Source organism: Boleophthalmus pectinirostris, unplaced genomic scaffold (genome assembly GCF_026225935.1).
Source record: "Boleophthalmus pectinirostris isolate CB_2022bp ecotype Guang Dong unplaced genomic scaffold, ASM2622593v1 HiC_scaffold_14, whole genome shotgun sequence".
In the NCBI taxonomy this organism is placed as follows: Eukaryota; Metazoa; Chordata; class Actinopteri; order Gobiiformes; family Gobiidae; genus Boleophthalmus; species Boleophthalmus pectinirostris.
The window spans coordinates 17,297,371-17,548,668 of record NW_026571047.1 but is presented as its reverse complement, the minus strand read 5'-3'; the positions used below and the strand labels follow the sequence as shown (position 1 = coordinate 17,548,668).

General features: G+C 38.4%; 9 protein-coding genes across 18 annotated transcripts in view; 7 read left to right on the top strand and 2 right to left on the bottom strand.

The window, feature by feature from the left end:
- Window positions 1-16,286: 16,286 nt before the first annotated feature.
- Window positions 16,287-26,200, top strand: LOC110154358 (protein FAM171A2). Its single transcript, XM_020918351.2, has 8 exons — window positions 16,287-16,513; window positions 21,182-21,409; window positions 22,069-22,161; window positions 23,281-23,439; window positions 23,818-23,997; window positions 24,082-24,195; window positions 24,326-24,452; window positions 24,770-26,200. Exons 1-8 carry the CDS (start codon window positions 16,417-16,419, stop codon window positions 26,190-26,192), a joined length of 2,421 nt encoding a protein of 806 aa, XP_020774010.1. The 5' UTR covers window positions 16,287-16,416; the 3' UTR covers window positions 26,193-26,200.
- A 2,804-nt stretch (window positions 26,201-29,004) lies between these two features.
- Window positions 29,005-38,353, top strand: grnb (granulin b). 3 transcript variants are annotated; one of them, XM_055149851.1, is made up of 17 exons: window positions 29,005-29,129; window positions 29,385-29,482; window positions 30,193-30,333; window positions 30,846-30,968; window positions 31,098-31,211; window positions 31,643-31,784; window positions 31,941-32,053; window positions 32,498-32,627; window positions 32,731-32,822; window positions 33,267-33,417; window positions 33,520-33,617; window positions 34,000-34,227; window positions 34,613-34,849; window positions 34,933-35,193; window positions 35,260-35,493; window positions 35,629-35,886; window positions 36,433-38,353. In XM_055149851.1, exons 3-17 carry the CDS (start codon window positions 30,193-30,195, stop codon window positions 36,577-36,579), a joined length of 2,469 nt encoding a protein of 822 aa, XP_055005826.1. In that variant the 5' UTR covers window positions 29,005-29,129; window positions 29,385-29,482; the 3' UTR covers window positions 36,580-38,353. The 3 variants fall into 3 exon arrangements, with proteins under 3 accessions (XP_055005826.1, XP_020773799.1, XP_020773798.1); XM_020918140.2 differs by having other exon boundaries at window positions 29,385-29,486; window positions 31,944-32,053; XM_020918139.2 differs by having other exon boundaries at window positions 29,385-29,486.
- A 133-nt stretch (window positions 38,354-38,486) lies between these two features.
- Window positions 38,487-52,900, top strand: LOC129407793 (mitogen-activated protein kinase kinase kinase 14). Of its 3 annotated transcripts, none has more exons than XM_055149847.1 (17): window positions 38,487-39,703; window positions 39,842-39,942; window positions 41,160-41,218; window positions 42,583-42,815; window positions 43,962-44,040; window positions 44,161-44,932; window positions 46,131-46,265; window positions 46,347-46,476; window positions 46,549-46,677; window positions 48,166-48,270; window positions 49,412-49,575; window positions 49,987-50,137; window positions 50,310-50,837; window positions 51,378-51,484; window positions 51,566-51,686; window positions 51,765-51,865; window positions 51,964-52,900. In XM_055149847.1, exons 4-17 carry the CDS (start codon window positions 42,587-42,589, stop codon window positions 52,126-52,128), a joined length of 2,916 nt encoding a protein of 971 aa, XP_055005822.1. In that variant the 5' UTR covers window positions 38,487-39,703; window positions 39,842-39,942; window positions 41,160-41,218; window positions 42,583-42,586; the 3' UTR covers window positions 52,129-52,900. The 3 variants fall into 3 exon arrangements, with proteins under 3 accessions (XP_055005822.1, XP_055005823.1, XP_055005824.1); XM_055149848.1 differs by having other exon boundaries at window positions 39,842-39,946; XM_055149849.1 differs by having other exon boundaries at window positions 38,487-39,942; window positions 44,161-44,600; window positions 44,724-44,932.
- Window positions 52,901-53,052: 152 nt separating this feature from the next.
- arf2b (ADP-ribosylation factor 2b) lies at window positions 53,053-57,009 on the top strand. 2 transcript variants are annotated; one of them, XM_020918106.2, is made up of 5 exons: window positions 53,053-53,203; window positions 54,112-54,269; window positions 54,437-54,547; window positions 55,011-55,135; window positions 55,228-57,009. In XM_020918106.2, the coding sequence occupies exons 2-5, from the start codon at window positions 54,122-54,124 to the stop codon at window positions 55,390-55,392; spliced, it is 549 nt and encodes a 182-aa protein (XP_020773765.1). In that variant the 5' UTR covers window positions 53,053-53,203; window positions 54,112-54,121; the 3' UTR covers window positions 55,393-57,009. The 2 variants fall into 2 exon arrangements, with proteins under 2 accessions (XP_020773765.1, XP_055005827.1); XM_055149852.1 differs by lacking the exon at window positions 53,053-53,203 and adding an exon at window positions 53,483-53,502.
- A 614-nt stretch (window positions 57,010-57,623) lies between these two features.
- On the top strand, window positions 57,624-90,551 carry grb7 (growth factor receptor bound protein 7). 2 transcript variants are annotated; one of them, XR_008631764.1, is made up of 17 exons: window positions 57,624-57,779; window positions 61,591-61,797; window positions 63,974-64,097; window positions 68,316-68,472; window positions 68,832-68,953; window positions 69,655-69,729; window positions 70,305-70,442; window positions 71,356-71,466; window positions 72,013-72,111; window positions 72,983-73,069; window positions 73,149-73,265; window positions 75,944-76,001; window positions 76,090-76,177; window positions 76,818-76,911; window positions 79,952-80,112; window positions 85,579-85,659; window positions 90,461-90,551. XR_008631764.1 is itself a non-coding variant. In XM_020918174.2 (15 exons), the coding sequence occupies exons 2-15, from the start codon at window positions 61,631-61,633 to the stop codon at window positions 80,093-80,095; spliced, it is 1,581 nt and encodes a 526-aa protein (XP_020773833.1). In that variant the 5' UTR covers window positions 57,624-57,779; window positions 61,591-61,630; the 3' UTR covers window positions 80,096-81,562. The 2 variants fall into 2 exon arrangements, 1 of the variants encoding a protein (XP_020773833.1); XM_020918174.2 differs by lacking the exons at window positions 85,579-85,659; window positions 90,461-90,551 and having other exon boundaries at window positions 79,952-81,562.
- Window positions 90,552-92,289: 1,738 nt separating this feature from the next.
- LOC110154359 (SRC kinase signaling inhibitor 1-like) lies at window positions 92,290-197,492 on the top strand. Its single transcript, XM_055150264.1, has 20 exons — window positions 92,290-92,355; window positions 132,144-132,454; window positions 144,294-144,320; window positions 162,427-162,628; window positions 166,835-166,964; window positions 168,168-168,339; window positions 173,304-174,196; window positions 175,600-175,689; window positions 176,738-176,778; window positions 176,955-176,978; window positions 178,851-179,011; window positions 179,641-179,816; window positions 180,547-180,677; window positions 181,607-181,754; window positions 182,654-182,954; window positions 184,765-185,140; window positions 186,247-186,392; window positions 187,544-187,693; window positions 189,777-189,920; window positions 196,850-197,492. Exons 1-20 carry the CDS (start codon window positions 92,334-92,336, stop codon window positions 196,880-196,882), a joined length of 3,678 nt encoding a protein of 1,225 aa, XP_055006239.1. The 5' UTR covers window positions 92,290-92,333; the 3' UTR covers window positions 196,883-197,492.
- Window positions 197,493-202,461: 4,969 nt separating this feature from the next.
- Window positions 202,462-236,457, bottom strand: fmnl1b (formin-like 1b). Its single transcript, XM_055150572.1, has 26 exons — window positions 235,813-236,457; window positions 227,592-227,675; window positions 226,369-226,452; window positions 225,121-225,194; window positions 224,805-224,888; window positions 224,583-224,708; window positions 222,807-222,894; window positions 222,256-222,332; window positions 221,997-222,090; window positions 219,053-219,127; window positions 218,286-218,396; window positions 218,046-218,195; window positions 217,544-217,645; window positions 216,896-217,139; window positions 214,656-214,829; window positions 214,385-214,509; window positions 213,436-213,638; window positions 213,000-213,234; window positions 212,528-212,596; window positions 212,360-212,440; window positions 212,145-212,274; window positions 211,474-211,637; window positions 210,559-210,660; window positions 210,265-210,348; window positions 209,145-209,259; window positions 202,462-204,189 (listed from the first exon to the last, which is right to left on the bottom strand). The coding sequence occupies exons 1-26, from the start codon at window positions 235,954-235,956 to the stop codon at window positions 204,089-204,091; spliced, it is 3,120 nt and encodes a 1,039-aa protein (XP_055006547.1). The 5' UTR covers window positions 235,957-236,457; the 3' UTR covers window positions 202,462-204,088.
- A 3,213-nt stretch (window positions 236,458-239,670) lies between these two features.
- ccr10 (chemokine (C-C motif) receptor 10) lies at window positions 239,671-246,024 on the bottom strand. The gene is made up of 2 exons (XM_020918315.2): window positions 245,999-246,024; window positions 239,671-241,347 (listed from the first exon to the last, which is right to left on the bottom strand). Exons 1-2 carry the CDS (start codon window positions 246,021-246,023, stop codon window positions 240,215-240,217), a joined length of 1,158 nt encoding a protein of 385 aa, XP_020773974.2. The 5' UTR covers window position 246,024; the 3' UTR covers window positions 239,671-240,214.
- LOC110154362 (receptor activity-modifying protein 3-like) overlaps window positions 242,639-251,298 on the top strand; it is a 9,752-nt gene continuing 1,092 nt past the window's right edge. For 2 of the 4 annotated variants that reach the window (XM_055150614.1, XM_055150617.1), the window contains exons 1-4: window positions 242,942-243,071; window positions 249,992-250,133; window positions 250,312-250,392; window positions 250,837-250,923. In XM_055150614.1, the coding sequence (XP_055006589.1) occupies window positions 250,070-250,133; window positions 250,312-250,392; window positions 250,837-250,923 (232 nt within the window). In that variant the 5' untranslated portion in view covers window positions 242,942-243,071; window positions 249,992-250,069. Of the gene's footprint in view, window positions 242,658-242,941; window positions 243,072-249,991; window positions 250,134-250,311; window positions 250,393-250,836; window positions 250,924-251,298 lie in introns of those variants that run through there. The other 2 variants (XM_055150616.1, XM_020918354.2) reach the window with 2 other exon arrangements.

The following is a 251,298-nucleotide window of genomic DNA, read 5'->3' as shown; positions in this document are numbered from 1 at the left end:
AAAATTTACATTTAATTTTGCTCACTCTAATACAGAATAGCTTCCTGTCTTATTCAATCATTTTTGGGACTAAACAAAAGGACATTTGGTGTGACATCACTTTTGATTTGATGAGGATTGGAGGTGGTTGTGTAAGATAATAACAGGGATGGAATTGCAATTTCCCCCAGTGAAATAACTATTATTGTGTGTTGTGTTGCCAAAGCTGTAGTGAAGCTGCACATTTTCTGGGTTCACGAGGGAATACGTTATAAGCAAACAAATATTAAAATAAAAAGCAGGATTCAATAGTCCCACACGCAAGCAATTGATATGAGATCAAACCATCATGAACACCAAAGCTACTGGTTAGATCTGTGGTAAGGCAACCCCGCAGTCAGAATGCCTGTTTTTCTAGGTATTTTGAGCTATAAAACCATCTGTAATTTAAGAAATGTAAGGTAGAGCTGTTTAATGTCATACTATGGAACATCGTAATCAGAGACATATTCATAGAAACAAGAAGGTGCTAGACCTCCAACCAAAAGTTTACATAGTGCACCTTTAATGAACCCGCTATATGAAAATCAATTAATTAATTTCCCCCACAAAATAAACACACAAATATGATCGCCTGGCTAGACTGCATGCTTTTCCTATACAAACACATGTAATCTAATCTGCCCAGGGTCATTTCAAAACAAACAAGGCAGTTTGTGAAAAAATAAATAAAAATACCGGAAGAGACTGGAAAACATTTTTGCAGAATCACTGAATGAAACACCAAATAATGTTCGAGAATAGGTTTTTGATAGATGACCAATGAGCTCGTCAGTTTCCCATCACTGAAATAAATGGACCTCATTGCACAGCTCTATTGGCGTTTGGCCTGAGACATGGAGGAGGGAGAGGTGACCCCACTATAAATCTCATTCAGAGGAATTCAGTGTGTGGGTTTGACCAGGAAACAAATCTTGGTGTTGCAAATTTGCCAAACTCATTGTGAGAATAAGCATAGCTAGATAAATAATAAAACAAAAACGCATACTCAGATTACACGTGTCCCCCAGCCTGCAGGGGATTGATGGCGTTCAGCCTTAATTCATCTGGACACCCGGGGAGTGTATTTCTGTGCTTGTGTTCATCCATTACAGTAATGAATACAATAAAAAATGAAGAAGGAGATGGTGCAGGTGCTATCCTTTGTTGCTTTTTCAAACCTTTTTTCCGCCCATTCATCACCTGTCAATTCCCGTCACCTCCTCCTACTTCGGATCACTTTGGTCGATCCCACTCATCAATTCCGGGTCTGCCAAACTTCAATTATTTTCTGTCACGCTACAGAGGGGAGGAGGGGGCAAAGAGAGAAAGAGACAGAGAAAGAGAGAGAGACTTGGTGAATGCTTCTCACACACACTTGCAGCATATGAGGTAATGGCATGCAATATAGCTTAGCCTAAAGATTAAATGTCTTCTCTGGAAGTCATGGAGGCCACTGGCATTGGATTGATTATAGTTTTTAGTGGTGGCTCTTTATATTTTATCAAGTGATTGTTCCGGGGGACTTGGCGACGTAGCAGCAGGTGTGAAGGTCAACGCGGGAGTCATATTTTAATCAAAGACCAAGGAAGCTAAAAATAGAACTCCCCCTGTGGGCTGGGGGCTGAAGACTTGGAGGGGATGTGAAAAGGCTGGCTAATAGATGCTTTTAATTATCACGCATACACACCAGCGCCTGTTGTTGTGCATAAATGTCACACGGACAGGTCGGGGAGGCCATTATGGAGAGAGGAATGTGTCACAGGGCACCTGGTGTAGCTGCTGAGGGCCTGTGCCAAGACAAGAGTGACACTGGGAATTATGAGACACATATACTGCAATTACAGCGAGCAGGCTTTTGAAATCGTCTCATGTCGAAGTCAAACAAGATGACTTGTAGTGCAGGTTTAATAACTGCCTTTCACACCATGCCCCTACTTATACAGGATGAACAGCCAGATGATATGGGCTTGTGGGGTATGGTATATTTCCTTCTTGATGATGTGGGACAGGCCTGTACTTTGTTTAAATCAAGGCTAAAAATGGTCCTGTTTAGCTGTGCATATGACTGAAAGATTTTTTTGTTCTACACACTTCTCTTTTAATGTTAATTTTATGATGATTATTTATGTTTTGATTTGTTTATATTGTGATTTTAATGTCTTTCTTATTCTGTAAAGCACCTTGAATTGAGAAACTAAAATGTTTTGAGATGTGGTCTTAGAAAAACGTGCCATTGATCTAATAGTACAATTTGATCTCGTATACCTATACACATTAGTATACACATTTTGAGTAGGTGTACTGGAATAGTTACTCTTTCATTTGGTGGTATTCAGAATACAGTTATTTTTCTCAAATCAAAGGAATACATGGCAGCACTTGATCACACAATTTAGGCTTCAAACTGCACAAAATTACTGATCAAAAATAGGAACCACAGCTCTTATGGTGAGTGCGTGTGTGATTTTACCTTCTCCAGTTAATGATAGGAAATGCAAAACAAACAGTGCAACAGTGTTTTTACTCTTAAGCTGCAACTTTTCACTTTACTTTCAATGCAGCTCGATGTAAAAGTATACTATCTATTCAGAATACAGTACTCTGATTAGCCCATGTATCAGTAGCACATTACAAAATACATTTTAATTGAGGTACTCAGTTTCTGTAACTTTCAAGTATTCCTCCCATCACTGCAAACAGTAGAAGCCTAATCTCGCCTTGACTAGAATTTTAACTTGAGGGAGCCAAAGTATGTACCAGATGAGAAGGAACATAATTTTTAATAGCCAATAAATTATCTTTGGCAGACAGTAACAGATACTAACATCATGAATAGTCATAAAATCAAAAGTTTGAGCTCTAAAAAGTGTGGTATGATCACTCATTCCTATTATTACTACAACTTCCTGCTAACAGTAATACTAAGGTAGCAGCTTTGATTAATGCTTTTGGGAATAGTGGTAAGGCCTATTATTCAATCAACTTTACCGCAATTCTTTAGTAAAGGTGCGCTTCCTAAGTAGAGGATACTACCTGCAGAGTGTGTATTGCCTTTCATGGAATGTTCCACACTCTGGCATTAAATATATCAATCTTGCATTTATTTCATAGCAGGTGTTTTTATTGCTCAAACTACCTCGACAAACATGGATTCTTATGAACAAGATCACCTCTCCACATATGTAACCTGTATCTTGGCCTGTAGGGTTATCTTCTGATCCAGAAACATAGTACATTTTAATGCCACACTGTGATACAATAACATCAACCTTTTAACATATTTATTATTTGAGAAGTCCGGTTAGTTTGCCCTGCTTATATTCAGTGCATAATCTGAAATACTTCTTCCACTGCTGGAATGTTCATTTCATTTGGATGTGTATTGTGTAGGGTGGCCAGATTTTCAAAAATCAAAAACAGGGACACTCCCGGTTTGGAGTGGTTGGTAATAATAAAATTGTGAAAGGAGTGTGTAATTAAGGAAAATTGTTATGCACTCGGCCCATGTGAGTCAGCATAGCCACATTTTCTCCGTGTTTTGATCATTTTTAAGCAGCTTTTCTGTATTTTACCTAATCAAATGACAATTTATGCCTCTCTTCACTGTTGGCAGGTACCAAATTTGTTAAAAAATAGGGACACATGGGACATTTCTTGTATAAAATTGGGCCAAATCAGTGGTTTTGGATAAATCTGCTGGGACAGGGGACACAGGCTCAGAACTGGGACTGTCCCGGGTAAATGCAGACGTCTGCTCACCCTAGGATTGTACCTTCATTTTTGCTAGCTTGATTGCAGCGGGTGAATCTCTAGATCTCGCAGATGGGGTCTAAAAGTCAGAGTCTGGTGCTGAGTTTGTGACGCCAACTGACGCAACACTCCACGACTGTGCGCAAACGTCAATGGAGCTCTTGGGGCGTCTGAGTTCAACACACTATTTGGCATTTTGTTAACCTCAAGAGGCACCGAATCAGGACAAGGATTCAACAAGTGACGATGCTCTCGCTGCGGCAAAGGTCACTGACTGCGGAGGCATTTCTCCAGCTCAGCTCTGCCCCCTGCTGTCGGGCCGCCACACCGGGAGGCTGATTGGAGTGAGGATGTAGGAATTCCCACTGGGACAAAGTTGGATTTTGAAGTGTATATTGTGGTATTTTGCTGCAATTCATGTGAAGAGGTTGTCTAACTATAGGCCTACTTATGCGCGCAAGGACTGACTGAGTACACGTTCTGCGCGCGCTCCCAGTGTTAATTATGTTGGCCTCTTTGATTCTTCTCACATCTCTCTTGAGGCACGGGCGCATTAGCAGATGACACCAGCGCTGAGAGAGTGTGTGTGGCGAGATTAAATGGGAATCCACTCCCCCAACCCTTCTTGTTGTCACTGCTCGTATAAGTCACGGAGAGTGGAAGATGCGCGCGACGAAACCAATGCAACCAGACAGACATGTGTTAAACGCAATAGTCTAAATGCTAATAATGTAGACCACTCCAACCTCCTCACGTTTGCCACTTACACGAAGCCAGACCCGCATGCAGTCGAAGCAGTTAAAGCCAAAAGGGGATGTGACATACGTGCGCCACAGGAGGTAGGCCCATGGCGCTACCATCTGTATAAATCAGTTCTCCTCGTTGATTCTGCGTAATTATAGATAGATTTTTTTTTTCAGGAAAAGCCTTTCAACCAACGCTTAAAGGTCCTATATTACACAAAAGTGACTCTTGTGAACTTTAAGCCACGTTACAATGCTGTTACCTCCTAAAAAACATACACGGATTTGTGTTTTGTTTCATTCGCACATGTTTAACCCTTTATTATTAGTCTGTCTTCATCTCCAAAGCTCAAAATTCTGTTCCACCTTGTGATGTCATGAAGCTGTAGTTTTCAAATTAACAGCTACATTTTACTTTTAGTTCAGTAAGCAATTCAATAAGCAATTCCAGGCCTGAAGTTATCCAGATGATTCTAGTGAAGGACTATGGGTTTTAAAAACACAGTGGAGCACTTCCTCTATTGCCGCATCCTGCGAGATTTGTGTGTTAAACATGTGGGAATGAAATAAAACACAACTCCAGGTCTGTTTTTGATGAGGAAACATTATAACTCCGGGTGTGCAAAAATATCAATATATCGTATCGTTTAATATGATGATACAGTATTGATATCGTGGGCTGCTGTATCGATATATCGCCAAGAGTATTTTTTTGGTATGTTTTACTAACTTATTTTGGTAGAGCGCTAGAGTTTTGTTGCTTGTTTAGAGCAAGGAAACTTGTTTATGCAACACATTTGACATTTTCCCTGTTTTGATGATTAAAATGGGTGTGTTTCATATTAACTTTGCACAAGAAGTGCTTTCAACACAAACAACAATGATTTTTAGTATCACATACCTCGATACATAGGCCACGATAGGATACATACCTCGATACAGTGCACTTTCAATTTCAAATCGATTTGATATGGTTCAATAAAAACAAAGGATAAATCATAGCTGTGATACTAAAAATCATTGTTGTTTGTGTTGAAAGCACTTCTTGTGCAAAGTTAATATGAAACACACCCATTTTAATCATCAAAACAGGGAAAATGTCAAATGTGTTGCATAAACAAGTTTCCTTGCTCTAAACACAAACAACAATGATTTTTAGTATCACAGCTATGATTTATCCTTTGTTTTTATTGAACCATATCAAATCGATTTGAAATTGAAAGTGCACTGTATCGAGGTATGTGATACTCAGCCCTAATTGTAACAGATCAGAAAATAATATAATATAGGCTCTCTAATGGATGCTAAAGACCCTATAGCTGCTAGTGCGTCAGGTAAAGGTGGTTGCACTTAAGTGCAAGATAATGAGGCTTATATGGTTTTGAGGTTAGAAGGGCCTATAGGGAGAGTCTGAGAGACGAACACGGCCTCAGTCACCTGGCCCCAATTAACAGCGTCTTTACAGTACTGCTTTTGACGGATGAGTAACGAGAAGCCACTGTCTGTGGTAAGTCATGCAAATAAGAGCATGAAATGTCTTTTGTATGCATTATGGATCCAGAGACATTGTGCAGATGGGAGAATTGATGTTGTAACATTTAATTTCATCTCTATCATTGGCAGTGACAGATCCCAGATGAGGATTTGCAAAATGTAAGCAAAGTGGAAAAAATTTTAAAACTGAAAAAAATTCTTAAAGGGCCCATGTTATGCTATTTTCTGACGTATTATAACGTTGTTTCCTTATCAAAAATATACCTGGAATTGTGTTTTGTCTCAGTTACACATCTTTAACACATAAATCCTGCATATTTAAGCTCAATGAAAACACAAGTTGAGATGGATTCCACACTTGCTCATTCCTCTGTTCCCCAACTTTCACTGGATCGCTCAAAAACAAATGTCTAGTTGGAAAGCAGACTTCCGAATGTTCCACCTTTTGTTCCTAGTCAATGATAAGTGAACATAACATCCTAAAAACATTTAGTTCTCCACCTTTGGCTTAAATCAAGTTCTGACATGTAATTACAGAAAATAGTCCCTACTAAATATTCCCCCAAAAAGAAAAGGAAATATAAACATCACATTTTTTAGGTTCTTTATAACTAAACTGTGACATTAATTACATTTGACTCAAAAAATCCATCTCAAATTGATCAATATAGGCTCAAAGTACACCCTGGCATCATCACAGGTATTTAAGGCTTCTTCTGCCTTTGACTTTTTACGGTCGCTATCTGTCTGCTTTCATTAGCCTTCATACTTACTTACGTCTTCTATTTTAGTCAAGTATTGGTCCTGACAGGTCTCATTGCTGCACCTGTCCATCTCCAGGCTAGGCTCCTGCTCTGCTCATTCAGTGCATCAACCTCACACAGGTAGTTGTTCAGAGGTATGGCATTTTTGACATTTACAAGGCACTATTTCTCTTATTTTTCTAGTGATTAAGTGCATCATGTGTCTTTGTTCGTGGGAAACTTTTAAAATGCCATTCATCGTGGCCATAGCAACAACATCCTGTCGAGATCAAGAAGCACTTAATCCAAGGCTGCTTTTGTGTAAAATGTTTATGTGTGAAAATGTTCTGCTTAATCCCTGTAATTTAAACCATCTTTTTATGATTGTCAGGGATAACTGAAAGCATGCATGTGGTCAAATCTTCATCCAAAAAACAAGAAAGGAAGGAGTACTTTTTTTTTCCTATACTCCCTTTCAAACATGTGTAGTATTACTGAACTGTACGCTATGTAACTTTCTCTGGTGGGGGGTCTGCCACCTGCTTGTCCCCAATGGAGATGTTATTGCTTCAACAGGAAGATTGCACTGCATGGTATTAAACTCTCCTAGGTATTAATTTACAAGTCTAGCAGTTATGTGGCGACTTTGGAGCCAAGTTAGGAATAGGAATTGATTTATGGACCAAATAGTGAAATAAAAACACCAGGAGCATGTAGAGTGGGTTAATACAAACATTTTAAGACCAAGGAGCCTGATAGCAGCAGTTACAGAGAAAGGTGCTTTTTCAATACAAAGTAAATAGGAGCCAGAGTCAATAGAACCTAGTAGAGTGCCCATGCTCACTTCCTCTTTGGAATGCGAAGGCCAAAGGCAGAAACAAGTCGTTGTTTTGCAAGTCTCAAGTAAGTCTCAAGTCTTTGACTTTGATGAGTCAAGTCCCAAGTCAAATACAGGCAAGTCCAAGTCGAGTCTCAAAGTCATCTGCTTTAAGCCTCAACTCATTTCAAGTCTTTAAACCAAAGTACCAAATATAGCTTTGATTTTTGCAATTTATATGAATTCTAAACTAAATTGTGCTTAAAAAGTCACAGGATATTTATATATGAGTATTTATATAAGTGTTGTAGAAATGCAAATGTTTTCCTTTTTAAAAATCTTGATAAGAGTGTGAATTATTACGGTCAGAACAGAAAGAATTCAGATTTAAAAGTGCTTAATATTAATTATTTTGTCATGTAGTCTGCACTGAGATGGAAGGATTATGTTCTTTGTAGTTCCCTCTGTTTTACTGTATTGTACAGTATATTACTGTATTGTACAGTGTTGTACTGTCTATTACTGTAGTACATTTGAGGATACCACATCACAGTAATTCTGTTACATCCAAAGTAACAAATAAAGAAGTGGGAGGGATATGTTCCAGTTTGTTCCTGTAAATGTATTCTCTAAAACATACTGTATTTATTTTTATTAGAAGCATCAAGTCTTCTCAAGTCACAGGCCTAAAGTCCGAGTCAAGTCCCAAGTCACTAACCTTCAAGTCCAAGTTGAGTCCCAAGTCTTAGTCTATTTTATCAAGTCAAGTCTCAATTCCTAAAAATAGTGACTCAAGTCTGACTCAAGTCCAAGTCACGGCTTGCGAGTCCCCAATTCTGGCGACAGCTCGTAGGTCAGTCATGTCCATATTCAGTGGATGCTTGATCTGCAGCTCTGACCTGTGAATTGACCTGGTGGTTGTGTTCATGGAGATAAATAATTGTAATGTCATGAAGTGGAACATTCAGGGCAATGGCATCTCCATAGAGGAGCAGGTGGTGAAAGTTACACAGTGCACTTTAAACACACCAATATAATCATACCCACCTTCATTTAGTTTTAAAAATGTACATCTGATAAAACTTTCCTATTTTACCCTTGTGCAGCCATACATAATGCATGTTTATGTTTCCAATTATCGAGATGAAATTTCTTTTGGGGAGCCTCAACCTTGAAATGTTCCCCCAGTGTCCTGCCGATAGTAAACTTGGCTGACCATACACACTTCAATTACACTTAAGGGTTGAAATATACTGTGTTCAAGATCTTTGTAATTGCTGCAGATTTCTCTGTACTTTTCTCAGGTTAGGCAAGGCAAGGTTATTCCTGCTGATCAAGTCATGTATGCAGCCCCATCATCAAAACATGGGCTTCAGTCGTCAGAAATCTGATTTAAGGTGAAAGGAAACAGCTTGAGAGGACCTGCCAAGGCTGCTGTTTTATCGCAATACCAGATGGACCTTGGGTCTCAAAGCAGAAGTTTGTATGATGCAACAAAATGGTACAGCTAACAAGGCCCCCATACTGTTTCATCCTGTCAGTACATGGGAATGTGTGGACTGTTATAGAAGTCACTGCAGAGACTAGAGAATATCCAGTGATGTGGGGAATACTTTGAAAATGTTTTTAGTTAGAGAATAATGAATACCTGCATTAAAAGATACTTTGTAATATATTCTGATACATGGTTCAATCAGAGTACTGTATTTTTACATAGAGTTAGTACTTTTACAGTTAGTACCGAGTTAGTACTTTTATACTGAGTTACAATTAAGTTATCGGAAAAGAGTCAACATTGCATTAAAAAAACAGCAGTTTATTTCACTATTTATTATTCATTTCCTATCACTAATTGGAGAAGGAAAAAACACAGCAGTATTTCATATTTTTGTTGCTAATGCTGTGCAGTTTGAAGCCTAAATTACATGATCAAGGAAAGTAACTATATTCTACCAAATGAAAGTGTAACAGTGCCTGATTACATTTACCCAAAATGCTTCAAGTATAGAGTATATATTTGTATTACTTTATTTCTATATTTTATTTTTACTTGTACACATACTTTTATATAATTCTGCATTATTTGACAATAGTCTGTTGTTATTTTGCTACTTATTTTGACTTTATTATCAACATTTACTGTATATTGTTTCTCTTTGTTATTGTATTGTATTATATTGCGATGTGTGAGCTACTGTATCCAAATAATATCCCTTGTGGCTCAACAAAGTTTGTCTAAGTCTAAGTACATATAAATAGCAAAAGAAACAATAGATACTCACACAATAATTGCAGATATTATCGATATTAATTACACCATACTTATGCAGACAAAAGATGCCAGAGGATACTTTGCAAAATGGGTGTTTTTTTTTTTCTTGAACACTTTTTGGCATGGCAGTTTGTTGTATTTTATTACACCACAAATTTCTTTCCTTCAATCTCGGATAATGTCTTTTATCTGAATTGGCTGCACACTCTACCACATCAAACTTGGGACTAAATCCAGAACTGTCAAGTGCCTTATCTGAGCAAATCCCTTTTTTGAGTAATATGCGACCAGCAGATTTTTTGATAAAGTGTAGCAATATAATGGACAATGCCGCAATGTGAAAAAATGTAGGGGAGAGGCAGTGGGTTATTGTTTTGTTCAGTTTTGTTGAATATAAAATTGAATACACATTTTAATTTAAAAAAAAAAAAGAAAAAAAAAGTGGTTTGAGCAGCTTTTCTAGTGGAGAATCTATTGCTTGTCTCCACGATGTTATTAGTTTGCCTGAATGTCATTATACTTTTCTATCTCCATGGAGGCAAGCTGGCCACATTATGGGTCAGAACTGTGGAGAGGCAAGCCCACCCTCAAGTAAGAACACATGTTTTTCAATGTATTTTGGAGCAATAAAAACACATGTAATTGAATGCATATTTCTTGATAAGGTTTAATGTCTTTATAATAATGTTTAATGCCATACTATGAATCATTCCAGACAAAGCAATAACATCTCCATGGAGAAAAGCATTTGAGGGGCCCTCCACCATAAAAGTTAAACAATGCATTTTTAACAAAGCATGTGATGATGTAACTTCAATAATCATTAACACTTCTATCAACATTAAACGCCATTTCCAAATCCGAAACATGTGTTGTGAATAAATGTATATGCATGGGAGTATCCTCAATGCTGAAGTGAAGAAAAATATCCTGTCTTGATAAGAACAAGATGTAGTGTTTTTCTCCAAGTCCTTGTTCTATGTTCTGTGGGGACATTCCAGGGGGTTCACCAACATCTGAATGTCTTCTAACAAATGGCAGCAGTGATGATGTGGTCCCCTGCTGAGTCAAAGTCACCTCCTTCTACAGCGCACATGCTCGTGAGGTTTAATCCAGATTTTAAAGGTGCACTGTGTAACTTTTTGGTTGGTTGTTTCTATGTATTTGTGCTCTTCCTGCAGTGTTCCCCAATATGACATTAAACAGTGCATCTTTACATGTTTACAATTACAGGTGGTTTTACCTCTTAGAAATACCTAGAAAAACAGGTATTCTGACTGTGAGCGGGTTGCCTCTCCACAGATCTGACCTGCAGTCTCCATGATGATAAAAAGGTTTAATAACATACTGTGAAACATTTCATACAAAGCAATAACATCTCCATGAAGAAAAGCATTTGACGGACCCTCCACCAGAAAAGTTACACAATGCATCGTTAAAGAGCCCATATTATGCTACTCTCCAAAACATAACCGGAGTTGTTTTTTGTTTTATTCACACATATTAAACAAACAAACACTCTGTTCCACCTTGTTATGTCATGTAGAGTGTGTGTAAGGTCCAAACATTTGTGAAGCCATAGTTGACACTTTGCACACCTTGTTCCACCTTAAAAATGCCTCAAAAGTGAAAGAATCCATGGAGAGCGATCCAAGTGCAGTTAAAAACTCTTTACTGAGTATTCACACATTGGGACATACAAATACATACAAAAAGAGGAACTTTTTAACATACAGGTGACAGGAGGTCAAAAAACTGTTTGGCTCTTCTCCCATGGTGCAACAAAAATCAAATCAAATTATTTTTTTTAGAAAATAATCAGCTAATAATCATGTTAACCATAAATAATTACCAAAATACCAAAAATCATGCATTTTAAGTAAACATTAAATAAAACTAAATAAGAATAATTATCTCAGTAATGAAAAATTACAAAACTGGGTTCATTCTCCTGCAGTGTGTTTTAAACTCCATACATCTTCATTAGAATCATTTGGATCATTTTAGCCACAGAACTGCCAATCTCTACTGAACAAAAGGTCAAAATTAGCTGTTAACATGAAAACTACTGGAACAGAGCATTTTGTGCTTTTTAGCTGTAAACAGACTTATAACAAAAAGTTACTCAAACACGTGAAAATGGAACAAAACAAAATTCCAGGTATGTTTTTAATGAAGCACCATCATTACAAAATGTTTAAAAGCTCACAAGAGTCAATTTTGCGTAATATATGACCTTTAATAAACTGCCAGTGGAATTTTTGCAGAATAGATTGTTCAAATGGACGGCAATCATGTTTTGGTCTATGTTAAAGGAGAACGTTTAATTTATTGTGAAACTAAAATTGTGAAGGAAAAAATGCAAAGTATGGCTAACAGCTGTGACTGGGCAGGAGTCTGAAGTGAGGTTGGTAAAAGCATCAAGCATATGTTCATTTTTTTTTATATTCTGACAAGAAAAATGTCTAATGGAAGAAGCAGAAATCCTGTTATTTCAACCTGAACAAACTCATAACTGTACTATTTCTTAATGATTAATACTGCCTATAAACAAACTACTCACACTCTATTTCTACACTGTTCAACCAATGTCATAAGAATAGTACTTTGATCTATCCCATACTGCATTGCTTTTATGTCTTTTATAGATCAACATAGGATTTTAAATGTCCTACATATATCACACAAAACTGACTCTTGTGAACTTTAACTCATGTTATAATGTTGTTACCGCATCAAAAAATATGTCTGGAGTTGTGTTTTGTTTTATGCTTTATGTCTCTGCACATCTCAAAAGCTCAAAATGCTCTATGCCATCTTCTGATGTCATGAAGAGGTAGTTTTGAAGTTAACAGCTCTCTTTTACCTTTTGTTCAGTATAGTATGGAAACTTCAGGGCTGAAATCATCCAAATGATTCTAGTGAAGATGTATGGACACAGTTTTTTGTTTTGTTTTTTTCACTATCACAACAACATGACAAAGCAGCATATGTAGATAGAATATAGTGAAGTGCAGATGATATTATGTTATTAGGGTTTTGTTTTGTTTTTCAGACCAAGAGTTTGTTTTTATACCTGACAGTTCTGATCTGCTCACTAGTGCTCTTCCTCAGAGTGGTCACGTGATGTTGCTGTGACGTGTCTGGTCAGCTGATTTAAACAGGTTTTGGCACTGTCTTCCTACAGGATGGCAGGATGACAGCGCCATCTGCAGTCCCACTTCCTCAGGACAGTATCCCAGGTGTGTGAGACTAAAAAAGCCCCCTCATCACGGTTTATAGTCCCTTGGGCACAATTTCGTATTTCATAATCCAGCGAAGGTGTTTGTTTTCCTCTGTCCCAATGACTGGTTGATGAGATTGTTGTGCATCAGTGCAAAGTCCAGTTCACAGTTATGGGAGGTGTGGAAAGCGGAGAAATATATATGTACATACACATATACACATATACACATATACACATATACACATATACACATATACACATATACACATACACACATACACACATACACACATACATACATACATACATACATAATTTAAAGCCAAACAAAAAAAACAAATTTGACATACATGTAAACTTAAATTGAGGCAGATAATGTGTCCAGAGAGATCAATACAAGAAACAGAGGAAGTGGATAAAAAAAAAAAAAAATTTATTCTTCTGTAATACTGAGTGTTTTGATAGATTTAATGTTACAGATATTGTTTAGAGTTTGAAGATAATTCTTGATCTCTCGGATAATGATTTTAAAAAGGGATCTGGAATTAGAGAATTTGGATTTATGGATATGAAATGACCAGGTTTATATTGTTTATGATGGAAGTGGGTTATTATACTTGAGGTGTATGGAGACAGTGGAGCACTTCCTGTATTGCCACATGACATCACAAGAAGGAACAGAGTTTTCTGTTTGAGAGAAGAACTCAGTCTAAATATCCAGGGTTTGTCTCTTAAACATGTGTGAATGAAACAAAACAAAACTCCTGGTATGTTTCTAATGAGGAAACAACATTATAACTTAGATCAGAAAACGGTGTAATATGGGCTCTTTAATCAGTTGTCAAACCATTGTCTACAGTGTGTACGTTGCAGAAATTTCAATGCAGTTCTTCATTTTTGTTTGACACTATAAAGCCCCAGTGCTGTGTTTGATGTTACCCAGTGCGAACCTTTATTCTCATATCTGAATACCATGTACCGTACTGCATAGTCTAGGAAGTCTACCAGTATTTTTATAACTGCCCCCTCCACTTCCCCCATGTTCTGCAGTTGGTGACAGTTAATTCTGTTTATGGACTCATGTGTAAATATGACTTCTGAGCCTGCCTGTTTTTATAGTATTGATTGTGTTTATTTAATCAATGGTTTTGGTCATGACCTGCAGAGGAATGCACTAATGCTACTTAATGACTTAATAACTAGTAGTGAACTTATCAGAGCTTTTGATCTAATCTCATCTATGATTATACTAAATAATAGTATTGATATATAAACCTATTCCCTAGAAAGATATTGCACTGTCTTCCTATGACCTCTTGTAAAGCTGTGATTTTATATTTTATTACTTATGTTTCTATTATTATTTACATTTATAGAATTATGTCTGAACACCTCTTTCTTGCTATCTTTTTTGCTAACCCTTTACTTATTTAGAATGTATTATTACCATTTATATTATTTACTCTTTATTATTATATTATATTGTGATGTGTGAGCTACAGTGTTAAAATAATTTCCCTTATGGATCAATAAAATTTGTCTAAGTCTAAGTTGTCTAAGTCTAAGTCTAAGCCAGGGATCTCCAAAATGGGAGCTACCAGTGGCTCTCCAACCCCTTCCAAGTAGCTTGCCAAGGAATTTCTGAATTATACATATCGAGCTGAATAACTCAAGTTTGATTGATTAAATGCTTATTTCCTTTGTAAATGGATAATTTTGATGCCTAATTTTATGCACTGATAAGTGGATAATGGCTTATGTTTTATAAACATCTAACTGTACCTCATCTTTGGCTTACCATGGCTCTTATATTTACAAAATTTCTGGCGACCTCTAAAATTAGTTGCTCTCTGGCATTTTCGTTTTACAAAAAGTAGCTCACAGGAGGAAAAAGGTTGGAGGCCCCTGGTTTAAGGTAATATCCAAGGGTGGAAGTAACTCATTTTAAAATCTAATGTTACTGAGTACACTTTGGAGTAATTGTACTATTTTATTACATTAAAAACCAGAGAAGTTACTGAGTGTGTTACAAGTCTTTCTCTGAGCCATCCCTGCTCCTCTGCAAGTGATGCATCCTCAACCAAAGTATTTTTGTTATCCATGTTAAACATTTTAATTCAGAGATGTAAAAATATCCAAATGTCTCGGTACAATATTATCACGATAGGCATCTCAAGGTACGATATTTATGCTTTTAAAATACTTTACAAGATTTTGGTGTGAATTATTTCCATCATAATCCCAAGAATTCAAGTAAAAAACATATTTGATGTTGTTTGCACTGAAATGAATCATGGGATATGTAGTTCCCTATGTTTATAAGCTGTTGTTACTATAAAACCATGCATTTAAGCAAAGGAACTTGTAATTCGATATATTGTGACAGCCCACGATATTAGTGTGAGACTTTTCATGATATCATGATATGATATGATATGAATATCATGATATTTCATTTATTGTTACTGTGATAGAAATTTAGATTGTGGAAAGATTTCTCTCATTCTGTCTTTGTGTAAATGAACGTGATTTCTACCTGAGACCAGACCCCCACATTGATTGATTACATTAAAATAGTGATTAGTTTATCTTTTAGAGACACATTTGGTCTTGTAACAAAAACTCATTTGGCTTGTTAGAAAGACCCTTCAGTGTAAATACTTCTGTTCCCTTTTGCTTGCTAATCTTGTCAGGAAGTGACAAATGCAGGTGAATATGGATGCAAATCAGATCAAGCACATGTGGCCACACCTCATTAGGAGTTGTCACCTTCTCACTTTGAAATGTATGTCTTCTGGTCATCTCAGGCTATATAAACTTGGTGCTTTGTAACATTGGGAGATACGGTGGGAGATGTAGTAGGAACATACTGCTGGTGGGGAGATGCTGTTGGGCTTTGGCCAGAACAGGCTTAGGCCCTGTCCATATCTGCTGTAACAAAAAGAAACCTTGGTCTATATTCCAAAAACTCATCGATCTTTGCAAATGGAGTCATTATTTATCTTCAGCAGATATATAATTTTTGCCACAACAGTTACATCCCTATTTTAATCTTATATATATCTGTCAAGTCTAGATTCAGGGCCTTCTAATCGGTACAAAGTCATTACAGGAGCTTTCTCTGGCTGGTGCAGTTCCTCTTATGACCAACAGGGGGCAGCGTGGCGCCCTTTGCTCCCCGCCTCAGACAATAAACACAAGGCGAAGCCCACAGACTACAGCAGCATCCACGACTCCATTCTTTTGGCCTGGCATCCGAGTTATGTCTCAGTAGCCGCGAAGTCTGAATTAACCCCGAGAATCATGGAAACCCGAGCGACGACCTGCGAGTAGAGATGTAGGTTAGAAGGATGCCAGTCCACCGCATCTCTCGTGTGCTCCTGTGCGTCTGGATCTGCGCGATTTGGGAGGCGCTGGCCAAATCTCTTCCAGATCAGGGAGCGCTTGGTAAGGCTCGCCGTACGGGGGATGCAGCAGAAGCAACAATGAGATGGGAGTGGTTGCTTTTTTATTGCTTTTGTCGACATTGCTTCACAACGTGGCGCGGTAATACGACCCAGGCCTTACAAAAACACACATTGGATGAACATGGAAAGCCGTAATTATGAGCAAGACTGTTTGGTTTGATTGTCACTGTAGGGCATTGCATTTTCCTTTCATGGCCTTGGGTGTCGTTTTGATATTGCTATGCATTAAATAAACTGTACATAACGTGCTCCTATGGGGGTATCTGTATGCATGTGTACACTGGGTTTCTCTTGCACTTGGCCTAGCTGCGAGCAAGGCCTATTCATTGTACTCTATGCATTTATCTTGCACATTACAGCACATAGGCGATTATATTACATGCCCCTGCCACCTCCTGGGCCTGTACTCACAATACAGTTTCAATTTATAAAGGCTTTCATGAAATATGTTCAGATTGCATAGGCCTGTTGTCTCCTCCATCCTTCTTTCCAGTGCAGGTTAAAGATGTGAAGGGCATTATGTAATTAGTTTGTATTATGCATGCCAGCAGTCCTTTAGAGATGCATGGGTGGTGACAGGGTGGGTTTATTTTTCACTACTCTTCACGTTCAAAATAAGACAGTCCACCATTTTGTACATGTTTTCTAACCTCTGTGTCATCACCAGTAGCGAAGGAAATCAATTATCCGTAAAGTATTCAAACTGGGGAATAGGGGCAAGATGTTGGGAAGGGGAGGGGACTTTTCAAACTTGATATAATAACACTACAATGTTATACTGCAATGTTTATTACATTACAGGCTCATTTGAATCTGATTTTCTTTGGGGGTAAAATAATGCTGCTTCTTTGGTGCAGTGATTTCTCAAATGCACTGGATGCCCTTCCTCGTGGAATCATGTCTATTTATTCTGATTTCTGGCTTGGGACTTGCAAGAATTAAATTGACTTCCAACCTCATATAGTCTAGTTTAGACTTAGACAAACTTTATTGATCCACAAGGGAAATTATTTTGACACAGTAGCTCACACATCACAATATAATATAATAACAAAGAGCAATAAGATAAATAGTAATAATAAAGTCAGCATAAGTAGCAAATGTATCTGTTTAAATGGACCAGGGCAGAATATCTTTCCCTATATAATTTTATGGCTATTCAAATTCCCTATATTTTTGGGTACACCTGTAGTAGGGATGTCGACATTATTCAGTTCAATTAAGTTTTTTTCCCCCGACAATTTTAAATTATAATCCCACAAGTGACACCTTTTTAGATATATATAAATATATACACACATTTGACATATATAATATGTATGTCATATGTGTTAACTGTGAAAAAACATAGACTCCCAAAGAAGCTGTGTTTGTGCTTGTGTATATGGGCTCAATCACCACATCGTGATTAATTTAGTGGCTTGACAGTGTCTATTTTGGTAAAATTACAACCACAGACAAGACAGTAAATTAATAATAATGATCAATAATAATAGATGCAAAAAGGGGAAAAAAACAAAAACAAACAATACAAAACAAATTAAAATAGGTGAAAGAGAAGAAAATAATATAATAAAAATGAAATAAGAACATTTTAATAAATGAAATTAAGTAAATTATTTGGTTAATACAGAATATTAATTAGAACTAAACTATGGTAGTTATAATTAAAAGTATTATTTCAATCTATCTTCAGTTATTAACTACTTTATAATTTACAATATTTGATTTCATAAAGTTATCACATACTAATGTGTTACCTGTTAGACCTAGAATTCCACTGTTGCTTACTCATAGTGTCAGTAATTGTGATTAATACACTCCAATCTAATATTACGGCAACTCTTATCTGTAGATCCATTTGTTGTTGTACAGTGTGATGAAGCATTCAAAACTGCAGCCAGAAAGACTATTAAACCCATTTTCTAAAGTGAGCTGAGATTCCCAGGCTCTTTCTGTGTCAATGGAGTTGTCGGAGGCCACAGTGTCTCGAGTGCTGGGTCCAGATTGGGGGAACACTGTGCACACAAGGGAGCCTTTATAGAGCTCCTCCTGTTAATGGATGCACCACATTTATACACGCATCCTAATGACCACAGCACACTGGGACAAGACAGGCTGAATCTGTGCTTCTCAAACTGTAGTACCTGTGTGCTTACCGGTACATGTAGTTCTTGCGGTGATGCCCAAAAAGCTTTAGGTGTCTTTATTGGTTTGTTTATTTGTTTATTTATTTTAAAAGATTGTCATTTCTAGTTGATTACCCTGGATTTATCCTGCTTGACACTGGGTTTTGATGGAATTATGGTGATATATTTAGCCATAGTTTAGATCTGGTTGATGTCCTGTTTCTGTGTTACTTTAATCATGTTTTAAGTACTGACGTGAATAGAGACTATGTACTGTACCTTTTTTGGTGGAGGGTCTATCCACTACTTGTCTTCGTGGAGATGTTATTGCTTTGTCTGGAATGTTCCACAGTATGGGATTTTGCCAAATATTCAATTAAGTGTTTTTAATGCTTGAAAATACCTTGAAAAAATCATGCATTCTTACGCTGAGCAGGGTCGCCTCTCCACAGATTTGACCTGTATATTGTCCTGACAGCGTCTTCTGCTTGTCTCTATGGATTCTTTAAAGGCAAACCAATAATATCTCTATGAATACAAGTAACGACTCCTCCACCAGAAAAGTTACATTTCATTCTTTAATTCCAACCTTAGTCCAATATATTTCTCCATATTTAGACATGTTTTGGTAACTGAAAAACAAATATATTCTGAGTTGAAATTGGTGTTAAAAGTGTGTGAAATACTGAATGAATGCCATTAGGAAGTGAAAGGGTCAGTAAGGATGGTTGTTTTGTGTCCAGTTTTAGCCTGTGGTGGACTAATCTGTATGTGGGGAAATACAAGGCGGCTTTTGGAGAGTCAGTGAGTCGCCATGGAAACATCCCTGGTGTGACCCACATCCTGAGCGGTCCAAGAAGAGAGATGTGAAGTGAAAACAAAAACTGCAGGCCCGCATCAATGAATTAGGGCTGTTCATTCAGTTGGAAATAACCACAGTGATTTATTTAGATAGAGTAGAAAGATAAATGACATGTGTAGGTGTTTGAGCAAAGACCCGCATTAAAGAGCCATTATTATATTATTTTCTGGTCTGTTATAAACTTGTATCGTCATCAAAAACATACATGGAGTTGTGTTTTGTTTCATTCACACATTTATTTAGGCTGAGTTCCTCTCTCGGACTAAGTACCACTCCACTCCACTGTGTTTTTAACCTCCATACACCTTCACTAGAATCATTTGGATGATTTCAGCATTGGAATTGAACTGTTAACTAACTAACTAACTAACTGTTAACGTGAAAACTAGGTAACAAAATTCTAGCATGACTAAAAGCTTACAACAGTAAAATTTGCATGAAATTGGATGACCTTTAAAGCATCTGGACTGCATTTGACATAAAACATGACAAACACATATGCAGTGCATCCAGGGAAAGAGATGAATCAAAGACACTCTTATTTGGTATTATAATGTGTTGTTGAAATAATGTTGTAACCTGGTACACTGCAAGGTTATATTTGTAATACTGACATCCATTATAAACATGTATGAACAAATACATTAAAGTACATTAAGTGATTTACTGAGAGAGGCTATAGTGTACTTGTACACTCACATTATTTTGATTGTAGTGGGAAGGTCATTATGGACAAGGAGATTAAACCTCTGCATAGTCATTGAGTTCTTGACACACAGCCAAAAGATGACTTAAACATTTTCTCGCTAACACTAAGTCAGAGCCAGGACAGTAAAAGCACTTTACATCATATTACTATATGTCCTTGCTTTTTACAGTTTGTGAAATAGAGACATTTAGCTAATTGTGTGAAATGCAGAGGGTTTAGTAGTTTAGCAGTTCATATCTTCACATTTTCCCCAAAGTTGCTCCTGCTTCCTGTATGTATGTAAAATGTGTTCTGTGAACTGAATACTGATTTGAAAATATAAATTGCAAATACAGTCTCAGTTGCATACTAGTCACAAAAATAGATTTCTTTCCTAAATTGTGCAACCCTAGTTTAGACACAATAAGGACTTGATTGAAAGGGGCCACTTCACATTATGTTCTGATCTATGTTATAATATTTCCTCATCTAAAACATACCTGGAGTTGTGTTTTGTTTCATTCACATGTTTAACACACAAACCCTGCATATTTACTTCTGTCATGTGGTAATGCAGAAAATATTACTCCATCATACACCATCACTGGATTCATTTTGATGATTTCAGCCCTGGAATTGCCCATCTCTGTTGAACAAAAAGTAAAAGGTAGCTATTAACTTGAAAACTACCACTTCAAGACATCACAAAGGATAGAGCAGAGCATTTTGAGCTTTGGAGATGTAGACAGACTAATAAAGGATTTCTCAAACATGTGTGAATAAAACAAAACAACTCCAGTTATATTTTTGAGGACATAACATTCTAACGTGGCTTAAAGCTCACAAGAGTCAATTTTGCATGATATAAGACCTTTAAAGTTGGTTTAGAACTGGTTTAGTTTTTATTGTCTTATAATATGCTTTAGCTCAGTTCCCATGAGAGAAAAATGATTTTGTTTTCTTTTTCAGAGGTGCAAATCAAAGTCCAGGTGTTTGACAATAGTGACTTGTCTCCACTGGCGGATGCTCTTGTGGAGGTCCATGGAAATCAGACCATTTTAGCGTCCGGGAAAGCAGGAAGTGATGGCATCCTCAGAGTCAGCTTTTTATACCGAGCGGGAACTTGGGTCATCATCACTGCCTCTAAACTGGATTATGTCACCAACTCTGTACCCTGGCACTCCAACCGCATCCCACGTAAGTAACTCGAGAAGCCAGCAATTCAATTTACAGCACTGTTTGGAGAGACGCTACAGGCTAAACTCATTTCTTTTCATCTTTTTGTTTTCTGGTTTGCCATCTCAACATCTAAGCTTTCACATGGAAACTGCAAAATTGTCCAATCTGCATTTTTATTATTTGATTAAATAAGTGCATACATAGATTTATATGGTGCATTGTAACTCCAAAGGCTGTTTTCTCAAAACGCATTTTTCTCATTTAGGGATCTGATCTACGTACATTAATGTTTTCATTTTTATACTTAAAAGATTTTGATGGATCGTACAGAAGGATTAGTTCATATCTAATTCTGAGCCGGATTTCTTAATGTTTTACTTCAGAAAATTTGGTAAAATTTTTAATTTTCTCAAATTTTTAGTAGGCCTAATTTAAGATATAAATCCCCTCTGCAAATTTCTTTGGATCTGTCAACAAAAGGAAGCAAGAAATGTAACCTGGCTCTTACAATTTGTAATTTTGTGCGTCCCAAATATATCAAATTTAATTTTTATTTTTTTTTGTATTCACCTGCAGTGTATCATCTGAATATAGTTAGGTAGTGCTGTTGTTTCATTTCAGCCACACCTGCAGTTCTGCTGTGTTCATCTTTTCTAAATGTCTCTCTTTTATTGTAGTATATGCATCTGTGAGCCTGTACCTTCTAGTACAGAGACCTGGGACACTCATTCTTTACGATGACGTCCTTCAAGTTCTGTCAGGCTCACCAGGTAAAACATAAATAAATATAATTTTATAAAGCATGTATTTTGTGTGTATTTTCTCCTTCTTTGGACTGCATTTATTGCTTATTGTCACTGTTCGAAGTAGAACTGCATGATCACAGAATCAGAAAGGCAAAGCAGGAGTTATTAGTAGTAGTTTCCCCTACACACAAAATATTTTGCCTATGATTTATGTATAAACTGGCTAACACTAGTTTAAATCTCTATAAACATTATTGTATTAGTGCAGCAGTCTACATTTCTCTCAAATGGTAAAGCTCCTGGTTGTGATTAAAAAGTGTATGCTAAAGCAGATTCCTAATAATAATAATAATAATTGTAATCTAATCTAAATTTGTCAAAAGAATTGCCATTAAATATGTTTCAAATTGTTTTGCCTTCCACTTGACCCATGTTAAGCCACTAAAGCCTTGTGTTGGGATAGGCTTCAGTCATCCAGAGAAGATTTAATTACTGCATTTACAGTCCTGAAGGCATTAAGATGTCATATTCTTCTGATTGTCTGTCACTTAAAATGAGCCTGTCTCCAGCTAAGTGTGACAATTGATTCACACCCTTCATGTTTGTGTCTGAGTTTCCATAGATCTTATTTAACATTTGGATGACCCTCTCTTATTTGCTGCTACTAGCGCCAAAGCAACAGCATCAAACTTCATTTAGAAATATCTCTGACACAGTAAATACTAGAGGAAAGACAGGTTCAGTGAGAGGCTGAATGATGGAAATGATAAATACTCGATTACTGTATAGTTATCAATTTGTGACTAATATGTAGAAAATTTTTTGTAGCGTTGCATTGCAAGTGTACAAGTATAAAAAACATTATCTATAAAAAGTACTGTACAATTACTAATTATGGTGTGGGGTACAGCACCTGCTTCTCTCAGTTCCACTATATGACATTAAACCTATTTGTCTTGTGTGTATTCATATCATAATCTTATGTCATACTGTGTAACATTTTAGGTAAAACAATAATATCTTCATAGAGACAAGCAGGAGGTGGAACATCTGAAAAGTTACCTAAAGCAGATTTCAGGATTTGATAACTACTTGCATATTTACACGAGTCATGTTCTCTTCTCCGTTTTGTCTGTTCATCAGGAGCTCGTAACCAGCCGTTGGTGCAACTCCAGAGGAAATCCCTTCAGCTCCCTCCAAACTCCAACTACACGTCTCTGTCAGCGGCTCTGACCACCGCCAAGAGCCAGTACGAGATCGGGGGCTTCCCTTTCCTCCTGGGACGGGAGACCAACAGCTCAGGTCGGCATCTCCTCTGAATGCTCAGATTACATATGAATTGTGGATAGAAATGTGCAGTCTCTCTATATTCATTATCTCTAGTAGACAGAATATGTATGACTGCTTCACATTTACATACATTAACTTTGAGACAACCTGAAACTCACTCACGTCATATCATACATAATGTAGTTGTTCTATAGGAAACATGTATGTACAGACTTATATGGTCTTCCTGTGTCCTTGAAACATTGAAATTAGACAAATTGAGCATTATTTAATTTCAACTGTATCTGTAACTTCATATTCCATAGTACTTGAAACTTGAACTGTGATATGATGTACTCTGTACAGTAATCCTTTTCACACTGTAATATTAAACCGTACTATTGTGTCTAGGTGCTGAAATTGGCTGGACAGATCTGACAGCTCTTGCAGTGGTCAGCATTGAGCTTTACGACAAAGATGGAAATCCAATCCAAGTCTCAGATCCAATACACCTCTCTGTCCCTCTGCCCTCGGACACTCGTAACAGGATGGCCACCAGTGTCCCCACGTGGCTCTATCAGCCTAAGACAGGTACTCATGTGTGAAATAAGAAGAAAGAGTCTACTGTATAGAAAATATACACCATAAATGACCCCATAATGTAATAATACACAGGTCTGTGGGTCCGGAACGGGACAGGCTACATTAAAAAGGACGGCTCACAGTTTGTGTGGAACCTTGTGGTTCCTGGGATGGGATACTGGTTAGCTGCCTTCCCCACATCTTCAGGTAATGGAAGTGCAATTTCATTTTCAAAGTATTTTATTTGAAGCCAAATGAAAATATTCCCCCTGTGGTTTTGTTAGTAATTACTAGGTTTAATAGTCAAGCTGGACTTTAATTACTTTTTAATTAACAGGATTGGGTCTCTCTCACCCGGGTCTGCGGGACATTACCACATATCACACCCTGTTCCTGTTGTCCATCCTGGGCTCCTTGGCTCTGCTCGTGCTCATTTTGCTCTGTGTGCTGCTCTACTACTGCAGGTATGTATAGTGTATGTGCACGTCTTACCTTTAGACATCACTTATCAAACTTTATTTTCAATACTATTATACTATCATTACTAAATTGTCTAGGCAAACATGGCAGGTGTATATTTTCATATCACACATTTTCTGATCCGTTGTAGGACTGTATACTGTAGTTACCTCAATATTAGTAATGTACACTTTTGCCTGAACAAAATGGACAAAATATTCAGCAAATGTCTGCAAATATAATCATAGCCATATTATTACAGTGACTATTCTGTGATTTTCTGTGTAACTTGTGCAGTGCTAATGTATTGTATATTTTCTAGGAGGAAGTGTCTGAAGCCTCGTCGACAACAGGGCAAGCCCCATGCATCCAATTTAAACAGTGCCAAAAGAGACCAGGGTACTTCCATGTCTCGTTTGAATCTCATTTGCGGCGGCCATGTTGAATCTGGAGCAGCTAATGACAAATCAGAGCTAGCCGAATCTCGAGACTATCACAGCTCACGGGAGGACGTTACCAAACATGTCCCAGCCCACAAGTCCAGAAACTCGAAAGGCAAAAACATTTCCAGCTCCCAAAGAGGTGAAAGCTTTCCAATGAAGGTAACTCGGGCCACTGAAACAAACAATTTGGACAACCCTCTGCTCCACGAAGACTACAACCGCCACCATAGCGCCAATGACAATCGTGGATACTCTTCTGACCCCCCATCGCCACCTCGTTTCCAGGGTTACGTGCCAAACCAGACAGATAAGCCCCCCGAATATTCAGCGGCAGCAGCAGACAGCCTCACCCGACCCACATCACTCAACACGCAACCAGGACAAATCATCTTCTGTAGCTCCATTGACCAAATGAAAGAAAACATGTACCGGAGCATGGTGCCAACTCTAGTCATCCCAGCACACTACATGCGCTTGCCCTCAGAGTTTACCAGCAAAGATGGAAAGGATCCAAAAGACCAAGACAAAGATGGTGGTCCAATGGGTCAACAGCACCATCACCAGGGACAGAGGCAGGGCCAGCAGCAAGGTGGATGTCAAGGAGATGATTCGGAAGACCCCAGCTGGGCGTCGGATTCATCTGGAGGCCCAGTCACCATCCCTGTGCTCTTTAACGACTCAACCATGGCCCAAATGAACGGGGAGCTGCAGGCGCTAACAGAGAAGAAACTCCTGGAGCTGGGAGTGAAGCAGCACCCACGGGCCTGGTTCATCTCACTGGATGGACGGGCCAATGCCCACGTGCGCCACTCCTACATCGATATCAGCAATGATCTGAGTGGTGGAGGCTTTGGAGGTCAAAGTAATCTACAGAGAGATGTCAACCTGGAACCTCCTTTAGAAGCTCAAGAGCGTAAACTGGCAGCAAATCGTAAGGGCAAAGAGGAGCGCTGGGGGTCTGCTCCACGTAAAGGCCACACTGGCACAAGTAGCGGAGGGAAGAACTACTCCAAACTGGCCTATCCCGACCATAGCGAGCCCAGCAGCAGTGAGGGTCGCCCGGTGTCGCCAGAGGAGAACTCTCTCACCCCTCTCCTCGATGAAGGCCCGTCATCCCGTGGATCCACCATCACCAGAAGGGGACGCAGTCGAGTTAGTAGCAGCCGCAGCAGCAACAGTGAGAACCGGCGTGACTCCATGACCAGCCCAGAAGACGATCCTGATGACAAAGATGAAAACAAGAAGAGTCCATGGCAGAAGATCGAAGACAGGCCTCTGATGGTCTTTCACCCGAGGAAGTAGAAGCTGTATCAAAGAGACACTGGACCTTTATCAGAAGGAGCTTTCATCTTTCAGAGCAGAGAGAGGGAGGTCACAAAAGCACAACCATCTTCACAGTCTGTCACCGATGTGTTTCTGGTGAAGTGCTTTTGCACTTTGAGTACTCTCGTAATCTCACTGTTTGTTTCATTGGCTTTCAGTGACATTATCTATTGTAGACTGAACTTTATTGTGAATGTTGTCACCTTATTATATCACTAAACCATTGTCTGAGCCATTGACTTTGGAAATAGCCATTTTAGAGCAAAATATGAGAGAAAAGCACTTACTAATGATTTGAAGTGGTTCTAGAATTTTGAAAATTATTGAATTTTCTATTTAGAAAATGTGATATTTAAACAGTTAACTTCTCTAAATCATATCTGTAAATGTAAGCATTCTTTGAGGTACAATCTAAATACGCTTAATATATTTGAAGAAAACTATTACCTAATTTATGCTGAGACCCTGTTTATGGATATTGCAAACTGTTTTGTGGTCTGCATTTTGCTCCTTCAGGGATGTACTTGTTTCCCTTCTGTAGTCTGTTCATTCATACATTTACATATACAATAGCATTTACCTGTAAAAACATCATGTTGTTCCAGCCACAGTTAAGTTATCTACCGTTTTGCCAAAATAATACTCTGCCTTTCTCCTTTTTGCCTGACAGAGACTTCCTCGTGAGTTTTGTGTAAATAGGATTCTTGACATTTAGAAAGACAATTTGGTAGGACAGACGTTTGCATGAATATGAATGTATGAAATAAACAGAAGGCACCAAAAGCCCCCCACAGTTCTCCAGGCTCCTGTTCTGCACAACCATTCGTTATTTGCCAAGAAACGAGTCAAACTAAATTACACATCTCGTACTTGAAGACTTTTGATATCCTGCTGAGATTTACAGAGGTTGTTTTGTAGACAGGGCCTGTACCACTCCTCTCCTGAAAGTGCCTTCTTTCACATAGGATTTAGTGATAGGCATGCAGGTCCCTTTGCCAAAAATGCAGTTAATACCACCTAGGCTTTTTAGATGGCACCAACGATAAGCACACTGCATTATGGGGAATAACACAATTCACTCTGGGGAGCATGCCTGCAAAACAAAATGTCTTTTCATGATTACTATGTCCTTGAATATGTTCTTAATTTCTTGTATCTAACCTCTTTTTCACCAAACCTGTAAATGCTTCAAACTTGAACTATATTAAATTTTATGTGTATACAATGTGCATGTACTGTAAAATGTAGAATAGGGTGTTTTTATTGAAACTTTTTTTGAAACAATCGTAATGTTTTTGGCACAAAAATGTCTTGCGATGAAGCAATGATTTGCCAAATATCTGAGCATACACTGACTTTTCCCTTAACTCAGTCCTAACAAAACCCACTTCCGGTCGTAAATGTTTACAATAATAACATACTGACCAACACGCTCCCGCTAGCATCACCACTGCCTGTGACACATCAGCCAATGGGAATGAGTCAACTGGTGAAAACGCAAGTGTAGCGGACGAAGCTGGGAGAATTTTGAAAAGTGTTGAGAATGTTATTTTTTCTTCGTGAAATTGAGGAACTTGGAAATCATAGAAGCTGTAAAATATTCACTGTTTGTCAAGTCACCATCTGCTTGCTCTCCATACGCCTTGTCAGTAGCCCACACTATGAACTGAAAATGTGAGTGATTTCTGAACTCAGTCAATGTCTCAATTTCTGTAAATGTACCACTTACTTGGACCAGACCTGGCGTCATAATGAGTTGTGCAGTTGTGTTCCCTTGCCTGTGTTTGATTTACATGGAAGGAGGATGTATTTCATGTAGGCTGAGGTTTGTGATCTTGTGTTTGAACATGAGTTTTGATGGAGGGATTGGTAACATGAGTTTGTAGTTATCCTCTGCATTTGGCTTGTGAGGGTCCAGAGCATTGAGGTGCAGGCCTTCATGCTGTGCAGTGCCATTTTCTTCTGGTCAGATGTTTGCAAACTGTACATTGACTCTTTCTGTACATGAAACAAAATAGAAATAAAAATGTCCCCACTGTGCTTTCTTTGTCAATTTGCATTCAATGTACAACTTTTACATTTATATATTGTAGATTAGGGTGATGAGATCTTTAAAATTCAAAACTGGACACACTTGGGTTAGGATGGTTGGTATAAATAAAATTCTGAAAACAGTTCTGGCTCAGTATGTAATCATCTTTATTTTAGTAAAACAAATGACAATACAGTATATTGTCCCCTTTACTGACCGGAATTATGTTGGTCAGAAATAGCAATACCTGAGACATTTCTTGTATAAAATTGGGACAAATCATTGGTTTTGGATGAATCTGCTGGGACAGGAAACACATAGCTCAAAACGAGGACTGTCCTGGGTAAATAGGGATGTCTGGTCACCCTAGTGTAGATGAAAAATGTTTACATTAATACCAAGATAATGATAATGGGTCTATTGGTGGTTTTAAGATTCTAGACTGTGATGATCTCATACTCCCAAATGAGGGTCAAAGGTCAGATTTTAATAACTTTGCCATAAAACATCTAAACGATAAGTTAATTATTCACAAATGTTGAACCAGGTCCTTTTTAGTAGTGACTAGACCCAGGAACTCACTGTATTAGCACAAAAGGATATATACAAAATATAAAATAAATATTAAAATATCGCACATAAATTATAAATAACGAGCAGCCTCAGCATGACTGTAAACTAAAATAATCCTAGGAAGAAATTATTCGTTTATTTTGACTTATTTTTGACTTGTTGCTTTAAATGTCACGTGATGTAAACGGATCATGTGACAACCCAATTTGACTTCAGGAAATACAGAAGTCTGCGGCGTCATTTTCCTGCTGTTACAGCCACAACAAGACCCTGAAAGGCGAAACTAGAACCGATTTAATCAGATAAACAAGGTAAGACACTGTGCTGCTAATAAAAAATGCCATGGTGAACATTCAAAGCAAAGCGCACTGCTGTGCTAAGGTGCTAGCTGCTTAGTGGCTAAGCTAACTTTACTTCTACAATGGATGAATGTTTTATTGATCGCCATCTGTAATCAATCCAAGCTCCTCTTTTGTTATCGTATATGCACATGTCTAAACGTATTTATGTTCTTTGTAATAACAGTGTTGAAGAACTAATTGTGTTATTTTTTGTCTTTGTTTCAGGACAGAGAATATGAATTGTTTTCTTGTTTGTTAATTAAAGTGAAGTTAATAAACGTGATTTCATCGTCTGGCTCATCCAAAGACTCCTTCTTCACAATGCAAGTAAGATTTCAGTCAGAATTCAGTCAGATTGTATATAGACAGCAGAGTGTCATGTGCATCTATACAATGGTATATAGTTCTTATCTGCACTCCACCCATGCAAAGATGTACGGTGATTGATGCTTGATCTTCTTAAGAAACTACCAAGTGAAACCATACCATAGACTTCCTTCCACACTTCCTTCCAGACTTCCTGTAGATGTACATCATTGTGAAATTCAGTTCAATTCATGCTTGTCTTTCATAATATTTTGTAAAGGCAGAGTTTCACGTAGTCCTGTCACAATAATATTGGCCTATCGTTCAGTGCATGAAAACTGGAAGAATATATTTTGGGGCTCAGTATATATTATGTATACTTATTCTTTGCAAAAGTGTGGAGATTTGGGATATTATTGTTGTAACTCTATAAGATTTAAGACCTAAAAGACTGAATAAGTGACTGCTATGACTAAGTATTTTTCTCTTCTATTATGTCTCTGTTGCAGCCCAAGCCTTTTGATGAGACCATTTAAAATGGTTTACTGGGATTATATTGCATTATTGTTGTCAGTGGCAGAAAATGGTTTCAGTTCGTGACAGGCCTAGTTTCACATCAACTTTTTTAATTTGCCATGGAAAATCTCTGTATTTCTTTGAGTAACTAGTAGGCATGCCCTTAATTATAACCATGAATTGTGGTTTGAAATGTCTCTTTGCCTTTTAGATGCTGCAGGTGACTGCACTGTGTTTGGCTGTGTTGGGCCTGAGCACCGCGTTGGTCTGTCCAGATGGAGGCATGTGTGCAGAGAAAAACACCTGCTGCCAGAACACTGAGGGAGGCTATGGCTGCTGCCCACTACCAAAAGTATGCTACAAATGATCACATTACTGAACACATTATGCTATTTTCTGAACTATGCTATAATGTTGTCCCCTCAACAAAAACATACAGAGTTGTTTTGTTCCATTCACACGCACAAACCCTGCATATTTAGGCTGAGTTCTTCTCTCAAATGGAAACACTCTACTCCACCTTGTAATGTCATGTATTAATAGAGGAAGTGCTGTGTTTTTAAACTTCATAGGCTTTCACTAGAATCATGTTGATTATTTCGGACCTGGAATTGCCAATTTCTACTGAACAAAAGGTAAAAATTAGCTGTTAACTTGAAAACCACCACTACATGACATTACAACTTGGATTAGAGCATTTTGAGCTTTGGAGATGTAGACACACCAGTAATAAAGGGTTACTCTTATGTGTGAATGACAACAAAGTGACAACATTCCAACATGGCTTAAAGCGCAAAAGAAACAATTTTTGCATAATTTATAATTTATAATATATAATTTTTGCATAATTTATTATTTTTTTAGGCCGAGTGTTGTTCAGACCACCTCCACTGTTGTTATGAAGGGACCATTTGTGATTTGGTCCATCGAAAATGTGTAAATCAAACCATATCCCTGCCATGGATAACGCGTCTTCCTACTACACAGGTTTGTATTTTCTGTCCCTCTATCAAATGTATAAACTTTGTCCCTTCAAAGAAGTTGCTCAGTAGAAATGATAGAATAGAACCCTTTCCCATCCTAATCATTGATATGCTTGTGCTGTGATGGTCCTAGCTGGAGGAGCCAGTGAAGGCAGTCATTTGTCCTGACATGATGTCTGAATGTCCGGATGGCACCACCTGCTGTGAGCTTCCAGACAGCACTTGGGGCTGCTGTCCGCTGGAGAAGGTAACACACAAAACCATTTCAATAAATGAGTACCTACATAAAGTAAGGGCAAAAAGCTTTACACACAAAGAAATGTATTGTGTGGTTAGATATTGAGGATTCAGTTCTGCAAATGCTCCAACTATGTAGTGAATGTGTAAACTGTTTAAAATGCAACTGCTGGTAGATGGCTGAATATGTATAGGAGCTGACATGTCCTATCTAAAATGCTGAAAACCTTGTTCAGCTGAAAAATTTGCTGAGTGTTCTTTAGTATTCTCTAGGTTGATGCAATACCAAAATAAATGTACAAGTGTACAAGCATATAGAATCTATATCAGCAAAGTTATTTGCTCCAAATCACTTAAAACTAATTAAAACTAATAAAGTAATTAACTTTAGACAATGATAGCAAATTGTATTATCTAATTTTCTTTTCTATATGACCACAGGCAGTCTGTTGTTCGGACAAGCAGCACTGCTGCCCAGAGGGGACACAGTGCGATCTTGTTCACTCAAAGTGCATCTCCTCCACATCACAGTCCATCCCCATGCTCAAGAAGGTTCCTGCTAAAAAAAGACTGAATAATCCAGGTGGGAGCTCTTTAAGCAAACATGCTGAAATATTTATGACTGTAAAGGGGGAGTTAATTTTTAATAGCTATTGTATTTATAACTAGGCCAGAGAGTTCATGTGTTCTTGTTATCTGTATGAATGATACGTACATGACGTGTAAATGTGTTTGTTAGCAGAGTCTCGAGTGGGTGCAATAACTTGTCCTGGAGGAAGAAGCAGCTGCCCAGATGATTACACCTGTTGCCTGCTTCCCACTGGAGACTATGGCTGCTGTCCCTACCCAAATGTATGTTGCTGAAGCTTATTTATATTCTTTTCTTTTCTATTTAAATTTTCAAATCTCTGTGAATCTATTCATATTTATAAATGTCTAAGTCAAAAGTTGATCTATGTCTACTATATGTATTACTAATTAATTATTACACTTTTATATTTTATCAATAAAATGACCAATACTGTAGTAACATAACTAATAATATACTCCTTACTATAAATAACTAGGGAGTGTTAGAGTGTGTAGTCAGCTGACAGTGACGATGAACCTTGTCAGAACTGAAAAAGCTGCTTAAATGAGTGATTAAATGTATTCATTTAGAAATACTTTTATCCAGTTGACAAAATGACATTTTCTTTTGCTATTGATGATGTACAAAATGATTACATGTTTTCACCACCATAAATAATTCTGCTTGATTAATTACATTTTGTTTGACTTTTTAATTATACACAGGCAATGTGCTGCAGTGATCATGTGCACTGTTGCCCCAGTAACACCATCTGTGACCTGGAGAAGCAAATGTGCCGGTCTGGAGACACACAAATGCCACTGCTCAAGAAGATCGCTGCCACTCCTAATGATGGTGAATCAAATCATCTATATGTATTTTCATGTGTGTGGGGCTGCTTCATCTGTATAACTCTATAGATGGTAAATTAATGCATGTGTGATCTCTGACCGTTCAGTTCAGTGTCCAGACAAAATCTCAACTTGTCCTGATGAGACGACGTGCTGCAAGATGACCTCTGGGGATTATGGCTGCTGCCCCATGGTTGATGTAAGCTTATCTATAATCTAATCTCACTCTATATTCGTGCAATTAAGGTGGAACCTATTTAAATATTATTTAAAGGCTATTTAACTCGATAACCTTGACTCTGGCTCCAATTGACTTTACACTTTTTACTGTCACCTCTGTCTCTATAACTGCTGCAGTGAGCCTTGTCATTTTGGTCTTAAAATGTTTGTATTAACTCACTACACATGATCCTTGTGTTTTCATTTTGATATTTAATCCATAAATAAAACCCTGTTCCTAATATGGGACTTGAAATTTGTTCGAATAGCTATGGTCCAATCAAAGCAAGAGATTTAGATTTTAAAGGTGAGCTGTTTAAACGGTATGTTAATTCAGCATAAAATATTTAATTGGAAAAAAAAAGAGAATTTATTAAAATAAAAAGGACAACACTTTTAAAAAGAAATTTCCTTTATATTCCAGGCTGTTTGCTGTAGCGACCACATCCACTGCTGTCCTTCTGGTACAGAGTGTGATTTGGTCCATAGCATGTGCATTTCATCTACTACCAACACATCTATGGTCAATAAAATCCCAGCTCTCAAGAAGGAACCGGCAACACTGCAATCAGAAAGTAAATATTTTGTTGTTGTTTTTTTAAATTCACAATTATTTTATACTATTTCACCATTTGAGTGCAGTCACAAAACAAATACTACTCTTATTTATTTTATAGTGGAGAATGTTGCATGTAATGGTTCAGTGGTCTGTCAGGATGGAAACACCTGCTGTAAATTGCTAACTGGTGCTTGGGCCTGTTGTCCACTTGCTGAGGTATGTCCTAGTCATTTTAAATGCTTTGTTGGATCAACTTCTTCTTATAAGTCTATTGCAGGCAATGATTTTAGCCTGTGACCAGTAGACAGATTGTGTTTAAGTCTTGGCCTCATTTCTACCCTCATCATTCATGTCTTCTTCAGCTCTGCCACTAGTGTTCAAATGGTCTTTTACTTGATAAATCGTGTAATGCCTGTGTAATTGCTTCTCTTGATGTTGTTTGGCCATGCTCATGTGGGCGGGACCGTAAACAAGCTTAATCCAATAGTGATTTTTAATATGCTTCAGTGTAATTTGTCAGCCTCTTCACGCCCCCTTCTTTGTGGTGTTAAATGATAAGACACTCTCACCACTACATATGCTTTCTTTTTATTCACAGGCTGTTTGCTGTAAGGACCACCTGCACTGCTGCCCCCACGGTACTGTGTGTAATCTGAAAGCCTCCACATGTGACAGTCCGAGTGGGAGTCTGGTGATGCCCCTGTTTGGCAAAACTCCAGTAGAGGGCAACGTCAACACCAAATGTGACAAATCCTCAAGCTGTCCTGGGAAAGCAACTTGCTGTAAGACCACCAGTGGGGAATGGGGCTGCTGTCCTCTGCCTGAGGTGAGTCTTTTAAATAAATTGTAGCATGTGATTGCTATTATCTGTGTTAATCAGGATACAATTGCCTTACACTAGTCTTTGCTGTCTCTTCTCTCACAACATCCTTGAATCTTTTGTTTAGTCTCTTTACATCCGATCTTAATCTAATGTCTCCTTCAACGTCCTTTCTATAGAATTGTCCAGACCATTTTATGTAAACTGTAATCCAAATAACCTAAACAACCTTAAACATCCACAATAGGTAAATGCTTCAGGGACTCACTGCTCTTGACATGTTGCCCCAGCAGCATGGTCAAATGCAAAGGAGAATGTAACACATGAGGACAATAAAGTATACCTTAATCTCAACTTCTCAGCATTTTAGATTGAATCCTCTTGTCCGTAGGCTGTTTGCTGTGACGACCACATTCACTGCTGCCCTCATGGGACAGTGTGTAACCTGGCTGCAGAAACGTGTGATGATCCCTTTAGAGTGAGACCGCCTGTGTCCTGGGTGGAGAAGGTCCCTGCTCTGACCTCAGAGGCAGAGAACGAGAAATGTGACAAACAAACCATGTGTCCCGGAGGCACCACCTGCTGCAAGAAGACATCTGGACAGTGGGCCTGCTGTCCCCTACCTCAGGTCAGGCTCCATAGGTGACCAGTGTTTTGTGTTATGGAAAAGTCACAGTTTAAAAGTTATAATAATTTTTTACATTTCCCTAGGCTGTGTGCTGTAATGACCATGAGCACTGCTGCCCTAAAGGCTATAAGTGTAACGTGGCAGAGCAGACCTGTGATAAACCTGGAGAGGTTAGTCTGCCATGGGTCCAGAAGATCCCTGCTCTACTGAAGGAGACCCTCCAGACCCTGGCTCTGCCTGCTCCGGCCCGGACCATGTGTGACCCCCACACCAGCTGCCCACGGGGCACTACCTGCTGCTTCATGAAGAACACTCACCAGTGGGGCTGCTGCCCTGTACCAGAGGTCTGTGAATGGAAAGCCCCTAACACACTGTCTAAGAAATGTGTATTTACGGTTCTCTTCTTTTAGGCAATTTGCTGTGGTGATGGAGATCACTGTTGCCCGCACGGCCATACCTGTGAACCGCACCGCTCCTCCTGCTCCAAAGGACCTCATGTGATCCCCTGGCTCACCAAACTGAGAGCCTTCAGTGAGTCCGACTCTGTGGCAGATGTCAAGTGTGATGACAAGAGCAGCTGTGCCTCTGGAACAACCTGCTGCAAGCTGCCCACAGGAGAATGGGGCTGTTGTCCGCTGGTCAAGGTGACACTAGTGCAGTCAGTTTGAATAAATCTAAATGTATCAACGTGTATTTAAAGGCATCAAATAAACATTGACAGCTTTGGTTTGATCTCTTTTAAGTGTCTATTTGAAAAATAACATTGCCTCTCCCCTCAGGCGGTTTGCTGTGCAGACCATGAGCACTGCTGCCCCCAGAGCTACACGTGTAACATGCAGACGGGCACCTGTGAGAAGGCAGGCTCTGGGACCACCTCCTTCACTGTTGCACAGCTCACAGTCATCCCACTGAAGCAGAGGGAGATGGAAGAAGACGAGGCCGTACCATGTGACAGCTCAGGGAGCGTCCGCTGCTCCAAACAGGACACCTGCTGCCAGACCTCAGATACAGAGTGGGCCTGCTGTCCCTCACCTGGGGTAGGCTAATAACATATTCTACATGGAAACAATTCAAATGCAATTTATAACGTTTGCCACTTGCATTTCTCATAGAACTGTTATTTCTTTCATGTTATTATGTTATTTTCTTTAGTAAGGCATTATCTTGCCTCAATGTCTTCCTCCGTAGAGAAAAGTGGGTAATGCCATCAGGTCAGATCTTTGGATAGGTAACCCTGCTAACAGTATAGATGCAGGATTTTCAGTGTAAAGTAACAAAGCACAACAAAAAACATGTGCAATGCCATACTGTTTAACAAGCAGAAGAAAGCACTTTATATCTCAATGGAAACAAGAAGTATGTGGTAATCCCACTACCAGAAAAGTTTCATAATACCTTTAAATCAACTGGGGTTTGGAGATCAAAGGCTTTCTGTTTGAGAAAATATGTGTTCTTAATGTGTGGTGTGGAGTAAATTTTGTGTCATGACTTTTTCTATACCACATTGATTAAACTATGGCCTGTTCTGTTGTATAACTGATAACTGTACTGTATTTATTTAAACAAAGCCTTTTCTCTTGTAGGCCGTGTGCTGCCCTGACCGGAAACACTGCTGTCCAGCGGGGTTCTCGTGTGACCTGACCTCAGGGGAGTGCCTTCAGACAAATCAACTGACCTGGGACGCTCTCCTCCACAACAGAAGAAGAGACTTTGGCCGTCCTGAACTCTAACCACAAGTAGCACACTGGCTCTTTGTACTTAGCTTATGGTATGAATCTACAGATGTTTGACGAGAAGACTTGCTTAAGATATTGGCCGTTGAATAAGTCATTTTTTGCACTTGAGAGGTTTTTTTGGTGTTTGTTTTGAAGATTTGGTGTTTTGTTGAAGGTGTATTGTGTAACTTTTTTGGTGGAGGGCCCATCGAATGCTTTTCTCCATGGAGATGTTATTGCTTTGTCTGGAATGTTTCACAGTATGGCATTTCAGCCTTTCTATCCTCATGGAGACCAAACCAGACCATGTTACAGGTCAGATCTGTGAAAAATGTAAAGAGCTGTCATACTGTGGTAGATTCCAGGCAGAGCAATAACATATACATAGAAACAAGTAGATGACGGACCCCAACAAAAAATGCACAGTGCACTTTTAACATTATTTGGTAGTTTTTATCTCTTGAATGATATTGGCCATCCCCATTAACATTTCTTGCATCAGATCACACACAACATAAATTACAGTAAACAAGATGCAGTTGGAGGCAAACAGAAAACATCTTTTATAGGAGACTGGTTTACTTGTTTTGTTTGGTACAATATTGTCTCCACCAATCAGATTTGTTTAAAAGAGAATGTAATTTGACACAGATGTGATACAGACAAGTATAGTTAATGTTTTTGTTGTTGTGATGAGTGAAACTTTTTTAGTTTATTCCTTTTTATAATTAATACTATGTAATTTAGATTTTTTGTTGTGATTTCAAATAGATATAGTTAGTCATATTCAATTATTTTGTCAACTAGAATCAGGACAACTTGTGCCTTCTTAAATCATTCCTGCAAGAGGTACCAGTCTCCACTTTTCACATGGAATATACAGATGTGCTGTTTTTGGGAAAGAGGATTTAATGTTTATTTTAACTGCAGCCAAAAGATGTGAGCCAAATGCATGTTATTGTCATGAGAGGACAGAGGCTGGCAGTGCAGTGTTGGCATGGCAATGTAAACAGAGGTATTGAGAGAAAGCTGTTTGAGAGGGCGCCAACCAAGACAGTCTTTTGTTGGAATCCTTCAATGACTTTGCCTTCTACCTCGGGGCTCATACTTCATTGTTATAATTATATTTTAGGATATTCTGATTTTGTTGTGTGTTAGGTAGGGCAAAACGGATTTTCTGTGCTACTGAACTGCAAATTTTAAGAGCATTATCACTGGTGAACAGTACAAGAACTTGAAGCCCTAACTTCTCATGAAAAATGTTTATTTTTTGGTATACAAGTGCAACTTAAAGCTTATATTATGGAAAATAGTGTTAAAAAAAAAGCTCAAATGTGCATGGGTAAATTAAACACTCCAAATGTAGGAATTTCAACCTTTAGTCTTAATTGCTTATCTGTCAGTTTCAGAGTGAAAATTTTGCTAATTTTATAGCAATTAATTACTCAAAACAGAATATTATGTCTTTTGAATGAATGGGCATAAGCCAAGATATCACCTTTTAATCCTCAAATCCACTATGAAGTATCAAGAACATTTCATTATAACACTATTGTAATCGCTACGATATTGTTGTTCTTCCTCCAGAATCTATATAATACATCTAAACTTGACCTTAGTAAACAAACTACTGAAATGTTTTTTCCACATTATATTTATTAGGTTGCACCTGTAACTGACACTATAACCATGCATGTCATTTCAGTATGATCATTTTGTCACTCTTTTCAAAGATTTTTACTCTGAAGGAGAGGACTAAATACTTGTGAAATAAAGTTGTTTAAAATTAGCTGGCTGTCAATGTTATGAATTGTGCCTCTGAGATCATTTCTGAGTTTTGCTGGTTGGTCAGATGTGAAAACACTTCCTCTGGCTCCTGGTGCCCATATCCTGTTACTCTGCCCCCACCTACCGCTTCTTCCTCGTCACAGAGTTGTTATGACGACCAGAGTAAATACATGACAGCAAAACGGAGACCCGAGTCCGTGTGGACACAACTGTGGGGAGGAGGGGTTGTGTTCCATTTAACCACTTGGCAAAGGGACTTGGAGCTGCTATCAAGGCGCCCTCTGGTGGCGAAAATGACTTGATCGAAAACAATGATCTACACAAGGGGCCTCTCTTGTAATGAGGTCAACTGTTTTTTTTCTGTGGGGCTTCATTGTTGTTGCAGACAAGATCAATTGTTCTCAAACTGTGGGGCAAGTACCACTGGGGGTAAATTCTGCTACAGGCCTTTTCAAGAAGAACTGATTTATCCAACTAGTTTTTAAAAGTACATTTATAAACAGAACAATTTCCCCATATTTGCTCCACAATTAACAGCTGGACTTGTCCCAAATAAACTGGGAAAAACTCATAAGAGCAGTATGAAGCCCTAGTAATAAAGCTATTTAAAGGTGCTCTGTGTAGATGGAGGGACTGCTACTTGCTTGTCTCCATGGTGATGTTATTTCTTTGCCTGGAATTACCACAGTAGGGCATTAAACATATCTGCCTTGTTATTTACTGAATTGCAGGTGACTGAATAGTAACCTTTCTCCACTGTAATTACCAACTTCAATTTCCATACTGTTGAATAATCATAGAAAAACAGAAATATCTTCATGGAGAAAAGGAGTATTGATGGACCCTCCCCCAGAAAAGTTACACAGTGCCCCTTTTTAAGCTAAATAAATGAATGACAGTTGAAGTTGAATTACATTTTAGTTTGGTTTAATTGTGCTCTGTTTGGGTTTTCAGTTGCAAGTCCTAATTCCAATAATAATTTACATTCTTAACTTCTTTCTCTTACCAAAATATAAAAACAAATAAACATTTGAACTCCTAATATTTTAATAATGGATTTCAGTGATGGCAATTTTGAAAGGGTAAATTGGTGCTTATAAAAGTCATAATTTAACATAATAGAATGGAAAACATAATAACGTGCTTGGATAATTACCCGGGTAAATTACTGATATTGCATTCTGTTTATTGTTGACAAAATAAATGTAACATGATTAGGCTTTAATAATATGACTCAGAGAAGTAATACTTAACAATACTTAAACACTTTCCCCTAAGGATTTCCAGCTCTATCTATAGCCGCCTTCTCCTTCCAACAGTGGAAGGACCAAAGTGACAAAAACCCTTTGACGTGAGTAAACTTCTGCTTCGTTTCCATTGGCCGAAGCTGATCCCATTCATTCAGATGTTGCCAGGGAGAGACACCCCGGCCCTGAACCCTCACAGCGCCCTAACACTCCTTCTTCTGGTATTTTCCTAATTCCCTTAGGAACGTATGGACCCCGGTCATCTTTATTTGGGACAGCAGATGTGTGACAGCCGGAAGCATGCAGCTGTGGATGTGGGCCTGTTGCCGCAGTAACAAGACAAGTGGGTAAACTGCATTTATTTATGTATCAGCAAGTTACAGTAACATGGATCAATCAGACTTAACATAATGGCCATAGATTTGGAGGTACTTTAAATAAGTTTCCTATGCCATAATTAGTTTAAATCCTGTGGTGTTACAATACATGAACTTGTACTAGGCTAATATTTACAGTATATATTTGAGATTAAACCTATTGTCAAAAAACAATGCTCACTTGATGCTGTGATATAGGAAATTAACGTGTTATGCAATTAAAAATGTACATTATGGTTTAGTTTAGTTTATGTATTTTATCTTACATGTACAGGAGTGTTAATCAAAGAAACATGTTTTGATGGTTTGTACCCAGACTATAGATCTCAGAGCTAATTTTCATCTTCAGTCCCTGAAACATACAAATCTCAGAATACACCAATAGCATAAAAGAACACAATCTATATAGAAAAAATACAGTGACATTTAATATCTCTATCCAAACCCACCCTACTCCCTCTGTGCCTAAAAATATATACTTTAATTGTAAGTTATAAGGTGTTTTTCCTGCATTAGTTGGCTCTTAAATGTTGGCACTTCTGCATATTAAAAACATGTTCTTAATTCAGCATTACACTTTTTGATGTCTTTGCATAGTTAATATAAGCACTAATAGCACTGTAATGTGTCTAATGCAGGCTATATGTGGAAATTTATAGATTTGGTAACGTACAGTGAGCCTGCAGTAGTCCAGGAACGGGACTAGAATTCATTTATAAATTAAAATTTTCACTCAGCTGGATTTTTATTTTAAAATGTATTTTGTTTTATTCACTGTAGCAGGGATTAACCAATTCCATACTGAGTCAACATTTGATATTGAGTAAAATGTGTCTATAAAGTAAAGTAAGAGGAGAAAAACTATTTCAATTTTCAAAACAGAACTTGAGATTAGTATTACTTTGGCTATTTATATACATCAAACTTTATTTTGAAAAAGACCCCCCATTGCCACGGTGTCACTGGGGGCACATACAGTATCCATCCAAATATTTAGACGTGGAAGTCGGCATGGATATTGAGTGGGAGGGCTCGAGGTGTCAGAGATCATAAGTGACCAATCACAGAGGGGCTATGTGAGCAGAAAAAGCCGGTAGCTGGTACATGGATACAGATACACACATGTCACAAAGTGCAGAGAAGGGACTAGAACAAGATAAAGGTGTGCTCTATCCTTCTGTAGGACAACCTGCTGTCAACTACACCTGAACCTGGCACAGAAGAATCTACTGGTCACTTAAGGTAACACACACACACACAACACAACTGGTGCAGCAACTTGGTCATCTAGATATTTTACTTTCAAAATCAGAATTTACTTTATTGTCATTGTTGTTTACAGTTGTGTGCTTGACTATATATTGTAAATTTATAATGCATTAAGTTAAGGTCTTTTCTAACTACTAGCAAGTCCTAAAAATATCCAGCAGTTGGGAGTGTAGATAAGAAATGAGCATAGGTAACAATATGTGTATTTGCTCTATGCACGTTATAAAGGTTGAACAATTTGACAAACTTTACTTTACTATATTTTAGAGATTGTGGATGATCCTAGCTTGTTTCAACTTGCTGTTCCATTTAATAGATCACAATACTTTAACAGATTTTTTTAGTATTAGAAAATTATAATATGAACCACTGTAAATTTTGCCTTTGTGAGACAAATAAAAGTTAATCTTAGCTTTTTAAGAGGCTAAAAAATCATGGAGTACCTCTTGTTGTATCTACCTATCTACCTGTCTCATAAACTTAGGTCTGTAAGTGTGAGAAGTGTGTGTTTTGATCCTTGAGTATTCCCTGTCAACATGGCTGCTCCTGAAGCAGACTAGCCCTGACAGCTGGCCGGCCCACAGTGGAAGGCATGCGGCGAGTTCAGTGTGTGCCAAATCTCTCTGTGCTATTTTTACCCCCTCGCCAATGCCGCCCCCGGTGTCTCTTCATTGACACCCCGCCACACCAAATGCCAGAGGTGTTTAATTAACATGTGTTTAGCATTTAAGGGGGCTGCTATTCTGTGGTGTTAAAACTCATCTTAAATTTATTATGGGAGCTTTTTACTATCACCCACAATCTTTTATGTAATTGATAGGGAACACCACAGGTTGAACATTTTAGTATCAGCATTTTGGTTATTTTACCTTCATCTGAGCATCATCTTGAAATCACACATATCTCCAAGTATGGTAAATTATCTTTTCATTATAATAACTGCACCTACATTAAGGTTTGGTAAGCATGAACAAATCATGAACAAATCACAAAAGCAGTACCAACATCTTTCTGATTCTTCTGACACAAAAAAGAAATATTTCTGATGCTTACTCATGGGCTTCAAACTTATAAAAAAATGAGACTGCTGCCAAAAAAATGAAAAAAAAATTCTACCCTTTAAAATTATGTTTCTTATTGAATGGCCAAAAGTCTTCAAAATGGTGCCTATAAATACTGAAAGTGAAACCCGTAAATACATATTTGGTAACCTTCTCATAGCATGTCCTGACTCTAGTCTAGCCTGTGCCTCTGAAAAATGAAAATAATATCTGCAGCATTTCTAAATATAACTAAATTACTTTTACCTTACTCAGTTTGATCCCATTCTTTTTCAGTGAGATGGCGATGCCCAGGATGTTCAACTCCAACTTCATAGCGACAGAAGACTCCGACCTCTCTTTACCGGGGAGGAGGGACAATCGGGGCTGTGAGGAGGAGAAGGGGTCTCAAGTCCAAGCCATTTCTCCACATCTGAAGAGAGTCATGCTACAGGGCACAGCTAAACATGTGGAGGGTCCCAGGGCGTTTGAGGAGAATCCTGATGTCTCCATAGTAGCACAGGCAGAGCGTAAGTGTGTAGGGCTGTAGTTAAAGTCAATAGGTGAAGGAGTGTTCACATTTGTACACGCATTTGTTAACATGCAACAACTATATCCCAAAGTAGATGCAAACAGCTGAGGTGCATAGCTGAGGTGCGCAGTTATGTTCTTATGAATGAATTGGGAACTTAATATGTTACTAATCATACATTGTCCTGCACTCACCCCACCCAAAGCACACAGTATGGCTATAAACTCATGGATAGTTTGAGCAAATACATTTTTAATTGGTACAATATGCAACTTTTCTGGGACAGGAGTTTCCCACCTGCATGTCGTCATGGAGATTTGACTGTGTTGCATGTAATGTTCCACAGTATCACATTAAACCCAGTAAGCAAATTTACAAATACATGGATTTTGATTTTTAAATAATGGAGTACCTTGAAAAACATGCATGCATTCTCATTGGGAACAAGGTCAGATCTAACCTGTATATTTGGTCAGATAGAGAAGTTTAATGTCATACAGTATCACCATCTATGTACTCTACATGGAGACCAGCAGGTGGCAGACCCTCAAGAAATGTTGCACAGTGCAACTTTATAAGTCTTTTAAGCACTTGCATCTAAATGTTAGCCAGCCTGGCGCCACCTAGTGCCTCCGCTCAATTTCATTTCTCTCCAGCAACAAGGTCAGGAATCAAAATATAATAGAGGGTTTGCAAAAACCCCAGAAGTGCGAGTTCGGGCACCAGCCAATCAGCAAAGAGTCATATATTCAGTGTTGTGAAAGATTCCTGAGCTCAAGGATTTAAAGCTGCAACAAAGAGAATGTTTGGTGAATTTCATCAAGGAACAACATTATTGCCCTTCCTCCTATGGGATTCAGGAAAAGCTTAATATACCTGTTAGCCCCGTTAGCTGCACATTACATACGTGACTACCAAATAGCAGCGATTGGTTAAATGATAAAAAGTACCCACCTACCGTCGAGCGAACAAATTCTGACACTGCGAGGTCAGATGGTGAAACAAAGTGAATCGACTGATGAATCAGGCTATCTAAATGTGGAGATATGTGCCTTTTATAAGCAAAGACTCAGCTGTGTTGAACTGACTTTTATATTGTGAAACAAAATGGCAGATAATAGTTTGTTCAATTTCTTCATTTTAGGTGAAGACTTCCAGGAGTTTAGCCCGACCCCTAATGCACAACTGCCTTACTTAAGATCCCAGCTGCTTAGAAAACACAGGTATTTAAAAAAATATTGCATAAACCTATTTCCAGTCACCGCTTGTGGTGGTATAGAATTGTACAGATTAAATGCACTGTAATATCTTAAAATGACAATGACCAATCTTATGGTCTACAGATCCGTTGCCAAGGGAGCTGTTCTTCTCAGTGACACAGATGAAGAGGATTCGACAGCCCAGCCTCATCACCTCCAAAGGAAACAGCGCAGAAAAAGCCGTGGCAGAGCCAATGCAGAGGATGGCCAGGAGCGCCCAATCATCCAGGGCCTGTGGGTGCAAGAAATCGATTGGCTCCGGTCTTCCAGCAAAGAGATGACCTCATGTGACATCATCCCACCCCCTCCTCAGTTCACGGACTCTTACAATGGAAAACTTTCACCCTTATGTTCCAGCTGTGAAGACAAATTAAAAGCTATATCCATATCAGAGGACCAATACAGATTAACAGATACAAGTTTAGACAGGGGGGACTCGGATTGGGATTACGAGCAGGACTCTGAATCCAATAATGAAAGTGACTCATCTTACTGTGTGGAAGATTGTAAACATTGCAATGCTGGTATGTTAGACTTGACCTTTGACCTTATGGGTGTATCCGGATTCAGTCGGGATCCAAATTATTGTCCATCCAGCTGTGAGAGTGTAACTAATTCCTCCAACGGCTTCTCTGGGTGTGCTCAAGGCCTGCAGGGAATGCCGGACCACACCTCCAATGTGAACTTTGGCGCAGATGATATGGATAAAATGGATGGAGTTTTGGAGGAGCTCAGAGGGAGGGTGACTCACATGCCAAAGATGTTTGCCATGGTTTACTTTGAAGATGTGATGAGGCAAAGTCTCCGAGAGTGGAACTCCAAAAGTGCTGTCAACGAAGGACTTCTATTTCATAATGTAAGTTATACACAAATGCATAGAGAGTGTGTCAGTGTTTCTGAAGTATAACTATTTATGACTATTGTGGCTTATAAAACTTAAACAGTGAAACTTTTTAAATTCTTACATAATAGTTAAAAGTGCACCCTGTAACATTTCTGGTGGATGTCAGGCAAGCATGAGCTTGTCTCTAGGGAGATGTTATTGCTTTGCCTGGAATTTTCCACAAAAGGGTATCAAACTTATCATTTAAATAACATTTATTCAATAAAAAAAACACTGAAAATTGACTCCATTGAAATAGATTAATGCCATATACTATGAAGCATTTCATACAAAGTCATAACATTTTCATGGCGACAAACAGGTGGTGAACTCTCCACAAAAAAAGTTACATAGTGCGCCAACACCTTTTTAAAGCTGTTTTGTCTTCAATTTAGTACATTTGGGGAGATAAAAAACAGCATTAAAAAATACAAAATTGATTTACTTCATATACAATATATATTTATTCATTCATTCATTTCAAATACAGTATATATTTATTTATTTTAACTCTAACTTGAGAACATAATAGGTTTCATATAGTACTTTTCTGAACACACATCCATTATTCATTCTCTCCAGTCCCACACTGGTGATGATTAGCTATGGTTGATTACACATTCAGGCAGTGGTCCAGTGGGTTCAGTATTTGCAGTTTGCTCAAACCTCCCCTGAGGAGACACTTTTCTAGTGGTTTTGGGCAAGACACTTTATGCACTTCCCATTCCATAATATTCCAGTCATACATGACAGGAAGAGTTGTCTGACATCTGGCATCTGACTAAAAGCTGCCAAATGACCAGGCAAATAATGATACTAATTCAATTTACACATCATGTACATTATCTTTTCCAGAGATATTAGTTGTCCCTGTATTTTTATTTATTTATTTGGGATTATAGAAAACAATGCTATGCTTATTGTAGTGAATATTGCAAATTCAAATGTACCCATAATTACTTTGATGGCCCAATCGATCACAGCTGTTAAGTACCATTATGCAGTGGAAATCTGAATATCATTTTTGTCATAATCCTCAGAATTAGGCTTTTTTTGCACTTACATTATCAAAAGAAGAAACAACAGCAACAACAATGAACATTTTTCATTTCATTTCACAATTTGTTAAAGTCTGGATTTCACTAACTTTAACTCTTTGTCCCTTTTTCAGGCATTGCAGCCAAGGAGCTTCCAGTACAGGGAGGGACGTGAGTATTGTGTTCTCCATCACATCCAGAATGGGTCCTATGGTGACGTCTTCTCCATTCAGGACAAAAGGACTGGATTTTCATGTGCAGCCAAGAGGGTGAGTCATGATCTCCAAATGCGCACCACCCAAAGCCCATTGGATCAAACTATGCTATTATTAATATTTAATTGATTTCAGATCCCTATCAGTCGTTTTAGCAGTGAGGAGGTTAACACATGGAGTGCCCAGGACTCCCCTCGCATTGTAGAGCTGTTTGGGGCAGTGAGGGAGGGGCCACACATTGTACTGTTCATGGACTTAAAACCAGGTAAAAATGATCTTGGTATACATTTTGGTTGGTTTGGTTTCAAATATAATAATTTTTTGTTATTATGTTTAGCTTGTTTAGGTACACTTTTGAAGGAGATGAACTCACTGCCTGAAGATTTGGCCCTGCATTACCTGCTACAAACACTAGAGGCGCTGGAACACCTTCACAGTATCAGAGTGCTACACCTGGATGTCAAAGGTCATTCTTTAATTTGTATATATACTTTAATAAACACCATATAGTCAAGTCAATTCAGATATTAGCACAAGCATGGCCTTTGTTCAGTGTTACCCTAATGTTATACCAATGGGAATGTTTACATAGTAAATACGAAACTACTTGAATTTATATTGTGACATTATGGTTTCGTAGTTATATTTACCAGTAGTGACTCAGTATCTTATTGGGTGGTTCCTTTTTTATTGTGTTTTTTGACACCCTATTTATTCCAAAAACATTTCTATGGTAAATACATTATAGCTCATACTATTTTTATCTACCTGTTTCTATAGTCACAGTAAATAACAGTTGAATACTTTTGACTCAGTTCTGCTAATATTGTCAAAGGATTTAAGATTGAACATTAAACCATGACCCAATAAACACACAACAATGACAGTGAATACTATATCATTGGCTGCACCCGCTGAATGGGATCCCATGGTAAAGCCTTACTAGCTCCTCTGTCAACCATCATCCCCTCTGATGGTCCCTAATCCCAAACTGACACCTCAGCTCTGTCCCAGTCTAATCTCCATTGAGAGGATTGTGAATGGAAGAAGATTCAAACAGGCCCCATTGTCCACACTGCGGGCAGGTTCACACAGCCAAATATACTGACTGCATGATTGCACTACCTGGGAGAAATACAACCATTGTTATTTATTCATCTCCCTTTTTAAATTTTTGATTATTATTTATTTATTTATTTATTTTTTACTTTTACATGAAGTAAACACATTCAAACAAATACTGATAAAATTGTAATGCAGATTTATTCTGATCAATCACCATCATTCATTCAGTTTTATTTATTATTAAAAACAAATAAATGTCTTTCAATATATATTTTTAAACATTTAACACAAACAGTAGTCACATGTATTCCTCCAAATTCTGATCTCTGCTCCAAAACACTTTTACTGGACAAGACTTGACTGTGGACATCTTGAAGAAGACCTAAGCATATCATTGATGATTAGAAATGACAGAATCTAAATTAAAATGTGTTTAATTGCACAGCCCTACTGTAAAAGATATTTACATTTACAGTAAAATCAGTATGGGCTTCTTGCTTTGGTTTGCCAGATCCAGTTTCCAATAACGGTTCCAAAAGGGTTTGTTTTGACGTATCCTCATTAGAAGTAAAAATTGTTTAAAGATGACAGACATTCAGTGATTTTGCTATATAGTTACAGTCAGTGGTTTTGAAGGCATATCTAGTTGTTCCACATGTTACAGTTCTACCTTTATCAAACTGGAAACTTCTCTTATTTTTCCCTGAGCTGTACTTTATTTTTGGATATGTTACCTTAAACCACCCAGAAGGGAGATGAGGCAGAAACTACATTATACCATTATGACAGAGCCTGACAGCCTTCCTGATTTCTCACTCTACCGTATCATAATGAGCTACGAATGAAAACACGCTGTCGGCCTGAATCCTGTGTGTTGATTTTATTCCAGTTGACAACGTGCTGTTGTCTGCGGACTGCACACACACATTCCTCTGTGACTTTGGGCTCTCTGAAACATTAGATGACAATGGATGGAGCACCAAGGCATTCAGGGGTGAGTCAGGTCACTAAGTCAACAATGCTATGTGTATTATGTGGATTTGGGTGTATGTTGTACATGCACACATCTGTGTATTCTCCAGTACTGTTTTTCAATGCATCATGCAACAATTACCAAAGGGCCAGTGCTATTTTCTGATCTATGTTATGCTAATGTTGTTTCCTCATCAAAAACAGACCTGGAGTTGTGTTTTGTTTCATTTGCTCATGTTTAACACACAAATCCTGCATATTTAGGCTGAGTTCTTCTCAAACAGAAAACACTTTGTTTCATCTTGTGATGCCATGTAGTAATACAGATATGGAATTGCCAATCTCCAGTAAACAAAAGGTAAAATGTAGCTGTTAACTTGAATACTACCACATCATGATATCACAAGGTGGAACAGAGCATTTTGACCTTTGGAAATGTAGACAGACTTATAAGCCAGAATTACATGTGTGAATGAAACAAAACACACCTCCAGGTATGTTTTTGAGGAGGTAACAACATTCTAACATAACTTAAAGCTCACAAGACTAATCTTTACGTAATATAGGACCTTTAATAATTTTTACACAGGATATGTAGAGAGCATTACATAATTTGTCACATTGTCATATCATAGGTCTATATATTCCCTTGTTCTTGTTATGCGCCTGTTGTTCTTTCATTTGAATTTAATAAAAACAAAACAAAAAAAAACATTACCACTCTTAAAGACAAATTTCACAATAGGGACATTAGTCAGAAGCATAGATAGGCAGGTGGTCTTAATATAATGCCAGGTTAGTTGCTTGTGAATCTATATTGTCTCTGTCGATTCAAAATGAATGAATGGAGTAATCAATGGTTGTTTGTGCAGCTGAATTGCTATTGTCCATTGTGTACTTTGGCTAATACCTTTAAAAACCTTTGGCTAATAACTGCCTATGCAATGTTGATAATGAATAAGTAAAATAACGTGCAAAAAATGGGCCTAGCCTAAAATGTCTAGGAAACAGAATTTTAAACAGAAGAGCAGTTAGATTAAACAAAAAAGTCAGAATTTCATTGTGATAATGTTAATCTATTTGCTTTGAGCTTTATATTATGTTTAAATATAAGACTTGTGTTGATCACATTTGGCCTTGTCTCTTCTCGTTCCTCTTCACAGGCTCTGCTTTCCCAGGCACTGAGACGCATATGGCTCCCGAGGTTGCCCAGGGAGACCAGCTCTGCGCCAAAGCAGATGTTTGGAGCAGCTGCTGTATGTTGCTGCACATGCTCAATGGGTGTCAGCCCTGGATCCGCTACTATTCCCACCCACTGTGCTTACAGGTACACCTCCACGCTAGTGTCAGGTTACAATGAAATCGAGCAGGGAGTGTTGTGTTACATTCAAGACCAATGGTGTGTAGGTCTCGGACAAACTCTGCCTTTTGTCATTCAAAATTTACAAAGTATTTATTTTTAGTGTAAAAAGATAAGTTGAAGTAATCCCCAAATATAACCACCATAACAATAGTCTTACTAACCTTAACCTCTTTTTAATGAGAGAGAGAGTTTGGCAAGTTCTTCATTACAACATTTTATAGTTTTTTTTATAGCTTTATGAAGCCTTCATCCTACTATAACTTGTCTCCATTAAATTCCACTTTTATCATGTCCCAACACTAATGTTGTTTATTTTCTATTCATGATTAATTGTTTATCATTTATTTTCTGGCATTTGGGTTTGTTACATTATAGATTGCCAATGAGCCTCCGCCTCTGTGGGAAGTACCATCCAACTGCAATAACTTCACAGCCAAAGTGTTCAGGGCTGGGCTGAAGAAGGATCCCGATAAACGATCATCTGCAAAGTCTCTTCGCAAGAAAACCACCAAGGCCTTAAGAGCAGGTACCACACCTCAAGACTGTGTGTAAAGAATAACTTATTAAAAATCTGACAATCATTTATGTGTTATGGCATCAGAAATGTGCTTAAACACACCCATAACATATTCTACTGTTATTACCCCTTTGGTCTTTTGCTAAGACTTTAACTAAATTGAAACCACTCTGTTCTGCAGTTGGAGGCTTGAGTCCCTGGTCTATTAAAATTGCCTGTGAAAAGCTGTACTCTTCCAAGAAGCCAAACAATGACAATCCAAGCTCTCTGTTGCCCGAATGCCCCTGCCCTTCCAGGAAATCCAGAGCTCCTTTATCTCCCACAATGCACTGGGTTAGCCCTTGGAGAGAGGTTGCAGCTGATGAGGACAGTGATGGCAGCCACTGGGAGACAACCTCAGAACAAGACTGTGACGTTGAACCAAAATCCTTAATTAATGCAGATGAAAATGACTGGGATACAGGGTCAGAGTCCTCTGAAGTGGATATTTACATGGGAGAGGAGGAATACACACAGGAGAAATGGTTAAAATTTGACAGAGACTATGAAGGAGATTGGGAGGAGGATGGAGAGGTAGAGGAGGAAGAGGATGAAGAGTTGTCCACAGAAAACTTTCGTGATCTCAAAGATGTCTTCCCTGTACTGCAAAAAGGACAGACTCAAGATGATTGGTGGGGATCTGAAGAAGAGCTGGAGTACCTTAGAGATGGTGAGTTGGGAGAGGTTAGTGACAGTCAAATTACCAATAATGTTTTATAAACATTTTACAAAGACAACATTACATACCATACCATAATAAAGCACTTTAAAAGCTTCACAGCTGGCCAAAGTGCCTTACAGAAACATTGACTAGACAAACACTATCACAATCAAAGTCATGATACAATTATTAAAAACACAGAAAACAAGTTCCATTAATTAACAAAAAGAAATCGACATATTATCAGTGAAAAAGGTTGTTATTCTTCTATCTGCCCCTACTACTAAAACAGCAATGCACCAATTTTCCTCTCCCCAGAAAATGTACAGTAAACTCATGTATTCTAAATGCATATGACCTCTATTACTACTTGGTTTATATTAATTTCATGCTATTATATGTGGCAACAGATTGACATAAAAATAAAGTAACTTCAGTCACTAACTTATAATTAGAGGCCTATACGTTGCATTAATAATCTCACTGAGTAAGACAAGAGCAATTACATGTTGAAATTTTGAATTTTTTTGCTGAATGATTTTCCTCTAGGTGTTTCTTTGGGGAACACAGTACAGCCTCCCTCTCCTGAGCCCAGAGATGACCCTCCATCTTGCTTTAGCTGCTCGGACTCCTCACAGATAGATGCTTCGGACAATGTTTGTATTATATCATAATGTGTGTGTTTATGTATAGATTTTCAATGTATATAACTAAACTAGAAGACACCCTCTCCACAGGACTCTGATCGTTCATCTGATGACCTCAGTTCTGGAGTCTTTTCTTCTTGTAACAGCCAGGCAGATGGGTACCTGCAATGGACAGCTTCACCTCACCAGCCCTCATCGTATTGTTTCGAAGGTACAAGTCAAAAAAAGAAAAGTAAGATACCTGATTGAGTGAATTGTTCTTAGGTTTTGTAATGTTAAACTCTTCCAGGTGTTGACATCTGGATTGAGGATATCCAAGGACAGTGTCTGAGGATTCGTGAACAGCGCCAGGTCAAAGTCGGCCATGTTGCAATTGGAATAAGTAATCAGGTAGTGTTTTGAACACACATTGTCCATTATTTACAATATGCCATGGGCTAAATTGTGCTCAGTTAAATATATCTATAAGTAATGTTTATCCCCTTTAGATTTCAGAGGAGGCCTTCACTTTGGTGACACTGGACAGGAAATTAGTTTCATTTGAACAAGAGATCAAAGCATCAGGTTTATGGCTGCGCTGTGTCCCTGCCCCCAACAGATGCCAGCGCTGGAACTGGCGGGTCAAACATGGAAAACTTGAACTACGGGAATGAAAATGTGTACATATTGTTCTGTGTTGTTTGCACAGTTGTGTGCAATATAATCTGTTATACAGGCACCTTATTAAAAAAAACAAACAAAGAAAAAAAAACCTAACTAAATGGCCAGTTTCTTAGTAGAATATTCCATTCATATTTTTGTAATAAACTGTTTAAAATACAAATCTACAGTTTCCATCCTTTTTCCTCTGACAAAATGAAATGTTTTAATTCGTGAAAAAGAAAAAGCAGGAAAAACAAACTAAGTATTCCATAAAACAGTGTAGTAGCATATTGCCCCATTTTAACACCACTTTAATAACCATGTCATTTCATTCAACGAAAAGGGCCAAAAGGCACATGTGACTTATCACATGTTCAACTGAAAGACCTTATGACACATCATATCACATGATTAACAACATAGATCTAAATAAGGATTTTAGGAATGTCACCGTTTCATGGCATGGTATATAATCTGCGGTATCCACATAATTTTGATGGTACCCAGGCTGAATAGTCTCAAATTGTCATAGTTGTGAAGGCTACTTATGTTAAAACAAGTTCTAAAAGTTGCAATTCCAGATCTGATCTTAATATGACAAGCTCAGGCCCTTCACTCTCAACGTTTTATGGTCCCCAATTAAAATCTTTGGACGCCTGTAGGGTATTTATTTTATTGGCAGTGAGTCTTTGCCCCACAGCACCACCGTTAAGAGCAATTACTAGTTTATTCGTCAGGTTTCTCTTTTGTTTGAATGCTTGATACTGGCAACTTCACAGTTGTTGCATAAAGCCCAAAATGCTCAGTTGTTTACTACTTCTCTGTAACTGCAGCTGAAACTTGAATAAACTTGTATGCCGTTACTTCCTCGACATTTTGTGCAATGTGTAACCCGGAAACAGCTCGAGCTGTGATTGGACGTCGGTGAGGCGGAGGCGGGCTCTTGTAGCACTTCTGCGCGGCTGATTGGCTCCGTTTTGAAAGTGGGAAGTTCCTGTGCGCCGGTGTCTCCCTGGATGCGCAAGACGCCATTTTGGAGAGACAGCGTAAGATAACGGAAAGATCGAGAAGCTGCCCTTTCTAAAGGTAATAATCGTCATTATCGCTCGTTGTTTAACCACGTTTTTTCTAACAAAGTACACCAGGAGTTTCTTCTTGAAATGTGATGTTTCTTGGGCTGTACACCGCACCACAGTGTAGCCCTTCTACTGTGACGCGGCATTCAGCTAATGCTAGCGGCATTAGCAGGCTGCTAAAACAGTTCCCGTATCGTGAACAGGTCAAAAATGTCTGTTTAAGTTAGCCTATTTCAGTCGTGTCTTATTTGAAATCCGTTTATATATCTGTTAATTTCACTGGTCAATCGTCGTGGGTAAACGTGACTAGTGAGTATATTATTTACCAGCTGTGCTTCTGTGTTGAGGCTAACCGGAGTTTAGCCGAAGCATCCGCCCTGAAACGGAGGACGGCTAAGCATTAGTTGTAGCTAATGCTAAGGCAGGCTTTTCAAGCCCATGAATGAAACCAGCTTTTTTAAAATGCCGTATTATTTATATTAAGGCAGATGGCTGTTGTTTTGTTGGTGAAGTGGTCCAATCGGCAAACGTATCTTATTGGTATTTAGCCTGAAGGCTAACCTCTGTTGACTTTTGGGCGACAGACTCGGAATTTGCAGCTGGAACAGGCCCACCTTATCGGCTGATCGGTGATTCACTTGTCCAGGCTAGCTCACAGTTCTAACAACTATTTGTGCACACCTCAAAGGCAGCCTCACTAGTTTCCTATTTCTCTGGATAAAGATGCGATTTTGTTGGTGAAACGCGCCGTGGTTGATTAATATAGGCAGAGTTGGATGTTGATTTGTACTTATACTTATAGAAAGCCCCTTATATGTCAAATACCAATGCTCCCATAAACCTCTTTGCACATCTCAAATGTACAACTGTATTTTTAGTGTCCACAGTATTTACCTGACTGTTTTCTGTGTTTTACAGCTTCGTCACCATGGGGAATATGTTTGGGCAGATATTCAAAGGCCTTTTTGGCAAAAAAGAGATGAGAATTCTTATGGTGGGGCTTGATGCTGCTGGAAAAACAACCATCCTGTATAAACTGAAACTCGGAGAGATAGTCACCACCATTCCCACCATTGGTATGGATGCCTGACTTGCTTGCTCTCACTGTTTGCTTTTCACCTCCCTTTAGGCTCTTTTTTCATTTGTCCTCTAAAGTAACATTTCCCTTTAACGTCCCCATAGCCACTACACCAATGTGTCTTTTATATTCTTTTGATAATTTTTGGACTCTGTTTCTGTTTAGGTTTTAATGTTGAAACTGTAGAATACAAGAACATCAGCTTCACAGTGTGGGACGTAGGCGGTCAGGACAAAATCAGGCCACTGTGGCGCCACTACTTCCAGAACACTCAAGGTGAGAAGGACTTTTTTTTTTTTTTTTTTTTTTTTAAACTCTTACTAACCCTGATTTTAAACAATCCTGTCTATAGATGTCCCTGTTACATTATTATCCAAAGGCGGACAAACTAGTTACAATTTCTTTCACATTTTCATATATTTTAATATTCACTCTGTCTGGGTGTCTGTATCCAATGCATAGCTCTTCTAAAGGCCTATTGTATCTTTCTGAATAGTCTGGTACAGAACACAAGTGTAATAGTACGAGATTTTAAGATTAATTTGACTAAACAAGTTTGCATATGGCTTTCCTGAAGTCAAGCTAGTATCCAAACAGAGCACTGTCTGTGCACTTGAGCAATGATTGTGGATGTGGATTAATTTGACTTTTGCCTAATTGCTTGGTATTTTAGTTTAGATAGATTCTTCTCAGTGACTCAAAAAGCTGTGCAGGTGTTAACTTGTGCTCCTGTTGGCAGGGCTTATATTTGTTGTGGACAGCAACGACAGAGAGAGAGTGAACGAGGCACGGGAAGAATTGTCCAGAATGCTTTCCGAAGATGAGCTCAGAGATGCCGTGCTGCTTGTTTTTGCAAATAAACAGGTATGGTTGTTTAGTATAGTATATTTAGCATAAATATGTAGATGTTTTTTGTTTTTAAAAATGCTAATTATTATATTTTTCTGTTATTTTAGGATCTACCCAACGCTATGAACGCTGCAGAGATCACAGACAAGCTGGGTTTGCATTCACTTCGTCACCGTAACTGGTACATCCAGGCCACCTGCGCCACCAGCGGAGACGGCTTGTACGAGGGCTTGGACTGGCTCTCCAACCAGCTGAAGAACTCCCCGAAATGATCCATTCCACCAGTTTTGATTTATTATTTTTTGTTTGTTGTTTATTTTTTTCTGTTTCAACACAGTGGCAGCACCGGATTAAGGCCCCTTGCGCCCCAAACCTTTTACCCAACTTTGAACGCCAGCTCTTTTTCTTCCGAGAACATCTTTCATTCCCTACCGACTTCCTCCTGCTTCCTCCCATTGTCAGTGCTCCCGGGGCTCTAGCCTGTGCTGCTTGTGTGTGCGCGTGGGTGTGCGTGTGTGTACCTAGTGTGTCCAGCGAGTGCGTGTGGGTGTGAAGGCGTCTCTGTGTACGTTGGCTGGGATTGGGAGTAACCCTGGCGTGCCTTTTACACACCTCCTGTGGAATCAGCAGTCCGGTTTCTCAAGCCCCACCTCATCATCGAACCACCATACTCAGTCTACCCCCACTTCCAGTCTTGCACGACCCCCTTCTCCCCACCCTTACTCTGCAGAGAAAAGCATGGTTTTCATAAGGCCAAGAACGAGCAAGGGTGCAAGCTCTCCTCCCGCTGTAGGATACTCTTTGAAAAGTGCACCAGATGTAGAATGAATGCTAGTTCAATTTAACCTTTGATTTACAAACCTTATTAGCCCACCACTCAGTGATTTCAGTAAATTGCATCTTAACCTGTATCAGGTCAAAGCAAATCACAGAACGCACATCCTCGTTCATTCTGCTGTCCTTTGAAAATTATGCTCTTTGTTTTTATTATTATATTGGAATATAACAGATTATTCTTAGCAAATGGTTCTTGGATGAACACTACCTTTCTCCCCACTAAGTATGACCGTGAAGCACAAGGCAAGCCAACAATCTCGGTTGAATTGAAGAGAATAAAATGTACTTTAAAAATTCAAACTGTATGCAATTCTGTTATGTTAAATCTCCTTCATTTGAATTGGATCTATTGGAGGACCTTTTTAATCATTACCATGACTGTTCTTGGGTTGGTGAAAAAAGGTCTTGGGCATTTCGCACATTCTTTCAGCTGTTCAGGTGGCGACAGGTGTCCTCCTACATTCACAGGCTTCACATTATATTCCTTTAAACGATGTTACATATGTTTATTTTCTGTGACTAGTTTTAGCATCTTTCTATTTGTATAATGACTGCTGAACCAAATGCATTTGAGCAGTATGACAAATCTTAAGTGAAAGTTGTGCATTTTGAGGGCCTACTGTCATAAACCGCAGTTTTACATTGACCTGAGAATCGGAAAGCATCCAGTAGTCTGTAATTTCCTGGTTGGGATGAAGGATGGCACCACAAATGAAGGCTCAATAACTGTGAATAGGCCAGACGATTGAAAAGAGGAAACCTAGTCTGGGTGTTTGCTGACTCCTGCACTGCATATTTCATGACTGATTACTTAAAACCAACATGACTACAACTCACAGCGGCCCCTCGTCTGAAAAGTTGGAGGGACTGGTGTACCTGTGTAGGGGTGTGCAGGCCAAACTGGTTGTGAGATTTCAGGCGTCCTCAGTGTTGAACCAATGGGGGTAAAGCTGGCACTTCTGTCATAAGGATGATTGTAAATCTGTAAGTACCCTGTAAACTGTTTCTGTGGGGATTTCCTGATCACATTAATAAACACAATTTGACCCAAAGCCCTGAAGTTAAGAAGTTATTTGCTCATAGCTTTTCAGTTTTTACACCACACATTTGCATCTAAATCTTCCAGTCCTTGTTGGTTACTCTTTAGCTACATATTGGCTGAAATTGGTGGGTCTATAAATGTGTTACTTGCTTTAGGTTAAAATGTTAAAGTGTAACTTGCAAATGTAAACATGTTTTTCGCCGTCAAGTTTATTCGTGTCCACTAGATGGAGACAAAGCCCCATTGAAAAAGCGGATGACTGAACTGTTGCTGATAATAGTATGTTGTTTTTCAGAGTAGACCTAATTTAAAAACGTCAAACAAGGAAGGAAGCAGCAAAAAAAGGAGCGAATGATATGAGTGGTGAACGTTGCAATAAAAGTGGTGACACTAGTTCAGTCACGTATCCTACAGTTGAATACATATATAATAGGCCTACTCAAAAATATTATACTGTGTTGATTTTAATGTAAAGTATTTGGGTGGGATAAGAACTGGGCCTACTAAGTGCTGCAAAATTAAATAGAAAAAACAAACAAACTCTGAAACTTTCTACAATATGGTTTAATCTTGCACCAAAAGGTTGGGGCGGGGCTACCTGGCTCACCTGACTAACAGGCCCCGCCCACTCACGGCGGGAAGCGCCTAAACTCACGAAAATGCTGCTGGCATTTTGAAGTAGCGTTCAGATTTGTGTGTGACGATCACAAACTGCGAGTGTGTGGGATTAGAAGGTGATGCATGACAGCTGAACTCCGGGTGCCAACACATATTTCTCAGGTAGGTGTCTACGTTTCCTTTGAAGAAAATAAGCCTCTATCGCTACGGAACAGGTGCTAGGAGGGACAGGAGAAGTGTGTGGGACTTATTTGCGTGAGACTCGGGTTAATTCAAGTTCAGAAGTCCCATTGATGTGTTTAGGACTTCACGTTTCAGTTCTGTAAGAATTTTGTGAAAGTGTGCTAGATTTACTTATATATGGAAAGAAGTTCTATGACAAATCTTCTCGTAAAGTGTCTGTGTTTAATTCTAACTCATTGAATTACTCATCACTTAATCATGGTGAACATTTCAGACGTGAACTGCCAGCCCAGTGACTAAATAAAAAGTCTGCCTATTTCACTTCCAGTTCTTGTGGCTGGTTGTTACAACACTAGGGCTTCCCCTAGTGTGCACTGTGAGCCTCTTTGTATTTGCCACTGACCATAAGATGATGTAATTCACCTACTGCTGCTGCTCTGGAGATGAGTGTAATAGACAATCTACTACAGTTTACATATTCAGACATGTCTGTGGGGGAGAGAGAAAGAAAAAGAAGGGTAGAGGATGGGTGGGAAAGAGAGATGGAGAGAGAGTTGAGCTACCTCCAAGTCTGATCAAAGAGCTACTGTCTGGTCTTCTTATCTTACCTGCTGCCTGATCTGCATAGTAATAAACACAAGCACAAACAGAAAGCTCATGGCGGTAGTGAAATGCAGTAAACTGTAAACTGTATCACTGTTCATCAAAATTTAATTTTTTAATTTAATGACATTTTGCATTCTCCAATCAGCGCATCTGTGAGCTACCCTTTTGTTGATACAGCCAGATTATCCCATTTGAATTTGGTACAAACTCCATAATCTTGTTTTACTACTACCTGGGTAAGAGAGTAGTGTAAACTTGAGTGGTCAAATAAAGCTTTATGCATATACTCTTATACATATGGAGGCAGCTGGTTGGCCAAACAAATAACTAGCTTCTGTTGGAGATTTAAGGCTGATAGCTGATACACTAAAAAGTTCAAATATTGGCCAACGAATATATCGGTCTATCTCTAAACCAGATACTGGGATAATCTCAAACTCCACTCAAAAGCCCCCACCTTGACTTTAAACCATTTTAGATTATTATCCCAGATTTCTGTAATACTGTTGCATCCTTTTGTATTTGGTAGCCCACTTCTATACACTTTTCAATACCCAGGTTACTTTATTTTTTTGTATTAATATATGTATCCATATTGGTGGAAAAGTATGAGAAAGCATACAGAAGTAGAAATACTATTAGTCATATAACAACAGACACCATGATGCTTTTGCAGTTTCCATGTATTTTAATTATTTTTAAGCATAACACTGTTAAGGCTCTGGATGGAAGTTTGACATTTGAAAGTAATTTAGCAGTAATTGCAGTATTTCCTACAGTTGTTCTAAATCGTGCATTTCTGTAACAGCAACATCCGCAGTGCTTCATCTTTGTGTGAGCGCGGGCAGAGCTCATTTATCAATGTTTACAGCGAGGTGCAGATTGGCTGTTGATTCCTGTTTCCTGTTTATAAATTACTTTTACGACTGAGTTTGGAGCAAATGATTTAAAGCTTATTTTAAAGTCCACAAATCTACGATGAAGGTTTTATAGACATGAGAATGAGGTGACGAGAGTTGATGCGCAAATAAAGTTGTTTTACTGTATTGTAGCTTGCAACATTTCCAGAGGTTCAGAAATATACACTTTTTAGATTATTTACTGGGTATAAACTAAAACATGGAATACATTTTAACCACACCCAGTAGCTGTTTTTAAAGGGCTCATATGATTATTTTCTAATCTATGTTACAATGTTGTTTCCTCTTCTACATACTTGGAGTTGTTTTGTTTCATTCACACGTGTTTAACACACAAACCCTGCAGATTTACACTCAGTACTTCTCTCAAACTCCATAATCTTTTTAAATTCCATACACTTTTACCAGAATCATTTGGATAATTTCTGCCCTGGAATTGCCCAAATCTTCTAAACAAAAGTAAAAGGAGCTGAAAACTACTACTACATGACATCGCAAAGTGGAACAGAGCATTTAGATTTTTGGAGATGTAGACAGACACTATGGATTACTTAAACATGTTTGAATGAAACAAAAAAACAACTCCATGTATGTTTTTGAGGAGGTAACAATATTGTAACATGGTTTAACGCTCACAAGAGTAAATTTTGCGAAGTATAGGCTCTTTTAAAATGTGTAGAAAAAGATTGTGTGTTGCTGTTTTTGGTTTTATGTCTTGTCTGTTTTGAGTAAGGGCAGTGTGACTCATCCTGTTTGTGTAGCTTGTACTATTGTCCGATAATATGGTTAATTAGCAGGTATTAATACATTTTTATAAGGGCCTTGTCATTATGTGACGCATCTGCCACCCAAGTAGGACAGTCACTGAGTTCACTTACTTTTGCTCTGGGTGCCTGCGTAGGCCTAGTCTGATTCATCAGCCTTACAGAATTAGGATTTGTTCGCTCGATGGTAGGCGAGTACATTTTTTATTTAACCAATCACTGCTATTTGGTCGTGTGTAATGTGCCACTAACGGGGCTAACTGGTATATTAAGCTTTTCCCAAATCCTGTAGGACGTAGGGCAATAATGACTTTCCCCTTGGTAAAATTCACCAAACATTCTCTTTGTTCCAGCTTTAAATCCTCGATCTTGGGAATCATTGCCAACACAGAATGTATGGCTGATTGGCTGGTGCCTGAACTTGCACTTGGGGTTCTTGCAAACTGTCTAGTTTATTCTGATTCCTGACCTAGTTGCTTGAGAGAAATGAAATTGAGCAGAGGCACTAGGTGGCGCCAGCCTGGCTCACGTAGGCCTGTCACAATAACACATTTTGAAACATGATATATTGTTACAGAGATATAATACCATAAAAGATAATACTGAAACTACTTTAGGCCACTGGCTTAATAACAAAGGAAGGTCCCAGGTTTGGTTCCCATTCATTGAGGAATTTGCATATTGTCCCTCTGTTTGTGTGTTTTTCTGGGCGCACTGGTTTAGTCCTCATCCTCAGTGAACTTGATGACTTGGCTGCAGTAAACTGTAGTAATTACAATATCGTAAATTAGATGGATTGGCAACACTTCACTGAGGTGCCAGACTGACTCTTAACGTTTTATACAGGCTCTCTCCTACTATTATTGCTAATTGCTAATGGTAATAATAACAGCTTATCTGTCATCGTTTGTATTGTCCAAATGTATTATGTCCCTTTCACATTTCCTGTAACTTAATTCAAAAAGAAAAACACGTGAGTAAGTTCTGTTTTGTTTTGTGACCTTTAAGACATGTTCTAATGCTGTTACCTCTTCAACAACATACCTGGAGTTGTGTTTTGTTTGATTCACACATGTTTGAGTAATCCTGCATTATTATGTCTGTCTACATCTCCAAGCAGTAGTTTTTTAAGTTAACAACAACATTTTATTTCATTTTAAATTCAGTAGAGATGAGAAATTTCAGGTCTGAAATCATCCAAATGATTCCAGTGAAGGTGTATGTTTACAAATACAGTGGAGCATTTCCTGTTTTATCACATGACATCACAAGGTGGAACAGAGTGTTTTAAGTTTGAGAGAAGAACCTAAATATGCAGGATCTGTGTGTTAAACATGTGTGAATGAAGCAAAACAAAACTTTATGCATTTTTTTGATGAGGAAACAACATTATAACATAGATCAGAAAATACTATAATATTGGCCCTTTAATGATCTCTTCTTGAGTAACAATCGATCTTTTTTGAGTTAACCTGTAATTATCTGCTTTCCTCTATTCAGATTTTGTACATTGCCTTCACACCACCCCTGCGTTGCTGACATGATGGAGGTAGCAGGTCCGTGGACGGAGGTTTTCGAAGGTGCCGACAGGAATGGTTCCCCAGAAGAAGAGTCTTTTCTCAGAGGCTCCACTCTGACTCTGGCTCCTCTGGTCTCTGAATCTACCTCAGTGCGCCGCTCACAGCCCATCCTCATCTCTGCAAACAGGTACTATAGTGTAATGGACCACCAGCACGGGGGGGACGGCAAAATGAACTCATGTAATGTACAATCTTGCTTAGGTATAATTAGCACTGTGTAATTAATCAAATTTTAATTAAAGCAAGTTTTAACGCCAGTGATTTGCATGGGTCCTTTTAATTGAAAGGTTTATAACCAATATTCTATGAGCAAGAGCTGTGGAGGGGAGTTTGGGCTTGGCTAAATGTCTGTTTTTTAAGAGTTTAAGAGATTAATATTAAAGTGCCCATATTACGCAGTTTTCTGATCTATGTTATAATGTTGTTATCAAAAACATACCCGGAGTATTTTCACTGACACATGTTTAGCACACAAACTCTGCAGATTTAGGCATTTAGTTCTTCTCTCAAACAGAAAACTCTCTATTCCACCTTGTGATGCCATGTAGCAATACAGGCTCCACTGCGTTTTTAAACTTCATACACCTTCACTAGAATCATTTCAGGCCTGAAATTGCCAATCTCAAATAAACAAAAAGTAAAAGGTAGTTAACTCCAAAAGTACCGCTTCATGACATCACCATGCGGAACAGAGAATTTTGAAAGTGTAGGCAGACTAACAATAATAAAAAGGTTACTCAAAAAATGTGTGAATGAAACAAGCACAAGTCTGGGTATGTTTTTGAGGAGGTAACATCAGTGTAACATGGTGTAAACCTCACAACAGTCATAGTATAGGACCTTTAAAGCCACTTTTATTTGTTTTTAACAGGAAAAACGCCACTAACTAAAATGAAATGGATAATTATGATGAATCAATACGAGGGAAAAACATTATTTATTTTTTTGTCATGTTAACCACGCCTTGGCATAACTAAACAAAAAGTGATTTATGTTTTGGCATAGATCAGACAGGCAGAGCCAAAGAAAACTTGTTTAATAAATACAATTGTGTGGAAAGTTACTCCAATAATTGAACTACAGTATAATTATTACATGTTACTACACCACATCTTGGTGACAAACAAAATGCTGAAAATATTTGTCACAGATGAGGATTAGATTGCTTCATTTACAGCGGACGTGAGTCAATAAAACTGGGAGCTGGTGGCTGTTGACTTTATGGTGACTCAAACTTTAAGTCGTAAATCACGTCATCAAGTGTGTAAAGAAGTGACTGGTTTCTTACAAGACAATGAGGCTGCTATCTTTTATTTGTATTCAAACAGGGGTTGTACTGTGAAGTAGGAGTCAGAAATAGACCTGGGCGGTTGGATAGTTTGGTTTCGTTTCCTTGTTTTGCTGAGCTATTGGAGCTGGTGTGTTTTTTGACCTTTGCTGGTAAATGTTTAAGACAAGCCTTTTTATGACTTCGCCTTGACACGTAAACACTCACAGAAGTTGTAAAGCTACCTTAGTAATTAATTACAGGAAGGCAAATCAAAATGAAACCTGAGTAGTGTCGTCATGATATGTCAAACTTGATGTTTATGCCGATGTTGATACCGCAATGATGATTAAAAACAATCCTTGTTATACAATAGAATGTCATTTTTAACACAAAATATAGTTTTTTTTATATTGCCATGTGGTCTTATACTGATTCTAAAGATCAAAACCATTCTTAATCTATTCCAAACTGTTTAACTTATTAATAAATATAATTCTTTTCAGTATCAGTACTTGCTTAAGTTAGTATTCAATAGCAGTTACAGTATCTATTAGTATCTGGGTATTAATTTTATTGAATGAGAGGCAGTCATGAGAATATTGTAATTGAAGTCAAGATTTAATTCTTTTATGATGGCTATCTTCATGATATTCTGTATGTCATAATTTTATCTTACATAAGTGAATGCACACATCATTCTATTACAGTCCACGTATACAGTAAATGAATTTCGTCCACTGAAACGTTAACATTTTAACAATACTAAATTAATAATTCACTTAAAATAATGTTAGCTGTTGGATCTCAGTGGTCCACAATGGCCACCACATCAACACTGGGACTAAACTCGGAACAAACCCTGAATTAGAACAGGATTAAAGCAGGACTAGAACAGGATCAAACCAAGTCTACACGAGGAATAAACATACTAATACCAGTAAAGCATCACGTCCTGTTTGTCATTGCTTTTTAATGATATTGCCTTGTTCTATTGTTTACATACACAATACATTGATACTTTGTTATTCCACAGAAGCCGAGGTCTAGAGGCCTTTTCTTCTTCAGTTCCTTCAATACCTAACCCTTTTCCAGAGCTGTGCAGCCCGTCAAAATCACCTGTCATCAGCTCCCTGCCGCCGTCCGCAGGCAACAAACACGTGAGTTGAGAACATTTGTGCTGACTAAAGACTTTTCTCTCATCACTGAATTTAACAAGTGAAGAAAAAACATATGGTACTAGGCTATAATATGTTTAAATCCCATGCAGGCCATTTACAACAAGTATGTAGTCATCAAGTCAAACTGAAAGGTGCACTGTGTAACTTTTCTGGTTGATGGTCCATCATCTGCTTGTTTCTATGGAGATGTAACTACTCTGCCTGGAATGTTCCACAGTATGACATTAAACAGCTCTACCTTACATTTATTAAATTGCAGGTGGTTTTATAGCTCAAAAATACAAAGAAAAACAGGCATTCTGACTGTGAGTGGGGTTGCCTCTCCACAGATCTGACTTGTATCTTGGTCTGGTTTGGTCTGCGTGAAGATAGAAAGGTTTAATACAATACTGTGAAACATTCCAGACAAAGCAATAACATCTCCACGGAGACAAGCAGATGGCGGACCCTCCACCAGAAAAATTACATGGTGCATCTTTAAAGAGTCCCAAGTTTAACAATACATTTTCCTTAACTGCATAATACTAAAAAACAGCAAGCACACTCTCATCTGATAGAAGAGGCTAAATAATTAATGTAATCAAAGCCCAAATGAGCTGTACCTATAAAAAAATTAAATGAACAAAACATATAAATGATCTTTTGTACAAATAAAGGTTTTCTTATTTATATCCTCACAATATTCCTGTCCAGAAGGGTGCATGAACCAGCTGAAGTCACACAGCAGTACCAGAGCACCCCAGGGTGACTTTTTTAATTGCACGCTTCGTCTGCCAGTGTTTGTGAGTGGAAAGAAGGCCAACATAATCACGACAGACCTGCTTTTCTGTCCGTCACCAAAATAATCTACTTTTGTTTACTAACGCAGAGCAATTATGAAACTGAAGAGCAGGTGTAATGAGATGTCTACTAGGATTTTGCCGTTGGGTTATGTTTAAACTCATTGCATTTGTTTTGTTTTGTTAGTAGTTAACCCAGTGTTAACTGAGTTGCTGTGTAGGTCTGAATACTTTCTGTAAACTAAATACTAGAGTAAAAACTGTGCAAAACATCATGAAGTTTTGGATTTTCGATTGTAGGGTCCAAGACACATAAAACCAAATGAAAATGTATTGCCATTAAAAAACAGAAAATGTTAACTGAGTTGGTCACATACTAATATTTGTCTATTTAAAAACTGTTGCCTCTTTGGGTCAGGATGTGCTGAGCTGTATCTGTACCAGTCTCACTGTATAATGTTCAAAAGTACAGTAATGCTGAAAATCCACAAAATTTTAATAATTTATATTCATGATAAAGTTCATTATTTCACTGAACCACATGAGGCAACTGCAAAATAAAAAAAAATATATACATATACATTCATTTGACCTGTCCCAATCTCAACACATAGGGCTGAGAATATTATGTAAGTATGGGGGAAGGGGCCAGTTTTCCCCATTGAAAACATATCTAAAATATCCAAAAGGTAAACTTCCAAATGTTGATCCAAAACCTGATAATTTCTGTTAGTGACTAAGCCTAAGAACTCACTGTATTACAACAATCTGATTACAATCTGCTTTAGAATAGTCATTTTAGCTGTTCCCATCAGTATTAAATATTATTGACTAAAATGCAGTGATGTCATCTGAAACCCAATAATAATCTGACTGTAGTGTGCAATATGATTGCAATGTTTTGCCCAGTGGCACAATGACACTATTGGGTGAGGTTTAATACACTGTTGTGGTTTCTTTGTGTAATCCCTCAGTCGTCCAGGCCGTATACATAGCAAAAGAAATTTCAATTCTGTCAACTGGACAAAAGTTCTTTCTGTGATTTCTTCAGTTCAGAAGTTTGGGTCAAACTGAAGGAGCCACTTGCATGAGCAATGAAACGTCTTTATTCGAAAACATTTGTCCAGTTGACAGAATTTAAATTTCTTTTGCTATTGTGGCTTCTATATCTTTTTATATTCTATAGACATGCATTTTTCATCTCTCAAAAATCTTCAGCTACTGTCAAATCTTGCCACCATACAAGAGACTGCCTCCCAAATCACCATGTATTTACTGTGTCACTCAAAATACATTGTCAACCCACACTGACAGAGTTTGCATGCCTGGTTACACACCCCTTGTCATGTCATTTCGAGACCCTCCATTAAGTCCAATTACGTCGAACATTTTCTCATTGTCCCTCTATATTTGGGATTTGGCCATTACAGGTCTCACTCACCAGACCAGTCTCGTCATGTTGACTGGCAGGTTTCGGGTCAGACTGGTTTGTTTTCTCTGTGTTTAGTTGAGACGGACGCAGCGTCACACATGAGAAAACTCCCTCACCTTTCAGTTACCTGTACCCACGTCACCTCTGCACTGACTGGAATGGACACATGACCTCCAAAGAGTACTTTACTTCAGATACAGTAGTAGGGTAAAAATTTTGTCTGAAGAAAGCTATGAATTGAATAAGTAAAATGAACTACTAACTTAAAAGAGCATACTTTCTGAGAGTGTAAACCTCAGCAAAGGCATTGGTCCATTTTAATAATGTTAAACATGTAGCAGCATTAAGTTTTAACATTAATCCAGCCTGCTATTTATTATTATTTTTTTTTTAAATTCATTTTCAGGTTAGAGACAAGATTCAATCATCACTTATCACCAGTGCTAAGCTTGCATCTGACCTCTCCTCTGTCAGTAAAAAACATGTTGTTTTTGGTTTGTTTTTTCTGTATTGCCCAGCCCTAGTGCCAGCTGTACTCAGTAAATTATTATCATTATATTTCAACCTGGAGAGACTTAGACAGAGACAAAGAAAAGTATTAAAAAGCTTTATTTAGTTATCTTTGGCTCTCAGACCCTGACAGAAGGCATTGCGATGAAGGGTGTGGTCGATTAGATGGCGTTTAGGAATTGTTTTTCCCCCATGGCCTGGACACTGGAGGTGGTAGAGGTGAGGCTGAGGAGAGTGAAGTGGATGAGATGATAAGAAGCTGAGGTGGTGCTGAAGAGGAGATGGGGCACAAACCGAAGCAGGCGTGCACCTGCAATGGGGGTTTAAATTGGGCAGACTGGGCGCTGATTGGATGAAACTCTAGAGAAACGGTGAGGTAGTCCGGAACTTCCAGGCTGAATTTATGCTAGCTCCATCTATGGTTTATTTATCATAATACAAAACCTTCTATAGAGAGAATTATTCATTCTATTCATAATGAATAATTCAATATATATCATAATATAAACAATGTATGTTTTGTATGTAATAAAACTAAATTTGACACATTTGCTCACTCCTTGGCAGCTTTTGTGTTTGTAAACTGTTGCCAAGCATCTTAAGTCAGTTAAGATGGATGACGAGATGAAAACTCAAAAACATCTTGGGTGCCAGGTTGACATTTGAGATTGTGTTGTCTTGGGGCGTTTATAACATGTTAAATACAGCATTCTGTCTGCCACTGCGTTACTCTTGACAGTTTTTTGGCGACAGGTTTTGGCTCCTCTCCCAGGCCTACAGTAAGAGCATCTGTGCAAGGCCAGAACAGCAGAGTTTAAGTCTTAAGTCGCGTGGTACAACTTGACTGCCGTGCTCAGTGTTAAACTTTTTGCTCTTCTGCATAATTTTCTGTCAGCTGATAATATTTGCATTTACAACTACTCACCTAAAATGTAACTGTAAATTTAGACCATGTAATCAACAAGCCAATTAAAAATACAGTAGCCCTATCAATTGTCATTTGCCTTACAGAATAACACAGGCCAGCCTGCACTCTCATAACATTACTTGTTGGCGGTCACTTCTTTGTATTTCGCTCAGCAGGCTAAATGTCCCCTGCTAGTGACAAACAACCCACAAAAATGTAATTTAGTGACCAACCAGAAACAATAGATGAAATCCTCCAGCTAAGGTAAAAACATTGATGGATGGGTCAAATGCAGAGGACACATTTCCCTATAGGGACAACTGCATTATATAAATTTACAAATGTGCACTGTCATAACTATATAATGTATTTCTTCCAACGGTCTCTGCCCAATATTGAGTTCCTTTTTTGCTTTTCATCATAATGTTTGAGTACAAAATACTCTTAATGCTTTAAAGGGCATATCTGAAATGTCTTGAAAAGATAATCTGTTGTACACTTCAACCGTCATTGTTCAAATGTCACATCTGAATAGTATTTTCTGATCTCTGCTCCTTTTTTTTCCATAGCTAATAAAAGTGTATGGAGAGGACAGCCACAGCAGGTCTGTGTGGGTGAGTCCTGAGGCCACAGCTCGAGATGTGTGCCACATGTTGGTGCAGACGGCCCACTGCAGCGACCAGGAGAACTGGGCTCTTCTGGAGGTCCACCCTGCTCTGGGACTAGGTACCACCTGTCACCATAAACACTATATTGACTTATTGTTCAATATATACAGTAAAAGCTGGAGCTGTATTTTTTGGGGCTGAATATTTATTGTGTACATTGTGCATTAGTGGGGAACTGTAGAGGATTGAATGAGTAACTGCTAATCTTAATTGTACATACTAAGTTTGTGATGTAATTAAGTTTTTTTTTTTTTATTGCAGCTCATGTTTTCTTTAATAATAACATATATAATTTGTATGTGTATGTAGCACTATCATACTTGAGAATCAGTTATTGTGACAGACCTAGGACTAGGTAAGACCTGTGAGGTTGTAGACTGCAGCTTTGTAAAAGTGAAAGTGTCTTTATATTGACAGAGAGGTGTCTGGAGGACCATGAGGTCGTGTGGGAGGTTCAGTCCACGTGGTCCCTCAAAGCTGACACCAGGCTGGTGTTCCGCAAAAACTACGCAAAATATGAGTTCTTCAGAAAGCCAACGGTATGTTTTAACTTAAGATAAGTTCATGGTATTTAATGTAAGTGCAAGAAATCTCTCTGTGGTATCTAGAAAAACGAAAGTTTTGGTATAGAACATGAACAAAAAGTTTTGAAACCTAGTGTATCATAGGAAGTAAATAATTAGACTTTTGGTTACTGGAAAACTATTGCTCACTAATCAGTATTTATAAGCAGATATAGTTAAAATACTACAGGTACTAAAGTAAACTGGTACAGTATCTACCCATACACACTAGTAAAATAAGTGCACAAATTAACACAAAATATTTTCCACTGCAAGAGAGCAATCCTAAAGATAAAGTTTATTTTCCCTTACTGTGCTGACCATGCACTGTTCCTGTAGATTCTGTAGAGGTGTTTTGATATGCATTGAGCTGCATGACTGTACAAGCCTTATTTAATTTGTGCCTTTAGATTTTATTATTGCATTAGCTCATCCATCATCAGGATCATGTTAAAGTGACAGTTGGCAGTGAATCCTCCCACTCACATGCAGCTCTCTGTAGGTTGTGCCCACACAGTCTCCACGAGGAAGAGCCAGAGTAAATGAATGCCCTAAAGCCTAATCTTGATCAGAGAGTGATGAAATAATTGGCGAGCAGGTTCTTGCACAAAACTGCTCCAGGATTTTATAAATCAGCAATTTTCTTGAGAGCTAACTTTACTTTGACACTTTCACAGCTCTTTTTCCCTGAGTCCATGATTTCGGACAGTGCGGATGTGGGCAAAGGTTTGACGTCATCCGAGCTCATTCAGGTAACAGTTCATCTTTTAGCAATGATTAACATGGCAGTCAAAACAATGAGATGATGCTGGGACAGTTTGGGAGATGCTGAAATTAAAGAACCAATAGATTTTAATCTGAAAAATCTGGTCTGTTGTTATAGCGGCACTAACCTTTTTGGTGGAAGGTTCACCATCTGCTTCTCTCCATATTACTGCTTTGCCTCAAATGTTCCACCGTATGACATTGAATTTATCTATCGCTATGGAGACAAGCAGAAGACTCCATCAGTTCAGATCAATAGAGAGATGCACTTTACAAAGCGGTACATTGGTGGTCGCAACCTACTTTGGTAGCCAGAACTGTCTTGGGGCAGAGTAACGGATGTGAGGCTGCCAATCTTTGCCATGGGTTACTCCAAACACCACCAATAACCCACTCAAACACCACATTCATACTAGTCAATGTGTCTTGCCTAAGGACACAGCAACAATCTGAGGGCATCGCTTCTCTCACCTTCTGCTTGGTGGATGCTTATATTTAGTTTTAACATACTATTGTACATTCACCACCTGTATTACAAAACATTTTTCTCTATAACTCACAGAATCTCCTAAAGTCTGGTACGTGTCCTGAAATCCAAGGCTATCTTCAGTCCAAAGAGCCCAGTCGAAAGTCCTGGAAAAAGGTTTACTACTTCCTGCGGCGCTCGGGTCTCTACTGCTCCTCCAAGGGCTCCTCCAAGGTCAGCGCAATTACAGATAACCACACGAAACTTGCGTTACTTTGCAATGTTAGTTTAGTGAAATGGGAAAGACGTGCGCATTTTCATAAGGCAAATAGATCCATGTGCGGTTTATTTGCTCGTGACTTGATCTTTATCTTAGAGTGACATTTTCAAAGAGCAGAGAATCAAGATGTCTATGCCAGTGTTTGTAAAGCTGTGGTACATGTGGCTGCTTGTACTCAGGGTCCTCTGGGATCTTGGACTTAGAATTAGATATATTTTGTGTATGCTTTAACTCTAGATCTGGTTTATAATAATTTTTAAAGGGGCTATATTGCACAAAATGGATTCTTGTGAGCTTGAAAACATGTTAGAATGCTGTTAATTCATCAAAAACCATACCTGGAGTTATGTTTTGTTGCATTCACACATTTTTCAGTATACCTTTTAATATTCTGTCTACATCTCCAAAGCTCTAAATGCTCTTTTCCACCTTGTGATGTCATATGCTTGTTCAGTCAAAATTTCAAATTTCAAAATTTGTTCAGTTGAGTTTGGCAATTCCAGGTCTGAAATCATCAAATTGATTGAAGATGTTACACAGTCGAGCACTTCCTGTATTACCACATGACATCACAAGTTGGAACAGAGTGTTTTCTGTTTGAGAGAAGTCTCAATATGCAGCGTTTGTGTGTTAAACATGTGTGAATGAAACAAAACACAACTCCAGGTATGTTTGTGATTGGGAAACATTATAACAGATATCAGAAAATGGTCCTTTAATAATCAGTTTAGGCATTACTATTTAGAGCAGGTATAGGTCTACTTGAGTCATTTGGTACAGTTTTTAGTGAGAATGTTGCCTAGGTGATACTTGTGAAACCAAATATTTATTGAAATGATAAACATAAAGTTTATTTTTATTTTTCAGGAGCCAAGGCACCTGCAGTATGTGGCTGATTTGGAAGATTTGAATGTTTACACTGTGGTGAATAGCAAAAAATTGTACGGTGCGCCCACTGACTTCACCTTCTGTATCAAGGTAACATGTCCTACTGGATTTAAAGGTGCTTTTCTATTTGAGGATCTGTCATCAGCTTGTCTTCATGGAGATGTTATTCCATTGCCTTGAATGTGGTACATCCAGGCCAAGTTACAGGTCAGATCTGTGGACAGCTGACCACAATCTCAGTAAGAATGAAAAATGTACAAGTTTATTTTTAAGCAATACAAAACTGTGATTGAATGAACTGTGATTGCAGGATTTCAGTTTAATGCATAGCAGGCATAGCAGCAATATCTCCATGGAGAAAAGCAGTTGCCGCACCTTCCCACTCCCACTTGAAATGTTACGTAGTGCACCCTTAACAGGATTAAACAGAAAAATGTCCACGGACCAGACTTTCACACAAGTTATTTTACTCAAGGCATTTTTGCGCATACTAATACTACACTATCACTACTCCTGCATTCACGCCATACTTCTCACGGCTATTACTATGTCAATATTGGTGATCTAAAATGCCAGAGCTTGGAGGCAGTGAAAATATCATAATTCCTTCTGTATTCTGTGTGTGTGCTCCTGCAGCCTTCGAAAAACCCAGTGCGTGCTCAGGACCTGAAATTCTTGTGTGCGGAGAGTGAGCAAACACGGACTTGCTGGACATCATCCTTCAGACTTTTCAAGGTCTCACAACGTTAAATTAAGACATCCTATAATTTAAGATGATCAGGCTTAATATTATGATCACCCACATTTGAAAGTCACACGTTTCTGAAAAAATTGACATCAAGGAAAAATTCTGTGTTGAGCATGTGAAGACAGGGGTGGGGCGTGGAAAGTTTTTATTTTAATTTGATTCTTTTTGATCATTTTTGTTTTCTTGTTGTTAAATATTCAGTTTAGTAATAGAAAAAAAGACTGAGCAACTTATCTTTTGGCACAAACAAGATGCACCAATATTTGCTTCACATAATAATGAGTAGGTTTGCTAAGTTTTTATTTATTTGTTACTTTTAATGAAATTTTCCACTGCATATTGAAAACACAGCACATGAAAAGCTGCATCGTTCAAGTTGCTATGACCTACTCTTTTATCTAGAGATGTTTCTACTTTCTACATATTAACATATTAAACATGCACAAATCACAACAAACCAACAGGGGGCTCCAAGTCTCCATGTTCATGCTATTAAAAATTTACATTTTCCGATAATTCCTGCCATGGCTCAATCTGAATTTAGGCTTATTTGTGCAATGTTTCTAAATAACAATATAGTTATAGTTTAATATCTTCATTGTAGTTTACTATTTACTAGGGACTCACTTGAAGCCAGAAACGGCTCATAACTATCCATCACAATTTGGGCTTTGATAGACTAATGGAACTGAATATCCCTTTTCTTATTCAGTTGCCAGTGGTCATAATGTATTACTGTAACTTCATTATACCATTCGACCACAATTGTTAAAGCAAGTGTTTATTCATATTTTTGGCAAACGAAACAGGATACAAGCTTCTAGTAACTGTTCATTTTGTCTTTCTGTGTGTGATCAGCACGGCAAACAGCTCCAGTGTAACTACCAGTTATCCAAATTGGCACCGCAAAGGCGTGAAACAGCCAAACACTTCCCAGACACAAAAGTGAGTTCATCTGAATACAATACAGGAGATGTGTTAATGCTATTTAGCCCATGTTACATCAGTGTTACGATCATTTCAGTCAAAGTCGGAGGCGAGTCTGGTGGCGATGGACTTTTCGGGGAAGGCTGGAGGACGGGTCATTCAGAACCCATCAGAGGCCCGCAGCGCAGAGCGGGAGGAGGGCCAAGCCTGGAGGGTGAGGAGAGAGGGGGGGAGGAGAGGAGAGGGAGGAGGGGAGGAGAGAGAGGAAAGGGAGGAGGGCCAAACCTGGCGGGCGAGGAGCGGGCAGGGAGGGGAGGGGAGGGGAGGAGGAGAGGGAGAGGAGACGGAGGATGGGAAAGAAAAGAAGAGTGAGGAAAGGGACTGAGGGAGGGGGCATTTGAGGTTGTGCCAGTAAAGCATGTCCCAAATGGTGTCCCAGCTTGCATCACTTTTTTCCTTTTTGTGTCAGCCCTTGCTTGTAGTTTTTATATTAGTGGTTTTCAAGTCCCTGGTGATGGTGCACAGTCCATCTGCCTCTGATTCCTTCTATGATTCCTTCTTGTTTATGTTCAGGAAAGACTTTCAGCGGGTTTAGGCCTGAATGAATCCAGGTTTAATCCTCGCTAATAAATCTGTTAAAGGTGCACCGTCTAAAAATGGATGAAAAGTACACCATCCTACTTATCTATGTTATTTGCTCATCTAAAATGTTGCACAGTATGACAATAAATATATCTAAGACAAACAGGTTACAGGTCAGATCTGCGCAGAGGTGACCCCAGTTAGAATGACCGATATTTTGAGCAATTAAATACTTAGAAGTTTAATCTATGTCCTACTATGGCGATTTCTAGGCTAAGTAAGAACAGCTCCATGTAAACCCCTACTAGAAAGTTCCGTAGTGCACCTTTTAATTCACTGAACTCGTCCTTAAATAAGATACATATTGTATGATTTACAGAAGAGGGTAATAAATTACAGCTCCAAAATGATAAATTAGGTCATGCAGACGATTTCAAAGCAGATCTTTTGCTGTGGTCTATCCAGACGGGAACATTAGGAGCATTTTCAATCATTTGATCACCAGCGTTCAGTTGATATAAAATACTGCTTGTTAAGACATTTCACCCTGAACTTTAAGTCATAAATGTGCACAACTGTCTTTTTGGTGGCAGCTGGGGACTCAATTCTCGGTGGTGGACTCAGATTGGGGAGTGAGGCGAGCTGGAGGGGGCTATAAAAGAGATAGATGAGAGGAAAGAGGGAGACTGTAATCAGGCGTGTCCAGACTGCAGTCTAGCTTAGAGGGCATAGTTATATAAATTTATACAGGGACATTGGGAGAGAGGGGCAGGGGACAGGAAGCTGGCGACTCAAAATGTCCTACTAGTGCTACTGCAACTAGTAATACAGGCTCAAACTGATTGGCATTATCTAATTTTGTTTTAGTTCATTACTATTTCAAAGAAAATGAATTAAGTACAAAATGTTTCCATTGTGGTTACAACAGTATTGGGTTAATATGAGTGTAAGACTAAGAAATGTCCAAAAATAAGATAAATGTGTATTGTGCTACTGTCAAAATTCCTATGTGTAATGGGCTATCGACTTTCCCTGCAATGCTGCTACTACTGCTACTACTGCTACTACTACTACTACTACTACTACTACTACTACTACTACTACTACTACTACTACTACTACTACTACTTCTACTTATGTAGCATTTACTACTGCTTTGTGCTCCTACCATAACTTTACTATTCATGGATTTCAGCATCATTTAAATCTAGCACTGTTGCCATAGCAATTAACAATTCAAAATAAAATATTGTATCTTTTTAGTTATACTTAAAGTTGTAGGACTAAGCAGAGGTGGGGACTTGCAAGTTGTGACTTGGACTCGATTCAGACTCGAGTCACTATTTTTAGGACTTGAGACTGGACTTTATAAAATGGACTGTGACTTGGGACTTGACTTGGACTTGAGGCCTGTGACTTGAGAAGACTTTATGCTTCACCTAAAAAAGATGTTTTTATAAAATACTTTTCTCTTTACAGTTGATAAACACGGTGTTCAGTTTTACAGGAACAAATTAAAACATGTCCCTCCCACTTCTCTGTTTGTTACTTTGGATGTAACTGAAGTACTGTGAGTATCCTCAAATGTACTACAGTAATATACAGTACAATACAGTAATATACAGTACAATACAGTGAAAGAGAACTACAGAGAACATGATCCTTCCATTTCAGTGCAGACTACATGACAAAATAACTGTTATTAAGCACTTTTAAATCTGAATTCTTTCTGATCTGACCGTAATGATTCACACAAAGATCTTGTCAAGACTTTTAAAAAGGAAAGATTTGCATTTCTACAACTCTTATATAAATACTCATATATAAATATACTATGACTTTTTAAGTAAAATTCTGTTTAAAATTCATACAAATTGCAGAAATCTAAGCTCTATTTGGTACTTTGTTTTAAAGACTTGAAATGACTTGAAGCTCAAAGCAGATGACTTGGACTTGACTTGAACTTATGGACCAGTGACTCGAGACTTGACTTGGACTTTCTTGTGTTTGACTTGGGACTTGTCTCAGACTTGTGGTCAAAGACTTGAGACTTACTTGAGACTTTCAAAACAATGACTTGGTCCCACCTCTGGGATTAACACTTGCACCATCACTGTCCACCACTGATCTACTACTACTGCTACTGCTACTCCTATACTGCTATTACTAGTACAGTGCTACTTCTTCAGGTATTTTCTCTGCTTTTATTCCATGAGTACTACAATTATCTCTAATGCTCTAATATCACTTTGAGGGTCATCGCTGCAGTACAGTTTATGACCTGTGGTATTTGTGCTTGTCTGTGGACAGAGGAGAGAGGCCTTGAGGTGCAGTTTGCCGAACCTGAACTCTGGCCCCAGACCTTCCTGTAAGTCCACTTTAAAGTTCACAGTCACTAGTCTCTTTTTGTGGAAAATGTCATCCTGGAGTTTGACCTCTGCTTTTTCTATTTTCAGCAATCCATAAAACGCAACCCTGGTTTCACGGTGGAGTGTCCAGAACTGAAGCCCAAAGACTCATAGAGAGACAGGGACTTGTGGATGGGTATGTTTATTTAAATGTAATCATTATATTGCTATCAAGTCGGTATAGTATCTCTTTAAAGGTGTACTATGTAACTTTTCTGGAGGAGGGTCTGCCACGTGCTTGTCTCCATGGAAATGTTATTGCTTTGCCTGAAATGTTCCACAGTATGGGAATTTATCTCCAAGCCAAGTTATAAATCTGAGCCCCCACACAGTAAAAATGCATGTTTTACAAGGTATTCCAGGGTTTTCCAAGCCATAGAAACCCCTAATTTAATATATTCTACATAGATAAGTTTAATGCCCTACTGTGAAACATTCCAAAAAAAGCAATAACATTGGATCAATTTTGTGATGGTTCCCTACATAGTGCACAACAATACATTGAAAAACTGTGAGCCGACTCGCCTCTACAGATCTAATTTTCAAGTTTATATCAAAACATTATCAATTATCAGGATTTTTCACACATTCTGTGCAGAAGAATCACTCTCTACCTTTATCTGCTGTAGTTACTATGCAGTAGACGTAGACTTCTGACTGTATCATGGCTCATTGTGTAGCTGATGTAATTACTTTTAATGATAGTGTGTCAACCTCTGTGTCTCCAGTGTGTCACATGTATTTTAGTCCATAAACTGTGCCTTCTGTGCCTATAGGATGTTCCTTATTCGTGACAGCCAGCAGCACGCCCAGTGCTTTGTCCTCTCGCTGTGCTACAAGCTCAAGACTAAACACTACCTGGTTATTCCTGTAAGTTCTCTTTCACATTTTTTTATGGATCATGGATGCACAGCACAGTGTATAGTAGGGCTCGATAGGATACATGGCTCATCATACAATATTATCACGACATGGCAATAGATGCAATAATCAATATATTGCACATGACATTCTGTAATATATTGCTGTTTTTTAAGAACTAAACACATTTTAGCAAAAGTATTTCTTTGTTAATCCACTACATGTGCAAAGTTAATATGAAATACATATCTTTTAATCATCATTACAGTGAATATGTCAAGTGTATTGCATGAACAAGTTTTCTTTCACTAAATAAGCAACAGAATTGTAGTGGGGTTACATAAAAAATGCTAAAACATAGGTGGGCAAGATAGTATACCCTTCACACAAGTTTTGCAAAGATATTAGTATTTTTATCACATGTTACAACATTTCTGATGGATTGCAAGATTAGCATCAGATGATTGTTATAATGATAGTAACAAAAACTGATATTTATTTTCATTCATATCTCTGACCTCTTTGTTTATTTAAAAAGTATCTATATCTCACAAAATCTCACAATACTAGATCCACATCCAAATCATTTTAATTAATATATTACTAAATTGATTCTTGTGATCTTTAAGTGATGTTATGTTGTTTCCTCATCAAAAGTATAACTGGAGTAATGTTTTCTTTCATTCACAGTATTATTAGTCTGTGTACGTCTCCAAAGCCCAAAATGTCATGAAGGATTCAAGTTAACTATTACCTTTTACCTTGAGTTCAATAGAGACTGACAATTCTATGGCTGAAATTATCCAAATAATTCTAGTGAAGGTGCATGGAGTTTAAAAACACAGTGGAGCTCTTCCTGTATTCCACCTGCCATCACAAGTTGGAGAGTTTTCTGTAAGAACTCAGTCTAAATATGCAGGGTTTGTGTGTTAAACATGTGGGAATGAAACAAAACACAACTCTGGGTATGTATTTGATGATGAAACATTATAACATAGATCAGTTATATGTGCCCTTTAAGGATTAAGAATTGTAGCCTCTTGTGGCTGCATTACAAACAAGATGTTTCACAGACCTGACTGTTAATCTTTCAAATATCAATACAACCCGTCTACATACCTAGGAAGGAGAAATGTTACTTCACTTATTGTTGCTTAGTATGAATAACCTTGCAGATGAAGGTGGTTTTCAATAGAGATGATCAAGATAACAGTAATTGCATTCTTTTAATTACGAGAGAGTGGGCGAGGAAAAAATCAATGTTACTACAGATACAATGCATTAGTTGCTACACGTATAATTTGCTGTTTTTACTTATCCAAAGCAATTACAACTATGAACTAACCACCTTCATAACCTGTTCTCCTATAAATCTTTTTGGTATTTATTTACCACCAAGTAGATCAAAAATATTTTTTCTATTAGTTTAATTTCTTATCCAGTTCAATTCAAAACATTTTTACAAACTGTGTCAAGTGGATTAACCAATTAGAAAGCAGAATGAGCTCCTTGTAGTGGGTTGCCATAACCAATTTGTGTCTTAAGCATTTTTAGTAATTTTTTAAAGGACCTATATTACATTATTTATTTTTGTTTCATTCACACATGTTTGAGTAACCTTTTATTATTAGTCTGTCTACATCTCCAAATCTTAAAATGCTCTGTTCCACCTTGTGATGTCATGAAGTGGTAGTTTTCAAGTTAACAGATTGAACATAAGGTAAATTTCAATACAAATTGGCGAATCATGGGGTGAAATTATCCAAATAATTTTAGTGAAGGAATATGAAGTATGGAGTTTATGGAGAACACAGTGGAGCACTTCCTGTATTACCACATGACATCACAAGGAGCATTTTCAGTTTGAGAGAAGAGCTCAGCCTAAATATGCAGAGTCGGTGTGTTAAACGTGTGTGAATGAAACAAAACATAACGCATCTCCAAGTATGTTTGTGATGAGGAAACATTATAACTTAGATCAGAAAATAGCATGATATGGGCTCTTTAAACATCACCAAAAGCAGTTGGGTCCAGTCAAGTGGTAACGGAGGGAAACAGGGGCAGATTTTTTACATTCAAATAGCTCTTATTCAGAAACTAGAGGGACTATTGAAATAAGTAAGGTATCAGAATGTAGGAAAGAGTTAACACTCCAACAGGGTAAAGTTAAACCTGTGATATTCTTTCAAGTTGTTGACAAAAAATGTAAAAACTCATGTCTGTAACGGAGGGAATGAAATATGCAGCACTTTTTGGGCAATAAATACAAACAGCGATAACTACCGGTTCTCACTTACATATCCTTAACACACTGGTTTGAATATTTGCTTAATATAGTTTTCTACCATATGGTACCAGATTAGTTTGAAAAACCTCTTACTTTTTGAGTAATGAGATTTTTTAATAAAAAAGGTCCTGGTAACGGAGGGAAAATTGTGCAAGCAAGTAGAAGGTGCATGATTTTGCATAATTTGTCAGCTTTTTTCTTCCAAATACTTTAATATTACTTCAAAATGAAAGGTAACTATTTCTATAAAATATGTCAGTCCTTCCAAGCAAATTTTTATCATTTTATATAATTTTTTAAAAAAAAAAATCATGTACCTTCATCAACAGTTCAAAGATGGAATAACACAAGATATGATGAAATACATCAATTTATTTACATGATTTGCAGGTCTTTGAAATTTGGGAAATAATTTTTGTTCCATGTTGCATACATGGTCTGTTTAAAACGTATGTAACTTTAGAACCAAAAATGGTACAGAAAAAAGGTAAAGTTTCATAAACTAGAGTACATATGCTATCTGTTGAATACATTTTTATATCAGATTCATTAACTTGAATTTTTGGCCTTGCTGTATACTTCTGCTTGACCGGGCCCATGTGTTACTTTTAACGCTGTCCCATGGATGTAATTATTTTTAGAACTATCCAATCTGATCCCTTGAATTTAATGAGATTTTCAGCATCTCCAATTTTGCTACCTCCAGGTTTTCCTAAGACTCATTACACAAAACCAACATAATAACTTGTATCTCTCTTGTAGTGTGAAGAAGATGGCAGAAAGTACTACACTATGGACGATGGCGTGACCCTTTTCATCGACCTCCTGCAGCTTGTTGAGTTTCACCAAATCAACAAAGGCACACTCCCAGTGTGCCTCAAATACCCCTGCGTCTGTGTTCTCTGACCCCGCCCCTGTCCTGGGTCAGTAAATAAATAAATGGACCAATTAATTAATTTTAAAGAGCCCATATTAAGCTATTTTCTGACTTTCTATGTTATTATGTTGTTTCCTCATCACACACATACCTAGAGTTGTGTTTTGTAATTCACATCTGTTTAACATGCAGACCATTCTTCTCTCAAACAGAAAATGCTTTTTTTTCCCACCTTATGATGTCATGTGATAATGTAAGGAATTTCTCAGATCATTTCAGCCCTGGAACTGCCAATTTCTACTGAACTAAAGGTAAAAGGTAGCTTTTGAAGACTAACACGTCATGACATCACAAGGTGGACCAGCATTTTGAGCTTTGGAGATATAGACAGACTAATAATAAAGGCTTACTCAAACATGTGTGAATGAAACAAAACACAACTTTAGACATGTTTCTGAGGAGAGAACAACTTTATAACATGGCTTAAAGCTCACAAGAGTCAGTTTTGCGTAATATAGGGCCCTTAATGAATCACGTCCCCCATCCAAGTGCAATTACTTCACATCCATGTGAAAATGAATTCTGTGTGATCACAATTTCTGCTCATTTGTTCATGGACCCAAATGTGAAACATTGTGGGTGTTCAAGATTTTTTTTGGAAGACATGGTAGAAATACATAATTGCCATGGAAATTCAGAACTTTCAAAATCACTGTTCAGACTCAAAAATTGTATCCTCAATAAACATGCAGTTTTATTGGGCACTTGTCTCAAAGGAAAAAGTATTCACTGCACGCATACTTGTTTACACACAATTGGTTTAATGTTTAGAAGTATAATCTTTGAAAATATCCTCATAAATTCTTGGCACATTGCATTGTCTGAACAGCCTCATTACTCATTTTAATTATATTTCACTAACTGCAGATTGACTCTGGTTAGTTTTTTATTATTGTTTTAATCGCCCTGAAAAGTTGCATTCTCTATAGACTGCTTGATAAGCCACTTGAGACAAGACAGAGTTTTGCCTCAAATGACTACTTTAGATTTCTTAAGTCCCAAGTCGATCCATTAGGTGAATATTATTGCGGTGGCCACGAGAGGGCGCTGTGCAGTGATTCAATGTGAGGAAATGAGTTTACATCTTGTCTTGGGAACCTTTTTGTTTGTGGTACTTAAGTAATCAAGAAGGCCCAGTTTGCGATCATGTAGCAAAAATATTTTATTGTTGTGTTTTTTTTTTTTTTTTTATTGGGTATTTTTATGTACAGCCAAAGCACTCTCCCAGCGCAGTTTTTGCACAGATGTTGTATTGAAATGGGGAATAGATTAACATTTGGGGATATGTTTATTTTAATCTTTGTTTGTTAAAAATACTTCTATTATACAGTATCGGTTTCCTATATGTTTTATATCAAGTACACGGTTTGTTGTATATTATTCCGAATTTTTGTCAAATATACACTTTTATTTGTTGAATAAATATTTTCACATTATATATATTTTTATTATTAAAAGAGTTTAACACAAGTATGTGAATGATTACATGAAAATTTGCCTTTCTAGAGCTAAAATAAGCCTATCCTTTGAATGTTCCAGCTATTATCTCTTCATCATCATCATTTAAATATTTTTTTGGGACAATTCTACTTTATGTCACTGTCACAGTAACCCTTAAAGGTTCATTGTGTAACTTTTCTGATGGAGGGTCCATTACCTTCTCATCTTCATGGGTATGTTGCTGTTTTGTCTAGAATGCTCCACAGTATTGCATTAAACGTATCTATTTCCATAGAGACAAAAAAGTGACACCACCAAGCCAAGTTACACATCAAATCTGCGAAGAGCCGACACTGCTCATTAATTTTTTAAGCAATAAAAACACCTGTAATTAAATAAGTGCAAGATGGATAAATGTAATGCTATTGTTGAACATTTCAGGCAAAGCAATAACATCTCCATTGAAAAAACATCAGATGACAGACCCTCCATCAGGAAAGTTACACAAAGAACCTTTGACACTCTTGCCTTAAACTCAGATTCACAGAGGCCAAAATAAAAAACTGGGACAAAGTCATGGGACTAAGTCATGGGACAAACTAAATATTTATTGAAAAATTTCAACAACATCTGCATGTTTTCTTTTCTTTCGAGATATGTAATAAGCCTTTTCTTATTAAAAAACATGTTTAATAATAGTTTTGCTTAAATATTGAATCCAGAACAAGCATAAAGTAAAATAATAATAACACCATTTTAAATAAATAATGTCTCTACAGTCTATCTGTAGCTGGTGGGCAGCTCTAATACATATTTGATATGATCTCGCGCACCAAAAATAATTATATTGCGGGCCAAATTTGGCCCCTGGGCCTGAGTTTGACATGTCTGCTTTAAGGGTTACTGGGACAGTGACATAAAATTGTTTCAGTATCATCGTTTATCGTCTATATTATCCTCAGTGATATATTGCACTTCAAAATGAGTTACCGTAAGAGGCCTAATAGAATCACTGCTAAGGAAAAAGGGATTACGAAGTTTTATTGGTGTTGTAGTCGAGTACCACAGACAGCTGCTCCCATACATCCGTCTGCAATTAGATATAACCTACAGTGAGAGAGCAGTGACCTGAACAGCCTAAACCAGCCTGTGTGTGCCCACGCCTCACTGTGAGAAAAAGAACCAGTCAATCCATAATGGCAATGCTATGAAGCCCAAAAAGTCAAACTCAAAAGAGCCTGCCCTGAATGCTAACGAAGCCACTAAGCTCGTAGTGGGAACAACATGAAAGAGAGCCTCAAGGTTAGGGCGCTCTGGCTCTCTGCAGTCCCCGTCCGTCCGGGGCAGAGCACATCACACATTTTCTGCTGCCTGCCTCTGAGCGCAGCACTGTGGCCGCCTCTCCGCTGACCTACTCCCCCGAGTGTCTCACAAGTGCCCCCCTCTCTCTCCCGCGTGGACATGTGCGCGTGTTAATAGCACGGGCGCGCGCCCGCCAAGTCCTCATCTCAGCAGCACGTGGAGGAGTTGCTATGGTAACTTATTTTCCTCCATTGGCCTAGATGGACAGGTAAATTATGGGGTAGAAAAGCCAGAGGAGGGATGGGTCAGGAAGACTTCACAGTGATTATAGTCACGGGTTTAATTCTGCAGAGATACGCTTGTGTGAGAACATATGCTTCTGTCTGACCCAGTGGTTAAAACAATTGCACTTACACAGAAAGTTATTTAGATAAGTTTGATTTACATTCAAATATGCCTAGTTTACCTCGTTTTTAAATAAGTAAATAAAAAAGGCCATGTAAGTGTTTATTTGAGGAGATGTTTTATCTCCTCACGTGACCAGGAAATTGCGGAAGACCAGAACACGTGCGCGCCTTTTATAATGAAGAGAAAAGGCAGGCAATTGACCAATGGTAAGATTTGGACATGAATCAAAATAGCAACATATAAAATCATATACATTTGACTTTTGAAATGATCACTATGTTAAGAAAGTGCACAAGAGTTCTGTTTTCTGCGTACCCTCATGTTTGAACTTGTGGGAACAGAGTGGGAGAAATATTGTGTTATTAATCAGTTGCAGATTATTGCACTATGCGCCGTGTAATTCATTGCAACTCGCTAATGGCAGCTTTTAGGAATGAAACTTTTTTGTTTAATACCTAAAAGATCTATTTGAGTTGTGTTTTAAAGTTGCATTTTAACTTTTCTAGTGAGGAGCTCCGCTATATGATCCTCCAACAAAAAAATGTCATAGCTTTCTATATCACGCAAAATTGTCTCTTTTAAACATTTGGAGATGTTTGAATGTTGTTACCTTATCAAAAACACCTTCATTTGTGTTTTGTTTCATTCATACATGTTTGAGAAGAGCTCCATTATTAGTCTGTCTACATGACTCAAAATGCTCTGTTCCACCCTGTGATGTCATATCAAGATAACAGCTACCTTTTATCTTTAGTTCAATAGAGAAAGGCCATTCTGAAATTATCGGCATGATTCTAGTGAAGGTGTATGGAGTTTAAAAACAAAGTGCAGCACTTTCTGCATGACATCACAAGGTGGACTAGAGCGTATGCTATTCTGAGAGAATAAATCAGCTTAAATATGCAGGGTTTGTGTGTTAAACATGTGTGAATGAAACAAAAGTACTTTTTTGATGAGGAAACAACATTATAACATAGATCAGAAAATAGTGTAATATGAACTCTTTAAACCGCAAACCTTTTCTCACCGGGTTTATAGTCTCTCCGAAGAGTATCTCAACCCCTTATAGAGAACGAGGCTACTTATATTATGCACTATCTGTATGCTGTTGTGCTGTTCAGTGTATAAGAGCAAGTGAAGAGCTGTGAGAGAAAGCTGGGTGGATAAAAAAAGCTTTAAGATCCAGATTAGAAACGTGAATAAACCGTGCACTGAAGAACAGAGCAATATTTCACATAAAATCCAAGAACGAAATGAAATGTCATGTTCATTTGCCTGAGATCTGCTTATTGATTAAAAGGTCAACAGTAGTTACCATATGTTTGATGAGAAATAGGGACTTAAAAATGCCTTCACTCATTAAAACAGATATTTACCTGACCTATTTTGTGTCATCATTAAAATTCAGCCCAAGATCAAAGTGTCTGTGTTAATTGTGAAGTTATATTTAGATTTGGTGATTAAAACAAAACAAATGACAAAAGCATAGGTGTATATACGGCAGTCTACGCCTAATTAAAATATCAAACAAAATATTTTTATGTTATGATTATGAGTCATCTTTTCAACACGATTTGTTCCAGTTTCTCTGTCCGTCACTTTTGAATGACACTTGCATTGTTCAGTGTTGCTCTGTTGTCTAACTTTGCGAGAAAATGATTATGAATCATAGTGCAGTGAGGCTGTTCTGAAGGTGTTATTTCCATAGTTTTAATTGTGTATTGACAATGGGTCTATTTTAAACCCCGCCTGGCAGAAAATTGCATCGCATCAGTGTGTAAGTGTAAGATCAAGCAGTGTATTTAATTGGTTTTATTTAGGCTTTTTTTTTTTTCTTGATAATGTGCTATTGTTATTAGGGTAAAAATTAAAAGGTATTATTAAATGTCAGATACTAATCAACACTAAAACTAGTATCGACACTTGATACTCATTTGAGGTAATATCAATACTAAAAAAGTCACATTCACAGGACCGAAATGAACCTCTTCTTGTCCCGCTTTAGAATGATCTAGAGCTGTATCAGAACAATGTATATATTTATTTGGTTTATTTGAATAGGGACAGATACACCCATGGACCTGGACGACTGAGTGATTACACAGCTATATATGTTGAGTTGTGTTTTTTATTATCACCATGGTCTTGGAATTGGTATTGAGTATCGAGTCTGTTCCTTAGTATCAAAACACTAGTTGCATGGATCTTGTTTTGTATGTAAAAGTCTACATTACTGTGAATAGCGTGAATTCTCAAACAAATGTTTTGTTTTCTAACATTATTTTCTGTGCTCTGAATATAGGTGAAACTATGGCTCTGCTCAAAGTACTTGTGTTCAATCTTCACGTGTGCATGATGAAGAGAGAGACATTTTTGGAAGCAGGTAAGTTATCATAGTAATGACATTGAGAAGAAAATCATTATTGCTTTTTATGCTTTGATATTTTTAGATAGTTATCTATCTATAGTTATAGATAGTTTAGTTATTTTTGCATTTGATTTTATTACTGTTTAGAAACATCGGTAGCTTTAAGGCTTACGTCTATGTCTGGCCTCTATATATTTCCAAATTTGCATGTGTTAACTTTTTACACATGCAGAAAATACTTAGTATCTGTTTGTATCAAACTGCACTATGTAACTTTTCTTGTTCCAAAGCAATACATCCCCTTCAAAACAAGGCTGATTAGATAAGATCAGCTCTGGACCATGTGTTGACCTGTGTTCAAACATGCACCAGTGTCAGAGATATTGCTTTCATTATGTGGAGGTTGGTGTCAAAAATCCCACTATTTATTATAAATCTTCTGGATAAAGGAGCTGCAGTGAAGCTGTTTGTCCACTTATATCAATACTGTACTAGACTAAATGTGTATAGCGTACTTTTCTTTACTCCAAATAAAAGTAATAAAAGTAGCCTGTAACTGTTGGAAGGGAGTAATCAATTATTATATTACAATTATTAAAGTTTAAAGGTCCTACATTACAGAAAATTTATTCTGAGCTTTAAACCATGTTATAATGTTGTTACCTTGCTTCATTCACAATTAAGTAAGTTTATTATTAGTCTGTCTTCATTTGCAAAGCTCAAAATGCTCTGTTCCACCTGTCATGTAGTAATAGTTTTTAAGTTAACAGCTTCCTTTTACATTTTATTCAGTAGAAATTGGCAATTCTAGGGCTGAAATTATCCAAATGATTCATCACAAGGTGGAACAGAATGTTTTCTGTGTGAGAGAAGAACTCAGGCTAAATATGCAGGGTTTTGTATTAAAAATGTGTGAATAAAACAAAACTCAACTCCAGGTGTGTTTTTGATTAGGAAACATAACAGAGATCGGAAAATAGAATAATTAAAAATATATATAATATTTAATATCTGATTCAACTGATTATTTATCAAAATGTCCTCAAAATCTACTCCCTTTCACATTGTTATTGGCAAGACAAGGACTTATTTTTAGTAGGGACAACTAAAAGCAAAGATGTTTTATTATTTAAAAATCAAATACAGCTTCCAGAGTAGGCCTACACAGTACATAGTATGAACTATCACATATGCTTCATCATTTCTATGCTATTTCTAATACATGCATACAAATAGACCTATCTCGATTAATACTATATCGATTTATTGTTCAGTATATGAAAGTTGGAACAATACATTTTGGGGCTCAATATTTATCATGTGTACAATTGCCTTGCAATAATGGGGAGATTTCTTCCATTTGTATGTAATAAGGTATGATTTGAGCTGTAGAGGTTTGAATAAATAACTTATTATTAGTTAATTCTATTGTTTATTTGTTGCAGCTCAGGCCATTTAATGAGACTGTCTATTTAAATATATATTCACTATATTTATCTTGCTTTCAGTCAGTGGCTTAAAGTATTTTCAGTATTATCATTTATCACAGTATTTCTCTATCACAAAATACTGTGCTTGAAAATGTGTTATTGTGACAGGGCTTTGTACAAATATGATACTGGAAAATCATAAAAACATATATGTTGTATTTTAGTGAATTCCTATATATGCACTGATAGATCTTGTTATGTTTCTTCTGTCAGTCAGAAGGGTTCCTCTGTCCTCCTCGTTTGCAATGCCTTTTCCCTCATATCTCCGCCAGTGTGGGCCAGACTCCTGCTGTCACATTCAAACAGGAAATCCATGAATCAGTAATTACCTGCAGATCTGCGTGTCCCCTTTATCTTCTGTCTGCAGTGGACTGTATAGTGTCCACCTGTCATTCAGTCCCATTATAGTGTCCGTGCATCACTGTGCCTGAAATGTTAATGTGCTGATTTTTCCTCTTTTATGCAAGCACAGAAATTCTTATTTTTGCTGTAATTTGATTGTTTCTTTTGAGCATGGCCGTAATTCAGTTTTCTTTGCAATAACACGCCTTTATTTTCTTAATTATATTGGCTATTGCTTCATTGAGTTATATACAAAGATGTTGGATTGTTAGCAAGCACTTAAGCATTTATGTTTCATCTAAAAACGCAGAAATCTGTAGTATTAATATTTCTTTGTTTGGTTTTACCATTGCATGGTCATTATTTGGTGATATTAGTCACATTTAGAGGGCCTTTTCTCTCCTTAACAAAGTTAGACTGCACTTAAATGGCAAAACCTGCCTATAATGTATTTGTAGTGATTGATCTCAAAAGTTGTTTTTCTTAAATTGTTGTAAATTGTACAATTGTAATTGTACATGTGACCAAAACTATATATTTGTTAAATGTTTTAAGGCTATTTTCTGAACCATACTAAAGGATATGTAACACTATGTATGCAAGTTTTTTTTTTTTCTCAGTATGGCATTAGACTTATCTATCTCCATGGAGACAGACAAGTGATACTACCAGGCCAAATTACAGATCAGATCTGTGGAGAGAGGTAAGAATGCATGTAATTCATGGTAGTTTTAGCAATAAAGACATAGGTAATTGATTAAATGCAGTATAATGTGTTTAATGAGGAACATTCAAGGCAAAGCAATAACATCTCCATGAAGACAAGCAGGTGGCACCAGAAAAGTGACATATTTGTGAAATAATTTGTATGTAATCATGCACTTACCGGTATGTAAGGATGAAATGCCTGCTGCTTATTTAAAAATTTTAATGTAAATTAATTCAAACTATTGATTTACTACACTATTTATCTCATTTTTAAGACATGTCTTTATCAAATTAGAACTGTAAAGTGTTTTTAAATAAAGGACTTCATGAAGACCAGCTGGCCCTCGGGTACTGCTAATGGGGATCCTAATAAATAAATTCACAAACAAGCAAATAAACATACTACACCTTTAACACTGAACTATAGTAGAATTATATTGACTCATGTTTGATGCTATAAGTCCAGGATCTGTTCTGGGGACATAGCAGGCAAAATCCAAATAATCAAACACTAATATCCTTTTAATATTGTTGACAAAGCCTTACACGTTTGCATTCTCCACTCTCTCTTTCTCTGCGGCATCGAATACGTGTGTAATTACATTTGGGCCTTCTCGTTCTGGAGGGTGTGATCGGTCTCTCGCTGAGCTGTGACTTAGTGTGTTAATTATCGTTGCACCTATAAAAGTTGCTGAGGACGCTGGAGTGTAAATGATTCACAATAAGATGCCGAGAGAGAGAGAGAGGGAGAGGAGAAGAGAGAGGGATAGAAAAGAGAGAGAAAAAGAACGAGGGAGAAAGAGAGACAGACAGAGTGAGAGAGGAGAGAGAAAGAGAGAAAAGTTCAGAGTACACATCACATTGATATATTTTTCTATTAGGCACTTGTGGCTAAGTTTGGGTGCATGTACCAGGGTGAGGGTGACTTGCTCAAGGGCAGAGGATTCACCACTGGGCACCCGGTCTCCAAAGGACCTTCTAGTGCCATCTTTAATTTATCACTATGTTTTATTTACAAGTCAACAGCAGCCAGGAGGCAAAAACAGGCCAGTGCACTGACCTGACAACAATATCCATCTCCCATGTCCCCTACACATGTCTATTTACTGTAAGGTTATAAGTAGCCACAGTATTAGGTACACCCCATACTGTGCTTTCTCACTCAAATGGTCATTCAGTCACAAAAATATTGGAAAATATTTAGAGACAATGTTGACAATGCTTAAACTAAGAATCATAACTCATCAATAACTCATTTCAAATGTATATAGAGATTACATTTAAATAGTAAAAATAGCTATTCAATTTCCTGAGGTGAATTGTTGATAGTTGAATAAGTAAAATAATAAAATCACTATTGTACGACTACTACTTTTTTGCTGCTGTTGGTACTACTACTATTACTGCTGCTGCTGCTGCTGCTGCTACTACTACTACTGCTACTAAAACTACTGCTGCTGCTACTAAATCTACTACTACTGCTACTAAAACTACTACTACTGCTGCTACTGCTGCTACTAGTACTGCTACTGCTACTAATACTACTGCTACTAAAACCACTGCTGCTGCTGCTGCTACTACTACTAATGCTACTACTGCTACTTAAAACTGCTACTACTGCTACTGCTACGACTGCTACTGTTACTATGGCTGCTACTGCTAATACTACTGCTATTGCTACTAATATATCACTACTACTTCTGCCTGATCCTATTTTTACTACTGTTCCTGCTGTTGGTGTGTGTGGGAGTTTCCAGACTTGGGCCAGACCAGATATTAAAAAGTAATCCCTATAGCTATATTATTAGGCGCTGTCTCCCTTAACCATGTCTAGTCTTTTTGCTTTGTTATATCCACTTTGACCTGCTGTCCGCTCTGATCTTATTATCCAGTCTCATATTGGGTGTGACATATCGCCCCAGTGACCCTGGACACAAGCACCCTGCCTTATTAATTCATGTCCTTCACCTCTGGATTGAATTACAACTGCCTGTCGCCATGGTGCCGCCTAGATTTACTTTGAGTTTATCTTTTGTTGACGACACACCCATCCCTTGTTCATCTACGACTTGAGTAGTGCTTATCTGACCGGGGCACCCACATTCAAACTTGTATGCATTATTAATTCAAAAACATCTTCTTCTCTATCTATTGATGTCAGCTTTCACTTCTTTCCTATTAACTGCGTACATCAGTTTCATTGCAAGAAGTGTCAAAACCTATCTATGTTGATATCGAATTACTGATCACCTCTGTCTCTCCCTGTATCCTCACAGATCATTGCACACTGCTAGAGCGTATAACAGCAAACCTACACTTCAAAGACATGCAAAAACAGCATCGCCGTCCCTTTAAGAGAATCTGATTGGGGAGGGCTCGCGCATCCATAAAACATGAGTTGATTCCGTGGCTGTGGCGAGCTGGTTCGGAGCGTCTCTCCCTCCCTCCCCTGCACTCCGGCGTGCTCAGAGCATCCCAGTCTGCAGACGAGAAAGCATTACCAGCGGATCAAGCCTGCAAGATGGACGCGGAAAAGCAATAAAAGTGAGGATTGAAATTACTAAAGGCAGACCGGGCAAGCTTATGGACAAGAAAGAAGAGGATTGGCAGCTGCAGACCAGTTTCAAAGTGTGGGCGCAGTAGTACGGAGAGACAGGTGCACCCAGGCGGAGAATGGGCAATTCCTCCTTCCTCCCAGGCATGTCCACTCTCACTTCGTCCATTCTGTAGTTGCAGGTATTTCTAACTTGAGTGGCTTTCTCTGATGCACTGATGATGCTGCTGGGGCTTCTGGGAAAAAAAAAAAAAGAGACACGCTGCTGCTACTACTACGCTACTCTTTTTTACGATCACTTTCTTGTGTGTGTCTGATGCGGCACTTCTGTTGCTGTCTGGGTGCTGGCTCTAGACTTGAAAGTGCGTGTGAATGGTATAGCATCGCATGACTCTTGTACTTTATAATTTTATTGTGATGATTTTTATTTTCAAATCAGATTTCAGTTCAAAGTGCTGATTTTAAATTCACCCAAAAGCATTAGAATTTGAGAGAATATGAAAACATAAACTTTTAACTAATTAATCACATGAATTTCAGATTAGGTTTGCAGCATTCTAAACTACAGGATTAGCTGTGTTTTCCCCTTATAAAGATATGATACTTACTGTTATTTGCAGATAATAATGATGTCTATTTCAGTTACAATCTTGATTTTGATAACAATTAATCACACAGGTCTATTTTGAAGTTTCTAGGCCCATTGAAGTGAAAAATGTTAACCTACATAAAGCTTGCATGATGTTAGGACAGTGCGTCTGGGAGCTTGTTTGACGCCTGTTAACAGTCTGTCCCTATAGGAGCCTGGATGATGCTTTGAGCCAGACTGCAAAAAGCTATTGATGTACATACAGGGAAATGGGAAGTATATGGCTGCCTATTAAATCTGGAGGTACAAAAGCTGAAGCTGCAATCTGTAATTCATGAGCCTGCAACATTATATGGTCTATCTCCATAATATTAACACTTGGAGAACGTGTTATGGCAAGTGTGAGTCTACGCGTCTTCCCCACTGGCTTTAAACTTATCAGGTTTTGGTTGTGTGCAAAAAGGAGGTCTGTATTATCTCTTGTCAGCATTGATTTTACATGATGGCCTCTGCCTTAGAGCAAGATTCAGTGTCAGAAGGCAAGATAAATCAGACTAGATAGTAGTGGTGGTATCTTATAAATTCACTGTTGCGCAAGGTTTTCTGCAAGGCCTGTCAGATCCGCTGTCTCACCAGGAAGAGGATTAAATGTGAATATTTCCAGTCCCAAGTCTTAAAGTTCTTGCTGCTTTTTGACTGTGTGATTATGGTAGTCCTGTCACCTCAATGACAAGCCAGAAACCTATCCTATCCCGAACCCAGGATGCTGCTGAGAAGGGAAAGAGGGGGAGTGCAGGGGGGCGGGGTCACTGCTGGGTTGCAGATCAAGCCAATGTTAAATGGCTTGGGACAGACATTTCCTAAGACAGGTTGTCAAAAAAGAAGATATTTTTTTGTCCTGTGTCATTCTGATCAAACTTGTTGACGTCTGGATTTAGCTCGGGAGGCAGAGGAGAGAAAGGAGCACGAGATGAAGGGCAGGGAGCAGACATCACAGCGTTGACTGATGTACAGCGCAGAGTTGCCAGGTAAGGCAGAGCTCACTATAATATTGACTCGCTGCTGACTGTTATCCCAAATGCACAAAAAAGTAGGATGTTTTCCATGCATTTTTGACGGCTTTGCTGAAATATAAACAGCTTTAAGGAGACGTTAACTGGCAGAGATTGTACTGTGCAGTTATGATGAAACCGCTGCATCACTTATCTGACAGAGGTCTTATCTCTATCTAACTGTTATGTGTTTATAAGATGTAGCACTCTTCAAATCACTTTATTTGAAATATTAGATTTTCATTATTGCGGATATTGATTTATTGAACTCACCTTGTGCTGTCACTCACTGTATGTTTTTGACAAATCCACTAGAGGGCAGGCATCCCTAATTCCCTTAAAGCTGCTGGATACTCCTGTGCTAGTGTAGTTCAGAGACTTTATTGCAGAGGCAGGAAAAGACTTGAAAAACAGATTTTTGTTGTTATATCTGAATCTGAAAGAACAGTTTGATGAAGCCAGAGTCTTATGAAGTATACTAGATAATACGAAGCAGGTTTGAAAATAGTAAAATAGTGTCTTATTCTTACTCAAAGATTAAATTGAGAAACAGGATCACCAAGTTTTGGGGGCAAATTTAATCTCTCTAATTAGCAAATTACTAGCCCGCTTTAAAAGAAAAAAAAACCTAAACAACCAATGCTTCAGGCTAGGACTATCTAAAACTTGACTAGACAGATTCTAATTGCAATGTAAGATACTAATTTGAAGTTTTAAAATGGACAAAATCACATAGGACAAACGTGGACCTGTTCTGAATATTTTTACTTTTATTTTCTAGGTCGAACTAGTAAAGAACAACATGATAATATGATCGTGACAAGATTAGAGTAGCTTTCTTATGCAAGCTTGTCTTTCACTTTTGTCATTCACAAAAGTTAAGAATCAGTGGTGCTAAAAATACATAGATCAAATGCCTTGTTAGCAGATGACACTGTACTGTCATTAACAGTTTGTAAAGGAAAACAGCTGAAACACTGTAACCAAACGCTGAATTATGAGCTGCTAAAGCCAGGCCTGAGCTCGGACCACCTACGATCTGCACTGTACACTCCGTTCTGTGGCGCATCATCTTCTATGACAGCTGTAATTTCTGCCTCTGACACTTCTCCCACATCTCCACTGCTCATTTCTGCTTTGGATTCTGGACACGCTGTCAGTCCGTCATAGTGCTGAAAATTCCCATATGAAGCAAAGCTAGAAGCTGTACTGTAGTTACTTGAGAGACTTACAGTATAAATCAGTATCTACTATATCCACTACTACTACTACTCAGAGATTGTTCATACAGGATTTACAGGTCCTGTATTACACAAAACTAACTTTTTGTGCTTTAAGCCATGTTATAATGTTGTTACCTCATCAAAAACATACCCGGATTGTGTGTTGTTTCATCCACACATGTTTGAGTTACCCTGGGTTATTACTGTATTTTTCAGACTACAAGTCACTCCGGAGTATAACTCGCACCAGCACCAAAAAATGCATAATGAAGAAGAAAAAAACATCTCAGTCACACCAGACTATAAGTCGCACTTTTTGGGGGGAATTTATTTTATAAAATCAAGGACCAGGAACCAATATTTAATCTTGAAAGGCAAATTCTAGTAATAACAATAGAAGAGAACAACAGGCTATTAACGTCACATATGAACAGTTCTTCAGATAACTATAGCATAAACAACAGAAGAGAACAAGTTTACCAAACTTTCCATCTCACTCCAAATCACAAAATCCATTGAATTCTTCATCCTTGGTGTCACTTCTGAACAGCCCTGCTATCTCTGGAGGTAAACGGAGTGCCGCTTCCTCTTTTGTGTAGCTGTCCTCAGACTCAGCATCAGTTCCAGTTAGAATTATTCTGGCCTTTCTGAATCCCGAAAGGATGGTTTCGATTGTCACCAAAGTCTGGGCTTTGTCAATCCAGCCAGTGACTTACAGGAAGGTTGCCTGGCTCATCTGCCCGGTTTTCACAAGTTTCTCGCTCACTCCAAACTTTGTTTCTGCTGCTCAATTACATTTTCGGCTGCATGTTTCACTACTTGCAGCTTGTAATCCACAAAGTATTATTTTCTTTTTGGGGGCATTTGGTTTGGTCTTATCAGTTGTCAGTTTGTATAAATTTTTAATTTTCAGTAATACAGAAGTAATGGTGCGATCGACTGAAATGATACAGACAGGTTGAGGCTCTTTCTGCAGGAGACATGCGGACATGTAGTAGATCAAAGTGACAATGGTACAGGAGTAATAGGAGCAAGAGATACTGACACACAAGCCTGGAGCCTCTCGAGGCTGCCAGTGTGAAAATTTTAATATATAAGTCGCACCGGAATGTAAGTTGCAGGACAACCCAGACCATGAAAAAAAGTGTGAGTTATAGTCCAAAAAATACAGTATTCTGTCCACATTCCCAAAGCTCAAAATGCTCTGTTCCACCTAGTGGTAGTTTTCAAGTTAACAGCTTGTTTTCACCTTTAGTTCAGTAGACATTGGCAGTTCCAGAGCTGAAATTATCCAAATGATTCTATTGAAGATGTGTGGAATTTAAAAACACAGTGGAGCATTCCTTGTATTATGACGTGACATCACAAGGGGGAATGTCTTTTGTTTAAGAGAAGAACTCACCATGTGTGAATGATACTAAACACAACTCCAGGTATGTATTGGTTTCCTGTCTAAAAGCTAGAATAGAAGATTTTGTGATTTCTGTGGCTCTATAGAATGTTTAAACGCAAAGCTTTTTTGAGTTTTATTTTGTCTTATTAAAAACAAAGAAATATTTCAATCTGCACTTTCTAATTTGCTTTTATAATTGACTGTTTATGTTAGGAATGCACCAATATGATACTGGTAAAGCCATAGTATTGGTATCGGAACAGAAAATGCGAGATTTGTGCAAAGTTGGATTTCATAGACCTGGTATTGTATTAGATAATGGAAAAATTATGCCGTTATCTTACAATATCCGTAGCACTTAAATTGATATCGTGACATCCTTGGGTAGTTTGGTAATTTCCTCCCATGTTAAAACACTGCATCCTTCCTCTCCCTTTCTCTCAGCTCTCCTTGTTATCTTTTCAAATTGACATTGCCGGGCCGGACATAAACCGCCGATAATGACCTGAAGTCTGCTAATGTAGGCACAATGAGCTTCTATTTTAACTCCACTGCAACTCCAAATGGCTTTCCCCTTCAATATTTGTCTAGATATCTACCTCCACACAGGCTCTCCCATTCAAAGCCTATTGAGCCAGAGCAGACAAAGGCATAATGGATTTCTTCATGACATGTGGCCCTTAGCGGCTGAGGTGACATTACTGATAGGAAAGTGACTGATTTTTCAATATAGTTATTACAAGAGGATTTTCTGAAGGCAGAACTTGTTACATTGCCCATGCTGAATGACATAACTGACTGGAAAATATTGACTGACATTTCCTTATTTGACCATGACTTGGAGATTTAGATTAAAGGGCCCACATTACACTGTTTTATTCTGTGTTATAATGATGTTTCCTCATCACAAACATACCTCGAATTGTGTTTTATTTCATTCACCTGCATATTTAGGCTTCTCTTAGTTCTTCTCTCAAATAAAACACCTTTTAATGACAATTGTGAACGTGAATGAAACAAGACACAACTCCAGGTATGGCTTAAAGCTCACAAGAGTCACTTTTGCATGATATAAGAGTTTTTAAGTGAAAATAAACCCAGTAAGTAGACCTTTAAGTTAAAAAAAAATAATAAAAAATTGTGTTCTACTAGCGAAAAGTGCCACAGTAAATGCGGTTAGTTACACCTGTGCTACTTCAGAGTTTTAAGGTCAAAATGTCTAGCGTGAAAAATGTTCTGTTAAAGTTTAACAAAACCAAACTGCAGGAGTGCTCAGGGCTAATAGAACTTACAAGATGAAATAGGGAAAAGCAACACCAAATGTAGTGGCATTATATAAAACATAAACTTAAACAGAATACCTTGACTTGCAAATGTCAAAACTATACCAAGGTATTTGAAATCAATGGTAAGATACAGTTTATTGTCCTTATAGTGAAATTAATCCTTTGCATTGGATCCATCCTTCAGTTCCATTGGGGCAACCTGTCAGGAGAAGGACAAGTGCAGTGTGCAAGAAACCATCTCCAGATCTTGAACTAGGTATGGTCAGGACTACCTTATAGCTCGAGGAATTACCTGTTGTGCATGCTTTAGGTTTAGGTCACTAAGACAGATGGGACAAGAGCTCGTGAGCCAAAATTGCCACAAGATGGTGCACACAAGACAAAAAAAAAGTTTCTATTTGCATTGGACAAAAAAGGATTACTGGTTGGTGAGTTACAGTTCCAAAAATGCAGTACCACAATGGAAAAAATATGAATTCAAATAAATATTAGTTGTTAATTGTTATCTTGTGGAAATTATGTCTCATCCCATCCCTGGTCACAAAATGATTTATGGATCTTTGAATTCTCATAATGTAAATTTTTGTGTTGTCTAATTTCATTTATAGTCATATATATCTGATTTTAGTGCATCTCAAATGTCGATATGTTGAAATAAACAATTACAGAACTTTGAATTTAAGAAAAAGCCTGTCATTCTTTCATTTAGTTAGTAGTTGTATCATGTTTTTCCTTAGCAGAGGCTTTTGGATTCCTCATTGTCTTGTGCTCACACAGTCTTGTTGCGAAGGGCATGTCAAGGTTGTCATAGGTGCTCTGCTTGTATGTAAATTCACTGCTGCAGGATAAAAGAAGATAAAAAAGCCTCAAACTTCTGTGAGAAATGAGTCAGAGGAATTTGTCCGCCCATTTTTCAGTTTCAGTTTTGATGCTTTGTCCTTGATAAGGGATTATTTGGAGACATCTGGAAGAAAGAAGCTGATTAGATAGTATTACCGTCATACACAACAAAAAGACCATTTGACTGCAAGAATTTTCACAGCTGGGTTTATTTTCGAGTGTTAGGGTGCTTGGTTATTTGAAAAGCCACTGGATCATTTGGTGGATCTTGGTTTGGGGTTTTGATCAACCACTATATACAAAACACCAAACTTATAAAGTTACTTTGTTAAGAACGAGCAGACATGTGGGTTCAGAGGGCTCTAATGTACCGCGTTGAGGGTAGGATGGTCAAAAAAGCATAACAAAATAAAAGCAGATAGCCAGATAATGTTCAATACTAAAATTACTATCAAAATTACTATCAAAACTAGATACTAAATAGGGAGTGATTCTCACAAATGGGTTAACAGTTTGAACCCACCTCCGTCATGTTGGGCAAGACACAAGTAATTTGTTAATAAGTAACTTGTTAACTCAGACTACATTTAAAATATAAAATCGATTTCATGATGTAGATATTAGCATAGACAGAGAGATTTGTGCACTTTAACTGTGTTAGTTTTGCTCAGGAGTAGCTAATGCTGGTCGTTGTTAGCCTTTACGTTTTCGTCTTTCTTACCTTCTTCATGGACAGAATATGTCATTTGTCGACCTTGCTGGTTGAAGATTTGGTGATGGGGCAGATTTATGAAGCTGGTGGAAAATACGCGAGACATTTCCAGAGATATTTTGCCATAGCATTGACCTACATGACGTTTACTCTACATCGCAGCTCTTCCGGCCGTTTTGAAAAAGGTCTGTTGCATTTGTCACAGATTGACAGCCATGTCTTAGTAGGTATAAAGTTTGGGGGCGTGAATATATAATGCAGTGTAAATCAAGTAACCTTCCTTAACACTGAGTTCAATGTCCAACCTCATGTCCTCTTCTTAATGGTAGGCTACTTTTCCAAACACCACAAAACACAAAACACACAAGATGATTTTTTCAATGCTTTTGCGCCACATTTTTGCTAGTCTAATTGCCATTTTCTTTAACATTTCACTACATAGGTTTTCCTACATACAGTGAGTGTGTTTTCTTTTGGGTTTCATTCAACTCTACTTGTTCTCGTATTGAAGGTTAGGCCTGTTTTGTCTTAGTTTGAAGCAAATCAATAAACCTCGTTGGCAAATACGTCTGAAAATCACAAAGGAAGACTTCACATTAGGAGCATTCAGAGAGAGTGAGATGAAGATGGAAAGCCCTTAAATCTCCTTTACTTTGACTGTGTCTCTCATATGCAAAGCAGGAGCTGGTTGGACTTTGGTTTGAATGTGTAACTACGATGTTTGTTGTTGAAATTACTATTTTCAGCTGCACATATATGCGTCTGGCACGTAACTGCTTTGGACTTAACATGAATTCCACTTGTTCTGTGCAAAGTGACCAAACACAGAAAAATGTCACAAACTGAAAGCTAAATTATAGTGAGCGACATTTAAAAGCTGCGTGTGGCTTGATTACAGCAGTGGTACTCCTGACACTGTTATCAGACTCTAAAGGGTTATTTGAGGAGACAGAGGACCAGACAGACTATGCTAAAAATGGACATTTCTGCTGTTATTGCTGTTTTTGTGCAAATCTTGTTATTCGGTTTATATATTTTGGTTTATTTTTGTGAGAGGGGCATTGCAATAAGCACTTATGTCAGGTGAGTTCACAAAAACCTTGGTTTTGTTGAGTATCAGGGGTGTACAGCCTGGAAGGAGAGTTATTAAATTCAGTCTAAAACGGGTGCAAAATATTAAAGTTGTTACCTGTTATTGACAATGTGTATTCAGCAGAACTTAATTTTGGTTCAAAGGTTTCCACGAAGTGAAACCGGCTGATGAATCAGGTTAGTGATCCCCGTCCCTACTTAACACATATATTAAAGACATTTATTCAAAATGGCTAAGAATTTATCCCATGTTTATATTAATATTATTATTATCAAGCCAGTCTGTTCTTTGTTGTGTTGGTCCCATGATTTGATAGATCAAAGTGATTGTATAAAAGAGAACAACTCCCTGCTAAACAGTATACATATATCTGAGAGAGTTTCTTACATAGATGTAGTGTTTCAAAGTTCTTGTTTTTGCTTGTTGGAGTGGAGGAGTGCTTGCTTTGTTATTGTTTTGAGTACAGTGATAAGGTTATCACCAGGGACCTATAGTTCAAGAGTAAAAACACATTTCTGCAACTCTCTGAGGACCAAACTAAAATGAAAAGCAATGCAGTTTTCTTCCAAAGTTATCTACCGGTAAAAAATCAAACTTACAGATGGTAGCTTTAATACCGTAACCCTTTATGGTCCCACAGAAATAGTAAGTTAGAGCCACACTATAACATAACATTCTCCATGGAGGAGTTTTATAGATGATAGATTAAAACAGGAACTAAAAAGAAACAAAATTCCCATGGAAACAAGCAGGCCAAATAGAAGTTTGTGGAGATCCTTGTTTTTTAGTGCAATAGAAACATCCAAAAAGAAAAATAAAACAGCTTTTGGCTAAAAATGTACATACAGGGGCATTAAAGGTGCATTGTGTAACTTTTCTGGAGGAGTGTCCATCAAATCCATCTCCGTCTCCATGGAGATGTAAGCTTTGTCTGGAATGTTTTACAGTATTGTATTAAACCATTCTATCTTCATGGAGACCAAATCAGACAATGTTACAGGTCAGATCTGTGAAGAGGCAGAATACCTGTTTTTCTAGGTATTTTTGAGCTGTAAAACCACCTGTAATTTAACAAATATAATGTTGTTTAATGTCATACTGTGGAACATTCCAGGCAGAGCATTGACGTATCCATAGAAACAAACAGGTGACACAGGTACTTCAACCAAAAATTACTTAGTGCACCTTTAAATAGTTATTTGAAGAGACATAAGTATTTATATTGCTGTTCAGTTTTTGCTAGCTCTAGTTCAAGGGTAAAACATCTTTGTGTCTATAATGAAGTGTCTGTGGTTTGGCTGAGAGTGAATCACCAGCCTGCGTGTTGTTTGTGTCACTGTTTGTGGAGCATGATGCAAATTTTTGGAGGGATTAGCTTTGCGGCTCTGACTGTGAGCGAGCAAATCCCCCAAACCCAGTCAAGATATCATCTGCAAACACTTCCTTGGTCGATCTTTTTGTTTTTTTGTCTCCTCCAACCATTTCTTTAGCCCCACACCCCTGTTCCCTCCTGCCCAATATCACAGTCACTTCTCTGGATCTCATCTCTTCTTAGCAGCCTTGGAGACCCATTTCATTCAGCTGACAAGAGCGCTTCTGCCTCCCATATTTCTTGCGCATTTGGGCCTTGGAATCTGAAAAGCTGGGCTGCAACAGTATCACCCGATTTCACCTCCTCTGTCACTGTCTAGCCAATCTTATTTCACCCCTGCTGAAAGAGGCATTTTCTTGCTATCACAACATCGCTAATCCTTACTTTCTTTCCCTGCTTGCTCTATTTTTTTCCCACCGTCTACAACGCAGAAAATGGGTTCTAGCACGGGACTGTTTCAGCTCAAACTATCTGTCTTGATAATTGACTACAGCAGGGGTAAATGTGACGTGATTGCTATAGGTTTATGCATTCGCTCAATTTGACGTAATCCGCTGGGCTAGATCTTCCTCGCCTTCAGCCATCTTCATCATCATTATCAAAAGGCGAAGGGTTTGTGGTGCTGGAGTACAACACAGTGTTGCATTGTGGGAAGTTGGCGTGGGTGGAGGAGGAGAGAGGAACACTCGTGCTAAATTAGGAAGCGCTGCATTTTGAGTGGGCACACAGGAAATCGCTCTAAACATGTGGAGACGCACAATAGAGCAGAGAGAGAGAGCGAGAGGCAGATTGATGTCATGATTTAGAGGCTGCGGTGGAGGGAGCAGCACACAGCATCACAGCAAACTCACAGTCTGGGCTTCTGAACCATGAGGGAATTTCAATTGATTCACCTCCTTATTCACAGAGAAACCTATGGTAGTTTATCAGCGATGATGGTAGCGGCTTAATATTGTGACTGTGGTCCTTTACTGCATCAGTTAATATGTATCACCGAGACCTTGACTAATCTTATTGAAGGGTAAATACTTTATCCATTCAGCATAAACACTCTAATAATGTTGTTAAGGATCACAACAATATTAAGGCATTGGATTTACATAATGCTTTCTAAATTTATAGATTCTAGAGTCACTGATCACAGCATTAAGAATTCCTCAGTCACAGTCAATGTGGATGCAATTCTATTGCTTAGGCTTATCTGTGTGTGTGGCAGAATGTCATGTGACTGATTTGTTGCCCCTTATTTGTTTATTGGCTAGTCACTGATAACTGATTTTAACATGACCTGGTTCCAAAATTCCCATTTGAATGCATCAGTTGTCACCAACAGAGCAGTGTGGCCTACAGACCAGCCTGTCCTTTTGTCACTTACTCTTTAGACCAAAGGCTTGTCCTTTTTGTTCCAGTTTCTTCTCTTTAAGCTCTATCCTCATGCGCACAGCTGCAGAGATTTTAAAATTTTTGAAATGTGGAGTTTTCAAAACAAGAGACTGAGTCTTCATTATTTTGTGCCCTAGCTCCATGTGAGAATTCTCTTCACAGCATGCCTCCAACTGATGTGGGTCCTACTTTTTATTTTGAAGAGATCTGTGGATGGCAAATCTTACCTCTGTTTACTGAGGATGTTTTTGCATGAGCAGTGAGACTGGTCTTTTTTACATAAATATACAAAAAGATCATTCTTACATTGAGTCCACTTTGAACAAAATAAATTCTAGTTTGTCAATTCAAAAAGCCAAGTAGAAAGAAATTCATAATATTATTTATATTACACTATTACAAAAACATACCTGGAGTTTTGTTTAGTTTCATTTACACAGATTTAGTACACAAACCCTGAATCTCTAGGCTGAGTTCTTTTCTCAAACTGAAAACACTCCTTGTGATGTCATGTCATAATACAGGAAGTGCTCCACTGTGTTTTTTAACTCCATACATCTAGATCTAGAATCATCTGAATGATTTCAGCCCTGGAAATTCCCATCTCAAGTGAACAAAAGTTAAAACAGAAAACTTCATGACATCAAAAAAAAAAGTGGAACACAGCATTTCCAGCTTTGGAGACATAGACAGATTTATAATGCAGGATTTATCAAACATGTGTGAGTGAAATAAAACACAAGTCCAGGTATGTTTTTGAGGAGGTAACATCATTATAACATGGCTTAAAGCTCACAAGAATAAATTTTGTGTAATAAAGGACCTTTAATTTTAATGGTTTGTAAAATATTTGTCAAATCATCCTCTAGTAACCAACCAGGATTCCTGACTCTATAGTGCGAGACACTTCCAGATGGGATCCCGGGTGGACTTAGTCACTGACAACATTTGCATTGCATATCGCCACAAATGCAAAAAACTTGAGCAGCTCGTACAGTCGGGTAAAAACAACCAACAGAATGATGCCGTAATCTCATACTACAGTCACTGCGACAGAAACGCAAGCCCGTAAAGATAATAAAAAAGTGGGCTTCGGGAAATGAGGGGAAAAGACAGCATGAAGGAGTTGTATCAGTCATTAAGGGCACGACCGCTGTGTGAATTTAAGCTTATCTGCTGCAAGGTGGAAGCGCACGGGGAGGGTAAGACTGCTAGGGGCTCATGTGCACAACCAAGATACAGCACAGAGGGAAAACTAGGGGAGAGGGGGGAGAGAGCGAGAGAGGGAAGGAGAGAGAGGAGAGGAGAGGAGAGGAGAAAGAGAGAGGGCGGGGGAGATGGAGAGGAGGGGTAAGAAGGAGAGAGAGAGGGGAGAAAGAGGGAAGGAGAGATAGGGCTGGTTCACTCGCAGCTTGTCCCTGTAGACAGTGGAAAGGATTATACTCAGAGAGAGGAAGAGAGAGAGAGAGGAGGAGGAGGAAGAGAGGAGCGCTCAAGAACTAGCGCACAATCTTCCACGGCGCAGTCCTGTCTCCTCAATAGCACTTTTCTCTATTCTACTTTCCCCCATACACACACACGCACACACACAGCATGTAGACTCCAGGCTATAGAGGCGCAACCTGAACAAGACCAAAAACCAGGTACGCTGCTACTATTCATTTCTGCTAAGGTTTGGGATTTTCTTTCTCTGCTCCTCTCCTCTGCAGAAGTCTGTGCCGGCTGCATGCGCCAAGATTATCTGGCTTCTTTGCATAGCCCCGAGAGAACCCGAAAAAGAGATAGAAGGAAGGAAGAAGAGAGGGCAGAGGAGAAGTGTACAGAACAGAGCCATACTGTGAAATAGGAACAGTTCAAAAGATATTCGCAGACCTGGGTTGACCTTCATGTAGGAAGCACTAGTTTGAGGATTGGGGACATGGAGATATTATGCAAAGTTGGACTCTTCACATGTGTGCTTGCATGGACTGTTAAAAGTTGATATGCAGTAACTTTCTGAAAATTGCTAGTAGTGAGGAAGAATTTTGGATATTTTTGGATATTAAAGATGCCCTGTGTAACTTTACTAGTAGGGGGTTCATTAAGTGCTTGTCTCCGTGGAGATGTTATTGCTTCCCTGGAATTTTAATCAGTATGGCATTGAACTAATCTGTCTTGAAAACATACATTCTGAGGGTCTGTTTACACGACAACGCTTGCGGGTAAAAACGTCAGAATATTTTATCAGAGGTGCCTTTCACTTAGAGAGTGACTGCGTTTTTGGGGCTTAAAAATGCAAAAATCTGTAACCACCCTCTAGAGTGGAAAAGTTGATTATCTATATCCATCTACACTGCCCAAGACGCAAAACTCTGGTCACATCTGCTCACGTCACATATGCGTTTACATACAGTACACAGAAACCTGGCATGCATACCAAGTCGAATTCCACACACATTTGCGTCACCGTATGCACGCAGATTTCCACCCGAAAATGCTCCTCTAAATGTGGAATAAAAGGTGAAGACGCGATGCTACTTTTGCGTCATCATATTAACGTAGCCTTAATGTGAGTGGGCTCGCCTCTCCATAGATTTGACTTTACCTGGAGGTGTCACCTGCTTATCTGCATAAAGCTAGATAAGTTTAATGCCAGACTGTAGGACATTATACCATTACAATAACATCTGATGGCGAGCAGATAGCAAACTGTCCACAAGAAACGCTACGTAATGAATCTTGAAATATGATGAAGCTTTTTTGCCCATAGACAGTGTACACTTGTAGACTTAAACTTCCAGAATCAAAACATATAGTATAATAAATATCATCTATATTCTAATCCAGTTTCTTGTCGTATGCAGTGATGTTGGTCAGTTGTCCGTAATAAGATAACATTTGAATGTGTTGTGCAGTGCAGCTGGTTCTTACACATCTTGCATGTTGTTTTCAGAGGACTCTGGGGGATTCATTTAAATTGCAGATCTCTGGATGTGTTGTGTTTCTGTGTTTAATGAATTTGTATTTATCAGAATTTAACTGGATATTGGTTTGCTAATAGACAAGCTTATCTTTTGTTTTAGTTTGTTTATAAGTGTTCATCTTTGGATTTGATAGTTGACCAATGTTTGATGATAATTCTAAACTGAAATCAGAAATCACTAGGTTCTTCTATGAATACAAAATACAAATACGAAGCATACAAAAATATATATCTGCATGATCACCAGTCCTCTTCCTTTACTAACTCCTTGTGGATGGAGTTAGTGTCATTGGCTGCATGCACTGTTAAACCTATGCAAATTCTTGAATAAAGTATTTCTTAAAGGGCCCATATCACCCTGTTTTCTGATCTGTTATAATGTTATTACTCCCAAACATATCTGGAGTCAGAGTCTTGCACGGGTCCATTTTTGGAAACCCGCACCCGCCCGCACCCCGCAGTACAGCACAGCATCCACCCATTAAACCGTGATTCTATCAAAGTTAAACCCGCACCTGCCTGGACCCGTTAACATTCCACCTGTTACCCGCCTGTGCCCGTGATAAATCACACACAAATTAAAAGCATTCTAACTGAAGCATCCATCAGAATGCGAATTGAAAAGTTTCAAAAATTACAATCACAAAATGAAGTGGTTACGCTTTCTTCATTACGAATACGATCTCACAGACACCGCTCGACTGCCATCACTTCACAGGCATTATTCATTGAGCACAAGAAACACTGACTGAGATGCCGGACTTTTGCGCAGCACACGCAACGAACTGAACCAGGACTAAACCAGGACTAACCCAGGACTAAACCAGAACTGAACCAGAACTGAACCAGGACTCACTGTCGGGACGGGCTCAGAGGTGCACCACATGTGAAACTGTTTGCCTTTACCCGACCCGGTGCAGGACTCTGCCTGGAGTTACGTTTGTTTCGTTGCCACATGGTTAACACCCAAAAACCCACAGACTGAGTTCTTCTCTCAAACAAAAAACACTCTGTTCCACCTTATGATGTCATGTGGTAATACAGGAAGTGCGCCACTGTGTTGTGAAAACTACTGCTTCATGACATCACAAGGTGCAACAGAGCGTTTTGAGCTTCAGAGATGTAAAGAGATATAATAAACAGTTATTAAACGTGTGAATGAAATAAAACACAACTCCTATCCAGGTATGTTTTTGATGAGGGAACAGCATTATAACCTTTAAACTAGACAAAAGCGGCCAGTGAAGATTTTTATGCTAACAACACGCGTCATTCTATATTTCCTTTAGAATGACGCGTGTTGCTAGCACAAAAATATCTTTGCGTGTTTGGAACTGTTCAAAACTCTGGACCCACAGTACGGAGCTTTGATGATGAGGTCTGCTACCATCCGGAGGCATCGATCTATTTCTGGATTATATTTAGAGGAAAGTTGTTGAGGGGAGAAAACCAGCCCAAAATCTACTAATCTGAGTCACTGCTGACGTGTGGTGGTTGACTTTCTTTGATCTCATACTCCACACAGAATCATAGCTGGCAGATAAAATGTATCTCGATAGTGAGTGATGAAGCTTTTGTGCTAAATATTCAAGCATCGTATCTCTCTTTATGTAATATTTACGTCTATCTTCTCTGTGTGAGTCACAGCCTTGGCTTTTGTTATGAGTTTTATGGAAATTACAGCTTTGAATATATTTACAATACAACACTTCCTTGAGTCGTCATTTCTGTTGTGGGAGGGCACAGCAAGAGTGTAACTGTATGTCTGTAACAAAAATATAAAAGTAATTCTGATTCTGACTAGGGATGCACCGATCAAGCTTTTTCTGTTCCAATACTTCTGCTGATATCAACCAATACAAAATGTTAAATGTTAAAAATGTTCCAAACTTATGTATTATTCTTGTTTATCTTTTAAAATAACAGCTTTATGAGACTTTTTGGACCAGTAATTTTTTTTTTTTTTTTACACCAGTTTATAGATCAAAATGGTATATCAACTGGACTGATATCTTGAAAAAGTTGAAAATTACAAGTTAAAGTCCAGATCTGGCAATTACGTCTTGACCTAAATCAGAGAGGGCCATCTTTTACCCAACATGGCAAGAGGAACACATACTTTCCTTACCACTGGGAGGTTTAGGGCTTTGCAGCAGGATAAATGACCAATTCGTGAACTGAACTGCTAGATTTTAGTCCATTTTATCATTGCATGACAGAAACAATGCCCTGGCGGAGGTGTGATCTTGCTTCAGCATAATCCCATACATTTTTGGACTCACGAGAAAGATATGACATTCAAGGTTCTGCAGATACATGCCCCCTTGGCCACTAGGGCGCAGCCTCCTGTTTAACCATAATGTAACGTCTGGCTCTGGGCCCACAAAGCTGTTACATGCTAAGGGTGCACACATGAGGAGACACGGGGAGAAGCAAAGGGAGAAGTTGGGGATAACAAAAGGAGACAGGAGCTTTCAGCCTCAGTCTTTCTGTCTTAGTCATTCTGCAGTAGGTTGGATAGTCTAGGTTTTAATGCTTGTATATTGTAAATGTTTCTTGTCCAGTCATTTATTTATATTTGGGTGGTTGTGATCTATTGGTTAATCCTGCAGCCTGATAGCAAGAAGATCCTGGGTTTGATTTCCTTTCTGTGGGGAGTATGTGTTTCCACCAGGTGCTCCGATTTCTCCCTCCACGAAAAACCATGCATAGTAGGCTTACTTCTGGGGCCTGAACTCCCCAAAAAGAGATTCTAAATGTCTGTGTACTGAATATTTTCTTTAAATAATGATAAATAAATGGGCACCTATACGGATTCATGAATTATAAAGTCTTTATAAGTTTGACAAGCCTCTCAAAGCACATTAACTTTATATTCAATGGTGGTAAGCAACTTCTGTAGCCACAACTGTCCTGGAGTAGACTGACAGAATTGGTCCCTCTGACTGTCACCATTCACTCACACACAGACCACATTCATAGGTAAGGTTTGTGAAGTGTCTTCCCCAAGGACAGGACAATGGTAAGAGCTGGAACTGAACCACTGACCTTAGGACTGGTGGGTGAATGCTTTAACACTGAGGAAGTTTCAGTTTTAAAAATGAGATAACCAGTGTGAAGGTTTTTTGCTAGTGCTGACATTTAACGTTTTCTTTTTTCAAATTAAGGCTGACAAATTGTACAAATTGTTCAAGGTTATGACTAATGAAGTTTGACTTTTCTCTCATATGTTCATTTATTTTTAAATTAGATACGTTCCTAGAAAGATACCTTTCTAGGAAGGTATCTAATTCTTATTAGATAGTGCTTGGTTCAGGTTGTTCCTCTGTTCTGCTAAAATGCACAAAGCTTAATTTAGACATAGACTTAAACAAACTTTATTGATCCACAAGGGAAATTATTTGGACACAGTAGCTGACACATCACAATGTAATATAATAACAAGAGCAACAATATATAATAATTGATTCAAAATGAATAGCAAAACAGCAAGAGACTGGTGTCAAATAAGACAGAAATATAGAAGCTATAATAACAAGCTATATACAAGAGGTGGGTAAGGAGAAACAGTGCAAAGATGAAACAGTGATTGACATGACATAGGGTTATGTATTACATAAGCATGAGTTATTGTACAGTTGTATAGAGTATGGTATGAATGTAGTCCTGTATGTAGTCCCACTGTTTGACTGGATATTTTAAAGCAAGAAAAATATTCCATCTTTAAACAGAATCCTGACGACTCCCGAGTTTTGGCTTGGAGAATATCTGGGGTTTGGATTTGCATAAGATTTATGTAAGCGACTGGCACACATGACGCTGGGGTTTCTCTATCAGCAGTCCTGACACAGTAGCTTTGAATTGGTGAAATATGCAAACACACAGACAGAAGGGAACAAGGCTCCTCTCCGATACTGCCTCCTCAGCCCTCTGTACTCCCTTATCCTCTCTGCACATCAGTCTAGTTAATTACTCGGCCTACTCTATTTTTCCCCATATCGTTTGACTTATGACCACTGATGAAGCATGCAGCCACTTTGTACCAGCCTGTTGTTAAAGCTCAAGTACCATCTGCAGGCACGAGACAACAAGAGTAACAGTTTTAATAGGCTTTCAATGGCTGCTATCTACCACCTGTGATGTTCAATACTAATTCAATGCGTTTATCAGTCTCAAAACGCCATTATTTTGCTTTGCCGTATAAAATAAATGGCTAAATTGCACAAAGCTCCCAGATTGATAATTCAATACTTCTAACTGTGCGGAGGAAAGTTACAAACTCTCCTCATTATTTTGGTTTAGCCTGAAATAAACTTCTGTTGCCTTTACTGCCAGTGTAATTCTGCGTATTGATTGATGTTATTCACACAAATATCCAGTCTCTGTCGCACTGTTTATGTTATAAATGAATTATGGCCGTCAGATTTCACAGTCAGACTTGGCCCAGTTGCAGCTCAAATGTTTTATGTTGCATATATTAATGCTAAAGAGTGTTTAAAAGGAGTTGTCCTCAGTTAGGGTTGACAGCTACCTTGATAAAACGTATTAATAATATCCACGCACTATAAAGGAAAAGTGTTACCAATAAAATCCACCTTTTTATCTAAGACACTCGTCAGAAGCAGCAAACCAAATAAATTAAATTGATGTTACTTTGCCAAAATATAATATTTAACGTATCTGTCTCCATGGAAACAAGTAGGTTACTGGTCAGATCTGAAACATCTCGCTCACAGTAAGAATGCATGTTTGTCCAGATGAAATGAAAACACCTGCAACTGAATAAAGGCAAAATAACTTCACTATACTATGGAGCATTCCAAGCAAAGCAATAACATTTCTATGGAGACTAGCTTGTGGCTTACACCCCACAGGTAATGTTACAAAATGCACCTTTGTAGTCATGTAGATTTATATAACTTTATTTACAGACTGCAGGGTCTGCATTGTACATACAAGGACATACACTTACCTTATATTACATTCATATATAAATCCAAAACACATATACACATACCCACGCATATACAAAACCTACAGTGATGTAAGGTCTGGTAGAATTAAAATACATATATCTGGCTCTTCCAGTATTTCCAGATGTCAGAGTAATATTGGGTGTCACTTTCCTTAATATCAGTCAAGCACTTTATAATTCACTTTCTTGATTCAATTAACCTACACATAAATGTATACATGAGGTTCATCATTAGAGCCTGGAACATGGGAATATATGCAGTCACAAACAAAGCACTAGCACTTTCCCACCTTGGAGTCTTTAGCAGTATTCTAAGAGCATCATTATATGCCACTTTAATCTTATTCATCTTTGTTTTGCTGTAATTACACTATAGGTAAGTTGTATACCATGGAGCACAGTATGATCTAAAAAGAGTAATTATGACTACTAGATTGACAAAATTTATGAAAGGGAATGATAAAATACAACACAAAGACAAGACAATACCTTATTTGAGACATATATGATCGTCTAGTGTAGGGTTTTTATGTTCAACGTAAATGTAAGTCATTTTAGGTTAGCCTGCTGAGTTAGATGTAAACATGTTTTCTCCACATTGTCCTCTGTCCTTCACAAGACATCCTGTGTGAGCACTCGTCAACATGAGTAAATATGACGAAACACACACTGAAGGCTTTAATAAACCCAGGTATATTTATAGCACAAATCCATCGTGAGGCATTTGCATGGCATTTCTTCTCCGCCAGAGCTGCCACACGGTCACTAAACATTACACTTTATCACTGTATCAACACTAGCCCATACACCAATCATGGTCCTTCGCTTTGGCTGTCATTTTGGGAAGTTTGTGCCAAGAATGGACCACTGTGGCCAACTGGAAATCGTCACATTTAAAAAGAGGGCCTTGGAGGGTTTAATATTTTGAGAGCTTTGGGGCTGCCAATCTTGTGTCTAATATTGGATCTATACTGCATACTAACTGGCTTTGAGGCCCGCATGAGGGGAAAAAAAAATAAAAAATCTTCAGACATCTGCTGGTCTGTGCACCGAGCTCAGGGAGACTCCAAGCATCAATTTACCAACATGTAGAATCTGGAGCAGACTCCTCTACAATTTAAACCAGTGGAGAAGAGAAAATATTTTTTACACAGAGCAGAGGAGAAAGTTAATACCTGTGGTTTAAATGAGAATTTTAGTTGTTGCCAAAATTGATTAAGTTCAAATGATTTACTGAAGAGAGACCACTTTAATTGAGGAAGCTGATTTTGACCTGTTTTGTTAAATGAAAATAACAGCTCAATAAAAAAAGCAAAATACAGAATCAGAGAGTTCAACATCTCATTCCTAATTAAAGGTACATTATGTAACCTTTTGATGGGGGGTTCGCCGTGTGCTTGTACCAATGAAGATCTTAGTGCTTTGCCTTGATCGTTCCATCTGTTTTAATTGAAAATAAACAAAACAAAACTTCCTGTGAGCTGGGACGCCTCCTCACAGATCCGTCATGCAATTTGGCCTAGGGGTGCCTCCTGCTTGTCTCCATGGAGATAGACAAGTTTAATGTTATACCGGAGAACATTCTAGGCAAAGTAGTAACATTTCCATCGACACCAGCAGGAGTTAGTAGCCAGGCTGGTGCCACCTAGTGCCTCCACTCAATTAAATTTTTCTCCAGTGACTAGATCAGGAATTGGAATACACTAGACGGTTTGCAAGAACCCTGGAAGTGCAATTTCGGGCACCAGCCAATCAGTGAAGAGCCATATATTCTGTGTTGGCAACGATTCCCAAAATGGAGGATTAAAAGCTGGAACAAAGAGAATGTTTGGTGAATTTTATCAAGGGAAAGACGTTATTGCCCTTCTTCCTACAGGATTTGGAAAAAGCTTAATATACCAGTTAGCCTCATTAGCTACGCATTACATACGTCACAACCAAATAGCAGCGATTGATTAAATTTAAAAAAGTACCCACCTACCGTTAAGCAAATGAATTCTAATGGTTACCACAAAGTGAAACCGGCTGATGGATCAAGCTAAAGAGATGGACCTACACCAGCAAAAGTCTGGGGCAGTCCCTGATCTAGCATTTATTTCTTTATTGTAATATTTAAATTAGTTATTTCCCATAGCAACCCAGGTAATGCCACTTCCAGGTTTAAGTCTCTCTAAGACCACACAGGAATCATCTCAGCATTTTCTAGTAGTTGCACCTGACTTTCAATCTATTTACATAAAAAGGCAGTCCCAGCCAGACCAAAGACAGTCCTGTTAATTACAAAAGGGTATTTCTGGCTTGTCTGGTGCGGCCTATGTCCTGGAGGTGAGTAATTGGTATCATTGAGTGAACAGAGGGAGTGGATGAGTCAGGAATTGGGATCTATTAATGTGCACTAATCAGTCTTACAGTGGGCTCTGGGAGAGTGCCAGTGCTTAGTCTGCTCTCTGCTGCGTCACAGGGAACTGACACTTCACAGCACCACACTCCAAATGTTTGTTTTCACTGACAACACCAAAGTAAAGTTAAGCATGTCAGAATATGGAGACTCTTTTGGGAGACTGCTGATAATGCTAGATTTACCTACAGCCAGCCAAAAGCACATGCTTTGACAAAACTTTACAAAGACGAGTGGATCTGGAGCTGTATCCTGTCTCCCTGATTTCAGAGGATGTGATTGACAGGTGGATCAACCAGTCACAAATACACACATGCTCTGATCGCGTCAAAACGAACATGACAGCGTATACTTAAAAAAGGAGAAAAACACCATGAAAAGCTGGCTGGTCAGGCAAATACTATAGGTGGGGTAGCAGTGCCTCTAAATGATTCATACCCCTGACAAATTTTGACTTAAAGTTACTTTTATACAACCAGCAAGTTTTTTCTTGATTGGAAATGATACAGGCGTCTCCTAGAAGATAATAAGGCAATGTACAAGAGGCATTATTGTGGAAAAAAAATATTTCTCAGGTTTTATTTTCATTTGAACAAAAAGTGGCATGTCCAAAATTATCCATACCCTTTGTAAACTGTCAGAGTCTATGGAAAAATCCAAAGTTCTATACCATTCCAAACAGCACAAGCTGTTCTAAAACTTCCTAATTCCCCTGATTCACTAGGAAGAGCTGTTTTAAGCAACTGAACAGGTGAAAAACAGCAGGTCTTTGCAGTTGGTTTGTGAACAGTCATGGCTAAGACAAAGGAGCTCTCTGAGGATCTACGGCTGTGTATTGTGGCTGCTCACAAGTCAGGAATTTGCTATAAGGCCAATGTCTAAATGTTTTCAAGTTCCAGTGGCTATAGTGCAAAGAATTATTAAAATACAAGACGTTCCACACTGTGGAAAATCTCACAAGATGTGGTCAGAAGCTAAAAGTGACACCTGTGTGGGGCTCTGCTGGTGGCAACATCTCAAAGCAGACAATCCAACAGACACTACATACTGCTGGGTTCCACGGACGTAGACCAAGGAGGACGCCACTTCTCCAGATAAGGCACACAAAAGCCCGTTTAGTGCTCATCTGGACAAAGAAGAAACTTTTGGTCTTTTGTTTTATGGTCAGACGAAACAAAAATTGAATTGTTTGGCCACAATTATGTATTGATGATTTGGTGTAAAAAAGGAGAAGCCTTCAACCTTAAGAACACCATTCCCACTGTCAAACATGGTGGTGGGAACCTAATGCTTTGGAGATGTTTTTCAGCCAATGGGCCAGGGAGTCTCCATCCATCCATTTTCGTCCGCTTATCCGGGGCCAGGTCGCAGGGGCAGCAGCCTAAGCAGGGACTCCCAGACTTCCTTCACCCCAGACACGTCCTCCAGCTCCTCCGGGGGGACCCCGAGGCGTTCCCAGGCCAGCTGAGAGACCTAGTCCCTCCAGCGTGTTCTGGGTCTTCCCCGGGGCCTCCTCCCGGTGGGACATGCCCAAAACAGATGCCCGAGCCACCTCAGCTGGCTCCTCTCGACGTGGAGGAGCAGCGGCTCTACTCCGAGCTCCTCCCGTGTGACTGAGCTCCTCACCCTATCTCTAAGGGAGCGCCCAGCCACCCTGTGGAGGAAACCCATTTCAAGCGCTTGTATCCGCGATCTCGTCCTTTCAGTCACTACCCAGAGCTCATGACCATAGGTGAGAGTAGGAACGAAGACTGACCGGTAAATTGAGAGCCTTTCGGCTCAGCTCCCTCTTCACCACAACGGTCCGATACAGCGACCGCATCACTGCCGAAGCTGCACCGATCCGCCTGTCAATCTCACGTTCCGTCCTTCCCTCACTCGTGAACAAGACCCCGAGATACTTGAACTCCTCCACTTGAGGCAAAGACTCCCCACCCACCCGGAGAGGGCAAGCCACCTTTTTCCGGCCGAGAACCATGGCCTCAGACTTAGAAGAGCTGATCTTCATCCCAGCCGCTTCACACTCGGCTGCAAACCGCCCCAGTGCACATTGCAGGTCCTGGTTCGATGAAGCCAACAGGACAACATCATCCGCAAATAGCAGAGATGAGATCCTGTGGTCCCCAAACCGGACCCCCTCCGGCCCCTGACTGCGCCTAGAAATTCTGTCCATAAATACAATGAACAGAGCCGGTGACAAAGGGCAGCCCTGGCGGAGTCCAACATGCACCGGGAACAGGTCTGACTTACTGCCGGCAATGCGAACACAGCTCCTGCTCCGGTCATACAGGGACCGGACAGCCCTTAGCAAAGGGCCCCGGACCCCATACTTCCAGAGCACCCCCCACAGGACACCACGAGGGACACGGTCGAATGCCTTCTCCAAGTCCACAAAGCACATGTGGACTGGTTGGGCAAACTCCCATGAACCCTCGAGCACCCGATGGAGAGTGTAGAGCTGGTCCAGTGTTCCACGGCCAGGACGAAAACCACACTGCTCCTCCTGGATCCGAGGTTCGACTATCGGCCGGATTCTCCTCTCCAGTACCCTGGCATAGACCTTACCGGGAAGGCTGAAGAGTGTGTTCCCCCTATAGTTGGAACACACCCTCCGGTCCCCCTTCTTATACAGAGGGACCACCACCCCGGTTTGCCAGTCCAGAGGTACTGTCCCCGACCGCCACGCGATGTTGAAGAGGCGTGTCAGCCAAGACAGCCCCACAAGATCCAGAGACTTAAGGTACTCAGGACAGATCTCATCCAACCCCGGAGCCTTGCCACCAAGGAGCTTTCCAACCACCTCAGTGACTTCAGCCAGGGTGATGGATGAGTCCGCCTCCGAGTCCCCAGCCTCGGCCTCCTCCTCGGAAGACGTGACGGTGGGATTAAGGAGATCCTCAAAGTATTCCTTCCACCGCCGGACAACTTCCCCAGTCGAGGTCAGCAGCTCTCCCCCCGCACTGTAAACAGTGTTGGTGAAGAACTGCTTCCCCCTCCTGAGGCGCCGGACAGTTTGCCAGAATCTCTTTGAGGCCGTCCGATAGTCCTCCTCCATGGCCTCCCCGAACTCCTCCCAGCTCCGAGTTTTTGCCTCCGCGACCACACGGGCTGCAGCACGCTTGGCCCGCCGGTACCCGTCAGCTGCTTCAGGAGTCCCCCGAGCCAGCAAGGTCCGATAGGACTCCTTCTTCAGCTTGATGGCGTGTCCACCACCGGGTTCGGGGATTGCTGCCGCGACAGGCACCACAGACCTTACGCCCACAGCTCCGAGCAGCCGCATCGACAATAGAGGCCGAGAATGAAGCCCACTCGGACTCCATATCTCCGGCCTCCCCCGGAATCCGGGAGAAGTCCTCCCGGAGGTGCGAGTTGAAAGTCCCTCTGATATAGGGCTCCGCCAGATGTTCCCAACAGACCCTCTCTACACGCTTGGGCCTGCCAGGTCTTTCCGGCTTCCTCCTCCGCCAGCGAACCCAACTCACAACCAGGTGGTGATCAGTTGACAGCTCAGCCCCTCTCTTCACCCGAGTGTCCAAGACACGCGGCCGGAGATCAGATGACACGACTACAAAGTCGATCATCGACCTCCGGCCTAGGGTGTCCTGGGGCCACGTGCACTTATGGACACCCTTGTGCTCGAACATGGTGTTCGTTATGGACAAACCGTGACTAGCACAGAAGTCCAATAACAAAACACCGCTCGGGTTCAGATCGGGGAGGCCGTTCCTCCCAATCACCCCTCTCCAAGTGTCACTGTCGTTGCCCACGTGGGCGTTGAAGTCCCCCAGGAGAACAACGAAGTCCCCGGTCGGTGCACTGTCTAGTACCCCTCCCAAGGACTCCAAGAAGGTTGGGTACTCAGCACTGCTGTTCGGCCCGTAGGCCGACACCACAGTGAGAGACCTGTTCCCGACCCGAAGGCGCAGGGATGCGACCCTCTCGTTCACCGGGGTGAACTCCAACACACAGTGGCTGAGCTGTGGGGCAATGAGCAGGCCCACACCAGCCCGCCGCCGCTCCCCGCGGCCAACGCCAGAGAAATGGAGAGTCCAGCCCCTCTCAAGGAGTTGGGTTCCAGAGCCCAAACTGTGCGTGGAGGTGAGGCCGACTATATCTAGTCGGTAACGCTCAACCTCCCGCACAAGCTCAGGCTCCTTTCCCCCCAGCGAGGTGACATTCCATGTCCCCAGAGTTAGTCTCCATGTCCGGAGATCTGGTCGCCGAGGCCCCTGCCGTCGACTGCCGCCCAGATCTCTCTGCACCAGCCCCATATGGCTCCTCCCGTGGGTGGTGGGCCCACGTGAGGACGGCCCCACGTCGCTCCTTCGGGCTAAGCCCGGCCGGGCCCCGTGGGGGAAGGCCCGGCCACCAGGCGCTCGCTGATGAGCACCCACCCCAGGCCTGGCTCCAGGGTGAGGCCCCGATGACGCCAATCCGGGCGACGTAACTGGCCTCTGTGTGTTGCTCATCATGTGGGGCTTCTGAACCGTTCTTCGTCTGACCCGTCCCCCCGGACCTGTTTGCCTTGGGTGACCCTACCAGGGGCATGAAGCCCCCGACAACATAGCTCCCGGGATCATTCGGGCACTCAAACCCCTCCACCACGATAAGGTGATGGTTCAAGGAGGGGCCAGGGAGTCTAATCACAGTAAACGGCACCATGAACAAAGAGCAATAGATCAAGATTCTCAACAACCACATCAAGCAGCCTGCAGAGGAACTTGGACTTGGGCACCAGAGGAACATTTCAGCATGACAGTGACCCAAACCACACTGCAAAAGTGGTGAAGAAATGGTTATTAAACAGCAACATTACTGTTTGGCAGTGGCCCAGCCAGAGTCCTGACTTGAATCCAACTGAGAATCTGTGGAGGGAGCTAAATGGTGATGGCAAGGAGACCCTTCAATCTGAAAGCATTGGAGTTCACCGCTAAAGATGAGTGGGCAAAAATATCAGTGGAGACATGCAAAAAACTTTTCAGCAATTATAGGAAGCATTGGATTACTGTAAAAGCCAATAAAGGCTTTTCTATTGATTATCGAGAAGGGTATGAATAATTCTGGACATGCCACTTTTTGTTCAAATGTAAATAAAACCTGAGAAATTATTTTTTCCACAATGATGCCTCTTGTACATTGTCTTATTATCTTCTGGGACACGCCTGTGTCATTTCCAATCAAGAAAAAACTTGCTGGTTGAATAAAAGTAACTTTAAGTCAAAATTTGTCAGGGGTATGAATAATTTTTCACCTTGCCTAGCATGAATGTGTGTGTGAGTGAGTGATTGGTGGTTGGAGTGGCTAATGGTGCAGTTTTGATTCTGTGGCTATAATAGAATACCAAAGAAAAATACAAATTCAAAAGAAAAATTCAATCCTGTGAACTGGGCAAACATTTTTTGAATGCAGACATTTCGCAGCAGCTCATCCATCCTTCTTGTGTGAAGCTGCTTGGATGTCAACAAAAGCATAAATTCACTCTCAAACGTTGATTTGAAAGTAACAATCACAATCATAATATCTGGGTTAATACACTGACTCAAACTGACTAGCAATTTGGCATTTGAGCATTTACTGTCTTGTACTGGTCAGTGTATTTTCCAGCTTGACCACGGGAACACAGAAGCTCGGAGAAAATGTTAAAACAGAACTGAAAAAGCCACTAAAACATTGTCATTATTAATTGTATTCTTTTTTATTTTTGACATTGGTGTCCTTGACTTTTTGACACAAAGGAAGCTCTTATCTTTTTGGGACTCTAGTTCTCATTTCTTAATATTCTAAAACTATCACAAGTCATGTCAGCACTGTGTTGAGTGTTTTGGATTTTTATTTTTTATTTTTTATTAACAGATTCTCCTTGCCTCTTAGATTTTTGTTCAGGTGATCTTAAAAATGTTCACTTTCTTTACCAGACCTGTGAGATTCATCTTCTGTAGACACCACAACGTAACATAGATGAAGACAGAGACAACATCCACACAAAACATACATTACATAAAATACAATAACAATGTTATGAATCCAGTGTACAATCCAGCCGAGCTCACTTTATTTTGTTTGTTAAACAGCATACTCGGACGTTGACAATGTTTCCATAGTAACACTGGTTCTCAACGAGGAAGCAACAGCTGCAGTTTGAAATAGCACCCAACTGTAGACAAATCAGTGTAAATATTGTTTTAGGTCTTAGCGATTTTCATTAAATTCTTAATCATGGAAATGTGTTACAAAAAAGCTTCAAATTGGTGAGACAGAAGAACATGATTGATGTGTATTGCTGTTGTTAAGTTGTTATTTTGCTCATCTTTTTGATTTTTAGTTCAGTTTGTGTGTGTTAGGGTCTATTGTGTGACAACAATAACCCATGTAAATTTTTCCACATGACATCTAAAATTAAAAAAACAACTATATTCCTTTAAAATAAAAGCATGGCATTGGCATAGGCATTATTAAGTCAATTTTTAAGGGATCTGTGATATTTTTAACCTATTTATTTGTAATACTTGAGTTCCTCTATTGATTTCACACTATGACTAATATTCACCAGAGTCAGATAACAGGACTAATTCAGAACTAAAAATTATAATAACCAGACGTGCTTTTGAAGGGGAACTGAAACCTAAAGACTAAATTAAATTTGGACTTGAATTAACTAAATGAAGGCTCAGGTCCTGTGTACAAGTACTTACAGGGCTGGGCAATATGGCAAAAAATTTCTCTTGTCTTTTTGTATTTTTGCTCACATTGATTGATTCAGATTTTCAGTCCTTTTTCATTTTGTATTAGTAAACTAGACTCTGCCATTTAACCATAGACCGTGTATATAAATGGACATAGTTAACCCACTAACCGCCATGTTCCAAATAGAAAGTATTTATGGAAGCCGGGACTGCTCATAACAAACGCAAACGCCGCAACAAATACAAACACGACAACACAAGAAAAAGCCACAAAAAAAAAAAAAAAAAAGCCATAACGGAAGTGACTGCAGGACTCTATTTTAATGCAAATGCCACAACACAACAAAAAGCCACAACAAACCAAAAAGCCACAACGGAAGTGACTGCGGGATTCCGACGAACCAAACAAAGCGTTAAAGGATCAAGCGGGAAGTGAATGAAGTTGGAAACATAAGTAAAAGCAATTTGTTTTGTGGCCAGGATCGATGTCACTGACTGTCGCTTGGTCCATCGGATAACAGAGTCCCGCGGTCACTTTCGTTGTGGCTTTTTGGCTTGTTGTGGCTTTTTGTTGTGTTGCGGCATTTGCGTTTGTTATGAGCGCTCCCGGCTTTCGTAATTGTTCATGGGCGTGCTTCTGGCTCCATCAACTCTGTTTCCAGTTGACTTTACATTGGAAAGTTGTCACCCCTCTCTCTGTAAGTTGAGTGAGCTTTGCCTTTTTGTCTTAAAATGTTCGCATTAACCTTCTGTATTTAATTCTGGTACTTTTATTTTGCCATTTTGTACATAAATAAATTCTTAGTATTGACCTGGCTCCAAATTCACTCCTCTAACTGCTACTCTCGTGAGCTGAACGCCAAACTACATGCTTTTATTGACACTAGTTTCTACTACTGAAACTATATTTAGTTGTGTATGTTATTGTAGTAACATAGCCGGTCCGTCAGTCATGTTTACGTCCATTTCCATCATGTTTCAGATTCTTTCGATCAGCGCTTTATCATGTGCAGAATCACATGTTCTTTTTTTGCCCATGGCTGTTTACTCGTGTTGAGATTTAACCGTCCTTGAGCCTGGTTTACTCCACACCCCAGAGCACAGTGCATTGACAAGAGACCATTTCTCCTGACAAACCTGCACTGCACTCTGGGAATTCTGGGTACTGTCCCCAGGCAATGTGTTCATGACAAGATATTTTAGACCTGGTATTTTGAGACATGGCCGTAACTTTTTTTTTTTTTAATCAATCTCCCTGCTCCAAATGAATAATAGATAAGAGAAAATTGAACTGGAGGTCAGAAAAGACTTAGTGGGTGAGTTGCTCAAAATGCACCAGAAATGTCTCACTTATATAGCATCGCCCATTATTTCATATCTGTTTTATCTTTCAATTTCATTAGTTGGTTTCATAGAAGGTGAGTGCAGTACTTTAACTTCAAAAGGCCTGAAGTGGAAGGACCCTTGATGATCAGATGGCCAGCAATAAGTGACTCCTCTTTGGTTTTTGAAAATGAGATAGACTTGGTTTTGTATTCAAATAAGGCAAATAGAGTGAATATAAGGTGTATCACAAGCATTTGGGCACTTTTATATCTTTTTACATATTTACACTTTTTCCTAAGTTAAATACAGTCAGTAGTAGGGGTGTGCAAAAATACAGCAATCTCGATATATTGTATCGTTTAATGTGATGATACAATATGAATATTGTGGGCTGCTGTATCGATATATCACCAAGAGTATTTTTGGTATATTTTATGTAATTATTTTGTTACAGCGCTACAGTTTTGTTGCTTGTTCAGAAAAAGGAAACTCATTTATGCAACATATTTGACATTTTCACTGTTTTGATGGTTAAAATGTTTGTGTTTGTGTTGAACTTTGCACAGGAAGTGGTTTAACAAAGACTTTTAGTATGACAGCCATCATTTAGCTATTATTTTTTTTATTGAACTGCATCTAATTGATTTAAAATATATTGTATCAAACTGAAAGTGCACTGTAACGAGATATGTATCGTATCATGGCCTATATATCAAGGTACTGTATGTGTCGTATTGACAACTTCTTCATGATACCCAGCCCTAGTCAGTAGTCATGTAGTGATATTACAAACTTCAGGCCTTCAAATTTACAAATACTACTGTACCAGATTCAGTAACCGCAATGATAAAGAACATTACTTAAGATTATTTGGTTCTGTCACAAAGTGGTGGAAAGTTTTATCATAAAACACATTATTAATTGAGCAACCCGAGGAGGCGTATGTTTGTATGTATTCTTCATTATAGAGTAGGCTTCTTGTGAATTCTTAATGTCATTCACTTCTAAATAATGAAACTACATTCAGTGTGTGACCACACACTAGTAGGGGCAGTTTCTTTTATAAGGAGTAAGGTAGTAGTATTAGTAACTGTTGTTTGAATTACCACAAATCTAACAGTACTTATATAATGTTTTAATTAGTTTTGATGTATTTTCTCTTACCATTATGTATTTTATTTTAAATATTAAGTATTTTATCCGTAATAAAAACTGACATATTAAAGATAGTCTACTTTAAAGTTTCCAGGGGTGTACTTTTGGTACTGATCCACCGTTTGGGAATCCCTGTCTTAAAATATGTTTATATAAGTTATGTAAGTAGCATCTTTGTAGAAGATTTTAGCATTAAAGTGTTAAATTTGTCTCGTGTGTGTGAGAATTTATATATGTCAGACTAGACGCTGCTTCCTTTAACTCTAAGTGCTGCATATTGTGCCTGTGATTTCTGGTCTCCTGAGCCTCCCTGCTGGTAACAGTTTGTAGAAATTTCATATTCAGAAAGAGGCAGACCTTGTTCCAAATATAGCCGGCTCAGCTCTGGCGTTCTGATCTTGTTTGGGTTTTTACTTTAATTTTCAAGTGCCCCGGAGAGCTGGATATTATAATTTGTGGATAGAGGAACATTCTCTCTTTCTCTCTCTCTCCCTTCCTTCTTAATTAATGTCTCCGTTGAATTGAGAGCTTTATGATGGAGAGACAGAGAAGGGAGAAGAGAAAGCTGGAAGGATGCCAGTGGCTGCTACGTGGAATATGATTGAGATTATACAAAATGAATACATGAATAAATGAATGAATCAGCACCAATGAAGCATGGAGGATTTATTGCCGAAGATGAGAACGGAGAGAGGGTGTATTGGTACAGAAGTCTTTTATGGTCCTTAAACTCAAAAGAGAAGACGGAGGAGAGCACCGTCAATTCTGGACACAAATTTATATAGGCTAGCTTCACTGGTTTTGCTTCATTTTAGGACTGATGTAGATCTGGTTTGGTCCTCTCCTAGTCCTGCTCTAGTCCAAGTTTAGTTCCAGTTTTAGTCCCTAGTTAGTCAGTTTAAGGTGCACTTTATTGTCTGCATTTGACCCATTCATCCAACCCAAGTCCACTAGGGAAACTTGTCTTGACTTAGCCTTGGTCAGGACAGCCTTAGCTTGAGGATTTGACCATGCATGTTTTGGGTTGATGGAGGAAACTGGAGGAAACCCACTCAGTCACACGGAAAAACACGCTAACTCTAAACAGAAAGGTCTTGGTGGCCGTGGGGTCAAATGTGGAAGGAAATGAGGTGGAAGTGCCCCAGTTTTGATGTGATCCATGGAATTGTGACTGCAGCCTATAGTGTACAGATATTTTGTCATGGTCTGTGTCAGAAGGATGCTTAGATTTTTATAAGGGCTAAAATATTGCAGAAGGTTGTCAGTAAAAAGATACACTACCGGTCAAAAGTTTTAGAACACTATACTTTTTTCAATTTTCACTGTTTACTGTTGACCAAGACATATTCAAAACTATTGATTCATGAAAGTGTCCACCTTTGGCAGATATAACAGCTGAACACACTCATGGCTCGTTCTTTTTACAATAAAAATCAAATATTGTTCAGAAAGTTCTTCCCAAATCTGTTGCAGAAGTTCCCATAAATGTGTGGCACTTGCAGGTTGCTTGGCTTTTATTCTTTTGTCCAGTTCATCCCAAAACCAGCTCGATGGGGTTTAAGTCTGGAGACTGTGCTGGACACTCCATGTTTTCAAGCTTTACCATCTTGTACTTTTTTCCTGAGGTAGTTTTGTCAGAGCTTGGACTTGTGTTTTGTTCTTTTATCTTTTTTTTAACCTCTGTCTGTTCAGTACTTACTTTTGTACCATTTCAAGCTCTTCATTGGACTTGTACGACTTGAATTGCATTAAATAACTGGAAAAATGAGGGTGTTATAAAAGTAGTGTATGTAAATTAAAAAAATATATATATAAATTATACTCCCTCAAATTTTTATTACAGTTGTACTGATTGGAAATCAATAATCAAAACTATAATTACATATATCTCAATCACGATGTTAACATGTATTGTTACAAAGAAGAAAAAAAAAATTTTGTTGTTTCTTGCTTAAAGGTTGTATGGAGGATTTTTTTTGGTTTCAAATTGTCAATGATAGCATTATAGAGGTGCAGTAGCCTTGTAATTATGATGACCAAAAAAAGAGAATAAAAATTCATCAACTCTGGACGTGGTGGGGCCAGCTAAACATTTGCCAATAGATAACGACACTGCCTCGTTATCTGTTAGCTGACAGGCTGTCAATCAATCTCCCTACGTTTCTAGCGTAACTGACTTGCCTGCGCGCCGCCATTACGTGGCTTACGTACGTCTGTCACGCAGTCCACAGACGCAAGACGCACAGACGCTGTTTACTCCACCAACGCAACAGTTCTTAGCGGATTTTTTTTTACCTATATCTTCCTCGCAGTTAGCACAAAGTTTGTTGCAATGGCGACAAGAATCCAGGAGCAGTTAGCCGCAAAAGAAAGTCTGTTTTTGAGATTGCTGAAAGAAGAAGACAAGGGGAAAAGCAGCGAAGCCAAACTAAGGTGATTCTTGAAGATTCATTCCAGCGATGGCGCAACTGAAGCAGACGCAGGGTCTAAAGACTGACGCATTGGTCGCCACATTACTCCTGGACAGGTCACTTCTGCTTATTATGAAAACGTACTTTATTTCCAAGAGCTAGACAAACGTTTTTCAGGACACGAAAGCGATATCCTATGTCTGAAAACGTAATTTTCAATGCAAAGAAAGAGCCCGCTTGCTGCTGCGTGTTGTAGCTAGTTCATTCGCACTGAATCTCCGCGCACCCTTCTCTGCACCCCTTTCCTGCTCCTCTCCCCGCTGCCCGATCCGCTCTTCCCCCTGCTCCTCACTTCTCCGGGCACGGAATCTCCACGCACCGCTCCCCTCTCCTCTCTCCTCTCTCCTCTCCCTGCTCCCTGCTCCGCTCTTCTCCCTGCTCCTCACTTCTCGTCCGCGCACGAAATGTCCGCGCACCCGCTCCTCACTTCTCTGCCTTGCCTAACCAACACTGTAGTTAGTTGTTTACAAGTCATGTGCAGCGCACCAGCTGTAAACAAACCTGTTTCTGGTGTAACGAGGAGGCGGGAGGAGGCGTTTCTACGTAGGGAGCTGTAGGGGAGGGGGGGTGGTTTCACGCATGCGCAACATTTGAAAAAGGACAAACAGTCACTGGATTTCTCGTTCCTTGGAAAATCCTCTATACAACCTTTAAATTCTTGGTTTGAATGAAATATTCTTACAAAGATGATAGATGTGCCAGCTTTAGTGGAATTTTAACCAACTAGATTATTATAGCAAAAGGTATTTCAGTCTTTGGTAGTTACAAATTAACATGTGCCACTCCAAAAACTAAAAGCTAAAATGGAACCAAAATGTTCTTTAATAAAAAAAGGTTTATGTCAAGTGAGTATCAGCATGTGATTCATAGTCACAGTGACGCTGATAATGAATTGTCTGCAGCACCAGTTTTCAGAGTATGTACTTATTCTAATAGCATGGAGCCCTTAAATGTGTGTGCCATAGACAGAACTGAGACAATATATCAAACAGTGTGTAAAAATATATAAGTAAAATTGACTGGAGAACTGACAAGTACAAATGATGAGGTCTCAGTACGATTAAACCATAAAACTAAAAAATAGCTTGTGTCAGACAGGCCCTGACCAGCACCAGCCAAGGTTGTACTTCGCCTAACACACACGCACACACACGCACACACACACACACACACACACAAACACACACATATAGACATATATTGTGCAGTGTTGTAATGAGAAATGTTTGGGGGAGGCCAGGGGCGGTCCTTTTGGGTCTTGTCCCGAGTTTGTGAGATATGGTCTAAGTGGCACATTGACAATCACTCACCAGTGTTTAAGCTTCTCTCGATAATAATAAAGACAACATAATCTGTCTGTCTGCAACAATGGTCAGCAATTCAGCTGTGTGCCTCTACTGTTTAGCAAATTGGTATGAGTTTGTGTTTTGGGGTTTCAAAAAATATGCCTATTTACATAAAAATAATAGAACTGTATGTAAACTAGATATATTCAGGTATTCATACAGAAAAAAAATAAATAAATTTGACCAATTTGGCCAATATCTATGGTACAATCGTCCCTTGCTATATCGCGGTTCACCTTTCGCTGTGTTGCTGTTTCGCAGATTTTTTTTTGTCCAAATTTGCATGCTTTTTTTTTTTTTTTTTTTTTTTTTACAGCGTATGAACACACATTGTGTCCTAATCAGGCAGGTAGTGATTACATACGGGCGGGTCAGGATTAAACCAGGATTAAACCAGGACTACACCACAACTAAACCAGGTCTAAACCAGGACTAATCTTGGACTTAAGAACGAAAAGCACGATTGGGTGACGGCCGCGATTAGGTCCGTGATGTGCAGAGCTCTGAGCCGGTCCTTTCTCCTTCAGTCACCCCGAGCCCGGTCCAACAGTGAGTTCTGGTTTAGTCCTGGTTTAGTCCTGTTTTAGTCATAGTTCAGTCCTGGTTTAGTCCTGGGTTAGTCCTGGTTTAGTCTTGGTTCAGTTGGTGGAGAATGCAGCGCAAAAGTTTGATATAATCTCAGGTTAACGAGCGGGTGCGGGCAGGTGCGAGCAGGTGCGGGCAGGTGCAGGCAGGTGCAGTGTTGGACTGCACGGGTGTGGGTCTCCAAAAATGGACCCGTGCAGGACTGTGCACTGTAGACTCCATTACAGAATAAATTAATCTTCGGTTGCTTACATAAAGAAGGAGGAAAACAACATAAGGACGACAACAGCAATACGTTTTAAGAAGGATGCAAAATTAACGGTGCTGTCTGAAAAAGGTGTATAAAGTGTGTGGTGAGGGGTTTTACAGCTTTAAAACAGATATAATAATTGTAAAATATAAAGTTGACTACTTCCTGGATTTCACCTATCGCGGGCTATTTTTAGAACGTAACCCCCGCGATAAACGAGGGACCACTGTATAGTAAAAGGACACTGGAGATTTCTACATGACTGCATCAATGGTAGTGTATTTTGTAAATAGTATTGAGTGTCAAGCTTGTTTCTTTGTGGTGAAAGTGAGTTTAAACTTTATACTTTTGTACTGTTACAAGATTAAAATGCTTGTCAATGCCTAATCTTGGAAGCAAACCTGACTAGAATTTAGGACTTTTGTTGTGTACGTAAGCAAGGCACTTGACTAGTTTGTGTGGATTGTGTGTGGGTCAGTGTTACTGGTGGCTCATGGTGCAGATTGGCAGCCCTGCTTCTGTTAGTTTACCCCAGGAGTGAAATCCAGCGCATTATTGTTATTATTTGTAACAGGATACATAAAAGTTCATTATTCTTACACATGATGAAGTAGCATATCCGTATTGCAGTATTTGGGTCAGTGCCTTAGATGTGGTCTGCGTTTCATTACTAATAGATCTGACGAGTGAAAACAAATATGGCTCAAATCCATGCTGTTTAGGTAATAACGTGTCAGCGTGTAGACCGGCCATGAGCTGAGGTTTACTCTTTAATAAAAGGACACTCCCTCTACATTCTACTGGCGTGGCATATTTAAGAAGTGCATGTGTGTGTAAGTAGGGATGAAACGTGACATCTCCCCCACAGGGACATCACAGTTAGAGGTTCAACAATGCGAGTAAAGTCAGAAAATTAAAGAGCAATTCATCTGCAGAGCTGCCAGGGCTGCCGCAGTAATAACAGAGGAGGTGCCAGGAGCAAGCTGAGAGAGGTGGCAGGCCATTAACCATCACCAGCAGCACTAATGACAAGCTGGACCAGGGAAAACACACAGGCTGATACTTATGCACCAGTATTGCGGAGGAGAAGGGGAAATAGTATTCATTATGTAATCTAAGTCTGTATTAAAAATGAAGTATTATTATTTCAGTGTGAGCATTTTCAAGTACTTCTCCTTCTACTTCTTCAGCCACTTCCACCTGAAAATTGAATGTGTTTTTAATAAGACACAATTAAATTAAAGGTGCACTGTGAAATGTTATTGCTTTGCCTGGAATGTGCCACAATATAGTGTTAAACTTGGCCATTTCCATAAAAACAAACAAAGTTACAGGCCAGATCTATGGAGAGGTGACCCCACTCACAGTAAGAATGCATGTTTTTCAAGGTATTTTTGAGCAATTAAAACAGCTTTAACTGAATGAATGCAAGATGGATACGTTTAATGGTGTGCTGTGAAATATTCCAGACAAAGCAATAACATTATCACAAAGACAAGCAGGTGGTAGCGCCACCTCCCAGAAAGTTACACAGTGCACCTTTAAATTAAAAAGTCGTCATTGGTCAATATGAGGAAAAAAATTATAGTTTTTTTTTTTTTTGCCATTTTAAAATTATTGCTTGCATTTCTGTTATTGCAATTACTTTTACTTGGACATGTACTTAACTACTCAAAGCATAGTTGATGGTACTACTACCGCTACTACCAACACATACTGTACATATTTTTTATTATGTAGAATATGGAATGAGCCATTCCAGAATAAAATTGTTATTGTACATTTTCAGTCAGTAATTATACAACCATTTTGAGAATATGGCTACAATTGTCAAATAATGGAATTAATGTGCACCAGTATGCCAATTACTAGTACCAACTACTTCTACAACTTAAAGGTGCACTGTGCAACTTTTCTGGTTGATGATCTGCTACTATGGTATGACTTTAATTTAAACATTTCCATCTAGCATTTTCTTTCATTGTTTCTATTGCTCAAAAATTCAATAATTCTCTCTGAATAGGGTTGACTATCCACAGAGCTGAATTGTAATGTATTACAATAATCTATACTCTAGACAAAGCAATAACATTTCTATGAAACAAACAGGTGGTGGACCCTCCATTATGTTATGCAGAGCACTTTTTAGGGAAAATGTATGTAGGAGCTTTATTTTTCACAATGTTAATGCAGTGATATCTTGAGTAAGCACTTTAAAAAGAAATATGGACATTTCCTATTGTAGACTATGGGGGGCCAACAGTACATGTAACTGATATGGAAAAGGCACCGACTACAGTAGGCTAAGAGCTTCTATTAAACCCCCATAAATCAGATTGCTAACTTTAAGTGTTTAGGCTGTAGTCTGGTCGGTGCCTATTGTCGTGACATCACTAGTTAAATAATAGTTTGCGGTTGCATTGAGTTACTGCCTTGCTAATGGCTGCCACTGCTCTAAATACAAGCATAAAGCTACTAAGTGTGCACTGCTGCAGATGACCAGTCCTGCTTTCCTCTCCCGGTGAAATATAGCCTCCCTTTGTCCCACATACACACTCCCCCACATACCGGGGTCTGCTCAAGGCTCCACATAAATTAACGCACTAGACCCTTGTCACATCATTGCCTTGCTTCTCTTCTATTCCCTGTTTTCTTCTGCGGCTCCCCCTGCCATGGATGCACAGAGGTATGCACCAGTCTCCCATCACTCCGGAGCAGTTCACAGCACAAATACAACTATTGTTGTGTGAGTTCAGGCCACCTCAATGTCTCATTCAGTCAAGGAAGAGGCAGGGGATGTAGAAAAGTAGATATCTTCTCTATAAACCTGTTTTTCACAAGTCTTATCTCGATCATAACATATATATTCCAACTTGGAAGCGCTCAGACCCAACAGAAGACATTGCGATGAAGGGTGTAGCTGATTAGATGTTTAGGAGATGTCTGGACACTGGAGGTGGTAGAGGTGAGGCTGAGAAGAGTGAAGTTGACGATGAGATGATGAGAAGCCGAGGGGGGGCTAGGGAGGAGACTGGGCACTGATTGGATGAAGAGGAGGTGCAGCGAGCAGCGGGGAGGAGTAATTGAAGTCTGGAGAGGAGGTGAGGTAAACAGGAGTTAAGTTACACTAGCTCCATATATATAGCCTGATTCATCAGCCGGTTTCACTTCGTGGTCTGACCTCGCAGCTTTAGAATTCATTTGCTCGACAGTAGGCGGGTACTTTTTTTCATTTAACCAATCGCTGCTATTTCACCAAACATTCTCTTTGTTCCAGCTTTAAATCCTTGATCTCGGGAATCGTTGCCAACACAGAATGTATCGCTCTTCGCTGATTGGCTGGTGCCCAGAGCAGGGTTTTTGCGAATGAGGATCAAGTTTTGAAAGAGCCATAACATTAACAAGAGAGAAGATATATCAGTTATACCCTATTTTTGGAGAGTGACACAGATGTCACTCATTGTATTTTCACTCACTCTTTTTGCTGTGTTTTTAATGGTTTAATTTACAGACAGTACACATTTTGAATATCTTCAGAAAAACAGTTACAATACTATCCAATAATATCCATTTTTAGATATTTTAACCACCTCTAGATGCATATATTTTATTGATCTAAAATAAATATTTAACACAGAGAACCTCCTCCAACTAGAGCTTGATAATAGATTGATTACTTTTTCTGTATATAGATTGTAAATCAATATTCTCTCTCTTTCTCATTCTCTCTCGCTCCGTCTCCCTCCCTCTCTTTCTCTCTCTCCCGTCTCTCTCTCAGTGTAAGCATAGTATAATAAAGATCAATGCCCTTTTTCTCACTAATTATTACTTGCCATCCACTCTGTGTTAGTTAAAAGGGCAAAGAAATAGCCTAGACTACTCACTGCACCGTTCTGTACTCAACTCACTGCCTTCCATACATTCAACCTGCTTACCTTGTGCTTTATGTCCCGTTGGTCACAAGGGGGCACTAAACTGTTCCCATAACACCAAGCAATCACTCCCATTTGTGTCACTTTACCACGACCGATCCTGACACATATGCAGGCAGATTCTCTTGTCATTCTGTGTAGAGGGGGGACAGTCGCCGCAGGGTTCTTGGGACAGTCTGAGTGTTTGAAATAGACAGATGCTGCAGATGTGTTCAGATGGGCTATATACCTGGAGGTGTATGTTTTTATATGTGTTCTGTGTTTTGTTTAGTGTTGTGTGAATAGAAAATGCACTCATGTATTTGCGTTGTTAGCACTCTCACAGTTGCTGCCACCGCCTTGAGGCTGGACCTTTTACTGTGTGGGTTTATGACAGGCTATGTATGCTGCGTTTGCTAATTAATTGCAGTTCATTGAGCAACTTCAAATGCCGCAAATATCAAATAAGCAAACAGGCTTCTCCAATAATTATGCAAATAACCATACACACACTAATATTGCATGTACAAGCGCTGCAAGTTTGATCGTAAATCGCAAAGACAACATGATTTCTAATGGAAACAACACATTTTCTTTCTTGTCGTATTGAGTACAAAAATGGTTAACTGTAGTTTAAACCCCTACAAACATGTTCTGAAATACACAGGCTTATAGTACTAGTGTTTCAGTTCATATTGCAGTAATATCAATATCCTCTGTACTCTATAAATTCTATACTTTGTATACATTACAATTGCTTGCCAGAAAAAAAAATCACAATTTGATATTTTTCTGATATTGTTCGACCCTACTATGCACATACACTATTGTCCATTTGTCATTTGTGTAACTGTCTGGAGAGAATCTGGTATTGCCTTCCTGGGTCTGCAGTTATTATTCTGTTGTTCTTGTTGTAGTTTATTGCGTTTGGATTCTTTGTTGACTTTTATAGAAGTGCAGTGAAAATACTCTGAACCACTCAAAATGAAAAATTCTACTTTTGAAACAACTATTCTAGGCCAAATATGTGTGCAACCCACTGTAGGTGTTGACTCCTTGCCTGGCCAGTCAGAACAACATGCTCTAACAAAACTTTATAAAGATGTGTGGGTCACAGAAATGCTTGTTTGAGTCAAAACAAACATGGTGGCTTACAAGTAAAAAGCAAAATATAATACTAGTGAGGACTGAAAAGCGGTGGGGATTTCTGTAGAATAAACAATGAAAGCACTAAACTTTTATGTATCTGAGATAAGAGAAGTTATATGTTTTGGTCTGAATAATACGAGAATTTTCAAAAGGAGTTTCTCTCATTTGACAGGTGCTGCAAATTAGCGGTTCTAGTTGGACTGTTTGAAGTAAAGATTGTCAAGCTTTATAGTTATGAGTTCCCTACTCTTCTTCATACAATCAGAACATAGAAGGGACTGGCTGGTAGGCAAGTTTAACCTACACTACTGTAAGAAGTAGTTTACTGGCACGCCTGTCTACAACCATTTAATGGTTTTTAATGGCGTTTCTTTGTATTCTATGTTTCCTAAGTTTAAGCCTGTCACAATAATTACTATGTCGACTTATCGTTCAATATGTTAAAACTGGAACAATATATTTTGGGTCTCAATATTTATCATGTGTACAATATCTTTGTAAAAATGGCAAGATTTCTGGTATTTTTGATGTAACATGAAAACTAGGTCTGGGTATCATTGAGAAGTTGCAGATACAATACATACTTCGATACAGAGGCCACGATATGATACATATCTCAATACAGTGAGCGTTTGATTCGATACGATATATTTCTAATTGTTTTGATGCATTTCAGTAAAAAATAAAGGCTTAATCATGGCTGTGATACTAAAAGTCTTTGTTAAACCACTTTTTGTGCAAAGTAAATATGAAACACAAACATTTTAATCATCAAAACAGTGAAAATGTCAAACCTGTTGCATAAATGAGTTTCCTTCTTCTGAACAAGCAAAAAACCTGTAGCGCTGTAACAAAATAATTTAGTAAAATATATCAAAAAATACTCTTGGTGATATCTCGATACAGCAGCCCACGATATTGATACTGTATCATCACATTAAATTATTTGATATATAGATATTTCAATATTTTTGCACACCCTTAATGAAAACATGAGCTGTAGAGGGTTGAAAAAGTAATTTCTGTGGCTAATTATTGGTTCATTCTGCTATTTATTTCTTGCGGTTCAAGCCTTAAATGAAACTGTCTATTTTAAAATGGTTTTCTGGAAATATCTTGCAATATTCTTATTGTGTCAGTGGTATTTGTGTCATTATCGCTTATCGCAGTATATCTTTGTAGAAATATATCATGCTTCAAATTTGCTATTGTGACAGGCCTATCTAAGTTATAACATTGTTTTCTGTGCAGGTCGAGAGAAGAGAAAGGGTCCCATGCTCTCTGCCAGTGATGCCGAGTTCCCGCGGGAGTACCACACCCTGGCGGCCGGAGGGGGGCGTGGGACCAGACGTTTCCCCGAAAACAGCACCAACAATGGGGGCTTCACCTCCTCCCTGGACCGCCGGCACAACTCTGTGGCCGCCAAGAGCCTGGAGGCTCTCAACAGCATCCATAAGGCCGACATAGAGAGGCAGAGGGATGCACTGATGGATATGCAGAAGAACAAGTACTCCAACAGCCCGGGCACAGTGTCCCAGGGCACAGTCACAGCAGGGAGGCAGGTAAATCACTGCCCACATATAAGAACTAACTATAATACATGGAGCAAGTAGGCCCATGTCACAATATAGAAAACTATAACTAGCACTTGAAGTAGAGGTGGAAAGTATATTGAAAATGGTTAATATTGATATGACTGGAGCAATAATTGAACAAACAATGAATACCAAATAAAACATGCAGGTTTTGTTTCTTTCAAATACAGGCATAAAGTGAAACTAATTATACCAACATTTTGAACATTTTGTGAGGGATTTGAACCTCAACCACAATTTTTACAGGCACAATTTGGCACATTTATGATGAATTGTTTGCTTGGCATCCAGAATACAATTTTTTTCAATACTTGAATATTTACTTCAATATTTGAATCTGGTCATTGTTGAATCTCCCAGTTTTAAAATGGGCATGATTGATAAATGGATTAACCGATCAGGGACACGCATGATCTGCCGTACTGGAAAAAAGTAAAGCAAAAAGGGGACTGGGAACTGAAAGGGAACTGAAAAACATGGTGGATTTCTGTGAAATCCAATCATGGAGACTATTTGGTTAATTGATTACTGTGTTTAAGATCTAATTTTAAAAAAAAAAAGGAATTGTCAGAATTTTGGAAAGAAAAAAGTTATCGCAATTCAATCTCTACTCTCAAGAGTAAACCTACATGCGTTCACATGCTTACTTTATCATTCAGAAAGTACACAGAGGACTTTTTTTTATCTGAATGAATGTGTGCTAAGGATTGTACTGTTGCTTGGTCTTGGTGTCAGTAATCGTGAGTTGTTTCTTCTTACAATAATCTCTTAGTATTGTGATAAATTAATTCTGCAAAGTGGGGAGGAGTCTAACAGCACTGAAATAGTTGAATTGTTTACGCCTGATATTCTTTTTTATTACTATTCTTAAAAAAAAAAAAAAAAAAACCCATCTCAATTGGGAGAATAAAACACTAAACTCAAATTCATTTTCTTTTACAACATTCTCTTATTCACAACATCTACTGTGTATTTGTTTGATGCAGTTCCTGGTCTGTCATGTTGTGTTAGCGTCCATAGCGAGGTGTAGCATGTTGCTTGAAAAACCCCCTTAGCTGTTTGTGGGTCCGTGATCTGGTGGCTGTCAAGGCCGAGGCTCATGATTCACTACACTTCATCCTCATTAAACTGTGCACTGACCTCCTGGCGCTATGGAAACGGGGCAACAACAGCCCACGCACCACGTTTTCTCTTCATTTACCACTATCCTGTATGTTAATGTATGTAGAATTTTACACAGGTCACTGTTCAACCCTGAGGGAAGGACTGTCTGCTATTATTGTGGGGCTGTAGAATAAACTGACATGCATTGTGGTGACATTTTAAAATACACGTTTTCATTAGGGATGCACTGGTACAATATATCGGCTATATTGGAAATTTTGATGAAAATATCTGTCCCAAGATATTGGTTCAGTCAGTATTCCATTTTAGTCTAAATTGGTGTAATAAGATGATTTACTTGCCAATATTGGCCCAAAACACATTGTATTATTGAACTTGTATTTTTTCAAAGCTGTTCTGTAATAGCTATAAATGAATATAAATGATAAATAAATTATAAAACACATTTGGCTATGTTTCCCACATACCATTTGTGTTTAAAGGAAATAGATACAATTCTCTGCACTGATATCGATTTATTTCAGGTATTGGAACAGAAAAAGCTGTATCTGTGCATCGCTGGTTTTAACATTCTTTATGTTTGATATTTGCATCATAAAATAATATAAACTCAGAGGCAACAAAACCACAAAGCATCATTTGACACGTTGACTCATTCAACACATCTCACTGCACATGCGGCTAAGTGACATGTGTAACCTTTCTCAGCTTGAAGGCTTTTTACTTCAAAGCATCAGTAGCACATGATATGAGTATGAGAGTCATCGTGTACTCACTATTGGGGATGAACAAGTTTGGCAAAAAATATCAGTTCAATTTTTTCAGATCAGTAAGTTGAGCTGTAGCACTGGCGTTAACATTGAGAGAACACTGACATCAAAAGCTAAACTAATACAGCAATGACACATAATTAAGAACAAGTTTGATGTCAACTCTAAACTGCAGTGTTAACAGCTTTTAGAAAGAATAGGTCCCATGGTTACGGGCTATTTTGATCTCTACAGGACATTGCAATTACTAAATAATTGCCACTTCAAACTATTCAACTTACACAATGAAATCAAGCCTCCAGTTTGTCGAAGTTTTTGGTAGCACTTAATGTTTCTGTAACTAGATGGTATCCAGTACTCAGAATGTGACTATGAGATGAGAATATAATCATCAAAACGTGATAGAAATGTAAAAATGCCAGTTAAGTCTTTGGTCTTCCTTTTGAAGTGCCATCAATCACTGAGCTCTGTCTGTGATACCTGCAGCAGATGGTCAGAGCCACACAGCCTGCTCCTCCGTGCGCTTTGGAGCTGCTTCTTCACTCTCAAACACAACCTTTTCATGTTATTTTAATGTCAGTTTAAATAAATGTCAGAAGTTAGTGTTAATTGTAGGAGTGTGCCAAAATATCAATATATCTTCTATATATCATATCATGCAAAATTGACGTGAGGTTTAAGCCATGTTATAATGCTGTTACCTCATCAAAAACATACCCGGAGTAGTGTTTTGTTTCATTCACACATGTTTGAGTAACCCTTTATTATTAGTCTGTCTACATCTCCAGAGCCCGAAATGCTCTGTTCTATCTTGTGATGTCATGTAGTGATAGTTTTCAAATTAACAGCTACCTTTTACCTTTTTATTCAGTAGAGATGGGCAATTCCAGAGCTAAAATCATGCTCCACTGTATAAACACAATGGAGCACTTCCTATATAACCACATGACATCACAAGGTGGAGCAGGGTGTTTCATGTTTTGAGAGAAGAACTCAGCCTAAATATGCAGGGTTTTTTTGTGTTAAACATATGCAATGAAACAAAATAAATCTTCAGGAAACAACATTGTAACGTGGATCAGAAAATAGTGTAATATAGGTCCTTTAAAAAGAGGAAGTAAACCTGGTTTTCTAATACAGGAGGCCTATTCATTGAGCCAAGTATCATGTAAGGTATTGAAGCATAAAAGATCCTGTAATTTCTAGCTCGAGTTCCAGAGTTACTTAGTTACTTTGATTCTGTCAAGGTAAAAAGGCAGAATATTCGGTCTAAATCCAATGTACGACTTGGAGGCAGAAGTTTGTGCAAAGATAATCAATTCAGAAATGCAGAGAGGCTGCCAGACTGGTTACACAACAGTGAGGGAGAAGTCAGGACAGCTTCAGCTATTTAATCTATAGCTGGACATTCACCATTAAAACATAACTTTTCAAAATTATCGATTTCATATGGCAGTGGTGAAATTCATTTCAGTCTCATTTAGCTCTATAGCAGTATGCATCGTGTCAATACTTACAAACTTCTGTCAAAGCTTTATTTATATTACAGAAGAAGTTCGGTTTATGCCGTTATCATTTGAATGCCCATAATGTAGTGTTGCTGCCGTGTGAAAACTTCAAACTCAATTTTAATACTAAGGAAAAGGTGATTACCGATACTGATTTCGGTACCACAGTGATAAGGAGTAAGAGGAGTAGCTCAGTTGGTAGAGCATTTCTCCACTGATCCAAAGATTTGAATCCTGCTCTTGACATAAACATCATTGGTTGAGCGGTCAGATCCACTGATTCACAGGTTGGCGGTGCAATTCCAGCTCCCACAGATGAATGCTATTGTGTCCTTGGGCAAGACACTTAACCCACCCAGTGACTGTGTACACTGATGTATAATGGGTGAGTGATTCCTTGATGAAAAGTGCTATATAAAATTATCTAGATATCTTTTTTCATTTATTTTGACAACCCTACCATGATATCACTGTGAGCAACTATACATATTAATCATCCCTATTTAAATCACTGTTTTTGCGCAGGGAACAGCAAGGATTCAAAATAATTAGAAGCAAGGACCTCATGTATTGACATAAAAATCACTGATGGTAAGAAAATTGCAATGCTTGTTTAGTTTTTTTTTTTTAATTACAAAAAAAATAGGCCACTGCTGATGTCTCCACATAGTCACTTTTACTTTGTGTCAAATTTATCACTGGTCCCTGTTGTATGCCATCTTCAGATTGGTGCAAACATTAACCCTAATTAGCCCATCCATCTCCTACAGAAAAAAGGTGGACCGCGACAGAGAGGGATGGGGCAAAACAGGTGGAGTCTGATGTCGTCATGGCAACCCGCCGTGCCCATATATGGCAGCCAAGTGATATCATATGGTTGGCAAATCCGTAGCATTGAGAGGAAAAAGAAAAAAAAAAGGCACATGCTGTTCCAAGTGAGAGACTGGAAGAAACAGGGGATTTCAAAGCTGCTGCGTTTTGTCGGACGAAGGAAGAAGTGATAGACAAGAGAGATAGAGAGAAGAGGAGAGAGAGAGAGATAGCAGGAAGAGGAGAAGGAGGAGGGGCAGGGGAGCTGTTGGAGATGCTAACTGCCTCCCAGGCGCTACTAGAGGCAGGCAGAAGCGCGCGGGGACTGTGTGGCTGATCCAGTGGGCTTGGGGTAAAGACACCGCAGTGAAGGCTAAAAAAAAAGAGAAAAAAAAATCAAAGATGGAAAGAGGGGAGGAGGAAGAGGGAGGCGTGCAGAGAGGCAGCGTGCACCAGGCGGCCGACGCGCTTGTTAAGTAGCCACGGTAACTCTCTCTAACCATGTCCTTGCATCCGTAGTTACTGTATCTGATGGTGAGATGTTCCGGTGTTTTCCTTTTCGGTGACATAAAAGCGGGAGCTTGTGGACGCTGCATGCTGTGGGTGTGAAGGAGTCTTTAGTGGTTTATGTGGTGAAGTCAGTCTCCCATCCGTCATGTTATATGTGGCTATGTGTGCAGGAACTGTCAGGTGATGTACAGGTGTGGTCCTGCCTGAGCACTGCATGGCTATCTATTCCTGTACGTATCAGGTTGCATGTCTGGGAGGAGGTTATGATGTATGCTAGTAGTAAATGGCTTCACATGGGATGGGGAGTAAGCCAGGGAGGTTATAAAAAAGAGGGTGGGTACAAAGATGGCTACTTGGCATGCGGGTCAGGCGTGAGTGTCTCTTGTCTCGTCCCCTTCGCGCTGTTTGCCTGTCTGTATGGCCGTGTATGGGCGCCGGGGGATTTCAGCTCGAGTGATTGAGAAATATTGCACCCGCTAGTCACTGAGTCATGGCTCAAAGGGGGCTGGTTGTAGCGGATATAGGAGGTTTTATGTTTCCAAAAATGTCAGGTGGTTTCGACATTACATCAATAGTCAGTGTCTATAGTTTTGCTTTGGCAGTGCTGATAAATGTCAAATAACTATGAAAGAGTATTAAACTGTTAAATCATTTAGTTCATTCATTTTATGCCATTCACTCATACTTGTTTAGTGATGAAATGATCACTGTAGCACTATGCATGAGGTCAGTATTTACATACTGGAGTTTCATCCTCAGCCAAAGCTTAATTTTATATTCCAGAAAAAAAATTTTGTCTATTGGATTGGAAGTTCAGTTGTCACAATACTGAAATTTCAAACTCGATGTTTATACTAAAGAAAAGGTTTGATACTTGATACTGCAAGGATAATTGATAAGAATGTCATTTCCGATTGCCCGGGTGTTTTATCCGTACATTTATTCTGGTGTAGAGTCTAGAAGCCACGTCATTGTTCATACGTCATTCACACATTATATTTGCTTGTTCCTATTTAAAGGTGCACTAAGTAACATTTTGAAGGGGGTCAGCCACCTGCCCATCTACGTGGTGATATTATTGGTTTGCTTGGATGGACAAGCAGGTGATGGATCAGGCTACGTTACAGTATTTTGTATGTGATTAAACATCTTAAATTTTATAATGAATGAATGGATGAATGAACAGCTCCATGGAAACAAGCAGGTGGTAGACTCCCATTAGAAAAGTTCCAAAATACAGCTGTAAGAATATAAAGACACAAGTAAGAACTGTCTGCAGAGTGAAATATTTTGAAGGTTCCTGGGTGCTTGTTTTGCCCTGTTAATCCACCTAGAAAGGGTGCGAAAAATAAACTTCTATTTTCCAGTTGTCAAGCTGTAATTATGAAGCCACGGCGTGAAAGTGCTCCCAAATTGGAGCGCGATCAGAACAAGGACGTGAGGTGGTTAACTCCAAGGAATTATCTGTGACAGAATTATTATCTTGTTTTTGTACTGGTAAGTTATGGAGGCATCAGGGCAAGACAATCACACATTTGGAGGTAACTAGAGCATCACAAACCAATGCGCTGTTCAAATAAAATATCACTTTATTAGATGTGTTTTTGTTGTAAGGTAGACATGTTTACAGCTCAATAAACTTTCACATTTTCATTACCTTCTCTACAGACCCTTTAAAATCCTCATCAGAATGTTCAAAATTCTGGAGTCGAGGCAAAGTGTAAAAGACATAATAGATTTTTAATGATTGACAGGTTAAATGATCTAAATCTAAACAACCATTTTGAATTTCCAAGGTACAGGTATCAGTTAATTTGCTTCTCTGTTAAGGAGAATTTAAAAAAAAAAACAGTTTTCTAGCCTCAAAATTGTATCTAAGCTTCACAAAAAGTATAATTTATGATGAAATGTGCAAATAAAGTGACTAATTGTGGTGGGCTCAAGTTTTCTGTAAGGATTTGTCCTGTAAAGTCTAAAAATTTAGATTTTTCCTTTGTCAAAAATGCACAGTGTCTATCATAATCTCATAATCTTGTAAATGTTTTTAAACCTGGCTCTGACATGTATCTTTTACCAAAACCTTGATTTTTCATATTTTGTGATAGTCTGAGGTTAATTCCAGTATTCCCATTGAAATCACATTATGTTCCTCTTCACTTTGGCGTCCAACTGCCTTCATTCTGGTATTTAGATTGTTTTTGTTTCCGGATTTTTAAAGGGTCTGTACAGTGATTGGCTCTCGTGCTTTTGTCAGGGAATCATCATTTGCTCTGGTGTAGACTCCTCTGATGGTTGCCGGTTGTCTAGTCTAATTGTCGCCTAAGAGTAAACACAAAGTGCCTTGACAGTCATTTCACCTCATATTATATAAGATCAAACTAAAGCTGCACATACCGAGACCTACCTTGTACTCACTATGAAACACTGCTAAGTTTTATTACCCAAGGTCTTCTTACCGCTTAGTAAGTATTTGTTAGTAAGTTGTGCTACAAGCAAGGTTAAACACGATATTATTCTTTAGCTTCAAGAATGCTGATGAAATATATTACTGTTTTGCCTCATAAAATAACAAAACATATGTTGCAATGTGTGAAGCAACAAAATGAGTGTTCAAAATACATATCTGTGGAAGAGTCTTGCAATCGATCAATTCAAGATTTAGCCCAGCCTAAATGTGGACTCAGTGGGAGACATGTACTTGCAATGCTAAAAGATGCTAGTTGAAAGCCCTGCCAATATTAATGAAGCATTTTGCGCTTGTTGTTGGTTACTTGTGAAAAACAATGTCGGAAAAAAACTGAAACTGCTCTGCATCCCCATCCTCATATACTGTATATTTTTTATTTGACTAATCACGGACATGTCTTTTCAGTATCAGTTTCAATATAAGAATCAAACGAAATTGCCGTAGATTTTTTTGGCTTAAATTTTAACTTTCCGCTAATTAATTTCTCGACTCTCTGTGACCAGTCTGCTGTCTCGCATGCATCCTGCGACCAAAGCCCTTGGCCAAAATGAACAGAATCCAACCAAAATTTATAATCTTGCTCCTAATTGGATAGCCTCTAAACATCCTGTGTCATTTGTAATAATAACATGACCTAATCAAACTCTCAATATGAAAAGCACAGCATAAACCCTAACTATATTTGGTCTTTTCAGTACATTTAATAAGTTGACCATTTCCCATGCCCCGTGTGTAATTTAGTGTATCCATAACTGCAGTCCCCTCTCTCTTTCTCTCTCTGTGGATCTGGGTCAGAGCAGCCCACAGGCCTGTTGCTCTTTCATAGTCGGGATCGCTTCCTTTTTCCTTCCTCCTGCATTTCACAATTTCCAAAACTACCACACGCAAACACCAGAGCCCAGCAAATATTTGGGTGCATGCATCTCCCCGAACAGTTGGTAAATGGTAAATAGAGATACACCTACACCTCAGATTAATATTTAAGGGAATGACATTTCTACAACAGTTTTTCAGATGAGGCTGGACCTTAATCTCATAATAAAAAAAATAATAATACAGAAGTTGTCAATTTGATGCCAGTGTCAATGATTCATGCCTATTTTTCACCTTGCCTTCAACTGAGTATTTATAGTTGAAGATTGACAGAGTGCTAATAAAGTATGATATATTTAGTTTTTCTGACAAGGCAAGGCTGCTTAAAATGTATGTATGTATAAATGATTACATGTGCCAAATCTAACAGCAGCTTTGGTTGTGATATTGCATGGAAATTGGCACATCTGTAAAAGGGAAAAATGATGAAATTCTAAAGACGTCTGCGGAAATCAGAAGCAACGATGAATCCTATTTTGAAAAGAATGGCTCCACGATGTAGTAATTTGTGTTGTTTTAAAATTGCAGCCATCTGTTCTCATGAATTTAAATGTTAGACTGCTGTGGTTGATTGGCTGTTTGAGAGAAATACTGATGAACACTGAGTTGTGCACCAATTTGAGCTCTGTTTCAGTTTTAAGATATGAATGAATATAATAGATATTAGAATTTTGCCTACATTTGAATTATGTTTTGGGAAAAATGTCTTTCCTCGTGGTAATGAACCCATGATCGAAGTGCTATATTTTCTAAAACTATTAACAATTTCATCTTCTTTAACTGCCTCACACAAGCTCACTATAACATCCGTGGCCATAACGAGTGCCACACATGCTAAAAGAGCTCAGTGACATGATGAGAGATGGTCAGTTTTGCCTCAGAAATGAAAAGTGCTTTTGGAGATAAGATAAATTTCTGAAACTCCCTGTATTTATTCCAGCTAACTCACTGAAACTTTTACTAAGTATTTTTTTTATATTCACCCAATTAAACATTGGGTGTTAGTTAAACTGTATTGATTTTCCCATTTAATTGTTGCTCAGTGGAAAGTGTGGAACGTCATGACGAATACTTGAAACTTATAGGTGGAAGCGTTACAACAGCAGAACAAGCTGAGAATTTGTTAACTTGTTAAATCCACTTAAAAGAAACACGTAGACACCTTTCCCATCCACAAATGCACAAAGCACTTCCCTTTGCATGTTTTTCAAAAGCGAAATAATCAGTATTTCTCAGTATTTTCTAATAACCTGAAGTACATCTCTTAGCATTGTCTTGTCTGTTTTGGTTCGTTTGGGCTCTTCACCTTTGGCTTCCACACAAACCTCAAGTGCTGCTTTGTGATTGGTCGGAGCCGGTCCAGATTAATTCACAAACATTGAGAGAATTCAGCTTTTACTGGTTATGTGAACATGCAGTTTTGTAAGTTATTATTGGACACACATAAGGGCAACAAACCTGTGTCTTTGTAAATTGGCCCCCTCCCAAATGAAGTGAAATGTGCCTTAATCCAGTGTTTGTAAGTGTGATCCTGCTTTGGCCCGGAGCCTGTGCAAGTTCTGAGGAGGCCGCACGGAGGGAGCTGGCAGTGACTCTCATTTCTTTCCTTAGTTTGCACAAAGTCACTGTAAACATTTGATTAATAACACAGACGCAATTACAGGCAATTAAAGTCCTATTATGATGGCAGTGAAGGACAACGTAAATTCATCTGGCTATCGTGGAGATAATTAGCCCATCACGCTGCCACAGAGATAAATATGGAAAAAGACGTATCATTTGTGGTTTGTCGGCATGAGGTCTGATCTAATGTGGTCCATTTGAAAACATGATCAGTAATGTGCTAATGCTTTGAACTGGAGGCAACTGAGTCTGTGTCAGCAAGCATCCAATAGATTCACAAGATTGTTCTTCTTCTGTGAAAGTGCAGGTTTAAACGGACAATATTACGCTATTTTGTGATCTCTGTTATGTTGTTGCCTCATCAGAAACATACCCAAAGTTGTGTTTTGTTTCATTCACACATGCTAAACACTTAAACCCTGCAAATTTAGGTTGCGATCATCTCTCAAACTGAAAGCACTCTGTTTCACACACCTTCACTAGAAGCATTTCGATCATTTCAAATTGCCAGTCTCTACTGAACAAAAGGTCAAAAATGAGCTTTGGAGATGTAGACAGATTAATAATACAGTATTACTCAAACACATGTGAATGAAACATGTTTTTGATTGTTTGTTTTTGTTTATTACCTCCGCCAAGGAGGTTATGTTTTTGCCGGCGTTTGTCTGTTTGTTTGTTTGTTTGTTTGTTTGTCTGTTAGCAACATAACTCAAAAACTTATGGACCGATTTTGATGAAATTTTCAGGATTTGTTGGAAATGTGAAAAGGAAGAACTGAATTCATTTTGTGGGTGATCCGGAAGAAATCCTGGATTCTGGATCACTTTGAAATTTTAGTTAACATTGTGGTAAATGGGGCCAAAAATTTTGTTTCTCAATATCTCCGTTAATTATTGACCAAACCCCATGAAATTTGACCCAGGGATGGACAATGGGATCCTCTTTCATATTCCAAAGGCTGATCCGGATCTGATCCAGAAGACTGATTTTATCGCAATTTATATAAAAAATGGGGGTAGTCCTTGGTGGAGGTCTGTACTCTCTGAGTGCTTTTCTAGTGTTTTTGATTAGGTCAGAAACTTAAAAAAAAAAAAATCAAAAACATGCATGGCTTAAAGTTTAAAGTTGAACTGTGTAACATTTATGGTACAGGGTCTGCCACTTGCTTGTCTCCAGGGAGGCATCATCATTTTGGCTTGAATTTTCCACATAATGGGATTTAATTGATCTTGTGTTTATTCAATAGTGTGAAAAATCTGCATTCTTATGCTGAATAGACTTGCCTCTCCACAGATCTGACCTCGAACCTTTCATCACCTGTAGGTCTCTCAGTGCATCTTAGAGCATTAACTTGCACTGTATTTAATGCTATATTTTGTGTGTGTTTTTAGTTAAATATCTTTTCTTTTATTTTCATGTTCCAAGGCTTTTTGTGCGTGAAGGATAGCACCTTTTAACTAAACATTTGAGTTGTACAATTATCATTACATGAAATCACTATGTCTCAACTTCTGATTAAAGGTCCTATATTAAGGTCCTATATTACCCAGAATTGACACTTGTGAGTTTTAAGATGTGTTATAATCTTGTTACCTCCTCAACAACATACCCGGAGTTGTGTTTTTTTTCATTCATAAGTTTGAGCAATTGTTCATTATTAGGTGGAACTGGAGTGTTTCTGTTTGAGAGAAGAACTCAGCAACTCAGTTTGTGTTAAACATGTGTGAATGAAACAAATCACAACTCCAGGTATGTTTTTTATGAGGAAACAACCTTATAACATAGATCTGAAAATATGGGCCCTTTAAGATTTTGTTGAATAATGCAAATATTAAATTAAAAGTAGTTTTTTCTTTAGTATAAAATAGAAATTACCCCAGGCAGTTTTATGTGTGCCATGAGAAAGCCCACTGCAGTGTCACTTCACTTAGAGACCAGCTTCCCCCAGCTCTCCCACTTAGCTGTGTTTGCACCCAGCCATTCCTCTTGCTCCATTTGTTTTACTATGGCCAGAGTGTTATTTAGTGCAGCACATGACAAAAATGTCTAACGTTCAATCCCTTTCCTCTCCCTCTCTCTCCCCTCTGTCTCCTTTGCTCCTTTGTTTTTCCACCTCCCAGCAACAACCGAACTACTGGAGCTTCAAGGTGAGTGCCAAGATTTTTGTTTTCTGTTTGTGGGTTTGTCTCTCTCAATACAGCTCCTCTTTTCTTCAGTCTTTCTTTGCATGGTTGCCCGTTGTAATGGTCACATGTCCGTGCACGTTTTCAAGTTAAAATCTTTATAGCTGCTTTGGTTTTAATTGTGAGACTGACTGCGAGCTGGGTTTTCTTGGCAATGTTCAGTTGAGCTTAATCTTCCTCCACCTTTGGGACTCTTACTCACGGATATTATGTGATTAGGATCGAGAGGGTGGAGTGGAGTGATGGGGGTATCGGTGGCAAGGATACGCGATTCACGACTGAGAAATTCTATAGTTACGGCTAATTCGATAGTTATAACTGAAAGAGATTCACAAGCCTAAACTGTGTGTTATTACTCCATTCAGTATAGACTACTAGGGCCTGAAATTGGTGTGAGTACTTTGAATGCCGGTTTTGTGCAAAAGTAAAAGGATTTATTCAATTGAAACAGTCACATCGGCTTTGCAGACTTGTCAGATTTATAGACATTTAGGGGCATATAAGCAGTGGTGGAAGAAGTATTAAATTTTGTTACTTAAGTTAAAGGACAGATACCAGCGTGAAAAAAAAATGAAGGAAAAGTATTACATGAAAAATCTACTGAAGAAAAATTATTAAAGTACCTGTTTAAATATGTACTTGAAGAGTCAAAGTATTTAGTAGTATTTGGATGTCTTATTAGGCTTCATATTTTGATAAAGATTTGTGTTGAATTTTTTAGTAGAAACAACTGAATTCAATTCGACTGAATGTTTATTCCAGCTGTTTTTATTTGCAATGTATATTTGCGTTTGCTCAAACTATAAACATACTAAAAATAAAACTCTCAGCCTTTTCATCAGGTCTCAAACAGTAATTTAAAAAAATACTTTTTCTTTTCAGTTCAGTCCAAAAATGTAGTGGATTACAAAGTACAGATACCTGCTCTCAAAAGTAGTGAAGTAAGAGTAAAATGTATTCACTTTAAAACTTAACTTTTAACTTAAGTAAAGTACAGACACCAAAAAATTATACCATAGCAATTAACAATTTAAAACAAAATATTATATCTTTTGAAAGGAAAAATATTGTATGTAACAAGAAGCTGAGACCAATGAATACTGTATAGTACTGGAGACATTCAAACAAAGTCTTTATCTCTATCAATACAGATGTAAGTTCAATATAGCTTTTGTTAAAGGGCTTCTAGTTTTCTCTCTCTTCTCTTAACGTAATTGGCCTTGAACTGCCTTTTCCCACCCTGAATTAACAGGTGAAAAACACAGAGTACTTACACCTATGTCACCCTGGTACCTGGTAACTCTGACGTCTCTGTATGGCGTTTAGGATTGTGCCGCTTCACTGAAATTCTTGATTAGTCTGTGGTATGCTAATGTTTAAAGGGCCCATGTTACACTATTTTCTGATCCAAGTTATAATGTTTCCTCATCACAGACATACCTGGAGTTGTGTTTTGTTTCCATCACACAACACACAAACCCAAAATACGAGTTCTTCTCTCAAACTGAAAACACTTGGTTCCACATTTAAAATTCCCTACACCTTCACTAGAATCATTTGGATGACCTCAACCATCTTAGTCTCAACTAAACAAAATGTAAAACGTAGCTGTTAACTTAAAAACTACCGCTTCATGACATCACAAGGTGGAATAGAGCATTTTTAGCATTTGTCATATAGACAGACTAATAACTCAAACATTATAACATGGCTTAAAAGCTCACAAGAGTAAATTTTGCATAATACAGGACCTTTAAAATGTTCACAGCTTTGTTTAATGAATCTAATGAACATTTTGTGGATTCTTTGCAGAACATTTGATTTATGAAACCCTGAGTTAAATATCTAAGCTAATTTATTGTCACTATGTTTGATCACTTGAAAACTGTGAATATGATCATTTTTCTCATACTTTTTACTAAAACTGAACATGTGAAGGCTTATGCTTCCTCCAGATTGCCTTATCTAAATTCATACTTGTGCTCATAAATCTTAGCCTACACCTGGGATATGGAAATGTAAAGCTTAGCTACATCACCTGCTTCAGTAAGTTTGTGCCTGCATGTTTTTAATTTTATTCACCAGTAGATAGGTAGAAAAAAGCAGTATATCTACAAATACTGCAATACTTTTCTCTCTGTCCATGCATAGTGGTGTCAGAAGCCCTCAGTGCATCTAAATACATTATGTTTATTGAGCAGTCTTGTCTTTGATGAAGCCCTGGGGAAACTGTAGTTAAATGTATGCTAACCTAAGCACTTACAGCAGCTTAACCAGAAAATTGCTTAATATTCTACAATGAACCTTGCAGAAGCTTGTGCTGACAGTGAATAAAAATCAAGTATTTTTTTCTCTGCCACTGCTTTAAACATAATTCAATTTAAATATTCAGTCATCCCAAGTCAGTAGGGAATATGCAGCATCAGGGTGTTACAGACAGATCAGTTTGAGACAATTGATGCCTATTTTGCGCACACAAATGTGAAAACAAAGTATTTTAGTAAGCTTTAGATATTACTGAAACGTTGTCTACTGTTTTGGTGTTATTTCTATGTCCCCCAAGGCTCTGTCTGTTAATAAATTAGATTGAAATTGCATTGATATGATTTCATTACTAGGCTACATGTTTAGCAGTGATGAAGGTAAGATAGGATAATAGTTTTCCAATAAATGGGTGACAGATACAAATTCTGACCATAATTAGTATTTGGAGGTGACAGTAGCTCTTTTGGTAGTGTCCAGTGATCTGAAGGTTGGCGGTTTGAATCCCACTTTCCACATAAACATCAGGTTGAGCAGTCAGATCCACTGAACAACAGGTTTGCAGTGCGTATCCAGCTACCATTGTTGTGTCCTCAGGCAAGACACTTAACCCCCCTTGCATTGTCTGCATACTCTAGTGTACGACTGTGTGTGTGAATGGGTGAGTGGTCCCTTGAGGTAAAGCGCTTTTGAGTGCCTTGAAGGTGGAAAATCACTGTATATATTTACAAGGGGTCAGTCAAGTTAGCATTAGTAGATAGACTAATAATAATAAAGTGTTACATGTGTGAAGGAAACTAAACACAACTCCATGTTTCTGATGAGGAAACAACATTATAACATGGTTTAAAGCTCACAAGTGTCACTTCTGCTAAATATAGGACCTTTAATGTATTCGTAATGCTCCTTTTTCCTCATCGTTTTGTATACTGCATAATGCAGTGTGTAAACTAGAATCTGACACCAGCTTGCAGACTCTCAAACTCAATCCCCCATTAGAAGCCCTTGTGCAGCTCAGACCTGATTGGTTCCTCTTCCTCCTCTGTAGTCCCATCAAACCCCCGCAGCTGCCAGACTGTATCTGCGTGCGTTTAATAGTGTCCCCAAACTCAGAGCGACACGTCTCGCTGCTCCTGTAAATGAACAAACGCATATAGCTAAAAGAAACTCTATCTAGATTAGTGTAGCATTATCTCAGCAGTCGGTACTTAAGTAAAAGTATAGATGCAAGAGCAAAAAATACTCAAGTAAAAGTATCACATGAAAAATCTCCTTAAGTAAAAGTACTAAATATTTAAAAATGTACATAAAGCACAAAAAGTTGAAGTATTTCACACTGATTTTAAGCTCTAATAAAGCTTCAAATGTAGTGATTTTGATACAGAGGTGCTGAATTTTTAAACTATTTAACTGATAATTGCTTCTATGGATATATCATTGGTCTGCCTGGAATGTTCCACAGTATGACTTTAAACTGCTCTACCTTACGTTTATTCAATTACAGGTGGTTTTATAGCTCAAAAATACCTGTACTGTCTACTAACTATACTGTGAAACATTTCAGACAATAGCAAGAACATCTCCATGAAGAAAAGCATTTGACAGGCCCACGTTACGCAATGCACTTTCAAGTACAGTACCGTACTACTTTTACTTCATTACATTCCACCACTGCTTATTACAGTGACCGTATAGAAATCCGCATATGAGGCAAATAGACTTCCGTGTTGTTCTTGCAAATCCTCCAACAAAACAGATTGAAAGGATTTTGCAGTCAGTCCATAGGGAGCGGTCGGGATTTGCTCAGCCTCCTTCCACTGCTACTGCTGCTAACATAATGGAAAATAGTGTGGTGTAATTTTGTTCTTTTCACAGCTCCGAGCGTCACTTATACAAATATTAACGCTCAATTTGGCCCCTTCTGTCGGAATGGTCAGAGTAATCACTGTGCCATTGTCTCCGCTTTGCCTCAGTATTGGATTTAGAACTGCGTAGTTACAATGAGGGACGCTATTGGGGTTTTATTCCAATTATTTATCAGCTGTTTTGCTACACTTGAATTTTATGAAGAAAAAAATACCCATATGTTGTTCAGTGAATGTAAAATTCTTGTACAGTGTGAGTTATAGGGTTACCCAGCAGGGACTGTTTGGCCTATATATTGTGAGCTAAATTACAAAGAAGTTTTTATTGGTGGAATAATCTAGCTGTATATTGTATTCGTTAGTCTGTAATTTACAAGTTAAAGATCCCAAATTACATAAAATTGACTCTTGTAAGCTTTAAGGAATGTTAGAATATTGTTACCACATCAAAAACAAACTTGGAGTTATATTTTGTTTAATTCACACGTTTGAATAACTAACTTAAGTAAGTTATTATTAGCCTGTCTACATCGCCAAAGCTCAAAATGCTCTGTTCCACCTTGTGATGTCATGAAGCAGTAGTTTTCAAATTAACACCTACATTTAACCTTTTGTTCAGTAGAGCTGGGGTCTCCAACCTGTTGCTCAGGAGCTACCAGTTGCTCTCCACCCCCTTTTAAGTAGCTTGCCAAGGGATTCTGAATTCTATGTATTATATGATAATAAGTAAAATCTGATTAATTGCCATTGTAAATGTTTCATTTTGATGCCTAATTTGGTGCACTGATAAATGGATAATGGTTTATGTTTTATAAGCATCTAACTGTTCCCCATTTTAGGCTTGCCCTGGCTCTTATATTTACATTTCTTTGCACCTGCTGAAATTGGTAGCTCTCTGGCATTTTTGTTTTGCAAAGGTAGCTCACTGGAGAAAAAAGGTTGAAGATCCCTGCAGTAATGACTGGGCTGAAATTACCCAAATTATTCTAGTGAAGGTGTATGGACTTTAAAAACACAATGGAATACTTCCTGTATTACCGCATGACATGAAGGTGACATGAAAACAGAGTGTTTTCTGTTTGAGAGAAGAACTCCAAAAACACAACTCTAGGTATGTTTTTGATGAGGAAATATGGGCCTTTTAAATAATTCTGTTTGGCAACAAGATAAAAGATAAACATTTTTGGATTGGAAACAAGCAGAAAAATCAAGACCAAATGTTATATAAAATATTGACCATTCTGAGCTCAAGTCAACAGTATATGTTTTCAGCAGTAAATGAGAGATCCTTATGTAAACATCAATTTTTTTCAATAGAAATTACATTTTTAACCACATTTGTGTTCCTCTATAGAGAATGTGTGTGTTGAACATGTTGCATTCAGAGTAGGACAGAGGCACTTCCTGTATGGGCCTCCCCTGCTATATTCGTCCCAGCGTGCTAGCTCAAGTCTAACCTATTCAGACAGCTGTCTTTGTTGCTCTTGTTCTGTTTGGATGTTGATATGATGCTCTGTGGAGAAAATATTCCCCCAAATCTGCATTGAAGAAAAGCAGAGTGTGTTTTGCACTGGTAAAAAGCTTAGAGAGGGTCTGCTGTGTGTGTGCTCCCCCCTCCCCTCCCTGGTGACTGGCAGCAGACGCCGGCATGGGGCCAAAATCCCTTATTGATTCTTCACAGCCATATGCCAAGCTGCAAATGTGTGTTAAGAAGACTATTGGCAATGATATGTGTATTATAACTAATGAAAATGAATAGGAAATACTTTTAAGAATTAGATTTGACACTACATTGAGTTAACGGCAATTATATCAATGTCAACATTGCTGTACAGTTGAACTGAATGATGCAGCTTACTGTATTGTTTCTTAATTATGGCATATAGGGGTAGAGTAGGACTGCGAATCACATGGTGGCTCACGATTCAATGCAATACACGATACATGGCTCACAATATAATATGATCACATGTGATAATTGATATTTTGCACATGATACACTGTGATATTATTGCTGTTTTTTAAGAACCTAATGCATACCAACAATATTTCTTTGCACTTGTGCAAATCATCAAAACAGTGAATAGTTGAAGTATATTGAATAAATTAAGCAACACAATTCTTGTGTGGTCGCGCAAAAAAAAAATTGCTAAAAGATACCACATAATATTCTTGCTAATATATTGATGCAGCAGCCCATGATAACAATATTGTATCACCAATTTTAATATAAGACAAGGCAAGTTTATTTTTGTATGGCACAATTCGTACACAAAGCAATTCAAAGTGTTTTACAGAATAAGAAATACATTAAAATCACAGTGCAAACAAATCAAAATATAAATAATCATCATCATCAAGAGTGCGGAATGAAAACCATTCAGTCATATGCAGCTAAACAGAACCATTTAGAGCCTGTATTTAAACAGTGTCAGAATCAGTCTGCAGGAAGACTGTTCCAGGTTTTAGCTGCATGAATCTGAAACTTTAACTCTTCATGTTTAATCCTGACTCTGGGTCCCCGCAGGAGGCCGGTTCCTGAGCTTCTCAAAGTGTGAGATGGTTCATATGGTACTACATGTTCAGATGTACGTTGGTGCTCAGCCATGGAGAGACTTGTACACAAGCAGAGCCACTTTAAAGTCTATTCTCTGAGCCACAGGAGCCAGTGCAGAGACCAGAGCACAGGACTTATGTGCTCGTACTTCCTGGTTCCAGTCAGGACACGAGCTGCAGCATTCTGGATGTTGTGCAGTGTCTCACAGCTCGTTTGGAGAGACCAGTGAGCAGACCATTACAGTATCTAACCTACTGGAGACAAACACATGGATAAGTCTGCTATAGACAGTATACCTTTGATTTTGCTGTTTTTTAGATGGTAAAAGGCTGCAGATGTTATTGATTTGAAGTGGATGTTAAAGTTTAAGTCTGAGTCCATTATTACCCCTAGATTTCTTGCCTGATTTGAAGGTTTTAGAGAGAGAGACTGGAGGTGACTGCTGACACTGTCTCTTTGTTTCTGTGGGCCAAAGACTATCACTTCTGTCTTGTCTGAGTTTAGCTGGAGAAAGTTCTTTTGCATCCGCACACTGATCTGTTGGACGCAGTGGCAGAGTGAGTCCACTGGTCCATAGTCTCCTGCTGCAGTGACACATAGCTCTGAGTGTCAGCTGCATAGTTGTGGTAGGACACGTTATTGCTGCGTTTTATCTGGCCTGTAGGGGGCAGCATGTACAGACTGAACAAAAGGGGGCCCAGGATCGACCCCTGGGGCACCCCACAGGTCATGGCCATGTGATCTGAGACACAGTGTCCGATTTCAACAAAATACTTCCTGTCTTCTAGATAGGACTTGAACCAGTTTAGTGCAGTACCAGAGATGCCCACCCAGTCCTCTAGTCTCTGTAAGAGGATCCCATGATCGACAGTGTCAAAAGCAGAACTGAGATCTAACAGGATCAAGACTGAGACTTTGCCTGCATCAGTGTTCAGGCGGATGTCATTTGTCACCTTGATAAGAGCAGTCTCAGTGCTGTGGTGGCTCTAAAACATGACTGGAAAACATCAAAGGAGTTGTTTATTTGGAGAAAGTTATTAAGCTGTTGGTAAACAGCTTTTTCAAGGACTTTGCCAAAAAACAGCAGATTTGAGATGGGGCGGAAATTGTTCAGCACTGTGGCATCAAGATGGTTATTCTTTAGGAGAGGCTTAATGACCGCAGTTTTCAAAGCTCTTAGGAATGTTCCAGACTGAAGTGACATGTTAACTATGTGAGTGGTGAAAGTGAATTATTGAGGACAGACTTTAGAAATCTAGTGGGTAACACATCGAGGCGGCTTGTAGATGAACTCAGACTGGTGACGATCTCTAAGACGGTCTTGTGAGTTGCAGGTGCAAGTATAACAATATATCCCTATTTTGTAAAGGATAATTTATTGTCCTTATTGTCAAATTTCTTTTTTGCATATTATCCATCATAAATGCTTCTGGGGCAACCAAAAGCTACAGACAACAGCATCACTCAGACACGCATCTCCATATATTGAACTACATTTGGTCAGAAGGTGCTGGAGAATTTTTCCCTATTGTGGCTGTTTTAGGTTGATGAGTAAACCAAGGAGCTCTCAAGAGTCCCACCCAAACATATGAAAAAGCAAAGGCCCATATTGGGAATCAAACCTGAGACATAACTTTGTGTAAACCTAGTAACCCAGTCTAACAAATAATATATTCTGGGCTGCATAGACAGATGGTCTTGTTAAAGCTGATCAGTGTGTATTAACTCATATTTAAAGTGTTTATAGAAATGTGATACTAGTCCTGAGTGATTTAGGGGAAAAAAATATCAAATTGCTTTTTTTTCTGACAGCATTGTGATTAATTTAGTAATTTATGCACTGATAGAATTTTCTTCAAAGTTTACATTTTAAACATGGCCATAAAAAATGACAAAAAGAATGAAATATGAACTGACAAACTAAAGAATCACGTTTCAGAGCAGATCAAAACTACAGGCTTAGCAGTTTACTTATTTTTTAATCCAGAGTAAGACAGGATATTTAGTTTTTGTTGAGGAAATTATAGGCAGCCTTTGTTATTTGCTAATTGCGTCCTTTCAAATTGCGATTTAGATTTGATTGCGCTTAATCTTACAGCTCTATGTGCCCCCATCTGGACTGTCGACTGTAGGAATAAACAGATCTCAAGCCATAAGGTTGTCAACATGCTAACATACTAATGCTAATACGTAACTGTTGCATCATGACACTGCGTAAAAACATTTGATGAAATACTTTAACGACTTCACAGCGAGACATCCAGGCGGGGAAATGATCAGTAGCTACTCCCTGATATCGTGCCCTTGAGCAAGGCAATTAACCCCCAGCTGCTGGTGTTGATCTGCGCAGTGGGAGACCGCGGGGATGAGCACTTTATTGGGCAGCTCACAGGAGGAGAGGTATCACGTCTCCTCTTCCTTCACCTGCCTCTGTAACCTTGACATCCACCACACTGCAAAAGCACATGGGGAGACAGCCTAGAACACTTGTGACAAGAAAGATTAAGTAGTCACATGGAAGTAGTTCATTTTTGTCAGAAAATTTGTGTCCTTTATTCTAGTTTAGTATACAATATTAGTTCACCAGTTTGGAGATTATTACTAAGCACTGACTTATAAATAATAGCAGTAATTTCATCAAAACATCTCAAGATACTCAATAGACCTTTTTCACAACAGTCGTAACTGCCACAATGTAGGGTAAACGTCACATACATAAACGCTTTTCTATGGCAAAATTACGGAAGCCAAGAGGGGTCACAACAAACGCAAACGCTGCAACAAACCAAAAAAAGCCACATCCACACCTCAAAAAGCCACAACGGAAATGACCGCGGGACTCTATTTTAATGCAAACGCTGCAACAAATACAAAAGCCACAACACAAACGCAAATGCCGCAACACATTAAAAAGCCACAACTGAAGTGACCGCGGGACTCTATTTTCCGACTGACTGATCAAACGGCAAGTGTAGAAGAGAACTACAACGTGAAACGAATAATCATAAAACAATAAATTACTTTTACTTATGTTTCCAACTTCTCCGTTCCTTTACTTTTCACGTTGTAGTTCTTCTTCACTTGCCGCTTGATCGGTCCCTCGGAAAATAGAGTCCCACGGTCACTTCTGTTGTGGCTTTTTGATGTGTTGTGGCTTTTTAATGTGTTGCGGTATTTGCATTTGTGTTGTAGCGTTTGTATTTGTTGTGGCGTTTGCATTAAAATAGAGTGCTACGGTCATTTCCATTGTGGCTTTTTTTGGTGTGTTGTCGCATTTGTATTTGTTTGCGTTTGTTGTGACCCCCCTCGGCTTCCATACAAAATATCTATAGAAATGTCTTGCGTATTTTCCACCAGCTTCATAGATCTGCCCCATCACCTAATCTTCATCCAACAAGGTCAACAAAGGACATATTCTGTCCATGAAGAGTTTATCCACAATTAACAAGGCAAAAAAGACGAAAACGTAAAGACGAACAGCAACGACACATTAGTGAACTACTCCTGAGCAAAACTAATGTTATGGTCATGAATAAAACATAAGTAACTTGTGAACTCAGACTGATTCTAGAAGCAAAATTAAAAATCGATTTCATGATGTAGATATTGGCATAGACAGAGAGATTTGTGCAGTTCGAATGCTACAGATGTTCACAGATTGTTACAGATGTCTCGCATTTTAACTGCACAAATCTCTCTCTGTGCCAATATCTACATCATGAAATCGATTTTTTATTTTAATGCTAGAATCAGTCTGAGTTCACAAGTTACTTATGTTTTATTCATGACCATAACATTAGTTTTGCTCAGGAGTTGTTCACTAATGTTAGTCGTCTTTTTTACCTTGATAGTTGTGGATAAATTCTTCATGGACAGAATATTTCCATAAATTTCCAATTTATGAAGCTGGTGGAAAATAAGCAAGACATTTCCACAGATATTTTGCCATAGAAAGGCATTAATGTAAGTGACGTTTACCCTGCATCACGGCACATCCAGCCATTGTGTAAAAGGTCTAGTAATAATAAAGATATCTTGTTTGTATTATATGTTAGATTTCTGTAACAGCAAGTTGACACATCCAGTAATTGCTTCTATAGCATCATTCTATTAATTGTCTTCTGTAGTATTTTAATTAAAAAGAGGCAGAGATTTCAATCAATACATAAGTTCTTTATTTAGATCTTGTAAATAATGTAAAATGCTTTACAAAGCGGTTACACTGGCTCCTTTTACATGCACGGAACAAATCTGATCATTTTCTGATTTCTAGAGTTCTGTGCAGGTTTTGAAAAGGAAAATTATGCAAAAAAGGCCAAACTAATATGACAAAGACACACCAAAAATGTTCAAGATGGGCGAAAGTAGCTCAGTAGTAGTCAGATCCACAGTGTGATTTCAGCTCCCACAGATGAATGCTGTTATTGTGTCCTTGGGCAAGACATTTAACCCACCTTGCCCCTAGTGTCTGTGTTCATTGGTGTATGAATGTGTGTGTGAATGTGTGAGTGGGTCTTTGATATAAAACGCTTTGAGTGCCTTGAAGGCGGAAAAGCTCTATATAAAAATGCAGCCATTTACCAAGATTAAAAGAACAATTATAACATTCTTTGTACTTTTTATCCAAAATACAACAACTCTATATCTGCAATAATCAACTAATATGTCAGCAGGCTTTTTTGATCATCAGATTTCTCTTGGTTATTTAAACACACACAAAAATCAGACCTATTATTGTGTTATCTGATTACTGTAGATTTTTATTGGCCATGTAAATGTACCCAGCATGTTGGTGTAACACAGTAAGCACCCTGGTATGCTGCTCTAATGCCCGTGCAGTCTGTGGCCGTGGGTGGAACAGCTGGGGGTGTGTGATTGGTCGCTCACTCCACAGATGTGCACAGCTGCGTCGTCCATCATATACAGTGTCCCAAGTGCTGCTGGGAAATCTGATACAGCAGCCAATCAGATTCAAGCTCTTTCAAAGTGACACAAGCGCAGAAAATATGTGTGAAAGTCTTTATTCTTTAGTCAGAGTAAGAAGAGGGGGACAACATGCTGCTGTTAGAGGTGAGGTTTGTTGCAGGATTTTGTAATTTATCGATTCTAATCAAGATCAAGATTCAGTCATTTCTAATCATTAATAATTTGCAATAATGTGTGCCAGTTCTCTGTCATTTTTAGATTTTGAAGGAAAAAAATTGACTGCCTAGTTTGTTATTAAAAGTGTGTGTTGTTTAAATTCAGGAAATTTATATTGAAAGACATTTTTATTTGTTTTTAATTACAAAATTAAATTGAATTGCAAATTGTGATCGATCAATATGAGGAAAATGATGTGCACTGTGTGTTTTTTTGCTTTTGTTTTGTTTTATTTGTCTTCATTAACCAGAGAATTAGCGGAAATCAATGGTGAGATCAAATTGTTTTTAATGGAACAAATCCTCTGCTCTTTATCTTTAATTAATATATGGGCTTTTATACTGGTTTGCTCACTTGATGATAATTTAATCTTGGGGTAGTGGTACTTGAATGTAACCCTTGAGAAATTAAATTCAGATTTGGTTCTTGTCTGCAAATTAAAATAAAAGTTGAGGCTGTGAACTGATAATACACTTTTCAGAAACATGAATTTCTAGCAGCTTCTAAGTGCTGATTCATCTCAAACGTGTTTAATTCATTTTTGTATTACTCTACAAAATTGTGAATGGGTATTTTTCTCTTTGTATTGGAGATTCTAATTATGCACTTTCGCTGTAGTGCAAGGCTGACTAAAATATCCTACCATGAATATTATTGCTATTACTAACTACTTTACTGGTGCACCATCTACGATACTACTTTCACTACTACAACAGTCACTCTAAATAACTACTATTACTTCTCATGCCACTACTACTATCAGTGCTGCTGCGAGTACTACTCCTACCTCTACTAGTACTATTACTGCTGCTCTAAATACTATTACTGCTGCTGCAACTACTACTACTTTTACTTCTAGGGGTGTAACTGTACACAAAAAGTCATGGTTCGGTATATACCATGGTTTTGAGGTCATGGTTCGGTTAATTTTTGGTACAGTATGGGAACAAATGCAAAACCATTTGCTTGTTGTTTATTTGTCTGTTTATTAAACCAACCATTTGTTTTAACATTAGACAAATCGGGAAATAAAATAAACGCAAAGTGCGGCTTGGTAGTACTACTAAGTAAAATAAAATATTCTCAAATATGAACAAATGTATGCAATATTATAAAAAATTAATTCCTTGTAAACAGTAAACAAAACTTTTCAAAAAGTAAAGTGCAGCACTAACAGTTCCAGCTCAGTCTTCATATTTTTGGCCAGAAAAATATATTTCAACCCCAGCAGTTAAAAGTACCCTTTTGCTGGGAACAGAGGTCGGGGATATGGGTTGGGGGTGTGGGGCGGCGATTCTGTGCTGGCGAAAGTGACGACCATGGCACGACAACCGTAGTGTTGCGAGGATTCACGTGGTTCAGAGGGACATAGTTAAGGCAGGGGACAATTGTCAAGGTGGCCGCCGTAACTATAAAGTGCCGCGGGAAACACTGCCACCCCAATCGTGGATGAGTTCCCTCGTGAATATTAAAGAGCCGAGCCTTCCGTGTAGCTGCACATGTGGCAGAATGTAAACACACAAATAGTGCAAATTCACTCCTGCACAGCCCTGCACCAAACCAAACATCCCGTATCGAAATGGTTCGAGATGAATACACGTACCGTTATACCCCTACTTACTTACTACTACTCTAAGTACTGTTGCTGCTGCTACTACTGCTGCCACTACTAATACTACTACTGCTACTAATGCTAATACTACTACTACCAATACTACTCTAAATACTGCTGGTACTATTGCTACTGCTAGTACTATTACTGCTGCTGCTACTACTACTACTACTACTGATTTCAATTCACCCTGCTCACCATTGCTGATACTTCTACTTCTTTCCTATTTAGACATGTAGATTCTATTTAAACTGGATGTGCTCTGTTCACAACATCACAGTTAGAATTTCCCCCTTGTGATTACCTCCTTGCATGTAGCCCTGTGCTGGCAGCTGTGTTCCATTATCCCGCCCGATAACACAGCCTACCTGATAGAAAATAATAACGAAGCCTAAATTACAATTAGTCTCAGCTTCTTAATTTCCGATGGCGTGGTCTGTGCCGTAGCCCGGGGACGATACTGTGCAGTTAGCAGCCGCTCTGGCATACCGCATTATTTTCACTGAATTTGGGAGTTAAGTGCACGCAGCCAGATGGTAGCTAGTTGAGCGAAACATTACGACAAGACTATCATTCTATAATTATGTTGTACTTTGTTTTATTGGATACATGTTAAAATAAAATCTTCGTCTGTAATGATGATATTATAATTACTGTGAGGAGGGCGGCGACTGCAGCATATATGGCAGATTTTCTCTTCCTTTTGATAGTGTGCTCTCACGTTCATTTTTGTTGGCCCATATGTGATTGTATAGAGGATCAAACCAGCAACCTACTTACTACTATGATGATAGCTTTATTTATAGTACCAAGCAAAAAGACATCCAAGGCAAGTCGAAGTTGAAAATCTGTTTTAACATGGGCAACAAATTAGGGCTATTTTGCAATCGAATCTAAATCGCATTTTGAGTTGGTGCAATTATGAAATCGCAAAGATTGTTTAGAAATTGTTTAGATACTAGAATATCCTGTCTTCTTTAGAAAATTTGTATTGTACCTGTAGTTTAGAGTTCTACAAACATGTTCTGAAATTCATGGGATTCTTTTATTAGTTTATCCTTTCATATTTCAGTCTTTTATCAAATGTCAGTGCACTTGGAGTTGTTCACAGTGTGCTGCCTGAAGAGAATCCTATCTTTAAACATTTCACAAATCTAAACACAATGGAAGTATATGTCAGAAAAATTGCACTTCCAAAATTGTGGAAGTTGAATTGTATGTTTTACACCAGATGTCATTGCCAACTTTGCCTATTAATCCAGAATTCATTGAAAAAAACTTAAATTGTGTAACTTAAATGCAAGATGTTTAAGTTTAATTAAGTTTACTGTGGAACATGTAATTTCTATCAAGGCAAGCAGGTAGTGGACCATCCACCTGAAAGTTATACAGTGCACTTTTAACTTTTATTTTTTTACTTTTACTGCAAAAAGATGATCTCTGCCCTAATGGCTTACCTTTACCTTTCTCTGTCAAGTTTACAATTGACATATTTCTTTACATTTTCTTTTCTTTATATATTTACAGAACAGAGGAAGTCTCATATCCGCTGTTTAAACTCCCTGTTCCCTTTTGTGCTTCCAAATTACTCCCTGTGTCTGTATCATTACTCATATTGCCCAGAGAAAACAGTGAGTCAGTGGAGTAAATACAATGACACTTGGCCACTTGAGTGCTCACATACACACAGTCAGATAACGATGCGTAAATGCCCTGTTCGTAGTGCACTTTATGGTATACAGTGGGAACGATATTTATCTGTTCCTTTAAAAAAGACACCCTATTGTCCCATTGTCAGGTCTTAACACAGAGGTAATGTTTTTGCTGATCAAATAAAGCTTTGAAGCAATAATCACCTGAGAATTACTGTCTGATGCACTGTACAATACAGTAGACAGGAGTGTTAGATTTGATATGTTCTCTTCATCTCGGCAGAAGGCTCAGGAGGCGTGTCTCCATAGGAATCCCATGTTTGATACTACCTTTTGTATTTTTATAGTTAGTGATGTGATAGCCCCAGTGGTAAAGTACATGTTCAACAATAAAGCTCAAGTGTTTTTTTTAAATCATATAAGCCCTATGTAGGTATAATGTACATATCCTGATATATACATAATTTACTAAAACATACTTATTTGGATTATCTGGTGAATGGTGAAATATAATCGATGTATCCCAGTAATTCAACTTGTTTAACTCTTTAATGCCTTGTTAGCTGCTAGTAAGAACTGTATAACTAAGAAATGGCAATCACAGGAAATACAATATTTGAAATTTCAAATGTACCCATCATTGTGAAATGTTAAAACTCATAAATTAACAACAGAAAACTCACCTCTTCACTCTGGCATTCAACACTGGCTAGGCAGGAAGTCTTGGATCACATAACCTTTGTTTTAGCTTCCTGAATGCTTTGATTTTCACATTTTATAGTCCTGTGATTACTGTTTATTAGTTTTATTCATAATTGATTATGTGAAGCATTTTGGTCAACTGGAGCTGTTTTAATTGCTATGTAATTAATTAATCAAATTGTATTGAAATTGATTTACTGTAGATTTTTCTCCAATTCTATACCTAAAATAAATGCTTTGACTTTTGACCTCCAGAAATAGTATAAGCGTAATTACTATGTATCTTCACAGATTTAATAGAGATCAAATGTATGTTTTCTAGACTCATATTTTGCAGTCATGTAATGTTTGTCATATTAATAATACTTAATGGCTAACTGAGCATGAGACATAAATGTACAGTTACATAAATGTAAGTTGATGTTTATAAAGGTATAGTGATACTGTGTGATATTGTAATAACTTCATACATTCATAACATGTGTTTGTAAAACAGCATCTGCTCCAAACTCCTGATGAGTGAGCACACACAAACTGCGGCGTCACCGTGGGTGACATATTGCATCTCACACTGAGCTGTCATTGTTTAAATTTAGAACAAAGTCATAAAGAAAAGTTTTTATGTTTCTTTCCTCACACACATATTTTCTAAGTATTCAATTTCCTTTTCTTACAACATCTATTTTTCGTCTGCCCTTCTTCCTTTCACAGTCCACAAAGCCAAATGTATCACTCTGCCTTTATTTCCTGGTGCGTAACTTGAATTTTATGAGGTAGAAAGCTCACTATAAAGCTATAAATCTTACAAACAGCAGCCTTAAATCACCTTAACACCTTTTACTGATGTATGTATACATATTGTACAGAAATATTGTGTGATTTTTTTCTCTCTAACACGTATGTTGTGATAATTCTCTTAGCACTTCTGAACAGTATGCATTTGGAGCGTGACAGTGGAGAAGCTTGCTGCTTTTACTAGCAGGAGATGCTAGCTGCCTTCGCCGAGGCACTGTGGGAGCTCATTATGGTTTTCTTTGGGCTGGAAAATGTCCGTCAGTGTAGATTCATTAAAAGCCAACCTGCCCGGGCAACGCTTGGTAGTGCTTTAATGAGGGGTCCCGCTCAATTTGGGCTCCCGCTGCTGGGTGGATTGGCAGCTTAACCGTCACTGCTGTAGTCTGGTGGACAGATCACATTTAAGTCTATTCTAGTCATTAAGATGGTCGAGTGTGGGGAGTAGTCAAGCTTAGAAATGTTATTGCTTTGCCTGGAATGTTCCATAGTATGGCATTAAACTTGTATATCTAGTATTCATTTAATTAGAAGTGTTTAATTGCTATCAGAATATCTTGAAAAATATGCATTCTTACTGTTAGTGGGCTTGCCTCTCCACAGTTCTGACTTGTAACTTGGCCTTGTCTCCATGGAAATAGATAACTTTAATGCCATGCTGTCATACTTCATCAGAAAAGTTATGTATTGCACCTTTAAGTAAGTAACTGTTTTTTTTTTTAACATCCATTATGCTTGAACTATACTTTTACATATCTTTCCACTTTCATGATTCAGTAGATACTCACTAAATAGTTCCCAGTTCTCAGATTGTTTTATAACATACAATATTTGGAAAACTTTGGTCTTGTAGGCTATATTTGACTGAACAGATTTAGGTGTGAAACAGGGGTTAACATCTGGATTGCACTGTATACGTACACTGTTCTCTGCCCGATGCTGGAGTCATTATACTGTATTTAGGGGGCTTTTGCTACTAATTTTGTCTTTAGGATCCTCCCTTTGTTCAGAGGGCTGAGCTACAGTATATAGCCTCTCTTTTGTGTGTCTCACTAAAGATTTTTCCTGGAGCTTTTGTGTCTTTGCATTGATTTTCACACTTTCAGTATTGTACTCTCCACATTCTGTCTCCTGCTCACCGCCATAGTCCTCATTTCACAAAATTGTCATGGAATAATGGAATAATCTTTCATTTTTTCTCCTCTCTCTCTATCTCTCTCTTCTCTCCCACTCCTCTTCTTTATCTCTTCTCTCACTTTCTCTAACATCTCGCTCATGCTCCTTCCTCTCTCTCCCCCCTCTCTCTTTGCGCTTTCTCATGCCTCTTTTTCTCTCTCCTCTCTCTCTATCATCTCTCTCTTTCTCTTTACTTTACTCTCTGTTCTCTTTCTCTGTCTCTCTCTCGTCTCTTCTCTCTTTTCTCCTCTCTTTCACTCTCCCATCTCTTTCTCTCTTTTTCTCTCTCTCCCTCCCTTTCCCTGCACAGAGTCGTACCCCCCGTGTGACGCGCCTCAGCCCCCCTCAGCCCGCCCTCGCAGACCAGGCCAGCCGAGTGTCATTCGCTTCGGCCGAAAACCTGGAGACCATGTCTGAGCCTGACCTGCCCATGGGCTTCAACCGCATGAACCGCCTGCGACAGAGCCTGCCCCTGGCCCGCTCCTCCAGCCAGGCCAAGCTCCGCGCGCCAGGTCAGTTGAGGATTAAAATGGGTTCATAATTTAGACTACTGTGGCAATCTCTCCTTGAAATATAAGTCTGAATTATTATGAAGAAGTGGTACATATTTGTCCTCAAGATATGGACTCACAGTACATCATTGGTATTCTATAAGCTAGAAATGCAGTTTGAAAGTGTCGGACATGAGAATGTTCTGATCTGTATAGTACAAGTTTAGTTAATTTATTTCCTTTTCAACCAGAACAATGTGCATGTATGGTTGAACTGTTTTGTATTTGTAATTTAAGATAATCTTATTTTGTTATATGTTACAACTGTGGAAATAGGAACATTTCACACACACACTACCCCAGGACCAGCCCGATGCATCAGACGGTTTCACTGCGCAAGAATTTGTTTGCTCGATGGTAGGCGGGTACTTTTTTAATTTAACCAATCACTGTTATTTGGTCGTGACGTATGTATTGCTCCGCTAACGGGGTTAACTGATATATTTCACTTTCCCCAAATCCCATAGGAAGAAGGAAAATAACGTCTTTCCCTTCGTTCCATTCAACAAACATTCTCTTTGTTCCGGCTTTAAATCCTTGATCTCGAGAATTGTTACGAAACCACAGAATGTATGGCTCTTCGCTGATTGGCTGGTGCCTGAACTCGCACTGTTTGCAAAAACCGGGGTTTTTGCAAACTCTTTAGTGTATTCTGATTCCTGACCTAGTCGCTGGAGAGAAATTAAATTGAGCAGATGCACTAGGTGGCACCAGCCTGGCTACCCCAAGACTAAACTGGGACTAAAATGGGACTAGACCAGTACTAAACTGGGCCTAAACTGGGAGTAGATCAGGATTAAACTGGGACTATCTCAAGAGTTAACTAGTACTAAACCAGGATTAGACAAGGACCATCAGATACATTTTTGCAGATTAAAAATATTGAATGTACAGCATTGTATTTCAGTATCCTATTTTATCTCAGGTTAGTGTATTATTGCTGTTGTGCCAATAAAATCAAACTAATGAGATGCTAATGTGCAAATAATTTTAATTGGATGCAACATTGTGTGAGTTTTCTGGTGGAGGGTCCGTCAAATGCTTTTCTTCATGAAGATGTTATTGCTTTGTCTGGAATGTTTCACAGAATAGTATTAAACATTTCTGTCTTCATGGAGATCAAACCAGACCAAATTACAGGTCAGATCTGTGGACAGGCAACAAAGTCAGCCTGTTTTTCTAGATATTTTTGAGCTTTAAACCACCTGTAATTGAATAAATGAAAAGTAGAGCTCTTTAATATCATATTGTGGAATATTCTAGGCTTTGCAATGACATATCCATAGAAAAAAGCAGGTGACGGACCCCCAACCTAAAAGTCAGATGGACCTTTAAGCCTATATCTAACAAGCAACAATCTTACAGTTGTATAAAATGTATAGTGAGAGGTGGCAGACACTGTGGTTTGGTAGCTGAGTGGTGCTTCAGTGTGATGGCAGTTGCTTATGGGAGGTGACTGACGGCGTCAATGTAAATCGAGTAAAACAGTGTCAGGTGAAACTCAGTTCAGTTGTGTGCGGATGTGTTTAGGAAGAGGCAAGTTTAACAGAGCTGTCTCCTGCCTCCCCCATTACCTGTCGCCTGTGATTAATGACAGGGCCAGGGTGCACATTCATTCTCCACTATTACATATCGATCAACACCTGACATAAATGAGGTTTCGGAGAAGGCATTATGTTATGAAACTTGGGCTGCGCAGTATTCATTTATTTGTTTATTTACATGTTTATTATCATTAATCAAAGAAAAACACATTAAAATGAATATCAGAAAGTAGTTATTATTGTTTGTGGTGTTATAGAAAGGGCTAAATCAAAACAAGGATGAAAAAGCAGTAAAGACTGGCTAGACTAGACACTAGCTTTTTCAGTATTGATACTTTGATACTTCTCTGCCGATACACTGGTATCGGTTAATATTGGGTAAGGTAAGATGGAAAATTACACTTATTTTTTAAAACCAGTTAGCTATTAAAGAAAATCTAATAATGACTGAACAGCTTAATGTAAATAAAAGTTTCAAATATTATGAGACATTCTGGGCCAAGATCAACCTGTAAATAGTCTCATTACATCTAATTAAAGGCCCATCTAGGATATTGATTTAACCAATATTATGGAACTGTAACCGATCCAGCAAATTTTTCTGTATATGTGCTGATACTGGATAGTGTGTCAGTGCTTCTCTACTAAACACTCAACCAGGACAAAGCAGGAACTAAAACAGGATTAAACTGTGACTAAACCAGAACTACACCAGAACTAAACTAGGACTGCACCAGGATTATACAAGAACTAAACCAGGACTAAATCAGGACTTAACCAAAACCAAACTAGTACTAAACCAGGACTAAACAATAGGAATGCAGCAATCACCAAAATATCATGATATTGTATCGTCGAAGGTTTCACAGTAATATCATGGACCATCACAATATATCAAATTAAAGTCTCTTTGCTTATATACCTAAAAAACAGAGGGAATAACAACAGACCATGATCCTTTGCTCAGTTTCAGTGCAGACTACATGAAGAAATAACAGTTCTAACACTTTAAAATCTTTGTTCTTTGGATTAAGTCTTGTCAAAGCATTTTAAGAGGAAAAAGTAGCATATTCACAATTTTTTTATCCTCCACAAAATATTGCAATAAATATTATATCCGCGACATGTATATCGTGAAAATATTGTACCAAGAGATATAGATAACGTAACATCCCTACTAAACAACTTCAGAAAATGAAATTTACAGGGACTTGAAATAGACTGCACTGTCACACATCTTATATCAATTACAAAAACATACTTTATCACAACCACATACTTATACTTGCCATATTAATAAAGCAATTGAGCGCCTTTACTGCAGTTAATGTGATCCCCATTTTATTACCAATTATTTTCCACATGATGTCCTAGTTAAATTTAAACACTTGTGTATTATGTGTAATGGATGATGCCTGTCACAGTGTGCACCTCACATACTGTACGCCCTGTGACCAGCTGGGCCCATTTTATCGAAGTCTCAATCATAAATCATGTTGATAAAGCACTAGTAGTTCCTCATACTTAACTTACATTAGGTAGACTGTGAAACTGCAGCTGTTCTCCATGTCTGAATATAGCTAATGAGGGAATGATCGTGATAGCCAGTCTCAAGGGGGTTTAATTGTTCAGATCCAATAAATTAGGAGCCTGATGGTGCGACTGTCCAAAGGTTCTGCGGTCGTGGTATTGATCGCTTTAATCAAAGGTTATAGGATGTTATCAGGCACTTATTACACATTATTGCTGTTAATTGTGTGTCTCGATGACTTGCCTCGCTGGTGGCAAGGTTATTCTAATATAAGGGGTAGACTAATGAATCAGCAATTAGCTTTTATCAATGTAGACAGAGTTAAAATGGAGTGAGACAAACCTTCATAGGATAACATTATTTCCTTCTTAGTTTTAATAAATACATATGATGGTATTGTCTAGGATCATTTGTACAGTGGCCAGAAATACCGTAATACAGTGTGAAATTGATTGACACTTTGCTGCTTGAGTACTTGACACTGGCAGATAACACTTTACATTTTGTTAGAATTTTCAGAAACATTTATAGAATTCATGTTTACTGATGCATAGAGTGCAGTATACAATGCAGCTTGTCTGATGAGAGGTTCGTCGCCTGCTTGTCTCCATGGAGATGTTATTGCTTTGTTTAGAATGTTCCAGAATATGCCATTGAACTTATCTATCCTGTATTTAATTGTATTTAATAAGAGTTTTAATCTCTAAAAAACAAAAAGTCCTTAAAAAACTGTGAGTGGGTTATGAATGTAGTATAATGCCATACTGTGGAAAATCCCAGACAAAGCAGTAACATCTCCACTGAGATGGATGGCAGCCCTCTAACACAAAAGGTAACAGTGTACTTTAAAAAATTGTAGTATTATCATTACAGAGTACCCAGTCTACCTCACATTTCTTTCAAGAATCATCCAAGAATCTTCCTCAATTATTGAACTTGAAAGTAGTTTGTAGTAGTAGTAGTTTTAAAACTTGCAACTTTTAGTAAAAATGCTGTAAAAGGTGAATTACATTGTTGAATTTTGTCCCCACTCTCTTCATCCCTGACGTCACTGTACACCCCCTCATTGCTGCTCCCCGTCCATAAATGCAGGGGTCTTGTTCCTGCAGCTCGGAGAGGAGACCCGGAGGGTGCACTTGACCCACGAGCTGACCAGCCTGGACACTCTCCGAGCCCTCATCGTGCACATGTTCCCCCAGAGGCTCACCATGGCAATGCTCAGGTACAAAGTCGATACTATTATAATTCTATGGAGATAAACACAATTAGAATATCAAGTATATTGGCTATAATTAAAACAATGTATGCATCAAAATTATCCACAAATTTTAAGGGTGAAAGGCAATGGCTACATAACCCAGAGCATCACCAAAACTGGTCTTGTCATCTTTTGCCATCAAATGAACCAAAGACTGAAGACAGGAACATAATTGGTATGAAAACTGTATGGCTATAGCTATATGCAACACACAAGTTCCAGGGGCTAAAACTTGGTTCTAATACTAAAAATTTGTAATTCCTTATGGAGTATATTTGACTTTGGTCATTCAGTTTAATGTTATGGCTAAGAAAGTACAGAAGTGTCGGTGCACTTCATTAGCTGAAGTGAAGGTGTTATTTCTATTGAAGGTAATGTTAAAAGTGACAGACGAACCAAACGTTCTATTTTTGTTGTTCTATTCTAACGTTCTATTTTTTTTGAGGTAACAGCATAGATACTGAAGATACAAGATACTGAAAACTCAAAGAAAAAACACAAAATGGATTTAACAGCTCGTTTTTAGGAGTCTGTGACTGGTCCTGTTTAGGTGTTTGATTTTCAACAAAAAGCTGAGCGTGACTAACTGAAAATGTGTTGGCTAATGCTAACTAGTGAGTGACTGTAATGTTATTTGACTTATTTAAGCACAAATCAGATCACCTGTTGTAGTTTCAACTAAGTCAGCACTTTTTGGTGAGATTGCGATAAATTAAAATTCAGATTAAAGTCTATCAGCAATTCAGACAGATAGATGCCTACAGTTAGCATCACACCCCCAGGGAAATGTTAATGACATCAGTTGCAAAGTCACAGTGTTTATATTGTCCCTGTCCAAACCTAGATAAACTGAAAAGCAAATTGTTTGCTCTGGTCACCCAAGGCCACAGTATTTTCAAATATCTAAGAGCATTCATTACTCTGACTAGAACAAGAAAATCAATAATATATTCTATTACCGAAGTCCAAATCTCTTCCATTATATTTATGATGACTTCGATTTCAGAGTGCACAGTGTTGATTATCTCATTATGGCCCCCTCATGCTTTAAAGATCTTCCAATTCCCTATTCATTTTAGAAACTTGAAACACACGCATTGGAATAGCATGTACTGTTTTTTAATACCCCATTTCTTTTGTCCTTTGCTGATGGATATTGGTGTTTAGGTCTCCAACTACAGCTCTGTTGATCAAAGATGAGACTCGAAATGTGTTCTATGAGCTGGAGGACCCACGAGATGTTCAAGATCGCTGTGTAATTAAGATTTACTGCAAAGAGCCCATATATGGAACTTACCCTGGACACCACAACCCGCACTTGGCCAATGGAGACCTCCGGGTAAGTGTCTGAGGTTTTAAAGGTGCATTGTGTAAATTTTCTGGTTGTTGTCCACCACCTGCTTGTCTCCATGTGGCTGTTATTGTTTTGTTCCACAGTTTTGTTTTGTATTTATTCCACAATAGGCGTATTTATTGCTTGAAAATACCATGGAAAACAATCATTCTTACATACACGGGGAAGCCTTTCTATAGATCTGACCTGTATCTATGCCTAGTTCATATCTCCTTATTTTCATGGAGATAGATGAGTTTCATGCTTCACTGTGGAACATTCCAGGCAAAGCAATAACAACTCCATGGAGACAATCCTCCACAAAAAAGTTACACAGTTCACCTTTAACTACGGACCTCGTTATGCAATATTAATATTATGTAAGTGAATTTAGCTTACATATTTGCATGATGTTGTTCAGTTTTGAATGCACAGACATTTTGGCATTCATTTAATATAATTTTTAAATCCACTAGCCGGAGATTTGCCAGTTATAACACAAAAGTATTTGAATGGTCGTTATAAACCCACTCAAACAGAAGGTGGTTTCAGTAGACAGTATGTAGAGCCACAGTGTTTTGCCAAAAAAGTGAGTGGGCTGACTGACGCTTGTGGAGTTGTAGAGTATCCATCCAGTGTGATAAGTCTGTTTAGTGCGACGCCAACATGTAAAGTGAAGCCAGTAACATAATTGAGGCTCAGTGACACCTTTCTCTCATTAAAATTCAGTCTGAGTGCAAGTCTTTGGTCACACAGATGAAAACACTTACAGTCATTTGTCTTAAGAGTTTAATCATATTGCATTCAAATATATTTTCAGTACAAATTTACCTCTGCGCAGATTCATTGTGGAGAATATTTGCATTTCTGTCAATAGTGTAGTTTAGAGTAGTAGTAGTAGTTAAAGTAGTAGTAGTAATAGTAGTACCAGCAATGTGCCACAGAGTTTGTGAGCACATAAAAAGGAAGTAAAAAGTGCTTATTTTAATATTAACATGTGATCTTATATTAGTTAAGATAGTTTTAACATTTCCAATATTAATGAGTATCTAGTTTTCATTTTAGTTATAAATTAGTATTTGGGTATAGATTTTTTTGAGTGCCCCATCTCTGCCTTAATCCTCTACCTTTATATATACTACTCCTACCACTACTATTACTACATATAACCTACTCCCTCCCACCCTCCGTCACACGCTGTACTATATAGTGAATGTGTGTGGGTCATGTGATCTCACTCCTCCGCTCTGGACCTTTGCCAGCTCACGTCACCCGCGCTGAGTCGACAAAATGCTGACAGATGCAGCGCAGCATAAACACCAAATGATAGAGCGCTCCTCCAGGTTCAGCTGAGGACCACGTTATAACTGCGCACTGTGGTTGTAGACGTATGGCTAAATGGAGCCAACCATTTGAACATAGAAGGAAACACTTAAAATGAACTCTCTGCCTGCCGCAAAAAAATATATCCGTGGGTCCAGAATGATGAAAAAAGATAACTGAAATAGTGATTAATAATTAAAAAAGATTATGTTTTGAATTGGGAAAAAATCCTCAAAATGTTGGATGCTGGAAGCTGATGATATTCAAACACAACTGACTTCATCCTACCAGTTTTATCATTACCTCCATCCTATTTTTTATTTTTATTTTTTTTATTTAATGGTGTTCTGTGTAACTTGTCTCCATTGCTTTATCTGTGATGTTCAACAGCAAAGCATTACATATTTATCTAGCTTTTTTTTTTCCATTGTGGGTGTTTCTGTTGGTCAGAAATATCTTAAAAACATGCATCTACACTGTGCATGAGCTTGCTCTCCACAGATCTGAACAGTAATAACTTGCCCTAGTGGCTCCAAACACTTATCCCCATGGCGATGTTATGTTTTAATGCCGTACTGAGGTATTACTTTATTCAAGTTACACAGTGCACCTTTAAAAAAACAAAAATAGCATAGAATAAAATCAAAATAAAAACAGTGAGGGCTAAAAAGGGCATGCCACCAGACAGAGTTACAGGTCAGATTTGTGGAGAGGCGAGCCCACTCACAGTAAGAATGCAATTTTTTTTTTTATGTTTGGACTATAAAAACACCTATCATTGAATCACTATAAGATAACTGTAATGTAAATACTGTGGAATATGTCAGGCAAAGCAATAACACCTCAATGAAATAAGTAGCTGTCAGACTGTCTATGAGAAAAGTTACATAGTGCAGCTTTAAACACAAAAACTCAATCAGGCCCTCTCCCCATCACTCAACCTTCCCAGCTCCCATCGCCTCTATCACTATTGTAATTTTCCTTGTTTGACTGACAAGAAAAAAGTAATTCATCTCTATTTTTCCCTAAGCTTCTAGCAGCAAATATGACAACAGACTGATTAGCATGATTACTAATGCTACAAAATAAAAACAGACACCAATAAGGACACAAAACGCCCAATATTTTTCAATTTTGCACCGTAAGTGTTTCTCATACAAGCAGTTGCATTTTGTTACCATCTAATTACATTGTGATTATGGTAATGAGAAAATTGTGGCTCCGAACAAAATGACAAACCAGATTGCTCCAAAGCGCAGACATGTGCAAAACACTGACTGGGACTGAATGCTAAACGCGTTATTTACTACAAGGGCGTTTTTGACAGCTTGTCCTGCACCCTAGGGCTTTTGTTTACCTGCCTGTGCTCCTGATTGCTTCCCAGTCCATAGATGATTTCTTGTTGCCCGCTAATGTTGTGGAGGTCAGTTTTCCTATGACTCCTGTGGGAACGCTTGGCTGCCAATATCTCAATGCATTTTACAACATTAGATCTCAATTTTTATGCCCGTAAGGTACTGCCTCTTTTACTGCCAAGGTGAGTGTGTATGGGCGAGCTTATTGAAACCCAGCCAAGCGCAGCAAGAATATTCCCCCAATTGCTGATCACAAAAGCATGACTTGGATTATAGGAGTCCACTAGCGCACAGTAGTTTAGGATGTGATAGATTGGCATATTTAGCAATGGAGAAATGGCGAAGGAACACTACCTGAAGCGGTCGCCCTGTGCAGCTCTGAGGGGGTCTTGGAGGTGCGTTGAAATGTCTTTACACTGAGCATGGCGTCGATAAGGAGCTGTTGCTAAGATACAAGATTGAAGATGATGGCCGCGCAGTCATTAGTGGCCCGCGAGGCTGTCCGTGGGGTGCTGTTGGAGGAGACTAAGGATTATTATGTGGAAATATTGGTTTTTCAATTTGCCCTGTATCCTGGATATGTCTATATGAAATTACTATGTTGCTCTTTTGTGCTCCCTCGCTGTATCTTAAACACTTGACTGCTAGCCTTTGCCTCTGCCTCTGGGCTTTCACAGGAGGTCCCTGTCCGTGCTCCGTTTCACATTTCGTACAGTGACGTTTGGGCCCAAAGCCAAAGATAAACCAGCCGCGCTCAGTCTTATCAATAAAAGATCAAGGGCAATTTAAAATGCTATTTGGAGGCTGTAAGGAGAAATGACATGTAGGAAGTCATACTTTGCAGTGTCATCGCTTGGGGGTGTTCTACATGTATCTCTAGTGGTGGAATGTTGAGGAGTTACCATGGTGACACAATGCACAAACAGCAAGCACAGACAAAAAAGTGTTAAGCTAGATTGAAAACTCACCAGAAAAAAAAACAAAAACTCAAAATGGATTTAAACAACATTTTCGGGAGCCGGTGATCAGTACAAGTGTTCATAGTCCTCGATAGGTGTCCTGTTTTCAACTAAAATAGGGAATGAGTAACTGAAAAACTGTTGACTAATGCTAGCTATCTTGTGACTAACGTTATGTGAGAGTCAGTTTCAGTTCTTTATGGTCAGATTGCATTAAAATAAAGCACAGATTAGTGTCTAACAAAGCCTCAGACAGAGCAGAGCTTACAGTTAGCGTCACACCCCCAGGGAATGTTGATGACATCAGCTGCAAAATCTCATATGCAGTCGTCTGTATGGCCCTGTATGTTTTTTTTTTTTTTGTTTTTTTTTTGATAGATTACAACTGAAGTACATGGACACTTGCTGCATAAAAAGCCCGTGTTGCTAGAGAGAACCAGGAAGCATCAGTAATTTCCTGGTGTAAACACTTGTAGGCATCTTATAAATCAAACACGTTCTTTGAGGCAATGTCATGGCTGTTTGCAGCAGCCAGTGGAGCAGGAGCCAGACCACATCAGCTGAACATGTCTTTGGCAGTCATTTAACTCTACATCTTGGATTTATTTTTGCTTTCTTTTTTACACGCTCACCACAAAATTTGTTGTGGTGATTTTCTGATGTCAGTCAGTGTCAGTTTTGTAATTTTCACTTCAAATTAGAGTAGCAGAAACTGAAACTCTAGTCAGCACTCTAGTCATAGAACCTGGTTTCTGTTCTCATCTCATTTGGTTCCCACTGAGGAGAATATGAGCTAATATGGAGGCTTGAATGCACTTAAATTAAATGTGTATTATTGCTATAACTACAAGGTGAGTTTTAAAACTCTCCCAACCAATAAAGCTGTCTGGTTTTAATATCGTTGAGTAAATGCTTGTCTGCGTAGACTGGTGTATGAAAGTGTGAGAATGGGTGAGTGGTTCTTTGTTGTGAAGCGCTTTGAGTGCCTTGAAGGTGGAAAAGTGCTATATAAAAATGTGACCATTTACCATGTGACCAAAGTCTGCATACAGGGCACCACAATCAATAGAATAGTAAAATGCAATACAATTTTCAACACCAAATATTAGTACATATTACTTCTTACTATGTGGTCTTACAGTTCTGATATAGGTCTAGGCCATACAAAACTATTCAGGAAATGATGTTTGTTAACGTGTGAAATCAATATTAAGTTTCAGTTCTTGTTTTAGTAATGAATACTATCTGGGTATTGATTTTTTAACAAACATAAGGTCAACTGTGTGGCCCTTCATGTAACTAAATTGTATATGTGCTGCTTTTGTGTCTTCAGAGGGAGATGGTGTACGCCCCTCAGGACTCCCCTAACCGTCGCCTCAGTAACGCACACATGTCTTCCCAGCACTCGTCTGCCTCTGCCTCTCCCCCACAGGGCTCTCCGTCCCGGGCCAGGCTCCTGTACAGCGGTGGGCGTCCCTCTTCCTACGCCGGACCCCCGCACCACACCCACTCGCTGCCCCACCCGCACTCCCAGTCCCACCACTCTTCCCCCCATCAGCAGCCTCATCACCCGCAGGCCGCTTTTGTCGCCTCGTCCAGCGCCATTTTGGAGCGCCGGGACGTGAAGCCGGACGATGAGGTGGGGGGGTCCCGGAGTATGGTGCTGCTGAGGGGGGATGATCGTGGAGGAGGGGGCATCTACGCTGACCCGTACACTCTCGGTCCAGACCCGGGACGGTTGAGTCTAGCAGGAGGTCCGCACTCACCTATCCCGAGCCGAGCGGACCCTTATGGTTCTCTATACCGGCGTGGAGGGGGAGCTGGCTCTGTCCGATCACTAACTTCTTACTCAGCTGCAGCTTTACAAGGCGAGTTAATGGAACGAGAAGCGCTGTACAGACCTGGGGGACCACTTTACAATGACGCCTATGCTGCTTCAATGTTGGCCATGGGACTGCGAGTGCCTCCTCCCTCCTCACCGCAGAAGATCCCTGACATGAGAGATATGAGAGACCCCTATGGAGGGACCATGCCGGGGCGGGGGTCACCGGGGAGGCAGAGTTTAAGGAGAGACTCAGTAACTTCATCTGTCTTCGGGGACAGTCCCAAAGCCCGAGGGCAGAGCGGGCTGGGATTGACAGCGGAGCAGCTCTGTCTGATGGCTGGAGCGGACGGAGGAAGTGGGGCTTACGGATCTCCACTGATGGGCAACGAGACAGAAACTAGGTACCAAAGACATTTATATTAGGGCTGAAGCTAATTATAATTTTAGTAGTCAAACAGACAATAATTATTTTTTGATCAGACAACTAACAAAACTTTTATTTCTTTGAAGGTGCATTGTGTACCTTTTCTCTTCGGGGGTCCATTAACTTTTTGCTTCTATGGATATGTCATTGCTCTGCTTAAGCAGATCTACCTCACATTTATTCATTCACAGGTGGTTTTATTGCTCCAAAATATTTATTTTATGCGCAACTACAGCCAAATATGCACGGATTTCCCAAATACGCACGGATTTCTATTTTACGCGCACAAATATTTTTGACAGCTTTCTTACTCCATAGACTATGACCAGTGTTGCCTCTCCACAAATCTGACCTGTAACTTGGTCTGGTTTGTTCAGCATGAAGATAGAAAGTTTTAATGTCATACTATGAAACATTCCAGTTAAAGCAAAAAACACTTTCATGAAGAAAAGTATTTGATGGACCATCAATCAGAAAAGTTACACAATGCACCTTTTTTCTTCACTGAGATTTTTAAATACATTTTTAACCAAGTAAAGTTTGAAAAATTGTGACTGGAGGCTTCTTTGTAGAGAATATTAAACATGTGTTGTAGAGTCTGTATAGTGTGGATACAACAATAACATTTGTCAAAACACAATTACAGCTATTTTAATAGTCGACTAGTCACAGTTATTCAAATTCAGATGTTGCAGTCCTGCATTTAAACAAACGGCTTCCACAAACCACAATGAAAGTACAAATTATGAAAACGTGTTCTCTGTCATTGACATTCAGCTCAGAGGCCAATGACTCAATGAGTTGAAAAATGGTTATTTACAACATGGTTCACGTTCAAGTAGCTCACAGCAGAGCGTGTGATGAAGTGCTTTTATTTATAAATCGTGACAAAAACACAAATCTTCCAGTAACATCCTGCATGCAAATCAACAGGATTAACACACTGAATACATGATGAGTAGATCTCCAAAAATACACGCACATATCGTATGCATATGTATTTTAAACATGTTTGAGTATTCAGTGTCATCTGTAGATCTATAGTATGTTTACAACGCTGAACTTGTTATGTAAACAAAATGTACACAACAAATTGACTGTTTTCTGTTTTTACTCTGGTCAATGAATGTAGCTGTAACATGAAGTATTCCTTGTTGCATATGTACAGTATTCCCATTAGAATCCCACTACAACACAATTAATTATTAACAGGGAAAAATAGTCAATACTTCCTTTCCCCTTGTTGGGGAAATCACAAACATAGCACAATTGGGCAGGGATTAGCCACATTCCCAAATCCTGTTTTTCTTCAAAGTAAAAAGCCTGTGGTATGTGTGCGTACGTGTGTTATTGTGTGTGTGTTTGTGTGTGTGTTTACAGGGAGCGTATGGAGGCTATGGAGAAGCAGATAGCGAGTCTGACCGGGCTGCTGCAGCGTGTTCTGAGCAGAGCGCCAGAGGCTGAGAGCCCGTAAGCTGACAGCTCCTATACAAACATGCATTTATCATCCGCATCATGTTCACGGGTTACGCCCCAAATCAATTCAACATCAAGTGCTGCCTAATAGCTGACCTTATAGAGCATCAGAACCAAAGAGCAGTGGAGAAAAAAGTAAACAGTCATTGACCAGTAACTATTCTATCTCTAAGATGACTGGAAATCATCAATCATTAATTTATGTTTAAGATGCACTATGCAACTTTTCCCGAATGTTTTCGTGGATATGTCATGGTTTGTTTTCATCACATGATTCACTTTTCTCTGGCACTTACTCAGTGCAGCTGCTTGTATTACAGTTACAGTAAAAGCTGCTTGTATAAGTTAAAAACCTGCACTGTTATTGATGTAATTGGCGTAACCTGCTTGTCTCTGTGGAGTTAGATATGTTAAATGCCTTACTATGTAACATTTCCTGGCAAAGCAAAAACATCTCCATCTCCAGACAAGCAGCTGGTCCAAAAAGCATACACAGACAGTGTATTAAGTTTTATATGTAACTAATTGAATTCTAATGAAGCTGAGTGTGTAACAGAGATAGATACTACATACTGACTGTACTGAGCATACAGAGAGACTTTGTGTAGTAATAGAGGACAATTCATCAAGTCAAACGATGCATGAAAAGCAATATAACATTAAACAAAAATATTTAAATAAAATCTCTACAATCACAGATCTATATTACAATTACATATCAGAATTTCTTTAATTTTAGTTAGCATATTTTTCCCACCTGAAAAGCAATTTTAACCTTGCCTTTTTAGATGTAGAATTATTACAATCATTTTTTTCCTAAAACTTTCTACCCCAGCTGTCAGCGCCGCCATAAAACCCAGTGATTCAATTCTAATTCAGATTCGACTCCCATCACCATCCATCACATCCAACACACACCTCATTGTACTCTGAGCTGCTGCCGACACATACATTTTCCACATCCTGCATCGTATATCAATACTCCAGACTGCATCGCTATAGTAATGCTCCATATAAGTACATTAACACTGGCCTTTTCCAGGGAGAAGATTGAGTCAGCCAGCGACTGTTCAGGAACTGACAGTAAGTCCCCGCCAAAATAAAAGACTTGTTTCACTGCCGTTCATAGCTATCCACTGTTTTTCTATCACAAAGCTGACATTTTTTGCATAATTTCAAAGTGCGTCACATGTTTTTCTTTGCAATATAAGCTTCATTTTTGCTGCTTTGTAACTGGTGCTCATGCTTTTTTGTTTTAGCTGGACGAACTAAAAAAAAGAAAGGTAGATCAATGTTTAAACTGTTGCCTTTACCCCCATGTCTCTACTCTAACCTTGTGTGTCTCAGTGGACTAACTTCTCCTCTGTAGTAGTAGACCTCCATCTATATCGCTGTGTTTATGTGTTAACAATGAGTTGCATTAAATTTTATCCTAAATTCCTAAAGGTATTTTTATCAATATAAACACCCACAATATAAACAATATAAACACCCACCATTAAATAAAAGTACGTAGTACATTTATTGCGATACTGTTGAATATTTCTGGCAAAACAATGACATTTGAGAAAAGCAGATCTTTAAAAACGTTTCAAAACTAATTTTAAATTTTAATAGTATAATTTATTATTATAATATGTCTTATTGTCCAACAAAATGCAAAATCACATTCCTTATTTTGTTATATAGTAGCTGTAGTTTTGATTGGGGAAGTTGAGAAAATGAGTGCTATTTCCCTTTGTTATCTGATTGTAAACAACTTCTGAGAATTTTAATCTAATGCTAAATTAAAGATTTAGTCCCTGATAGTTTCAATTGGTTTCAGTTCACGTTGGATTCTTCCATTTTAATTCCCCATTTTTGCATAGCTGTACATGCTTCATGCTTTGTGTTGGCTTATCTTGTGAGCTTGAAAACATTTTATATAGTTATGTCTTTTACCCTGTGTTATTACTTCTATCTCTGTCTGCTCGGTGCACCTCAAATAAGACTTGTATTGAACAGTCAGGAGCAGCTGGTAGCCACTGAGCCGACCATTCATTTGACAGTTTCAGAACCTTATTGTCTGAGAACTGTCTTGCTCAAATACCATCTTAGCTTTGACCTTTCGACCTTGAGTTCAGGTGTGAGTGGGTACCCAGGTGCTGCTATGCTTTGTAAACTGTGCTTCAAAGCCCTGAAATAAAATCAAAAATAAAACGTGCCTTGAAATGCAACTCGGAAAAACAACCCCATCTGTTATCGAGCGACTGATTATGTGGTAGTATTTCTCCCTTTGTCTTGTCTTTGCATGACGCGTGTGACTCTACATCCTAATTACTGTCACAATGTAGATTGCATTCCCATTTCAAAGGATTATCTGATGTCTTCTGCCTCCTAGTTGAAGCCGTCTGGGGACTGTTTTCCAAATAGTTTGTCTGCACGGATTTAGTGGAAATATGTTTTTTTTCCGTGCTGACCTTTTTTATCCCCAGTGGATTTCCATGCTGTTTTGATCAAATCTCTGTAAGCCGGTATTATCCAACTTTGACCGACCAAATTACTCATGACAAAAAACCATCAAACAATATTTTTTATACTAACATCCATGTCAAAGAAGTGTTTCTTTTTCATTTTGCCAACTATAAAGGTGCACTATGTAACTTTTCGGTCCACCACCTACTTGTCTCCATGGAGATGTTATTACTTTGCCTGGATGTTACACATTATTCAAATACTGTTATTATGGCTGTGAGATGTAAAACCTTATTGTGGAACATTCTAGGAAATTATCATATGGCTGACCCTCCACCAGAAAAGTTACAGTGCACTTTGTACAATGAAAATAAAACTAAATGTAGACAATGGTCAGTACATATAAGGCAGTAGTAGCAGCAATAGGTGTAATAGCTATCATAGTAGTAGTAGTCGTGGTATTAGTCGTAGTCATAGTATTAGTAGTAATAGCAATCATAGTTGTAGTAGTAGCTGTAACAAGAATAGTAGAAGCATTAGCATTGGTAATAAATAATTCTAATCTCTATGACACTCTTTATTTAGTTACTGTTCATTACATTATGCTTTTACCTTGTCCTAACTTTCTACTAACATTTCATGCATTTAGCCCTATTATAACTTGACTCTTTTCCAAGCACTGATGTTTTTGTTGTGTGCAGCACTGACCCCATCGGCCCCCCTGGCCCTTATGCCCCCGCCCTCGTCTGGCTCCAGTCAGTCCGTGTCCGTATCCCGCTCTCAGATGCAGCAGCACCTCCAGGGCCTCCAGCAGAACACCAACGCCCTCCGCAAACAGCTCTCACAGCTACGCAACATACAGGTGAGCGTCCAGATGGTTAGGCCAGTGTCCAGGGAAAGTTCAAATGTGGCAACCAAAAGTCAGTGCACTGCTGTTGTACAGTTTTTATAGACAGGTAATGTCACCAGTCGCCTATATCAGCCCTTTAAGAGTTTATTGTAGAAAGCCATGCCTGTCCATATGTCCCTAAGATGTAAACTTTTTAAACATATGAAAATTTGTGTCCAGATAAATAATTTCTTCCTGTGTGATCACTTACACTTTCCCTTAGAGGTGGGCGATGTGGCAAAAAAAAATTTATATCACAAAAGTTCACTCTTTCGATTTTGCTACAGTTCATGTACAGTTATATTTTTCTACCTATCTTTAGGGGGTATATAAAGTCATCTGCCTTTTCTGATTCATACTTTGCTTCATTCAAAGGCTAACCAACAGAAGAAGTGGGTGGGAAAAGCGTCAGCGTTTGATCAGACAGCTGCATTAAATAGAGAAATAGTGAATCATGGTATGACGACCAAAATAGACCAAAAATAGCAGATCATCAAAGGAATGAGATCAGAGTTTGATTGATTTACCACTATCACCCAGCCCCACTTTCTCTCAACAGAGTTTTGTATATATTTGTGTTTTGTATTTATCCTCTTTCCCAGTTGGAAAACCAAGATGCAGTCCTGTCTTTGCTGAGGCAGACTGAAACTGAGCTGAGCCTCATGATGCTGGACGCTTCCAGAACCCAAGAAGATCCACTCCAAAGACAGCGCCTCCTGGTGGAAGAGGAGAGACTCAAGTACCTCAACCAAGAGGAGCTTCTCATACAACAGCTGCAGTGAGTCAAGGGCACAGATGGATCATTATTTATTATCAGGATTTTATGGTGTAATTACTAAGTGTTATATCTTGTGTTGTGCTACATATTTTAGTCCTGTTTATTTTTGCTTTAGAAGAGACTAAAATAGGCCTTCTTTGCTTCTTATTGGAGTGTGGAAATATGTAGTAATCGACTCCAGTGCACATTGCAAATAAACAAAATCTCTGTAAATGACTTAAAAAAAGGAGCAGGTAGGTGCATTAGGCAATCCATAACTATGTTAAAAATGTATAAAAAAAAACAAAATCTCTGTTTGGATGCAATGAGCAGTCTCCTAGTTATTTTATAGCAGCCAGTCCTGTAGTTTAGATCTCAACAAACAGGCATTGGTTTAGTCCTTCATACTGCAATCTTTTCTAATTTAAAGTTTCAGTTCTCTTAGACATGTTTAATATGAGCACTATAAACTGAAACATGTTTTTAAATGTAGAGGACAAACTTAAAGGTGCACTATCTCATTTTTTGGGTGCAGGGTCTAAAACCTTGGACATGTTTTTGCTTTGCCTGTTTTTTGTTTTTTTTTTAATTAAATTTACAACATCTGTAAAGATAGACAAGCAAGTGGCAACCCAGAAAAGTTACATAGTAAATCTATAATCTCTTTTTTCCCCTAATTTCTTAATAGTACAGCTCGAATTACTTAGTGTCTATTCAGTTACTTTGCTGAAGGTTAGGATTGTGTCCACAGTGATCTGGAGAAGTCGGTGGAGGAGCTGCAGAGGAACTCTTCAGTGAACCACGGCTTGGTGACAGAACAAGACGTGGACCAGAAGAGCAAAGAGCTGAGGGCGCTGGGAGACACACTCGCAGAGCTAAAGAGTCAGTCCTTTCTCATTCACATAATGAACCTCCTCTAAACCTGCATCCTCTGTTTATTATTCACCGTGTGTAACTCTTGGCCGTGTGCATTTCGTTTATAAAAATGAGGAGATGAGGAAATGTTGGGCTTAAAACCTGCTCCGTTAGGGACTGTGTCATGGCAGACTCTCTCTATTATCTGTATTATAGTTGGGTGAGGCATTCTCAAAAAATGACATTTATTTTATGAGACTGTAAGATTAATTGAGACACATACTTGAAGTGAATTTCAAAAATATTTCTCAAATGTCTTATTTAACCAAGACTTTTCATTGTTTTGTCACATTGTATTTAGAAGAGTTTTACTTTCAGAAGTTATTCAAAGTAGTACCACACCAAATCCTGTTTAAATGTCAAAAGATTTTTCTACTTAGTTATTAATCCAGTTAAACTGATGATGTAGTAAGTTGTGAACAATGAATAAATTAACATAAAAATCACACATGTAGTTTGGTAGGTAGGAAAAAATTGCCACTATCATAGATCTTGTTACCTTTGGTGCATATGATCCAACTATCCAACATTATCTATTAACTTGTGTATCAAAATACTTTAGTAATACATACATACATTAGTAATAATATTAGTCTACTACTACTATTATTACTACTACTTACTACTGCACTATTACATTACAGCTTTTGTTGCTTTACTGCATTGGGTGCATTAATACACAAACACCTCATAAAAAAATTTAACTAGACCTTGAATGAATCTGGAATTAAACCAGGACTAGAACAGGACTAAACCAAGTCTATATGAGAACTAAAGCCTAGGCTCACACCAGGACCAAACCAGGGCAAGTATGAATACTCATTGTGGCTGTAATAGCAGATACTATCCACCAGTATTGTTAATGGCTGCTGACCTGTCTCTCCTCTGTCCTCCAGGTCAGTTCCCCAGTCTGCAGAGTAAGATGCGTGTGGTGCTGAGGGTGGAGGTCGAGGCTGTGAAGTTTTTGAAAGAAGAACCATATCGTCTGGAAGCTCTTTTAAAACGATGCAACAACATGACCGATGCTCTCAGCTCACTACGCAGGTACACAACTGTTATCTGTGTGTATGAACATGAACAGTGGTGGAAGAAGTACTGCATTTTGTTACTTAAGTAAAAGTACAGATCGCAAGCAAGCAAAAAATACTCAAGTAAAAGTAACACATGAAAAAATCTACTTAACTAAAAGTATTAAAGTACCTGTTTAAAAAATTACTTAGAGTAGAAAGTAGTAAATATTTCATGTAGATTTTGAGGTCTTATAAGGCTTCAATTGTAGTGGTTTGATACAGATTTGTGCTGAATTCTAGCTGATTATATTTGTATATTTTTCTTTGCTCAAACTACCAAAGTGTAAAAAATAACTCCCTCAGCCTTTTCAGCAGATCCCACACAATAATAAAAAATGCTTTTACTTTTTGGTGCAGTTAAAAAATGTAGTGGAGTAGAAAGTACAGAAAGTAAAATGAAAAAGTCTGCACTTTAAAAAGTCCTCAAGTAATGTACAGATACCTAAAATTCATATTTAAATACTTTACTACTTTTACTTCATTACTTTCCACCACTGCTTATGAATATTGTTGTGTTTTAATACAACTACATTTTATTCATCTTTGTGCAATCCAATTCTGAAAAAGTTGGAACAATGTGTTGTGTGCAGTTGAAACTAAATGTTTATGATCTATTTGCAACAGATTATTAAAGGCAGAGATTGTATTTACAAAAACAAAAGCACTCAAGCACAACACGTCATAAGTCTTGATACAATTGGCCTGATTTTTTTATATTTGTATTTTTTATATGTACATTTTACATATTTCCTCAACTCTTTCAGATTTGTGCATGCCTGATTGTGAAGTACATTTGACTGGCAGATGAAGTCTCTAACACTGTAGGCCTGTGTGTATGTATTGTAGTGTTCTCCTCTCCCTCCTTATGTACAGACAAGTGACTGAGGGAGTGTGGAAGGGGCCTGAAGACCTGCCCAGCCAACAGCAGAAGAGGTCAGAGGATTTAAGTCGCAGTTCAGACCTGGACATTTTGAGCAGTCCCCCCCTCAGCCTCAGTGACCTCAGCTCCAGCTCTGGACTGGCCAACTGGATGCCCCTGTCCTCCTCCAACGAGTCTGACTCCTCATGCCCCGAGCAGGACGTTCCCCCGGCGATGACCTTTCGGAACAGAGTGCTGGACGAGCTGCCCACACGACGCCCCTCGGATAAGGCTGTGTCGGCCGAAGTCAGACTGGTACATCAATCAATCAGTCTTTATTTATAGAGCCCTTTACAACACTTAAGGTGTCCAAAGGGCTTTCTATTAAAATCATCACAGTATAAAAACATGCTAAAACTATTAAATAAAACAAATTGTGCAAAGTATCCCTGTAATAGTGAGTGTTAAAAATCAGTAGAGTAGATGAAGTATAGATAGAGAGAAGTTTGAAACCTGGATATAAACATGCATTAACATTTATATAACCTTTTTAAAAATGTATAATTTATTGGAATGTTTTTTTACCCATAAAAGAACAAAACCAAAAAAAACTGTATTGGTATTTTTCTAGAAAGTTTTCCCTATTGACAACATTTTACTTTTACAGGTAAATTCACAAATGTTAAACTTGATCATTGCTGTTAGTGACTAGACCTAATACCTCACTGTATTACAATAAAAATCTGTATTTTAACAATATTCATTTTAGCTGCCCCCATCTGTATTAAATATTATTGGCCTATAGAATGATGCCATCTTAAACCCATCAATATTATCAGAATAAACGCACATTTAGACAGTTGTACACCACCTTATCTACATTCAAACTCCTCAGCATCTTCTCACACACTACACTGTCCATCATTCATTTTTCTATAACTTTAATAAACTTGTTCCATAAAGTTTATAAGGTCATGTTGTTATCTGTTTCATAATTTTATAGTAATGGGAAAGCGATTTGATCTAACCGAGCATGAAGATAAGATAAGGAACGGTATGAGGTGGATGGTCGCTTTGCATAAAATGTGTAATCATAATCTATACCTAAACTTTAATCTAATATTACTTTTACTGCACTGCATTGTGTTTTATATCGCCGCTTTTACTGCCACCATCAGTGGTACACAGCTATAATTACTAAAACTGATTTTCATTTTCATTTTTGTAGAGCCAAAAACTCACAACAGCTGTCACCTTGCAGAAGGTCATTACTCAAGAAAAAACAAGCTGATTAACCAACATTCACATTTTAGTACTTTTTAACCTGTACTATTGAGTGTATCCTGAATTCTTACTACAACCTACCACCCTTTTATCTAACTATTACTACAGTACATCCTCTACTAATAAGACAATCCACTGTGCGTCCAAGGTAAAATGCAGTTAACAATCCCCTCAAGTGTATTAAGTGTATACGTGTAATAAATAGATAAATTAAATGCCAAAATGATTCTGTAAGTAAATTGAGTAAAACTATGTATTATTTAAGGTCCTATATTACACAAAATTGACTCTTGTGAGCTTAAAGCCATGTTGGAATGTTGTTTTCTCATCAAAAACAGAATTGTGTTTTGTTTCCTTCACACATGCTTGTTAATTGTTTATTATTAGTCTGTCTGCATCTCCAAAGCTCAAAATGCTGCACCTTGTGATGTCATGTAGTGGTAGTTTTCAAGTTAACTAGCTACCTTTTATGAAGAGATAGTCAATTCCAGCACTGAAATCATCCGAATTGTTCTCGTGAAGGTGTATGGCATTTAAAAACACAACACTTCCTGTATTAACAGATGATATCACAAGTTGGCACAGAGTGTTTTCTGTTTGAGAGCCTGACACAGCTAGAATATGCAGGATTTATGTGTTAAACATGTGTGAATGAAACAAAACACAGTTCCTGGTATGTTTTTGATGAGGAAACAACATTATAACATAGATGAGATAATGGTGTGATATAGGCCTTGATATGTTATGCAAATACCGCCCCACCAGTAATAATTCATGACATTTCAGAAATGCTGTATGTGCTATGGTTGGTGCTAATCATGTGTGTGTATGTGTATGCCAGGCAGCTGAGCGGGACTGGGAGGAGAAGCGTGCCAGTTTGACCCAGTTCAGTGCGCAGGACATCAATCGCTTGTTGGAGGAGACCCAGGCCGAACTCATGAAAGCCATCCCGGATTTGGACTTCGCTGCCAAGCATATCAACAAGCCCGCGGTGCCCCCCAAGCCTCAAATCACCACCCCCATCACCCCCGTCACAGTCACCCCCTCCTCTGCAGCGGGGACATCCAGCACCCAAGCAAGCACAACCTCCACCCCCTCCACCCACTCCGCCCTCTCCGCCTCCGGATCAGAGCCACAGCAGCAGCCTGGCAAAGTGCAACTGGCAGCCCAAAAACTCAACAGCATGGGGGACGGCTCGGGGTCGCCTAGAGGGTCCGGTAAGGCCAATTTTTAACTTTATAATCCTTAATAGTCCTACATTCAATAAGCTAATTATGAAGTGGCAGAAAAGTGACTTCATCAAATATGTATGTGATGGATAATTGCATATTTAAAACCCCAGCGTGCAACTTTAGCCAAAAAGAAAAGTAAATAAAAGTATGTTTATTCATTTTGGTTGTTAATTGCACTGAAAAACATGGATCCTTACTCTGTGCCCACTTTCATCTCCAAAAATCCTCCTGCTAGTTTTCATGGAAATGTTCCTTTGGCTATAATCACACTATGGCATAAAACTTATTCATCTTCATTGAGAATGCTACAAAGGGTGGTTTTAATTTTCTGTTTCCAAGGAATCATACAGGTGACAGGCCACATCGAGACAGTTACATACTGCACTTTTAATTCAGGCTTTTTAGCTAACCACATTAGGAATTTACCCAGATCTAGTGATGGGATTTTCAGCTCCTCGTGCCAGAGAGCCATTCAGAAAACTGTCTCTTTTACCATTTATTTATATGACAGAAGACAATGTGAGAACTCATTTAACTACAAACTTATCACAAAGAAAAATGACCAAGGCTCAGAAATGGGGAGTGGAAGTGTGTTTACCCTTTGGAATTATGCAAAATCTGAATAAAACCTTTCACTACAGTAATAATTGAAACACTAACTGTTATTACGAAGCCAAATATGTTTTTTGTGCACAAAGCTCTCACTTGTGCTGCCTGCTCTGTTTCTGTGTTGATTCTTGCTGATTCAGCGTTAATCAATATAAAAATGCAAATCTATAAAGAAAAGGATTAGGTTCTTTTAAAAAATTAGATTCAGTTCTAACATGTTAAGGAACTGACTCATTCACAAACATCACATCACTAACATATCCACAAAGATCCACAAATTGGGTCTGTTTGATAATTAGTGGCTAATGGAGAATTATAAATATCTTCAACTATTGTAATCACAAACAAATAATTACACTGTGCATGAACTGATTTTATCTGACAAATCACTATGAACTCCAATACTATGTTTTATGTGCAGCTGCTGTTTCAGAAGTTTCTATGGCTAATTCCGTGTCCCTTTTGGTTGCCGTGTTCATTAGTGGTGGACCTGAATGTGGCTCGGTACCGAACAGAGAAGCCGTCCAAGTCCCCCCCGCCCCCTCCGCCCCGCCGGAGCTTCCCCTCAGCCCATGGGCTCACCACCAACCGCACAGGGGAGGTCATCGTCACCACCAAAAACCTCAAGGTCAGAAATCAGTAGAGCTTGTCTAAAATGTTCACTAAATAAATCATCATCATTGTATCATTTCAGCAAGTTACTGTTGCAAAGGTTCAAAGCATAGACTGTATATATAAATGGACCTAACTAACCCGTTAACCAGCACGTTTCAGATATGAAGGGAGAGTGGGGACGCTCCATCGACTCTCCAATTGACTTTACATTGAAAAAATGTTGCCTCTGTCTCTCTGCTGCAGTGAGCCTTGTCATTTTGGTCTTAAAATGTTTGTATTAACCCGCTTTACATGATCCTGGTCTTTTTATTTTGCTAATTTGTCCATAAATAAATTCTTGCTTCTTTTGATTGGATCTGCACAGTATGGGTGACGTCACACTCCCTTAGTCCACTTCTTTATACAGTCTGTGATTCAAAGTCAAGATAATGATCAGTCAGTTTTGAGTATTAAAGTTCAACAGTGTTGTGCTTAAAACATTTGAAAGGGCTGAATCTCAGACACACTTCTTGGCAACACTTTTATGCTAAAATGTTTTATCTTCTTTGTTTCTAATTTAAAAAGTGACTTTGCTACTCTATTTTTGTTTACTCGCCTGTTGCCTTGAAAGGTTTTGCATTAGCTGACCTTTTCACTGAGCTCCTCCTGTGGGCAAACCCTGCTCCTTGAAGTCAAAGAAAAAGCAAAGAGAAGCTGTTTACTATTTGAAAATAATTATCCTAAAGCAATTACTTCAAACCTGTGTGACTCCAACTTCAAAAGTTCAGACCTTTCATGATAACTGTAAAAAAAATGCTTACAGAAGTTTCAAATTTAAAATGGCCGTACCCATTTTTGTCTATGAAGTTGTTCCAGTAGAGATATATTGTAAAAGCAGCTCTAGACTAGACTCCTGTGTGCTGTCTACATCTTATCATCGTTATTGTTCGAGAATCAGGAAGTACATTAGCATGCTAGTTGTTGTCAGCAGTAGTGAAATGGCAAAAACTCCAATCTGGCATCTAAAAGTTGTGAAGAGTGCTTATAAATGATGATGCTAGGAATGTATAAGGTAAGTGAGGAATAGCTTTGGACCTCTTAAACTAAAACTATTTTTCATGTTTTGAAGACAGTAAAAATCACGTACAGCAACTTTAATTTTTACATTCGTGTTTAATATTTTAGGCAGAGGAAGATGGAGAATTGCCCAAAACACTAGTGAAGCTAAGACGGACCCCGTCGGACACCCCTCGACCTGCTTCGACACCTCCTGTAATCGCCGCCTCTGCTATTCAGGATGAAGATGATGAAGAGAAGATCATTGCAGAATTAGAGGTAAACGCTTAACCAGCCAATGCGCAAGCACCATTCAAAAACAGCATTGTAATTCAGGCAGTTTTCATCACCATGCTTGTGTTAATGCTATATGCACTCCCTCACAAAGATATTTCAGAGATCACCTTGTAAAACCACCCACCCAAAGGCCACCCTCACCCCAGCATGCACCCTTGGGTCCCTGGGCAGACAGGTAATTGTATGTAGCAGCAGTCCCCTTCTTCACTTTGACTGCCACTTAAACTAACCTTAATTTCTAACATTCCTTTCACTTCATAATTATAGCTAATAATGGTTGGAATAGAGACAACTAGTTAAATTTTTATTTTTTGCAAATTACCTGACACAGGAATGGAAATTCTAATCATGAAAACATATTTATACTTTTAAGGATGTGCTGACAATTCCATTTCTCACATCCAAACTGGGACTAAACTTGAAGGTAAACTTGGATTACACCAGGACCAAACCAAGTCTACATTAGGACTAAAATAGGCTAGATTTTGGACCTTAAAATTGTTCAACTTTTTGGTTATTTTGCAAATAGATTCATAAAAACTGCCTCTCTATTACCACTTTAGCATTCATAACAAATAGATAGACTGAAACATCTAAAGATTAGCCCATAACAATAATAGTGATATCTTTTAACAGCTTGGCCCTGAGTGTTTCTTCGACTGCTCTAAACTCTCTTGTAATCTTGTTAACTTTGCACTCTCCTTACTTCTGTTTTTTCTGTGTGGGATCTGAGTCTGTCTGCATAAGCTCTGCAAATATGTTTTCATGAGCCGTTTCCTCTCTCCAACCAACTCTGTGGGAGAGATCATACAGATACATGGTGTAAATTGGACTGAGCCAAACACAGAGGAAAGTTGTGAGGGTTTAGTGGCTTGGTTTATTCTAACCTGCAGAAGAAAATGAGTGATTTAGATGATTAGTGAGCTGAAAGTACACATTGGAAGTGTTAGTATGAAGGAGACATTGTTAACAGTTATTACTTATTGACATTTATGTGTCCTTAATGTTACTTTTACAACACTTAATTAGGTCTATTAGCCCGGTGAGTGGTCAGCAGTTTTATTTGTAGTGTAAAACAATACTGCACACAATTGGCAACCAGCTGTTTAATTGTATTTGATATCTAACAAATGTCAACTCAGCAATACCTTAAACCAGAAGAGATGGGACAAGATCTTGTGAGATAAAATTGCCTTAAGAGTGTACACGTTAAAATTTTAAAACATCATCTTGTTTCGTGTGTCTCGTCCCACCCCTATAAACCAGACTTGCTTATAGTAATAGTAAATGTAAATACCTTGGCTAATAAATAACCTTAACATACCACTCACCTTTAAAGTTGCATTGTGTAACTTTTTTTTTTTTTATTAAAGACAATAGAATATAACATTTAACAAAATACAATAATCAACATAAAAACAAAACACAAAAACATAAAGCAACACCCATAATAAATACAAAACAACAACAACAACAATGTGATAGTGCAGCATAAACACACTGCTAGGCCCCTTTACATTGATATATTTTGGCCAATTTATAATTGAAATTCCTTTTCTCTCTCTTTCTTCCTTTTTTCCCTCACATTTTAAAATAAACATTTTACTATATTACAATCTCAAAGCATAATTTTAAGGGCATTTCCGTTTTGTTTTTTGTTTTTTTTATTTGCATTGTATAACTTTTCTGGTGGAGGGTTTATCAAGTGCTTTTCTCCATGGAAATGTTATAGCTTTCTTTGGAATTTTTTACAGTGTGGAATTAAATCATTTTATTTTCATGGAGACTAAATCAGACCAAGTTACAGGTCATATTTGTGGAGAGGTAACCCCGTTCAAAGTTAGAATGCATATTTTTCTCTGTATTTTTGAGCCATAAAACCCCCCGTAATTGAATAAATGTAAGGTAGAGCTGTTTAATGTTCTTTAATGGAACATTCCAGGCAGAGCAATGACATATCCATAGAAACAAGCAGGTGACAGACTCCCAACCAAAAAGTTACAGAGTGCACCTTTAAACTTTTACTGCAAAATGAATCTAAAATCACCCTTTTTCATTTTTACAGAACAGCACCCACTCCCCCGGCCCCAATAAAGGCCCAACTGTGGCAGCGCGACTCAAGCACCTTCAGCAGGGCAGCAGTCTGGAGCGCCCCAAAACCCGCGGAAAACAGAAAGACGATCTCGCCAAAGTCCCCGGACAGCAGCAGGTATTCCACTTCTAAAAACAAAACAAAAAAACTCCTCCACCTCTACCACTGATCCTCCACCTGCCTCGATATAAAAGGAGCAAAGACTTCTGGGAAAAAAAATGACAAAAAACTTCTTATAGACGGTGGTGTGTCTGTTATGACATTTGAGAAACTAGCTTGCCTGTCGTACCAGTTTGTTGTTTTTGATTTCTGGAGGATCTTGGTGCTTGTGACTAATTATTACACTAGCTTTACAATAACACTGTATTCGGATACTTCCTATATGCTAATCTTCAATAATGCCACGGACATTGATATTTTCTTTTCCCCCTCTCACTGACTTCACTCCATTCATCCAATAATTACTACATTTTGTTCATGTTTCTATTTCCCCATAGTTAAAGACAGCGCTACATTTGAATTACCTGGTGCCAGATTATTTTCCTTTTAGCACCAGTCAAGCTTTTATCGAACGTTTTACAGAACAAAAAACCTGCCCATATACTCACTCCTCCAAAATGGCCTTATTTCTCAAAGCTATTATCCTAAGTGTAAAGCACAATTTTACCTAAAAGGCTACTATTGTTATTGGACACATTTTAGCTGCCAGGGAGAGCATTTTACTAGGTCGAAGTTTTTTTTTTTCTTGGCTGGTGAACTCTGGAGTTTGCCTTCAAGGTACATAAGCTCCATTTGTCTTATCAGTGCCTGCAGACTGGCCAAGCTGCCCCTCACAGAGAAGAGCAGCCTTGACCCACCCTTGTCCCTCATCCCTCCTGGAGAAGAGCCTGTTCTAGTAAAAAGCATTGATAATTTAACTAACTCTTTGGTCACGGGAGCTAGACACACAGTTCAGCAATGGTATGATTTGAGAGGTACTTTACTTGGGCTAACATTAATAACAACAGTAACAATAGGCAAATTTACTTTTGAGGGATATCCTTTTAATACACCAGGCAGTGTGGCCAGAGCTATTTTCCATATAAAACTTATTGATTTTAGAATAATATTAATCATAATCCTGAATATTGGGTACAAATCTTCATATCCAAAGGCATCAGTACTCTGTGGAACTTCTATTTGTGCAAGAGAGTTGTTGAGGAAAATAACCTTTTCTTCTCATGTTTGTTAGTTTCTGTTTAGATAAAAATTACACTTGAAACAGAAATAAAGCCCAGATAATTTACTTATTCCAATATTAGAAAGCCAAACTTGTACAAGGAGTCTGTGCTGACATTCCCATGTACAGACTCAATATTTTACACCTATACAATGACACTGTGGTTTAGACTTGGAGCCTCTTCGTTGATGCACGGGCCAGCCAGACCTCTTGGCACATTGCCCAGTCCAGTCAGACTCCATTCAGGGTGTTATCTGGCTACAAAGTTAGTTAGTTTGCTATAAGATAAATTGGAATATCATGCACTTGTCTTGACATATATGAATGAGTCTCACAGCTGTGATTAAGGCCCTTATCTTCAAATGACCTCGGTACAATAATGAACTATAGAAGTGATTATACAAAATAGCTAAGCCTAGTTATTTATCCTAACAGAGTGCAACTTTTCTAAACAGTAGGCTTTGGGTCAGTTTTACAGACGCTTTTGGGTCACTTAAGCCTGGCAACTCTGACACTGGGTGTGCATTTTAGAATTTGTTGTGATAATTTCAAGTGGAGGTAGAGCCCGGTAAAACTCTCTGGAAGATTTACTGTTTTTGAAAGAAATGGGCTGCAGTGCCTCCCTCCAAGATTCATCTCCAGATCTTGAGTTAGGGTTGGTCAGGACTGTGTTATCTGGAGGGTTTTTACCTATTGTGCATGTTTTGGGTTGCGATCAAAACTTTTTATCATTTATCCGTGGACTAAAAACTCCTACCTACATTCTTAAAGTGGCCAAGCTCTAACCTCTTCTAATAGTATCCATAGCCAGTTTTGAAGAATACTTTGATATCTGCAAGCATAACATAGCACTTACAGCCTGACCCACTATGAACTCCCCTCCAGTCTTAAACGATTCAGGCTGAATCCAGTTGAATTCCTCCTCATGTGTGAAGGGGGGTCTCTCTCTCTCTTTCTCTCTCTTGCTCTGTCTCTCTCTCTCTGCACAGTCACGTATCCGCAGTGACATTCCCAGGAAGGACAGCGCCTCTGACAGGACATCCCATTAGCGGAAACAGCAATTAGCGTGCGGCTAACATGGCTGCCCTCCACTTGACACCGCACAACCATCTGGGCACTCGTGGCACTCTCTCTGCAAAATGATACGCATTAGTATTCAAGAGTGCGGTCACAGGAATGGGATACAGCCCCAGATCAGGTTGCGCCCAATTATCGTCTTATGTTTTTTCATGAATGTAATCTGAAATCGAAAATACATGTTTACTTCTAGGAGATTATATGTCAGTATTTCATGAGGCGTTTTTACCGTTGTGGAAATAATTCAAGTAGAAAGAAAGTTGTAAAGTAGGAGACTTGTAAGAGATGGCAAACCATAGACCAGGGGTCTTCAACCTTTTTTCTTCAGTGAGCTACTTTTAGAAAAACAAAAATGCCAGAGAGCTACCAATTTCAGCAGGCGCAAAGAAACTGAGTAAATATAAGAGCCACGGCAAGGCTAAGGTGGGGAACAGTTTGCTGTTTATGAAACATAAACCATTGTCCATTATACGGTGCACCAAGTTAGGTACACATGATACATTTACAATTAATTAACCAAATTGTACTTATTATCTGCAATACATAGAATTCAGAAATCCCTTGTTGAACTGCTTGGAAGGGGGTGGAGAGTAACTGGTAGCTCCTGAGCTACAGGATGGAGACCCCTGCCATAGACTGTATAAAGAAATGGACTGAGAGAGTGTGAGCCAATTTGGAGGATTCCCTATTAGGAATAGGAGTTTATTTACAGACAAAACAGCAAAACATAAACGGCAGAATCATGTAGAGCTATGTGTTTAATGCAGGAAAAGTTTATAACCATTAGTGTGGGACATGGGTACATGACCACTCAATGCTTTGTGGTAGTTTGTTTGTTGTATACTGAAAATAGAAGTCATAGCTATCCAAAAAAATGGCAATAAGGACCAAGCTGGAAGTCCAATACAAAATTCCCCATCACTTACAATGATAAATGGTTAATAAATAAAATGGTTTAAACTAAGATCAGCTTTGCCACAATAGTGTGTGGTAAACACTGCCTGGTCAAAGGAGTTAGCACTTAACTTACAATAACAAAGGAGCTAATGTGGTCCTTAGTCTAGTAGATTATTTTATTTTTATATGAGAGTAACAAGTACAATAACATTTCATAATCTCACAAATACCCAAGTTATATATACTTTTATTGCTCTTATAGCTGGTGCTGTGCTGTGTAAAGCAGTAGGACCTTTTCTTTCCTAAATCCTCACTTAGCTTTGGATGGTGCACCTGTCTTGTGCTTTTGTTCCCGTGATGTCCAATGTCCCTTAAAGACATTTCAAAGCCCCCTGCCACCTCAAACTCAGCTACTTCATTGTTGCCGATTTAAGCCTTCGACAAGCTGTGATTCCCTCCAATTGTCGTGTTATTGTTGGACATTTACAGGTAATTTAAAGTGCGTATGACAGGTTTTCATGCTTTTATTACTTGGTTTTCCTGGATAGCACCTGTGAAAGTAAGTATTTATCATAGATTTACATCAGTTAAATGTAAAATGTTGAGAGGAAAAGTACAAAAATACTACATAGCACTGAATTCCAGTCAAATGAAGCTCACGAGGTCAGTGGTTATAGGAGCAAATTTGGCACAGAGTTGCATACTAGGAAAAGGTCAAAATAATGAAATAAAAACACTAGGATCTTGTAGAGGGGGGTGACAATTTTTCAATGTAAAGTCAATTGGTCCCAGAGTCGATGGAGCCAGAAGCACCCCCATATTCACCTCCTATTTGAAACATGACGGCATCACAAATTCCATAAAAAATGTAGAAACAATTTACACAGTTTAAATATGAATTTAACAAAATAAAGGTTGTTCTGTATTTATTTTAGGTGCCATTTATGAAATTACCTCTTTGTATGTTATATCTGCTCTGGAATAAAAATAAAAACAGGCAAGATTTATAGTACAAAATCTGAAATATAATGATAACTGTTTTGTCATATGCACTTTAAGCTCAATAAGGAGAAATCTGCCTCTGTTTGTCACGTTGCCCTGTGAATTTGGCACTCCCCAAATGAGCCTCCCCTCTGCTGATCCCCAGTCTGCTCTCTCCCAGCACCAGACATCCATTAATCTTATTAAACTCTACATGTTTGTCCTCACTCCCCCTCTTGCCTCTGCGAACTTTCAGGTTGGACAAAGCATCACAGCAGCCCAATGCGTCACCGACATTTAATCGAACAGAAAATCTATGGTCCTCCTGCAGGTTGTTCGTTAGCACCGGGCGGCGAAAAGGCAAAAAGCCAATCCCAAAATCTGGTAGTTTTCCCAGACTCTGTTGAGACTGCTGCAGACCACTGGAGACAACTGTTTTCTTAGCAATGGTGTTACCAAGCAGGATTATTGGATATTTATTTTAAAGGTGCACTTTTCTGGTGGTGCTTCTGCCTTCTGCTTTTCTCCATGGAGATATTGTTGCTTTGTCTGAAATGTTTCATAGTATGGCATTAAACCTTTCTATCTTCATGGAACTCAAACCAGCTCAAGTTACTGGTCAAATCCATGTTGAGACAACCCCACTCGCAATCAGAATGCCTGTTTTTCTAGGTATTTTTGAGCTACATTATAAAATCACCTGTAATTTAATAAATGCAAGCTAGGCCCCATCCACACTAGTACGTATTCGAGTCATTTTCGTTGTGGATGCAGTGTTCTTCCACACTAATCTGATGGAAAACTGCTCCAAAGATGGAACAATCTGGTGCCGCCAGCTCCCACGAATTCATCTGAGTACAGATCTGATCCAGCACTGTGTGGACGCCTGAAAACGCTGATACACTGATGTGGGTCTATACACCACAGTAGTTAGTAATTCACCGCCAAAAGAGACAAGAATATATGTCGATTCATATATACAGTCTATGCATATGACCTGCAGATGTATTATCCCGGAAACGTTTAACATGAACCATCTCCAATGCGATAGTTGCACAGAACAGACTCACCATCAGCAGAACACCCCTCTGTCACAGAAAGAACAGGCATATTCCACTGAATCATCTCCTTTTTTAGTCCGACAGAAGCTGACTGCGCACAAGGAGGGAGCTGTGTTTGAGCATTTAATTTATGCAAATTAGTCATGTGGTTTTAAGTTTCATTTCTGTAAAACATATACAAATATGCTCAAAGCTGTGTGGATAGGATAGATACAGAAACAACATTTCTGGATGCAAATCGTTTCTGATACGTTGATACAATGATTTGTTTCAGTGTAAACATAGGCCTAGATCTATTTAATGTCATACTGTGGAACATCCAAAACAGAGCAATGACATATCCATAGAAACAAGAAGGTGACGGACTCCCAACCAAAAAAGTACATTTTGCACATATCAACTAATGTAAATCTATCTATCTAAAATTTGTCATTTAATCATACACTGGTGATGGTAAAGACAACGACGATGGTTCTGCTGCTGCGTATAGCTGGGAGACACAGAGCTTATATCTGAAACTGCAGGGTGACTGTGAAGAAACGTACTTATTTGAATGATTTGAATTGAAATCTGATTGAGAGTTGAGAGTCAACAGTAGAAGGCTGTAAAATGGTGTATATTTAAGAGATATAGGTTATTTTTGTGCATTAAACATATTACTAAGACTGCGCTATACAGCTTAAAGAGTGTATTGTTATTTCTTCCACATGTTGATCCGTCACTGTTTTCAATTCAATATTAATTTTCTGAACATAAATAATAGAGTTTTTTAATCATATTTTTAAGCCACATGCTTTTACTGATTTCTTTAGGATTGACTGTGGGCCTACAAATTAAAAGACCCCAAGTTGATGATCGATGTGTAGAAATGACTCAATCTCAATTAAAATTTAATGAATTGCGCTGCGCAATGCTAATTATTACTTATTACTGCGGAGCATAAAATTGCCATACACTGTTCACAGTTCAGTGTCTATGTGTCAATTCTGCATCTAACGGGTCATTGATCGGCTTTACCCCACTTCACTGTTTAGTAAAAGAAAGCCCCCAAACCTCAAATTTTCTTGCTTTCCAGTTCTCATTTAAATCATTGATAGCACAGACTATTGGAATGGAAGAATAGTGTTTTCGTAGCAACAGCCGGCAGCTTTGGCTATTAAACAGCTGTAGGCACATTTCTAGACTCGTCTCTTCTCCTCTGCATCCTATTATCCTGTCTCCTAAGGTCTTTCATTCCACCAGACACCCACCCAACCACGGGGAGATCGCCTGTCCCAGAGCACCCTGCGATCACAGCCTCGTCCCTCCCATATAAAAGCACCCTCTCTTTCTTTCTCTCTCTCTCTCTCTCTCTCTTCCTCCTCTTCTCTATCCACGAGACATGCACTGCACCAAAAGCAGGAGGCTTCCCCCCACCCTCCTGCAGCCAATCAGGAGCCAGATCCAGATCCTGTGCTTTATAGACAGGGCAGAGCGACTTAACTGACTCACACATTTTCATAGATGTAACAATTTCTGACGGAACATTGTCTATTTGTAAATTTTGATTTTTGTCTTTTTTTCTTTTTCCCCCCTTCCCTTTCACTGCTTCTCATCCCAAAAAATCTCCGCCATATTGCTTTTTTTTTCAACATCCTGCAGTGCTAAGCTTCTGTCACTAAACGCTTCTCCTAACGTCTCGCTATATATATATATACAGGCGATCATTTCTTCTCCTGCTTTTTTCCACGCATTATTTTGAATCTGCAAGCTGTAGTTCAATCTTTATTTTGGCCCTCCTTGCTTTCCTTCCATCTCTATCTGCTTCTCAGGTCTCTCAGGTCTCAACCCGGACTATGATGTGAGTACTGGCATCATTGTGGTTTTTGGATCCCATTGAAATGTAATGAACCGTCTCTTGACCACCAGCTCAGATTGGTGCAAGTCAAACCCTCCAATAACTTAGCAGATGTTTCTTACCTCATTGTAATTTAACACTTAGCTGTGGTGTTAAAGGGCCCATATTACGCTGTTTTATGATCTATTTTTATAATGTTGTTTCCTCATCATAAACCTGGAGTTGTGTTTTGTTTCATTCACACATGTTTAACTCACAAACTCTGCTTATTATAACACTGGATATTACAACTTCTTCTCTCAAACAGAAAACACTCTGTTCCTTGTTGTGATGTCATGTGGAAATACCGGATGTGCTCCACTGTGTTAGCAGAATTTACCACTATTTCCTTGAATCAATGAGATGATTTCAGCCCCGGAATTGCCCATTTCTACTGAACTAAAGGTAAAAAGTAGCTGTTAACTTGAAAACAACCGCATTATAACATCACAAAGTGGAACAGAGCATTTTGAGCTTTGGAGATGAACAGTGGCAGAGTTGGCAATTTGGAGGCCCTCATTAAAATGCTCTGTTTATGTTTTTATTTTTTGGTTTTTTTAATTTATTTTCCCCCATTCTTCTTGAAACAGGCACGTCTTTGTTTGAATTAGGACAGATTGGAAAATTGTCTTATTAGTTAGGCAGCCTCGTAGATAACCAACGGGGGAAAGCTTTAACAGTTAAAATAGATTTGACAATCAGGTACTATTTTGATTTCCTTTTTAAAAGTAAACTACTCTCATTTAATGCCATATTGAGAGAAAATCTAATTGCTCTGAGACCTTGGCCGTTAGTTGGGACCCCTCCAGATTTGGGGGTCCGCCTACTGTTGCCTAATGGTAGCGCTGCCTCTGGAGATGAAGATAGACTAATAATGCAGGATTACTCAAACTTGTGTGAAAGTAACAAAACACAACAGCTGTTTTTGAGGACGTAACAGCATTAAAACTATTTTGCATAATATAGGACCTTTAATAAATACATGTTAGTAGTATTTCTACTTGTCAATTTTAGCATTTACTCATTTTAGCACATCCATTGTTCAGCATTACTAACATATCATTTAACAGCACCAAATTATCGTTTTGGCAAGAAAATTGTATGCAATCTTAAAAATGGTTGAAATCAAGGTAAAAACAGCAAAGCACATGTAGTGAATAAATGAATAAATACAAAATAATAAAGAAAAGATATATTTAAGTCATAGCTGGTAAAAAACAAAAGACATTTAAAGAAAGTCATTATAAACCTATGGAATGTAAGGAAGCGCATCAGGAGGTATATAGAGTTTTAAAATTACAATCTAAATATGACATGTATTTTTCTTAAGACCATAGTTTTTGTTTTGAATAGATTGATTTATTAACATGTACAAAAGAAAGTGTCATCTATGTTTTGTATAATCAAGCTTTTTTTGTATTTTTATACTTGTAAAAGAGGACTCATGCGCATGTAACACCTTGATTTTGTAAATTATTTTAAATATATTTTATTTTTTCTGCTAACATGACATATCCATTTGTTATGAGAGACCAGTTGTGTAAATATATAAACACCTCATTATGAATAAGCACATCCCCTTACCCCTTAAAACCTCACTGATAGACCACGCCCTTTTTTAGCTGTCTCTATGGTAACCAATAGGCTATTCACTTGTATTGATGGTTTCTTGATGAATGTGTGATTGTTCAAACCATTTGTGGAAGTTCAAATCATGTATATAGGCCCAAATATTACTATTTCCACAATTTATGTATTTTATGAAGACAAAAAACTAGCAGAAAAGGCATGCATACTGTATACATTCCTGGATACTGCACGCTGGGTGACACAGGTCTCATCTGTCAATACTTCTGTGTATACTTGTGAGTGTATGATAGAGCAAACAATTGTACAGTAACATTTTGTATTATGTCCAAATAGACGGCCTCGTGCCCCTTACTGTCAGAAAAAAGAGTAAATAATATTATATCACCTATAGAGAAATATTCGAATGACGTATATCAAATTATTCCCCTTTCCTGAGTCTGAGAGTGGTGCTTGCTGTGTGAGATCTGTGTTGTTTGTGAAACTGTGAAGAAGAATGATAATCCAATGTACAAAAAACCAACCTAACAGAGCAAAACATGTGCAATTGTCTGTAAGGAGGAGGGTTAAGTGGCTGCTTCGTGTGAGAAAACTAAACCAGACCAAGGTTGCTGCTTTTGTACGTTCCTGTTGTGTTTTTGTGACAATAAAAGTGACTCTCTCTCATACAGCATGGCTCTGGATGTGCTCTTTGTTCAATATGTGGAGCCTCTAAAATGAAAATGGATTTTGAAAATAAATTATTTTTGTGGTTTAGAGATGAAAGCAACAGCTAATTATGATAACAACCACACAAATTGCCATAAAAAGACCATTGCCTTAGCATTCAACAGTTTTAAGTAAAAAATAATAATTTTGTATAATATTGTATTACTGTTCAATATCACTACAATGTGTGCGTCACCATAGTATGGGTGAACAAAGGTTCATCAGAAAAGAAATAACCAAGTTGGAATGTTGGACTTTATATGTTGGACTTCCACAGACCGTGAACAGGCAGTCGGATTAACAGGTGAGCCATTTCAGTCTGTGGGACCGTGGTGGATTAAACAACTCCGAGTTAGATCTGTGCATTACACAGTTTTCACACACTTTGTGTTAAATTGCTTAAAGGACAGCTCCTCATAGGTTAATCTGTGTGTAATGCTAACATGACAAGAAGTACTTGGTGTATTAATGAATGTGTTATACTGTAAATCAGAGCAAGAAAGTCCCCATCTGTAAATACTCGCAATAAACAGTTAAGTATGGTCCAACCAAGTCAATTGTTAAAAGATGCACTACGTAACTTTTCTAGTGCTGCCACCAGCTTGTTTCCATGGAGATGACATGACATTTATATATCCTTCTCCATGGAGATAAGTAGGTACACCCACCAGGCTAAGTTACAGGGCAGATCTCTGGAGAGGTGACCCTGCTCATAGTAAGAATGCATGTTCAGTGTTCTAGAGATTTTTTTTTTTTTTTGGAATGTACTTCCAGAACCATCTCCATGGAGTTTGGATTTGTGTTGGTGTTTTACAACAGACTGGAGTTTTACACCACTGGCTGAATCCAAACTCCTTTCAGAACACGTTAATTAAAAGTAATTTGTCTCATTTTCTCAGTCTGGTTATTGACACCTATTGTCCTACATAAATACTTTGTCCTTCTTCAGGAAAGTAGCAGTGAACTCCAAGGCATTTTCTTTGCCCATCTTCTCCTCAGTCTTAAGCTTGCAGTCCAAAATAAAGCTTCTTTGGACCTGATCTGCAAGCTTGGCCCTTGTCTGCTCCAGCTCTTCTTGCAGCTCCCTGACCAGAGCGATGTCCTCCAGGGGTGGAAGTGGACGAGACTTCTTTTCTCAGGTCTTAAGAAATCCTGGATGTTGGGAGACACCTTCTGCTCTGAAACGTGCCCCATTTGTGTGGGGCAGAGCAGAGCTTCCAGGTCAAAGTCCTCATTGTAGAGGTGGGCGTCATCCTCTGATGTATAGAGGAACCAGGGTTTTGATGAGAAAGTAGTTGAACTCTCCATGTTTGTGTGCGTCTTTACCAGTGTCCTGAGAAGATTTGAGCCAAAACTGTGTGTGTGTGTTTAGTCTTTCCGCATTTCCACATGCACATAATAATTTGCATTGTGTAACTTTTATGAAGCAGGATCTGGCATCTGCTTATCTCCATGGTGATGTTATTGCTTTGTCTTACCAGATTGGAATTAAACAAATATATCTTGTGTTTCTATTACAGATGTTTTTATTTCTCAAAACTACTGCAAAAACATGTATTTTTACTGTGAGTGCTTCCACTTCTCAGATCTGGCCTGTAACTTGGTCTAGTGATGTGGCCAAGCTTATCGCCATGGAGGCTACTCCTCCTACTGTAAGTACTATAACTACTAGGGTACTACTGCTACTACTACAACAACTTCTATTAAGACTACTACTACTAACTACTACTTCTGCTACTACAATTACTACTACTACTGCTATGTTCCACTGTATTCAACAAATATATCTTGTATTTATACTATTACTGATGTCTTTATTTCTCAAACCTACTGAAAAAACATACTTTTACTGGTCCTGGTGTAGTCCTAGTTTAGTCCTGATTTAGTCCTGGTTTAGACATGGTGTAGTCCTGGTTTAGTCCTTATTTAGACCTGGTTTAGACCTTATTTAGACCTGGTCTAGACCTGGTTTAATCCTTGTTTAGACCTGGTTTAGTCCTGGTTTAGGCCTTATTTAGACCTGGTTTAGTCCTGGTTTAGTCCTTATTTAGACCTGGTTTAGTCCTGGTTTAGAACTGGTGTAGTCCTGGTTTAATCCTTGTTTAGACCTGGTTTAGTCATTATTTAGACCTGGTTTAGTCCTGGTTTAAACGTGGTTTAGTCCTGGTTTAGTAAAGGTGTAGTCCTGGTTTAGACCTGGTTTAGTCTTTGTTTCGACCTGGTTTAGTCCTGGTTTAGATCTGGTTTAGTCCTGTTTCAAGTTGTCTAAACCAGCCCACAGTATTTAACCCTGTGTATAAAATTCTATTGCACTAGACTTCACGTAAACACATTGATAGAACAGGAATGGAAGGACTGGAACTGCTGATATCAGATTTCTGTGTTCAGATGAATTTAACTTGTGCTCTTTTCTAGCCCAGACACTTCAAATTTCAACATAGTGAACACAATCCCAGTTCTAAAACATATTGCCCATGTGATTATTAGCATGAAAATCAATGACTCCTTATACTTAAGCTGATCTCATACTGTACTAGTGTAGAGTAGTGAAAAATATAAACATTAACTCTAGTCACTCTCTGGTTCCAGGTCATGTCTTCAAAGTGAATAAAGAATGAAAATCACCAAGTCCAGTTTAAGATTTTATTTATGGCAGAGGTCTTCAACAGGGGGTCTCTCTCTCTTCATCCCCTCATCTCTCGCTCTCTGTCAAACTGCAAACACGTCGACCTGGATTTTGTCGTTTCTTGTTCTGTACATGAGAAGAGTTCCGTTACAGGTAAGATCCACATGTCCACGGAGCGACCGGAAGAGGAGGAAGAGAACAGGAGAGAAGGGGGAGAACAGGAGAGGAGGAGTAACTTCGATGGAATATCCCCCTAGTGTTGGATCGAGAGAAATAGGAGGAGAGAATAGGAGAGAGATAAGAGGGAAAGAAAGGGAGAGAGAGGGAGAGGGAGAAGAGAGATATTGAGAGAGAGAAGAGAGAGGGAGCAAAAGCAGAAAGATGAGAGGGAGAGAAGAGCTGCTCTGACCCGTCCCCCACCACAGCTCCTGGGATCATTCAGGCACTGAAACCCCTCCACCACGGTAAGGTGACGACTCAAGGAGGGGAGAAAAAAGGAGAGGACAGGACAGAACAGGTGGAGAGAGAAAGAAAGAAAGAGAGATGGAGAGAGAGACAGAGAGAGAGTTATGAATTTAAAAAAATATATGATCTTAAAACTCAATTATGACTTTCTGTGAGGCTTTTATTTTTTATTTACTGATAGCAATGGGCATCCATAAGTCAGAGACCTTCATGGAGTTAAGAAAATAATATGCTAATTAATAATATTCATGATTTATTACAGGTTTTAAGCAGAATTCCAAATCCTAACGTGTCTCTGTGTTGTTTTCAGTTCATACATATTCAAACATATTTTCAAACAGAACACCAGGGTCAGTCTTCACTTCTGCAAAGACACTTTGGCAACAAAGTAGTAATGAGTAGATAGTACTGCTCATGTGATGTACAATACAGTGCCAAACTACTTCTCTCCACAGCTACTGTAGCCTTAGCTCATGAGACTGCTCCGCTGGCTTTGACAGTCACTCGGGCCTGTTTATGAAGCTTCTATTCTCACAAAACACATGTTTTGTGTCCATTCCTTGGTTAGTTTGAAAGTAAGTTTGAAAGTCTGTGTAGAAGTGCTGTCTGCCCCTCTCACTCTGTGCTGCTGTTTGTTGTCTTGCAGCAGGGAAAGGGTCAAATTGATGCTACAAGAAGCAATACATTATGGGAAATGTAGCTCAAATTGTCTTTTATTGGCAGGCCTCTATTAAAAGAAATTAGAAATTGTCTTGCAGGCGAGTAGAAATAACCTCAGGTGCCACATTTGGGCCGCTGACTGCAAGTTTGAGACCCCTGGTTTAGACTGATGGGGTTCACATCTGTCATCAACTGATAAAAATAATGAAATAAACAGACGGTAGAAAAAACAGAGCCTTAGTTTTCCAAAAAGCCGAGATTATTATTTTCCATAAAACACATATTAAAAAAAATGTGCAGTTGTGCCATTGTGGTTTAAACATGTTAAATAAAGAGGATACGCCTCAAGAGACTTCTTTGGAAAATATTTGTTATTTTTTGTATTGTACATTTTGGCGGTGGTGTCTGTTTATGGGATACACTATAATATTATATCGCTGAGTCTGGAATGTTCTCCTGTATTGCTTAAAAAACCTTTAAATCAATCCAAATCAATAAGATTTCCATGGAGACAAGCAGACGGCGGAACTTCACTAGAAAAATTACGTAGTACAACTTTAAGCTACAGCAGTGTGACAAGCCACAGACAAAAGCAAAAACTGTATAAAACATTTATTTCTTGAAATGCAGAAGCAAAGTAGCTATCTCTTCAGTATTAAAAATAATTTATATCATACAAATCTTCAGCATGATCAGGGTTTTGAGAGCAGAAACTGATAATTCATAGAATCATTTTTCATCAGAGAAATAGGGCTTTTTTCTTAGAGTGGACCTTGGCAATCACATCTTTTTCTATTTTACATAATTGTCTTTATTAACTCATTTATCATTCTCTGTCATTAACAACGCAATATTCATTTTAATAACATGAGTGCTTCTAAAAAAAAAAAAAAAAAGAAGCTAGTGGAAAAACTATAGTAACACTCTCAGAAAAGATTGTGGCAAGATTTGACTGTCATGCTGTTGTTCAGTATAGTGTTAAGTGCATGCATTTTCACCTCTGCATTCAACAACGTGCAAGAGGCATGCTAGACTTGAAATGCTGGGTCCCACCTAGACTACTGTATGGTTCAGTCTTGCGTATTCTGTAGCATATAAGATTGAATATATAGCTTGTATATAGTGTAGTTAGAGTGAGATGTCTGAAGAGACTTGAAGCTGTTGCCCTGGTTTCCACTTGGCGCTGCGTCGTCCCCCATCCGCCCTCCTGTACGGCTGGTTTCTGAGGTCTAAAAGGTAAGAAGCAAAAACACATACTGTAGGTAGGGAAGATTCTTTGGTTAATTAATAAACATGATTATTCAGATTGCGATATTGTAACAACTAAAAGGACATCATTGTGATTTCAATTCAATCTATATATAAACCTCAGTATGTTGATTTTATAAAGTTGGTCACATAGGAGAATGGGTGAGGACTATTATAAAATCTAACAATGTATACATGTTATATCAAGCCTGCATTTATTCATTATTGGCATCTTATCTCCCTATATTTTTTGAAAAAATTAAAAACTTATCCATTGTTTCAGAATGATAAAAACTGGGAACACTGCACCCAGAGCAAATGACAACTGAAAACAAAATATATCTTTTAAGTGCAAAAAGTCCTTAAAATGCTGCCTATAACAGGACACTAAAATACATGAATAGAAATCGTGATTTAAATGAGAAATTAGGTTAATATGTGTGTTTTTTATTTGCTATAAAGGTTGTTAATTATGTGTGAAAAAGACTTTAGAGAAATATGTGCTCCCTCGTTCCTCCTTTGTTTTATGGATGAAATCACACCAGTACTAGGCCCGTCACCATCGTTCAATACGTGATAGATGGAACAATATTTTGGTGGGGTCAGTATTTATTGTGGGTCATTTTTCTTTGTACTAGAGGGTAACTCTTTTTTTATATTATTATTATAGTAAGATTTGAGCTGTAGAGGACTGAAAAAATAACTCTTATGACTCATTATAGATGCTAACTTTTTTTTTTTTTTCATTTATTTATGGCAAGTGCATGTTTATAAAAGTTCCTATATTGTGCAAAATTTACTCTCATGAGCTTTCAACCATGTGAGGATGTTGTTACCTCACCAAAAACATCTGTTATTAGCCTGTCTACATCTCAAAATGCTCTGTTCCACCTTGTGATGTCATGAAGCTGTAGTTACCTCCGCTAAGGAGGTTATGTTTTTGCCGGCGTTTGTCTGTTTGTTTGTTTGTTTGTTTGTCTGTTAGCAACATAACTCAAAAAGTTATGGACCGATTTTGATGAAATTTTCAGGATTTGTTGGAAATGTGAAAAGGAAGAACTGATTTCATTTTGGGGGTGATCCGGAAGAAATCCTGGATTCTGGATCACTTTGAAATTTTTGTTAACATTGTGGTAAATGGGGCCAAAAATTTAGTTTCTCAATATCTCGGTTAATTATTGACCAAACCCCATGAAATTTGACTCAGGGATGGACAATGGGATCCTCTTTCATATTCCAAAGGCTGATCCGGATCTGATCCAGAAGACTGATTTTATCACAATTTATATAAAAAAATGGGGGTAGTCCTTGGCGGAGGTCTGTACTCTCTGAGTGCTTTTCTAGTTTTCAATGTAACAGCTACAATTTACGTTTTGTTCAGTAAAGCCAGTGTTGGGGAGTAACAGATTACATGTAACCAGAGTTACGTAGTCAGAGTACAAATTATGAGTAACTGTATTCAGTTACAGTTACTGTTTCAATGAGTGGTAACTGGATTACAGTTACTTTGTTGGAATAAATGGATTACATGGCGGTATTTTCCTGTTTTCACATTTTGGGCTAAACCAGGACTAAACCAGGACTAAACCAGGTCTAAACCAGGTCTAAACCAGGACTAAACCAGGTCTAAACCAGGACTAAACCAGGACTAAACCAGGTCTAAACCAGGTCTAAACCAGGACTAAACCAGGTCTAAACCAGGACTAAACCAGGACTAAACCAGGTCTAAACCAGGACTAAACCAGGACTAAAACCAGGTCTAAACCAGGACTAAACCAGGACTAAACCAGGATTAAACCAGGTCTAAACCAAGTCTAAACCAGGACTAAACCAGGTCTAAACCAGGACCAAACCAGGTCTAAACCAGGACTAAAACAAGTCTAAACCAGATCTAAATCAGGACTAAACTAGGTCTAAACCAGGACTAAACCAGGTCTAAACCAGGACTAAACCAGGTCTAAACCAGGACTAAACCAGGACTAAACCAGAACTACACCAGGACTAAACCAGGTCTAAACCAGGACTAAACCAGGACTAAAACAGGTCTAAACCAGGACTAAACCAGGACTAAACCAGGACTAAAACAGGTCTAAATCAGGACTAAACCAGGTCTAAACCAGGTCTAAACCAGGACTAAAACTGGATTAAAACAGGACTAAAACAGGATTTAACAGGACTAAATCATGCTGCTTGGACCATGTCTCCTCCTCTTCTATCAATAATATTTTTAATTTGGTTGAGTAAAGTCTGGGCGTTTCATTGTCTTTTAGCAGACAAAACATCTTAGGTTATGATTTCCTAGCCTTTGCTTCTCTACAGCAAATCAAGTAATCCAAAGTATTCAGATTACATCACTCACTTTAAGTAATTTAATGGATTACGTTACAAACTACATTTTGGGGTAAGTAATCTGTAATCTGTAGGGGAATACATTTTAAAAGTAACCTTCCCAACACTGAGTAGAGATGAGTAATTCCGAAGCTGAAATGACAAAATGATTCTAGTGAAGGTGTATAGAGTTTAAAAACATAGTGGAGCACCTCCTGTATTACCACATGACATCACAAGGTGGAAGAGTTTTCTGTTTGAGAGAGGAACTCAGCCTAAATAAGCAGGGTGTGTGTGTTGAACATGTGTGAATGAAACAAAACACAACTCCAGGTCTGTTTGTGACGAGGAAACAACATTATAACATAGATGGGATTCATTCATTATTGGTTGTCTCCAAATATTTTTTGTATTTTTTGAACGATAAAAAGTCCTTCAAATGTCACCTATAACAGGACGCTAAAGCCCATGAATAAAAATGGTGACTTAACCTAATTGCTCATTTTCACTTAACATCTGTGGTTTATATTGGCTATAAAGGTTAATTAGGTGTGAAAAAGACTTTAGAGAAATATGTGTTCCCTTGATCCTTGTAAAATAGTTATATGGAGGGAATATTTTGGTGGAGTCAGTATTAATTGTGGGTCATTTTTCTTTGTACTAGTGGGTAACTGTTATTTTTTGTATTATGGTAAGATTTAAGGTGTAGAGGATTGAAAAAATAATGTATATGACTCATTATAGATGAAAACGAACTACATGTTTACGTTTTAATGCTCTGTTCCCTCTTGTGATGTTCTACCTTTTTTTCAGTAGAGAAGCTGAAATGTCCAAATGATTCTAGTGAAGGTGTATGGAGTTTTAAAACATAGTGGAGCACTTCCTGTTTTACAATATGACATAACAAGGAGGAAGTGTTTAATGTTGGAGAGAAGAAAGGTGTGTGTGTTAAATGTGTGAATGAAACAAAACACAACTCCGTGTATGTTTGTGATGAGGACACATTATAACATAGATCACAAAATAGCACAACATGCACCATTTAAATCCGTTTATCATTCATTTATTAATTTTTCAATGTAACACCAAAAATAAGAAACCAAAACCAAAATTAAAACAGATAACGATTTGTTTTTATAATTTTTCGATTTTGTGTTTAAATGAATAATGACTTCAACTGAGATGCCAGACTTTTGCACCATCCTGAACCAGGACTAAACCAGGTCCAGGACCAGACCAGAACCAGACCGGGACTGAGACCGAGACTGAGACCAGTACTGAGACCAGTACTGAGACCAGGACTGAGACCAGGACTGAGACCAGGATTGAGGCTGGGACCAGACCAGGACCAGAGCGGGACTGAGACCAGGACCAGACCGGGACTGAGACCGGGACTGAGGCTGGGACCAGACCAGGACCAGACCGGGACTGAGACCGGGACTGAGACTAGGACCAGACCAGGACCAGACCGGGACTGAGACTGGGACCAGACCAGAACTGAAAACTGTTTAGTCCTGGTTTAAGCCTGTTTATGTCCTGGTTCAGTCCGGGTTCAGTCTGGCATCCCAGTTTAAGTCACGGAAACGGGAAACGGCCGTTATCTGTTTTTTCCATTATTCATTTAAACCAAAATCGAAAACCTTTGGTTTTGGCCACAAATAATGAAGAAAATAGTAGTTTTTTTTGTTTTCTTATATTTGGTTTTACTTTGAAATGAATGAACGAATGATACACGGATTCATTTAACAATAAGTAACAATAGTTCCTTATTTATTGTTATTGCCTATATTTTCTTCAGCAATCATCCATCACCAGTACACAGCAGTTATTCTAGTTTGATGTATTGCTTTAGTTGACATACATAGCTGGTGCAGAATGATAAAGAAAGGGACATGCGCAGTGTACCCGCTGGTTTAGGGAGGGCTGTCCTCAGTGAAGACAGAGTCACAGAGAAGACGAGACGAGCGTTTGCCAGAGCGAGCCGTGAAGGGGACAGACTTAAGAGCTGCACCAGAGAGAGAGAGAAAGAGAGATGGAGGGAGAGGGGAAAATAGAGTGAAATAAAGCAAGGACAAAGAGAAAAGACAAGACTGTAAGAAGAAAATAGAACTGGGAGTTTCTATATGAGATTAACGTGTGTTTGAAAAGGAAGAACTGAAGGACAAAGAAGATTAAAGAACATTTTAAGGAACGCTGCCAATAATGGAAACGTAAATAGATAAAAGGATTATGAGAATTGCTATTATTATTTATATAAGGGACCACAATGCACTTTTTGTTTTGTTTTTTTCATAAAACAGAACATGATGGCAAAGTGAAGTCAGTGGAAGTCAGTTCAAGGTAAAACATGTATTGAGTAAAAATCATTATATCATATTCATCAATACATGTATGTATTTTTACATACATGAGCAGGCATGTCAACAGAAATTTGGGGGCCCGGGGCATGAAGACTCACATGGGCCTCCAGCTAATATAAATTAATAGGAAGATGGTCCAATTCTGGACCCCTAAAACCCTGCGGCCCAGGACAACAGACACCCTTGTCCCCCCGTCTACTGCCCTGTATATGAGTTATACTTTGAAATCAGTAAAAATGTGCACGTACCTGTGATGATGTCTTCGATGGCTCCATCCTTCCCCTCTCTCACTAAAGGAGTAGTCTGCCTTTTCTTCAGTTCTGCGATCAGGTCCATCTGCGGGAGCTTTGGCATCAAGGTCACCTGCGATCACACCAGAAAGAGTTTAAACATCTGAACGTTTACTCTGTTATGATATTGATGTTGTGATGTTAGAGGTGGTTTAGCAAATAGCAATGTAAGAATCATCCCAGTTTTAATCAAGTAATTCTACTAGCAGAGGTGGGACCAAGGCTTTGTTTTGCAAGTCTCAAATAAGTCTCAAGTCTTTGACCTCAAGTCCGAGTCAAGTCCCAAGTCAAATACAGGCAAGTCCAAGTCAAGTCTCGAGTCACTGGCTCGTAAGTCCAACTGAAGTCCAAGTCATCTGCTTTGAGCTTCAAGTCATTTCAAGTCTTTCAATCAAAGTACCAAATATAGCTAAAATTTTTGGCATTTAAATGACTTTTAAGAGTCTGACTCGAGTTCAAGTCACGACTTGCAAGTCCCACCTCTGTCTTCTAGTATATGACCACCCTTATAAAAATCTTTGTGAATGAAAAGGCACTTTACATTTCAGTTAGCCTTTTGAACTAAAACTAATTGCAATAGTTTTTGCTCAAAAAATCTCACAATGAATTAAAAAAATACAATAAACAAAGTTGGAAAAAAGAAAACTCACAATTATTCTTTGACCATTTCAATGATTTTGTTATGATTACAATTAACTGATTAACTTTGACATTCTTACAAGCCATTTAGTAAGGATGCCAAGACAAATTTAGCTTCTTAAATCATAATAAATGTTTTTTGACATTTAAACATATTGTTGAATGATGTAATTAATTAAGTAGGTCCAGTTTATAAGACCTGAAAATCATATCCACTGTTCCTTCTTAGGGCAAGAATCGACTAAAGGAATTCTTGGTGGACTAAAGACAAGTTCTGCCGATCTGTTAATCGACTAAAAATGGGCGTGGCAAAGGTTCTCTAACGTTTCTATATATCTGACCCAAACTACATGCAAAAACAGACAGAGAACTAGAAATAGGCCTACAAATTTATCAACTAAACGACCACAGGCCTACAGCCCGAGTCTCTTCCCTGTACCTTGTTGATGTCAGGTTTGGGTGAGGTTAGCGGAGGTTCAGTGTTGACTTTCCTCTTCCTCTGTTCATTCTCCTGCTCGGCTTGCTGTTGAATTAAAAAAAAAAGAAAAAATACACAAATGGTAAAAATGCTGAGTTTTAAGTTTGTTTACATTTGAAGGTCGGAGAGACTTGTGATGCCAGTCCCAGCGCCCTCCTGTTTAAACAGTAAAAGCTCTTCCCCATTAGCAGTGAGGCGCATATCTGATGTGACAGTTCATTGAATTAGGAAATCAATAAATGACTCTGATCTGACCTTGTATGCCTTGATGAAGCGTACGAAAAGAGGAAAGAACATCGCAGGCGGCATCGTTTTGGGGTTTTCTCCAAAATACTCCACTGCTGAGTCGTACACATCCTAAATAATACAGATACAATGAATCAGTTAAAGGATTCTGAAAAGGCTGTATTACGTGCTCAGATTAGGCAAAACATGATTGGGACTTAAGCACGCATTAAGTACTCCAAATATCTCATCATTGGGCTAGTAAATTAACACTTTTTACATTATGAAAAACGAGAAAGGATTCAAGCAAGTTTTATAAATGAAAAATTATAGGCTGACAAACAGTTTTTTTTGTGAAACTATAACTTTAAAAACAACAAAAAACACATGCACTTTTTGTGTTTCACCCCTTAAACAAAGAATTACTAAGTGGTTTACAGGCTGCAAGATACAAGTGTTACAGGTCCAATATTTTGCAAACTTGACTCTTGTGACCTTTAAGCCATGTTAGAATTTTGTTATTAGTCTATATTTCCAAAACTGAAAATGCTCTGTTCCACCTTGTGATGTCATGAAGCGGTAGATTTCAAGTTAAAAGCTCCTTTTACCTTTTGTGAAGTAGAGGCAATTCCAGAGCTAAAATTATCCAACTGTTTCTAGTGAGGGTGTATGGAGTTAAAAACACTTCCTGTATTCCTGTATCTTGACATTACAAGGTGGAACAGTGTTTTCTGTTTGAGAGAAGAACTCAGCCTAAATCCAAACAAAACACAGCTCTAAGTTTGTGATGAGGAAAGAGCATCACATGCATCAGAGGAATAAAGGAATATGGGACCATAAAACAATGAGTAAAAATGTATGATTCTGATTCTGCATTGCATATGGGGTAATGGGAAGGGGATCGTCATGCATCAAAATAAATATTCATTCATTCATTGCTCTAACCTGTGCCTTTTTTCCATCGGCGACAATAGAATCCAGGAGGTCAGAGTTACTCTTGACAAAGGCCTGTAGGACGGGGTTGTCCTGTTCCACTGAGTACTCCCTCTTGGTCACCTCCATGCCCCGCTCCAGAGCCCGCACGTCCTGCAGGATACTGTCCAAAGAAACTGTGACAAATAATACACATGATTAGGAAAATACTTCTTTGTAAGATTTTTATAGCTGAATTATTTCGTTTGTGTGGAAAATACAGTTGTGCTTTTATATATATATATATAAATATAAATATAAATATAAATATAAATATATATATATATATATATATATATATATATATATATATTATATATATATATATATTTATTTATTTATTTATTTATTTATTTATTTATTTAGGGTCCACACTGGTTAGCTCATTGCCCCCCCCATCAGGGGGGGGATTCAACCCCAGGTCACCCATGTGAAAGTCCAGTGACTTACCATTTGAGCTAAATACATTGTTGATGTATTTAATTTTATATAAATTCTTAATTGTTCAGACATTTATCCTTGAACTGCCTATTTTCACTAGTAAGTAGTAGGGTAAATATTTTCTATTAATTAACATGTGAAATTAGAGATAAAGAGTGTGATTCTTTACAATGTAACTGTCATGAATTGAACATTATTCTCACCCAAAGCAGCTTTGTCCAGGAAGTGTAGTTCTGTATAAAATGAGTTAAGTGCCGGATACTTCTCCTGAATGATGTTGACTATGAAGTGAAGCAGAGTCTGTCTACGGTCCGTCGATTTGGTCTCTAATAGCTTAGAATATAAACAGCAACATTAAAGTCATAGTAAAAGTTACAAAAAATGTAGCAGTTTTACAAATGAGCAAATAAACTCATACCAGGTCTAAGCTCTGCAGTCTAAAGCCATATGCTGCCCCTCGTTTACTGCTGTTCATGTAGTTTCCAAATGCTAAAATGATCTAAAGCGACAAAAATAGTTATACTAGTACTTAGCTCAATGCATGCATGCCAAAATTGCAAAAAATAAAAATAAAAAATTGTATTACCTCTAGGATTTTCTTGAGTTTGGCTGATGATTTGATTGACATAGATGCAGCAATTATAGCATCAATTTGCTGCAAAAATAAATACATTTTATTGAATGTTTTTACATATATTTTAGTATTCCTTTCATGGTATTTTTTTTTCTTTGATTAGGGTTGCTGTTTTTTTGTTTGTTTTTCTCTGATAAGCATTGCAAATGTGATTTTAATTGAGCCCAGAAGAATTTCCAAAAGATGAACTGACAAACTATTACAGAAATCCCATTTCAGAACATATTTGTACTGATCTAAACTACAGATTTAGCTGTTTTATGCAGAATAAAACCTGATATTTTGTTGCTTGTGGAGGAAATGGTACTTCAAAACCTTTTACTATTTACTAATAGTGTCCATTCAAATTGTGATTTTGATTCAGTCGTGATTAATCTTAAAGACTTCTTTTGTATTGATTATTTCAATATCCCTGCATACTTACAGGCTGAATGAGCTGGACACTGTCTGTGAAATTGCCCATAAAGGTGAGTGTGCTGATGCGCTGTGCCAGTCGGGGGATTTTTCCGAATCGCACCATGAAGCGGTCCTCCTCACTGAGCTCGTCCAGGGGCCTGCCCTCGCACTCATAGTTATGAATGAGCTTCATCTCGTACTCAGTGGGAATGAAACGCTCCAATAACTCCAGGAAATCCAAACTGAGGGCTTTCTGGTTGTAACTGAAGGCACAAGGAAACATCAGACACACAGTACAGTGAATAGGTTGTGTTCATGCTCTAAAATGTAATCTCAGATGGTGAACAAGGGCCTATAGAACTCTAAGGGAGATTTACTGTTTTTGAAAAAAAAAAATCCAAAATGATTGGCTCCATAAACTTTTGTATTTTAATAATGGCACCTCTGTCTGAGGTATACCGTACGTTTCTATTGCGCAGCAAATGTCCGATGCCGCCATGCCCTCCTTTCGTAAAGTAATGGCCAGGTTTTTGGCCCGGTTTGGCTCCATTAGGCACACTTTACTGGGAGTCTTGTGGGCCAGTTTCATCCTCAGGGTGCCGACCTCTGCAGGGGAAGCCTGAGCTTTGGTCTTGAACTGCTCTTCAAAGGCAGCCATGTTCAGCTCCTAAACATGAAGACAAAGAATTAGAATAGAATATTTTTATTGTCTATCGAAGTTCCTCTTTGGTTCATCACGGCATACAAACAGCAGAAGGACAAATGGGGACATACATAGGGCTGTGGTCGACTAAAGAAATTCAGACAGACATGTCCTTTTGATTGTTTAGTCGACTAAAAAGGGGGCATAATAGATCATCTGAACAAAGATGTCAAAATGAAAGGAAATTAAGATTGTGATTAAAATATATATATATATATATATATATATATATATATATATATATATATATATATATATATATATATATACTATATATATATATATATATTTATGGCATAAAGTTGTTAATAACTGTTATTAATAATTACAAGCAAAAAAATAAAGAAAGAGTGGTCCAGCAGTACATGGCAACACTGTATTGCCACTATTATTAATTATTTTTCATATGTAAAAAGGTAGATAATACTTCCAAATCTTCAGCTAACTGATGTGATCCGATATAAATCTAAAAAGAATAATTAATCAACTAATAGAAATTTTGGTCGACTAAGACACCATCGACGGATTAATGATATAAATGTCTACAGCCCTACAGCACAAAGAACATAGTAACATACAGACAGTACATTATAACACATGCAACAACTCTTACTACTTCTCTGTATCACATAATAATGTTGTCAAAACTGATCACTTACATCCTGTGGTGTATTTGTCAAAATATACAGTTTACATTATATATATAATACCTCTAAGACACTCTCGTCATCCAGCTCATTAAAGATCGTGCCTGCCACTTGGTTGGACTTGAGGGCCTGCCAGTTGAACAGTGGCATGCGGTATTTGGTCTGGATTGTCCTCTTCTTCTTAAAGGCTACAACAGACATCCCAAACATATATGGAATTTACAAAACAAGACACACTTAAGGCTGTTGAATTAGAAGCACTGAGAATAGATTTGTTTAATATCTTATTTTAAAAAGACTCACATTTATCAAGTTATTTAGCTGTAATTATTACCTGTGAGCGGTGAACTTCCAGCAGGGGGCATCTGTGGTGCAGGAGGTGCTGCTGGTGGTGGAGGAGGAGGCGGGGCAGAGGGGGGTGTGGGTGCAACAGGGGGAGGCGGGGGCGGTGGTGGAGGAGGAGGAGGTGTTGGCTGTGCCGTAATGCCAGCATCTGGCTCATCTTTAACTATGAAGAAGTAAATATGTAAAAAAAAAAAAACATTTAAATGAGTGTTCATCAAACTGTAGGACATGGATGTGCAGTGTTGGGAGGATTACTTTGAAAATGTATTTAGTTACAGAAAACTGACTAGCTGAATTTAAATGTATTTTGTAATGTTTTCTGATACATGGTCCCATCTGAGTACTGAGTTTAACACCAAGTTTAATTATATTTTAGTTAAAAAATATGACAATATTACAAACTGCTTTATTTCTGTTTGAAAAGGAAAAATGTATCTACTAATAGCTTGAAGAACCAAGCAAAAATTACATGAAAAATGTTAATTTAGTTACTCAAAATTAGTATAAAGAACACATATTCTCAGTGCATGTATTCAGTTGCAGTCTAATGTAGAGGCAAATTATACATTTTATATGTTTTTGTCCTCCTTTGGGTTAATTATTATTTAGAACTACTCTCATTTTAGGCCATGTTTAGACCTAATATAGGCCTGATAGTCTGGGTTTAGATCTGTTGGTACCAGGAGAAGACAAATATTATCTTTAGTTGTAGGCTCCGGGGTTGGATGAGATCCGTCCTGAGTACCTGAAGTCTCTGGATGTTGTGGGGCTGTCTTGGCTCTGACACGCCTCTTCAACATCGCGTGGCGGTCGGGGACAGTACCTCTGGACTGGCAAACCGGGGTGGTGGTCCCTCTGTATAAGAAGGGGGACCGGAGGGTGTGTTCCAACTATAGGGGGATCACACTTCTCAGCCTTCCCGGTAAGGTCTATGCCAGGGTACTGGAGAGGAGAATCGGGCCGATAGTCGAACCTCGGATTCAGGAGGAGCAGTGTGGTTTTCGTCCTGGCCGTGGAACACTGGACCAGCTCTACACTCTCCATAGGGTGCTCGTGGGTTCATGGGAGTTTGCCCAACCAGTCCACATGTGTTTTGTGGATCTGGAGAAGGCATTTGACCATGTCCCTCGTGGTGTCCTGTGGGGGGTGCTCTGGGAGTATGGGGTCCGGGGCCCTTTGCTAAGGGCTGTCCGGTCCCTGTATGACCGGAGCAGGAGCTGTGTTCGCATTGCCGGCAGTAAGTCAGACCTGTTCCCGGTGCATGTTGGACTCCGCCAGGGCTGCCCTTTGTCACCGGTTCTGTTCATTGTATTGAATTTCTAGGCGCAGTCAGGGGCCGGAGGGGGTCCGGTTCGGGGACCACAGGATTTCATCTCTGCTGCGGACGATGTTGTTCTGTTGGCTTCATCGAGCCAGGACCTGCAGTGTGCACTGGGGCGGTTTGCAGCCGAGTGTGAAGCGGCTGGGATGAAGATCAGCTCTTCCAAGTCCGAGGCCATGGTTCTCGACCGGAAAAAGGTGGCTTGCCCTCTCCGTGTGGGTGGGGAGTCTTTGCCTCAAGTGGAGGAGTTCAAGTATCTCGGGGTCTTGTTCACGAGTGAGGGAAGGACGGAACGTGAGATTGACAGGCGGATCGGTGCAGCTTCGGCAGTGATGCGGTCGCTGTATCGGACCGTTGTGGTGAAGAGGGAGCTGAGTCGAAAGGCGAAGCTCTCGATTTACCGGTCAGTCTTCGTTCCTACTCTCACCTATGGTCATGAGCTATGGGTAGTGACCGAAAGGACGAGATCGCGGATACAAGCGCTCGAAATGAGTTTCCTCCGCAGGGTGGCTGGGCGCTCCCTTAGAGATAGGGTGAGGAGCTCAGTCACACGGGAGGAGCTCGGAGTAGAGCCGCTGCTCCTCCACGTCGAGAGGAGCCAGTTGAGGTGGCTCGGGCATCTGTTCCGGATGCCTCCTGGGCGCCTCCCTCGGGAGGTGTTCCGGGCATGTCCCGCCGGGAGGAGGCCCCGGGGAAGACCCAGGACACGCTGGAGGGACTATGTCTCTCGGCTAGCCTGGGAACGCCTCGGGGTCCCCCCGGAGGAGCTGGAGGACGTGTCTGGGGTGAAGAAAGTCTGGGAGTCCCTGCTTAGGCTGCTCCCCCCGCGACCCGGCCCCGGATAAGCGGACGAAAATGGATGGATGGATGGATGTACCTGGTGTGAGTTTGATATCCACAGTACATACCTTTTTGTATAACCTGTTGCACTGTTGGGACCACTTGAATGTCCAGTTGTCCTGATTTGGAGCGCTCCATCCTGATGAGCCCCTGGTCGGCCAGAGCTTGAACTTTGACCTCCAGATCCTTCAGCGCCTGATTGGACTGGTCCCTGTCTCTCTCAGCCTCTCTCTCGCGCTCCCATTCAAGCTCTTTCTCCTTTTCACGCTGCTGCAATGCGCTGACCTGAGCACAGGACTCACGGAGGCTTTCCTAAAACAAAAGAAACAGTTTTTTTATCAGGTCAAGTTGACTGATTTGGGAAAAAATACAGAATTGCAGTATTTCTGACAAGCACTGCGATTGGATTCTGGATTCTGTTCTAAGTTCACATTTTCAACGAATCCCGAAGAATTGACACAAGATTCAAATATGAACTGATAAACCAATACAAAAATTACATTACAGAATGTTTATACAGATAATAACTACAGGGTTAGAGGTTTTATGCAAAATAAAAGCAGAGATTTAGTTGTTTGTGGACGACATTATGGTGCTTCAAAAATGGCAGCCTTTGCAATTTCCATTCCAATTTTGATTCGATTGTGATTAATCTTGCAGCCCTACTAACAATATGCAATTGTAATTAAAAGTAAAAGTACAGTAGATGTGTGTACCTTCAGGAGTTCCACTTCTTTCGTGGCTTGTATCAGTTTCTTTTCAAGATCTGACACTTTCTCTGTAGCTTCCTTTTCATTTTCTTGCAGCCTTGTGTTTAGCTGTAACAAATGTATAAAAAAATATAAATATGTTATAACAATAATTTAATACAGTGTGTAGTAGTCGTGGTTAGAAATGACTAATGGCAGAATCACTCAAGATTTTCAAGGTGTGCAACTCAAACACTCTACATATTTAGTTTAAAAGTGCACTGTGTAATTTCTCTGGTGAAGTCCCCAGGGAAAGTTAAGAGGTCAGATCTCATCTCTGCTCACAGTAATAATGCATTTTAAAGGTATTCTTAAGCAATGTAAACACCAGCAAAAAAATATATTAGAAAAATAATTAACAGATAAAGCAATGACAGACAGCTTTTTCTCCAGAAAAATACATAGTGCAGCTTTAACACTAGACATATTAATGTAAACTCCAGAAAGTGTAGTTCTTGAGGTTGCAGACCTCTGTGTTGTGCTCCTGCAGCTCCTCCATGTGCTCCAGCAGAGCGTTCTTGGTCTCTGCATCCTCCAGCAGAGCTGCCACATCAAACACATTGTCCAGATAGGCCTGAATCTGCACCAGCAGCCGGTCACTCTCTGTGAACTTCAATGACTACGCCACAAAAGGTGTATATTAATAACATCATCATGCATTATTTATTTATTTTTATTTAACAGAACAAGGTAAGAATCCCAGACTTGCCTCCAGGAAGTCGTCTAGACTGTGCTGAGTGAATTCATACTGCAGATGTACTCTGAAGTTCATGTTCTCCACAGAGTGCACCACAATGTTGATGAACTGCATACAAGCCACCTAGTGGACCACAAATGTAACTGTTTTTAAGAAACAATGCATAATACACTGCAAAACTTATTTTGTTTAAATTCATGCACAAAACATTTAACTTAAAAAAAAAAATCACTAAAAGTTACTAAAGATATTTTTCATCATTCAGAATAATTGCCAATAATAACTAACTGAATATTATATCTAGAAATATATAACACAAAGGTGAAATCCATGAATTAAATTTCACATTCATAAGTTAAATATTTTAAATTTAAGTGAAGTTTCATGTGAGGTTGTGATACAAGTTAGAGAAAAGCTGTTAATTTCAATACCACAGCTCTACATGTGGAATAGTCTTGTTTCCACCGCCTCACACAGTTCATGCAGTGAGCCCAGAAGCAATTAAACACTTTGCATACATATGGTACAGTGTGGCCATATCTCACTCACCGCATTTGTTCAATTCAAAGCAATTACACACGGCTCTGTCATTAACAAGAAACACTGTCATTGTGCTGATTGCTTTTTCTGTTTTTCTCTATGGAGTAATTAGTGCTAACTTCCTCCGTGAATGTTTTTGTTATGGAGCTGCATTAAAATGATTCAGATTATACTGTACACACAAAACAAAGGGTGTATGTGCTCATATACGTTGTCAATTAAAATACAAAACAGCGTACCATGAAGTCAATGTTGTTGTCTTCATTGCAGAAATATTCCATGAGCTTTTCGAATCGTCTTTTCTCTCCACAAACCTAAGACAAACACTTTGCATCAGTAAATTCCAATACATTGTTTTAAATATTGTTTTGGTTAAATAGGTAGGACTGGTGCACATATTTCATTGATTTAAAGTTATGTTCTATAGGAGTATTTTAAGGACCCGTATCACACTATTTTATGATTCTTCTTTGTTTGTTTCAATCACACATACAAACCCTGCATATTTAGGCTGAGTCCTTCTCTCAAACAGAAAACACTCTGTTCCACATTATGATGATGATTTCAGCTCTGGAATTGCCAATCTCTACTGAACTAAAGGTTAAAGGTAATAATAAAGAGTTATTCAAACATGTGTGAAAGAAACAAAACTCCAGTTATGTTTTTGGTGAGGTAACAGGCCACAAACGTCAATTTTGCGTAATATTGGGCCTTTAAACATATATTTTTTTACTATTTCATTGTTGCCATTTAGTGTTAAACAGATCAGACTTATAACTTTTAGACTGAAATAGTACAATTATTTTAGTTTACAATATATTTGATGGCAAACATCCACACAAATCTAGTGTTTTCTATATAATCACTATACAAATTTAACACAGGTACCTTTTTATATTATCCATATTTTATTTTATGTATTTTATGTTCATGTTTTCTTGTTATAGTATTATTGAAAGTCTATGTCCAAGTGCTTTCCCTTGTTCAACAAAGTCCATCCAAGCCCAGTGTATCTCAAATATATATTGTAAAGCTGCTGCTAACACCGGTCTTAATCATGTTTTCTAGTCAGCACAATTCCCATGTGTATCTCTGCTCTGTTTGCTGCGCTCTGCCTCCCCCTTTTGTCCACTCATGTCCTCTAAATAATGCAACAGCCCCAGTGCTCTGACAGACCAGCAGCACAAGCCAAAACAAAGCCCCCGTCCTGCTTCAGTGAGACACATGATCCGGCAGCTGGCCTCGTGCCCACCTCCTCGGATCTGCCCCCCTCATCCAACACTGTAGTCCATCCCAGTTAGCCATTCACTTATACAGAGACTACTGCAGCAACATCACAACAGCATGGCTGTCAATGATGAGACAGGAGCAGGTTTACAGAAGAGACATTTATCCATGGATTAAAATAGATAACCCTGTGTCCTGACATTTATTGCACTGACCTTTTGTAATTATGCCTCATTTTTACACTAGTCTCTTGCTATTTTTGCTACTTATTTAGAATTTACTATTACTTACCATTTATATTTTGTGACTGTGATGTGTGAGCTACTCTGTCCAAATAATTTCCCTTTTGGGTCAATAAAGTTTGTCTAAGTCTAAGGGTTTTGGAGCAATGGAAAAGTAGTACTGTTGCCATTAATTAATTAACAATTCAAAACCTAAATATGATTATCTTTTGAATGGTGAAAATAGCTCAAAATATCACTAATAAACAAGACACGAAAAACTATTAAATGTGTTTTGTAGTGAAATGGGTCACTTGAATTTCCATTAAGGCATCTTAAGATATCAGGTTATAACAACAAATCAGCACTAATTTGTTAACAACTATATAATTCAAGTAATTTGTGGCTTCATGTTTACATTTTAGGGTTAGTGGTTAGTATATTTACTTTCAGAATCAAATAAGACTAAAATTGTATGCTATAAACATGCATCAACACTTATTTTAGACTAATATTCATATAGGAATATATTTTCATCCATTTCAAGAAACTGATCAGATCGTCTTATATTCACTGTTTTGTTGTTACGACAACTTGCAGTCTATTTTGAGGTATTTTAAGGTATTTTTGCTTGTATTTTTCATTCAGCCACAAGGGGTCATAAGCCAGTTACCCAGTAAATTGTGCTCATTCCAGGCCTGGATAAACAAGGGCAGTGGCAGGGGGTCCATTTTGGTTTTAATCAAAAAAGTGTCAGAAAAAAGTAGGAAGTACCTTATCTGTATCTGTTTTCAATTTAGTCATCTTATTAAATAAACATTAGGATGAATAATTGAATAGTAAATATTGGCTGTAGACCCACAGGGGAAAAGCAGATCAAACAACTGTAGTTAGGTGATGATAACAGTGTAGACCAATAAGGCGCTTCAGTTACCTTTAGGCTCAGCTCTGCTACACATTAGTGTTATGTGTGTGGGTGTGAACAGTGCTTCAAAGAGGATCCCCCAGCTCACAGCAGGAGCTCACCACACCACAGTTTGAGGTCTGTTGCTGGGTGCTCCTGACACCCCTGACATTTACTAATAATAGTGCTGCTAGTTCACGTTCTGTTAGAGTCGGTGCAGCCACAGGAGCCCATTAGCCAGCAACAGTTGCTGCTTTGTCAGGCAAAAGAAGAGAGGAAACCAGGAGAGGGTCGAGGCAGCTGGGGAAGAGTTTGACAGTGACGCCGACGCAGTGGTTTAGTCTGGCTGTGGGACAACTGGACAGCAGCTGAGGAGCAGGTGGGGCGGGGGATCCCCAAACATAACACGGCAGTATACTCACACTGTCCATAAAGCTTTCAATCCTATGGAAATGTACATCTAAACCAGCTCCTATCCTCCCTAGTGTAAGTGATACACTTAATGTTCAACACTTGTGAAGTACTAAATATAGCTAATAAAACTGTAACATTTATAGGGGGATGAATAAATAGGATAATAAAGTCTTTATGCGGAACCGTTAAGAGCAGTCTTTATAATGTTGCATTGTTTAGATGAGTCTTGTCCCACTAATTGTCAGTGGTATAGTTTTATACAACAGTGGCCAGTAAATGTTATGTATTATGCAATTAAACCAAAGTAAGTATAAGAAGAATACTTCATTTCATATTTTAAAATGTCATCATGTTAATGATAAAAAAGTGTTGTCCAAAGCATTTAATGAAAATGTATGAACGACTGTGACCTCTGACCTCTTTAAAGTTGTCAAAAGCTGAGAGGATGATGTCATGTCCTCCTCTCACCAGACAGACAGCCGCCAGCAGCTCCAGCACCAGGGCTTTGGTTCTGAGGGGACATTTATAATGTAAAGACACACACCAGAGTTAATGTAAATCTCTCATCAGTACATGTACATGTGTGTTATTATTGTGTGTTTGGTGTTTACCAGTACAGTTACTGTCGCCCTCTCATCAGTACATGTATGTTATAAGTCATGTGATTGATGCTTACCGGGGGTTCTTGTTGTTGAGGCTCAGGGTGATCTCATTGACACAGCGGGGGTGAGTCATCACCAGGTTAAAGCCCGACTGACAAAACAAAAGTCATTTAGTGCTGTCAGTCACACGAGCGTGATCCAGAGAGAGTGAAAGAGAGAAAGAGCTCAAGTGAAAAGGCAAGAGCGAGCTACAGACCACAGGGTAATCTAGCACTAGTGTCAAGTTACCTAATGGACACAGTAATCAGTATTATACGAGAATTATCCTTGTCTGTGTGTAAATATACTCGATTATAGTTTTATGAAGGTGTAAAAACAAGGATTACGCTTGATAATGATAATCAGAAAGCTCATGAAATCAAGAACCAGAGCTAAAATATTTCTGTTTGTGATTCTAAAATATAATAATTGCATAGTGTGATACATTCACAATCTAAAATGAGCTCAAACATTTATCTGTTTAAACTTTTACTATGTCTGATTCATCCCTTTCACCTTAGCTTAAGTAATTCTAGGCATAATACAGTAACATTCTCCTGGGAGCGTGTGGGCGCAGGTGCAGTACCTGGTAGTTCATGATGGCGCGTAAACACATGATGCACAGGTGCGTGTCGTCCTTCTGGCTCACCACACGGGACGTCCTCAGGGCTTTCCTGTTTGGAGTTCAATCTGACAGTGAGAAACGCTGCTCTTATACACAAGCCTGCCAATACCACACTGCTACTCTAATACACCTATAACCAGAGGTGGGGAGTACTCAGTTACATTCACTCAGTTTTTTTTTTACTTTTTATAGAACTGCACATCTCTGAATAGTTTTGGGACTGTATACTTTTACTTCTACTTGAGTAATATTTAACCTGAAGTAACAGTACTCTTACTTAAGTAAAAGTTATTGTTACTCTTGTCACTGTGAGAAAGTCTACAAGTGACTTAGCTTTATGTTGACAGTTCAGATAATGAATACCATATAATGCAATATTGCTTTGTTCTTCACATTATAAATCTGATGTTGTCCCCAGACAGTTACTCTTACTTCCTCGAGTAGTCTCCCAGATACTTTTTGTTACTCTTACTTGAATAATTTCTCGAACCACTACTTTGTAATTCTACACTCTGCCCACTTCTACCTATTTGTACTGCATTCTGTACAATTAGACACTCCAACATATTTTCATCAAACTGACCCACTCACATCAATTCACATAAAAATTTACATAATTAAATAATTAAATAATGTAACTTTTTTTTTCATTATAATAGGTCAAGCGGCCTTAAACTTATCCAAGTTATTTTATTGTTAGTCACAGATATTATATGTTGAAATGATTCCCACATTTATACAAACTATTTAACTCAACAGAATTGGTTTTGTTTGGTTTGTTGTCTTGTGTTGTACCATGTTACTTCAAAAAGTCAGACACTCCCTACAGCACAGGTATGTCTGCCGGTCTCCCCAAAGACATTTTTCACATTCACACAAGAGCCACATAACTGAAAATCCACACAGGACATATCATTTTGACAGGAATTATCTGTTTTAAATGCCCTGTCCTGGTACCTTAGCCCGTGTGTTTACTTCTTTTGGCTACATTCACAGACAGACATATATATGGTATTTTCAGACATATTTTTTAAAGAACTGTAGAAATCATTTTGCTCTATACACGGTTTGACAGCTGCAGTACGGCTGTCAACATACATCAAAACTGTCAAACAGAGACAGTATAGGGAATTATGTGATCTGAATGTAAAAAATGCCTGCCATATTTTTCTATGACAGCACAGTGTTGTGTCTAAGAAGTCACTGATGATGGGGTAGGAAAATTATTTGTTCTCACCATCATTGTTTTTTTTTAAATAAAGTATAATCTAAATGTCAAGGCTGCAGAACTACATTGTTCTATGACACTTGCTCCCATACACATATATTGTAAAAGTATTATTTGAGTTCAAAATTAAGACTGCATCAAATTATAAGACATTTTATTGTCCGAGAAACAGGAAAACCATTGTTAGCATGCTAGTTGTTGTAGCAAAACTCTTCACTGGCCTCTGAATAATAAAAATTACAATGTTCAGACTGCGTAAGGTAAGTGAGGGATAACTCTGGAGTAATGAAAACCATTTAAAGTTTTGTTTTTGACGGTTTTTAAGACCATAAAAATCAGATACTGCAGATTTAACTTATCTTTTTTACCTTTTTTTTATTCTTATGTCCTTGTTCACTGTCTTTTTTATCAGTTGTGAGGTTGTTTGCATTGCTTGTTAGTTATTACTGTTTGTGAAACGATTACCCGTCAAAGATCTAATAAAGAGTTGAACTGTGACTGGTTCTCACCTGACAGTAAAGGCTTTGGTGGGCTTGGAGGCACTGTGAGAGGGAGAGTTGGTGGCACTTTTGCTCAGATCTTCCACTGACTTCTCCGCTGCAACCGCACTATTGTCTGGTGTATCTAAATCATTTCTAGAATCAGAGTTAAAAACTGTTATGTGCCTGAAAGATTAAATAGAATAGTTTTGTTTCGATTTTAAATGACAGTATGAATGAAAAGACATTTACATAGCAGCACTGTGGGCATAAGACAGATAGTCCACCAGCACATCCAAACCCTGGTTCTCCTCATTCAGAAACTCCTGAGCCCAACTGAAAACAGAAACAAAAAGATAATTAATGTTTAGATACAAGATTTCAACATTTTGCTATGAAATATCTAAAAGGTTTAACATGGGCACTTTTGTTAGTGACAAAAACAAAAACCTGCATGTTAACATTTTTCATTTCAGCTGCCCCCAATTTGTATTAAATATTATTTGTCTATTTGTAGTTATTTAATCTGAAACCCAGCCATGTAATACTTAAATGGACATTAACATACCCAATGTGGTTTGTCCTTAGAGAGATCTCCAGCTCTCTCAGAACCTGGGTGGACTCTGCAACACGACGTTTAAACTACAAGAAAAGACATATTTTTGAGATAATTCCTACTCCTAAAACAGTAGCATGGTCCATTTTTAAACACCAGTCAAGCATAACTAAATGTCTAATATCTGTCTTAAATTCCCCTGCAATTTGAGCTACAGCAGCTCATCCTTTAGATAAACCATATGGGCCGGTCCCATATGCACCACCTGTTCACTCGGGCTGATGCTCTGATCCGGTTGTTTAGCTGTTAGCTGTCATTGTCAAACTTGCTTCTTTTCTTTAAAGGGCCCATATTATCTAGTGTTGTTATTTTGTTGTTTCCTCATCAAAAACATACCTGGAGTTGTGTTTTGTTTCATTCACACACATCTAACAAACAAACCATGCATATTTAAGATGGAGTTCTCCATTACTGTAGAATCGAAAACACTATTTATATTTATTTAACAAATTATTAATTTGTTTAATTTATGTATGCACTTTTCTTTATTACAAAATTTTGTATTTGAGGTCATCCTGATCTCCTCTCCCCTCCTGCAATCAGGTTTATCTGCCACCTGTAGCAGCAGAGCAGGGAAGGCAGTGCCAGCTCCCAGAGAGGAGGAGACATACTATTTTGTGAACACTAAATTGCTATTGAAAGTCAACCACGAAAAATATTATATTTTTTGTTCTTTAACATAAATTGATAAAGGCAATTTCTGGATCTTTGCGAGTGCTTATTTTTTTATTATGTGCATTAAAAACCTCCTCAAGCAAAAAGGGCACAACAATTCTGTTCCACCTTGTGATATCATGTGGTAATACAGTAAGTGCCCCACTGTGTTTTTAAACTTAATACACCTTCACTAGAATCAGCTATAAACTCTAAACTACTACTACATGACATTATAAGGAGGAACAGAGCATTTTGAGCTTTAAATATGTAGTCAGATTAATAATAAAGGATTACGCAAGCATGTATGAATGAAACAAAACACAACTCTGGGTATGATTTTGATTAAATAACACATTTCTAGCATTGCTTAAAGCTCACAAGAGTCATTTTTGCATAATATATTATCCATTTGCCCCCTTCACAACTTACATTTTAAAGAAATAAACCATGGCATGTAGCTTGATTTTTAGCAAAATACTTCATCTGATTATATGGGTCATAGTATAGTCTAGTTATAGTATTATGTAGTGTATTTTCTTGTACCTTGCGACTGACCCCTCCATGGTCCAGATAACTCCTGAGTTTGTCCAAATATGTGGATGGAGGATTCTTGACTTGCACTCTCTCCTGTAGAGAATTACACACGAAGATAGCTATCATTCATGTGTATTACAGAGTGAATGGTGTGGATTTGTGGGTTGACTGCATAGCATGTGTGCAAACATAACAGATAATAGTTGCATGCAGACACACAATGACTACATCAAAGCATTGTGCATCTTTTGTCCATTAAGTAAAATGACGAAAACACAGCCACAATGACCAGTCTGCATTGATGAAACATGAAGTCATAGGCCTCACTCCTGTTGCTACGGTGTACATTATTTATCATAGCTTAGGGATATGTGCCTCACCATACCAAATTAAGGTTGGGAAATCAACCACAAACCAGAAAAAAGGAAAAACTGCAACATCATTTGGATTTGGAAGGCCACAAAATATCTCACACAGGTTATCTAAAATGTTAACTGTTCAAATACCAACAATTAAAAAAACTAAAGTGCTTGCTACTATTGATGACATAATGGTGGGTTGATGTCATAAAACCAGAAAGTATTGTGAAAATTGTAATTACATGAACATGCTTTACACAGTATGTACAAATTAGCATATAGTTTGAATATACATAGCAGAGGTGGGACCAAGTCGATGTTTTGCAAGTCTCAAGTAAGCCTCAAGTCTTTGACCTCAAGTCCGAGTCAAGTCCCAAGTCAAATACAGGCTAGTCCAAGTCAAGTCTCGAATCACTGGCCCATAAGTCCAAGTCAAGTCCAAGTCGTCTGCTTTGAGCTTCAAGTCATTTCAAGTCTTTAAACCAAAGTACCAAATATAGCTTAGATTTTTGCAGTTGATATGAATTTTAAACTAAACTGTAGTATATTTATATATGAGTATTTATAGAGTATATAAGAGTTGTAGAAATGCAAATATTTCCCTTTAAAATGTCTTGACAAGGTCTTAAGAGTGAATTATTACAGTCAGAATAGAAAGAATTCCGATTTTAAAAGTGCTTCTCAAGTCACAGGCCTCAAGTCTGAGTCAAGTCCCAAATCACTGACCTTCAAGTCCAAGTCGAGTTCTAAGTCTTAGTCCATTTTATCAAGTCAAGTCTCAAATCTTAAAAATAGTGACTCAAGTCTAACTCGAGTCCAAGTCACGACTTGTAAGTCCCACCTCTGATACATAGTATTTGGGAAGAATCTTACATGGTCACAGATCAGGTCCCACTTCTTCTCATTGTCGTACTGGTCCAGGATCTTTATCTTGTCTGGAGGAAGATTCATAGTACTCTGCAAAAAATATAGAAACAATCACTGTATTTTCAAATATATACAGTAACACAGTATGCAACCAGGGCTGTGTGCTTATACCAAAAGTGATAATTAAACCCACGCGTGCCTATAGTACATGAAGCCACATTATTTATATAGTGATTATCCCCTCTATTGTCCTTGATGCATAAACATTCCTTGTCAGCTTGACTCACTGCTGTGTTACTGTAGCACAGCTTCATTAGTACATATATGTAGAGCAGCTCATTTGGATCCATTGCTGCTATGGCTACCCACAATTCACGTGTATGATGTAGAGGAGGTTGTAAAAATACTCAGACACGAATTGACCATCAAAAATCGAAAATACATACTCAATGGAATAAGTATCACTACAGACAAAACCTGAACAAGAACTTATGACTGACAAAAAGGGTATTTTAGTTATCATTGTGGTATCAGAATAGTCAGAATGTGAGTTTAAAATGTTGCTATTGTGACCATACTATAAAGGAGTGACATCAGTCTTGTATTTTACTAGCCTGATAACTTTTTACTTATATTCCTTCAAAACTAGGCCACAGTGCACTTTGTTTCATTAATGTAACCAGTGACCCTTATCACTGAAGTCAGTTTTTCTGCCTGCTCAGTCGGATGTGGTCCAAGAGGAGTTTGTTGATGACAGCAAACCGCACTCCACAAGAAAACTCCCCTTTCTCCAGTGTGTCCTTGGAAACTTTTAATAAGCACTGTCACGCTTTCACACCCACCAGGAAATTCAAAGGTGCACTGCATAGCTTTTCGGGTTGAGTGTCCGCGGAGATGCTACTGCTTTGCCTCTAATGTTTCACAGTATGGTATTAAACTTATATAAGATGCATTTATTCAATTAAGGGTGTTTTTATTGCTCAAAAATATATAAAACCGGTGAATTGCGTGCGTGGCGTCTCCTGTTTTCCCTGTGGAGATTCCAAAGTTTAATGCCATAGTTTGAAACACTATAGGCAAAGCAACAGCATCTCCATGCACCTTTAAACAAGGGCTGTGCAAAAATATCAAAATATCAATATATTGTTTCAGTTTTGTTGCTTGTTTAGTGGAAGGAAACTTTTTTATGCGACACATTTGACATTTTCACAGTTTTGATGATTAAAATGTTTGTGTTTCATATTCACTTTACACAAGAAGTGGTTTAACAAAGACTTTTGGTGTCACAGCCATGATTTAGCCTTTGTTTTTTATTGATCCGTATCAAATCGATTTGAAATATATCGTATCGAATCGAAAGCTCATTGTAGGGTATCATGGCCTATGCATCGAGGTATGTATCATATCAGCAATTTTTTTATGATACCCAGCCCTACTTTAAACATCGTGCCCTATGTACAGAGGTGTAGAATAGCCAAATAGAGTAAAAAGTATTAGGAAAAATTACTTCTAAAGTATCACTGCTTGAATATTTGTAAGAGTAAAGTCTGATTTGTAATTGGAAGGACAAAAATTTAATAAAGCAAAAATCTGCTACAGACTTCACAATTGGAAAACTAAATCATAACTGAATGAGCAGTGTCAGAAACAAATTTTCAAATCATTTATTATTGTCACCATAAAGTCACTTACATTGGCTTACATTATATTACAAGTAAGAGTATGGTGTCTCAAAACTACAATTTTTCCTGCCTCAGTCAGTGGTTATTCATAATAATATACTAGACCTAACCAACACAAAATGCATAAACATATTCAAATTGGGCACATTGTTGTTTACCTACATTCTTTTTAGTACTTTCAGCCTTTCCTCCTACATTGTACTGAACCTTTGTTTTTAAATACATTACAAGGTCAATGTGAACAGTGAGTACTCCAAACAGCAGATTATTTATAAACGGTAACTTAGAGATACTTGAAGTCAAAGAAATATCCAAATGTAACCTTGGGGGCCTAACATAAGACAAAAATACATGTTAAAAGTGCACTGGTGACAGGGGAAACAGAGCCACAGCAGAGAGCAGGAGATCAATAGTGTTGCTGGACTGAATGTGGATCTGATAAATCAGGCTTGATGAATGTAGCTGGTCGCTCAATACACTGCAGTTGGATTCAGTCTACTGCGTCAGATATGGCCATATGTTATTTAGCATTTCGGAAAGATAAGAGTTGTAAAATTGTGGGGGATTTATGAATTATTTACTTATATGTCTTTGGTTCAATAGACATGAGATCTTCTATGAGATGCTGGGGTAGGACTAGGCAAATGGATCAAGATTTTTTTCCTCAGTGATTATGATTTTTTCAGTATAGATTTTCTGAACATATACAACATACAAAATTTTTATTATGGCAAATCATGGTCTGAACTCTGCTGCAAACATGCATTTATTGACATAGGATTGGCTCTAGACTCTTAATTAAAAAGGGCTACGCTGATCATTGATTAGTAATGACAAATCTCATTCTTGAATCAGTGTCTTGTGTGTCTTGGGAGAGTGAAGTCTGCTTGGATTCAGACCCCAGCAAAAAAATCAAATGTTCATTGTGTGGCTTCATACGGGCACACATTGGAAGCCTACATTTTTATTGTAAGCAGCGGTGGAATGTAACAAAGTAAAAGTAGTAAGTAAAAATACTGTAATTAAATATAGGTATCTGTAGTGGATACTCTTTAGTTTTACTTCACTACATTTGCGAGCAAGTATCTGTACTTTCTACTCCACTACATTTTTGAACTGGACTGAAAAATAAAAGTACTTTTTATTATTGTTTGAGACCTGCTGAAAAGGCTAAGGGGTTTGACAAGTCCGTAGTTTGAGCAAACAAAATATACAAATAAAAACAAAAAACCTTTTTATGTGAATATTTTTTGCTCCTGTATCTGTAGAAAATGTAATATATGCCTTTCACCACTGATTTTAAGAACAGCAGTTATTCCATTCGACTGCATATAAACTAAAAAAATACCATTTGTTCCACTGAGACGAGTAAAGATTGATTACAGTGCACAGTAAAGTGGAGGCATTTTGTACAACTAAATGATGCATGACTTCTGTGAATCTGTAGACGGGTTGACATTTGCAGGAAACAGATCAATAATATTATTTGAACTCAGTTGGTTGTGTAGAAAATATACATTCACACATGTCTGAGTAATCATTTACTATTAGTCTGTATACATCTTCAAAGCTCAAAATGCTCTGTTCCACCTTGTAATGTCATGAACCACTCAGTAGAGATTGGCAATTACATGGCTGAAATTGATTCTAGTGAAAATATATTAATAAATATATTATTGCATGACATCACACGGTGGAACAGAGTATCTTCAGTTTGAGAGAAGTCAAGCCTAAATATGCAGGGTTTGTGTGTTAAACATGTGTGAATGAAACACAACATAACACAACTCCAGGTATGTTTGTGATGAAGAAACAGCATTATAACACTAATCAGAAAATAGTGTAATATTAGTGATGTAAAATATCCAAATCTCATGATACGATATTATCACAATAAGCATCTCACAATATGATATTTATTGTGATATTCTGAAGAGGCACTTTTTTGCTTTTAAAATACCTTGACAAGATTTTGGTGTGAATTATTACCATCATAATCTCAAGAATTCAAGTAAAAAACATATCACTTCATGTTGTCTGCACTGAAAATGAATCATTGGATATGTAGTTCCCTATGTCTATAAAGTGTTGCTACTATAAAACCATGCATTTAAGCAAAGAAAGAAAGTAATTCGATATATTGTAACAGTCCAAGATATTACTGTGAGACTTTTGACAATATGATATCACGATATTTCGGTTATTGTTACGTCCTTATGTAATATGGGCCCTTTATTTGCTTTATTTTTATTGTGTCAGTGCCATAAAGTAGTTTAAATATTACTTTTAAAATGTGTTATCAAGTTGTAAATTAATATGCTGTTATAATGTTTAAGTTCATCTCTTCTTAGCTCTATTTCTGTGTCTATTGGAGACACATTTACAAGTCCACCCACTGCTGCTCTCCCTGTTGAGAAATATGCAAAGTGTTATGTAAAACAGTGATGAAACCCAGCCTGCTGCTTTGAGCCTGGGAGCGCTCTTATTAGCTTGTGACATGGGAGCACAAAGTTGTAATTGTATTAAAAAACCCACTCACTACTTTTACCTGTCTGTATCATTAAAGGTGCACTAAGTAGCTTTTCTGGTGGACAGTCTGTCACCTTCTTGTTTTTATGGATATGTATTTACCCTGCCTGGAATGTTCCACAGTATGACATTAAACAACTTTACTTTACTTGGTGATTCTATAACTCAAAAATACCTTGCAAAACTTCTTTGTCAAAAAGCATTTGACAGACCCCCCACCAGAAGGTTACACAGTGCACCTTTAACTCTGCAGTAGATCAGTGCAGTATCTTAGGTATTCTTCTCTTCACACCTGTTAGTATGCAGAAGGAGGACATCAGCATTTAGAGCCAAGGATTAGCTTTGCAGAGTCAGCAGAAGACTGGTCTACATTTTGTCTGTGAAATCTGTGAATCTATTATTAACCGCTGTGATAGGGAGACACCTGTTCGAGCTATAAGGACTGAAAAGTGATGAGGTAATGCTTATTGTCACCAAAAGCACAGGGCAAAGGCATAACAAGGAAAACAATGTGGAAATCATATGCAAATTCGGCATGTAAAATACTGTGCTTTTTGCCTTTAGTCATGGCAGGGATAAATAAAGGGCAGCTGCAGTTACAGTACTAGAAACTTATATTTTATTTTATTGTTTATTGTTTCTTTATTAGAACGGACTGCTAATAAAAACCCATTCAATCAAACACTTACTGCGATATTTTGAAGAGGCTAATATAATTGTAGATGAAACTCTTTTTTGCTTTTAAAATACCTTAAGAGATTAAGATTTTGGAGTGAATAATTTCATAATTATTCATAATCCCAAGAATTCAAGTAAAAAACATATATCTTCATGTTGTCTGCACTGAAATGAATCATGGGATATGTAGTTTAAAATGTTCATAAGCTGTTCTAGTAATTCACTATATTGTGACAGTCCACGAGACTTTTAACGATACGGTATCACAATATTTCGGTTACTCTGACATCCCTAAAATTATTACTACGATATGGCATTTTCTACTACTTCTACCTGAGTATAGTATTTTGTTTGTGTAGTGATAGTACCTGGATAGCCTACTACCTATACTATGCAGCAGTTATTACAAATGAATATGTTGTCATCTAGTTATAGTTTAAGATCCCATATTAGTCTATTTTCGGATCTGTTTCCTCATTAAAAACATAACTGAAGTTGTGTTTTGTTTCCTTCAACACACAAACCCTGCATATTTAAACTGTGTTCTTCTCTTAAACAGAAAATAGTTCACCTTGTTCCACCTTATGATGTCATGTGGTAATACAGGAAGTGCTCACTGTGTTTTTAAACTCCATACACCTTCACTAAAATCATGCAAATAATTTCACCCCTGGAATTGCCAATCTCTCCTGAACAAAAAGTAGTTGTTAAAGTGAAAACAACCTCTGCATGACAAGGTGGAACAGAACATTTTGAGTTTTGGTGATGTAGACAGACTAATAATAAAAGGTTACTAAACTATGTGTCAATGAAAAAAAAAAAACACAAGTCAAGGTTTGTTTTTGAGGCGGTAACAACATTCTAACATGGCTTAAAGCTCACAAGAATTACTTTTGCAAAATATAGGACTGTATTTCCAATGCCACTTAAAAGTATTTGCAGTAAACTGTTGGTGTGTTCTTGATAAAGGGTGCTATCTCCTATCTACAAATCAAAAAGAGTTACAGAAATGGTATAAAAATGTCGTCAGGATGCCATGTTGCTGTTTGTCCGCATGTATGAGGAAGTCTTAAAACAAAAACACAAGCTATGAAGATATGTCTATATGAAGATTTATAAAATTAGGGATTAGGGAATATGAATCATCTCTGCTAAAGTGCGTTTGGTAGCGATTTGTCCCTTTACAAACATTTACCCAAAATTAGGAAGAATTTAACTACTGAAGTCTTTTTGTACTTTTTTTTTAATAGTTCAATTATTTGTTCATAATTTGAGTTTAATTTCTTAGCAGGCCCTATGTAAGTTTTGTCTTTCAGTCTTCTGTGATGTGTTATTCAGGTCACATAAATTGATTTTGCAGACTTGCCCTTTTTCCTTGTAAGTCAGATGCCTATCCTGATACAACCTTAACTTTGTAGACACACTACCTCTTCATCATAATCAGCATCAACCACACCCTTATAGAAGTTTTTCTCCTCCGTTTGGTTAGTCCTAATAGTTTTTATAAGCAGTGGTGTTTTCCTGTAGAGTTTAGCCCTAGGTTAGACCTGGTACAGACCTGGTTGATCCGGTGCTGCCTAAATGTAACCAAATATTGTGGAATATTTTGAATAAGGATGTACCAATTCAGCTTTGTCTGTTCAGATACCGATGTTGATACTTCCTTTAAACAGTTTCTCGTAAAAAATTATTAAAGTACAAGGACCTAATGGATTGCCCTTGTCCTCTGGAGGGGAAGATGCCAGAGTCTAAACTCAGCTTGTTGACAGTATGTTTGTGGCCTGTTGCTCTCTGTCACATATTATTATCATAAACGATAAGAAGGAATGCAGTTAATCACAGAGCAAGTTGCCTGGCCACATATCCAAAATATCTCTCTGGAAAATCGCCCCTAAACATGTTCAAATATTCCTTTGTTGATTTTCTTGGTGTCATCCAACTGGCATGTGTTCAGTCTGTCATGCTCACTCGCAAAACAAAAGACAAACCAAAAAGCACAATGCACACTAAATGAAATTAGCGAAGGAATGTTGGTAACGAGTGACCAGCTCTACAGACAACAAATCAATGCTTGTGGCAGATGTGGAAAGTAATTAGTTCAAGTATTATTTATTGCAAGGCTACATTATTTTTTAGTGGTGAAATTAATTAGTGATAATAATAACACTGCTATATCAGTCCTAATACTTGAAGAAGACCATAATACTTAGTGGTGTAGGAGAAACAAAAGTCAGTATTGCAAGTAGCAGCAGTAGTAATGTAGTAGTAGTAGCAGTCTTTACAGTGTCTACTTGGGTGCTATTTTTTATTTACATATTTGTAGTAGTAATCACAAAGGGTTACAGATATAGTATTGTAAAAATGTAGTCAGGATGCTATGTTGTCCACACAGTACAAGGAAATCTTAAAGCAAAACCCAAAGATGTCTCTATGAAGGAGCAACAAGTGTGATTATTGCAAATAGGTGTAGTAGTAGTGATAATAATAGTAGTAATAGTAGCGGTAGTAATAGTAGGTAGGTAATAGTAGGTAGTAATATTAGGTAGTTGTTTAAATTATGATAAGAGTTGTGGCAGTAGTCATAGTTCCATGACAAAACTTTCAAATGAAGCTTAATTTCTTTAACCTTTGTTAAGATCATTTCCCTATCCGACTATTCAAATACAGTCTGTATACAGCCTGCCATTCAAATGTATTGTTAGGCAATTCAAATAAGCTGGGATGTGGCAACTATACTGCATGATTTTAGTTTTAGCGTTTCCTTCCTGTTCTACACTATGGCATTTCATTGAACTATCTCCATGGAGACAAGCAGGTCACATCACCAGACCAAGTTACAGGTCAGATCTGTGGAGAAGTGGACCTGCTCACAGAAATAATGCATGTTTTAGCAGTCATTTTGGGAAATGAAAACACCTGTAATTAAATTTAATGCCATACTGTTTAATGTGATACTGCGAACATCCCAGGCAAAACAATAGGGAGACAAGTAGATGGCGGACTCTCCACCAAAAAACTTACACAGTGCATGTTTAATGTTAAAAAAAAGTAGGCTACACTTCACAATTACATTTACTGCTTGTCTTCATCTCCTAAGCTTGGGCAATGGGCTAAACAGTGCACAAAGCTGACTTATTGTAGCTATAAATCCTGTTGGGAGTAAAGTAGCATTAACTCCAGTCTCTAGCATAAAGACTTTTTTGTATCTTTCACAGTGGCATTGTGTACCTGGCACGCAGATAAGCCTAACGACATACTCCACATTCTTTGTAACTTTATATTGTTATTTCAACTGCTCCTTCAAAGAGCAACATGCGTGCCCTGGCTCCTGAACTTACCAGAAGTGCATTGAAGCGCTCCTCCAGCTCCTCTTCAGGTGGCATGGGAAGTTTGGCCCCTGCAGCCGGCTTGTGGGGCCCTGTAGACCCCGGTGTACCATCTCTGCCTGGCTGGATGTCCAAGCTTCCAGGTGTATTCCCCATGATTACAACTCACTTTAAAATATATATTCAGAAAACTTAAAACTTCAAGTTTTTAGTAAATTGTGGCACTGGCCCGTGACGCACGATCCCTCCTGATAAGTCCATTTTGGGTTGTCAGTCAAGAAGACTATATCGTTACATGTTATGAAATCCTAGAAGGAATAGAAAGGGGTGGTCAACTCCACTGAGGCAAGTGACAAGCAGAATGACAGCTGAATGAGTGAAAGAGAAAACGGGGGAGGGGACCGGCTTTAGACGCTGCCACACGAGATGACAGCCAAAAATTGACACAGTAAACGATAAAAAGGAGGGGAAAGAAACAAAGTCTAGTCAAAAACGCAGTGCTGGGATGTAAACAGACTTAGTTAGGCTAGCAAGTAGTGGTGAAAACTCCTCCTTCTGAATGCTGTTGCTGGTGCTTGGTTTTTTTGATTTCCATATCCAAAAAAAATATATATATACATTAAAAAAAAAAGAGTGATGAGAGAGCACAGCAGAAAGGTAAAAAGAAGAGGGGATCCAGAAGGCAGCAACTCCTGTCCGTCTATCCGAAACAGGGACAGACGCAGAGAAGGCGCACACAGCAGTGCCATAGAGCTCCGCGCAGAGAGGGGACGCATCTGGGTCCTAGTGCCGTCAGGTTAAGGGCACATGGGCTTGTTTTGTTTTAGGGAGAATTTTAAGGGTTAAATAAATACTGTAGCAATCTATGGACACAGATGGAAGGACTTAAAAGGTATTTGCTAATAAAAGTACATCTTTCGACAGCTATTTTTCTTTTTACGAGGCGGTCTAGGTATGTTTTATGAATTTATTTTTTATTTGGTGAATAGACTCCAGACAGACTACAGCAAATTACTACATTGTTAATACATTTTATTTATTTATTTATTATTATTATTTTTATTTTTTTTTTTACATAATATTGTTGATTATGTTCCTAAATCAGTTGGTCACCACTGTAACACAACATATGCAAAATGTGGCTAGGCTGGTTAAAAAAATAAATATTACATGTATTTGTCCAAGATAATTATGTTACTGTCTTGTGTACAGTGTCAGGTTTAATCCAAATACATTGAACTGACTATATTAATTGCTTTTTATGTATTTAGAAGGAGGTGTACCATTTTTAGTGCAGTTATCTTCCTGTTAACATTTTTTCAGTTCATTGTTTTTTTGTTTTGTTTTGGGTTTTTTTGTTTGTTTTTTTTTAACTTTTTTTTTTTTGGGGGGGGGGGGGATATTGAATGAAAATATGAATTATGAATATTACCTCAGATCTAAGCATACAGTTTGAGTTTGGTTATCTCTAAAAATGTACATCTTTAAAATTTCATTAAAGTTTTTATTCACTACACAAACTGTTCTCCCTTCCTCTATCCCTCTCAGTCAGCCATTGCAGAGGTAACAAACAGCCCAACAGTGCCTTAATCTTTAAACCTTTATTTAAACCTTTTGCATCATGCAAGTACTCCTAATACTCAACAACTTCCCACAATAACAAACCACAATTGTAGCACTAAACCAGACTAGGGCTACCAAAGAGGATCAAACTGGCTAAGCACATTCACAAGTTTTGCCCAGGGCATGACGTAACTTGTAGCTGTGTTTGTAGCAGCTTGTTGGCCATTGGCTACAAGATGACTGTGTGTGCATATACTGGAAGCTGTGGTTAATAAATAAAGAGTGTTATGGTGATACCTGGATGTCTGGCCACACCTGCTGGGTCCATAGTGAGGAGTGAGGACATAAGCAGCCAGCCGTGAGCCGCTATTTGACCGAGAATGAGAATATAATGAGACGTGATGACAGAGACTGACATCTGAGAACAGGTGAACCTGCATCGCTTTCAGACCAGACAAAATGATTCCTTTATTGTGGGTTTAACATTCACAATCTATAATGACATCATGGGAAACCAGCCAAAAATTGTCTTAAGTTAAAATATATATTTAAGTATATCTATATATATATATATATCATCCTTGCTGTGAGCAGGCTTGCGTCTCAACAAAAACATGACTCTTATTTAGCACGTAGGAGGGCCTCCTCCTGCTTGCTTCCATGGTAATGTTTTTTCTGTGGCTACAATATTCTACAACAAGGCATAAAACATATGTCCATAGAGAATGTTCTGAAATATGGTTTTAACTTTTTATTTCTATGGACAGATACAAGTGCCACATCCATAAAGTTACTGCACTGAACCTTTATTGATTAGAAATAGAAAAATGCAGGGGAGCTGGTAAGGGTACTTGTTTACTTGTTGACAATGTCTGTCATGTGCATTTTGCATAAATAGAACTTATAGACTGGATCCATTGTTTCGTGCTAAATGTGTAGACCCAATGTGCACTGGTCAATATATAAATATAAATAAATAAATAAATAAAATATATATATATATATATATATATATATATATATATATATATATATATATATATATATATATATATATATATATATATATTATATATATATATATATATACACACACACACACACACACATATATATACACTGTTTTTTGCAAGGGTATAGATATAAAGCCCAGATCAGATCTTATAGTTTTATAGTTTAGGAATGTATTTATGTATTTATTTATTTTAATATAAGACACTTGTATCACATGAGCAAAAAACTATATATAAAAAAAATTCTTACTTAACTCACAATATGGTGTTTCTCTAACACATTTGCAGTGTGTAAAGCAAAAATCTTACCCTGGCCTGACTGTGAGTGTGCGGGCTATGTAACACTGACATCTAGTGCTCAAACAGTTATGGAAGACTGATCAAAGAAGGAATCTGCTACTAAAAACGACTCTGGTCTGGTTATGTGATGAATCTACTGCTCATATGAAATGAGAAACTTAGAAAATGCACTGTAGCCTACATTAGCAATCTCTACAGATGCAGTATGACTTGGTTAATAGTCTACTATACTATACTACATTTTGCTACTGATTCATCTCTGACACAGAATCCCATGACTCTACCTCAGGGCGGGCATTTTTTTTTTTTGATGGAGCCACATAACAAATAGAAAATACTGTAGAGGGCCGGGCCGAAATGCTTAACTTAATTCTGCATAACATTAATAGTATCTCTTTATAAAAAGCAGTAAATAGCATTGTTTAGACGAGCTGGTAAGACTGGTAAGACTTTATGTTATGTCTAAGCAATGAAAAAGTGAGTGCCTTACAAAAAATGTCATTAAAAAACACCTCTAAAATAAAAGTAATGCATCTTTAGTAAATGCATGAAGTAAAATTATAAAATATGTTTATTTTGAAATTCCAAATTAGCTTAAACGGGCCAGTCAGAGTTGACCAAAAGGCCGTATGTGGCCCAGGAGCTGTACAATGCCCAGGTCTGCTCCACCTGTTTGACACACCTGACACTTTTGTTTAAGCTTTTTGCTATCGTTATATTTTTACTGCTCAGTGTGTTTAAACTGCCACTCAGGGACAAATAAAGTGACATTGATTGATTGATAAAATTCTCTTATCTTAATGTTGTTAATGTTTATTGATACTTTTTTATGAAACTATAAAAAGAGAAAGAGTATGTACAAGTAAGATTTACATAACACAATTTGACAATTAACAAAACAATTACATTATTAAAATAATGATAAAAACAATAATACATTTTTGGTTAAAAAAAAAATATGTGTTATAGTTTTTTGTTTTTTTCTTTATGCGTGTGTAGGTGTAATTTCCCGATAAGACAGAACAGGCCTCACTTCCTTGTATAAATGTGTTGTTTTTATGGCTGTTGAGTTGTGGTCTGGAGTAAAAAGAACCCACATTAAACACTGAAAATGGTAAAATGTCAGCATGTCTGCTTGTGTCTCTTGATGAAAATATGAACAACAAACTCGTGCTGTCTTACTGTTTATGACTGCGGTTGTGACTGTGGCCTATGTAGGTCGATACAACTCACTGCAACAGCTTTTCCAACAAACAAATAACATCACATCACAAACATACTAGAATAAAAACTATTATTTACATTCAAATAAAATACATTTTATAATTTACAGTTAAAAACATTTTGTTCTCCACATTACTTTTACTCAATAGCCTACTGTTTCTATATGATTTTATTTATGGGTTTGAGAGTAATGAAAAGTTTACACCATAGTCTTAGCAATTAACAATTTAAAACAAAATATTAATAATGTGTCACCATTTAACAGCTCTCTGGTAGCTGGCTCTAGTACTGTTTTTACTGAGAAGTGAATTATGTTACCACTTACTTACACTGCTGTTTGGGAACTTGAATTTAGTGGAGTCAGTGGTGCTATTTGTACTTCTTTCTGGAGAAGTGGGTGAACAAGGTGAGCTGATGGCCAGAGGAGGAGACATGGAGGTGGAGCTAACTGTGTGAAGAGTGGCTTGGGCTCCACATGGGCACCCACTGTCCCGGATCAGTTTCACAACATCATTTCTGAAGCGCACCCCGACCAGAGCGTAGAGGATCGGGTTTAGACAACAGCGCATGTAAGCTAGAGTACAGGTGATGTATTCAAGCAGCAACCCGCAGAAGGAGGCAGCCATTTTGTGCAAAAGTACCACAGTGTACGGCAGCTGAAAGAGGACAAAAACCACCACGAGACTGACCATTAATTTCAGGGTGCGCTGACGAGGCCATTGTTTACTTTGATTAAACTTATGACCTTCAGACAAAACTTTAGCTATTGACGAGTAACAAGTCACCATCACCAAAAAGGACACACCGAAAATCGCAATTATCGCACCATTCGTCGCCTTCTTTACCGTCCCGCTAATTTTCATACCACAGTAATGTTCGTCCCCTAACGTTGAGACTCCAGAGTACAGAATTTCAGGAAGGCTAAGAAGAACTGCAACAAGCCAAACGCAAACTGCAGCCACCTTTCCACCGGTTAAGATCTGACGTCGCAACCTTAGCATCTCCTGGGCCTTTGCTACCACCATGTACCGATCAACGCTAATGCAAGCTAGCAGCATTAGACCGCTATACGTGTTGATAGCGTAGCAGGCTCTGGTAAGTTTGCAAAGGGGACTCGAGAAGATCCAACCCAGGTGAGTATCAGTGGCTTGCAGTGGGAGAGTGAGGAGCAAGAGGAGGTCAGCGAGGGCCAGGTGGAACAAAAACACATCTGTCATGGATCGGAGGCGGAAACGGCGGTACAGAGAAAATGTGGCGATGACGAGGCAGTTTCCGATGATCCCCGTGAAGAAGATGAGGCAGAAGAAGCAGCTCTGGAAGACTTTGATCGTGAGTTCGTGGTCTCCGGCTTCACAGTAGTCGAAAGAGTTCAGGTCCGGGTACATGCTGGTGGTGGAGTCATTGTAGTCCTCATAGTCAGTGTAATTATCTCCAAAGTCGTCCATTGCTGTTGAGGAAAAAACAGTAGAAGTTTAAGAAAAATGGGAAATAAAGATCTTATATTGCTAATGAGCATAGTCTAAATGACTCAGAATCGGACTCTTCTTCTGTCATTTTCCTTTACAGAACAAAATTGAGCCTCCTTGATACAGGCCCCAAAAAGTTTGTTAATGGGCAGCGATAAAGACTAGGAATGCACAATCCGATACTGGTAGGGATGTAACAATAACCGAAATATCGTGACATTGTATCGTGAAAGTTCTCACAATAATGTCATGGACCATCACAATATATGGAATTACAAGTCTCTTTGCTTAAAATAAGAATTATAGTGCAGCAATAGCTAAAAAGAGACAGAGGGAACTACATATACCATGATCCTTTGCTCCATTTCAGTGCAGACTACATGAAGAAATAACAGTAACAACACCTTTAAGTCTTAGATCTTTGGATTAAGTCTTGTCAAGGCATTTTAAGTAGAAAAAGTAGCATATTAACAGTTCTGTTTGCCTCCACAAAATATCGCAATAAATATCGTATCGTGAGATGTATACCGTGAAAATATAGTACTGACAGATTTAGATATTGTTACATCCCTAATCGTGAGCCTCCCCACCATATCGTGAGTTTTGCCACGATATTGCAATAAATATCGTACGGTGAGGTTTATACTGTGACGATATCATATCGTGAGACTTGGATATTGTTACACCCCTAGATACTGGTATCTGATATCGGCGCTGATAAAGAAAAATTTACTGGATTGGATATCGGCTTCCAAATATCAGTTCAGTCTTTATCCTTGTTTGGTTTATAAATGTATGTAATAAGAGTGTTTATTGGTTGTAGCTGACTCAGACAGTTCTGTAATGATTGAATGTGTGTTTATACAAAGTTGTTCTGTTCTATATTTATGGGCAGAATAGCAAAAACACCAGGATCATGTTGAGTGAATTAATGTGAACATGTTAAGATGAAAATGACGAGGCTCACTGCAGAAGTCACAGTCAAAGGGGAGACCAATTTTTAAATGTAAAGTCAACCAGAGTCGATGGAGCCGGACGTGCATCCATGCTCATTTCCTGTTTGAAACACAGAAGCTAGCAGGTTAGCTATGTCCATTTATATATATACAGTCTATGTCTGAAACCTAACAATTCCTGGATTTTGGCTTTCTGTTATATGTCAGCTGAAACAGGACAAAAATGCAATGTTTTGAGGACTTTTTCTCATTCAGAAGATATAATATTTTCATCACTGTTTTCATCGTTCTGAGACCCATGGAGAAGAAGACCGTGATACACGAAACATATACCCGTGAGTATCTGTTTCTTTACTCTTAGCGCTATAGGCTACATGCATAGATTGGCTGTAGAAGACTTTATTCTAATTTCTTTCAACTTGATTGGGGCTTTTTCCACTTTTTACAAATCACTTTAAGTCAGATATCTCTGTTGTGACTAGCTTATTTCATTCTGAGTAAGTGTGAGGTGTATTGAGTGGAGGGAGCAGGTTGCGTGACAGTGGTGAGAGTGGAACGTTGGCATAGGGGAAGTCGTGGGCAGCTTCAGGTCCACAGATCAGTCAGTGTCGCGTGCCAACACTAGTTTCTAATCATCCTTTATTCATCTCTTTTGTCATTAAGCATCTGTCTCTCTTATCTGCTACACTGTGCATGTATCTGATGGTATTAACAATTAAATATTGGGCATTTCATGAAGTTTTGCAAAGGTAAGAAATTATTATTTATTCTTTGTTTATTCTGGTTAAATGTTAGTGCACAGTAAAAAGCTGCTAAATATTTAAAACATTTTGAAATGTAAAAAAAAAAAGTTGTATTGATGTCTCTGCCAGTGAGAGGAGTTAATTTTGGATTAGCTATATGGATGTTTTTTAATGATTTTTTATTTTTTGATTTGTGAGGTAATTCATAAAATGTATGTATGTTAAATTAACATACATTTTAAGTAGAGCCCGACCGATATATCGGCTGGCCGATATTATCGGCCAATATGGGCACCTGGAGACATATCGGCTATCGGCCGATATGCTTGCTGATATGGGCCGATATTTCACGTGGGCATGTTATACCTCGTTATAAAGCTTAGACTCTCTACATTATGTTCATTTAATCCAATTTACAGACAGATAAATGTCCTAATATGTGGCTCCGCATCAGTATTTATCTACGGTGTAATTTGTCTGTGTCCGTACTGTCCCTGAACACACCACCAGAGTGACGTCACTTCACTCGCGTGTGTTTGTTTACACCCGCAGTGGTGCGCAACACTGAGATTATATTCTTTTTCGGACAATCGGTTTGAGTCTGGATTAAAAGGACATTTATTAGTGCAGACTTGTGATGTGAGGAGGAGCCTGTGTGAGCGGTGAGTGTTGGAAATACATCGACTTTGAAGCTAGTTTAGGTTTTGTTAGCGATTAGCTGCTGTAGCTCCCACACATAAACAGGCTGTTTTCTATTGGTCTGTTGTAAAGTGATTATATTGGCCGTATATTTACTACTGGACCAGCATTGATATGTAAATGAGCTGTGAATAGACGTGTGAATGATTCACATTTATGCATATATTTAATTACCGCGGTGCGCACGTTTTTACGACTAAAGGCTAATAGCGATAGTTTACTAGCTAGGAGTTATGGGTCGGTCGCGATCGAAGCGGCTCTTAGATCCGGCTTTTTGAAGTGAACAACCGGAGCATGTTTCTTATTGGGAGCCGTGTTTTCTCTTTTTCTTACTTTTTCTCTTCAAGCCGCATGTAGACCCTTAGTTTGACAGCAGCAGCGGCTGAAAACGAAACTTTCAGAAATCTGCGTGTGCATAGGATAAAAAAAAAGTGCATATTTGGCTGCAGTTCAGCATAAAATTAATAAACCAGGACTAATCTTGGGCTCGAGTGAAGAAGAAATTATAGAAACCGAGTCCCGACACTCAGTCCTGGTTCAGTTCTGGTTTAGTCCTGCTTGCAACAAAACAATGTCAAGAGTCGCTTGGGAGCCGAAAGAGCCAGCTGCTTTAGTGAGCCGAGCCGGTTCTCCAAAAAAAAAAAAAAAAAAACTGGAATACCCATCACTAGCAGTGACAGTAACAGTAGCTAGAATGTGATGCAAAAATGCCATTAGGCCAATCTACTGTATGTAAATATGATGTAAAGAGTCAAAATAACAATAAATGTTGCCTAAATAAACCCAATTTAGAATCCGCTAGAGCCAAACCTAAGTTTTTTAATCAATTCAAGATTTACAGTGAATTTTTACATCACTAAATATATCGGCGATTATATCGGCTATCGGCAGCCCCAACTCCCATTATATATCAGTTTTTATGTCGGCCACAACAAAATCCATATCGGTCGGGCTCTAATTTTAAGTTAGTGGGAAGAAAATAAAATCTTAAATCTGAATTTAATTTCATTTAGCTGTGTTATCCAGCATCAATCCCGTCCCTTAATGGAGAAAACATTTATTTATTTATTTATTTACGTACGTGTGTTATTTCATATATAAGTGGTGTGTGTGTGTGTGTGAGGGGTGGTTGGATGGGCCAATGATTGGCAGTCTCATTTCTGTCAGTCTGTAGATGTGTCGAGTGAATGAATAATGCACTTTGGGTGTACAGAAAAGCGCCATATAAAACTGGTGCATAATTATTCATTATTATTATGAATCTATAGTGAGAATGGGTTGTAGTGTAGCATTTGGCTTTGAAAAGAGCAGGACAATAAGAGCAGGCCCCTACCGTGAATAAAGAGTTTCCCCATGTGTTTGTGCTTGCCTCATGTATAGTAGGCTATTGCATATTGCCACATATAGCATGTCGAGGGTGACTAACCCTACGCTGTGAGTCAGCTCATCCATCATTTGTGTGTTACTACGGCGACCATACATCGTAGTGTCACATGCAGCTGCAGTCTCATTTCTTCTTTTGCCTCAAACAATAGACCAAAATACTGCACTTTTAAACATATGCAGGCAACAAAAAAGTTAAATGATTTATTCATAAGGAAGCATGCTGACTAGTTATTACTCACAGTTATATGTGTTTTCCTATTAGATGCAAATATTTCATATTTATTTAATAGTTACTTAAATGAACAAGTAAAATCAAAGTTAATTTGAAGTAAATATGAAATATTTGCATCTAAAACACAAACGCTACTTTTGCTTGGCTATTATTGGGCTTACGACAACAAAACCCAAATGAAACCGCTGTGCGGGTTGCAGTACTGTAGTACTCTTTTAATGTAAGAATATCAGTATACCAATAATGATTACATTTAAGTACAATTTCACCACTGAATATGTACAATATCGACATGTAGATTAGACCTTTTTTTTTCCCCTTACATTTAGTTGCATTAGTTATCTGGAATGTTTACGTTTTGACACGGGCAGGTGTTGAACCACAGCGAGGAAGTGAGTCATTTTTGTAACATATTTGAGTTGTCAATTCCAAAATTCCAACTGTCAAGGATTATAATTTCATTTAAAATTAACATTAAAAAAAAAAAAGGAAATAAATGAAAACTATAATAATCAGACAAAACAACATCTTAAATTAATTGTAAGAATGATTAAATATAAAAACAAATAGAGAACAATTGAGATAAGCGCAATTATTATTTAAAATACGTCCTTACTTGTGGTGGTACTGAGCGTTGCCATCTCCTCAGAGCTTATTGTCTATTTGAGAGTTTGACGCACAGTAAATATATGAACATGGGTTTGAGAATCAGCCAATCACAGCAGTCGTAGTAGTTCTTCTGACCTCTGCCTCACCCTCTCACTGGAGCATCAGTTTCAGCAAGCACTGTGTAAGCTATTTCTTCATTTGTTGTTTTGTTTTTGCATGTGACAATCAAACAGTAAGTCAGTGCAACTAAACACATATTTATGCGTATGTTTTTTACATTTTATTTTGAGACGGCAGTGTAAGTGAAAGGTCAAGTTGTTTAGATATTTTGTCAGGTGTACCTGCTTTGTGTTTGCAAAAAAACTGTTTAAACCACACTGACCTCCATTAAAGACCTTGTGAACTGAATATAAGGTCATGTTTTTTAAGTGAAAGGACTACCGCATTCTACTTATTTTTTTGTGTTCCCAATTATAGAGCTGGAAGACATCATGTAAAAAGAAAACTTGCAATATAATATAACTAATGTAATGTAATAATGTAACTTTTTCTGAGATTAACAATTTATCTTGAAATGCTTAGGTCTTGTTTATGTGTTCTCTGGCAAGACTCGTCATCTTTGTAATTTCTAATCAGTATTTGGGATGATTTCTTTGTGCATCTGAGAAACATGGTCTCAATATTTCTTTCTAAAAGAGTGTCACTAAACTGGGGGTTGTGAGATGATTTTAAGACATAATTCTAAAAACTATGAAACTGTATAAATTTGTTTTTTCAGTTTGGTGAAATTGGGTCCAACAGCACAACACACTATTGAAACAAGCTAAATATCTCACATTTGAAAATATTACAGCTTTCAGTTTTATTCTACAGTAGGGATTGGTTTCACAGTCATCTTGGTGGTTCATTTTGTTAACCCCTGCTCTACTGCTGTCACAATAACTGATTCATAAACATATCACCTTTCACTTGAATTCTTTTTCTCACATCTGGACACACACTGAACGTGCACACCTCTGTAACCTTAACCTGTGACCTGACCCTGACCCGTGATTGCAACCGAGCACTCTAAACAAAACAATAATACCCACTAAACCACAGGCACAGGCGTTTCAGACACTGGCAGGGCCCTGAGAACAGATCAGATGGTTGTTTCTGATGGGAAAAGAACAGCGTATGGTGAGACAAACCCAGGTGTTTACAAGGCCAGGATCAGATTGTGGTTAAAGTGGTACCAGTTCCGTCTGTGCCCTCCTGTGACATGTTTGTATTTGTGGTTAATGCAGATCAGAGTGAAACTGGCAGCGCAGTCTTTCACCTGGGCACGAACCAGAGCACTGAACTCCGCCTGTGGGTTAAACCTTCAGTGTACGGGATCACAGCTTTGTGTTTCTCATAGAGTAAAAGTAATACCAATACCAAATAAAGATTACAGTTCTTAAAGGTGCACTATATGTAACTTTTATAGTGAAGGGCCCACCACCTGCTGGTAGTATGGCATTAAATTTATCTATCGCCAACGAAGCAAGTGGGCGATGCCTCTAGCCAAATTACAGGCCAAATCTATGAGGAGGCAAACTAGAACTGACAAACCTAGAAGTGAATAAATGCAAGGTGGACTGCTTAATGTGGAAAATTTTAGGCAAAGTGCTAACATCTCCGTGGAGCCAAATAGGTGTTGGATCCTCCACCAGAATTATAACTGTAGTTAATCTTCTTGCCACTCCCGGGTGCAGACCAAACCGACTGAGGGTGCATTAAAGATTCAAAGGTGCTAAAACAATACAGTGTCATTATTTAACCTCCCTAAAGAGAGCCAACACTTTGAAACACACTCATGCACACGTGGGCCTGCTACTCTCACTCTAGTTTGTACGGCTGTTCTGTATATTTTGTATTTGTATGTCAAAGTCTGTTTTTATTTATCTTATTTTAATGCATTCCCTTATTTTTATTTTATTATAGTTTATGTTATTATTATTTGTTTTATACACTGAAGCAAGTTCCCAGTTTTTGAATTTTGTTCCCTGACAATGTCAAAAAACAAACAAAAAAACAAACATATTTTGATTAAGCACACACACAAAAAAAAGTAATTTTATTTTATTATTGTTATTATTATTTATTTATTTTTTATTTTTTTTTTATATGAATCAAGAACAATATAAAAATGCAAAACAATTAAAGGTATATATACATAAAAAAACAAAAACAAAACTGTTACATCATAACATTTACTGATGGATGCATACAGTATCTATTACCACAACAATTTTGACTTAAATGGAGGGTCTGTTGCCCAGTGAGGGGTGTGTTAAACGTTTCAGAACTCAGTGTGTTTATCACAGGTTATTCAGTTATTATTTTTTTCAGTCTCGGGTTTGGTCACAGGTTTCAGAAACACCAAAAAAGTGTTAAAACTCAACTAAACTTCTACACAAAATGTGTCATATTTCTCACTGTTTTATGCTTCGTGTTGTTCGTGTGTGTTTAGTCCCATATGTGTGTCTATGTGTGTGTTTATGTAGCCGCTTTGTGACTGCACTCTTCCTGCTCCAAAAGAAATGTCTTTCAGCACCAGTCGCTAAAGTAAAATTTCCTGTCTCCACTGACTCAGGTGCCACAGAATCAAAACAGTATTAGTGTGTTGTATCATATCAGCCTACACACAAGCCTTTGTCTATAACAGACATGTTAAACTCACGTCCGGGGGCCAAATTTGGCCTGTGATATTTGGCCCACAAGATCATACCAATTATGTATTAGAGCTGCCGGCTGGCTACAGATAGACTATAGAGACATTATTTACTTAAAATTGTTATGCTTTATTTTATATTATGCTTGTTTTGGATTTAATGTTTAAGCAAAACTATTCTTAAACATTTTAATAAGAAAAGGTTTAACATTACACATCTCGAAAGAAGAGAAAACATGCAGATGTTGAAATTTTTCAATAAATATTTAGTTTGACCCACAATTTAGTCCCACTTTTTAATTTTGGCCTCTGTGAATTTGAGTTTAACACCTCTGGTCTAAAAGTAACAACTTTTTGAGACACCAAAATAATAATACATAAATGTCATGGTCAAATCTCACTGTTAAGACTGTCTAGATCCATTCTATACCAAAAGTAATTCTTATTATTTTTGTTTGTAATTTTTCTTTTAGTTTAAATGCTGATCTTTTATCTTTTTTTTCCTGGCGAAACTAAAAGAGGAAATCTTATCATGCAGTGTTATTGACAGCGTTTTTCACACCTCGCCCAAACTCACACACAGTAGCCTTACTAGTGTAGTCTGTTTAGTTGTATTTTGTCTGGGACACTAAATTCTTCAGTCTCGTGTATTCCCACTGTCAGTGCGGCTCTAAAGAACGAGGAAGTCCCTTAAGAGCTTTAGAGGGGGCCAGGAAACACAGACCCACTTCCACCTAATCACAGATAGAAAAGCACACAGCCAATTAGCAGATAGGAATCATGCTGTACATTGGGTGTCCTGGGTGTAAGGAATGTACCGTACTTTAAATAACATGCGCATTTTTTTTAAATTTTTTTTTATTATGGAATTATTATATTATCCTATGATGTTTACAGCTAATGTTTTTTTCTTATTTTATAGTCTTCTTATTTGTTGACGAAATTGTGCACTTGTTTTTTTACGACAGTGGAAAAATAATAAAGAAACATGTTTGCAATAATTATATTTTTGATATTTTGGTGTCAACTGAATTTGAAAAGTCAATTTGAAAACTATTCATATTCTGTCCATCAGCAGCACTCACTACAAGGTATAATGTGTTGCGAAAAAAGTTTTAAAATCTCAAACACTTGCTCATATTTTACTAATTTACTTTACACTCATTTTGGAGATGCACAAAAAAAAGTGGACATAATGTTTTGGTCCTGGTTTGTGCCCAATCCTGTTCTAGTCCCAGTTTAGTTTTAATTCTAGGTTTGTAGTCTCATTTAGTACCAATTTTTATTTCTCTCCACCTTGTCCAGAAGAAGACAGCTACAGGGGGCTGGGCTTGTCCCTCAGCTCCGGTGGTCCCCTGTGTGAGCGCTCAGTCCTACGGCGCCATGGCAGCGCAGTCCCCTCTGTCCTCCCTGTACCTCCATGCGATCGTCACACTGCTCTACACAGGTACAACTTTTGCACTGTCTTTAGATTGCATGTGTGGTATTTCCTGTTTTTCAGAAGCAGGGGTCCAGAGACAATCTTGTGGTTTTTGGTTTGGTTCAGTGATGAAAACGGGAGATTTTGTTAGATTTTTGTGATTTAAAAAATATGTAAATTTGAAAAAAAAAAATTTTGTTTGCAGGTGCTGTAAAGTTGCAATCTAGCAACTACTCAGAGCTTCTTTTCAACCTGACAAATGAAACAGTAACAACAGTCAGCAATGGTAAGGTCATTCTACAATAACATTTTTGTCTGAAATGTGAAAAAATTTAGAGAACGGTGAAAAAAATGACTCTCACAGAATGATCGAAATATCTTGAAACTTGTCAGTTTGCACAATTGCACAAAATTATTTAAATCTAACTAACTTGATCCTCACAAACCCTTGGCACAGTATTCACATCTGAAAAAAGACCTTTAAAAAGGCTTATTCAGATGGAAAACTAAAGCGGGATGCATCACCTTTAAACAGCCAGTTAGATCAAATGAAGACAGCGTGTAGTAATCTGAGTTTTGTCACAAAGGTCTGCCTTCACAGTACACTTTCTATGGTATTTCTGTTTTAAGTTCTAAATAGTCCAAATACGATTTAGCAGGTCCTGAATAAACAATGATGTATTTGACATCATCATTCTCATTAAATGTCATATCCTACCCTTTATTTCAGCTACAACTTTGAATTTAACTTGGACTGATGAAGACTTTCACCATATACAAGAGGATAGCAATGTAACTCTTATTACAGAGGATGATGGTGAGTTTCCTCTGGACATACTTCTATAAGCAGTGTGCTTCCTCTGTGTTCGACTGTTAGTGAGAGCCCAGTGCATGAGATAGTCATGTTAGTTGTTGTTATCATTGCCAGTCACTGAGTCATGAGCTGTGTCTTGTTCCTGAGACACAATTTCATAAAAGTGGTGATTTTTAGCCATTAACCCAGTAATGACTGAAATAAAATCTGTTTTTAATGTCATTCATGATGTTCTCATTAGTGCTCGTTCAGCTTGACACAGAACGTTTAACAAGGGCTGTTTCTCAAATACAATAATGTCTTGCATTTGACTGGGACTGGGGTCGCATTTTATTTATTTATTTATTTAAATGCTTGGTTGCTTGTTGCAATCTGATA

Coding starts and splice junctions, on each gene's coding strand:
- LOC110154358 (XM_020918351.2), top strand. CDS start 16,417: ATGCCAGTCCACCGCATCTCTCGTGTGCTCCTGTGCGTCTGGATCTGC. Junction 23,440..23,817: donor ACGGGAGACCAACAGCTCAG/GTCGGCATCTCC, acceptor TATTGTGTCTAG/GTGCTGAAATTGGCTGGACA. Junction 23,998..24,081: donor GCTCTATCAGCCTAAGACAG/GTACTCATGTGT, acceptor AATAATACACAG/GTCTGTGGGTCCGGAACGGG.
- grnb (XM_020918139.2), top strand. Junction 32,823..33,266: donor GCTGCTGCCCCATGGTTGAT/GTAAGCTTATCT, acceptor TTTATATTCCAG/GCTGTTTGCTGTAGCGACCA. Junction 34,228..34,612: donor GCTGCTGTCCTCTGCCTGAG/GTGAGTCTTTTA, acceptor TCTTGTCCGTAG/GCTGTTTGCTGTGACGACCA.
- LOC129407793 (XM_055149847.1), top strand. CDS start 42,587: ATGGCGATGCCCAGGATGTTCAACTCCAACTTCATAGCGACAGAAGAC. Junction 42,816..43,961: donor CATAGTAGCACAGGCAGAGC/GTAAGTGTGTAG, acceptor TCTTCATTTTAG/GTGAAGACTTCCAGGAGTTT. Junction 48,271..49,411: donor GAGCACCAAGGCATTCAGGG/GTGAGTCAGGTC, acceptor TCCTCTTCACAG/GCTCTGCTTTCCCAGGCACT.
- arf2b (XM_020918106.2), top strand. CDS start 54,122: ATGGGGAATATGTTTGGGCAGATATTCAAAGGCCTTTTTGGCAAAAAA. Junction 54,270..54,436: donor CACCACCATTCCCACCATTG/GTATGGATGCCT, acceptor GTTTCTGTTTAG/GTTTTAATGTTGAAACTGTA. Junction 55,136..55,227: donor TTGTTTTTGCAAATAAACAG/GTATGGTTGTTT, acceptor CTGTTATTTTAG/GATCTACCCAACGCTATGAA.
- grb7 (XM_020918174.2), top strand. CDS start 61,631: ATGATGGAGGTAGCAGGTCCGTGGACGGAGGTTTTCGAAGGTGCCGAC. Junction 61,798..63,973: donor ATCCTCATCTCTGCAAACAG/GTACTATAGTGT, acceptor GTTATTCCACAG/AAGCCGAGGTCTAGAGGCCT. Junction 76,178..76,817: donor AGACAGGGACTTGTGGATGG/GTATGTTTATTT, acceptor CTGTGCCTATAG/GATGTTCCTTATTCGTGACA.
- LOC110154359 (XM_055150264.1), top strand. CDS start 92,334: ATGTACAGCGCAGAGTTGCCAG. Junction 176,979..178,850: donor ACGAACTAAAAAAAAGAAAG/GTAGATCAATGT, acceptor TGTTGTGTGCAG/CACTGACCCCATCGGCCCCC. Junction 185,141..186,246: donor GGGGTCGCCTAGAGGGTCCG/GTAAGGCCAATT, acceptor CGTGTTCATTAG/TGGTGGACCTGAATGTGGCT.
- fmnl1b (XM_055150572.1), bottom strand. CDS start 235,956: ATGGGGAATACACCTGGAAGCTTGGACATCCAGCCAGGCAGAGATGGT. Junction 224,889..225,120: donor CTAAGGACAAACCACATTGG/GTATGTTAATGT, acceptor TTCTGTTTTCAG/TTGGGCTCAGGAGTTTCTGA. Junction 222,091..222,255: donor CTCAACAACAAGAACCCCCG/GTAAGCATCAAT, acceptor ATGTCCCCTCAG/AACCAAAGCCCTGGTGCTGG.
- ccr10 (XM_020918315.2), bottom strand. CDS start 246,023: ATGGCAACGCTCAGTACCACCACAA. Junction 241,348..245,998: donor AACGCTCAGTACCACCACAA/GTAAGGACGTAT, acceptor TTTCCTCAACAG/CAATGGACGACTTTGGAGAT.